Source organism: Lissotriton vulgaris, chromosome 1_1 (assembly GCF_964263255.1).
Source record: "Lissotriton vulgaris chromosome 1_1, aLisVul1.2, whole genome shotgun sequence".
NCBI lineage: Eukaryota > Metazoa > Chordata > Amphibia > Caudata > Salamandridae > Lissotriton > Lissotriton vulgaris.
This window is the reverse complement of record NC_141685.1, coordinates 159,753,948-160,042,305: the sequence shown is the minus strand read 5'-3', so window position 1 is coordinate 160,042,305 and position 288,358 is coordinate 159,753,948. Positions and strand designations below refer to the sequence as shown.

The 288,358-nt window shown below is 46.9% G+C and overlaps 3 protein-coding genes across 3 annotated transcripts in view; 2 read left to right on the top strand and 1 right to left on the bottom strand.

The window, feature by feature from the left end:
- The first annotated feature begins 20,754 nt into the window (after window positions 1-20,754).
- Window positions 20,755-22,209, top strand: LOC147737958 (uncharacterized). The gene has a single exon (XM_086925005.1). The coding sequence runs from the start codon at window positions 20,755-20,757 to the stop codon at window positions 22,207-22,209; it is 1,455 nt and encodes a 484-aa protein (XP_086781131.1).
- A 40,191-nt stretch (window positions 22,210-62,400) lies between these two features.
- Window positions 62,401-230,581, top strand: LOC147737957 (uncharacterized). Its single transcript, XM_086925004.1, is given in 6 exon segments — window positions 62,401-63,617; window positions 106,310-106,555; window positions 155,311-155,390; window positions 195,771-196,547; window positions 229,428-229,527; window positions 229,530-230,581. Coding segments are annotated over 6 exon segments (3,375 nt in total). The 5' UTR covers window positions 62,401-62,497.
- A 57,179-nt stretch (window positions 230,582-287,760) lies between these two features.
- The window catches only part of LOC147737956 (uncharacterized), a 4,091-nt gene continuing 3,493 nt past the window's right edge, over window positions 287,761-288,358 (bottom strand). The window contains exon 1 of the mRNA XM_086949668.1: window positions 287,761-288,358. This exon is cut by the window's right edge and continues 3,493 nt beyond it. The gene's annotated coding sequence lies outside the window, so the exon portion shown is untranslated.

Genomic DNA, 288,358 nt, shown 5'->3' with positions numbered 1-288,358 from the left:
GGCAATAGGTAAAGATCAAACAGTTTGCACCTAGTTCCTCACTGTATCACACTGTGGAACACATGTGTGCACCATTATTTCTTTCTCTTCCATTGGCAAGACTGTTTTACAGAAAACAGGACAACTATGAAATAGGTGAAAGATAAACAAGTGTATCAATAATGAAATGGCATAGCATACTAAAGGCAAAATATATATGGAACATTTCATTCATGTGGCACTGCATAAACATCAAAACCATGAACAGGACTGTGAGATTCTTTTTTTTTTAAGTGGGGCCTGTATATGGTAACTGCAAAAGTGGCATAATGTCCATCTGAAATAGAAACATGGAAAAAATGCAAGGCTCAAGAATGCAGGCCAAAAAAATTACATTTCAGACTCCTTCTGTTGGAAACATAATCATAACCAAATAAAAATGGGTTCAGCATTTCATCATTAGGGATCATAGCACATGACTTGTGCAATACTGTAATTTAGGGTTCAAAAATATATATATTTTTTTAAAAATTGAATATCTGATTTGAACGTCAACCTGACTGCTAAGGCAGTCAATAGTCAATTTATAGTTGGTCTCTTCTCAGGGGAAGAAAAAAAAGTCTATTTTCAAAGGCCATCATTCTCCAGCTTCATCTGTATTCTGTGCCAAGGAAGTACTTCCTCCGATCTGGTCATTAGTCACCAGCTTCCGCCGTTCATCCGCCACCATCCGGTCTGGTCTGGTTCCATATTCCAAAAACAACAAACTAACATAAAAATAAAAACAATAAAGTAAAATAACAAAGGGAGTGGGAGGGGGGTTTGCCGACGCACACACCAAACACCACATCCCAACAACCTGAAACGAAAAACAAGTATCATTAATCTAGCAAAAATACATTTTCCATTTAAAAAGCACCCCAAGTGCTTTTTATTGTCGAAAGAAACCTCCTAATTTATAAAAGGAATTCTTCTAAAGTCAAGGAATAATTTAGATCATATTCTTTTAAATTTGTTTGGGCAAAATCCAATCTTGTCATACACAGCCAGAAGGGCTGGGGCCTAGCTACTCCTAACTCATCTGAGAAACAGCCCCTCCCTTCAGAAAGATGTTCGCGCTCGGAGTTTTGAATCCGCTCCAATCATAATAAGCTACAGTGCGATGTAATTTTGAATCACTGCCAAATGCTGATCTCATTGCAGGAGCAAGGCTACTGCCAACCATTCTGTCCAAGCATCTCTAATCTCTAGTCAGGGAAGCTCACTTAGGCCTACTGTATTTATCTAACTCCAAGGGCCAAGCGTCTGCCAATTATTCTGCATGTGCAAGGATCCCTTATCTGAAGTCAATGAAGCTGTCTGCGCCTACAGCAAGGAAGAGCGACTTGACCCCCCCCTTACATAAACATTTCTCCACGGAAAGAAATTGAAACATAGCCAAGAATAACAAGCTAGCTCTCTCTGCTCTCAGAAGTTACCCGGCCTCCACCCTTTCAAAATTCAGAGCGCGAACAGATGCAGGGCTCATATCAGTCAAGGTCAAAGCAGATGCCTTGAAACTGAAAACATTACAGCCTTTCCCAGGGCAGAAGCACTGACCATTATTTTCTAACTAACTGAAGCAGATTTAAACGTGGTAAAAAGCAAATTAATAAAGAACATATTTTTATAACTAAGTCACATGCTAGCAATTTAAAATAATTCTATCATGAAATAGTGCTACTAGCTGCAAGGGAAAAAATATTAGAACAACATTGCATGCAAACACATTACATTTTTTGAAATTAAACAAGGGGCAACATGTAATTTGCATTTCATAACCAAGAATTCATAATTTAGTGTGCAAGCTTTTCTACTCTACCTATTAAAAAGGGCCAGATCCATTTTCTGTTGAAATAGCCATTTTTTCTAACTGAGTGGGTTAACTTTCACACGCTATTCTAAAGGGCAGCTTGCATTGGAAAAATAATAATGTATATTTTCTAGAACACATTTTTTTTTGTAAAAGCACACGGTTGCATTTCACTAATTAAAAGCACATTCTATGATGGGTCTGTTTTATTTTGTTCTCAACCGCGAAAGCATCAATTAAAGCACCCTCCGTGCAAACCCTTATCTCAATCCGACTGGTTGATTTATAACTTACCGACCTTCGAGAGTCAGACACATTAAATCATGTGTTCCAAGGCAAACCCACACAAACTCGTGAACGCATTTCAAATAGAATGTTAAATGAACACTGCTTTTTCTCTCCACGTAAGATGTTACCATTCTGTCAGCAAGCTGACAAAGCACATAGGCAGAACCCAGCAACCAATGAAAAAGTCAAATCAAACCATCATCCATCTAAACAATCACTGACTTTTAGCGTCAGCTCACATAACCATGCATGTTAAACAGCATGTTAAAATCAATACTGCCGTCTCAATCCAAGATATTAACCCTTTGGCAGCTCAAACACAATCATTCCCCAATGTCTGCAGTACATGGGAAATCCAAGAACTTATCACTCCACGTTTTCAAATAACACACGCGCACATCTACAAAACATTTTCTCCAAGCATTTGAAAGAGATCCAGCTCTCTCCTGCCTAACGCAACAATAACATGCTCTGTACAAGCCATATCCACATGGCGCTATCCACAAGCCATATTTACAAGAAAGTCAACAAGTCCAAATAATGACATGCTCTTCACAAGGAATATATTCAAGGCGCAATTCACAAGGAACACAGCAAGTCAAAATGAGAACATGCTCCTCACAAGCCACATTTACATGGCGCTATTTACAAGGAACTCCACAATTCATATTACATTGAACACATTTCACATTGCACAGCATAAGCAAACGCAGCAAGCAATTTAATGGGCAATTTAAAAGCATTTTTCACACACATATGTATAATTGCATCAATACCAAGATGTAATTGGCTCCCTCATGTAATGTCACCCTTCAAGCCTGATAGTTCAAACACCAAGATGAAAAGCATTTCTTCCACCCTGCATAAGTCAAATGCCATGATGTACTGCAATCTCCTTACACTCCAACTGTTCAAGCCCATAGGTCAGGCACTACACCTCACCATGCAAGTCACAGACTGTTCCCAGATGTCAAATTTAAAGGGTTTCAAGTTCAAATACATGACCAGGGCACCCTCCTCTGCGCAACATGTGCGAAGCTGTCGACTACGCCAGATGTAACTGGCGATTAGGGCACTCCCCCACAACTTATGGGAAACTATCCAAAGACATGACCAGGGCTCCCACCTCTGCGCATCTTGTGCTAAGCTGCCGACTACGCCAGATGTAACTGGCGATTAGGGCACTCCCCCACAACTTATGGGAAACTATCCAAAGACATGACCAGGGCTCCCACCTCTGCGCACTTGTGCGAAGCTGCCGACTACGCCAGATGTAACGACCGGGTTCTCGAACCAGATGGGATCAGCTCCTTAGAGCACCTCCAACCTAGCCGGAACGTAACCACCTCCCTCCTCAGGACCCATCTATCCAGGCACCTGGGTACCTACCTGAGGATGGGGAACTCGCAATATACAAGCTCATATCATTAGGAACACCACTAAATCTATAGGGATTACTAGGAATACTCACTGAATACTAAGGACGTCCATGCCCTACACCACACTCATACCTCATAGTCTCGCGACCACATGGGTCCAGACTAATCTACTCTGGGGCAGTTCTGATTATTTACCATTACATACTGATCACCATCAGTGCTCACTCGGCACCTCTGCAATCCTGCGTGCCTACACACCGGTCTGAAGCCCTGGTGCTCTCTTCCTCACAATCTGGTCCACAATCCGGCGGACCTAGACACTGGTGTCCTCCCCAGTGTTCTCTAACTCACAGCCCGGTCCACAATCCGGCGGACCTACACACCAGTCTCCCACCTGGTGTTCTCATTAACGCCGCTTACTAACGACGATCACTTTCCTATGAATACCTTCAGCTCTCTCTCTCTCTATGTTGGGAAGTCTCTCTCACTATTCACTAAGGGTTCGCTGCTACAATAATATTATGGGATGGCCGAATCACTTAGTGTCAATAATTCCCTAGCTCAAGGGCTCCTCTCTCTCCCTAATTATTCAGTGGCTACTTACCGGATATGGGGCAGCATCTGTTCTGGCTGTAACACCTGACTAGAAGGAAAGGTTACCTGTGCTTTAAGAACAAGAGACACACACTGTATGCAAGAGTTATTTAAACGCTCTCTATCATAAGAACAACACATGCACACTGGTTCACTAAGAACTGGGGTATCTTTATTACAATAACAATAGAAGACACATACACAGATCTGTGGGGTCTCTGTAACTAACAGGAACTGTAACACACCGCTGAAAGAAAAGGGATTAGACATATAACAGGGACAAGGTTATCTGCGGGGTCTCTGTAACTAACAGGAACTGTAACACACCGCTGAAAGAAAAGGGATTAGACATACAGTATAAGGACAAGGTTAATATTTGGAAATACAGAAGGATATCACCTGGGGGGTGTGGGGTCTTGCTCTAGCTGTCATCTGGGCTCCTCTCTCGTCTGTGCCTTAGCTTGTCTTAGATTCTCTCCTGCACTCTTGGACACACATCTGCGCTGATAACTTTGCACTGGACTCCTCTCCCCCACGAACTCTCTCCACCTTCCAACTTCAGTCTAATGGTTTCTGCTGCTCTGATAATCATTCGCTCCCCTAGCTTCTTCACTCTATCTGATTGTCTCCATGCCAATGTCCAATTCACTCCAGCTACTCCCACAGATTAATCCACAATATAACTTCAGTCTCTTCTAAAAGGCATTACTTAGGACTCCAGCTATTCACAACTCTTCCTGATAAGTAACTGCTTCTGACTGCTTCCTTCAGTTCCAGCTCACTGACTGTCTGTCTGTCTTCTCTCTGTTCCAAGCATCTTCTGTCTCTTCTCCTCCTGCAACTCCACTCCTCTCCTCTGCTCCAATTCAACATAAACTCTTTCTGATTCTCCACTCCTTCTGCAACTCCAGCTCAACTCTCTCCGCTCCTGAAACTCAACTCTCTCCGCTCCTCCAACTCAACTAACTGACTCCGCCTCTGCACTTCACTAATATAGAATGCTCTTCCCTCATGGAAATTTCCAACAGAGGGCTGCCTCCCACCGAATTCCTGTGCCAGCTCCAGGGCCCCTTGCGCAACCGCAGTGACCATCTGCATGTTACGTCTGAACCCAAGAGACAAACACTTTCATCGGATAAGAACCAGTCCTGGCTGGTTTTCCCCTAGCAGACAACAGGCTTAACTATAAACATTACCTTTACTCTGCAAGCATCTCATCTCTGCAGGGATAGAAAGCAAAATGGAGTCTCTCTAGTTCTGGGCCTTGTAGGCCTGAGAAGGATGAAATAACCCTTAGCTCTGTCAGAGTACCTACACAAACCATACCAATGTGTAATATAAAGTCAGGACCACAGGATCCACCCTCTACTATAGGCAGGATAATGAAAGGACACATACTTATGTCAAAGCCAATAGGCAATAGATGGATTAGAGTCAAGAATAAGGGATCTATCATCATATAAAGCAGCTATCCTCTTCTAGGTCTGGAAAAAAAGGGCTTAAAAGGGCCAACACAAGGTAAGAATACAGACTATAGGTGTGAGCAAGCTTAAAGTCTTCATCACTCCGAAATAGAGCCAAAAAACCCGTCAAGACATTCCACCCTAGACTTTATCTTGCGAAAATCTATAAACAACAACAAAATAATAAACAAACATCAACATAATCTATCAACAAAACCAAAAACCAAAAAACTCCCTAAAATAAATGACAACTTAAGGAAATTCCACCTAAACTTGATATAGGTAATACAAATCTAACAACCAACTGAAAACAAATCAAAGCACCCTTGACCTGAATGCTGAAATGTAACTAAGATTGATCTGATAACAACAGAAACCAACCAAAGCACCCTCAAACTAAATGTGCCTCAACTTCTAGTGATAACTGATGAAATCTATTGATGTAGGGCCATGTTCGTGAAATAAAAACAAGAACGGGCCTAAATGGGGCCTACCTACTTTGGTCAACTTAAGAACTAAATGTACCTCAACTTCTAATGATAAAACAACAATGGGCCTAAATGAGGCCTACCAACTTTGGTCAACTTAAGAAAGAATTTGGTAAAATCTGACAAATAAACATGACAAAGGGTCCTCAAGGTCTAGGCAAACATTACTAATAGATGTAGGACATAACCTAACTAAAAGACACACCTCCCAGGACAACTTAAAGTCTAGGGTAACCACCCTTGGAACTAATCCCACTGTTCTAATTAAGAGTTGATGAATCAAAGTGAAAGTGTAATAACAGGAAAATAAGGATAACCCCATTCCTACAAAATAGCTGGTGTAGCACTATGTATATCAGGCGATAAATCAAAGAAAATTATCTAAATGTGGTGTATATATTGTCTAAAAGATAACCATGCCAAAGGCAATAGGTAAAGATCAAACAGTTTGCACCTAGTTCCTCACTGTATCACACTGTGGAACACATGTGTGCACCATTATTTCTTTCTCTTCCATTGGCAAGACTGTTTTACAGAAAACAGGACAACTATGAAATAGGTGAAAGATAAACAAGTGTATCAATAATGAAATGGCATAGCATACTAAAGGCAAAATATATATGGAACATTTCATTCATGTGGCACTGCATAAACATCAAAACCATGAACAGGACTGTGAGATTCTTTTTTTTTTAAGTGGGGCCTGTATATGGTAACTGCAAAAGTGGCATAATGTCCATCTGAAATAGAAACATGGAAAAAATGCAAGGCTCAAGAATGCAGGCCAAAAAATTACATTTCAGACTCCTTCTGTTGGAAACATAATCATAACCAAATAAAAATGGGTTCAGCATTTCATCATTAGGGATCATAGCACATGACTCGTGCAATACTGTAATTTAGGGTTCAAAAATATATTTTTTTTTAAAAAAAATTGAATATCTGATTTGAACGTCAACCTGACTGCTAAGGCAGTCAATAGTCAATTTATAGTTGGTCTCTTCTCAGGGGAAGAAAAAAAAAGTTTATTTGCAAAGGCCATCATTCTCCATCTTCATCTGTATCCTGTGCCAAGGAAGCACTTCCTCCGATCTGGTCATTAGTCACCAGCTTCCGCTGTTCATCCGCCACCATCCGGTCTGGTCTGGTTCCATATTCCAAAAACAACAAACTAACATAAAAATAAAAACAATAAAGTATAATAACAAAGGGAGTGGGAGGGGGGGGGCCGACGCACACGCCAAACACCACATCCCAACAACCTGAAACGAAAAACAAGTATCATTAATCTAGCAAAAATACATTTTCCATTTAAAAAGCACCCCAAGTGCTTTTTATTGTCGAAAGAAACCTCCTAATTTATAAAAGGAATTCTTCTAAATTCAAGGAATAATTTAGATCATATTCTTTTAAATTTGTTTGGGCAAAATCCAATCTTGTCATACACAGCCAGAAGGGCTGGGGCCTAGCTACTCCTAACTCATCTGAGAAACAGCCCCTCCCTTCAGAAAGATGTTCGCGCTCGGAGTTTTGAATCCGCTCCAATCATAATAAGCTACAGTGCGATGTAATTTTGAATCACTGCCAAATGCTGATCTCATTGCAGGAGCAAGGCTACTGCCAACCATTCTGTCCAAGCATCTCTAATCTCTAGTCAGGGAAGCTCACTTAGGCCTACTGTATTTATCTAACTCCAAGGGCCAAGCGTCTGCCAATTATTCTGCATGTGCAAGGATCCCTTATCTGAAGTCAATGAAGCTGTCTGCGCCTACAGCAAGGAAGAGCGACTTGACCCCCCCCTTACATAAACATTTCTCCACGGAAAGAAATTGAAACATAGCCAAGAATAACAAGCTAGCTCTCTCTGCTCTCAGAAGTTACCCGGCCTCCACCCTTTCAAAATTCAGAGCGCGAACAGATGCAGGGCTCATATCAGTCAAGGTCAAAGCAGATGCCTTGAAACTGAAAACATTACAGCCTTTCCCAGGGCAGAAGCACTGACCATTATTTTCTAACTAACTGAAGCAGATTTAAACGTGGTAAAAAGCAAATTAATAAAGAACATATTTTTATAACTAAGTCACATGCTAGCAATTTAAAATAATTCTATCATGAAGTAGTGCTACTAGTTGCAAGGGAAAAAATATTAGAACAACATTGCATGCAAACACATTACATTTTTTGAAATTAAACAAGGGGCAACATGTAATTTTGCATTTCATAACCAAGATGTTTTAGATCTTTAAATTTAGATCAGTCATAATCCATGAAAGACCACATTGCTGTCACTACTAGCTCCTGCTACTATAGTATGCGTTTACTCCGCAAAATTCTTCCCTACTTGCCCACTAATCACTGCAGAATGTTAGTTCAAACATTGGTCATCCGCCAATTAGACTATGGTAATGCTCTGTTGGCGGAAGTGGGAGAGACCCTGCTTACTAAATTACAAGTGATTCAGAACACGGCGGCCAGAATGCTACTGAACCTCCCTGCTGGCTCCCCTTCTGCTCCCTTGCTGAGAGAGCTGCATTGGTTACCTGTAAGGAAGAGATCCTTTTTCAAAATCTGTTGTCTCACTTACAATGCGCTGAATGGCAGAGGCCCTTACTATCTACAAAAAAAACTCACCTTTCATACACCGAACAGAGATCTCAGATCCAGTACGCTAGGCCTTCTACAGGTTCCTCGTATATGTTTGAGTCAGACAGGTGGAAAAGCTTTTTCGCATATTGCCCCAAGATACTGGAATAAACTACTGCTGTCCTGAAACAAAATGTCCATATGCAGCACCTTTAGGAAACAGCTAAAAGCATTCCTGCTCTAACTCTGTTCTGACTTTCAGTCCTCGGGTCAAATTTCTAGGCGAGCGCTGAGATGCCCCCGGGTGAGTCATGCTATAGAAATTAACTTAACATAACAACATACATAACATGCCTGAATGTAGGTAAACCAGAACCCCTAAATGTGCGCTGGCAGCTTTGCTCAGTTTGACTTCTAATTATTATAGCACTTCAGCACTTGACAGCTCAGGAAGCCATAAAAATGTGTGTCTTTGCATTTCAATACGGTGATGCAGACCACCACTTCCTTTTTAATATGCCCCTTAATGACAACAGCCTGACCTATTTTATCAAGAGACAGAAAATCCTCTCATTTCGGAAGATGCACCGCCTTGATGTAGCATTGCACCAGGAAATCCACCTGTCACCTATTGAACAGGATGAACTCAGAAGGGATTGGATGAGTACGGTACTACATGCCAGCAGGATCCAGTCTACCCTTACACACCCATCTACTCCTTTGGAACATGGGGAGAGTGGGTTGGACATCTTATTTCACAAATCCTTGGGTGTTTGCACACTGCAGGCATGGTGGGACCACCCTGGGCAGATATATATTTTGCCAAGGTTCAGATTCTCAATGAGTCTTTATGTTTGGGCTTTTTCTATGCCCCGGCGGCTGACCAAACTCCTGCTCTCCTTTGGACACCCGGGGTATTCATGGGGGGGGTGCTGAAATATGGAACCTTGACAAGTCCAGAAACCATAAACCAGGCAGCCCGAGACCGGTTCATCCTCTCTGACATTATTGATGATCATGACTTGATGGATCCATGGTGATGGACGCACCTGAGGGACACGGACTATACTTTCACCTCCTGCGTCCATTACAAACGTTTACGCCTTGATCATCCCAAACAGTGCCTCTGATCATGATCTTCTGCTACTCGACCATAAACTTTGATTGTTGAAAACCTCTCAGACCCTTTTTTAAATTTTTATTTTATTGGGATTTACAGTGTATCGCAATTGAAAACGAAAAATTATTGACAAAATCCGGACATTAAAAAAGAGCCATCTCTTGAGTAGCGGCTTCAGAGCTTAAATACAATCCATAGATAATACAAAAAGTCCATATAAAAGACAGACGATCCATTTTACAACACCCAATACATCTTATCTTGGAAAAATAATAATAATAATAATTCTTTTTTCTTTTTTTTTTCTTCTTCTCCTTCTATTGAGGTATCATAAATAGCGGGATAAAAACACAAATAAATACAGAATTACAACACAAGCAGTTGCCTCCAGTTCGTAACCGGGGCCCAGATCCTTCTTCCGAAGTCCCGCACCTTCACCCCTTTTGTTCGTACAGACAAATCTCAATGTTGTGGATTCCAAGGAACCTAGAGAGCCACATTTGAAAGGACGGGGCCACAACATCCTTCCATCCTGCTGAGATTAAAATCCTGAGAACAGCTACAGCAATAAAAGCCAAAGCTTCTTCCTCTTTCCCCAACTTTTGATTATAATCAATGCCCGTAATCATCAGGGTAGGGGATAGATCGATCTTATGACCTAGCAGCCCCTCCCAGAATTTCACAATCTCATTCGTCACGAGGGTCAGGTGACTACAATTACAAAACATATGTAAAATATCTGCTTGCCCATCCCCGCACCTTGGACAGGTATCATTATCCCTCACGCAAACAGTTTCGCCGGGTTGTAGTACAGATTAAACACAGTTTTTTTAGTGCTGGGCCCCCAGGTTTGAAGCTCAAAAAACCTTTTTATTAATGATATAGCCAAGTCGAGATCTACTTCAGGATTCCCCAGTTTCCTAGACCACGCTTCTTCCACCTTACCGACATCATCTTGAATTTCTACAAGGAGGATGTTATAAAGAATCTTAATTTTTGTAACCCCTTTGGCCAATGCCTCTAATAAAGAGTAATTATCAAAGGGTGGTGGTCTTGGTCTAAGCGCCTTCAAGGACCGTGACAATTGGCCATAAACCAACCAATGATTGCCAGGGATTCTAAATTTACTTTGGAGAGCCTCAAAGTTTACGACCTCTTCTCCATTCGTTACTTCTCCGAAGGTCTTAATACCCATCCCCTACCAGATTTTAAAAATCCTATCCGCACCAATCCCTGCAAAGAGACTCAAATTATAAATATGAAGATATGGGTTAACCTTGGGGATATTGCATAACTTTCTACACCCGCCACACTCTGTCCATGATCTTATAGCGGGCTTTCTTGTAGAATCTGCGGTCCACTTCGCGCAGCATTAAACCCAACGCCTTCCTTCTTAGCAGCAAATTGTATATAGAGGGGGGCCGCTGACCTTCAAGATTCGGATCATTAGCACCAGTCTCCGTCTGAAAGAGTACAGACATGTGAGACAATAAACAGGTCCAATGATACAATCTTAGATTAGGCAGTGCCAGCCCACCCCTTTCTCTACGGAGTGACATCAAATTTGTAGACCGCCTTATCTTTCCAAATTGCCATATGAATTTTATGAAGGCAGATTCTAGGTTTTTTATTATTTTTTCATCCAAGAAAAGCGGTATGGCCCGAAAAAGATATAGCACCTTGGGGAACATCGACATCTTAACCGCGTTCACGCTCCCTATCAATAAAAGGTGTAACCCATCCATCCTTCCCAAGTCTGATTCTATGGATTTAATAAGCGGTAGGTAATTTTCTTCCACAATTTTATTAACCCCAGCATTAATTTTAACTCCTAGATAAACTGCTGTATCCACAAATCTAGAGTCAGATTTAACTATATTCTTAGTGCATATGATCTGGGTCTTTGCTTCGTTTAATAAATAACCAGAGCGGGATCCAAAATGTTTAGTAAGCTCAGACAAGACCAACATTGCCTGCTGAGGATTGGTTGAGAAAACCGCAACATCATCCCCGTATGCTAATATTTTGTTTTCAAAGCCGTTATAGATCACCGGGCTTAACCTAGAACACCCTAAAATAGCCTGAATGAGAGGGTCAATATAAAGAGAGAAAAGGATCGGGGGCACGGGCACCCCTGCCGCGTTCCTCTCCTTATAGGAAACAGATCGGATTTCTCACTCATGTCTGTAACTCTGGCGACAGGTTCGGAATACATCGCCATTAGTGCTCTAATAGTTTTCTGCCCGAACCGTCTTCCTACCAAGATACCCCAGAGAAAGCTCCAGACCACGCGATCGAAAGCCTTCTCTGCGTCAAGCAGGATCATGGCCATCTCCCCTCCCGTGGCAGCATGGGCGTCAAATAGAGCTATTGCCCTGCTGGTATGATCCGTATTGCCACGTCCGGGGACAAAACCATGCTGCCAAGGGGAGACGAGACCGCCAATGATTCTGCCCAACCTCATAGCCCAGATCTTGGAATACAGCTTGGTATCAGAATTGATCAATGAGATTGGTTGATACGACCCCGGATTCTCACTAGGCTTCCCTTTTTTGTGGAATATTACGATGTTTGTTTCTTTCCACGAATCCGGGATCAGCCCGGTGCAAACAACCCATTAAAAAGATCTGTCAATAGCGGGATGATTTCTGATTCGATTCGCTTATACACTTCTAAAGGGATGCCGTTGGGGCCGGCGGCCTTCCCTGAGGCTAACTCCTGTAGGGCAACCTTAATCTCCATTTCTGTGATGTCCCAATCCAGTTCTTCCTGATGTGAGTCATCCAGGGGAGGTCCTATATCTCTAAAGTCATCCAGATGTTCTCCGTCCCTATCCTCCTCACCATACAATCTCTGATAAAACCTCCTAAACACCGCTGAGATCTCCTGAGTCTCTGTATACCCCCTACCGCCCTCCTCTATTTTTTTAATAATGTTTTTAGACTTCTCTTGCCTCAGACGAAGGGCCAGGGCTCTGCCTGCATGTTCTCCCGTTTCATACCTCTTAGCTTTGGTGGCCCTGAAATTCCCCTATCGCCTTTTTAGTGACCAACGTCTGTAATTCTGCCTTAATAGCCAATAGAACATTATGGCTGTTACTACCATCCCCACCCGTAGTGATGACCTTCATATGCTCTTCTTCCATGGATACTAACTTTTCCAATAATTGGGTTTTCTCAGTCCTATCTTCCTTCCTCATTCTAGCAGCTCAGCTGATTGTTTTGCCTCTGAGAGCCGCTTTAAAAGACTCCCATACTACGTTGCGGGATGAGCTGTATCTATTGGCTGCGAGAAAATCATCCATCCACCTTTTAATATGAGCTACATACCTTACATCTTCCAGTAATCTCCTCTCGAAGGACCAAGATGTCCTAGCTCTTTCCCGGACCCCCCTTTGGTAAGTGCAGGGTGACTGCAGAGTGAGAGTAACTGCAGGGTGACTGCAGAGTGAGAGTGACTGCACGAGTGAGAGTGACTGCACGAGTGACTGCAGAGTGAACAGCAGAGTGAGAGTGACTGCAGAGTGAACTGCAGAGTGAGAGTGACTGCACAAGTGACTCCAGAGTGAACAGCTCCTCGCCCCCCCGTTGCCGACCTAAATGGCCTGCAGCAGTAGGACCAGGCCACATGCAGCTCGACAGAAACCCCTTTGTGTCAAATGTGTTGTAATTGCCTGTGATATTGTGCAGCATCCCATGCTCCGCATAACACCCTCAAGGAGAAGTTGAGTCCCCAGCACCCCAGGAGATTTCCCCCTTGGCCTTGCTCAGCAGCAATCAAGGCCCCACCTCTCCGCCCACAGTCCAGGGGGCCACGGGTCTAACAACAACTGTTCCTTGACTCCAGCAGGGTCAAGAGTGTGCAACTGCACAATCTACAGCCACCGCTGCAAAGGGAAATCGTCCTCGAGCTACACGGAGAGCGACGTTTGGGACAAGATCGTCCGACTCACAAGCTCACATTTTTGGGACAAAATAGGATCCCTCAGATGCATGGACTGCCTTATTGACATCGCGCAAGATACTGAATCCCTTTGTAGGTTGGAAAAAAATTGAAATAACTTGTGTATAGTTTGTGCTTACATCGTGCACTTAACAAATTGTTGATACACCTTTGACGGTGTGCTGAGGATTTCTTTGTCTATTCAGTTTTTGTGTTTCACCCACAACTTGAACACCGAAAGACGTAATCTAAGATTAGCAGAAAGAGCCTGGAGATCCTCTTCATCCATAGAACTTCTAAAATGCTTAAGATCAATGAGGAACACATACAACAGAAGAATAAGGCAAATGAAAGCTAATTTCTTTAGAGCACAGCTTGACCAAGCCAGAAATGCGCCCAAAAACTATTTGAAATAGTCAAGCAGCAGTCACGCCGGAACCAGCGCCCTCCCAAACTGTGAAAAACTGGCAGCCTTCTTCATGGAAAAAACCACAAAGATCGAGACTGAACTACAAGTAGTGAATAAACTACTACCGGCTTCCTCACTCAGTTTTTTACTCACCACCAAGTATACTGAAGGTAGTGATCCATCCAGGCACCCTTCCAAAAACAATGCCTCTTGCCACACCTTCTCCTCAATCAACGAAAGTGACATTTACAAAATCCTTTCATCATTAAACCCATCTAATCACTTCACTGACCCTCTATCTCCATCTATATTCAAAGAGATCAAAACCTTCATTCTCCCCTATGGTCTAAGATAGTAAATGCCTTGCTACATCAAAACACTATCCCTGATTGCCTAAAAGCAGGACAAGTAACCCCCGCTTAAAAAAGGCAGACTGCTCTGATCCTAATAACTTTCAGCCCATCTCCAACATCCCTACTCTTGTGAACTCCTTAGAAAAATGTGCCTATATCCAACTCTACAACCACATAGACAACTTTTAACTCCTTTTAACTCCTTGACCAACACCAATCAGTTTTCCGTCAAGGTCACAGCACTGAATCTGCACTTACTCATTTTGTGGATGACATAGTAACACTGGATCACTGGATCTAAATGAATCATCCCTCATGCTACTTTTCAAATTTATGGCTGCCTTTGACAGTTAATCACGATAGACTACTGAAACTATTGGAACAAAGGATGGGCTTATTAGTGGTCGTATTGCAATGGTTTTCCTCATTCCTCTAAAACAGATCTCAGAGAGTCCAAATTAATCCATCTCTGTCTAAGCCCCATGCGATCACTCTTGGCTTATCACAGGGATCTGCTCTCTCACCCATTCTCTTCAATCTATTCCTGGAACCCCTGGCAAACCACTTAAAATCCGCTGCCATCCACTGTAATATGTACACTGACTGACTGGCTCACAGATAACCATCTCAAACTCACTACTGCAAAACCGGAATTCTTTCTCATCTCACCGCCGAATAACATCCCCAAGATCGATCTTTGGTTGAAACCTCTTGCAGCCCTCAACTACTCTCCTCACATCATACACTCTGCTAGATCCTTGGGTATTACATTAGACAAACATCTGAATATGCAGGATCACATTAGCGCAGTCACTAAAGGAGCGAATTGGCAGCTGAGCATTCTGCGGAAACTTAAACCCTACCTTCCACATGAAGACCTAAAACAAGCGGTCTAAACTCTTGTATTGCCCAGACTGGATTATGGTAGTGCCCCTCTATGTGGCTTACCTCGATACAAGTTGGCCTCTCTAAGAGCCTCCCTCATCACGGCAGCCATACTTGTCTCCGGAACAAAAATCCCTGAACTGGCGACTGTATGAAGCAAGAATTCAACAAATAATTGCATGCATGACTCATAAAGTGCTACACATCAATACCTCCAGATATCAGGCCCAAAAGCTAAACAGTGAGGGGGCTGCAGACCTTTGCGAAGTGCGCACACCCTGCTTCTGAAACCAAGTGAACCCATAAAAAGAAAACAGGCGCCAGCGCGTTCTCGGTGGTCGCACCTAAGATATGGAATTCTCTACCACCGGAAGTTTGTCTAATCTCTTCTACCACCGCCTTCAAAAAAAGAAGCAAATTCTTTTCTGCTGACTAAGTTTTTACCCTATGACAATATATTTATGCTCATTAAAATGTAACCATACTAACTACTCTTTATGATGCTTGACCATCTTATTGCTTACTATTATTGAAATCAAGCTTTTAACTCTATTTACTCTGCCTCTCGTCATGTAAAGTGTTCCAATACCCGCAAGGGTCATGTTCGCGCGATGCAACACTATAAATAAAAATAAATAAATATACATTTTTATATACATTTCTCAGAGTTCTGAGCTGTTTTAGGTGTGGTGAGGGTGCTAGCCTCCATCGTCTCTCTGCAAATCGGAGTCTGCTTCTTTCTTCATTTTGGTGACCGTTCTACCAGGGTTGTGTTCATTTGTTTTTAATCCTTTTTTGTTAGGGGATGGGGTGCTACCGTCTCCATTTTTCCATTTTGTCATTCATAGTTCTGTTGTGTTCCATGAGTTTGTGAGCATCGGAAATGCTTTCCTGGGGTTGAAGTTTTCTTTGGCATAGATCATACAGATCATCTCTATTCTTATTTCTAGTATCCCTGACCCACAGTCTAGGTCTAACCTCTTATCTTGTTGACTTTGCTACAGGAGCTGAGATGTGGAATGAGATGCTGTGAATCACATGCCGTTATGGAGTCTATGCATAGAGCTTCTGCCATGGCGATAAGGGTTAGTGATGTTCCTTTGCTGTGTGTTCGACCTGTGCATGTTTTTTTTAAAGAGTTATATATATCGCAATCTTGACCCAGATCGGGTATCAGAGCGTTTTACATAGCACCAGTTGCATTACATGAGGACAGGTTTTTTTTATTTTTCATTCTTATTAGGCACAGGAAGATTAAATGATTTGCCCAGAATCGCAGTATGTTCAGCGTCATTGCAGAGACTCAAACCCAGTTCCACAGATACAAGATTGACCGCCCTAGCCGTTGGGCCAACTCCTCTCCCCTGATTGCATGATTGCACCAGATTATGGTCTTTGAAAAAAGATTTAGTGCAGTCACATGTGGGTCCTTAATTTAATTGCAATTTAGGTTGAAGTCACCTAGAAAGATTGTGTTCGGGTGCCTTAAGGTCTGTACTGTGATTGTTAATTGCTCACGAGGGTCTGTTTGTCTCCAGGAGGGTGGTAGATAATATGTAATTTGGTCAGGGAATAAATCCCCCTAACCCATGAGGACTTCAACTCCCATATGTTCACAGGAGGATATCTTCTTCATTTGGAATCGTTTGATTTGTAAGGCTGATCTGTGAATGCACGCAGCCCACACGACCCCAACTTGGTTGTAGTGTGTGGTCCAGTCTAATGATGTTGTAGTTAGGTGGAACTAAGATATCCGATAGTGGTGTGGAAGAGTTATTTAGTCAGGTCACTGTTAGGATTGTTGTGTCTAGCAGGGATGTATTGTTTGAGGCCAAGGGCAACAAGTTTTCATTTGAATTTTGTCCTTGGGACAAGTAGGCCCAACCCCCTCCAGCACAAACCCTTTGGCTGCCAGTTTGCATTACCACATTATGGATCAGGGAAGGGCACTGTCTGCAGTTAAGGTAATATTTTTGTCCATATATTAATGCTGTTCAAGCTTGTATTTATGGTTCATTAAATAAAAGCATTTATTATTAGGGCTAGAGTAAATGTTGTAAGCTCCAACTGCACTACTTACCGTGGTTCCACTATAGGAACGTCTGCTCACGTTTTCAAAGTTTGGCAATATGAGGCTATGTATAATGCTCCCAGAATGCTCCTATTTGATGCAAATATTTGCAGAAAATCGAAAGCAAGATTGATGATTCTCTGCTTTCAAAATAAAATGTTCATAAATAAATGAAAGCAAAAAAAAATCGCTAAACTACTATAACATTTCAGATACCATTTCTTTGCAGCTGCAGCATCATTTAGTAACATGTGTTGATGCACGCTAGTATTTCCCAAAACTATTCATTATGGGAAATCATTGTAACCAGTTTCAGTAAGATTATGAGAAACAAAAATAAACAAGCATCGGCAAAGCCAGTAGGTCTGAAATTGGTGATCAGCTTTTTAGTTTTAGCAATATGCAAATTGTTTTGGCATGGTTTTTGTAAAACCTTATTGGTGTGAGAACTGCCAGGCCCTCACCATTATAAAAAACATTGGCAAAAGCAACAATTGTTTTTGGTCTCAAATAACATGTTCTGCCACAGTAGTTATTGGCATTGAGCAAAACTACTGTGTGCCAATATGCTCCTTGTGAAAGAGCAGAATGCTGTCACTCACAGTGAAGCCAGCCGATACAGAGAGAGACAACATTTTAATAAACACAAAACGTCATGGTCAACGCCAGACCAAATTAGGCAACCAATTATTAAAGAAAGTCTAAAAAGTGCACACAGAGTATATGTCCTTGCATTAAGTGCAGCTATACCGCTTTCGAGGATTCCCAAGAATTTACAGAACTAGTACAAGAAATAGTACTCCTCGAAAATATTTGTGAACTGCATTTTGGCATGAGCAAATATGCATGTGTATCTTAGCTCATGCGAAGATCTGAGCTTTGCAAGTTAACTTTCCCTCCAACCACTCTTTTTCCCAACTCTGTAAGAAAGTTTACATCTGCCATTGTAAGGAGTACATTTCCAACATTTCTCAGTATGGGAAAAGATCAGAGAAGAGTTGTTGAAAACCTTAAAACAGCAACTTAGTAGGTTTGCACAGACACAAAAGGGCATTCTAACACTGGAACTATTGTGTACCACTACCTTCAGCCCCAGTATGTAGATCTGCGGAAATGTGGCAACATAAGGGGATTGCAAGTATTCAAACACTATCATGGTATGCGCCCTGGCATAATCAGAGAGGCTATATCAGAGCTCTTATATATGGAGATTACTGCCATAATTTGTCACCACACTTCATAGCACTAAAGGGACAAGTGGATTTGGTTACAGGACAAGTAGATTTCTGAAGCAACCTTCTACAAGGACAAGTAGATATTTTATTAAATTCCACACCGCTGGTCTTGGATTATGTGACGGGATGGGGTTGGCTATGTCTGTGGCATATTTAGCTGCTGATTGCAGTTGTGCAGTAAGCTCTTCAGTGTCTTTTTAGGCTCTCTTTTTCTATCTTGATTACCTGGGATGAAGGTGATCTGTCTTACTTTTGAGAGGGTCATAGTAGAAGCTATGATTTGTTGCTCCAGAGAAGTATTTACAGCTATAGTGTGTATTTTATAAGTTGTTTGTGTGGTGAGAGCAAGTTATGTAACATTGGCAAAGGTCATCAATGTCCACCTCTAACATCTGGTTTGTTGTCCTGTTGAGGCGTATAGTTGTGTTTGGCAAAGGCATAGAGATCCATCTAGGTGTGCTTGATACTGTGTGTTTGTGGTGGTTGGAGATCTATGCGGTCTCCTAGTTTCCTCATTCGTAGTTATTTCAACCATCTGCTTAAGGTTTGCCATGATATTCCAAAATTCTTGTCTATTGTCGACTCTAAGTTGTTAACACATGCTTGCCCGGGAGAAGTAGCCTTGTTTGTGGTGCTGGGAAGGGGAGACTCTTATGAGGGTGTGCGTGCCTGCGCTTTGAGAGATTACTTGCCTGGTTTGGGGAGTTGTGCGAAGAGGTATACCGCACAGTGAGAGGGAGGAAGTTTTGATCAGACACTTGATTAGCTTACTGATGATTTCTGATGTGCACAAAACTTAATCAGAATTTCTATCTTTACACCTCCTCAATCTAGTGTTCCAGTGTTCTCAAGCTTTCTATCTCAAAAATGCCTAGAGCCCTCTCATTGCTCTCATCCATCTCTCAAAATGAACTCAGACTGTGGATGTCTGTATTAGCTAATAAATGTTATTCCTTTGTTACAGTTTACATTCTTAAACAATCTCTGGTTTTAAATCCACAGGTGATTGAAGAGTGGGCATAGAAGACAAAATGGTAGTCAGTAATAAGCAAATAATTGAAAACTATTAAAGGACTGATGCTAAAGATGTAAAGTTGCTTCAGAGCTCCAACAAGAGGAAAGTATCCAGGAAAAAGATGTGGTGAGGAACTTGGATTAGAGTAAAATAAAGAATGTGAAAGCAGTTTCTCTAAATAGATTTCCTACTGCTCTAATGGTATATGAAGAATGCCCTGGAGATGCTAATCCAGGGCAGGAAGACCATCTGTCTGAACCAGAGAGGACAAGCATCAGTCTAAAGTTCTAATCGATCCAAGAGAAGATAACACACACCAAACAAGTGGGACTTGAACAGTTGTTAACAGACCTCAGCAAATGGAACACCTGAGCACCATATCCAGTGAATTGCTTTTAAATCAAAAACAAATATCTGTTTGTCACTTATAGTGTAAACGAAGCTGCTTAAAAGACAGGTAGTCAGGTTAGGACTAAGATACCTGTTAGTTACGAACTAGTGATGTGGGTATATCTGGGACCAAGGGAAGGACCTATTGCTTGTAGTCCGGGTCCACATGTTCACTATCATTCTTGCCCATTAGATGAGACCTCGGGTACTTTTTACCCGGCAAGACCTGCAAAATCCATAACATCCTCATTGTAGTCTTATATACAGACAAAGACATCCGTAAGAAGGGTGACACGAAAAAATGTGCTGCTACTGATACACAATAGTATTCTGAATGTTCATGCCAAAACATTATTGAATGTGTACCTAGCTTTGAAATACTGAACACCAACCAAAGACCTGATCAGTGCTTCATTTACTCAAAAATAAGTATGAGAAAAAGGTCAGAGAATCCACAGGGATGTAATGAAGAGGTAATAATCCCATGAGAGGCTTCCCCATAAGTACCAGGGGCTGCTGATATTAAGGTTGTAGGGTGAATTAAGTTGCCTACAGAGGATGTCCAAGTGTTAAGTTCAACAAGTGCAGCACATTTGAGTGGGTGATGCCAAACACATGCTGAATAAGATTTAGTATTGTCTTATGGTGTGTCTGCTAGAAAAATCTCAACTTGGAGATATTAACTTCAGAAAGAAATCTTATCTCATAATGGAATGTATACAAGACAAAACTGAACTTGGAGATATTAGCACCAAAAAGAAGTCTCATGCATGCTCTGAATGTAAGAAGAGCTTTAGTTGTCAATCCAGACTCAGTCAGCATGAGAACATTCACACTGGGGAAAAACTTCATAAGTGCTCTGAATGCCTGAAACACTTCACTTACAAACAACATCTGACTCGACATGTGAGAACTCACACCGGGGAAAAACCTCATAAGTGCTCTGAATGCCACAAAGGTTTCCTATCTAAATTCAGACTTACTGAACATGAGAGAACACACACTGGAGAGAAACCTTATCAGTGCACTGAATGTCACAAAAGGTTCACTCAAAAATCCCTTCTCAGTCGACATGAGAGAACTCACAATGGAGAGAAACCTTATCAGTGCTCTGAATGCCTAAATAGTTACCAATGTAAAGCAGATCTCACTCAACATGAGAGAACGCATACTGGGCAAAAACCTCATAAGTGCTCTGAATGCCTGAAACGCTTCACTTGCAAACATAATCTGACTCGACATGTGAGAACTCACACCGGGGAAAAACCTCATAAGTGCTCTGAATGCTACAAAGGTTTCCGATGTAAATCCAGCCTTACTCGACATGAGAGAATACATACTGGAGAAAAACCTTTTCATTGCTCTGAATGTCTGAGACGCTTCAATTGTAAATCCCTTCTCAGTCGACATGAGAGAACTCACACTGGAGAGAAACCTTATCAGTGCCCTGAATGTCACAAAAGGTTCGCTCAAAAAGCCGATCTCCGTAAACATGAGCGCACTCACACTGGACAGAAACCGCATCAGTGCTCTGAATGCCTAAATAGTTACCAATGTAAATCAGATCTCACTCTACATGAGAGAACGCATACTGGGCAAAAACCTCATAAGTGCTCTGCATGCCAGAAAACCTTCAGTCGGAAAACCATTCTCACCCGGCATGAGTTAACCCATACTGGGCAGAAATCCCATCAGTGCTCTGAATGCCCAAAAAACTTTAGTCGTAAATACATTCTCACTCAACATGAGAGAACTCACACCGGAGAGAAACCATATCACTGCTCTGAATGTCAGAAAAGCTATTGGCTGAAAACTGGTCTTATTTTGCATGAGAAAACTCACACTGGGGAGAAACCATATCAGTGCTCTGAATGCCACAAAAACTTTAAGGAAAGAGCTAGTCTCACTCACCATGAACAAACACATACTGGGCAAAAACCTTATCAGTGCTCTGAATGCCTAAAAAAGTTCAGTTATAAAACCAGTCTTATTGTACATCAGAGAACTCACACTGGGGAAAAACCTTATCAGTGCCTTGAATGCCAGAAACGCTTCAGTTATAAATCCAGTCTAACTTCACATGAGAGAACTCACACTTGGGAAACACCCATGCTCGGAATGCCAGAAAATCTTCAGTGTGAAAAGTCATCTTACTGTTCATGAGAGAACACACAATGGGGGAAGAACCTTAAACATATACCCTTTGCCAGAAGCACTTTTCATATCCATTGCAGTGGTTGTAAACGATCTATACTAAGAGCAAAACTGGTTTACTTCCAATCTCAAAAAGCTGATGCCGATAATTCCTCAAATAGGTCTTTGGTTCTACCAAGCACAGTTCACAGGCCCCTCTTCTAAGTTTCATGGGTTACCTTTGCAACAGCTTTGAGAATGATTTGATGCTTTCCTTTTCCCCTCCAAGGGGACAGTCCATTCCTAAGATTAATTCATGTCACGTCTTATACACAGATCAAACATTTAAACATATATTCCTATCTTTCCCACGTTGAAGACACCTGCGGAAAAAGGTACCCAATTGGCCTCCATTCCCACATCTTATAGAAAATAGAAAGATACTCTACTATCCCTCTTAAAGTGTAGACACCCACTCGTTAGAGGTGCCCCCACCCATGACCCTTTCCTCCTAGCCCCTTTGCCTTTTTTTTGCATATTCTGCCACATCCGTATGATAAATAGCCATTAGACGAGCGAGCCATTGTTGCACCGATGGTGCTGAGAGGTCTTGCCATGCCTTAGCCAAGCTTAGCCAAAAATCTGTCATTACAATAAATACAAATGCCTGTGCCTGGCTAGGGATTGATTCATATCTAATCCCCAGTAATATAAATTGCGGGCTCTGTACTATACTTAGTCCCAGTCCTCCCTCCAGGAACTCAGTAATGTCCCCAATGAGGCCACCTTGGGCTGGGCAGGTTGCAAACAGCGTATCAAATGCGCCCCGTATGAATGGCATCGGGAACAGTGCTTGTTTCTGGTTCCACCCCATTTAGCTATTTTCCCCAGAGTGTAGTACAACTTGTAATCTGTTTTAAAATGCTGTTACAGGTTAAAGAAGGACAGAATGCTTATCAAAATGCGATTACGTGTGTGACGACTTTTGGCACAGAATCCAATGATTTCAGAAAAATTGTTCTTAAGAACTGGCATTTGATAAGAAAGGTTGACTCACAATTAGAGAAACCGCGTTTTGCATTCAAACGTGGGGGAAATCTTAGAGATCATCTAGTTAGGGCATACAGTGAACCTAAAACTACAGCGTTACAGGATATGTGGGGCCTTATGCCAGTGGTGGATCATTACCCATGTGGGCACTGCCGCCTGTTCTACCACTTTAGTGGTAAAATCATGCATTCTGAACGATAAGCAATAGGTGTTGAAACATCATTCTAACTGTTTGTCGAGAAATGTAATATACTGTATCCAATGCCCGTGCCTATTATTTTACATTGGGAAAACTGCACAAGAGGTGAAAAAACTCATAATACAACATCAAACACGAATACGATGCAAAGGAACAACTGCACCTCTTGTAGAGCACTACTTGCTTATGTCTCATGTTCCAACAGATATGCAATGGTTTGTACTAGAGATTGTTAAGGGTTCTAGACGGTGACGCAATGTTGATCCCCTACTCACACTGAAGGAAAACATATGGATCTGGTCTGCTAAGACTGTAGAGAAGGGACTCAATTCTTTTTTGGAGTGATATACTCTGGCAACACTGTATCACTAGATTTTTGTGATATTTTTGCGAGGCATTTGCTGCTGTGATGTACTGAAGAACTTTATCCTGTCTGGTCTGCGTTGGATTTTTAACGAAACAGATGGTCCTGTGGTTTCTTATGTTCTGAGAACTGTGGGCTTCTCATTTACGATCCAAGTATTGTCACAACATATTTAGTTTTGGTTGAATCGAGCCACTGACTAATTGATATCCTAAATGCTGATCTGTCCTTAAGGGGGATGGCTTATTCTCCCGTTGTATTTTACTGATTATGTAATCCATTACTTTTCACTGTCCCGATTCTCTGCACTTATGAGTGCAATGCTTCAGTCATCTGCCGTAATAGTCTATTAATACTTCCAAGATGGCGGTCACGCCACGCCGTCTCTCACGTAAACAGGGTTAAAGTTCAGCGTGAGGCTGGCGGTTTCAAACGGACTTGGAGATTGATTCTTCATGCATAATACGAAATGTGAGTACAATATTAGTTGTCTGGTTTGTAAGAGAGTATATGGATAGATGAAGTCGGCAGTGATTAGATTAGTTTGATTTTTCTTTTCTTCCATTTTTACAGCTACAAAATGGTTGTTGTTGACACAGGTAAGAGTGACTGCTCTGTTGGCCTTTGATTGATTTTGGCTTCCTATGATGAAATGAGTTACAATTCTGAATTTTAATATTGACCTTATTCTTTGCTTTAGAGACATGTTTGAGAAGGCAGGATGGAAATGCAATTGGATATATAGAGTAAGGATTCTATGTTGCTGTGTTGGTCACAGGTTTGTGCACTATGGGCACATTGAGTGTTTTCAATTGGTTTTCTTTCCCACACATATTGGTGTAGTTTTAGTTGTAGTATCTTGAGGCTTGTCTTTCTGATTAGGCATGCTTGATGGGTCAGTCACTGAAATTGGACTGCGGAGTGAGCAGACAATACTTTTAGACCCAGGGGATATTCATGGTTGTGTATATCGTTTTTATTCTGTGGTTGGAATGGTTGGATACTAAGCAACGCTGTGTCCTGAGGATGGTCTTATGGATCTGTATGACCTACTAAAGACCGAAACGTCGACTTCCTTACACCCGTTTTGTATGTTGATTTTCTGACACCTGTTTTGTATATATTTGTCAAAACTATAAAAAGGTTTCTGATTGAAAAATACCTGTGAACTGTGAGTTAGCTATGTTTACAAGAGGGTGTTACACTAAGAAAACTGTGAAATAGATTTACTAGTGACAGTGTTGCTAGGTAGTCGATTGATTTAAATTCATTCTATAAATACAACTTTTTAGGTCTCGCCCTGGCGAAAGCGCGCGAAGCACGCACCCACACACAGGCACACATAGACACATAGATACACAGACACACACACACACACGCAGACACACGCGCACACACACAAACACACACACACACCCGCCCCCCATCACCGGGCTCTTTCTGCTACAGGCTCCAAAAACGCGGGGCTCCCTCAGCTCACGGGAGCCCCGGACACTGCCACGCGCTCCATGCCCCAGACAAAGTTGGCCGCACGCATGTGCAGTGCGTAAGGACTGCGTGTGTGTTCCCGTGAGGTCGCCCGCTTTCGCTTCAGGTAAACCTGTGGTGGGCGTCCCTTGTTTGTCCTGTTTGCTGAAAAGAATGGCAGACTGGCAAGAAATGAGCGCTTATCTTCTGCACCAAGGTACAGGCACAGGTAAGCTGCCTTTAACGTATAACTTGTTATGTAACTTGTGCTTGTGTAAAGCATTCCCTCGCTTTTGTTTTCTCTTGCTGTGGTGAGCTCTTCCTGTGCTCATAGTCAGTGCCTAGAAGTGCTCCATGTTATTGGCTGGGAGAGGATGGGTCATTACAGAGCTGCTGATTTTGGAACTAGTCAATCAGACGAGTCCAGGCGCCGGCTCAGCACCCTGTGATTCCAGGCAAATCGCTTCACCTTCCCCTGTTCACAATATGAATGCGTCCCTTTGTTATGTAACTGTTGCTCGTGTAAAACGCTCCCTTGAGTTTGTTTTCTCTTGCTGTGGTGAGTGCTGCCTGTGCTCAGACTCAGTGCCTAGAAGCCCTTTTTGGCTGGGAGTGGATGGGTAATTACAGAGTTTCTGAATTTGAACTAGGCAATCAGACTCGAGTCACGAACTAAAGGAGTTCTGAGCATAGCCCTTCCCAGACCTTCAAGGCTGAGACGGAACCCACCAATCAGAAGGGAAAACAGCAGCGCGTCATCACTCACCAGGTTGATCCTGGCTTCTATCCTTTTGTGTTCCCGTCTGATCCTTTTCGCAGTTCTTAAAAGCCTCTGTCACCTGTCCTGTCTGCAGACCACAACGAGGTATCTGCACAGGGGTGTCACCCCCTATCCCAGTTGTTTTTTTTGTTTTAATACCCCATTTATATGTACTGTATCAGCTTGTCACACCTCTGTGGCATAAGAACCTGCCTTTAAGTAATATCTTATTGTTTAAGAAAGCACCAGGCCTTCACAAGACTGTGAATAAACAGGACGTGTTCCTTTTGATGATGATAAAGACGCCCGACTCATGCCTCTCTTTTGTCCGAACAGTATGTTTTGACTCGCACTAAAACATCTAGTTTGAATATGTCCCTGTTGTGATACATTTCTTTGTTCATAGTTATGACTTGATTAAAAAGTGTAATAAGTATTTGAATACACCCGTATGGTACATTTATATAGATGTACTTGCAGAAAGGCAAAAATTAAGATTGTCTGTGCCAGATTTCGGGACTCTGAGAGGACGACTATTCCTGCTTGAACCTTCTCTTCCCACCACTTTATCTGTTTTTCTATATCCTCTGGCATGAGCTTATTCAACAACTGATAAAGTTTCCCAATGGGGGGGGGTTGCAAATCAAGACTCTAACAACCAGTTCAACCCTCAAAATGCCTTTGCTCCTCCTGCTTTTTTCAGTAACAAATCATGGAGCTGAAGATATTTTTAAAAACTTGTGATGCCCTAGGTTAAACCTGTGCAGTAGGGTCTTAAACAATTCATATGGGAGTCCTATAAAATTACCAGGTGATTAGAGTTTTTGTGTAATGCAGTTCAGCCAACCCAGCCCTACTTTCTTCCGGATCACGGCCCATATTTTGAACAAACAACGGAGGGTCTTAAATCATACTCTTTTATAGTATCCATACTAAAGATGCCTTCAAAGTACACCCCATTCCCCATCAGAAGCTTGTACGGGATTAGGACTTTGATAAGCCTCTCATTTTATCCCCAACAAAATAGACATCTGTTGCAGGGCAGTGGCCCAGTAGTAGATTGTTGTATTAGGTGAGCTCTCTCAGGGGGGTCAGATATTTTAGCACCATTATAGACCTAGTATAAGCCTAGAAAAAGCCCCATCAATATCCTTAAACCATTGGTTCCCTACTTCAAGAGGGATGGCCCTAAACAAGTAGAGTATTTTAGGGATCTTGATCAAATTGATTCTACCTATTAAAGACATTTGTAAGTTGTTTATTCTGCCAATTTCTACTCTTGTACTTTTTAGGGCTCGCCCCTTTTCTATTTCGCAGAAATAGAAGGGGTGAGGACTATTGCGGCCAAACCACTACTTTGGAAAAGGCACTCTACAAGCAGGGGGATTCGGCGGATTTTGGACAGTTCACGAGTCTCGTGACTCCTCGTGAACGAGCTTGCCCGAGCCTTCCCCCTGCCAGCAGCATTCCCATCAATCACCCTCTCACAGGCTTCCCAAGCACTGCCCTGCCCCCTGCACGGCCATATGTTGCAGAGCCATCTGTTCCCCTTGGATTCCCGTGAGTCGGCTGGCCGTGTCTCGTTTTTTTAAAAACTTTCACTCCTTTTCCCTCAACCATCTCCCCATATACTCTACTTATATGCCTCCTTCCTTCTTATTCCCTTCATCTTTATCCCCACACTATTCCTGCTTTTCCCTCTGCCCCTACTCATTCTACCTTTCTTCTCTCCTTTGCCTCTGCTCTCCTTTTCCCCTCCCTTTCTTCTGCTCCTCGCATCTCATCCTCTCTGTCGGTTATTTTTCTACTCCTTTCTGGTTATTTCCCTTTTCTTTGCTTTCTTCCCTATCCCTTCTTCATCTCTACCTTCTCTTGATTGAATCATCCACTTCTCGTTCTTTTCTTTCCCTCTCTTGTTGATATTGTGCATACTGCATTTTGTACACTTGTTGCCCATGCCGTCTCGCATATGTGCAGCTAGGAAGAGTTGCAGCTTGCAACTGTGGATTATCAGGTATGGTCGAGTAGTGCGATGGTATAGCACTAAGCTTATGGCAGCACGTCTGTTTCGGCAGGCACTCAGCGGGTGGTGAGAACTGTTGTTATCCCATAGCCGTGTAAATGGCAGCCGGCAATCACAGAGTGGTTTACACTTATGTACAACACCCCGTGGCCCTGTTTAATGAAGCTAGATTTTGAGGCTGATCAAAATGGGCAAATCGTATGAATGGGCCTAGCATAGTCAGAGGTGTTAGCTTGGGTGTCTTTACTTCAGGGAAGCAGTGCTCGATAGGGTTCCCCTGCTAAAATTGCCAGTGTCACCAGAGAGCCAGCAAAATCCATGGTGTGCTCGTTCTTGGCAAACAAGCAGATTTCAACCCTAGGGTCTTTGTTTGCAGTTTGCCGATTCGCAGCCTGCGCAACGCAGTTTGTGCAGTCCCTGCGTTCTTTCATATGGAGGAGCAAGGATCAGCGTCACAGCATGTTCTCTGCACAATCTGTGATGGGCTGCAGGGTTCCCCAGCCTAGGGCGATTAAGGAAGGGAAATGCCTGTCTGCAAACTGTCAATTAATAAAAAATAATCTGTGCACACGAGAGCGAAGCTTGCGCCCCTGCTTCCTGTGATATACTCGAATTCCTGTCTCACAGAAATGTGCATTTTAGTAAAAAAATAGCCGATGTAAGAAACGCTCAACTGTATATACTCATTTTAGCGTTAAAGACACAAGGTTAACTTTATTGTACACATCACATTGTATTTAAAGCGAAATAGGAACGAAGGGCCAGTGGAAGCTGCCAGCAGTGGACAGTTACAAGTTAAATGACAAGGAGCTTTACAAGAGCAAATGAAGGGCATTTGGTCTTTGCGCTCACTCGACAGAAATGTGCATTTTAGTTAAGAATCAGCTCTGTAAGAAACGGGCAACTTTACATACTCTTGTTAGCGTTTGGGGCACAAAGTGAACTGTATTCTACACATTACCCTGCATTTAAAACGAAATAAGAACAAAGGGCCAGTGTAAGCTGTGAGCGACGTGTTATTTTAAGCAGCGTTGGCATGTAGCACATAATATTTCTCTATTAGGCGGCTCAGCCCGTGACTCTTTTTATGCTGTGTGCCTCTTCTGCCACTTAGCATCCCTGCCCTCTCCTTCTCAGTGTGTTGTGGCTGTCGTGGTTTCGCTTCCCCCACCTCCCATCCCAGTTGGCTCTGTTATTGCAGCCCCCGTTCTGTGTGTGGGCTCTCTCTCCATCTGTTGACACACGAACTAAACAGGCAGCCCACCCCCTCCCTCTACCACATCAAAGGCAGCCCAGCCTCCTTCCCCCAGCGTGCGCTCTGCCTCAGGCCAGCATCTCTCCTCCCATAATTATTCACTGCAGGGCCTGCGTCTCGTCACCCTTCCTCCCAGTCCCCACAAGCAGGCTTCTCCAGTGGCTGCATGCAAATCTGAGCCCCAACCTCTCTGACATCGCATCTCTCTTTCCATTTGTCTTCCCCAGCCTCTATCTTTCTTTCTGACTATTTTTTTTTCTTTCTAGTAGCAGCTCTTCCTTTCTCCTTCTCTCTCTGATGTATTAGGTTCATACCTATCCGCAAAACTTTATTGCTTGTTTTTTTTCCTGCGCCCCTGTGCCTTTCAGCCTCGTGGGGGTTATCTAAGCAGCTGTCAGTTTCCATTGCTTCCACTTCGCTGCGGCTATCGGTGTGTATTTGTCAGGCACTCGGTTCCTGTTGCTTTCTGTTTGTGGTCCGCCGGTGACTGGCGGTCACTCTCTGACCCTGTGCTGATATGCCTGCCAGTATCTTCCTCAGTTTATGGGCGTCAGGGTGTCTGCCTGCTTCTGTGTCTTTAGGCCCATCTGCTTGTGTTAACCCCATTGTGCCACAGTGTGTGTGCATGTTTGTCGTGCTTACAGAACTCAGTGATACCATCCCTTTCCAACTTCATTGCTCTCACTCTGCGTGTGCTCTGCCTCAGGTCAGCATCTCTCCTCCCATAATTATTCACTGCAGGGCCTGCGTCTCGTCACCCTTCCTCCCAGTCCCCACAAGCAGGCTTCTCCAGTGGCTGCATGCAAATCTGAGCCCCAACCTCTCTGACATCGCATCTCTCTTTCCATTTGTATTCCCCAGCCTCTATCTTTCTTTCTGACTATTTTTTTTTCTTTCTAGTAGCAGCTCTGCCTTTCTCCTTCTCTCTCTGATGTATTAGGTTCACACCTATCCGCAAAACTTTACTGCTTGTTTTTTTTTCCGTCTATCTTTTTTCTCTCTCTGTCGATTGGCCTCTGCCCGCCTGCGCCCCTGTGCCTTTCAGCCTCGTGGGGGTTATCTAAGCAGCTGTCAGTTTCCACTGCTTCCACTTCGCTGCGGCTATCGGTGTGTATTTGTCGAGCACTCGGTTCCTGTTGCTTTCTGTTTGTGGTCCGCCGGTGACTGACGGTCACTCTCTGCCCCGTGCTGATATGCCTGCCAGTATCTTCCTCAGTTAATGGCGTCGGTCTTTACTCTACTCCTTCTGTCCTGGCATTTAATTTAACTTCTGAGACATATTTTGGGTAAACAGGGCTCTGTGACACCCTCAGCCTCATACTTAAACTACCGCTGAATGTGCTCACCCCTCAGCCTGGTCGCCATGTTTGCCCTCATTCTACCGCCCTCACACTACCAGTCTACCTACCGCCCTCACTCTACTGCCCTCACTCTACCGCACTCTCTAGCACTCTACCGCCCTCACTCTACCACCCTCACTCTACCGCCCTCACTCTACCACTCTACTGCCCTCACTCGACCGCCCTCTACCACCCTCACTCTACCACCCTCACTCTACCGCCCTCACTCTACCACTCTACCGCCCTCACTCTACCGCCCTCATTCTACCACTCGACCGCCCTCACACTCCAAATACCACTCAGTGCCACATAATTACACGCCACATAATTACACTGCACTCAATGCAACGCTCTCCAAATACCACTCAATGCCACATCATTACAAGCCACACAATTACACTGCACTCAATGCAACATACACTCCAAATACCACTCAGTGCCACATAATTACACAGCACTCAATGCAACATGCACTCCAAATACCACTCAGTGCCACATAATTACACGCCACATAATTACACTGCACTCAATGCAACATACACTCCAAATACCACTCAGTGCCACATAATTTCATGCCACATAATTACACTGAACTCAATGCAACATACACTCCAAATACAACTCAGTGCCACATAATTACACGCCACATAATTACACTGCACTCAATGCAACATACACTCCAAATACCACTCAGTGCCACATAATTACAAGCCACATAATTACACTGCACTCAATGCAACACACACTCCAAATACCACTCAGTGCAACATAATTTCATGCCACATAATTATACTGCACTCAATTCAACATACACTCCGAATACGACTAGGTGCAACATGATTACACGCAACATAATTACACTCTACTCAATGCCACATAAATACACTTTATCTGGATAGCGAACTATCACACTCTATCCACCCTCCCCTCCCTCTCTCAAATCCCACTCTCTCCTCACTCACTCCTCTCTCCCCTCTCCCCACTCACTCCTCTCTCCCCTCTCCCCACTCACCCCTCTCCTCTCCCCATCTCCCCTTTCACCACTCAACACTCTACCCTCTCACCACTCACCACTACACTCCCTCTCCAATCCCTCTCTCTCTCCTCACTCACATCTCTCTCGCCTCTCTCCCCTCTCCTCACTCACCCCTCTCCTCACTCTCTCCAGGCCTGACTCACTCCTCCCCTCTCACCACTCTCCCCTCTCAACACCACTCTCCCCTCTCAACACCACTCTATTCTCTCAACACCACTCTCCTCACTACTCTCCCCTCTCCTCCTAATTGCATTTTTTAACGGCTGCCAGGCCTTGACACCACATCAAAGGGCTTCTCCTCCCCTAATTATTTTTTTACGGCCGGCCGGCCGTACTTTAAATTTCACGCCCGCCATACAACATACAACCACACGCACAACCACACCGTCAGTGCACAATTTCACCAGGCACAGACACCATCAGTCGTCCGTGCATGCATTCACCGGGCACAAACACCACCAGCTGTCAGTGCACACTTTCACCGGGCACAAACATCACCAGCCGTCAGTGCACGCTTCCACCAGGCACACACCACCAGCCATCAGTGCACGCTTTCACCAGGCACACACACCACCACCAGTGCACGCTTTCACCAGCCACACACACACACCACCAGCCATCAGTGCACGCTTTCACCAGCCACACACACACCACCAGCTATCAGTGCACGCTTTCGCAGGGGACAAACACCACCAGCTGTCTGTGCCCACTTCCACCAGGCACACACCACCAGACGTCAGTGCACACTTTCACCAGGCACACACACACCACCAGCCTTCAGTGCATGCTTTCACCAGTCACACACACACCACCAGCCGTCGGTGCACGCTTTCACCAGGCACACACCACCAGCGTCAGTGCACGCTTTCACCAGGCACACACACCACCAGCCTTCAGTGCACGCTTCCACAAGGCACACACACCACCTGCCGGCAGTGCACACTTCCACCACAGCACCACTCAGCACCACCACAGCACCACTCAGCACTACTACAGCATCACTAATGGGCACCACAACATCACTATGCGCTACAACAGCATCACTGAACGCCACAGCATCTCTTGTCCCCAAAACAACATCACTCAACGCCACCACAGCATTAATCTGTGCAACCATTCAACAACAACTGGTTCAAATATTTTCTGTCAATGTTTCAAGCTTTATTACAAATGTCATAAAAAGATGTTAAATGTTTTCACTTCTGTTCTTGTTAAAACATTGTGATTTGTCAGATCAATACATGTAAGACAGGGGAAAACTAAACATATACCTTTCCTAATGCTATAGATGTAACATTTGCTAACTTTATAACTATTGGCATTTCTAATAACAAAATGAATACTTTTATATTTTGAAAAACATGAACGAAAATTACAAATTTTTTACATTTTACACACCAAAAGCTCAAACTTTTCTATTGCGAGACCTATTGCATTGCAAATGCTTGTTATTAATGGATCCAAATTTTGTCTGTATAATTTTATCTACGTCAACTATGATTTTTACCCCTAAATAGGTAGCCCCCTCTAACACTTGCCAATCCTCCCATTCCACTTCTGTGTTTTTAACAATTTGGTTCTTATCGAGATTTAATGGATATCCCAAAAATCTTCTTAACTGCTCTTTTATTTCTCTTAATGCTTCCCTGGGATCTGTAGTAACTACTGCCAAGCCATCGTCGTAGGCCAGTATTTTTGTTTCCCAATCATGTGACCTAATATGCTGAATAAATATATTTTTTACTATCCTCCTTATCATAGGATCAATATGCAAGGCAAATAACAAGGAAGAACAAGGACATCCCTGTCTAGTACCTCACTGTGTTTTTATAAGTTCTGACTGCCCTTCCATCATGGAAATCCTAGCTTTGAGCTGCTGATACAATGCTTTCAAGACCATTTAGAACCTGGCCCCTATCCAGTCTGCTTGATCACTAACCCAAGGCAGTGCCAGGAGACTCTGTCAAATGCTTTTTCAACATCCAAGGGTATTGAAGCCCTAGAGTCTCCCTTCACTGCTGCTGCATCGAAAAGTGTGATTTACCCGCCTGACGTGGTCAGTTGTTCCTGGACCCGGAACAAAGCTGTGTTTCCAAGAAGACACAATTTTGCTGATTGTTCCAGACAGCCTTGTAGCCAGGATCTTGGAGTAGATTTTAGAGTCACTGTTCATTAGGGTAATCAGCTGGTATGAGCCTAGTTCTAATGGAGACTTCCCTTGTTTTGGGAATACCACCATTTTTATTAAGGCCCAAGATTCATGTGGCGCCTCCCCTCCCTGTACTATCAGCACAAGTTCCAGCAGGTACTCATTGAGGCAGGAGGACAAAATCTTCTAGAACTTTCCCTGAATGAGATCCGTTCCAGCTGCGAGGGCGGAGGTTGTTAACTCAATTTCCTCTACAGTGATTGGTTGATCTAAATATTACTGGTCTTGCTCTCCTATATTCCACATCATCACTGAGTTCAAATATCTTATAAAGTCCTCAGACTCCTCTCCCGCATCCTCGGTATATACCTTTGGTAAAATCTCTAAAAGGCAGCCCTTCTTCTTTCTCAATCCGAGACTATTCCTGACACAGGATCTTGAACTTCCTGAATATGAGACTGGGCTATTTGCTGCCTAGTCCGCACCGCCAAGAGATGACCCACCCCTCACTGTATTTGTAAAAAATGTTATTGCTGTGCCAGAAATTTGTCTGCGGCCTTCTTTGTCCAAAGACTCACTGTTGCTGCTTTAGCCACAGCCACTTTCAGCTGTGCTGTCTGAGTCTCCATACCCAAGGCCACTGTTTCCCTCACCGTAGCTTCTGCGCGTGACAGCCTTTTATAGAGGTCACCCAGAAAGAGTCTCTCTCATTTTTTTGACGGCCCAGCTGTACCGGTCAGTCTTGCCTCGAACCCCATCTTGGAAGGCATCCCAGATTATCCCAACGGGGGAACTACCCATGTTTTTTTTACATAAAAACTGGAATCCAGTCCTGCATAAAATGGAGGTATGCATCATCCAGTAACAGATCCCGTTCAAAAGACCAACCCTGCAATTGACCCACCTTATCTAGATGAGGGACCTCTAGTACCAAAGGGTTATGGTCTGACGTGACCATGGGATAATTCTCTATACGGCAACCCTGCAAAAGATCTAGGGAAATAAAAAAAAATAGTCTAGCCTTGCATAAACTTTATATGGAGCTGAAAAATTAGGGACCGAGGCTCATCAGTCAGCCCTGGAGGTAGTCCCTGACAAAATCGCTTCTCAAAAATGGAGAAAGAAGATCAGAACCAGCTGAACCGGCCAACATACGAATACCAGCACTGACGGCAAACTAAGATGGAACTATTCTACTACCCATCAGGTTTACAGTAAGGACGGGGGAGGAAAAAGCTTAACTCAAGTCTGCTCTGGCAACTTCCCTGATCCAAAAGACCTCCCTCTTGAACTTATTTACTCAACCTTCAAGCAAATGCAAGGGGAGGCCTGGTTGGAAAATCGTTGGGCTCACTAGGCCACAAAAAATTGCAAGGGTCAATTTGGAAAATCAGTAAAACTTGCTCAGAAATGAAGGATAGAGTGACCCTTATGGAGGAAAGGGCCGGAGTAACAGAGGGGGGAGGCAGGAAACTCTAAAAGCACAAGGAGGCACATTATTCGCAAATGACGGATGTAATGCGGAAACTTGAGGAATTTAAGAGCCAACAGCACCGAAACAATCTTAGGTTTCTGGGTCTAGCAGAAAACATTGAGGGGAGTGATATCAGATGTATTATGGTGGGACTTCTAAGGGAGTTTTTTCTGACTTACCTCAGTGGAACTGGGACGCTGAGGTGGAGCGAGCTCACTGTTTTCCGATTACGCTAAGAAAAAAACCATGTGGCAGGACAACCTGAATGGCCTCAGGCAGTTTTATTTTTCTTGGGTAACTTCCTACTCAGGTAAGCCATATTCAACAAGCGGAAGGTAAGGGCACCTATGAGGTACATACGTTCTTTGTCCGCCCAGAATTTTGCTACACTATTGTGGAAAGGCGATTGTGACTACGCCAGCTGATTTCATCCTTTCAGGGACTAGGTAGTGAGGCATATCTATTAAATCCGTCCCGTCTTAAAGTCATCTATAATGGGAGGGTGCAGTTTTTTACGTCTGAAATGAAGGCTCAAGAGCATCTGAAGGAGATCAAAGAATGGTCCAGGGTTCCAGGATTAGAATGAAACGTTTCCCTTAATATTATCTGTGTAGAGATTTCTGCAGCCAGCAGTCTATGGACTTTAAGAAGAGGGCTCTTTTTTTTCTTCTTCTTACTTATATTATCTTTACCACCGAATCTTTCTTTTCCTTAGTTTGTCTTTTTTTTCTGCCCTTGTTTTTACATGAGGGTTGGAGTCTGGGGGCACTTCGGGAAAGGTGGAGTGGGTGGCATTAACAGGGTCAGATCTGACCTATTTGCTCGTTTGAGGTGGGGGTGGTGAGGGGGTGGGTGCTGTAGGGTGGGTTGGGGGAGGGGTCGGTGGGGTATGGGCAGGGGAGGTCATCAAAGTAGACGGACAGTCATGCACAAGGGGGATGACAATTGGCTTTTCACACATTATCAATGAGTAATTTGCAGATTGCAACTATTAACATTTGTGGGTGTAAATGGTCCCATGAAAAGGCGTAAGGTAGCCCTTGATATGCTTTATCTCAAGGCAGACATCATATGTGTGCAAGAGACACACATTGAGGGGTCTAGAAAGCACTGTGAGTAGGGAGTACTTCGATAGGAGCTCGTAAAGCAATTTCCCAAGGGTTCGGGGAGACCAATATGGACACTGGGTCATCTCTCAGTGTCAGTTCCCCAAAGAAGGTTTTACACTTTGTTCAGTATATGGGTCAATCTTAGATAACCCAGTGGTGTTTGTGTCGTTAAACTCTGAGTTATCATTATGGCCACTCCCTCTTATCATATGTGGGGATTTCTATATAAATTTGAATGTGGATTTGGTAGGCACAGGCTCTAGAAAGTATAAAGGTCGTACATCTAAAGCTCTTCGTTCTCTGCTGGATCTAGGCTCCATTCATGTTCTGAGGGACGTTTGGAGGAAGAAATATACCTCAGATCCTGGTTTTACATATTTGACGTGAAGTTTTCCAATGGCAAGATCATTAATATCCTCGCTAATATAAATGTCTCATATTCGCCAGAATGAGATCATTGTCTTTTGAGACCGACGCCCCTTCTGGGATTCCTTTGCCACACTAGTTAAACTTTTGTAAATAAAATCATCAACAAACTAACACCTGTTACCACCTCCTCAAAAACCTACAGTGCCAAAACCATTTAACCTGACCAATATGCCCCCGTGACAATCATCACCATATTTGTCAAAACATCTCTGTTGGTAGGAAACATCCCAGACATACATGCTGTTATAATGACACCTCTTGTAAAGACACCTGCCAGTGACTTGAATGTCCTTGCCAATTATAGACTGATTTCTGGCCTAGACCAGTATTACTAAATCCTGGAAGTGTCTTAGTGACTTCTAGCCAGTCATCAGGCACCAAAGAATTATTAAAACTATCCTATTGAACCTCAGGTAAGCATCCCTCTCTGCCATGGACTACAGTAAAAGCTGCATATTGATCCTCCTAGTCCTGTTCGCAGCTTTATATGCAGACAACTGCATCATTCTGTCTTCTCAACTTTAGACCTCCTTGGACTCAAATGTGTTTCACTCCAGTGGCTCAGATCGCATTGAACTAACTGCAATGACCAGTGATGTTTCTGAGGGTTCATCTCTCAGACCAACTCTATTCACCACCTACAATGGCTCCACTCACTTCTATACTCGACAACATCAACAGTGGCTACCACCATGCTGACAATACCATAATACATACAATCCCAAAAGAACTAGAGAAAAAAGTTAACTGCGTCATTGCCTCCAACACATACAGAAATGGTTGACAAACAATTGGCTGTGTCTGAATGGCACCAAAGTTTTAGGCACTGTCTAGTTCCTCTCTCCCATCCCAATATATCAGGTAGAAACCTGGGAATCTTTTTCAACGATGAACTGTACGTCTCCACTTGCATTGTCTTTTATCTTCCTCTTCTGCTGCCTGTGTGGACATCCACCCTACTTTATTCAGGGTCATCAATAAAACTTTATTTACTGTATTCAGGGTCCAAACTCATGAATATCATGTCAAACTCAACAAAAGGATGAGGATGCAAAAAATTTATAAAATATTATGCTGACAATCACCACACAGCCAAGTCGTCGAAGCTCCAGCAAGGCGATCTGGTACTTGCCAAGTCGAGGATTCATCACAAGGATGATACCGACTTAGCCCCTCAGCTTTATGTGATCACTGTTGTCCATGGCCCCATGACTACAGCCTGGTGAGATGAGAACACCATCACTCGCAACTCATCATATTTCAAGGCTCTACTAGGAGGAGAGCATGAGTTACAGATGACGAAGATGACTCCAGCAACCCTGGGATACTTGATGCTGGAGGAGAAAATCATGAAGGCAGCACAGGTCCAATTACCAAACAAACTGTGCACCCCTACTTTGTTTCCCAGCCCTTGACATCTTGGTTTTCTAATGGAAAAACAAGACCATAACTCCTAGAATGAAAAGAGAAAATAAAATTAGCACAGCACATCACTCCAGGACCTGAGAAACTTAACAGTTATAACTATGGATAACTTGCTACCTTCTCCAAGCATGTTGTGTCCTGTCTCTAAAAATTCACCTGCTCTGTTCTTTGAGTCCCTCTGTTTAAAACCTTTGTGTTGTAATGTAATTATGTGCAGCTTGTTTAAAACTTAGAGGGTGAAGAATGCCTTATAAAGGAAATCTATATCCATTCACTGTGCTTTCACTCTCAATTCTCCCTCCACTTTCTGTTTGGTGTTTATTTTCCTATGTGTTTGTTTCTATTTTTTCCTTTGCTCTACTGCAGCGCATGCTCCATCTCCATTGTGTGTACATAAAGAGCTTCCTGGCCTTGTATGTCTGCACAGGGACTGTAATTCCAGGAAAAAATAAACAGCTTTTTCAAGACTTACCGCCTCTGGCACAACTCTAAAGTTTGGTCACAAGTTACTCTGCAGTCATTTGTGATGTCCACACCCTGCACCATGGCTGATATGGGTTTTTATGTCCTGTAATGGAATCTTTGGCTGTACCGGTCAAAATTGCTTTTGGTGTTTCATTTCCTGATCGATGCATTTCATCAGTTCATCAACTTGGAGGGGCTGCGCCCTGTTATTGTGTAACAGTGTCACTAATGTTCAAGTTGAATGATGCTTCTGGCAATTAATTTCAATAAAGCTTTATGTGCACTGAAATGTAATATCTACAAGCTTTGCAAACTCAAGTTGCTAATTTTAATCTAAATGTGTTCATTAAAACATTTAGTTTTAAGTGTGTGTGTGTGTATGTATGTATGTATGTATATGTATATATATATACATACATACAGGAGCGTGATCAAGGGTTCATCCCCGAAACGCGTCGTTTTTCCTGTTGTTGAATTAAACCAAGCTGAAGCACTTGAGGTGTCCGAGTGGTTCTTTGAGACGAGTTGAACCTTAGGAGTGAATATATATATATATATATATATATATATATATATATATATATATATATATATATATATATATATATATATATATATATATTCGGCATAGAGACGTCCTGCAGAGGTCCGGCAGCAAAAGAAGACGAAGCAAACCCAGGTATAGTGCTCAGCAGTTGATTGTGCTCTTCACCACTCGACCAAGACGCATTTCGGTGCCCGAAGCACCTTGATCACATGACAACGTCTTGGGGCAGATGTGCTCCTTTTAAAGTGATACGATACCATGATACAGTGCCAAATGCAATAGACATAAAAGCCATACGGTTAAAAGTCCATTACTGCATGAATGTAGAAACACACACTTGTGCAAAGTTAATCCATGGTTATCAATGGTCTATAAACTGAGGTGGTCAGTAAATTCCCAACAATAAATAACATGTTGTGCAATCAGTTCTAATAAATGCATAAATACAAATATATAATCACCAATATAAATATTAATTAATTAATTAATTGTGGGTTTATATAGCGCTAGAATCAACTCCCGGAGGAGTATCTCTGCGCTTCGACCGCTGGGGAACCCGTCCTGGCTCACCCTGAGAGATGGTCCCTAATGGGTATCTCCAAGGTGCGACCAAGCATCCCCGGCGGTCTGGGGGGGCCGTTGTGAAGATGAGGCAAGCTAATGCCCAGAGTTGCCGAGTGTGGTCCCTGACTAGAGTAGGCACCAAAGCGAGAATTATCGAGTCCGCTGACCCTGGTCCACGACCCTGCCGCGTCGGGAATTGAACCCTGGTCCCGGGCCGTCCTCTGCTTACGGGTCTGCCGCCTCTAACCAGTGAGCCACACTTCTTCAATATCTTCATATATATATACAGTTGAAGCAGCAATTGGAGGAAAAGGGGGAGGAGGATGTGCTAATATTTAGATAAATATATAAATATTCCAAAATAAATACACAACAGAATATAAAAGTATAAATATATATAAAAATATACTCTCACTCTGGGAATGAAGTTGTTATCTCCCAGTAATTCCTGCACTCCACCTTTTATGATTGTACATCTGATGTTGGTTGATACTCATAGATATTAATAGACCAAAGGTTACCATTATTATGCCCCAGTGGGCCTTTTTAACCACAATGTGCAACAAGCGGACCTATGTACAAAATTGTCAAATACTGAATCTTGGCTAAAAAAGGTTGCGTGATACCCATTGTTGACGTGAATATTAGAAAAATGCAATATTATTGCAGTTAAAATATAAATGAAAATGCCGAGGCACCTAACCTGTTACTGAATACCACAAATATTACTGTTTGCATGTTTCCTAAAGATAGGTGTGGCAATCTTCCCCTGCATTGAGTCCATGAGGATTTTTGGTATCAAGTAGGATACTGTGATGAGTTTCCAGCCTACGCAATAGTTGTTCCCGGTCACCGCCTCTTCTCTGAGGTGGGACCGTGTCAATGACAAAGTACCTCAACTCGGATGCTTTCTTGTCATGAGTCTCACCAAAGTGCCTCGCTACCGGGTACGCAGTGTTCCCGTTGGTAATGGCCCTTAAGTGCTGGAGTATACGTTTGTACACCTGTGGTCTCGTGCTACCGACATAGCGTAGACCACAGGAACACTCCAGCACATACACTGCGTACTCGGTGCGGCACGTCAGTTTGTACTTGATGGTGGTAGGTATGCTGTTGAATGGCGTGGAATACTCTGTTCTGCTTACTCCATTCTTGCAAGCTTTGCAAGATGAGCATTTCAGAAACCCCTTGCTTGAATCTAACCACAAGCCCGTAGTCCTGATCTCAGGGCTACTTGATACCAGACAATTGCCTAGAGTTCTTGCTCTCTTGTACGCTATACTCGGTGCCCCACCAATTTGATTGCACAGTACTGGGTCACTCGTAATCAGTGACCAGTTGCGCTTGACTATATTTCTAATAGTCCTGTGTTGGTTATTGAAAGTGAAAATCAATTTGGTTTCACTTTCAATTTTGCGGGTTTTAGCTTTCTTATTATGCACCGTTGTGGACTGTGAGGGTACTGCGTCATGGGATGTTACAGATAGGAGGGATGCCCTGTCCTGCGAATTGGCTCGATTCATTGCTCTTTCTATGACCTCGCTATTGTAACCCCTCTGTCTGAATCTGTTGCTGCATAGTTGTTGGGCTGCTTTACAGTCTGATTCTGTACTGCAGATCCGTCTTATACAGAGCATTTCTCCATAAGATATGCTCCTTATAAGATGGGCAGGATGATGGCTATCTGCATGGAGGACACTGTTGCCTGTTGTGTTTTTCCGATACAGCTTGGTTTCAAGTTTGTCCCCTCTTACAAAAACTTCTATGTCCAAGAAACATATGGATTTGTCACTTATATGACTAGTGAACTGTAGATTCAAACCATTGTCATGTAATTTGTCAATGAACTCAGTCGCCTCTTGTGCTGAGCCATCCCAAATTACAAAGAGGTCATCTATGTACCTCAACCATTTCACTATTTTGGTGGACATGGTGTCTGCAAATTTCGACAAGAGGACCTGCTCCTCCCAGTAGCCCATGTGCAGACAGGCGTAACTGGGAGAAAAGCAGGCCCCCATTGCCACTCCTCTGATTTGCTGAAACAACTGTTTTCCAAATAGAAAGAAATTGCTCTCCAGACATAGCCTGATCATGTCTACAAAAACATGCGGGTATGGTCTTTTAACCCCTCTGGTCTGGAGCCTAGAAAGTGCTGCACTGCTCTCAGGCCGTCCATGTGATGTATACTGGTGTATAATGCGGTTACATCCAGAGATATTAGTAGATAGCTAGATTTCCACCTTACATCATACACTTTCTTGAGGAAATCACCCGTATCTAACACAAAGGAAGGCAAAGATTTTACCAGGTCTTGGATAAAGAAGTCTGTGTATATATATATTATATGTTCGAGGCATGTGGGCTGCTGAATTCATATCTGTGCATAGATCGCCGCCTAGTGTTGGGTCCGGATGATTGCACATTGTTGTCCTGGAGAAGTCTTCGAAGTATCACGAGATAGTTGGCTCCTCCCCTGGACTACAGTGCGCATGGGCCTCCTCTCCATCCTCAGATTGTTTTTTTCCACCATTGGGTTCGGATGGTAAAAATCTTAGCTCAAGTTAGGAAACTTTTAGTTTGAAGCCAGAAGGCTTTCGAGCGTCGGTATCGTTTGCGATCGGCATCGATAGACTTTATTCGTTAGACATCGACTTCTGGAGGCTTCCGCTCTTCTCTCACATCGAGTTTTTTAACCATGGAGAGTCGAGGCCTCTTCAAAAGATGTCCACTTTGCAATGCAAAGTATGCAGTCAACGATGCACACCCTGTGTGCAACAAATGCCTGTCCCCTAAGCACGACGAGGGACAGTGTATGGCCTGTGCTCTATTCAGGTCAAGGAAAACCCTCAAAACTCGGCGCGCGGCTCTACTGGAATCGAGGAGAGAAGCGCCGGAGCCGGAGAACATCTTCGAGACCGGAGACGATGATGTAATCGAAATACAGACCCAGCCCGAGCCATCGGAACATGGATCCGAAGAGGCATCGGAGTATGAGGAAGAAGAAGATGTATATCTTGAGGAAGAAGAACAAGAGCATGAAGTCGTCGACGAGGTAGGAGACGACGTTCAGGCCTTGGGGGCCGAAGAAGATACCTCTGAGGAGCTAGGCCCAACCGTTGAAACGGGGGCTGATGAACAAAATATCGATTCGGCTCAGGTCGAGGGATCACCACGAGGCCTTACCCAAGATCTACAATCAAGTTCAACAGCCCCGCAAAAAGGCCCGGCTTCGAACATTATATACGAGCCATCGGTTTCGAAACCAACTTTAGTTGATTTCATGAAAACGAAACCGAAGCCATTGCAGACAAAATCAAAACCGAAACTGCAACTGGCTATGGGCGGCGCCAAGGCATCGATACCCTCGGAGCTGACAACAGAAATGAGGGACTTCGCTTCTGGAACCTTCCAGCAAGCCCTCGATTCGAGTACCACGGTAACGAAGGCCAAGAAAGCCATCGAATCGAAGAAACTGGCACCGAAGAGAGTCGTTGCCCAGATGAGGCTCGAATCGACACAAGCCGTCGATCCTAGGACGAAGATGGGACCGAAGAATACCGTCGGGTCAAAACCATCTGTCGAACCGGCTCAAGACTCTAAATTCATGACCATAAGGGTGATGGAGTCGTTCCAAAGGATCAAGGATAAAGCTTCAATGCCCGGAACAAAGAAAACAACGGCCACGAAGCTGGTTACCGTACTGGCTACGTCGGAGCCGATAAAATATGGCCTACTGCCGCCAGTCATGCCAAAGATCTTCCAGCTGAGAATGACTGCGGAACCTGTCAGACCATCGACAGCGATTCCAAGGGCTGCAGAAGAAGACGAAGAACAAGAACCGAGACAATTTATTGACTCGGAGACGGGGAGACTCTCCATACTCAAAAGGAAGATAACCCCAGAAAAGCCAATGGAGCCCTTCAAGATACCCCTGAAGAGGAAAAGGGGATCACCATCAATGCCGGTAATGATGGAGAGGGTGCAGACTTTTAATCAAGAACCCCAATCACCTACAGATGCAGGAGCAGGGGACAACACCAATGATGGTGATGACGACGCCATGGACCCTGATCGTGACGATCAGACACTAACATGGGCAGACCCTGCAGACCCTCGAAATGACCCCGATAGCACAGTCTATCATGTCAAAACATCGCCTACCGAAGACACTGCAGCTTTCAATGCCCTCATTGAAAGGGCCGCATTAAACCACGATGTGGAACTTTACAGTGACACCATTGAAGAGGACTTCCTTATGGACACATTCGCAACCTCTGAAAGAAATGTAAAAACTCTGCCTATGCTCAAGGGCGTTCTCAAACACGCCAATGATATTTTCAAGGAAAACACCAGAGCAAGGGTGATAAATCCTAGGATAGAGAAAAAGTATAGGGCAGCCCCGGTGGATCCACCCTATATTAGAGGACAATTGCCGTTAGACTCCATGGTAGTAGCTAACGCAAGGAAAAGGGCGAACTCACAAACCTCAGGGGAAGCGCCTCCCCCAGATAAAGAGTCCAAAGTGCTAGAAACATCGGGGAAGAGAGTGGCAGCGCAGGCAGCAAACATCTGGCGCATTGCCAACACACAAGCACTTCTGGCACGATATGACAGAGCTCATTATGACACTCTGGAAGCTTTACTGCAGCACCTCCCAGACATACACAAAGAAGGGGCAGAACTGCTAATACAAGAAGGGAAGCTCATATCTAATGCTTCTATTAAGTGTGCACTGGACATAGCTGACACTGCAGCAAGGGCTATTAATACCTCAGTCATGCTGAGACGTCACGCCTGGTTAAGAATCTCCGGGTTCAAACCAGAGATACAGACAACAATTCTTAATCAACCAGTCAACATGGACTACTTGTTTGGCCCAGAGGTAGATAACACACTAGAGAAAATAAAAAAGGATACGGAAACCGCAAAATCAATGGGGGCTTTACAGACCTAGCAGTTTTGTGGCGGTTCTTTTCGTCGCTCAAGCAACAGAGGACCGTCAAGAGGCCAAAATACACAACAGGGCCAATTCAACAAGGGAGGTACACAACCCACCTACAGTAAAAACAACAGAGGTGGATACAGAGGAAACAACGTCAAAGGCAGAGGAAGAGGAAACAACAACTCCAGATCCTCTGCTAACAACAAACAGTGACGTCTTGTCACTGCCCCCCGACCATCTAACACCTGTTGGGGGGAGACTACAACAGTTCCTGCCTGTCTGGAAGTCCATCACAACAGACAGGTGGGTGAGAGATATTGTATAGTACGGTCATTGTCTAGAGCTTACAGACACTCCACCAAACATACCACCAAGACACCGTCCTATGTCCGCAGAGCACTTGCAGTTATTGCAGCAGGAAGTCACCAGCATGCTGCAAAAAGGAGCCATAGAGCTCGTGCCTCTAGCAGAACAAGGATCAGGGGTGTACTCACTGTACTTCCTAATTCCCAAGAAAGACGGGTCTCTAAGACCCATACTCGACCTAAGGCCTCTGAATGAGTATATTCTGTCAGAGCATTTTCACATGCTCACCCTACAGCAGGTGCTACCGTTGCTAAGTCAGGGAGATTTCCTTGCAACACTGGACCTAAAAGATGCGTATTTTCACATACCAATACACCCATCACACAAAAATATCTCAGGTTCACCATTCAGGACCAACATTACCAGTTCAAGGTCCTACCTTTCTGAGTGACAACAGCACCCAGGGTATTTACAAAGTGTCTGGCGACAGTGGCAGCACACCTACGGAGGCAGCACATACATGTCTACCCTTATCTGGACGACTGGCTTGTCCAAGCGAAGTCTGCCCAGCTGTGTGCCAACCACATGTCCCACACCATTCATCTCCTTCACGATCTGGGATTCTCACTGAATTACCCAAAGTCACATCTAGAACCCGCCCACGTACGGCAGTATCTGGGCGCGACAATAGACACTCTGGCGACCAAAGCACAGCCAAATTCAGTGAGGATAAACAGCATGCAATTGCTGATACAGAAATTCAGACCTAAACACTCTCTTCCAGCGAAAGTGTTCATGCAGTTGATAGGCATGATGGCCTCCTGCATCTTCATAGTCCCGCACGCAAGACTACATATGCGCCCGCTTCAGGAGTGCCTGGCACGTCAGTGGAATCAGGCTCAAGGACAGTTGAAAGACCTAGTGTTGGTGAGAGGTCGGGCATACAACCCTCTGCATTGGTGGAATCCACAAAACCTTTGCAAGGGCCGACCGTTCCAGGAGCCTGTGCCACAGATAATACTGACGACTGACGCATCTCTCCAGGGATGGGGAGCTCATGTACTCCATTACACAGTGCAGGGACTATGGACGACACAGCAGAAAAAGATGCACATCAACTATCTAGAACTGATGGCAATCTTCATGGCAATGAAAGCTTTCAAAGTACATTTGTGCAACAAAGTCGTGTTGATCCGGACGGACAACATGACTGCCATGTACTACATACAGAAGCAGGGAGGAACACACTCTCCACAGTTGTCTCATCTGGCTCAGAGCATGTGGAAGTGGGCCATTCAGAGGAACATGTTCCTTATGGCGGAGCACCTCCCGGGCAAGGACAACCAGATGGCGGACCTGCTCAGCAGGCACAGCCATCAGATGCACGAGTGGGATATACATCCATCAGTACTCCAACCGTACTTCCAACAGTGGGGTCATCCAGAGATAGACCTATTCGCTACAAGGGAGAACGCAAAATGCCAAAGCTTCGCCACCAGGTTCCCACACCCGCAGTCTCAGGGCAATACGATATGGATGAACTGGTCAGGCAGATTTGCGTACGCTTTTCCCCCAGCTCCATTGATACCGCTAGTGGCACGCAAACTGAAGCAACACTCAATGACACTCATCCTAGTTGCTCCAACGTGGGCACGCCAGCCATGGTACACCACGCTCGTAGAGCTTTCCGTGGTGCCGCATCAGTCGGCTGCGACTAACACCCAGACTTTTGACGCAGAACCATGGCGAAATTCAGCACCCAGATCCGCAACAGCTCAACCTGGCGATCTGGCTCCTGAGGTCCTAGAATTTGGATACCTCAACTTGCCTCCAGAATGTATGGACATCATCAAGGAAGCAAGAAGACCCACGACTAGGGCATTATATGCAGCAAAATGGAAGAGGTTTGTCATATACTGCAACAATAATGACATTAACCCTCTAGATGCATCTATTCAGAACATTATTTGTTATCTATTACACCTATATAGATGTAATCTAGCCTATAGTTCCATCCGCATAAATTTGTCAGCAATAGCAGCGTACTTGCAGAACAGACAGCACCTATCGCTGTTCAGAGTGCCTGCTATTAAAGCTTTTCTTGAGGGACTCAAGAGAGTGATCCCTCCCAGACATCCACCTTCACCAGTCTGGAACCTGAATGTAGTCCTTACAAGATTAATGGGACCTCCTTTTGAACCTCTACACTCATGTGAGATTCAATTTCTTACCTGGAAAGTAGCTTTCCTTGTAGCTATCACTTCACTGAGAAGAGTTAGTGAACTCCAGGCACTAACCATTCAAGAGCCATTTATTCAAGTTCACCCAAACAGAGTGGTACTACGTACAAACCCTACATTTATGCCGAAGGTGATCTCGCAGTTCCACATGAATCAAACAATAGAACTGCCGGTTTTTTACCCAAATCCTGAAAATGTTGCAGAAAGGTCCCTGCATACACTAGATGTCAAGAGGGCCCTCATGTACTACATAGATAGAACGAAAGATTTCAGGAAAACCAAACAACTGTTTGTTGCCTTTGCTCCACAGCATAAGGGCAACCCCATTTCAAAGTCAGGAATAGCCCGGTGGATCGTTAAGTGCATTCAGATATGTTATGAAAAAGCGAAACGCACTTTAACGGTTCCTCCACGTGCGCACTCAACACGCAAGTTAGGAGCATCCATGGCTTTCCTAGGGAACATTCCACTAGAAGAGAAATGTAGAGCAGCCACATGGTCCACTATACATACATTTACGAAACACTACTGCGTAGATGTACACTCTAGACAGCAAGCAGCTGTAGGACAGGCTGTTCTCAAGACTCTTTTTCAGACTGCTGCAGCTGGCACGGGCAGCCGCCGCTAAAAGGAGGTACTTCTATGCAATCTATGCACAGATATGAATTCATCAGCCCACATGCCTCGAACCGAATATGCTACTTACCAGTATGCATCTGTTCTTGGCATGTAGGGCTGCTGACATTCATATCGCCCACCCTCCTCCCCGGCGCCTGTAGCGGCTGCAGCATTCAGAATTACTGTTAGCATGGTCATCACTTACGTAATCTACTCCATCATTGCCACAATGGCGAAAAACAATCTGAGGATGGAGAGGATGCCCATGCGCACTGTAGTCCAGGGGAGGAGCCAACTATCTCGTGATACTTCGAAGACTTCTCCAGGACAACAATGTGCAATCATCCGGACCCAACACTAGGCGGCGATCTATGCACAGATATGAATGTCAGCAGCCCTACATGCCAAGAACAGATGCATACTGGTAAGTAGCATATTCGTACCTAGTGGTGTTATCACTAGGAAGTTATAGATAGGTCTGTTTTCCGAGACAGAATGTATTTGGGTGTTTTGGTAATAACTCTGACCCAATTTCCAACTTTTCAAAAAAGAGTTCATCTACCTCATCTCCTTCCTGGAAAGTTTTGTGGTGACACAGCAAGCTGTGGCTAAGATAAAAGGGAGGGTCACAAATCGCAAAATCCCCATGCATTTTTCATAGACTTCTTTAGGATGGGCTACAGCAAAAACTGATTAATGGAATTACACCAACTTCTGCAGGAAGCTAGATCTTGGTCCACAGACTGTTCTTTTTGCGATTTAATGTAAATCCATTCAGTAGTTTTTGAGAAGTTAAGGTTAGAAAATGGTTGTATAACTGGACGGTTGGGTTTGAGGGACTCTTGCAAGAGTACCTTGAACCCAATGTTAAAAAATAGAGCATTCTTTTTGGGCAATTGGCTCTTTTCCCCTTGGGCCAGTTCACTCTGCAAAAGTTTTAAAAAAAATGTTGTAAACAAAAACATTGTTTGAACTTTTTAAAAAAACACCGAAATTCACCAGTTATAGTTAGCGCAGCTAACTACAACCTGTGCCCCATCATGCAGTGCTTATGACCTCACATATTACATCATTTATGACATGTTCTGTAACATAATTTATGACAATACTGATGGCATCTCAAATGACATAATTGATGACATCACTGATAACAGCTCTCAAAGTATGTTAGTTGTTTTATTGTTTACACAGTGGTGAGTAGTTACCATATTAATTTTCTACCCAGTTTTGTACAGCCTGTATCTAGCTAATGGGTATGTTTACAAAACTCGTTCTCTTAATACATCATAGGTCTGTAGAGGTATTGAACACCTTATAAATCATTGCACTGAAGAGTACTTCTGTGTGCAGATGACAGTTGACTGCATGTGTCCATTATGATCCTCACATTTTTTGGTTCTACAGAGGATGATTCCAACAGGGTAAAGATTCTACTTAGTAGATACTACGTATTGTAAGCAGGTCTCAGTTGGCACCAAGGCATGCGCACCGTGCTGCAGACTCACTTTCTTCTGATGCACACGATGATCAGTCGATCACCGCCACAGTCCCAGGTTGCACCAAAGCATGCACACTGCCTCACTGAGACTTACTCCAACTCCGGTGCCCCGATATCCAGGCGCTCTTCACCAACGCCTTCGGCTACACCACGACACAATCACTGTGTCCGAGCCCCACTTCGCCTCCGGTGCACTAGATGACCAGGCGCTCCTCACCAGGGCCTCTGGTGCACCCCGACACGCACCCTGCATGTCCGAGACTCACTCCACTTCCAGTGCAAATGTTGCCCATGCGCTCCTCACCAAAGCCTCCTGTGCACCACGACATGCACCCTGCGCGTCTGAGACTCCCTTCACCCCCGATGCACATGCTGACCAGGTACTCTCACCAGTGTCTGCGGTGCACCACGACACGCACCCTGCGCGTCCGAGTCTCACTTTTCCTCCGATGCACACGCTGACCAGGTGCTCCTCTAACACCTGTAGTGCACCACGACACGCACCCAGCGCGTTCAAGACTCACTTCACCTTCGATGCACATGTTACCAGGTGCTCTTCACCAACACCTCATGTGCACCACGACATGCACCCAGCGCGTTCGAGTCTCGCTTTTCCGTGTGTCCAAGATCACAGAGCACACCTTCCGAGGGTCTCAATCTGCCACAACACGCACCCACCACGTTGCTTGAATCTTCTCCAGAAACGTTTATATTCCTGTTTCCAAAGAGGGAGCCAGCTCACCTCGGGGCCCTTGGAGTAACAAGACACAGCACAAAGCACAGTCTTCTTCAAGCAAGGGGACCCAGCGCACAAAGCACAGTCCCAACACCCTCTTCCTTGATTAACCCCTTGGCAGCGGTGGTAATTCCACTGCGGCGCTGGGGGGAGGGGGGTGACGCGCTGCACCGCCATGCTCGTGACGGAACCAACCCAGGCCTTTTCACTTCCCGGGCTTCTCCTCCCTGATCTCCCCAGATGCAGAGCAGCTGGTGCCATCTCAACCCCTCCCTTGGTCAAGACCTCTCCCAGCTCCTCTCACCTCTCAGATCCAGACAGTCAATCCACATTCAGCAGAGACGCACAGTAATGCTTAAGGCACAAAACTCAGCCACTTTCTAAAAGAGTGGCTTCTGAACACACAGTGACAAAACCGCTTTCATAGAAAGACGTGTTATGACACTGTGAGTTCGTACATACTAAACTTCACCTCTCCATTTTAAACCTATGGGAAATTAGGCTAACAAACACAATACCCAGCCTCCCCCATTCTGTTCTATGGGCAGGATGGCAGGAGTGTTTTTTCCTGTCACGAAGTAGCACACACCTCAGTATATGACCTGCCTTTTACTTACACTGTACCCGGCCCAGAGGTTACCCGGGACCTACCACAGGGGTGCCCACTGTGTACGCAAAAGGGAAAATGAGGGCTGACAAGTGGTTGCAATTGTCAGTACAACATCCTAACTTAGCAAACTGCGCGCAGGCCCTACACTGCCGGCCTGAGTTCCTTTCTCCGTGCACCTTTGCATTACTAGGCCTGGCACACGCAGTGCACATCACTAGGGACTTTACTAGTAAGGCAAACATACCAATCATGGCCAACCAATTACCATTACACTTTACACAGGGAACACTTGTACTTTGACACTGATCAGCAGTGCAAAGTACCCAAAGCATCTAAATTGGCAACTCTATGCAGAAAAAAAAACATTTAGCTAAACTACTGTAGAATTTCAGGTACCATTTCTTTGCAGCTGCAGCATCATTTAGTAACGTGTTAATGCATTCTACTATTTCCCAAAACTGTTCATTATGGGAAATCAGTGTAACCAGTTTCAGTAAGGGGGCGCTAGGTGGCGCCAAACCAAGATGGCCGCACTGGTGTGAGGCACCCGACTGACCGAGCGCTCTCACACGATCCTTCACCATCCTTTCCAGTGCAAACGGCTTGTGTTATATCCCGGATTGTTCCTGGCGCCGAGACGGACAGATCAATACCAAGATCTCCCCCTGAGGGCTACGGGATCGGAAGCCACGGAGCAGTTCTCCCTTGACTGTCACTGATGCTGGAGGGGCCGATCACTGCCGACGGATCTGGCAGTCAGGAAATTCCGGTGCTTCTGGGCCTACACACGCCGGCCAGAGGACCTCTCTTTCCCCGGCACTATCGCTTGCTGCAACTCTCCCGGGGGCTGATGTATGTTCTGCGACTGCTGGTGTGGTGCGCGTCGCCTCAGGACCCCGGATCACGGCCGACGGATCTGGCAGTCAGGAAAGTCCGGTGCTTCTGGGCCTAAACACGCCGGCCGGAGGACCTCTCTTTCCCCAGCACTATCGCTTGCTGCAACTCTCCCGGGGGCTGATATCTGCTCTGCGACTGCTGGTGTGGCGCGCGTCGCCTCAGGACCCCGACCACTGCCGACGGATCTGGCAGTCGGGAAAGTCCGGTGCTTCTGGGCCTACACACGCCGGCCGGAAGACCTCTCTTTCCCCGGCACTATCGCTTGCTGCAAATCTCCCGGGAGCTGATATCTGCTCTGCGACTGCTGGTGTGGTGCGCGTCGCCTCAGGACCCCCGCCGCCGGTTGTTCGTGGCGTCTTCGTTCGGCGGAGGGGCCGGCTCGCACTTCTCCCCCCCCCCCGAGCCTCAACACACTTCTGGCCCCTGATGCGCGGCATTTACCGGAGGCCGCCTACAATACGCCTGAAATACCTACGTACGTCTGGAGGAGTTGCCGCAGGACTGTGTCACCGGACCCAGCTTCACTTCAGGCCGAGGCTTGCGGCCTATCAGCTCAGAGCCAGAAGGGACCTGCTGAACTCTGCCTCCGGGGCAGCCCTCAACTCTGCGCTTCACTCTTGGGCATTGTGCAACCCCCCACAGCGCTTACCTACTGGGCCCCCTCTCGCCTGCTGCGGAGCCAGTGTAGACCAGAGTTCCTCCCGCAGCTCCTCCCAGGCTGATTCGCCGTGGGGGACCCCCCCCACGGCCGGTCGTCTGGGAGCATCTTCACCGCCATTGCTGGAGGACACGTGGTGCAGCCCCCAAACGTGGGAGAGGTGGGTGAGCCTTGCGACCCTCCTGCCGCCTTCAGCGACACCGACCGGAAGTGGGCTGATACGCGCTGCCCCCCCTCCCCAGAATCCTTGCCATCCTTGGGGCCCCTATGTACGGTTTGGCTCGGGGGCGGCCCGCGCTACACCCGCTGTGCTTCATCTAAACGCCCTGCTGTCAACTGTCCAGCGAGACCCTCCTTGACTCCGGCACCTACTCCACATAGCGCTGTGGCGTGCGACCGGACTGTTTCGGAACCGGAGCGGCCGCCATAACACTGGCTCGGGCTCTGGCCCCCCTGCCTCCTGCCTCTGAGGGACCATGCAACGCACACCCACGGAGGCCTGCGATCAGGCTCGCCTACTATTGGGCCCTTCTGACCTCCCTTGCCGGGCCTATACCCTCCTCTTCTCTCGATTGGGAGCGATAGCGTTAACCCTGCAAACGCGCCTAGTGGCACCCGAGCGCCTGTGAGCCACCTCTCCGACCGCACGCTGCTCTCTCCCTACATTGGTGGTACTGGGTCGGGCTGGTAGCTGGTACAAATCGGACGACCCACACGACCACTTCTCCTGCAGCCTGGGACCTGGAAGCCGCGCGACGCTGGAGACGCGCACCAGCCAGGCTCCTAAACACTTGCAGCCTTGCGCCCCGCTGGCACTGTGGCACTCGTCTCCCGCCACTTTCAGCCCGCCACTCGGTCGCTAACGCCCCGCGACCTGGCTTCCTCTTTGGCCGCAACATCGCTGACTCCCCGGCGCGACATGGGTCGCAATGACGCTAGACAGTCAAAAATACCCTTTGAAACCCAGAAAAAGGCGTCCAAAACGCAATCGGAGGGAGCGGACAGCCCCACCGCTTCTGCGCCCCAGGAAGAAGACTGGAAAACGCTCTTGCTGGGCATGAGACAGAGCCTCTCCACGATTGATGCCAAAATAGACACCATTAATACACGCATGGACAGTGTCGTCGCGAAACTTGAACACCATGACACTCGTATCAAGGAGACTGAAGACAGGATATCGGTACTTGAAGATGGCGCTGCCTCCACTACCAAGCAAGTCACGCAGATGGACAGACTGCTCAAAATAATAGCGGACAAGAACGAGGATTTAGAAGCGAGGTCCCGTCGCAACAACGTTCGCGTCCTGGGACTTGCAGAGTCCACCAACACAGGTAAAATGGAGGTGTTTGTGGAAAAACTAATCGTGGAACTGTTTGGTAGAGAGTCCTCCCCGCACCTCATAGTGGAGAGAGCTCATAGATCTCTCGCTGCCCGCCCTCCACCAGGTGCCCAGCCGCGGCCAATCATCGCCCGCTTCCTAAATTACAGAGACAGAGATGCAGTGCTGCGCAGAGCGAGGGAGGTGGGAACAGTGACATATGGCAACACAACGCTCTCTTTCTTCCCTGACTTTACGCCCTCAGTCCAAGAGGCTCGACGTAAGTTCGCAGGGGTGAAGAAGAAACTCCAATCCCTGGAAATTCCTTATGCCATGCTCTACCCGGCCAAACTGAAAATATCGCACCAGGGTGCACAACATTTCTTTCTAAATCCGCAACAGGTGGAGGACTTCCTTAAGCGCCACCAAAAAGAACGCGCCGGGGACAAGGGTGAAACCCGACGCTCCAGATCGCAGTCCCCTATGTCTCAACAAGACTGACAAACTGACATACCGCTTTGATCAGAACGACGCTGCCTGAGGCCTTCCACGTGACGGAAATCTGCGTTCATTGGTGAGGTACAATTTCTGTTTTAAATCTCACTGGATTAAGATTGAGAAAGTGCTTGGTCGCCCACCTCCGTCCCGCATAGGATAGCTAGGGCCTCCGTGCGTCTTGCGGGTGAAAGCAAGGAGGTGGTGGGCAGGTTTGGCGCCCCTGGATATCCGTCCCCAATGGGTGATCCCCTACAAACCTTTATCGTATTTTTTGTTCTGGGGTTGTTAAAGTTTGAGAGGGGAAAGGGAGTCCTTGATTCCCGGCCAGTTGGGAATGCCGGTGTGGGTGGGGACTTTATTTGTCTTCATACTGAGATAGCTCACATTGTGTTTTTGCACAACACGTCACGAGCTACTGCTGTTTTGCATTACCGGCCTGTTGGGGTTGCCGGACAAGTTAGGTATATTACCTGTTTTAGGTCCACCTGCGCAGCCGCGGTGGACATCACTGGGAATTTGAGGAATGCCTTGGAAAGTCTGCTATGCGAAAGTACTGGTTTTACTGCTATGTTCTGTTTGCTGTTGCGCGCTGCGTGCATGTGCCATGTTTTCATTTCTAGGGTGGGATGGGTGACGTGAACAACTCGCAACCAGCTGTGCAATTTCAGCTTGTAGCATGGGATGTACGCGGGTTGAATAACCCTAGGAAGAGGCGACAGATACTGGGATATATGGACAGACATGGGGTCTCGGTCGCTTTGTTGCAAGAAACTCACTTAGTGCCTACTACGTCCCCCTCTTTTGCTTCCCGATGGGCATCATGCAGAGTGTTCTCATCTTACTCAAATTATGCTAGAGGCACCACTGTCCTGGTCAAAAGAGGTATGGTGTTTACCCCGTTTGGCTCAGAGGTAGATTCTGATGGAAGATACTGTTTGATTTGGGGGAAACTACACTCACACACTGTCCTATTCGCCTACTATTACGGCCCCAACACTGACGACCCTGATGCCCTCCTCACCATGTGGGGCAAGATACAAACCCTTGGCATATCTCACATAGTTCTCGGCGGGGACTTTAACACTGCACTGATCCCTGCAGTGGACAGGTCGCACCCGCAAGCCAGTCATTATACGCACACACAACGCACCCTCCTGGGCATTGTAGAAGAGCACCGCCTGACTGACACATGGAGGCACTTACACCCTTCTCTTCGACAGGGTACACATTTCTCCGCAATCCATTCCACCTGGGCGCGCATTGATTATGTCTTTCTTTCCGCTGGTCTCACCCCATGGCTTGTCAAGGCACAACACCTTCCCCGCACCTTCTCGGACCACTCACCGGTTCTATTGACACTACGCGTTCCCCTAGATGCTTCCCCTTACCTAAGCTGGCGCCTGAACCACGCACACCTAACTGATTCAGCCTTTAAAGCTGACCTAGAGAAAGACATATCGGATTTCTTTGACCGCAATGTCGACTCAGTTTCCAGTCTTACCACCGTCTGGGAGGCGTTCAAGGTCACTGTGCGCGGTTGGTGCATCTCCAAGGGAGTCCTCAGGTCCCTTTGCGGTGACTTGCGGAAACTGGAAGTGGAAATAGGCAGACTGGAGAGCGAAATTTCCCAAGGGTCAGGCGGACACGAAGTCAAAGCTCAACTCAGGAAAAAAATTAATGACTACTCTGAGGCTGCAGACAAAGAATGTAAATTCATGGGGAAACCCTTTACAGCACGGATATACGGAGAGGGGGACAGACCGGGTAGAGCGCTCGCTTCTGCAATCAGGCCGCCCAGACACAGCAACTTTGTCACTACATTACTTGATTGTCATGGGACGCCCCAGAGAGACTTCGCAGGCCAGCTCAAGGTTCTTACGGATCATTACGCTACACTATACACCTCCCATAGGCAGACACCGCTGGATCTTTCTACCTACCTAGACGACACCGCGATTGCTTGGCTCGGCCCGACCCAACAAATGTTTTTGCACCTCGAATTGGAAGTGGATGAAATCAAAGACGCCATCATGTCCATGAAATCGGGCAAGGCCCCGGGCTCTGATGGCCTACCGATAGACTTCTATAAAACTTTTATATACTTACTGGCCCGATTCTCAAAAATGTGTACTACTCTGCCCTAGAGGACGGCATTTTACCGACAAGTATGCGGGAAGCCCTAATTACCTCCCTGTTAAAGCCGGGTAAACCACCGGAGCACTGCGATTCGTACAGACCCCTCTACCTGTTAAATACTGACGTCAAAATACTAGCGAAGGTCTTAGCGACCCGCCTCAATCTATTGATGGAGCGCCTGGTCCTGCCGGACCAGGCGGGCTTCGTCCTAAATCGCGCCACTTCTCACAACCTCCGCACTCTCCAGGCGGTGTTGCAGGACATAGACCCCAACTGCGAGGCCGCTGCGATATTCCTGGACGCCACAAAGGCGTTCGATTCCCTAGAGTGGGATTACCTTCTAAACCTGCTGGAAAGAATGGGTACCCCCTTTAGCTTCCTGGACTGGATTCGTCTATTGTACCGTAAACCACAAGCCTCTGTCCTCCTAAATGGCGCACGCTCAGTCCCCTTTGAAATATATAGAGGCACTCGACAGGGATGCCCGCTCTCCCCGGGCCTCTTCGCGATCGCAATTGAGCCCCTGGCTGCCAAACTCCGGCAGAGCCACAATCACAGATCCCTTATCTACCCTGAACGACAACTACTCATATCATTATATGCTGATGATATGACACTATATGTTCATAAGCCACAGGAAAACTTAAATCCCATCTTGCGCGAGGTCACCAAATTCGGCGCCATCGCGGGAATACAGATAAACTGGGCGAAGTCATCCCTTTTCCCCCTTACAGACAAGACTCAACAGTTTCCTCTTGATTACCCGTTAGTATGGGAAAACGAAGAACTAAAATATTTAGGAATAAATATCACCAGAAATCGGAAAGCCCTTATGCGAGCAAATTACGGCACAGTCCTTGATAAGCTGACAGACAGTGTCACTAAGTGGATCTACCTCCCTCTGTCTATGGCGGGGCGGATCTCTCTAATCAAGATGGTGGTGCTCCCCAAGCTGCTATACCTCTTTACTAATATCCCCTACAGCCCTGGAGCATACTTCTTCCGGGCCCTTGACTCCCAGATATCCCGGCTTATATGGGGAGGAAAGCAGGCCAGGGTCAGACTAAAAACTCTCATGCTTACCTACCATCAGGGGGGTTTTGACGTGCCTAACTTCCGCCTCTACTATGACTGTGCGCAGGGCCACTTTGCCGCCTACTGGCTCCACCCTCCTCCCTTTATGGCTCACCTTGCTGTTGAAGACGGTTACATGAGACCTGAAAAACCGTCTGGCTACCTCTACTTGGATACGCGGGTCACTGACCGCGACCCCACTACAGTGGACTGCACCGTTCTAGTATGGCGCAGGATTCTGAAACGTATGGGCGCTACCATTCTATACTCCCCTTGCATGGTACTGGCGCATGATCAAAGACTAAGCATCACCCGCGAAGAAATTGGTCGCAAGATGTTGACTAAACTGGCATTGCATACGTGGGGAGACCTGTATATTCAGGGCCGTTTCCGTACCGCTGCGCAATTCTTTGGTGTGCACACGCCTACGGTCATGGATACTTTCCTGTACACGAGACCGAGGCAGAATATTCGGGCAATCACTCCAGATTTCCCGGGTGAACCGGAAACCGTCGCCCCATTGCATGCCCTCCTCCACACCGACACACGTGGTGTCCATGCTGTACAAGCACGCGTATGCTGCCTCTGACCCTCCGCCTCTCAAGGCTAGACAGGATTGGGACGGGGACCTTGATGCCCTCCTCTCTGACGAACAATGGGAGGAAAGCTGCTCCCACACTAACGCAGTGACGGGTAACGCTCGCCTCCGCCTGGTACATTTCAAATTCTTGCACCGCCTTTACCATACACCCGCTAAATTAAGTCGCTTCGGACTGCGCACTGATGACCGCTGCCTCCGCTGTAAACATGCGGGTGCTGACTTCGCCAACCTTGCCTGGACTTGCCAGGCTGTAGCGTCGTACTGCGTCAAGGTTTTTAATGCTATGTCCGACATGGTGAGATTGGTGATCGCTCCCTGCCCCAAAATAGCACTCCTGGGGCAATCCCCCCCCCTCACTTAAGAAACACCGAAAATTCTTTGCACTGGGTTTTTTGCTGGCAAAACGACATTTGGCTTGCAGTTGGGGACGGGGACGGGCCCCCAAATTCAAGACTTGGCTGTCAACTATGTCCACTTGGCAGGACCAACTCCACAACTATGCTGACCTGCTGCCCCATAAAATGCGCCCCAAGGACCTATGGGGACCTCTCACTGCTTACCTACTCCGAACTCAGGACGACGAACCGGATGAACCGGACCCTCAAATAGCTCAGGTCCGCGCAAAGCGGCAGACGGAACCTGTAGAGAGCCCATCCCCTGATAGATTTTTCCCCTTAAGACCCCCCCTTTTCCCTCCCCCTCCCCCCCACTCCCCGGGCCCCCCGCACAATCACCTCCACAACTCAAGCATAAATGTCGGCTCGGGGACAGTCGGGGGGACACGAGCCATAACTATAGTGGATACTTCAAGGCCGACCTCAGGCCAACCTGCCTACACTGCCTGCCTAGGGACACCCGGTGCGCTTTTTCACCCCACACTAGTCTCCAACACACAACTACTTGCACAAAATACATGCAGCGCATGAGCAGATAGTGCACTTTCCTGATCGCGGACATGTTCACAGACCACATAAGTTCCGCTCCCTCTGCAGTACATTTAGCTAAGTGATGGCAGGGTGCTCCACGCGCGCTTTCATCATGCTCCTGAAGGGGGATCAGTACCTCCACTCGCTCTGCCCCAGAAACTCAGCTGTGTCACATACTATGTATGGTGGTCATATATGAGGGAGAGAATGTATACTTTGGTTTTCCTCAAATCTGTTCTCAGGTTTTGGAGGGGAGGAGGGGGTGGAGGGGGGTGAAAATAATAAAATAATAGACCTCTAATGTCTAGTTGCTGTCCTAAGACTGGCTTTGGAACATGTTTGTGAGATGACGAAATATGTAGCAGCTCTGATCTATTTACAATGCGGCCGGCCCGGAAGGGTTGTAGGCGACATGCTGTGTTAACAAACTGCTCCTCACCACCTCTTGGGTGGATATTGCGACAATACATTCAATTGCTGCCGGCCTGTTATTTTGGGTTGTGGGCATTAAAAAGCTGTGTATACAATCTGTGCATCTAATAAAGGTCTTGGAAAAAAAAAAAAACAGTTTCAGTAAGATTATGGGAAACAAAAATAAACAAGCATCGACCAAGCCACTAGGTCTGAAATTCCAGGTCAGCTTTTTAGTTTGGTCAATGTGCAAATTGTTTTGGCATGGTTTTTGTAAAACCTTATTGGTGTGGGAGCTGCCGGGCCCCTCACCATTATAACAAACTTTGCAAAAAGCAACAATTGTTTTTGGTCTCAAATAGCATACACTGCCACAGTAGTTACTGGCATTGAGCAAAACTACTGTGTGCTGATATGCTTCTTATGAAAGCAGAATGCTGTCACTCACAGTGAAGCCAGCCGATACAGAGAGAGAGAGACAGCATTTTAATAAATGCAAAGCGTCATGGTCAACACCAGACCAAATTAAGGGCTCAATTATTAAAGGAATTCTATGTCCTTTGCATTAAGTGCAACTATACGGCTTTCATGAACTCCCAAGAATTTACAGAAGTAGGACAAAAAATAGTACCCCTAGGAAATACTTCTGAATTGCATTTTGTCATGAGCAAATATGCATGTGTATCTTTGCTCATGCGAACATCTGAGTGTTTGCAAGTTTACTTTCCCACCAACCACTTTTTTCCCCAACTCTGGAAGAAGGTTTACGGCTGCCATTGTAAGGAGTACATTTTCAACATTTCTCAGTATGGGAAAAGGTCAGAGAAGAGTTGTTGAAAACCCTTAAAATATACAAGTTAGTAGGTTTGCACAGACTCAAAAGGGCATTCTAACCCTAGAACTATTGTGTACCACTACCTTAAGCCCCAGTATGTAGATCTGCAGAAACGTGGCAACATAAGGAGACCGCAAGTATTCAAACACTACTCTGGTAAGAGCCCTCTCATAATCCGAGAAGCTATATCAGAGCTCTTATATAAGGAGATTGCTGCCATAATGTGTCGCCACACTTCATGGCACTAAAGTGACAAGTGGATTTTGTTACAGGACAAGTAGATTTATGAAGCAACCTGCCCCATAGACAAGTAGATATTTTATTAAATTCCACACCCCTGGTCTAGATTGTGACAGGATGGGGTTGGCTATGCCTTTGGCATATTTAGCTTCTGATTGCAGTTGTGCAGTAAGCTCTTCAGTGTCTTTTTAGGCTCTCTTTTTTCTGTCTTGATTACCTGGGATGAAGGTGATCTGTCTTACTTTTGAGAGGGTCATAGTAGAAGCTATGATGATTCATTGCTCCAGAGAAGTATTTATAGCTATAGTGTGTATTTTATAAGTTGTTTACGTGGTGAGGGTATGTTATGTAAGATTGGCAAAGGTCATCAATGTCCACAACTAACATCTGGTTTGTTGTCCTGTTGAGGCGTATAGTTGTATTTGGCAAAGGCATAGAGATCCATCTAAGTGTGCTTGATACTGTGTGTTTGTGGTGGTTGGAGATCTATGCGGTCTCCTAGTTTCCTGATCCGTTTTTATTTCAACTGCCAGCTTAAGGTTGGCCATGATATTCCATAATTCTATTCTTATCTTGTCTATTGTCGACTCTAAGTTGTTAACACATGCTTGCCCGGGAGAAGTAGCATTATTTGTGGTGCTGGGAAGGGGAGACTCTTATGAGGGTGGGCATGCTTGTTCTTTGAGATATTGCTTGCCTGGTTTGGGGACTTGTGCAAAGAGGTATACTGCATAGTGAGTTGGAGAAAGTTTTGATCAGACACTTGAAAAGCTTACTGATGATTACTGATGTGCACAAAACTGTTCATCAGAATTTCCATCTTTAGACCTCAACCTAGTGTTCCAGTGTTCTCAAGCTTTCTATCTCGAGAATGCCTTGAGCCCTCTCATCCCTCTCTCAAAATGAACTCAGACTCTGGATGTCTGTATTGGCTAATAAATGTTATTCCTTTGTTACAGTTTTCATTCTTTAACAATCTCTGGTTTTAAATCCACAGATGATTGAAGTGTTGGCGTTGAAGACAAAATGGTAGTCGGTAATAAGCAAATAATTGAAGACTATTAAAGCAAAAATGCTAAAGAAGTAAAGTTGCTTCAGAGCTCCAACAAGAGGAAAGTATCCAGGAAAAAGATGTGAGGGACTCGGATTAGAGTAAAATAAAGAATGTCAAAGCAGTTTCTCTAAATGGATTTCCAGCTGCTCTAATGGTATATGAAGAATTTCCTTGAGATGCTAACCCAGGGCAGGAAGATCATCTGTCTGAACCAGAGAGGACAAGCATCAGTCTAAAGTTATAATCGATCCAAGAGAAGATAATACACACAGAACAAGTGGGACTTGAAGAGTTTTTAACAGACCTCAGCAAATGGGACACTTGAGCACCATATCCAGTGAATTGTCTTTAAACAAATATCTGTTGGTCACTTATACAGTGTTAATGAAGCTGCTTAAAAGACCAGGTAGTCAGGTTAGGACCAAGATTACTGCTAGTTACGAACTAGCGATGTGGGTATATCTGGGACCAAGGGAAGTAGAATGAGGGAAAATAAATGCTCCTCTGTGACCAATGACCATTTTGCTTGTAGTCCAGGTCCACATGTCCACTACCATTCTAACCCATTAGAAGTAACCTCAGGTATTTGTTACCTTGCAAGACCTGCAAAATCCTTATTGTAGTCTTATATACAGACATAGAAGACATCCGTAAGAAGGGTGACAAGAAACAATGTGCTGCTACTGATACACAATAGTATTCTTAATGTTCATGCCAATACATTATGTGAATATGTACCTAGCTTTGAAATACTGAAAACCAACCAAAGACCTGATAAGTGCCTCATTAACTCATAAATGAATAATTTTGAGAAAAGGGTTTGAGAATCCACATGGATGTAATGAAGAGGCAATAATACCATGAGAAGCTTCCCCAATAAGTACCAGGGGCTGCTGATATTACGGTTGTAGGGCGAATTAGGTTGCCTACAGAAGTTATAAACTGTGAACTCCACAGAGAAGTCATCTTTGGCTAAATAAATGTCCAAGTGTTAAGTTGAATAAGGGCAGCACATTTGAGTTGGTGATGCTAAACACATGCTGAATAAGATTTAGCCTTGTCTTATGGCGTTTCTGCTAGAAAAATCCCAACTTGGCGATATTAACTTCAGAAAGAAATCTTGTCTCATAATGGAATGTATACAAGACAAAACCGAATGTGGAGATATTGGCTCCAAAAAGAAGTCTCATACATGCTCTGAATGTGAGAAGAGCTTTAGTCGTCGATCCAGTCTCAGTCAGCATGAGAAAACTCACACTGGGGAAAAACTTCATCAGTACTCTGAATGCTTGAAATGCTTCACTCGCAAACAACATCTTACTCGACATGTGAGAACTCACACTGGGGAAAAACCTCATAAGTGCTCTGAATGCCACAAAGGTTTTCTAAGTAAATTCAGCCTTACTCGGCATGAGAGAATACATACTGGAGAAAAACCTTTTCAGTGCTCTGAATGTCAGAGAAGCTTCAATTGTAAAACCCTTCTCGGTCAACATGAGAGAATTCACACTGGAGAGAAACCTTATCAGTGCTCTGAATGCCTAAATAGTTACCAATGTAAAGCAGATCTCACTCTACATGAGAGAACGCATACTGGGCAAAAACCTTATAAGTGCACTGAACGCCAGAAAACCTTCAGTCGGAAAAAAGTTCTACGCCGGCATGAGTTAACCCATACTGTGCAGAAATCCCATCAGTGCTCTGAATGCCCAAAAAACTTTAGTCGTAAATACCTTCTCACTCAACAAGAAAGAACCCACACCGGGGAAAACCCATATCACTGCTCTGTATGCCAGAAAAGCTATTGGCTGAAAACTGGTTTTATTTTCCATGAGAGAACTCACACTGGGGAGAACCCATATGAGTGCTGTGAATGTCACAAAAACTTTAGTGAAAGAGCTAGTCTCACTCACCATGAACAAACCCATACTGGGCAAAAACCTTATCAGTGCTCTGAATGCCTTAAAATGTTCAGTTATAAAACCAGTCTAACTTTACATGAGAGAACTCACCCTGGGGAAAAAACTCATCAGTGCCTTGAGTGCCAGAAAAGCTTCAGTCATAAACTCGGTCTAGCTTTACATGAGAGAACTCACACTGGGTAAAAACCTCATCAGTGCCTTGAATGCCAGAAAACCTTCAGTCATAAACTCAGTCTAACTTTACATGAGAGAACTCACACTGGTGAAAAACCTCATCAGTGCCTTTAGTGCCAGAGAAGCTTCAGTGTGAAAAGTCACCTTACTGTTCATGAGAGAACACACAATGGGGGAAAAACCTCTTCAGTTCTCTGAATTCCAGAGAAGCTTTAGTTATAAAATAATTCTCCCTCCACATGTAAAAGCCCATACTAGCTAAAAAAAAGTATGAGTATTATGAAGGCATGTAAAGATTCATTTGGAAGATCCATGTTCTAAAGGAAAAGTGTTAATTAGTGTTCTGGATGCCAGAAAAGCTTTATTCATAAAATTAATTTCAGTGAAATTCAAGAACGCGTCCTATGCCAAATCCTTATCACTGATCTGAATGTCAGGAACACGAGTTGTAAAATGAATGCCTTTCAACATGAGAGAACCCCCACTGAGTAAAAAACCTTAAATATATACCCTTTGCCAGAAGCACTTGTCATATCCATTGCAGTGGTTGTAAACCACTTAAACTAAGAGCAAAACTGGTTTACTACCAATCTCAAAAAGTTGACGCTGATAATTGCTCAAATAGGTCTTTGGGTCTACCGGGCACAGTTCACATCCCCTCTTCTAAGGTTCATGGGTTACCTTTGCAACAGCTTTGAGAATGACTTAATGTTTTCCTTTCTTCTTTTAAACATATCTTTATTGCACATTTTATAGCTTACGTTTAAACGTACCTCTCCAAGTGGACAGTCCATTCTTAAGGTTAATTCATGTCACGTCTTATACACTGATCAAACATTTATACATATATTCCTATCTTTCCCACGTAGGAGACACCTGTGGAAAAATTTACCCAACTGACCCCCTATTCCCACATCTCATAGAGAATAGAACGATGCTCTACTATCCCTCTTCAAGTGTAGCCACCCACCCGACAGAGGTGCCCACATTAGACGAGCGAGCCATTGTTGGACCGATGGTCCGGAGAGATCTTGCCATGCTGTAGCCAAGCTTAGCCGAAAATCTGTCATTACAATAAACACAAATGCCTGTGCCTGGCTAGGGATTGATTCATTACTAATCCCCAGTAATATAAGTTACGGGCTCTGTACTATACTTAATCTTAGCCCTCCCTCCAGGAACTCAGTAATGTCCCCAATGAGGCCACCTTGGGCTGGGCAGGTTGCAAACAGCGTATTAAATGTGCCCCGTGTGAATGGCATCGGGAACAGTGCTTGTTTCTGGTTCCACCCCATTTAGCTATTTTCCCCTGAGTGTAGTACAACTTGTAATAGGTTTTAAAATGCTGTACTTGCAGAAATGCAGACATTAAGATGGTCTGTGCCAGATTTCAGATAACCTTTGGTCTTTCCAGTGAATTTCTAGTGTTTTAAAAATTAACTTAAAGTAATATTGTATTACCATATGTAAAGCCAACCCCCCATGTGGCCAATCTCCCCGAGCCTCATACGACTCCATCACCTAGGGCATTGTTTTTTAAAGGAGAAAGGGGCCATGGGGCCCCCTCCCCGAACTAATATAGGCCCTGTGGAGACCACACCTGTGGCCAAAATGTAGAACAGAAGGGGAGAGGGACCATGGGGCCTCTCCCTGAGCCTTAAGAAGACTACTGCCTTTTATTCCCCGAGAATCATGCAAAACACTAGTAACTGCGCTGGCCTTGTCCAGGTTGGATTACGTCAATGCCTTGTATGCTGGGATACAAATCCGACAAAACTACAGTGTCTACAGAACACAGCAGCTATGTTAGTGCTGGACATCCCCAGATCTGAACCGGTTGCCCAGAGACTAAGAGCCCTCCACTGGCTACCAATGGAGAAAAGGATAAGGTTTAAGTCAGTTTGCCTAGCCTATAAGGCCCTCCACGGTGTAGGACCACACTTTTTAAATCTCATCTGAAACGGTATGAGCCAGCCAGGAGCCTGAGATCTGGTCAGGCAACATTGATTCAGGTCCCGAAATTCAAGCAGGTCAGGTGGGGGGGGGAGAAGCTTCCTGTTGCAGACTTCCAAGACCTGGAACCTTTTTCCTATTACAATAAAAAATAGCCCCTTGCTACTATTATTCAGGAAAGCTGTAAAAGCCTGGCTTTTTACCTCCAAGTTAGAGCATTATATCATCGGCAGTTCTGTTTTTCTACATCGACTTAGTGCCAAGATGCCCTTGGGCATTCGTGTGCTCTACAAATTTTCAAATCAATCAATCAATTAAGGCCCTGGAGACCCCAACACCCAGGGCTATGTTTTTTTTTTAAGGGGGGGGACCACTGTTCGTGCCTTATTAGGCCATGGGGACCCCAGGACCCCTTGTATTTGAAAGGGGAGTAGGTCTACATGGCCTGCCTCCCTGAGCCACAGTCTCCCCTGGGGACCCCATCCCCCAGGGCTGTGTGTATATATATATATATATATATCAACCATCCCCGGCATTTGATTCAGAGCATTCCACTGGGTGAACTGCTAAGATTAAAACGAATGTGCAGTTCACTGGAGTACTTTGATAGCTGTGCCACAGAAATGATGGTTAGGTTAAAAAAATCGGGGATATTCAGATGATATTCTCTCCAGAGCCATGGCAAGGGCTGGGGAACGATCACGTGACTCATTAAGTTTAAAAACAGCAGAGGTCGCGGATAAGAAAAAGACCCCTCGCCTAATAACCACTTTCAGTAGGCAAGAAAGGAAAATTAAGGCTATAATACGTAAAAATTGGCCTATAGTACTCACGGATGGGGTACTATCCAGCAGGATAGATGAGTCACCCACCATCACATTCAGGAGGGCTAAATCAATGCGGGATGATTTGGTCAGGTCGAGCCCAGAAATTAAAATTGCAGGGACATGGTTAACACAAAGAACAGGTTTTTTTAAATGTTCCTCATGCAGGGCCTGCAAATTCGGTATAAATACAACCTACTATACAACACCTTTCTCTGACACACGCATGGCTATTAAGGGTAGTTATGGGTGCCGCACTGAATTTGCTGTATATGTTCTGGCGTGTACCTGTGGGCTGCGATATGTTGGCAGCACCAAATTGAACCATACTTGAGTTAGACAGTAAAAGTCCCAATGGATTGAATAATACTGAAGATCTACACTGTCTTTTATAACCCTGTGAGTTGTAGCTAGATATGTAAAATAGATGTTTTGTAAACTGCAAATAAGTGTATATAATATAACAGCACATAGCTCCATAATATTAAGGTTTTTTATGTATAAAGATCTGATGTAAATTGATTGGAAATGAAATGAAAAAAAGACCTCCAAAAGTAGCAAAAGAAATTTATAATTGTTGTATTGTATTTTATGTTTTTGTTTTACATTTTAATTTTGTTTAGCACTTTGAGCACTTTATAGAACTTTTTGAGGTACTCTAGCTGGTCTATAGTTAAGCTTAAACTTTAGATTTTACATGAATTTTTGCAAATTTACAGTATTTTTACTCTGGACCTCTAATAGGCATAAGATAGGGACTAACATCGACAAAGGTGAACGGATAATATTGCACATAGTATGGTACATAGATTCATTGAATATTATTTGTGATGAATGACTGTACATATAGGATTTATCTATAGTTTTTTAGGGCTCGTCCCTTTCTATTTCGCAGAAATAGATCAGGGGTGGGCCCTCATGTCGCTGATCTGCTTCTTTCCCCAAAGGCTAATCCAGGCAGCTGATTGGCTGTCCTCAAGGAGGATTCCCAACAGTGCACGAGCTCGTGGACGAGCTTTCCTTGATCCTTCTCCCTGCCAGCAGCATTTGGCACTTCAAAGGCTTTGCAGCCCCGCCCCCTGCTTCATGAGCCATCTGTCCCCGGCTAAAGGCTTCCCCGGCTAAAGGCTTCCGCTGCCCCGACTCTGCTCCCCCCAGTGCTTGTTTTATATGGAGATTGCTGCCACTAACACTTAGCGCTCCCAGGGGGTCCCTTGATCACTGACGTGACACCTCATTAGGCCACAAAGGAGCATCTCTGCCCCGCATGGTTTGCTTCCCATGTACATCCCCGCACTGTTTCCGTATGCATGCGCCATCCCTCCCTTCCTTGTTTAATACAGTTAGCGTTCAAGATGTAGTCGGATGCAACTCAAGGGACTGATTACTCAAAAAACACAATATGTAGACACACGCCTCGTTCGAGCTGCGCAGAAGATGCATTTGGGGCACACCAGTAGGTGGGGGGGGGGGAAGCACTGACACGGACACCAACTTAGTGTGATAAAGGCCGCTTTATTTGGAATCAGGTGCACCTACATAAAACACCCGCCTGGCCTGTGCCGAACAAAACTAAAGCTTGCTAAATAGCAACTGCCTAACGCCCCCCCCCCCCCACCCCACCCCTAAATGTATCCCCAACAATGCAACAAAGTGTCCACATCCGCTCATCAACCTAGCCCCAACTGCAATGACCTCATTGACCTTCCTGACCTCCGCTTCCCCATCTGTCCATACAGACCCAGGCCTCCTGTGCTTACCCCCCTTTCCTTAGGAAAACATGCCACCCATTCCAGCACCTGTTCCAGCGACAACACAACTCCTGACCCTCACCTCAGATGCACCATCAACCAAGAAAGCCCCTCAATCCCCTGGACCACCCTGAAACCCCCCCCCCCTCCCACCCCACGGGAAACAGGGAGGGAGGGCGGGACAACGATCTAAATTCACCCTCCGGCTGCCGTGTCTCTGCACCTGAAATGGTGTCTGACCCCACAAAATGTCCGGTTTTAACCAAAACCGCCCAAGGTGACCAGAAAGGAGCCCAACCAGCCCAAAACCGCCCAATGCTACTAAACTACGGGAGCCCTCGGTGCTCACCTTCCCCCCCCCTTGCTGCCCCAAATTCCCCCGGGTGGGCGCCTCCCGCTGGTCGGCTGCCCCCCCAAATCCCCATTGGGGCACACCAGTAGGTGGGGGGGGGGAAGCACTGACACGGACACCAACTTACTGTGATAAAGGCCGCTTTATTTGGAATCAGGTGCACCTACATAAAACACCCGCCTGGCCTGTGCCGAACAAAACTAAAGCTCGCTAAATAGCAACTGCCTAACGCCCCCCTCCCCCACCCCCACCCCTAAATGTATCCCCAACAATGCAATAAAGTGTCCACATCCGCTCATCAACCTACCCCCAACTGCAATGACCTCATTGACCTTCCTGACCTCCGCTTCCCCATCTGTCCATACAGACCCAGGCCTCCTGTGCTTACCCCCCTTTCCTTAGGAAAACATGCCACTCGGAAGCCGATTCGACTTCCGACCCCCCCCTTAGGACTCCTGCCTCCTGGAATACCTGAGCACCCCCAAAGCCCCGTCCAGCGCCTCCTTCAACTGTACAATATACAGTTCCATGCCATACCTGGAGAGGTGGACCCCATCCTCCCTGAAAAAATACACCGCCCCATAGCGTAACTCCGGATGAACCACTCTCCCCACCCCTTCACGTGCACAGAAATCCCCCATCACACGGTTAATCTTCCTCCGTGCCCTGTCAATCGCCCCGGGGCGCTCAGCTCCCCTCCACACCCGCCTGGGAATCAGCTCGGACCAGATCACATGACACCCCGCCCACTGCTTCTTGACCTCCCTGAGGTCCCTCTTCATTTGTTTAACCAAAGCCAACCCTTTGCACTGCACAAGGTCGTTCTCCCCCAAATGAATCATAACCACATCCGGACACACACCCCCCCCGAACCACTGTATTCAACAAAGGCAACAATTCATGCCAACGCATGCCCCCTTTTCCCCTCCAATGACAACGATATAGTCCTCCATCCAATCCCAAATTGAGTGCATGATGCTTTTCCCACTCCGCCTGTTCGGCCCGCTTGACAAATGAGTGTCCCACCAAATACAAATTCAACACAGCCACCTCTGGCCCCGCCACAGCACCTGCAAAGAGACATATATCAGAATTCGGAATTACAGTAACGACAACCCCTCAACCTCACGCAGCCTCACATACGTCCGGTAGCAGTCCGACTTCCACCGTCCCAGCCTCTGTATTTCCTCCTTCCCCCAACCTCTACGCGCCGCCTCTGTCGCCGCACCAATCCTGAAGGAGTGAGTCCCAAAAGCTAAGGGGTCCTCACCCAAGCCCCGCAGGGCACGCCGCAGCACCCACAAAGCCTGCGCCGCCGTCACTCCGCCCCCACCGCCCCGGCCAAACACCTCCCCCACTCCCTCCATCCAGACAGCCACCAACTTCCTACCCCACGCTGCGGGACACACTCCCTCCCGCACCCCCGGGCCCAGGACCACCCAAGTTCCAACCCCCCTCTGATCAGTCTTCGAACGCCGCAGCCGCACCGCCACCTCACGCAACCGCAAGTCCACATCCTCCCACAACACGCCTGGCACCCCCTTCGTACCCAAAAGCTCAGACACTCGAAACGCTCCATAGAACAGCCAAGACATCAAGGTCGCGAATCGCACCGTCTCACCTTCATCCCTGCACACCACTGCCAGCGCGCCAATGATGGCTTCCAACAAGGCCACCGTGATCGGACGCCTCAACCGCGCCGCCGCGCCCCTCTCCCTCGCCCACCCCTCCAGCAGCCGGGACCCCAACTCCCCCGCCGACGGAGAGAAACCCCACCACAACTTCCCCATGAATGCCACCGCCGACAACTTGCCCGCAATAGTGACCCGCGACAATCCCTTGTCCATGAGCGCCAGCATAAACCGCACCACCTGTTCCTCACGCTGCCACCGGTCCCCTTGCCTTACCGCGCCAGACCTGATGAATTCCTCCTACGCCTGTTCGTATGACCTCCACGTGGATGCTGCAACGGACCTCCTCACCAGCTGAACGACCCGGGCTCGCCCACCGACCACATCGCTCTCGGCACCTGCGTCCTGACCTCGTCCGCCGCCGTGGCTAGCCCATGGAACCTCTCCCACTGGGAACGAGACAAAGCATCCGCAATGTCATTGTCCACCCCCGGGACGTGGCGCGCCTGAAACAGGATATCGTTCTCTAAGCAGTGCAGCACAAAAACCCTCATCAACTTCAACACTTGCGGGTCCCTGGCTGACTGCCTATTCACCACCTGCACCACTGCCATGTTGTCCACCCGAAACAACACGCGCTTGTGAGCTAGCTCCCCGGCCCAAACCGTGACCGCCACCACCAACGGGAACAACTCAAAAAACGCTATGCTCCGGCCCCCCGCCTGCCAATACGCCGGCTACTGTTCTGCGCACCATCTTCCGTCCCAGTACAAACCGAAGCCGCCTACGCCCGCCGCATCCGAATACATGGTGACATCCCACTCCCAATCCTCCGCCGGCGCCATGGGCACTCCGTTGAACCGCTCCAAAAACGCCCGCCACATGCGCAGATCCTCCTTCATTCCCGCCGACAGCCGCACGTGGTGGTGCGGCAACGCCAACCCGGACAACGCCACTCCCAGCCGCCGGCAGAAAGTTCGAATCGCCCGCACCACTCTACAAGCAAAATTCAAGTTTCCCAACAACACCTGCACCTCCCGCACGAAAACCTTCCTTTTAGCCAGCATGTCCGCCACCAGCCCCAGCATGGCCGATTTCTTATCGTCCGGTAGGCGTGCTTCCATGGCGACCGAGTCGAGCTCGATACCGAGAAAGGACAACACCGTACTGGGACCGTATGTCTTCTCTGGCGCGAGGGGAACACCAAAATCCCCCATCAACCCGGCCAAACCGTCCAGCAGCCGCTGGCAGTCCGTCGTACCGGGCCGTCCCACCAGGAAAAAATCATCCAGGTAGTGTGTCACTGACTCCGAGCCTGTGCGCCTGGAAAAGACCCACTGCAGGAAGGAACTGAATCGCTCAAAGAGCGAGCAGGAGCTGGAACACCCCATCGGCAGCGCCTTATCCACAAAGATGAGGCCCTCAAACTGAATCCCCAGCAGCTGGTGATCTGCCGGGTGCACCGGAAGGAGCCGGAAAGCCGACTTGACATCGCATTTCGCCATCAATGCACCCCTCCCTGCTGCCGTAACCAGCCTCCGCGCCACGTCAACCGACGAGTAGGTTACCGACGCCAGGTCCGCCGCGATGTAGGCATTGACCGACTCCCCCTCCGGCCATGACAGATGTTGTATCAACCGGAACTGCCCCTCCTCCTTCTTGGGCACCACCCCAATGGGGGAGATGATCAAGTCAGGCATCGGCGGCTCCGAAAATGGGCCCGCCATCCTCCCTTCTCTGACCTCCTTGAACAACTTCTCCCGCACGATACCTTTGTGCGTGTTCACCGACTTCAGATTGTCCGCCCAGCAAGCAATCCGGGGGCCCTCATAGCCCAGTCGAAACCCTTCCCGAAAACCGCTACGCAGCACCTCTGCATCCTCCGCCCGCGGATATGACGCCAACCAGGGCTCCATCCGATCCAACCTAACCGGCGTACGAGCCTTTGCCCATAGCGCCTGCTCCCCCCCCCTGACACTACCCCTCCCTCCCCCCTGCCCCCGCCCTGGGCGCCTCCATGCCCGGGCTGCTGGCCCGGCGGGCCCCCGGGCCCCCAACACCGCAGCGCTGGGTGCCGCCTTCCGTATGTCGAGCACTCATGCCTAAAACGGCACGCCGCCCGTCCGCACGAACCTCTATTGAAGTCCCAACAGGCCCCGACCGCGGCTTGACTGGTGGACTCTCCCCGCCCCACCCCCCCTCGGGTGGGGCGCGCGGCAAAGGGGGGCGGCCCGAGCGGCAAACCGCTGGCCGTATAGACGGTGTGGCCAAACTTGGCCCCGCCCATCGTCTGCTGGTACAGGTCCGCATCCAGCTCTCCCCACACCGCCTCCGGGTCCGCGGCCATGCGCACCCGGAACTCCTTGTCATAGTGCGACCACGCGAAACCTCCGTATGTCACCTGCGCCCTCCGCACCACATCCATGTATTTAAAGAGCGCCACCGAGCGGTCAGGGAACTTCTCGCAGTACACACTCGCGTAAATAAGAAACGCGGCTGACCAGTTGTCCAGCGTCAACGGCACTTTCGGGCGCCTGGCCAACTCCTGCTCCTCCTCCTTTGACCCTTCCTTGGACGTCAACTCCCTGTGGAGAAGCTTCAATATGTCTATATACTCGCCCTTCCATATCTTCTCCTTCGTCGCCAACGACAGGTGCGCGCCCAGCGGCTTCGACAGCCCCATGTACGGTAACTTACGCACCGGCACCACGCAGCTCTCCTTCCCCCCAGTGGTCGCGCTTTTACCGGCGATCGCCTCCGACCCCGCCTGCGCGCCTGCCGCCGCGTCTGCCGCACCGTCCGTGCCCACTCCCGCGTCCTGCACGTACCGCCCCCGCACCAGCCGCCAGCCGTCCTCCCCTTCTCCCCCCGTCCCCACCGAGACCTGCACACAGCGCCGTTTGCCACTCCCCGCTCCGTCACCCGCCTTACCTGGCGTCAAGGTCGGCGTCCTTTCCGGATCCCGCCGCCTAACCAGTGAAGCTGGGGGGGCCGTCACTCTAGGCACTTCCTGCCTCGCCGGCACCTGGAAAGCACTGCGAACAACATTACTCTGCCCCCCATCCCCCAGAATCTCCCCCTCCTCTGCTGACTCACCATTCTCTACCTCCACACATTCCCGGGCCCCCCCTGGGGGATCCACCCGGCTCAAACCCGCACTGTCCCGACACCTCCTCATCAATTCACCCAAATCCACACTCCCACGCCTTCCACTCGCACACGCATCCGTCACATCAGTAAATGCTTCCATTCTCATTCCCCTGCCCCCGGCGGCCGTAACAACCCTTCGGGGAGGGGTCGGCGGAGAAGGCTCCTGCCGCCTGCTACCGCGCTCCAGTGTTAGGTCCCTCGTGGGAGCTCGACCGCCCGCACAAGACAGAGCCGGCCCATCCTCTCGGTGGTGTGGAGCCGCATGCTGCTCACCCGAGCGCCTCGCAAACAGCTCCTGCCAAGGAAAAAAGGTGGAGTCCAGCATACCGGGGTGAAAACTACCACCTTCCCCTCCCCACGGAGCCCCCTGGCCCCCCACTCCCCCACCCCACTGGCGCCCCCCGCCCCCACCCCGCCGAGTGACCGCCGCGACGGGAAGGGACCCCTCCGCCCCCCATGCCCCAACCACCCTCCATTTCCCATCCCCCCGGACCCCCCCACTCGCCCGCCCCCCAACCAGGCCCCGCTCCTCCCCTGTGCCCCCCCAGACCCCCACCGCGCCAAACCCGCCACCGGCACCCCCGCCCGTGCTCCCCGCCCCCCAGGCCCCCCCCACCCCGCCGCCCCCCCACCGCGCTCTCCCTCGCCCCCACCCCACCTGCTCGTCACGCCACCCCTAGCCCCCCCCCCCTGACCCCCCCTGTCCCCGCAGCCCTCCCCCCGGTGTTGGAACCCCACTCGGCCCCCCAAGGCCCCCACCCTCCTCCGACGAGCTCCAATCCAGCTCCGTGTCCGCCCCCCCACACCCCCTCCCTTCCCCCCCCCACCCAACTCCTCCACATCGGTCTCCTCAATTAACAGGGGTGATCCACCCCCCCCGCCTCCCCCTCCCGCCCTGCCTGCACAACGCTCTGCCCATCGTGGGGCCTCCCCCCCTGGTCAGTCCCCCCCCCTGGTCCCTCCGCGCCACCTGCTGCCCCCCGCGGACCCCCAGTCTCCTCAACAACCGGCCCGGCCTGCTCCTCGTGGCCTGCCCCCCCTCCCTGCCCTCCCACCTCCTGCCTCGCGTCCCGCTCCTCCCCACCACACTCCTTCCCTCCCGCCCCTCTACAAACGCCAGCGCCTCCTTCGCGCCACGCTTCTTCGCCTTCGCCCACCCTCTCTTCGCCTCCGGCCGCATGATATCCAGACGGCCAGCCTCCTCTAAGAGCCTCAACGCCTCCGCAACTCTGGGATCCCGTTCCGCCGCCATCTCGATCCCCGCAGCTCAGCACCCAATAACCGCGCCTCACACGACCTCCGCTCACGCCGCCTGACACCCGCCGCCACACAGCGAACGAAACGACAACGATCTAAATTCACCCTCCGGCTGCCGTGTCACTGCACCTGAAATGGTGCCTGACCCCACAAAATGTCCGGTTTTAACCAAAACCGCCCAAGGTGACCAGAAAGGAGCCCAACCAGCCCAAAACCGCCCAATGCTACTAAACTACGGGAGCCCTCGGTGCTCACCTCCCCCCCCCCCCCTTGCTGCCCCAAATTCCCCGGGTGGGCGCCTCCCGCTGGTCGGCTGCCCCCCCAAATCCCCATTCACCGTGCACTGTTTTCTAAACAAACAAATAACAAACGTGTGTCCAGTACAGTATGAAAGAAAGGTCAAGCGATTGGCTACTTTTAGTGAACTTAAGTTGAAATATGAAGGAGGCAACGCATATGACAATAATTCAATGGGTTAAAAATAAATAGGCAGTTCATCAGAGGTAAAGACGGGAGGAGCTCTTCGGGAACTTCGAACTGAGCATCTATTTGATTAGAGCCGAGGAGAAATCACACGCTGCCTGCTCGCGCGGCTGCCCGCGTCACCTCTCTGCTCTCTTCTTCCTCACCCTGCCGACTGCCCAACTTAAATAAAGCAAAGACAATGTCACTAGCTGGCTGCTGGAACTGAAACCCTCCAAGCCACCTCACAATGGGGACTTTTGATGTGTCCTGCCTGCTCCTCTTCTTTGTTTGCTTCAACCCTGCAAATTTACTACAGGTTGACCCGTGCAAGCAGCTGTGTCAGTGCTCCGGACGACATCTGATGTGCCAGTGGCAAGTGGCGGGCTCCTCGCTGCCTGGCAATAAGACGGAAATCCCCCTTGAAATGTGAGTATTAACTTGTCGTCTCTGTCACACCGGCGCGCGGCCAGGAACCCAAACAATTCCGGGTACTTGGTGTGAGGGTTGCTTCAGAAACTGCTGGACTTCAGAAAAGTTTGTCCTATCTTTCCCAAACAGCATAATGAAGTTCCCCAAAACACTCTGTGCCAGGTCGTTCTGACTAGATCTATTTGCAGGTGTTTTATTGCGCGTACAAATGCACTGCGGCGCCGTCACCGTGGGTATGACGTCACGTGTGTCCCTCTTCTAATGTGAAACACTTTTAATGAAGACCGTGCTTCTACTGCACGCCACGTTATACTGTTTTGACTGCACCTCTGAATGTTTCTGATAAAATAAGGTCAGCGACGTAAGAAGCATATAATAGGCCTGTGTACAGTACACTGTGTGAGGAACTCTCGTTAAGTACGGGTCAGCTGATACAGTCGTTCTCGTTATGTACTGAGGAATGGTGTAAGTGATTGTTCGGGTTCCAGATGAAGGTACCTTGGACAGGCGTAATTACGAACGTATTCATTTAATATGCATGCAACTGTGAGACAGGAAGAGAAAATAAAGTTACATCCTGTTTCCAGTTGTTTATTATATTGGTATGGGTTAATCGACGGTGCTAAAGCAAAGGGGCATATCGCGTGGTTAAACATGTGGATTTGGAGTGTGCAATGTACAGATACGGGGTATGTTGTCGACTTTGTTAAAAGATCTGTCAACCCTGGAAATTGGAGAATCCTGGGGCCTCATTTATGAAAGCCTTGCGCCACCGGTGCGTCACTTTTTCCCATGTTAAAAGTGACGCACCGGCGGCGCAAGGCCTTCATAAATAAGGCCCCTGGCTTCTCTTGGTAAAAATGGTGAGATGGAAAGAAAAGCGGGCGCAAGGTGACTCTAAAGAAAGTTTGCGCTGCGAAGTTCTAAGCGCCTCTTGGGGCTCCCAGGAAGCTCACGAAGTGCAGGGGGGCCGATTCAGGTAGACCAAACTTTCACATCTTCTTTCGCAGAATCAGGACAGGAGTACTCTTACACCCGGAAACTGTATTTTGAGAAACCGCCATTCCACCAGAGGCATTTGAGTATTTTTTCATCCATGTAATGGCTGGAACAACTGTGACTCAGTTTGGGATTCCAGGGATAATGTTCTGCTATTTGATTAGGAGGGCACTCATAACGTTCATCCTTCCTGTGCCAGGCACGGTTTCCAGCCCAGTACTTTGGACTTTTTCTTTTGATCCCTCACTGTGACCTTCCGCAGGGATGGAATCGTAGCGCCTGGCTAATTAACATACCTGCTGCCTTGTTTAGTGCTGGAGTCGTAGCGCCTGGCTAATTAGCATACCTGCTGCCTTGTTTAGTGCTGGAATCGTAGCGCCTGGCTAATTAACATACCTGCTGCCTTGTTTAGTGCTGGAGTCGTAGCGCCTGGCTAATTAGCATACCTGCTGCCTTGTTTAGTGCTGGAATCGTAGCGCCTGGCTCATTTGCATACCTGCTGCTTTGTGATATCAGCGTAGCGCTTTACTTGCCTGCAGTGTAGTTTGGTGCCTGATTGGAACTTGCTGCTTGCTCCTGCACATGTGCTTCTGTAGCGCTTATCTGCTGGTGCGCTGTGAGTGGTGTGAGGAGCTTTTGCCCCATTGTGACGGTGCTTCTGTCCACGTTTAGCCTGTTTACTCTGAAACTCACCCTGGTTTCACTTTAGCCTTGCTGCCGCCATTTGCTGATTGTGCCTCGTCCCAGCCCGTAGCTCCACCCCGCTCCCGCCTCCCAGCTGACCCGCCCTCGCTCCGCCCCCCCCCCCACTTTCCATTTATGTTAGTAGGACCTACGCGCAGCGACCGCGCCCAATTCGCGCCGAAGGTGCGCCAAAGGTAAGCCCGTCTACGCCCGTCCGCGCCTGGACCGCGCCCAGTGCCAGGACCCCTGGCCCTCGCATTGCCCAGCCCTCCCGCATTACCTACGATGCCACCACCCTCCTAGCCCTTAACCCCGGCCGCTACCCCAACTGCGTCCAAGCCGCTCCTGGACACACCCATGGACCTTTCTCATGCTACTCCTGCAAATTCACCGGCACCGTCAACAACTCCGCTACGATCACACCACTGATCCCCGACCCCAACCACCTACACTGCATCTTGCTCAACACCCGATCGGTCCACAGGCACGCCATTGACCTATGGAATCTACTAGACACCATCTCTCCGGACGTCGCCTTCCTAACAGAAACATAGATGAACGCCTCCTCCGCCCCAGACATCACCATTGCCATCCCAGAAAATTATAAGATCATACGCAAGGACCGTACCGGCCACACAGGAGGAGGAATCGCTATCGTCCATAAGAAATCCATCCACATCTCAACCAGCTCTGACGTCAATCTCGCCAACTCTGAACACCTTCACTTCCAGATCCACATCGACCCCAAGACCACACTCAGAGGCACCCTCCTTTACAGGCCACCAGGACCCCGCGCACAATTTAGTGAGGACATCACTCCACACGCGCTCCCCTCCAAAGATTACATCCTTCTGGGAGACCTCAATTTTCACATTGAAAAGAACAACGACCGCAACTCCACCACCCTTTTGGACAACCTCGCCAACCTCGGACTTAAACAACTGGTCACTTCCCCCACCCACATCGCAGGTCACACTCTCGATCCTATCTTCCTATCTTCACCTCCAGCAACCATGTCTCCTTCAGCCACACTACGGCTCTCCTCTGGACTGACCACAGCTGCGTTCACTTTACCTACAACAAGCCCAAACCCAACAACCACCCCCAACCAACTCTGCAAAGAAACTGGAACAAAATCACCATCGACCAGATCTCCTCATCGCTTCTTCTAAACCCCCCAGCCCACTCCTCAAACCCCGACCAAGCCGCCACCAACCTCACCCTATGGTTATCCAACAGCGCCGACATCCTAGCACCACTGAAAAAACGACATAGCAAACTTGGCAGCAAGAAGGCCTCATGGTTCAACGATGATCTTAAGAAATCCAAGAAACTCTGCCGCTCCCTTGAGAAGGCCTGGAAAAAAGACCCAACCACCGGCACCAAGGACGCCTTCAAAAACGCCACCCGCATACACCACCAACTGATCCGAAAGGCCAAGAAAACCGCCTTCAAGGACCGACTAGATAACAACGCCCACAACAGCAAGGAACTTTTCAACATCGTCAAGGAATTTACCAATCCATCGGCCAACTCTAACGATATCACCCCCTCTCAAGCCCTCTGCGACTCCCTAGCTTCATTCTTCCACAACAAAATTGCAGACATCCACAACAGCTTCGACGACCAACCCGGAGACCAACCCACCCAACCATCTGCTGGACCTTCACCCCCCTCGAACATCCTTAATGACTGGAACCCAATCTCCACTGAGGACACCATCCGCCTGATGAACTCCATCCACTCAGGATCCCCCACAGACCCATGCCCTCACCACATCTTCAACAAAGCAGACTCCATCATAGCACCGCACCTCCGAGACGTCATCAACTGCTCCTTCAACTCCGCCACCTTCCCGGAAAGCTGGAAACACGCTGAACTCAGCCCCCTTCTGAAAAAACCCACAGCGGACCCCACCGAACTCAAAAATTACCGCCCCATCTCGCTCCTTCCATTCCCGGCCAAAGTCATCGAGAAAGCTGTCAACAACCAGCTCGCCGCCTTCCTCGAAGCCAACAAATCCCTCGACTCCTCACAGTCCGGCTTCCGAGCAAAACACAGCACTGAGACCGCCCTAATCGCAGCAACAGACGACATTCGAACTCTATTGGACAATGGAGACACAGTCGCCCTCATCCTCCTCGACCTCTCCGCAGCCTTCGACACAGTCTGTCATAGCACCCTTCTACAGCGCCTCAGAAACATCGGAATCCAAGGAAAAGCACTAGAATGGATCACCTCGTTCCTCACCGGAAGAACCCAGAGAGTCCGCCTTCCACCATTCAAGTCAGAGGCCACTGAAGTCATCTGCGGCGTACCACAAGGATCCTCACTCAGCCCCACCCTTTTCAACGTATACATGAGCCCCCTCGCGGCCATCGCCCGCCAACACAACCTCAACATCATCTCCTACGCGGATGACACTCAACTGATCCCATCACTCACCAATGACCCTAGCACCGCCAAAACTAACCTACACGAAGGAATGAAAGAAGTAGCCGAATGGATGAAACACAGCCGTCTGAAACTGAACTCGGATAAAACAGAAGTCCTCATCTTAGGTACCTCCCCCTCCGCATGGGACGACTCTTGGTGGCCAGAAGCCCTTGGAAAAGCACCCATCCCGACAGACCATGCTCGTAACCTGGGCGTCATCCTGGATTCCTCACTTTCAATGAACAGACAAGTCAACGCCGTCTCCTCATCCTGCTTCAACATTCTTCGCATGCTCAAAAAAACATTTCGTTGGATCCCCACCGAAACTAGGAAAACGGTCACCCACGCTCTGGTCACGAGCCGACTGGACTATGGAAATACCCTCTACGCCGGTACTACCGCTAAACTCCAGAAAAAACTCCAACGGATCCAAAACGCCTCAGCCAGGCTCATATTAGACATCCCGCGTAAAGAACATATCTCTGGTCACCTGAAAAACCTCCACTGGCTTCCCGTCAATAAGAGGATCACTTTCCGGCTCCTAACCCACGCACACAAAGCACTCTACGAAATCGGACCAGAATGCCTCAACACACGACTGTCCTTCTACACCCCCTCCCGCCAGCTACGATCATCCAACCAAGCCCTTGCCACTGTACCTCGCATCAACAAAACCACCACGGGAGGTAGATCCTTCTCCTACCTGGCAGCTAAAACCTGGAACTCACTTCCCACTTACCTTCGACTTACCCAGAACCACCTAGCATTCAGAAAGCAACTTAAAACGTGGATATTTGACAAGTAATTCCCCACCCCTCCTCAAGCGCCTTGAAACCCTATGGGTATGTAGTGCGCTATATAAATTCTCTGACTTGACTTGACTTGACATAATGCACTAGCACTGCGGCACAGATGTTATCAACATTTTGACGCTCTTCGCATTATAATCACCTCATGCCAATCCAGCTCACCTTCTGGCACCGGATGGGAGGCACAGGCGTCATTGCTTGAACTCGGAAACATCTTCTAGCACTTTTAACCCCAAGCTCTGCCTTTCTAACTAGGACGGATCTACCAGTACATGCTGCCTCCCGCCCTCTCGCACTACGCAGTGAGCACGCAGTTCCGCAAAGGGCACGATTACTCAGTGACACAGTGATTACCCAAATCTTGTAGTACCTTCTCCAATCTTATGTTTATGCCAAGGCATGTCCTCCTACCCAGACCGGCAGTGAGCGTCATGCACACGGAAGAGAGTTTACATTGGTGCAAATGCACGTCAGGGTTTCTCTAAAATATTTTTGACCTATGCAAAAACCCTCATCTTTATTATTTGGGTTTTTATATGCAGTTTTTATTTGGGGTTTTTTATGCAGTTTTATATAGCGCGCCGGTGAGCGTCATGCACACGGAAGTGAGTTTACATTGGTGCAAATGCACGTCAGGGTTTCTCTAAAATATTTTTGGCCTATGCAAAAACCCTCATCTTTATTATTTGGGTTTTTATATGCAGTTTTTATTTGGGGTTTTTTATGCAGTTTTATATAGCGCGCCGGTGAGCGTCATGCACACGGAAGTGAGTTTACATTGGTGCAAATGCACGTCAGGGTTTCTCTAAAATATTTTTGACCTATGCAAAAACCCTCATCTTTATTATTTGTTTTTTTTATGCAGTTATATATAGCGCGAACTCGACCCAAAGGTATTGGAGCGCTTTACACGACCACCAGTTGCATTAAACAAGGCCACACTCCTTTTTGGTAGGCACTGGGAGATTAAGTGATTTGACCAGAGTCACATGATGTTGAGCCGACGCCGAGACTCGAACCTGGATCCCCAGCTCCAAAGTAAGCAGCTCTGGTGTTTAACCATCTTTTCAACGTGCTATTTTACATTTTTATTAAAGCAGTTCTTGTGACTGCATGTATTCTTCTGCTTTGCATTTCCCTAGACTAGTACTGTAGTGTAGCCGCCCTTTCCATTTGCTTCCCGAGCCGCCTGCCTGCTTCACACCTCAACGGAATGTGACCTCCGCCCACACAATGCCGAGATCCAGTTTCTGTTTGATCAGATCCCACTTTGCTGGCTTCACGGCACACTGGGCCGGTACCCCCTTCCCTTGTGACAGATTGTCGCCATAATGCATTCTCTGCAGAGCAACGGGTTTATCAGAGATGTCTCATGTGTGTTTATGTTTATGTTTATGTTTATTCAATTTGTATAGCGCGCATATACCCTAAGGTGTCTCGGCGCTTAGGATTGTCAAATGGGATATTGCACGCTGAAGGAGATCATTGATTAAAGAGCCAGGTCTTCAATTGTTTTCGGAAGATCAAGAGTGTAGGGCTGTTCTTAATGACAAGAGGCAGAGTATTCCAAAGCCTTGCCACAGCCACTTGGAACCGTCTATCTCCCCAAGATACTGTCCTGGTGCGGGGAACTGGTAAGAGGCAGATCGAGGATGACCGAAGAGGTCGATTGGGAGTGTAGATTGCAAGTGCCTTCCTCAGATAATAAGGTCCTAAATTGTGCATGGCCTTATACGCGGTGCAGAGCGCCTTAAATTGAATGCGACTCTTCACGCGTAGCCAATGCAATTGCCGAATTCCCGCAGAGATGGAATGATGCTTTGGAATGGGAAGTAAAGCCCTGGCTGCAGCATTTTGAATGGATTGTAATTTATTCAAGACCTGATCTTGGGCATTAAGCAGGAGGGAGTTGCAATAATCCAATTTGGAAAAAACCAAAGTGGATATTAGGGTTTTGCCTGCATCTGCTGGTAAGTATGGGAGCAGCTTTTTGATCTTTCTTAGCACCAAGAAGGAAGAGGAGACCACAGAGTTGACGTGATGATGAAATGTCAGCGTCTCGTTTTGAGAGCTGGGTACACTCTTTTGTGTATGGGTGGCACATCAAGTTTCTCTGTAAAAAGCGAGGTAGGTAGTGTTACACTGAAAACAATGTATTATATTTTTCCCCAGCGCCACGTCTGTTCCGTACCAAAAGTGTTTTTATGTCTCAAGATTAAAGCTATATATTTTCATACATCGTTTCCTCTTGCTTAATGTTTTCATTTTAAAGAAGTATGTATTTCATCATTTTATCTTTGCTTGTGTTTTATTTACGCGTCGCATTTTCTCTGATTTTCCTAAAGATGTTTATCCAAAAAGGCTCAGTTTGAGCATGCAGTAACTGGAGTGTTTCATATTTAAAACAAAAAAAACACACACACACACGAGGTAGGAGAAAGCGTGCAGTGGCAATTACAGGTAATGGCAATAATTTCCACAAGACACAATTGACAGTTTATTATTATTTTTTAAATATTTTTATTGAGTTTTTACCCCCCGCATTTTCCTAATTAATCCAATACATTTTTACAGTACAGATAATACACACCATACAGCACAACAGATAAGAGAAACAGCAGCACGAAAACTAAAATATAACACACAAATCTATGAAACCTGAAAGAAAAAAACAAATTATTTCTCCTATTTGCCCCTATTCTTCCATTGCTCCATATGAAACCAGATCCTACCCCCCAATGCCCTTGCCTTTCTGCCTTTTCTCTCATAGATGGCTTTCTCCATGTTATATGAGGAGAGCAATCTTGCTATCCATGACTGAAACGTAGGTACCATCTTATCTTATCACACACCTGTCTAAATATATCGAAGCAGCGGAAGGCCTGGACCCATCCCAATCTGGTTTTAGGCCTAATCACAGCACTGAATCAGCCCTCCTCTCCGTGACCGACAACATCAGGATGTCACTGGACAGGGGGGAATCTGTGATTCTAGTGCTGTTAGATTTATCCGCTGCTTTCGACACAGTATCACATGAACTTCTCCTTGAAAGACTGAGTGATGCGGGAGTAGGAGGAACGGCTCTTTCATGGCTGCAAAGCTTTCTCTCCGGCCGCACCCAAGGGGTCAGACTAGGCTCTCACTCCTCTCCATCAAGAGTGTTAACTAAGGGAGTGCCACAGGGCTCATGCCTTAGCCCCACGCTTTTTAACATTTATGTGGCCCCCTTAGCAAATCTGATAAGATCTTGCGGATTCACTCCGGTGTCATACGCCGATGACACCCAACTTCTGTTTCCTTTTCAAACTCTCACGCCTGCAATTCTATCATCATTTGCTAATGGGATGAGAACGGTAGCACACTGGATGGCAAAAAAATTTCTTCAATGCAATGTGACCAAAACCGAGGTCATGTTGTTTGGAGGGGTGACTCTTCTTTGGTCCCCAGAATGGTGGCCTCTGGAGTTAGGCCCTGTCTCTAACCCTAAACCTATAGCGAAAAACCTTGGCATCAAGCTAGACCAGGCGCTCCTGCTCAAAGAGCACACCACACAAGTGGCAGGGCCTGCCTCCATGTGGTGGGGCTTCTGAGACGTGTCTTTCCATTTCTGCCAGACAACCACAGAAAGACCCTTATCCAAACTCTTATTATAGGCAGAATGGATTACTGCAACGGACTATACCTATCAGCGAATGAAGAACAACTAGATAAACTTCAAGTTGTCCAAAATACAGCAGCTAGACTGGCTCTCAATGCCCCCCCCCCAGAACGCCTTCCCGCCCTTTACTTCGCCAACTCCACTGGCTTCCTGTAAAGCAGCGCATCAAATTTAAAATCTGTAACATGATACACAGATGCTTGTATGGTACCAGCCCCAAATATCTAAGAGAAAAATTTGTACCATACACCCCTAGACGCGCACTACGTTCTAGTAACCACCTGCTGCTACAGGTCCCAAAGATAAGAAGAGCCAGACAGGGAGGCCGAGCCCTGTCTTACAAAGGACCCATAATCTGGAACTCCCTACCCCACGAACTGAAACAGATCAGGAATCTAGTATTATTTAGAAAAAAACTGAAAACTTACCTCTTCACCAGGCCATAGTTTCTCATCCTATCCTCCCTCCTCAGCCTCAATTCACAAAGTAAACTGCCCTAAATTGCAAGCAACAGCGCAGAGATATCCCTTCGGGAATTGACTCAGGCGCTTTACAAGCAACTAAATAAATAAATAAATCTAGCCAGGCTCTTGCAATAATAATCCTAAAGACTGCCATGACCATAAACAAAAATTCTGGCCATTCATTATTATCCCCTGACCTTACTCCTAACATTATCAATTCATCCGATAATTTAATCTTCAGCCCCAGAGAGCCCTCCAGAATTTCTTCAATCGACTGTTTTAGTGTATAGAGTTGTGGGCATTGTGCAAACATATGTGTAATGTTGGTGCTGCTTGAATTACACCTTGGGCATGTTATTCCGGTGCTTCCCCCCCACTGGGCAATTCTGGCCGGTGTATGATACAGCGAATAGACTGTTTTATAGTGCTGAGTTTGTAACGTCGCCGAGCACAACACCGAACATCCTAAGTCCAATGAAGCTTGGAAGCCCTCAGGGTGCGCTCCCACTTGAACCACCCACTTATTGGCATACTTTTCTCTATCATCTGTTTTTAGTACGTAGAGCACTGCATACAAATACTTGATCGTGCCGCGAATGCTATTCTCCAGGTAGTCCATGATCCTACTATGGGACAACCCTATTGGCCCACCCTTCTTCTTCCTCACCTGAAGGTATTTAAAAAAATTATTACCGGGTATCTTAAATCTCGTTTAAATATCCTGGAACTGCAAAAACACCCCTTGTACATCCAACAGGTCCCCCAATTTCTTAATCCCCTTACCATCCCATTCCCTCATAACAAGTCCCTGAAGACATCAGCGGGAAGATCATTATTTGTCTACAGCCTCAAGTATCTGTTGAATCTACCAATTCCTAACTTTTTCCCCACGGCCTTCCAGACTTTATATATTGCACTTAGGGTCTTGAACCTGGTGTGTTTGTAGTAGGCATAGTCCACTGTGTTTAGAAGGGCATTCTCTGCTTCCTTCCCCAATATTGTTTCGTAAACATTCCCTCTCTCTCCTCATTCTGAATACTGCCACCTAGTAGTCATTGAGAGTATTGCAGCGCGACTGCCCAATAATACAACCTAAAATCGGGCGCCCCCATCCCCCCTTCTCCCTTGGTAGTGTCAGGAAACGATAGGCTCTACGTGTCTTCCCCTGTGCCCAGATTAACGTATTCAAAATTGTTTCTATTCTGTTAAACCATATACCGTCAAAATAAAGGGGGATCGCTCTAAAGATATATAAAAATTTCGGGAACGTAACCATTTTGATCAGGTTGATTCGCCCCATTAGTGTCAAATGTAAATTGTTAATTCTCTCCATATTTCTCTTGACCTTCCCTAAAAGTGGCTCCATGTTGATCTCAATCAATTTGTCCAACTCCGCTGTCACCCTGACCCCCAGATACATTGCTTCCGCCACTACCCTTGTATCCTGAAGTGGCGTGAACCTATTCTTCACTACCTGTGTCTTACCACTGTTTATAAGGTAGCCAAAAAACACCCCGAACTTCCCTGGCTCTTGCTCTATTTCAGCCAGTGCCTCCCCCGGTGCTGGTGTTGTAATGGCCACATCGTCCGCATAGGCGAACAGTTTGTATTCCTGATCTTGCAGCCTAACTGGGGGAATCCTATCGTTATGAGCAAGCATTCTTAAAAAAGGATCCAAATAAATAGCAAACAATAAGGGAGAGGCCGGGCATCCCTGCCTTGTCCCCCGCCTAATCCGGACTGGCTTCGTATAGGATTTATTAATTCTTATCCTGGCGGAAGGGTGTATATAGAGTGCCTGTATTGCTTTTATAAATCCGTTGCCAATCCCCGCCCATTCCAAGGCCTTCCACAGATAGACCCAGGAGACCCTGTCGAAGGCCTTCGCGGCATCTAAAAAGATAGCCGCAACAGGGTCTCCTGCGACCTCGGCTGCATCTAGGATAGTAATCATCTGTCTTGTATGTTGGGTAGTCCCTTTGCCTGGAATAAAGCCATGCTGTGCCGGTGACACCAACCCCTCAATGACCGTACTCAGCCTTTTAGCCAGTGACTTTAAAAATATTTTAGCGTCTGCATTCAGCAGCGTAATCGGCCTATAAGAGCCCGGCTCTGTTGGAGGCTTGTCCTTTTTTAGTAATACAATTATGTCTGCCCCTGCCCATGACTGTGGGACTACCCTTCCTCCCTGTGCCAAGCAGCAGATTGCCCACAGATCCATACCTATCACGTCCCAAAAGGTCCTATAAAATTCTGCCGGGATTTGATCTTGGCCAGTTGCCTTGCGTGTGGGGAGACTGAAGGTCGCCTCTCTTACCTCCTGTATCATCAACGGATGTTCTAGCTTTTCCCTATCTTCTACACTTAGGCCTACATGCGGTATCTTTGACAGGTATTCTATGACCTCTCCCTCTCTGTTATTTGAGTCCTGTTCATATAGTGATTCATAAAACCTCCTGAAAGCCTCCTGTACCTCCTCCACCTTATTGACTATGGTCCCTGTACAATCCCTAATTTCTTTTATTTCCCCTGCTGCTAATGTTTGCCTGGTCCTGATTGCCAACAGGTGGCCCACCCTCTGGTTGTATTCATAGCATTTTTCTTTTTTTGCTGGGAAGTTCCCTGCTGCCTTTTGAGTCAGACTTACGCCCGCCTCTGCCTTCTGAACCTCTAGATCCAACAGAATCTGCTCAATTGGTTCCTGCCTGCCTATCGCTACCAACAAATCCTCCTCTAAGTGGACAAGCATTCTAATCCTCGCATCCATCCTCTCCTTTTCCTTCTTCCTTCTTAACATCGTATAGCTTAGTGTCTCTCCCCTCACTCCTGCTTTGAAGGCATCCCATACCATGTCCGCAGAGGCCGAATATCTATTGATGTCCCAAAACTGTGTTATCCACCCTTGCATCCTTGTGACATACTCCTTTTCCTTTGCAACCCCCGTTCAAATGTCCATACGTTAATCGTCTTGTCCCTATTTTTAGCCACTGCCAAGCTTAAAACCAGCGGGTTATGGTCCGACACTATCCTGGGGAGTCGCTCTATTGCTGCACCACCCACCAATGAGCTTGAGATAAGGAAGTAATCCAGCCTAGCTACCGATTTGTGTGGGGCTGAATAGTAAGTGCTGCCTGTGCCTATTGGATTCCTCTCCGGCCACATATCGACCAGAGCATTATGCCGGATCAAATTTTGTACCGCCTTGTATGCCTTCCTCTTCCTGCCCTGATAACTACCCCCATCCCTATCGATTAAACCATCTAATCCATTAATATTGAGATCCCCACAGCATACCACAGGTTCTGGCCACAGTGCTAATTCCCTATCTATAAATTCAAACAGATCTGGTTCATCTTCAGTTGACCCATACATTGAGATAAGTGTAAATCTCCCAGCCATCGTTTCCAAATCCAGCAATACCCATCTCCCGTCTTGATCCTCCTTTTTCTTTTTAACTTTTGCAGCACCTTTCCTGGCTAATACCGCCACCCCCTTAGTTCTAACTTCCTGCCCTGTACAGGCAAGCACTTCGAACCGCAGTTGCTCCAACATGAACTTGTCTATGCTGGCCACGTGTGTCTCCTGTAAACAGGCTATGTCAGTTCTCCAAAAGCGCAGCATAGCGGCAAGTTTTTGCCTTTTCTCCCCGTTGTTTAACCCGCAAGTATTGAGTGTGACTATCCTAACTGCCATTTCTTCATATTTAATTTTACCGCCTTTCCAGCTCCTGCTTTGTACTTGTCTAACTGCTGTCTCTCTTTTTTATCTTTTCTCAAAATCTGTACTGTGCGACTCCAACCCCATCACCTCCCCCCATCCCCCCCCCACCCCCCCTCTCGCCCCCCTCCCCATCCACAGGCCCACCCCCCCTAGCACAGGCAAATAGGTCAACCATGACCTATGTGTGGCTATTGTGCGTTGTAGTGTCGCCCCCCCTCTCCTCCCCGCCTTCCCTCTACACTAAACCTTCCCGACCCCTCCTAGACCCAGGCTAGGAGCCCGCCCTACCCTACCCATCAAACTCCCTCATTTCTCTTGTGCCTTTCTCCAATGCATTTTACATTTTACAATTTACTGATTTCTGTATTTCCCATGTTCCGTAAGTTCTGCCAAATATTCCCCCGCCTTTATCTCATAAAAAAACATTCTTACGCGCCCAGCCACTATCACTTTTAGTTTTGCCAGAAACATTAGGTATGCCTAGGCTTTCCTGTTTTCAGTTTCTATTTTTTGTAAATTCTGGTGGGGTTTTTTCAGTGTTTTCAATACCTTAAAAAACAGTGTTTATCAGTGGATATACATTTTCGGGAAATTAAGAACAGAAACAGTGTTTTTCCAGAGTTTATGGAACATTTTGCTTTTAGTATTGCTTGCTTTCTGCACTGGTAGTGCATGTGTATAGACAGTGTGCATACAGGGTATATGAGGTTCAAATACATTTTTTTTAAATCAAACTTATTGTAGTGCACCATACAATACTTCTTTAGTGAGTCTTTGCTATGCACACTCGCTCTTTCCTTCCCATGTAAAAATGTATCTGTGAAAAGGCCCTCTCAACATTGACACTTGAGACAGGCAGCACCAAAACAGCCAGTACACAATTTGCTAACTCTGGCCACCGACATAGCTTGCCATGCCAATACTGGTGCACCTGAAGATTGCGATTCTCTGGAACAGGGTCTTCAAAATATACGTTGACCTGGGCACATACGCCCTCAGTTATTGAAGCAGTCAAAAATTAAGCAGTTCTTTACAAAGTACGGAGAAAATTCCCATTTAAGGAAAAGATCTAGAACCTGTACAGGGTACCCCAGTGAGGCTTCATTGACTTCAAATGCCATGGTTGGTAAAGGGACATGTCTGTTCATCATTGCCAGCCATTTCTCATGCACTGTAAAATGAAATTTCCTGAATTTTTCCTCAACATTTCTTTGCTTACCCGGTAGCAAGAATTGTAACATGGAACATGTTGCAGTGCCAAAGTCACTAAAAGTGTTGCCCAGCCAACTCACAAGGAGAAGTTTCACATCTACACTAATTACGCTGAACACTTGGTAGAAAAGGGTGTTTTCAGACTCTAGTTTTTTTATAATATTCACTACAGCAATCATGTTTTCCTGCAAAAATCTTAGAATGCAGTAGAGTGTACTTCTTTTCACGTCAATAAATATGTGACAAAAGTTCCTCACATTTCTTGACTTTTGGCATCATCACTAAGCACAAATTCTGTAAACGGTTGCAACATGGATAATATAGCATTCATAGTCTTTAGGCCTGAGAACCACCGGCTAAAAGAAAAGATACAGTTGGGATTACTCTTTCATTGATGCCACACAAAGCACAAAATGAGAAATATTTGCGCTTTAGCTCCCACACATAATGAAACAGTGCACCAGAAGGGACTACAAAGTCAATAGCATTTTTCATTAACTCTGAAGATTGTAAAGATGCTTTCAGCATGCCAACTGGCAAGTGGCAAGGATCTCTTACAGGGAAGCACTTCAGCTCAGGTATTGACTATACGTAGCTGAATTACTTCAAATAAAAACAATATCCTCAAATCTTTGTTCAACTTGGTAAGAAATTTTAGCAGCAGCATGCCAAGTGACACTTCATTCCATGTTTTCCCAACTATCCCAGATGCTTGGGGACAGCACTCTTTTTACATATACCTGTCACTACACCTTGCATTGAATGTTTAAAGCCTAGAGTATTTGGCAATTCACCTACTATCAATAATGACTCACTGGAAAAGGGGCTGATGTATCAAAGGGTTTCACCCATTCTTTGTCAGTGGGTAAATGTGATGGTACATATTGGAAAGGATGCGTATGAAACCAGTCATTTTACCTATCAGTGAAAGAATCAAATGTATTTCCTGATTCTCTACAGTCTATAAAATAATTAAATAAGACCTAAAACAAGCTTCTAACCCCTGCATCATTAGGACAAAGACAAAAAAAACGGGAAAAAAACAAAAGGAAGACTAAACAATATTTTAGTGACATATCTAAGCAACAAAACTCAAGCAGAATAATGCTAGCCCAGTCTTTCTTGCTGCTGCCTTGTGTAACAAAGTTACATTGTTTTGACACCTTCAGGAAGAAATAGAAATGACATTCACTCACCTTTTCCTTTCTTTGAATGGCATTTAGTTTGTGGTTGCAAAGGTGTTTTTTCAGTGTTTATATGTTTATACTGGTGAGGGCTATTTTCCTTTCGGTGGGGTTTTATCAGTTATTATAGGTTTAAACCTAAAACCGGACAGCCTAGGTATGCCTCTGCCCCTTGTACCTTATATGCTGCGATTAGTTGCCTAAGACGCCATCGTCTCTCCACTGTCGTGTGGCAGAAGTCCGGTCTTGCAAAAAATGATATACCATCGACCGATTTCTTAGCATCCGGTCTGGCCTTCTCTATCAGTTCTTGTCTTGCTAGGAAGTTCCCAAAAAACACCAGCATAGCCCTTGGGAGTGTATCTGCTCCCCCGTCCCGCCTTTTCTTCAGCAACAATGGGAATCTGTGAGCCCTCTGTACTTCTAGCTCCCATTGCCATGGTACCTCTGGAAATGCCCCCTTCAACAGCTTAATGACAAAACCTCTTGGGTCTTGCCCTTCCAGCCCCTCCTCAAGACCAAGGAGTCTAACGTTTTGACAGTTTAATAGAGAAAAGTCAGGTTGAGTTATACAGCTCAGCATTTGTAAAAAGGGTTCTCTGGGCCTTCATCTCCCACCCGACTGTATTGGTGGAACTGTCTCTCCTCCTGTGCTTATTATGCACGGCCATGTGCGGTTATTGGATGAAATGCGCACTCACTTTCACAGCCGGCAACTGTGGTTGAACTGCTGGCCCCAGGATAAAATTCCAGAGTCGATTCATCCTCTCAACCTTGCGAGTTTGCTAAAATGAGTACACCTGAGCTGGCTTAAAACAAACATGCAATATGCCACTTTCTACAAATATAAATGTTATGTTATATGGTGGGCTTATTCAAATGAACCCTTGCGTTGACGTGTGCCTGCCCTAAACCCACTGGAGGCCATGCCAGTGGCTAAGGGTTATGAAAGCTTGCTGACTGGAGGCTCAACTCCACACCACCGCTCAACTCCACACCACCGCTCAACTCCACATCACCGCTCAACTCCACATCGCCACTCAACTCCACATCGCCACTCAACTCCACATCGCCGTTGGTTGTGCCTGCTGTCCTGCCCCCCCCCCTGCTTGCTTGTGATCCATTTTTTTTACCTCTGTGCCCTGCTTGTGCCTCTGTTCCCTGCTTGTGCCTCTGTTCCCTGCTTGTGCCTCTGTGCCCTGCTTGTGATCCGGTTTTTGTGTTGCTCTCCTGCCCCCCCCGCCCCTCAATTGTGCTTGCTTGTGATCCGGTTTTTGTGCCTCTGTGCCCTGCTTTTGCCTCTGTGCGCTGATTGTGATCCGGTTTTTGTGCCTCTGTGCCCTGCTTGTGATCCGGTTTTTGTGCCTCTGTGCCCTGCTTGTGATCCGGTTTTTGTGCCTCTGTGCCCTGCTTTTGCCTCTGTGCCCTGCTTGTGATCCGGTTTTTCGTGCCTCTGTTCCCTAGGGCAGTGGTTCCCAAACTTTTTTGACTCGTGGCTCCCTTGACCTAATTGGCAGTTGGCCGTGGCTCCCCACCATTTTTTTTACCCGCGCACCGGGGTGCCACGGTGCACCCTTTGGGAACCACTGGCCTACATGAAGAATCAATCCTAGACGTGATGAAGGATTCAGAGAGTAGCCATCACTATCATAAAACTTTATTTGCAATCACAAATATCTTATTAAGTACATCTCAATGCATACAACACCATCATAGAGAAGCTTAAAGCACTCCCGCTAAAAGTAACCAGTCTAGAGAGACTCAAGGAGCTCTGTGGCATTACAAGAAGTTTACGTGGGATGGGCTTTGATCATGGGCCTCCGCAGATATGTTTCGGGGGGGGGGGGCACATTTTTAACTTCATCACCATCCCCCTTGCACCCTTCTCCCCTCTGCCTTACACCCTTCTCGCCCTCCCCTTGCACCCTTCTCCCCCACCCCCTTGCAACGATCTCCCTCTCCCCTTATACCCTACTCCACCTTCGCCTTTCACCCTTTTCTACCTTGCACCATTTTCCCCTCTGCCTTGCACCCTTCTCCCCTCTGCCTTGCACCATTCTCCCCTCTGCCTTGCAACCTTCTCCCCTCTCCATTGCACCATTCTCCCCTCTCCATTGCACCCTTCTCCCCTCTGCCTTGCACCCTTCTCCCCTCTCCATTGCACCCTTCTCTCTGCCTTGCACCCTTCTCCCCTCTGACTTGCACCATTCTCCCCTCTGCCTTGCACCATTCTCCCTTCTGCCTTGCACCCTTCTCCCTCTTTGCCTTGCACCATTCTCCCCTCTGCCTTGCACCATTTTCCCCTCTGCCTTGCACCCTTCTCCCCTCTGCCTTGCACCCTTCTCCCCTCTCCATTGCACCGTTCTCCCCTCTCCATTGCACCCTTCTCCCCTCTGCCTTGTACCCTTCTCCCCTCTGCCTTGCACCCTTCTCCCCTCTGCCTTGCACCCTTCTCCCCTCTGCCTTGCACCCTTCTCCCCTCTGCCTTGCACCATTCTCCCCTCTGCCTTGCACCATTCTCCCCTCTGCCTTGCACCATTCTCCCCTCTGCCTTGCACCCTTCTCCCCTCTGCCTTGCACCCTTCTCCCCTCTGCCTTGCACCCTTCTCCCCTCCTCCCCTCTGCCTTGCACCCTTCTCCCCTCTGCCTTGCACCCTTCTCCCCTCTGCCTTGCACCATTCTCCCCTCTGCCTTGCACCCTTCTCCCCTCTGCCTTGCACCATTCTCCCCTCTGCCTTGCACCATTCTCCCCTCTGCCTTGCACCATTCTCCCCTCTGCCTTGCACCCTTCTCCCCTCTGCCTTGCACCCTTCTCCCCTCTGTACCCACCCACCCAACGCTCTCCACCAGGCCCCTGAACCTGCACCCACCCAACGCTCTCCACCAGGCCTATGACCCTGTACCCACCAAACGCCCTCCACCAGGCCTCTGATCCTGTACCCACCCAACGCTCTCCACCAGGCCCCTCACTCTGCACCTACCCACCCAACGCTCTCCACCAGGTCCCTGACCCCGCACCCACCCACCCAACGCTCTCCACCAGGCCTCTGACCCTGTACCCACCCAAAGCTCTCCACCAGGCCTCTGACCCTGCACCCTGCACCCAGCCACCCAACGCTCTCCACCAGACCTCTGACCCTGCACCCACCCACCCAACGGTCTCCACCAGGCCCCCAACCCTGCACCCATCCAAAGCTCACCACCAGGCCCCTGACCCTGCACCCACCCACCCAACCCTCTCCACCAGGCCCCTGACCCTGCACCCACCCAACGGTCTCCACCAAGCCACTGACCATGTACCCACCCACCCAACACCCTCCACCAGGCCCCTGACCCTGCACCCACCCACCCAACACTTTCCACCAGGCTCTTGACCCTGCACCCACCCACCCAATGCCTACTGTGGACCCAAATCCTGCGCCGCGCTGCGGCGCCCCTGGCTTCTAATCACGGCGCACCAGGGCGCCGCGGCGCACACTTTGGGAACCACAGCCCTAGGGCGTTACTGGGCAGAGAGGTGTTTGTGTGGCTCTGTGTGTGTGTGGCTCTGTGTGTGTGTGTGTGTCTCTGTGTGTGTGTGTGGCTCTGTGTGTGTGTAGCTCTGTGTGTGTGTGTGTGGCTCTGTGTGTGTGTGTGTGTGGCTCTCTCTGTGTGTGTGTGGCTCTGTGTGTGTGGCTTTCTCTGTGTGTGTGTGTGTGTGGCTCTGTGTGTGTGTGTGTGGCTCTGTGTGTGTGTGGTTCTCTGTGTTTGTGTGGCTGTGTGTGTGGCTCTGTGTGTGTGTGTGTGTGGCTCTGTGTGTGTGGCTCTCTGTGTGTTTGTATGTGTGGCTGTGTGTGTGGCTCTGTGTGTGTGTGTGTGTGGCTCTGTGTGTGTGCGTGGCTCTGTGTCTGTGTGTGTGTGGCTCTGTGTGTGTGTGTGTGTGGCTCTGTGTGTGTGTCTATGTGGGTGGCTTTGTGTGCGTGTGTGTGGGTGGCTTTGTGTATGTGTGGCTCCGTGTGGGTGCAAATACAATAGGTCTCGCATTTGCGAGCGAATAAGCTATTGGCATTGTAAATGACAATGCCATAACTTTAACAATGCCGAGACCATTGCATTGTAAATGTCTGTTTAAAATATGCTGCCTTACTTATAATGCTCTAAATGGCAGAGGGCCTTACTATCTCCGAAAGAAACTGGTAAAACACGTACCAGTGTACAAATCTGAGATTTGGTTCATTAGGACTGCTAAAGATCCCTCGCATACGCTTGAGCCGCTCTGGGGGTAAAGCCTTTTCGTACCTTGCTCCAAAGTACTGGAACAGACTGCCTATGGCCCTGCGGGAAACTCTGACTTATTGTACCTTCAGGAAACAACTAAAAGCCTTCCTGTTTTAAAATAGCCGCTGACTTGACTCTCCGCTATTTATTTTTTTTCCTAGGCAGCGCCGAGATTCCCCAGGGTGAATTGTGTGCTATAAAAGATCTTATAACATAACACCAGCAGATACCAGCACTGGGTCAGACCCCGGACAGGACTGAGTGGGTACAAAGGAGGCAGGGTAGGGCTGCCCCGGCAGATAACAGCGCTGGGACAGACCCCGTACAGGACTGGGTGTGGACAAGAGAATGGAGGCAGGGAAGGGCTGCACCAGCAGATCACAGCGCTGGATCAAACCCCCGACAGGACTCGGTGGGGACAAGAGAAGGGAGGCAGGAAGGGCTGGGTCAGCTCAGCCATAAATGTAATCTCCGGAATTCTGCAGGGAGGTGGGGGGGGATTTAATTGAGGTGCCTGGCACAGGCCCCTCTTTCTCTGGGGAATTTTCACCAGAGAAGAGGTGCTGCAGAGTGTGAGGTGAGGGGGTGGGGATGGTCCGGGGAGCAGTTGGCCTTGGGAGGGATGAAGTACCGTCAAAGTGAGGGGGAGGTGAGATGCTGCTGCAGCTTGCAGGGCGTTTGTGGCTGGGCCGTCACTATTAAGGACACGTAGACAGCAACAGAGTTTATTTAGGTTTGTGAGAATGCTAGCAAAGATAATGTGTCACCACGAACGGAGGTGGAAACAAAAAACAAAACGTGAAGGAACTATACAGACTGTAGCAAAGAAGAAGTAACTGGAGCTCTGCGTGTGAGGCGGTGATCCTCGGCAGACAGGACAGTATCCTCCCCCCACCGCAGGCCGGCTCCTCGGGCCGGGGGTGCAGGGCTACAACAGGGGGTGGAGAAGGCTCTGGGGCAGGGACTGGGGTTTGGACCTCGGCGCCTCCTGTCACTGTGACCCCGGGCGGTCGGTGTGTCTCCCTGGCAGGGTATTTGGAGACACAGTGTGGGGGGCAAGAGGGAGGGGCCGCTGGTCGGGGCACTCAGGGGTCGGGGGAGGGAGCTGCGGCGGCGCCGCCTTTACAAGGGGGAGGTGGGACGGGTAGCAGCCCCGCAATGGGAGGGTGTAGTATTCTCCTCTTACTATATATCTCTTGTTATTCCTCTCCCTAGCTGCTCAGCCTGCGTGAGTGTTCTAAATGCAATGTTTGGTGTGTGAGCTATGTGTGGAAGGCTTGAGTGACTGGTGAGAGTGACAGTTGGATGGATGGGGCTGAGCAGCTAGCAGGCTGCTCCCGGTAGGACTGTGATGGGACTTATCTAAGACTTTGATGGAGCTTATGGATATCAATCTACCTGTATTATCTTTACCACAATAAAGCTACATTGACTTCATCATACTGGTATCATCCCTGATTACTACAGAGGGCAGCACTGAGCGGCACACACGTGGGCGCAGGCCGCAGGGAGGCATCGGACGGGGGATGGCGCGGCTGTGGATCCACGGAGGCGCCGGTTCCTAGGATGGCGGGTCCAAGCCCGGCATTCACCCTGCCGAGGCGATTGGCGCCGCTACGGAGCCCCCAGCGCGGCCTGTGGTACCGGTGGCCCCCACCAGAGCGCGCGACCCGCAGCCTGACCCTGAGAGCTGCCTGCCTGGATATCACGTCATGACCGATAGACCTATCAATGGGGAGAACAGGCACACGTCACTGGAACAAGGAAGAGAAGAACCTGGAAGGAGCGGAGCACGAGGAAGCGCAGCTGTCCACCTCTGACCCCAGAGACGAGGGGCGCGCGAGGCCAGCTGACCCCAGAGACGAGGGACGATCAAGGCCAGCTGACCCCAGAGACGAGGGGCATGCGTGGCCAGCTGACCCCAGAGACGAGGGGCGCGCGATTCCGACATCAACAGCTGACCCCAGAGACGAGCGGCGCGCGAGGCCCACGCCAACACGTTCATGCAGGCGCGCAGCTGACGCGGGTACGTGCGGGGCTGGATGGGGGCCGGGAGGGGTCAGACTCCATCACCCTCGAGTTTTTTAAATTTATTTTTTATTTATTTAATGCGATTTTCTGTAGCGCGAACTTTACTCGAAGGTGTCAGAGCGCTTTACAAAAGAACCAGTTTCAAAACATAAAGACTTAGGATTACAAGCATAACAAAAAGGATACACACGAAAAAAAATGCAAATGTACACGATGTAAAGTCATTCAAGGAAGAGATACAAATGGATATACTCTAAGAGTCACATAGGAATGGTAGCGAGTACAAAGGTCTACTGCATATACTAGTGATTAGAGTTATCTCTATATACAAAGATATACAAATAGTAGATATGCTCAGGTCAAGACCCCCCCCCAAAAACAAAACAAAACAGGAGAGCAGAGTTCCATTAAGTGGGGTCGGAGGGGGGGAACCACGCAGTCACAGCACCAAGGGTAGGAGGGATACAAGGGTATGGAGAAAAGGCAAATCAGAGGATCATCAAGAGGGAAACGAGGGAAAAGGGTAAAGGGCGAGTGAATGGACAAGATGGCGGGTCGGGGTCCAGAGAAAAGCAGCAGAGAACAGCAGCAAAATGGCGGCCAGGACAAACGAAAAAGTAAAGAAGTCCATTAGAGTCCTTCCTGGTTTGTTCACTGATGGCTGGCGGTCACCGACGCTTTTTGTTGGGCCACTTTATAAATCAAGAGTTGGGTGTCCCGCGGTTCCCTGCCTCGAGCTGCAGCTTGAAGAAGGCTGTCCCGCTGTTGGCACACTGCGCTCTCTACCGTAGCAGGAGAGCTCACTGGTCTGCCGGCTTCCATCCTTGCCATTAGTTATAAGGGGTTGCCCAATGACCCTCAAAACGTGGGTCCTAATGTTTAAACAAAAACAATAGTTCTTGACAGGACTGGTATCAATAATAAGAGATATCAGTCAAACCAAGATTGTAGTTGTGTGTCATTGTATACTGCATATTCAATGTGTATGTATGATTTATTCTAAGTATAGGAAAACACAGAAATTGGTGTACTCCCAACAGAACCATTGTTTTCGTTCCATCCTTGCGGCCCCTGCAGAACATGGAATACCCTGGGGATGTCTAGGCTCTCTGCGATCTTGTTTCCGTGCCCCTTGCAGCTGGGCCGGATCGGGTGCTGCCTTCCCCACCATCCCTGTGTTAGTCCCTATTACTTTCAAAGGACCCTGTCCTCCCCTATTACCAATACCGCTTCAGTTTCTGGCTTCCGGAGCCAGCAGCGAGAGCCTTCAAAAACAGCCTTCCATCCAGAGTTAAGAGTGTCATGGGTCCGTATGAGGCCCAGCATCCGTGCCCTGCTTTGGTATAATAACTGAAATAAGAGCTTCACTCTGAGATGCAGTAACCCCCCCCCCCTCCCCTCCAAGAGACAGCCATATGTTCAAAATAGACACTACATGTGTAGTGAGTTCAGATTAAGAGAGTCCTGGGTCCGACAACTATATCAGCCTCACCGCCCCCCCTCCCCCATTATCACCAACTACATTTTTTACTCCAAACGCCCCTCCAAATGGAAGAGCATCTTCCTTCAACACCTCCCACTCTCTAAAATAACCAAAATTCCACATGCATCCAAACTATCCACCACTCCCTCCCCAGCTTTTCTTGGTAATGTTAATATCTCCATCTACAAAACAGGTAATGTCCTCATACAAGCCATCCCATCTTGCCATCTTCGAACTCCACTTCTGCACTATGTCCCTCCTCCTCAAGCACTCGGCACCTAACACTCCACCTCCCCATACGAATAGCACCCCTAACACCTCCCCCCCTGCTCCACCTCCACTCTTTACTACCCAAGTAACACTGACACCCAACAATGGACCTCACTATCTCCCTCCTGGGACCTCTCTACTGAAAATGACATCATCCATCCCCAATCACTTACCTCACATCGCCCTCCTATATCCCTCTCTCTTATCTCCCTCTCCCCCTATCTCCTTGAACTCCCTCACTTCGAACTCCTCCTTGAGAAATGATTGCCCCCACTCCCAATCACCCACCTACCTCTCCGCTCCCACGACCCCACCTACCCTCGACCCGCCAAAAGCCCTCCTCCCTGGCCCAACCTCTCGTGTACTCCTCTGCACCCTCCCCTCAATCACCTCCTTCACCGGAAACTCTATACCCCCAAACAACCCAACCCCTCCACTGACACTAAACAGCTCTGTCTCCCATCACTCCTCACCTACCCACTCTCAATCACCCATTCACCACTCCCCTCCCACGACCCCACCTCCCCTTGACCCGCCAAACGCCCTCCCCCTGGCCCAACTACTCACGTACTCCACCGCCCTCTCCCCTCAATCTCCCGTTTCACCTGAAACTCTTTGCCCCCCCAACAACATAACCCTTCTACTGACACTTAACAACTCCATCTCCCCTCGCTCTTCACCTACCACCCAATCTCACCACCCACTCAACTCGCTACCTTCTGGAAATATTCAAGACCACCCCCTTTACCCAGGATATATTCCTTTTTTCTCCTACGCCCCCTCCATCCCTCCCCTGAACTACATGTCTCAGAACCCACACAACTCCAAACCTGACCGATCTAACGTGACCACCGAACCCCACAAAACTCCCAGCCACATTGCCTCCACCACACGTCTATTACCCCATCTCCCCACTCACACACAAATCTACCCTCCACAAATAACTCAGACCGCGCCTTCTCGACATCTCACCTCTCCTTAATTGCCCAAAGCCTACAAAACATTGAACGTGACCTTGTTAACGTAACCACCGAACTGACCTGACTCAGGAAAGATTTCATCTTCCTCCGTGCCAAAACCCTCCACCACCATAAATCCCCTTCCCACCATGCCTCAAAAATCCGTCACACCACACACAACATTTGGAGATCAATCCCTCTCCAACGCGATGCACACAGACCTCGCCGCTCCTCTAACCATCTCTCCCCGTCTGACACTGCCGACCTATGCAACTCCTACCCCCTAATGTACCAACCACAAATCCCCCACTTTCCCACCCCCACATCCCGGTTATTATAGGTACAAAAAGAACCCCTTCCTCCCCCTCTTCCCCCAGACTACTGCCCCAACTCACGTTGAGCCCCTCATGCCCTTCCCCCTTATGCAACCACACACTTTTGAAGTGCATGCTCGTCAACTGCCGATCCGCTGTCGTACACGCCACGGAAATCTCGGAAACAATCTTGAGTGAATCCATTGATATCGCATTCCTCACAGGAACCTGGCTAAATGACCACTCAACGAGCATACTTGACCTACTCTCCACTCCTGGATACTCTATTCTTAGAAAAGACAGACCAATCAGAGTGGGGGGTGGTCTCGCCATTATCTTCAAAAATAATTCCCATTTATCCCTTGTTACTAACCCAGGCTTCTCCTCCTGCGAATACCTAGAAGCAGAACTATCAACCCTAAACTCCCTCCCAATTCGCCTACACAGCTTTTATCACCCCCAGGTGCACCACAACCCTTTATTGAGGACCTATCTGAGCTCCTAACAAAATCTGCTGTATCCAAATCAAAAAATATCTTTCTTGAGGATTTTAACCTCCATTGGAATGATACCAATGACCCCACTATCTCCCTCCTCACTACTCTCCTTGAGATCAGCGAACTCAAACAACTTTGCTCGTCCCCAACACACTCCAAAGGTTCCATACTTGACGTCATTCTGTCCAATGACGATCTGACATCCGTGACCAATATCATCCCCACTGACTGGTCTGACCACCACCTTATACTGTTCACCTCATACCTAGATACATCGGCAAGCCTCCCCACCTCTAAAGTTAACAGACCTAAAAGGTATCCCCCCAGACGAACTGGCTCCACCTAAACTCAAAACCCAAAGAAACATCCCTTCTAACTCTTGGTTTAATACTGAGTTAAATAATGAAAGACGGGCACTCAGACTAGCTGAAAGAACCTGGAGACACCAACCCTCTCCCGTCCATCTGGCTCAACTTAGACGTTCTAGATCCACGTACAAAAAGCACATCTTCAAGCAAAAGGCATCCTTCTTCCACACACAACTAGATTGTGCCAAAAACAGACCCAGGGAACTCTTCAATATAATACCTAAGCAAACATCCCCAGCTCCTCCTAATATGACATCCTCCTCGGCCAGATGCAACGAAATTGCCCATTTCTTCTCCGAAAAAATTGCCAAAATTAGTCAATCCTTACCTCCCACAAAACTACCCTCCAACCCACCCCCATACGACCCCTCTCACCTCCCTCTTCTCTACACCCCCCAATCACTCCACTGACCTCCCTCATACCACTGCTCCGGCTACCAACTCCCCTGACTCACAACTAAAAAACAATGCATCCTTGCTCAACTTCCTCCCTGTCACAGAGCTAGAAGTCCTCAAAATAATTGGCAATCTTAAACCGTCCTCTCACACAAATGATCTTGTACCCTCCAACCTTGTCCCCTCCCTTAAACACATCATCGCCCCATTCTGGACAAAAATTATCAACACCTCTCTCTCCACGGGCTGTGTCCCCACCTCCCTTCAACTGTGTCAAATGTCGCCCATAATTAAAAATCCAAACGCGGACCCAAATGACCTTAACAATCTCCGACCTATCTCCAACCTCCCCCATCTCTTAAAGGTCCTTGAAAAACGTGTCCTACTGCAACTTGACAAACACATCGAAAACTTTAACCTACTCAACCCCCTTCAGTCTGGCTTCAGGAGAGGCTGTAGCACCGAAACGGCAATGCTCAATGTCATTGATAACATCCATCAATCACTTGATAATGGAGAGTCCTCCCTTCTTATCCTCCTGGATCTCTCCGCAGCATTCGATACAGTCAACCATTCAGCCTTACTCAATGTTCTTATGACCCGTTTCCGTCTTAACGACACTGCCCTCAAATGGTTCACCTCATATCTTCAAAACCGAACTCTGAAAAATAAATTCAAAATTGTCTCTCTAACCCCTCTCCCGTCTCCCTTGAAGTCCCCCAAGGTTCTATCCTCTCCCCTTCCCTCTTTAACCTCTTTATGGAACTTCTCACTCTCATTCTTAAACAAGCTGGCATCAACTACCACCTATACGCTGATGACACCCAAATCTATTACAAGATTAAAACTCCCGCTGACATCTTACACCTTAACAACTCCCTTCACAAGATCCAATCCTGGTTCCAGTCAAATCATCTCAAACTAAACCCAAATAAAATTGAAATCCTCCTCTTCGCCCCTAAAAAGAACCGTCTCCCCATTCAACCGTGGTCTCAGACCATAATGCACTCAACTGTCCACTCACACTGTCCAACTCCGTCAAATCGCTTGGCATTACTATCGACAACGTCCTCACCCTAAACATTCACATCAAAAAATCTGCTAAAGGAGCCCTCTTCGCTCTCCATCACCTCAAGAAAATCAAACCATTCTTACCCATTGATGATTTTAAACTTGCAGTTCAATCACTGGTTCTCTCACGTATTGACTATGGCAACCCCATCCTCAACGGAATCCCCAAGGTCCACCTTGTTCCTATTAAAGCTGTGCTCAACCTTGCAGCCAGGCTCATCACAGACTCCAAACGCTTCGACCACATCTCCCCAGCTCTCAAATTGCTTAAATGGCTCCCAATTGAAGGGAGATCAACTTACAAAACGGCCGGCATTACCCATAAAGCTCTCCAACAAAACTCTCTGCAGTACATATCCAAGAAACTCCTTATCGCTGGTACCACTGGTCCTCTGAGAAGCTCCAACGCCCTCCTCCTAATCCCACCTTTGCACAAAAAGAAAGCAACACAATCTCGCTCCTTCTCTGGAAATGCCCCTACTATCTGGAACTCCCTCCCGAAAAACCTTTGCTGTAACCCCTCGTACGCCAGCTTAAAAAAAGGCCTCAAAACCCACCTCCTTAACTACTACTGGGGATCCCAATCTTGTGCCTGACTTCTGATCTCATCTCACTATACCATATCTGTCCCTGTAATATAGTGGCCTCCTTACTGTAATCCAATTACCTATATTACCAGTATTATACTGCTTTGTCCCCTCATTACCCCCAAACGCCTCAGGGGAAATTCTTGCGGTCAGAAGAGTAGATTGGATTGGGAGGGGACCGAAGACATTGGCAGGAGATACTATAGTAATTAACTTTAGGGACACCTCTCCTGTGGACCATATTTCTAATGCCCCGCCTGGTAGACCAAACACCCAAATTTATCCATTACATCTGTCATATTTTTACCCTACCCCCCACCAGAGATCAATTTACACGAACAGGGCTCATTGCAATAGGGGTCTGTTAGACCTGACATCTTTGGCGTGAGTTCTTCGCCTATAGTTTGCCTCTGCTACCTGGATTTGTGATGCTATGCTGAATTTCGTTTTGCTGGTTTAGATGTATTGGACACTCTGCCACTGCTAATCAGTGTCAGAGTGTAAGTGCTCCTAAGGTAAAATATCATATTTGATTGGATATACCTGATTTGCATATCTGTATCACCAGGAAGTCCCTAGTAATGTGCACTGTGTGTGCCAGGGTTGGTGATGTCAGGTGCTACTAGTGGTTCTGCAGCGCTGATTGCGCCACCCACATGTGTAGCTTTAAAATGGTGTCTCAGGCCTGCCTTTGCAGGCCTGCCTACAGTCTCTAGGACTGCCATGTCACCCTGGTCAGTGTCCACACTGACTGGGCCTAACCCTTCCCTTTTTGTGCACATCAGTCATCCCTATGGAAGGCCCAAGGTACCCCCCTGGGCAGGATGCGGTGTATGTAAAAGGTAGGGCATGTACTAGTGCAGGTACCATGCCCTGGTAGTGAACAACAGCCATTTTATGTGCTCACTGCTGCAAGGTTATTTTGCTCCATAGGATAACATGGGAGAGGCCGGGGCCAATGGCTGTCAGCCTAACTCCTCATAAGAACAAGATAAGACATGAGTGTTTCATATCCCTGCGCTCAGCATTTAATAACCCATCTTTTGTGAGGGGTGGTTTTTAAATCCTGAGTGGGAGAATAGTACTTTTAGAGAAGTCGCTATTCTCCTGTCTGACCCTCCTGTGTGCCTGGGTATGGCTGTGGATTGACTGTCTGGTTTGAAAGTGACAGGAGCAGGAAGCCCCCAGGGGGTTAGATGAGTCAGCCCTTTGATGGGGTGCTGGTATTAGCATCTGGAAGTGAAGGGGGGAGGTAGCACCTGGAAATAGCTAGGGTTGTGCCTGCCTGCCACAACACTGGCTCCAACCTCCTGCTGGGTGGCTGACGACCCTGCCCCTCTCCTTGAAAGGAACCAGGAAGATCAGATAACGAAGTGCTCCACTCCACCCAGATCTGGGATCAGACAAGGATTCAGGGTCCAATGCACAAGGAACGTCTAAGAACTTCTAGGGACTTCAAAGGACTTCAAAGCCTTTTTGGGGTATAAGTATAGGACCCCTGTCCCCAGAAAATCATATTCTACAACAGTCAAGAAGGAACCTCTGCTGGAAGAAGGACTGAAGAACTGAAGGAAGATTGCCTTCCTTGCTGTGTGCTCTAAGGGCTGACCTGTTCTGCTAACCAACTGAGCTGAGGAGAAGAGGGACTTTGCTGTGTGCTGTGACCCTGCTTGAAACCTACAAAGACTTTTGCTGTGTGCTGTGTCTTGCTGTGAATCTCCAAGGGCCTGAGAAGAGCTGGCCTCCTGTCTGCAACCCAGGACTACAAAGGTTGCCCCAGAAGAAACTGCCGTGTTCGCTAAGATCTGCTGTGCCCTCCTGCTTGCCTTGCTGTGTGTTCCTGGAAGCGTGGGTTCGATCTGAAGAATCGGAAGAGATCGAGTGTGGGGCGCGCTGGCTGCTCTGAGTGTCTAGGAGCGCCGCGCTGAAGATTCCTTGCAAGTTGCACCACTGTTCGACGTGCTCATCGGCACGTGTGGGGCTGAAGAAGTGTTGTCGGTGTTCCCAAGGGGTTAAATCGCACTCCGTGCGGAGTCGCGTGACCTGTGACCCCAGGAGCCGTATATTCTTGCCATCGGACTTCACCGCCGCGGCCTGGGGCCCGCGAAACCAACTTGCAAACTGATCGGCACCTTGGCTGATGCACGAAGGGGCCGCGACCTGATTGGTTGTTGCCGGGAGGCTCGTCGGAGAAGACGCGCTGTGATTGGCCGCTGCTGTAAGCTGTTCTCGTGAGCTGCGCATCGATTGGAGGAAGTGCCGCCGCGTCATCGGAAGCTGTCCCTGGAGCCGCGCTGTGAGTGGCTGACTCCGGAGAACTCCTCGACGTCAGCGAGAAGCCTGCAAACGCCGCGACCGGATTGGAGAAGCCGCGTTCAGCACCTGAAGCCTGCAACAACGATCGTACCTGCGAGGGTGAGTCTGAAACCCTAAAGAGAGAGAGATCGCCTGCCCCCAGCACCCGGTATTGACACCGGCTGCAGAGGAAGCGCTGGGGCTGTGCAAGTGACTACGTTCGCCTCGGAAGTATTCTTGGGCGTGCGCATCGTCCCCCCGAAGGTCCCGCATTGAGCGTGGGACACGGGGACCAATGACAAGTGCCCGATCTCCCCATTGAGAAGGGGGGAACCTGAGTAGAAGGAGCGGTGCTCCTGCTAGGGCAAAGTACAGTTTAGGAAGCACGTTTTGAGTGCTGAATCCCTACACCTGAGTCATTCTATCACGATCTATTTTTGAGAGACTAGAGACTATTTTGAAACTTTCCTAAAACAAGTGCCTACCTGAAACAAGAAGAAGAGTGATAAGAGAAATATGTGCAATGCTTATGTGATTTTATTTACAGTGCCAAAACTAGATAAAAGTTATTTATGTATAACTCACCTGTGTGGTCTCAGTTAGTGGTGTACATTGGGGGGTCATTGTAACCGAATGCAAATACTTACACATTGCCTTGGGGATAATCCTGACTGCTCGACCCAAGCTACCTAGAGGGAGCAGGGTTTATCTACAGTGTGTGTCCCTGTGCCCTGACTAGATGCAAGGGTCCCTATCTGGTCTAAGGTGCCTACCTCAGCCAACTAGAGACCCCCAGATCTAACATTGTTGGTCAGCGGTGCGGATTAGAGCCAGTATTTGCATTTGACCTACAGTGATTCCTTGTACATCACTAGTCTAGTAGCAGCAATGGATTGCACACATTTATTTTTTCTTCTTTGAAGTCGTTTTCTGGTGAAACCTATTTTTGGAGGACCTAGGAAGTATCATGTCTCTGATAGAAGGAAGCGAGGAGATAGCGGAGCTGCAGTTTGAGGTAGAAGAGTTACTCATTTACAAAAAGGAGCAACTTAAGCAATTCTGCAAGCAGCTCAAGTGCCCAGTGAAGGGCAGCGCTAACAAGGAAGAGCTACAGAAAGCTCCAAGGGCCTGGTGGGAGGCCAAGAATGTTGTAACAGAGGATACTACTGGAGAAGATGGAGCACAGGAGCATGGGTTTGAACCCAATGAGTTACCAGTGAGAGTGCCAGCTTTTAGGACTGGCAGCATCCATTCTAGTAGGGGTTTTTCTCCAGAGGAGCTGGAGGAAAATGAGAAGATTAGGGCCCATGAGATTGAACTTTTTAAACTCAGAGCTCAAGCAGAAGAAAGGAAACTACGCCTTGACAGTGAAAAGAAGGCGGAGGAAAGGAGGAATGCTCTTGCTTTGGATGAGAAGAAACTTCATTTGGCCCATGAGTTGAGCATGAGGGAATTGGAGCTTAAAGCCAAGCAAGTGGATTCCAGTTTAAATGGTGGCAGCGCACAACCAGTACAAGCGGGTAAAGTATACATACCAACAGATCTGGTGCAGAATTATCAGAAGGGTGAGGATATCTATGCATGGTTTAGATCCTATGAGCTTGCCTTGAAGATGAATGAAGTGCCTGAAAAGTGTTGGGGGGCAGGTTTGTGGAAGCATTTTGAGGCCTCTGGGAGGGATGTGTTAGCACCCTTAGAAGCAGCAGGAACCTTAGCCTACCCCACTATGAAGGAGGCCTTATGCCTCAGGTATGGGCTCACACCAGAACAGTACCGCCAGAAGTTTAGAAACTTTAAGAAGCTTGATTCAAGTACATGGGTGGAGTGTGTGAGTATGTACACGCGTGCACTGGAGGGTTGGATAAAAGGCAGCAAAGTAACTGATTATGTGGGGTTGTGTCACTTTATTAATTGGGATCACTTAAGTAGTTTGTGTGTTCCAGAGCTGCGCCAGCATCTGTTAGACAGCAAGTTAACTGAACCCAGTGAGCTTGCTAAAGAGGCAGACCGTTGGACTAGTACCAGGGTTCACAAAGGGGTGGTAGGTACCACAGCCAAAGGTGGACAGGGTCCCCAGCAGAAAGGGGGGGAGGACAAGGGTAACCGTAAGGAGGTCACTAAAGGGCCCCAAGACAGTTCCAAGGAAAAGGAGTCCCAACCCCCTCAGCCTAAGAAGCCGGGGCCCCCTAAGGGCAACAGACCTCCCCCAACTTGCTATGCTTGTAGCGAGGTGGGGCACATTGCTCCCAAATGTCCCAAGAAACCCCCAGCAGCACCTGCTGTTGCGCCAGTCCCAGGGTTGAGTAGTGCAGCTTTGGGAGGGGATTTGATTTCTAGTAAGGATGTGGGTGTAGCTATGATGACCCTAGTCTCATTAGGAGACCAAGAGATGGTCCAGGATCCTATTGTGCCCGATAACACTAAAAAATACGGGCAGAAGGTGATCATCAATGGAAAGGAGATTGAGGCTTTGAGAGACACAGGGGCCAGTGTGACATCTGTTAGGTGTCAGTGGGTGTCTGAAGAGCAGGTAATTCCCAATCTCCTCCGTCCTGTAATGGCCTCTGACCGCTCAGTGCGCCTTTGTAAGATAGCGCGTGTTCCTTTTGAATGGGGGGGGAGTCTCTGGTTCTTTGGAAGTCTGTGTTATTGATGCCCTACCTGTAGATTGTCTGTTGGGTAACGACCTAGAGAATTCTCCATGGAAGGAAGTAGAGCACAGAACTCATTTAGGGATGTTAGGACTGCCGGATTGGATCTGTGTGACCACCCGTGCAGTGACAGCTAGTCAGGGTGAATCAGTGGAACTGGAGCCTGGAATAATGGCCCAGGTACCTGTCAAGAGAGGAAAGGGCAGAGGGCGCGGCAAACCGGCCCCCACTGTTCCCACGGTCCAGGAGGAGGCATAACCCGAGGGGGATGCCCTGGAACCTACAGGGGAACAGGTGGCTGAACTAGGGGAATTGCCTGAGCTGACCCATTGGCAGCAAGAGGGTGGTCCCTCCAGGGAGGACTTTTGCCAAGCACAGAAGGAGTGCCCTTCTCTCGCTAGTGTGCGGCAGCAGGCTGCAGACCAGGCAGCAGGCCTTAGCTCCAAAGAGCACTGGATTTACTGGGAGGATGACTTACTTTATAGTGAGCCTAAGTTTGCTGAGCCCGGTGCAGCCCGTGTGCTGGTAGTGCCCGAGTGCTTCAGAAACTTCCTACTGGGTCTGGCTCATGACGTGCCTCTTGCAGGACATCTGGGGCAAGACAAGACCTATCACAGGCTTGTCACCCATTTTTACTGGCCCCAGATGAAGAAGCATGTCAGTACCTTTTGTAAGTCATGTCAAACGTGCCAAGCCAGTGGTAAAAGCGGGAAGAAGTGCGTGGCACCTCTCCAGCCTTTTCCAGTGGTGAGCACCCCTTTTGAGCGGGTGGGCATTGATATAGTGGGACCCTTGGACCCCAAGACAGCCTTAGGCAACAGGTTTATCCTGGTCTTGGTGGACCATGCCACTAGATACCCAGAAGCAGTCCCTCTCAGAACAATCACAGCCCCCGTGGTGAGTCGTGCATTGATGGGGATCTTTTCCCGTGTGGGATTCCCCAGAGAGGTGGTCTCAGACCGAGGGACTAACTTCATTTCTAGATACATGAAGTCTCTGTGGGAGGAGTGTGGAGTAACTTATAAGTTTACCACTCCTTACCACCCTCAAGGAAATGGGTTGGTTGAAAGGTTCAACCGCACCCTCAAGGGCATGATTATGGGCCTTGAAGAACCCATGAGGCGGAAGTGGGACGTCTTGTTACCATGCCTGTTGTTTGCCTACAGGGAGGTGCCTCAGAAGTCCTTAGGGTTCAGTCCCTTTGAACTGCTGTATGGCCACCCTGTCAGAGGACCTCTCACACTGGTGAAAGAGGGTTGGGAGAAATCCCGTGGGAAAACCCCCCAGGATGTGTTCAGCTATGTGCTGGCCATCCGCAACCAGACCCTGCGCTTCAGGAAGCTCGCTCAAGAGAACCTAGAAGCCAGCCAGGAAGAAATGAAAAGGTGGTATGATCAGAATGCCACTCTGATTGAATTTCAACCTGGGCAGAAAGTGTGGGTAATGGCGCCAGTGGAGCCTTGTGCACTCCGTGACAAGTGGACTGGACCATATGAGGTGGTAGAGCGCAAGAGTGAGGTGACTTACCTGATCAACATGAAGACTCCTAGGATGCCCCTGAGAGTCTTGCATGTTAACCGCCTCAAGCCACACTTTGAGAGGGCTGAAGTAGCTATGCTCATGGCTACAGATAATGGAGGAGAGGAGGAGAGTGACCCTCTTCCTGACCTCCTGGCAAGCAAAGAGAAAGATGGGTCAGTAGATGGCGTGATTCTTTCACCTACTCTGACCCCAGTACAACAGCAAGACTGTCGCCAAGTGTTGGGACAGTTTGCCTCCCTGTTTTCCATTGATCCCAGGTATCACCAACTTGTGCGTCCATGATGTGGACACTGGGGACAGCCCATCTGTGAAACAGAAGTTTTACAGAGTGGCTGACAAGGTCAGGGCTAGCATCAAGGAAGAGGTTTCCAAGATGTTGGCGCTAGGGGTAATTGAGCCCTCCAGCAGTCCCTGGGCTAGCCCAGTGGTCTTAGTTCCTAAGAAATCTGCTACACCCGGTGGCACACCAGAACTTCGGTTTTGCGTGGACTACCGTGCGCTCAATGCGGTCACTAAGACTGACGCGCACTCCATCCCCAGAGCTGATGAGCTTGTGGATCGGTTGGGAGCTGCCAGGTATCTCAGCACCTTTGATTTGACTTCGGGGTACTGGCAGATTGCTTTGACTGAGGGAGCGAAGGAGAGGTCAGCATTTTCAACTCCAGAGGGGCATTTCCAATTTCGTGTTATGCCCTTTGGATTAAAAAATGCCCCTGCCACCTTCCAGAGATTGGTCAACCAGGTACTGATCGGGCTGGAGTAATTCAGCGCCGCCTACCTGGATGACATTGCTGTGTTCAGTTACCTTTGGGAGGAACACCTGCAACACCTCTGTGAAGTGTTGAAGGCTCTGCAGAAGGCAGGCCTCACTATCAAGGCCAGTAAGTGTCAGATAGGGCAGGGATCTGTTGTGTATTTAGGACACCAGGTAGGGAGCGACCAGGTGGCGCCCCTCCAGGCGAAGATTAATACCATTCTGGCTTGGGAATCTCCCAAGACTCAGACAGAAGTGAGAGCCTTTTTAGGTCTCACTGGGTATTACAGACGGTTTATCAAGGGATATGGCACCATTGTCGCCCCCTTGACAGAACTAACTTCTAGAAACCAGCCTAAGAGAGTAAATTGGACTGAGGCCTGTCAAACTGCTTTTGATGCCCTGAAAACTGCAATGTGCACAGCACCAGTGCTGAAGGCACCTGACTTCTTTAGTGAGTTCATTGTGCAAACAGACGCTTCAGAGCAAGGTGTGGGAGCGGTGCTCTCACAGATGGATGACAAGGGCGGAGACCAACCTGTAGCTTTTATTAGCAAGAGATTACTCCCCAGGGAACAGAAATGGAGTGCCATTGAGAGGGAAGCATTTGCTGTGGTCTGGGCTCTGAAGAAGTTGAGGCCCTATCTGTTTGGGACTCACTTCCGTGTTCAGACCGACCACAGGCCCCTCAGATGGTTGATGCAGATGAGGGGTGAGAATCCAAAACTGTTGAGGTGGTCCATTTCCCTACAGGGGATGGATTTCACAGTGGAACACCGTCCCGGTACAGAACACGCCAATGCTGACGGTCTGTCCAGGTTTTTCCGCCTTAGTGATGAGATCTCCCAAGAGGGTGGGTAGTTCTCCCCACTTTCAGCTGGAGGGGACACATGTTAGACCTGACATCTTTGGCGTGAGTTCTTCCCCTATAGTTTGCCTCTGCTACCTGGATTTGTGATGCTATGCTGAATCTCGTTTTGCTGGTTTAGATGTATTGGACACTCTGCCACTGCTAATCAGTGTCAGAGTGTAAGTGCTCCTAAGGTAAAATATCATATTTGATTGGATATACCTGATTGGCATATCTGTATCACCAGGAAGTCCCTAGTAATGTGCACTGTGTGTGCCAGGGTTGGTGATGTCAGATGCTACTAGTGGTTCTGCAGCGCTGATTGCGCCACCCACATGTGTAGCTTTAAAATGGTGTCTCAGGCCTGCCTTTGCAGGCCTGCCTACAGTCTCTAGGACTGCCATGTCACCCTGGTCAGTGTCCACAGTGACCGGGCCTAACCCTTCCCTTTTTGTGCACATCAGTCATCCCTATGGAAGGCCCAAGGTACCCCCCTGGGCAGGATGCGGTGTATGTAAAAGGTAGGGCATGTACTAGTGCAGGTACCATGCCCTGGTAGTGAACAACAGCCATTTTATGTGCTCACTGCTGCAAGGTTATCTTGCTCCATAGGATAACATGGGAGAGGCCGGGGCCAATGGCTGTCAGCCTAACTCCTCATAGGAACAAGATAAGACATGAGTGTTTCATATCCCTGCGCTCAGCATTTAATAACCCATCTTTTGTGAGGGGTGGTTTTTAAATCCTGAGTGGGAGAATAGTACTTTTAGAGAAGTCGCTATTCTCTTGTCTGACCCTCCTGTGTGCCTGGGTATGGCTGTGGATTGACTGTCTGGTTTGAAAGTGACAGGAGCAGGAAGCCCCCAGGGGGTTAGATGAGTCAGCCCTTTGATGGGGTGCTGGTATTAGCATCTGGAAGTGAAGGGGGGAGGTAGCACCTGGAAATAGCTAGGGATGTGCCTGCCTGCCACAACACTGGCTCCAACCTCCTGCTGGGTGGCTGACGACCCTGCCCCTCTCCTTGAAAGGAACCAGGAAGATCAGATAACGAAGTGCTCCACTCCACCCAGATCTGGGATCAGACAAGGATTCAGGGTCCAATGCACAAGGAACTTCTAAGAACTTCTAGGGACTTCAAAGGACTTCAAAGCCTTTTTGGGGTATAAGTATAGGACCCCTGTCCCCAGAAAATCAGATTCTACAACAATCAAGAAGGAACCTCTGCTGGAAGAAGGACTGAAGAACTGAAGGAAGATTGCCTTGCTGTGTGCTCTAAGGGCTGACCTGTTCTGCTAACCAACTGAGCTGAGGAGAAGAGGGACTTTGCTGTGTGCTGTGACCCTGCTTGAAACCTACAAAGACTCTTGCTGTGTGCTGTGTCTTGCTGTGAATCTCCAAGGCCTGAGAAGAGCTGGCCTCCTGTCTGCAACCCAGGACTACAAAGGTTGCCCCAGAAGAAACTGCTGTGTTCGCTAAGATCTGCTGTGCCCTCCTGCTTGCCTTGCTGTGTGTTCCTGGAAGCGTGGGTTCGATCTGAAGAATCGGAAGAGATCGAATGTGGGGCGCGCTGGCTGCTCTGAGTGTCTAGGAGCGCCGCGCTGAAGATTCCCTACAAGTTGCACCACTGTTCGACGTGCTCATCGGCACGTGTGGGGCTGAAGAAGTGTTGTCGGTGTTCCCAAGGGGTTAAATCGCACTCCGTGCGAAGTCGCGTGACCTGTGACCCCGGGAGCCGTATATTCTTGCCATCGGACTTCACCGCCGTGGCCTGGGGCCCGCGAATGTAAATGTAAATGTGCTGGACTTGTAAAGCGCACAGCTGCCCGTAAGCGTCCCGGCGCTTGCTTGTGGAACCCGTCCTGGTATTCCCCTGTGAGAAACCACGGCAGGGTGTCCACAAGGTGAAAGCCAGGCATCCCGCCACGAGGGGCCATAGTGGAGATTAAGCAAGCTATTGCCCAGAGTCAGAGAGTGTGACCCCGTGAGTTGAGTAGGCACCATAGTGAGAATTGTCGAGTCCGTGGAATTTTGAGCCCGAGACCCGCCGAGGCGGGGAATCGAACCCTGGTCCACGGTCGATCTCAGCTTCCGGGTCTGCCGCCTCTAACCACTGAGCCACGCTTCTCCACAGAAACCAACTTGCAAACTGATCGGCACCTTGGCTGATGCACGAAGGGGCCGCAACCTGATTGGTTGTTGCCGGGAGGCTCGTCGGAGAAGACGCGCTGTGATTGGCCGCTGCTGTAAGCTGTTCTCGTGAGCTGCGCATCGATTGGAGGAAGTGCCGCCGCGTCATCGGAAGCTGTCCCTGGAGCCACGCTGTGAGTGGCTGACTCTGGAGAACTCCTCGACGTCAGCGAGAAGCCTGCAAACGCCGCGACCGGATTGGAGAAGCCGAGTTCAGCACCTGAAGCCTGCAACAGCGATCGTACCTGCGAGGGTGAGTCTGAAACCCTAAAGAGAGAGAGATCGCCTGCCCCCAGCCCCCGGTATTGACACCGGCTGCAGAGGAAGCGCTGGGGCTGTGCAAGTGACTACGTTCGCCTCGGAAGTATTCTTGGGCGTGCGCATCGTCCCCCCGAAGGTCCCGCATTGAGCGTGGGACACGGGGACCAACAACAAGTGCCCGATCTCCCCATTGAGAAGGGGGGAACCTGAGTAGAAGGAGCGGTGCTCCTGCTAGGGCAAAGTACAGTTTAGGAAGCACGTTTTTGAGTGCTGAATCCCTACACCTGAGTCCTTCTATCACGATCTATTTTTGAGAGACTAGAGACTATTTTGAAACTTTCCTAAAACAAGTGCCTACCTGAAACAAGAAGAAGAGTGATAAGAGAAATACGTGCAATGCTTATGTGATTTTATTTACAGTGCCAAAACTAGATAAAAGTTATTTATGTATAACTCACCTGTGTGGTCTCAGTTAGTGGTGTACATTGGGGGGTCATTGTAACCGAATGCAAATACTTACACATTGCCTTGGGGATAAGCCTGACTGCTCGAGCCAAGCTACCTAGAGGGAGCAGGGTTTATCTACAGTGTGTGTCCCTGTGCCCTGACTAGATGCAAGGGTCCCTATCTGGTCTAAGGGGCCTACCTCAGCCAACTAGAGACCCCCAGATCTAACAGGGTCATTATGATCCACCAAATAGAAGGCAACATTGGCGATTGTCTGGGGAGGGCACATTTCCACACAACCCCACATACCCACTACAAGCCCATTGGAACAGGTTCAGCGTGCTGGGGGAGGTGGATTGACTACTACAGGATGGGAATTCTTCACTAGAAATTGTCAGTGAAGAGTTTACGAAAGGGCCTGAACTAAAGGGAATTATTCCAACCACCACCCTAGTAGTAAGCACGAGGGAAGCAGAGAGATGGGTGAATTGGAGCAACAACGGGGGACCCAGATTACAGCCCATGAGGTACCTAGTAAAGATACTTGGGATTTACCCAGCCCAGTTAAAAGGAAGAGATAAACTTAAATAAGGAAACTGCCCCAAATGAAATAACGATTAATGAGGGAAATATGACCACCTACCCCGTTGGGGTTGGAGCAAGTACTCTAGTTGGGCAGGACACACTAAAAATTGTGCCCTGGAATGTAGCAGGACTTGCTGCTAAATTTGAGGACCAAGAATGGAGGCAATACATCACTATGTTTCATGTTATATGCCTTCAGGAGACCTGGATGATTGACTCCAATCACTTCTCCATGGAGGGGTTTAAGTGCTTCCCAGTCCCTGCTCAAAGGTCATCTTCAGGGAGAGCGGTGGGAGGGTTAATCACATATGTAGACCTTCGTATAGAAGGGGTCTGGCCCAATTTAAACTGGACATCACATAATATGCAGGTGATAGGTTTCCGCTCAAAAGGGGTAAACATCACCCTGGTTAATTGGTTCAACGCGGTGGGAGCAAATAGCAAGGGAAACACAGTAAAAGAACTGGACTCCTGCTTAAGTGCCCAGCTATCGGTGGCAAAGGCAACAGTTGCCCCATCGGTGGTTCTTGTAGGTGATTTTAATTGCCATCTTTGTGGGATCCTAAGACCACTAAACAGGGACTGGTCACGGTGCACAGTGGAGAAAGGACCACACTTCCTGCATTCTCCAGAGGGGTGGGAGATAGATAGGGTGATGAAAAGCCATAATCTGGTCCATACCATGAACATGGTTGAAATGGGTAGCGGTGGGGAGCTTAATCCAACCTTTAAGGGCAGAGGATGTCATTCTAATATATATACTATATCATGGTCTCTCTTATACTAAAAACATGGGTTAGTAGGGTGGATATTGAAAATAGCATATTTAGCGACCATAACCCATTGGTGTTGGAGTTAAAGGACTAAAAATTTAAAATGCACCATCTAGAGTAGGAACGATAGAGAGAATATCAGGCCAAGGGAGGAGGCTTAGATGGTCCAAAATAGATGGGGACAGGTTTTATAAAATCTTAATAACCACAGGGTCAGATGCAATAAATGTATGCCTCGACCTAAATAACAAGGGCGTGCCGGTAGTATCCGCATTTGAAGAGCTGGCCAACCTCATCGAGGGACTTTTAAAGACCACCACGACTAGGACAATAGCCACTACACCTCGATGGTTTGATAAAGAATGCTCAAAGGCACATAAAGATCTTAAATACAGCCTAAAAATGCATCCCAGGGATAACACTCACATAGCCCAATGTAGGTTGATATATAAGAAGGCCCTAAAAACCCGCAAAACCAGCCTCCAAAGGCTGGCCTGGGAGGACTTAAGGGAGGCGGCGGAGAGAAGAGATCTGACTGAGTTCTGGAAAATTATAAATAAACCATGTTTCCAGGACTCAAAACGCCCCAAAAATTCTGAATACCATTTTACCAGAGCAGTGGCATGCCCACTTCAATAATTTATATAATCATACAGGTGAAATTAATAATAATGTGGGGCAGAGGCTACAATTGACGGCACAGCTAGAGATTACCAGGCAGAAGTGGAAGGGGCAATCCTGGGGCTAACCAAAAATAAAGCACCTGGGCCAGACGGCATCCCCCCGACCTTTATCTTAGTAATGTAGAATTGTGGGCACCCATCCTCACAAGGACCTTGAACGCAGCGGTGGAGGCATGCCTGCCGCGCTCTTGGTCCACGGCAACTATAGTTCCAATATTTAAAAAAGGGAATCGGGATGACCCTCAATGCTACCGCCCGATATCCTTGATTGATGTCACGGCAGAGGTGCTGGGCCGTGTCATCTTAAACCGCCTGTCTGAATGGGTTGACGACCACTAGTTAATAACAGATATCCAATATGGGTTTAGGGCGGGAAGGTCAACCACGGACCAATGCCTGAACCTCTATCTGTTGATCGCCAAGTATACTATAGCCAGCAAGGAGGCGTCTATCTGGGGTTCATGGACCTCTCTGCGGCATTTGACCATGTGAACAGGGAGAAGCTATGGGCCTTGATGATAGACCTAGGGGCAGAAGAAGATTTAGTTAACACCCTCAAGGCCCTGTACTGGAACACAACCGCGTCTGTCTGCATTAATCAAGATGGAAGTAAGAACTCATCATTTCCATGCACTAGTGGAGTGCGGCAAGGCTGCATCCTAGCTCCATTTTTGTTCTCATTGTACATTAACATCTTGGACAGGGAACTTCGAAAACTTGGAGTGAATTCCCCACAAATAGGTTCCCGCCCAGTCCCCGTCCTGCTTTACGCGGATGATGCGGTGTTGTTAGCCCGGACGCCGCGGGAGCTGCAGAGGCTGATCAACGGATTTGTAAGCTTTATGGCAACCCTTGATTTGTCAGCAAACCTGGACAAGTCATATGTTATGTTAGCGGGGGCAAGGCCAGACACATTTTCTTATAAGATAGGAACTTACAAAATTGGTCAGGTTCAGTCTTTTTCCTACCTAGGTGTATTATTTGATGGGCTCTTAAAGTTCAAACCTCTGGTGGACAAACGGGCTGCAAAATTGGTGGCCTCTGCTGAGGCGATAATGGGTTATGGGAGAAGGCTGGGTAGATGGTCCCCTGAGCAAGTGATGAATTTATATAGATCAATATGCTGTACTAAAGCAGCATATGGGGCAGAAGTCTGGGGTTTCGCGAATACATACCAGGTCCAGGCAGAAGAAAATAAGTTCTTCAGAAGTATCCTGAAAGTACCACATAGTACGTCTGCCTACATTATACATGAGGAACTGGGAGAACCTTATATTGAAGACCAGATCAAGATCAGGCCGCTTCTGACCTGGGTTAAAATTTGGTCCAACCCCGAGGCTGGCCTGAGTAGGCAAATCATCACAGACTGCCTGAATCGAGACAAAGGGTGCTCCATCCCCTGGATAAAATATGTAAAATCCACTCTAGAGGCTATAGGTTGTAAGAACTTCTATAACGCGCCTGAAGCCCTTATTGCCCAGACTAAGACAACCGTTAAGAAACTGTTTGGTGAATGGACAACCATGCGCAGGGCAGCTACAGAAGAGCGCAAATCTACGGTTGTGTCCTATAGACTATTGAAAACGGAAAGCAGAAGGGAACCCTACCTTTCAGTGACTCCTAACGCACAGGACAGATTTTATATGACCCGTTTAAGGTTTAACATGTTGCATCACTTACTGTCTGATCCTCTTGGTTTTACCTTAAAGGTTGAGCAGAAGGGTACCTGCGGCTGCGGCAATAGGTCTCCGCAGGATACCCATCACTTTGTATTGTTATGCTCATTTTTATTCATTACCTAGGCGTAAGTCCCTTTTGGGAATCCTGAAACGAGCTAAATTTAGACATGCCAAGGTAGCTCTATTGTTTTTGCAGAATGCTACTGATGCTTATACATTGTCCTGTATCACGAGTTTCATCAAGATGGTAATGAGGTTAAGGAACTCGAGACAGATGAGTGGATTGTAATGCCCTGTATATTGAGACACCGGATATATGGACATAATTGATAAGAATGTAATGTTTTTTATCTTTCTAACTTTTTAATCTGGTTTTTTATCTTTCTCAATGTTTTTATGTACTTTTATCGTATCTTTTGAAGTGCTGAATAAAGAAATTGAAAAGAATACTGCTTTGTCTATTGCTTCATTCCTCCTTGATTTTGTAATATGGTTGTTTTTTACTTTGTTATTATGCTTTTTTACTACTTGTGGCCTTATTCTATCCTGATCATGTAAAGCGCTCTGATACCTCTGGGTCTAGCCAGCGCTATATAAAACTTTTAAAATAAATAAGTATAATAAGTAAAATAAGAGCTTCACTCTGAGATGCAGTGACCCCTCCCCCTCCACAGAGACAGCCATATGTTTAAAATAGACACTATCACCTCGGGGGCGTAATGCTCCATGCCCTGCTGGTCTATGAGCTTAGGTATGTGGTGATAATATTCACAACTTCTTATTTTAGTGGCCAAATTTCTGCCCGGGCGCCCTCCCTCCCCATAGGCTCGCACAACATGTCTGCGTGCAATGTAGCGTATCTCAGATTCTGCCAGTGAGTCGTATTCCCTATTTTGTTCATGTATACGAGCTAGGGTTTCAGGACAGGGATTGTCTGTGTATTGCCTTACTAAACCTGTTAGTTTGTGCTCGGCCTGTGTTAGTTTGCCTCGAAGATCTTTAAGAATGCCCGCTGTGGTGCTAATACAAACCCCTCTAATAGTCACTTTAAAAGCTTCCCAAAGTGTGGATGCACTGTCCACCGTACCTGTGTTTACAGCAAAATATTGTTCAATGGCTTCCCTCACAGTATTATTATACAGCGGATCCAAAAGAGCCTGCGCACGGAAGCGCCATATGTATGGGCGATGTACATTAGTTGCATGTTTAAAGGAGAGCAGCATCGGATTATGAGCCGACGATGTGCGTGGGAGGATCGTGACATCCGTAACCCAGTCATTGGCCCTCTCACTGAGAAGCCAGTAGTCCAATCGGGACCAGCTATTGTGTGCAGGTGTAGCATGCGTACCCTCCTTAGCTGTACCATTACGCAGTTTTCAGACATCTACAAGACCAAATTCAAGTATAGCATCATTAATGCACTTTGGTATTTTGGGTGTACGTATCCCCAGCGAGCTTGATTTATCCAGATGAGGATCTAGGTATGTGTTTAGGTCCCCGCTCACACAATGACCGCTTCAGGCCAGCCGTAGGAAAGTGTACGGCTCGTCCGCTATTGGCCCATAAGTGTTTATGATGGTGACAAGGGGGGGTCCAAGCTTACCTTGCCCCATGGCGCATCACCCCTCTTTGTCTATGTATGTGTTAATAGACGTAAATGCAATGCCTCTCTTCACTAATATGAGTACCCCTCTTGCATATGAGGAGTACGAGGAGGCTAGCTTGTATCCTGCCCATTTGCCTGCGATGTTAACCTCAGTGGACATACTCAGATGCGTCTCCTGCAGGAGGGCGATCTGTGCGCTGTGGCGGTCTAAGTAGGCAAACACTTGTGTGATTTCTTTTGGGGGGTATTAAGCCCTCTGACACTCCATGTCATACAGTTATATTTCTTGCTCATTGTCATCACGAGGCGTTAAGTGTAATTGTGTCAGTGTCCTGCCGCCAAGGTCAAAGGATGCAATCCGTGTAAGTTCAAGCGTCTCTGGTAATTCAATCCCATTAACAAACCCAGATTTTGAAACTTGCCATCCCCCCTCACCCACCCACTTCAGCCGCACCTAATTGCTAAAGCCATCCCACAAACAAACTCTAGAACCTCCCTTCAAACAAACCCCATTACAAACAAGATGATAATGTGGTGCACACATGGAGGCGGGAGCCGCCCGCCGGAAACCCCAGTGACCTAGTGTATAGGCAGGCTTTTTGGCCCTAGTTGGCAGTGATATAGACTTTAATCTTGCTCACATCTAGGATATGTATTCCTAGCTTGTGTTGGCCCTTTTAAGCCCTTTCTTCCAGACCTAGAAGAGGCCATCTATTGCCTATTGGCTTTGGCCTGTCATTTTTGCTTATAGTAGAGGTTGGATCCTGTGGTCCTGACTTTATATTACACATTGGTATGGTTTATGTAGGTACTCTGACAGAGCTAAGGGTTATTTCATCCTTCTTAGGCGTACAAGGCCCAGAACTAGAGAGACTCCATTTTGATGGAGCTGAGAGGCTTCAGGGGTAAAGGTAAAGTTTATAGTTAAGGCTGTTGACTGCTAGGGGAAAACCAGTCTGGACTGCTTCTTATCCGAGGAATGTGTTTGTCTCTTGGGCCCAGACGTAACAAGCAGCTGGCCACTGTGTTGCGCAAAGAGCTCTGGAGCTGGCACAGGAATTCGGTGGGAGGCAGCCCTCTGTTGGAAATTTCCATGAGGGGAGAGGAATCCATATTAGCGAACTGCAGGAGAGGAGGAGTGGTCAGTGCAGTTTGGTTCTTGCAGAGGAGAGAGCAGGATGTCTGCTGGAGCTGCAGAATGCAGTGCAGTTCTGGAATGGAGAAAGAAGGCAGATGATTGCTGAAGCTGAAGAGAGAGCAGTGACTATCAGCTGGGACTGCCAGTTTGTCAGAGAGCATCAAAGCAGATGGAGGAGCTAAGGCTGTCAGCTGGAGCAATTGAACCAGAGGCGTGGTGCTGTGGTGACGGAGGGAGAGACTGAGAGAGCCCTGATCCCACCAGAGTCAGAGAGAAATCTTCCTTCTAATAGGTGAGGTAGTCTAAACTAGTCCCCTTTACACTTACACCTTAATCTTGTCCTTATTCCCTAGGCTATTGTATGTCTAATCCTTTTCTTTCAGCGGTGTGTTAAAAGTTCCTGTCCCCGCAGATAACCTTGTACTGTATATCTAATCCTTTTCTTTCAGCGGTGTGTTAAAGTTCCTGTTAGTTATAGAGACCCCGCAGATTTGTGTATGTGTATTTCATCATTGTTAAAATAAAGAGACCCCAGTTCTTAGTGAACTAGTGTGTATGGGTTGTTTTTTTTTATGATAGAGAGTGTTTTTATTCCTGCAAACAGAGTGTCTCCTATTTCAGAGAACAGGTAACCTTTTCTTCTAGTCAGATGTTACAGCCAGAACAGATGCTGCCCCTGATCCGGTAAGTCTGAACAAGTAGGGAGAAAGAGGAGCCCTTGAGCTAGGGAATTGTTGACACTAAGTGATTCGGCCATCCCATAATATTATTGTAGAAGCGAACCCTTAGTGAATAGTGAGAGAGACTTCCCAACATAGAGACAGAGAGCTGAAGGTATTCATAGGAAAGTGGTTGTCATTTGTAAGTGGCGTTAGTGAGAACACTGATTGTGGTCAGTGTTTAGATCTGCCGGATTGTAGATCGTGTGTAAATGAGAGCACTGGGAAGGAGACCAGTGTTTAGATCTGCCGGATTGTAGATCGTGTGTGAATGAGAGCACTGGGAAGGAGACCAGTGTTTAGATCTGCCGGACTGAAGATCGTGTGAAAGAGAGTGAGCACTGAGGCTGCAGCTCAGTGTGTATGGCACGCCAGATTGCGTGTCGAGTGAGCACTGAGGGTAATCAGTGTGTAATGGTAGATAATCAGAACTGCCCCAGGGTAGATTAGTCTGGACCCATGTGGTCGCGAGACTATGAGGTATGAGTGTGGTATAGGGCATGGATGTCCTTAGTAATCAGTGAGTATTCTTAGTATCCCTATAGATTTAGTGGTGTTTCTGATGATTTGAGCTTGTATATTGCGAGTTCCCCATCCTCAGGTAGGTACCCAGGTGCCTGGATAGATGGTCCTGAGGAGGGAGGTGGTTACGTTCCGGCTGGGTTAGAGGGGCTCTCAGGAGCTGATCCCATCTGGTCCAAAAATCCAGTCGTTACACCTAGTCACACGGGGGGGGGGGTTGCTTAATCATCTAAGTTCCACCTTGCAGACCTCTGACCTCGGTGAAGAAACCACTTATCATGAAAAATGCAGACCACAGCACCAAGAAAAGCTCTACATCATGTGCATGCCCCCAAAGTAAAATTTCAGGAACCATACATCATGACATGTGTTCATGGTGTTTACTTATCTGTGTCCATGCAGCTCGTCCTCGGCTACAGACAAGCTGCAATGACCCAGTACTGTACAAGGGTCGAGGGGGTCCGTCAATCATTCAACGTCTGAAGTGTGTCCTTACTCCTCCTGCACGCCCTTCGATGATTTTCTAAGTGGTACTGGAGCGCCCTTCAGCGGCAAAAATTTAAGGACCTCCTTGGGTCATTGTAGTTTTTGTTTTTCTCCCCCTTCGGTGATCCGAAGCCGTGCTGGGTAGAGCATCGCTTATGGAATATTCTGGTCCCTCAGTGATTTCTTGACTGCTACAAACTTTTTCTGCGCCTCTTGCACTTATTGCGTGAAATCTGGGTATATGGAAATATTCATCCCATCATGTGTTAAGGTTCCCAGCTCCCTGGCTTTTCGAAGCACCGCAAACCGATCTCTATAGTTAAAAAGTTTTGCAATGATCGGACGCGGTCTGGCCCCCGGCGGAGGCGGCGGGGCAAGTAATCTGTGTGCTCTTTCAACGATGAAGACATCTGAGAATGTGTCTTTGCCAAAAAGGGTCACTAGTAAATTTTTGATGTAGCGCTCCATGTTTCCCATGTTTGTCGTTTCCCCTACACCCATGACGCGCAAGTTGTTATTGCGGGATCTCGCCTCTAAATCTTTTGATTTAGCCATGATAGCAGCCAATGCTTTCTTGACCGTTTCTCGTTTTGTGTCCATGTGGCATTGTGCGTCTTCTGAATCCGGTATCCGTCTTTCCAACATATCTATCCTCTCATTGTGGGATCGAGCCGTTCCGACATATGATCCACTCTATAGGTCAAGGTATCGATCTTCCCATCTATGTTAGTCAGCGTGGCTTGGATCGTCGTGAACATTGACTGAAAATCCACCGACGCAGCAGGGTTCGCGTCCCCCATAGGCGCTTGAGTGGAGGATTGTTCCGCTGTGCCTGAATCTGTTGTTTTCTTGGCTTGATCAAAATGTATTTTTGGCTGAGATTTATCCGGTTTCCCCATTGTGCGGCCTGTCGGAGGCCGTGCCGGGGTGCTGCATCTCGTGGGACCAATATTGGTGGCGAGGGTAGTACTAGACGCAACGAACTCCACAACGCCGCTCCTGCAACGTATCCTCTGCAGCTGTGAAGAACAATAGGCCCCCAGTCAGCATTAAGCATGGGCGGAAAATCCGTTCCGCTCTCGGATTTTGCGAATTTTCGGTAAATTCGCAATCCGCGAACTCCCGCGAATTTACTGAAAATCCGCAAATCCGCAAGCGGCGGATTTTTCCGGGGGCAAAAGTTCAAGCCTGGCCTGTTGTAACTATTTTTGGATGGCGCCGGCAAGCTGCCAGCGCCATCCTAAAATAGTTACTAAGTTAGCTTCAACAGGAAGCTCTAATAGATAAAATAAAGCAGGTGCTCGCACCTGCTTTATTTTATCTATTAGAGCTTCCTGTTGAAGCTAATTTAGTAAGTATTTTAGGATGGCGCTGGCAGCTTGCCGGCGCCTTCCTAAAATATTTACAACATGCCCTTCCTGTGACCCTTCCTGTGACTCATTCGTCGTCGAGGCAGGTGTGCCTTCTTCCCAAATCTACCGTGGAAAATCAGCTGTGGTGCTGGATAGAGGCTTTTGCATCCTTGACTTTCATGAGCGCAATACCCGTGCTGTTCCTGTGACCAGGAGCTTTTTCTCTTCATCTGCTGAACTGATCTTTCTCTGACCTTTTATGCACACAAGAGGCATGTGAACTCGCATGGAAGCCCCGCACGTTTGGCCCCGCGCACACACTCGCGGTTTGCACCGTCTTCCCGCCATTCACCCACTATGATGGACAGCTCACTCAAGGGACCCCTGCGCCCTTCGGGGCGATTGCATAGTAACACACACATGGTCGCTCAAACTAGTTGATGCTCAAATTCAGTGACTCATTCATTAGCCCAAAAACAATCATGAGCGTCTTCGAGGCTGGACAGGTGTGCCTCTTCCCAAATCTACCGTGGAAAGTCAGCTGTGATGCTGGGTAGAGGCCTTTGCATCCTTGACTTTCATGAGCACAATCCCCGTGCTGTTCCTGTGACCAGGAGCTTCTTTCTCTTCATATTATTGTGTTCGCACGGGTTGCTGCAAGTTCGCACGCGTTTTGTACAATTTCGCAATTTGCGAAATTGTACAAAACCCTCGTGAACTTGCAGAAACCCGTGCGAACATAAAAAAAATCCGCAAATTCGCGAGAATTCGCGGATTTTGCGGATTGCGAGTTCGCAAATCCGCAAAATCCGCGAACGCGAGATCCGCAAAATTCTCCCATGCTTAGTCAGCATGTGTGTAGTGGGCCAGGCTCTGTGGTGCTCGGGTGCCCTAGATTAAACTTGGCGCTAACCGTGTTCAATGAGTGAAGGCCACCAAGAATTCAGAGCAGTGGTAGGCCCGCGTCCGGAGACGCATGATGGTCCCCGGACAACACTCTCAGACAATTCCACCCTTCCGAGCAGCGATTGTGGACCTCAGCAATGTACATTTTCAGATGTCAGGTGGGGATTTCTCTGTAGCTCGATGCAGAGTCAAGTGGGAATACCTCTGTAGCCCCGTGCAGAGCCTCCCCCGATGTGTGCATCTCAGTTGTTGCCGCTGCTAAAGCTAGGTTTTGGGGAGGGTTTCAATCTCGCAGCCCAGTCCCGGTCACGGCTGTCTCCTCCCCTGTGTGCAACCGCAGTCATGGGGGAGTCACTGATTAAAACTGACTGCAATCACCCTCCAGCGCTCAAAGGATTCTCAGGCGTGTGCGAGCTCCCACTGCGGCATGGGACGTTGGCGCGTCTGTTACTTGGGGCAGTCCGACACTCACAGCCGCATCGGGCCGATCGCGGGTTCTACTGAGTCCCCAGTCCGCATACTTGCCGCACGGCTGCAACCTCTCAGGACCCAATACCACTCATGAGAGGGCGGGCACCTCCATCCCGTCGATCTCCTCATTGGTCTCTATGTCCAAATTAGGCCATCCGCTCCACGGGGGCACAGTGCAGGAGGGTCACGGGGATCGCACAGCAGCACTTCACCTCCGCTGCACGGCTGCAGACAACGATTTGATCTAGGGCCTGCGATCTCCATAGCTACGCCACCGCTGGCCACAGGGTCTCGTGCATACGCTTCTCCCAGGCCTCACGGCGGCCGCAAGTCGAGAGCAGTTGTCAGGGGTTACAGGAGCGACGACGTCCGCCTTTGCTGGTAAGGTTTATTGCTGCGGTCTTCCAGCATCATTGTCCGTTCGTCTCATCACCCGAGACAGACTGCTGTTGTAGGATAGTTGCAGGATTGTGAAGCGACTGTGCAAGCTCGCTTACAGAGCGGCCATTAGCAGGCGTGGCTAGCTCCGTCCCCTCCTCCAAGTGGGAGCTCACCTTATTCCCCTGATCATACATCGTCTGCTCAAGCTTTAGAAGAGTGAGCTCAGCCCAGTTGGTATAGATGGAGTTTAGTTCCCCCCCCTTTAGGGCAGTGACCTTTCTTTGGAGGGGTTTCCTTCTGAGACTTTTATGCCCCCACAAGCTCGGCCTCCAATGTTTTTTCTGCAGCTCTTCGTTTATTCAGGGAGGAATTTAAAGCTATGCAATACCCCTTTAGCACAACCTTAAAGGCATCCCAAGTGTTTGAGGAAGGGGAGTCACCTGGTTATGTTAAGCTGGAAATATTTCCTGATCAATTTCCGTAGGTCATGGCGCCCGAGTTGATCCCGAACCAGTCCCCTACCGGTTTCAAGATCATACAGATCACTCCCAGTCTCAGGGTGGGGGTAAGATTCCACGGTCGAAGGTCGCCCAAAAAAACCACAGTAATGTCAGTGGCAGTGTACGCTCGATAGAAATCAGGTGACAACCCATCTCCAGGGGCCTTAGCTCCCGGGAGCATCAGTAGGGCCTCCTGTACTTCCTCAAGGAACTACTTTGCGTCTAGCTCTTTAGAGGAAAAATGAGGGGAGGTGCATCAGGGTCATTGTTTGCAGGAATGGTATGTATCGGTTCTCCCTGACCGCCGGGTCAGCTGCATAGACTGTCTGTCGGTGTCGTTGGAACACCTCCAGGATTGTGGCCTATCGATTTGCAGTGGTCAAGGTAGGGGCTTGCTCCCTCTGGAGAATCCAAGCTAAAAGGCGTACGGTCCTGTCCCCCTCTCTATGCAGCTTCTGCTGATACTGACGGAGCGTATATTTAATCTAGTCTTTCCCATATGTCACTGATGCGTGTACGTACGACCCACTCCAGAGCAGCAGCTGGTTTGGTCAGATCTTCAGCACGTGCTCCCGCTAATGCCATCTCCTCTGCCCTGAGGACTCATTGCAGCTGCCTGCGAACGCCGCATGTCAGTCTCATACAGGCCTCCCGTACCACCACTTTCAGTGCCTCCCATTCCGTTGCCCTATTGGTGGTCGCACCCTCCCAGTAGATTGTCATGTAGTACGTCAACACATGGGATGTGGTCTCCTTCCCAACCAGGTCTTCTAGAATGTCTGCCGGCATTTGCCATGTTCTGGGTAGGTGAGTGGGAGTGAACCAGCAGGCCACACAACTGATCAGGGCATGATCAGACAGCAATCGAGTCAGATGGGACATCTCCACGTCAGGAAGGCCTCCATCCCCGACACAAAGACCCTGTCCAACCTGCTGTGTGTGTTATGAGCAGGTATACGATTCAATTCAAAATCTTTATTCGGATTCAACAAATCCATAAAAGCAATACATCATATAATCCCAAAAATAAAATAATTGGCCAAGGTACATTTAAAACCAACATATTAAACATGTTACAGATTTCCATATTTACATAGAACTTAGCAGCATTAATACAGGCGCTATATCAAGGATTTTCCATAGTTTTGCGTACATAGGTAATAACTCTCAGAAAAGTGCTGACGCGGAATATCAATTCATCGTTATCCAGATTGAGCAACATTAGATAGGACTGTTCCAGGGAAAGTGGTCTATGTTTCTTAAAATATGGGGCTAAAAACCATTTAATATATTTCCCCACGGAAATAGCATAAAGCTGTTTTGTCCCAGGCCCACAAGACATGATAAAAGGTTTTTAAAAATTTACTTTAAGATCTAGATTTTCCATGTATTGTAGAAAGTTTTTGACCAGTGCACGTAAGGCATTCTGTGTAAGGCCCATGAGCACCGCATCATCAGCATAGAGCAGTGATGGTAACAGCCCCTCTCTTATTTTTGGGACATCCATAGTTGCCTGTTTCAGGGAGTCACTCAGCCCGTTAATGTAGATAATAAACAATAGGGGTGCTAAAACGCACCTCTACCTGACTCCTCTTTCCACCTTTATGGCCCCAGAGATCTCCCCTGCCATACCAATCCTCACTTGGGCTTTTGTGTCGGTATGCAAATAGGCCACAAAATGTACAAGGGGCTCATCTAGACCGTAATCTAGAAGGATGGACCACAATTTAGACATGTTTACTAAGTCAAATGCGGATGATAAGTCCATAAAGGCTAAATAAATTGGTGATGACCTGGCAATGTTATATTTACCGATTATTAAGTTTAAATTCAGACACTGCTCTGTAGTCCCAACTTTGCTTCTAAAGCCCATTTGACAGCGATCTAAAACCCCGGATTCTTCAGCCCAGTCATTCACTGTTATATAGGACTCATCCCAGGGTTTTCAGGGTTTTATCCAACAATGAAATAGGTCTATAATTAGCGGGATCTGTTCTCTCACCCTTCTTGTATATTGGCACTATTATGCTTGTGGACCATGTATCTGGCATTGGTACTAGCGGCAAGCTGTTAAAAACGTTTGTTAAAATTGGTCTCCAAAGTGCAGGTTTCCATTTGATAATGTCTATTAGTAAACCATCTGGACCGGGGGCCTTGTTGCCAAGGCTCTGATTGATGGCCATGGTCACCTCACCCAAAGTAATCTCTAGGGGTCGCAGTTGCCCAGGCATATAGTTGTTGTTAGACCTGGCACCTTGGCGTGAGTCTCCCTTCCACTTTTTGCTGATGTGCCTCCGATGTTTTGCTGGTTTTCCGATACTCAGGGCACTGCGCCACGGCTGACCCGTGCCGCAGTGCAAGTGCTCCCTACTGTAAATTGTACATGCGATTGGTATCCATGATTGGTTCTTGGATCTACTGTTAGTCCCTAGTAACGCGCACTAGAGAGTGCCGGGGCTTGTAGATGCCAATACTGCTGGTGGACCTGCAGCGCTGGTTGCGCCACCCACCGAAGCAGCCGTAAAGATGTGTCTGGGGACTGCAACCGCAGAACCCGCGTGCGGTCTCATACTGTCACGCTAGCTGGGCAAGTGCACCCACTTGCCAGCCCCCGAACCTTCCCTTGACTACATATTAGTCACCCCTATGGTAGGCCTGCGGGCAGGGTGCGTTGTAGGTGTAAGGTGGGACAAGCCCTGATGTGTGTGGCATGTCCTAGTAGTGACTTAAATCCAAAACCGTATTTCACTATTGAAGGCTACCTGCTCCATTAGGCCAGACTGAGCTGCTGGAGTTGTTACACCCTATAATCCCAGCAGGCTCAAGGAGCATAGTAGCGCGTTGTGTTTAGTATGCCTGAACTCAGGATGATAAAATATTTCTTTTAGTAAAGTTTATTTTAGTATCCTGGGTTTGCAAATGCTACTTTTAGAAAGTTAGCCTTTGCTTGCCTAACCATTTCAGCCCGCCTCTGCTGGTATGTGTATCTGACTGTCTGGGACGTGTGAGTGACAGGGCTGGGAGGATGACAGGTGGTGAATGCGCAGATTACACCTTAGTGGGAGGTAGGAGTGGCTCTTGACTCTGGATCTTGCTGTGCTCTGCCACCACAATGCTGGCTCCACCCTCCTGGGGAGCGTCGGATGACTCAGCCGACACCTGGCCCAGGAAGGGCGAAGCCCCATCAACAAGGTACTCTGGCTGCCCCTGTCCGCACAATGCTGGCTCCACCTCCTGTGGGGCGTCTGATGCGCCTGCCCCTCACACTGAAAGCAGAAGCCGGAGTACACCCGCCAGGGTACTCAAGGACTGAGAGTGGCTATGCAAAGGCCCCCCTGGCCTGAGAGAACAAAAGAAATGCCATATAAAAGAAGGAGCCCTGCTCCTTGGAAATTAGATCCTGTTTGGGCTACAGAAGGAACTCTGCCCGACGAGAAGGACCGTGAGAGACAAGGAAGGGTGCTGACTCTTGCCTGTGTCTGGTGCCTTGCTGCCGAAGGAGAGGAAAAAGGAAAGACTACGAAAAGACTTTTGCTTTACAAGACTTTGTGCCGAACTCTGCTAAAAGATCTCCAAGGGCTTGAAACTGAACTTGCCCCCTGACCAGCGCCCCAGGACCAGTGGGAGCTACACCCTGAAGAAAGCAACTGCGTGTGCTGCTCCTCGTGGCAGTACCGACGGAGGAATCTCCTCCAAGGCAACGACATCCACCCGAACACCGTGACCGCAACTGCACCGGGAGCCCGAGAGCAAAGCGAAGGAGGACCCGTCCGGTCCGAGCTCTCGAGTTGACTGCGCAACGAGCAGCCAATCCACTTGCAAAGACGGACAGTCGCCCCGTGAGAGTCCCCTAGGTCGGTACCTTGCCCGACAGCCAGCTGTGAGCGCACAGCTGCACCGGCACTTGGCTGGGTACGTCCTGCACTTGAGGACCGTACTGCCACTTGCCGCCACCACGCAACCGCCGCCTCCAGGGTCAGAGCGGACGACGAGGAAAGGACCCTGCCGCCACAGAACACCGCTGCCCCGGATGACCCGTGAACTGCTCGGCTGAGAGCCGCAACAAACAGCGACCCCGGGAAGGCAACGCGACGTGGGACAGATCCCCTGGGAGCCGCCTGCTCCACAAGAACTTTGTTGAACTGGGCAGAAGGCCCTAAAGAACTCTTATTGCTAGAACGATCTGTGGCAACTTGAACTAAGTAACTTGGAACCGCTATTTGAAGGTCTGATAACTGTATTCATAAGCCTGCTTGAAGTCTATATAAAGATATATATTTTTACAGAATACAGTCTGGTCTCATTGTGTGGTGGGTTGGTTGTGACGGTATACTATTGCAAGTGTTTAACCCTATGTGCCCCAAAGATTAGCCTACGACTGCTTAAGCCACACTACCTAGAGGGTAAGCAGAGGTTGTCTGGAAGGTAACCCTCAGCCCTGACGAGGAAGAGAGAGTCCCTGCTGTAGCACTGCGCCAACTAGAGCCTCCCCCTTCATACATTGGACGCAGCGGTGAGGATTTTTTCGAATTTACACTTGCAGTATCTATACCTTAGCTTCCGACCATTGCACAGTGATTTCAGTCCAGTTACTTAGCCACAGACTTTGCTTTTCGCTGAAAGAAGATTCCGAGTGTGAGAACCATGCCGGGCACGAAGAGCCTGGATGGAGCGGAGTCCACGACCTCTGAGGTGTTGGAGGTGGAGTGGGACGCCGCAAAGCTGGACAAATACTCAAAGACGGAGCTGAAGTTTTTCTGTAAGAAACTCAAAGTTCCACACGCTGGTTGCAAGAATAAGCCAGAATTCTACAAGGCCCTGAAAGCCTGGATAGAGTCCAGAAAGGCCCCGGAGGATCAAGATGCCCTCGCGGAGCAAGATGCGACTGAAGAGCAGAATGCACCTATGGATCTGGTGGATCTCGAAAGGCAAGACAGCATGCACAGCTTTGGCAAAGGCCTGTCGCCAGAGGAGCTGGCAGACAGGAAGGAAACAAGGAATCACGAAAGAAAGCTGGCATAATTGAAAATCCAACTGGAGTTGGAAACAAAAAGAATGGCGCTGGAAGAGCGAAAGCACCAAATGGATTATGAAGTGAAAATGAGGGAGATAAGTCTCAAGGAGAGAGACTTGGATCGTCCTCCCTCTGGTGGCAGCACATCGCCAGTGCAGGTAGAGTCAAGAGTGCACATCCCGAAGGACGTAGTTAAGGAGTTCTTTAAGGGGGATGACATAGGACAGTGGTTTAGGGCATACGAGGTAGCCATGTCCTCCCACCGGGTCCCTGACAAGGATTGGGGAGCGGGGTTGTGGGGAAGGTTCCTTAGCGAAGGGCGAGATACCTTGCTAGATTTGCCCGTTGAGAAACAGAGATCCTATTCCCACATGAAAGAAGCTTTAATGCGCAGGTACGGGCTTACCCCTGAAATGTATAGACAGAAGTTTAGGGGATGTACTAAGCGGCCTGGGAATACGTATGTGGAGTATGTGACTTATTTTTGCAGAGCACTGGATGGTTGGGTGAAGGGTAGCAAAGTGAATGATTTTCAAGGTCTCTTTGATTTAATTGCATGGGAGCACTTGTCTGATCACTGTTTTCCTGAGTTACGCCAACACCTGATCGATAGCAAGCTGTCCAACCCGAGGAAGCTTGCTGAGGAGGCGGACCGCTGGCTCAGCACCAGGGTCCACAAGGGTCCCGTGGGAGACTCCGCCAAGAGTGGGCAGGGTCCCCAGCAGAAGAGTGGGGGGGACAAGGGGGGAAAACAGAAAGGGTTCCAAAAAGGCCCCCAAAGTAGTTCCCAGGGGAACCAGCAGCAAGGTTCTCAGCCTCCCCCACCCCCAAAGCAGAATGGGGCCCGACAGGTAAGCCTGTTCCAAAGGGGCCCTTCAATTGTTACAAATGTGGCGAGCCTGGGCACATATCCAATGACCCCAAGTGTCGCCTGTTTGGAAAACCCGCACCCACTGGTGCTCCGCCCCGTCAAGTGACTAGTGTTCACTTAGGAGAAGAAGTGATGGTCCCGGGGGGTGGAGATCCCGTTCAGATGACCCTAGTCTCGCTAGGAGACAGTGAGATGATCCCTACGAACTACCTGCCCTCTAACACTAAGAAATATGGGCAGATGGTGATCATCAATGGCAAGGAAGCTGAGGCTCTTCGAGACACAGGAGCCAGTGTGACTGCAGTGAGGCAGCACCTGGTGTCTCAAGAGCAGGTTGTACCCCATGCCTACTGTATGGTTATCAACGCTGATAATTCTGAGAGTCAGTGTCCGATGGCTCAAGTTCCCTTCGAGTGGGGGGGGGTCTCTGGTACTCTGCAGGTCTGTGTAAGAAAAACCATGCCTGTTGACTGTTTGCTAGGGAATGACTTGGAGCACTCCCCTTGGGAAAAGGTGGAGAAAACGACTCACCTGCGGATGGTGGGTCTGCCTGACTGGGCGTGCGTGACCACCCGGTCAATGACAGCCAGTAGGGGTGATCAAGAGGTCCTGGGGCCTGAAGGAGAGGCCCAGGAACCGGCCTTAGGGAGAGGGCGCAGGGGGGGCGGGAAACCGGCCCCTGAGGTTCCCACGGTCCAGGAGGAAGCAGACCTTGAGGGGGATGCCCTGGAGCCTACAGGGGAACAGATCGCCGAACTGGGGGACCTGCCTGAGCTGACCCATTGGCAGCAAGAAGGAGGACCCTCCAGGGAGGAATTCTGCAAGGAGCAGAAAGAATGCCCCTCTCTCATGGGTATGCGGCAGCAGGCTGCAGACCAGGCCAATGGTGTTCAGGCCAAAACACATTACGTGTACTGGGAGAACGACCTCCTGTATTCAGAGCCTAAGGCTGCTGAACCGGGGTCAGCCCGTGTGCTGGTGGTACCCCAGAAGTTCAGAGCCTTCCTACTGGGTCTGGCTCATGATGTGCCTTTAGCAGGACATTTGGGGATGGACAAGACCTATGACAGGCTTGTCACCCACTTTTACTGGCCCCAAATGCATAAGAGTTCAGACGCTCATTGCAGAACCTGTCCGACTTGCCAGGCAAGTGGGAAGACCGGAGGGAAGAAGAAGGCTCCCCTCCAACCCTTCCCTGTGGTCGGTACGCCATTCCAGCGAGTGGGTATTGACATTGTTGGGCCTCTGGACCCCAAGACAGCCATGGGCAACAGGTTCATCCTGGTCTTGGTGGACCATGCCACCCGGTACCCTGAAGCCATCCCTCTGAGGACAGTGACGGCCCCCGTGGTGGGACGTGCACTGATGGGAATTTTCTCACGAGTAGGATTCCCTCTAGAGGTGGTGAGCGACAGGGGGACCAACTTCATATCCAAGTATATGAAGTCCCTTTGGCAAGAGTGTGGCGTAACGTATAAGTTCACCACGCCTTACCATCCCCAAGGTAACGGGTTGGTTGAGAGATTCAACCGAACCCTGAAGGGCATGATCATGGGCCTAGAAGGTCCGATGAGGCGTAAGTGGGACGTCCTCTTACCATGCCTACTCTTTGCATATCGCGAGGTACCCCAGAAGTCCCTAGGGTTCAGCCCCTTTGAGCTACTGTACGGTCACCCCGTGAGAGGACCACTGAGCTTGGTAAAGGAAGGCTGGGAGCAATCTCCCAGGAAACCTCCCCAGAATGTATATAGCTACATGCTGGCCTTCAGAAACCAGACCAGGCGCTTCAGACAACTTGCCGAGGCAAATCTGGAAGCCAGCCAGGAAGAGATGAAGCGGTGGTACGACCAGAATGCCACTCTGGTCGAGCTTCAGCCTGGACAAGAGGTGTATGTCCTGGCCCCAGTGGAGCCCTGTGCCCTTCAGGATAAGTGGACAGGCCCATTCGAGGTTGTGGAGCGCAAGAGCCCCGTGACATACTTGGTGGACATGAAGACGCCCAGGAACCCTTTGCGGGTCCTACATGTCAACCGCCTCAAGCCCCACTTGCGAAGGTCCGAAGTGGGCATGTTGTTGGCAACTGATGACGGAATGGAGGAGGAGTCGGAGCCTCTCCCTGACCTCTTAGTGGCCTGTGAGAAAGACGGGTCAGTGGATGGAGTTAACCTCTCACCCACCCTGACCCCCGAACAACAGGGAGACTGCCGCCAGCTGCTGGGGCAGTTTCCAGATCTGTTCTCCCTGGTTCCGAGTGTCACAGATTGGTGCGTCCATGATGTGGACACTGGAGACAGCTTACCTGTGAAGCATAAGGCTTACAGGGTGACTGACAGGGTCCGGGCCTGCATCAAGGAGGAGGTCTCCAAGATGCTTGCCCTTGGGGTGGTTGAGTCGTCCAGCAGTCCTTGGTCCAGCCCCGTGGTCTTGGTTCCGAAGGCTGCTGCGCCGGGAGCCACACCCGAACTCCGGTTCTGTGTGGACTACAGAGGACTCAATTCAGTCACGAAGACTGACGCGCACCCCATCCCCAGAGCTGATGAGCTCATTGATCGGCTAGGGGCTGCCCGGTTCCTCAGCACGTTTGATTTAACGTCTGGGTACTGGCAGATCGCCTTGACCGATGGGGCAAAGGAGAGGTCGGCATTCTCCACACCAGATGGGCATTTCCAGTTCCGGGTTATGCCATTTGGAATGAAGAATGCCCCTGCCACCTTTCAGAGATTGGTCAACCAGGTGTTGGCTGGGCTGGACGAGTTCAGTGCCGCCTACCTGGATGACATCGCGGTGTTCAGTGGCACCTGGCCAGAACACCTGCGACACCTCTGGGAAGTGTTGATGGCTCTGCGCAGAGCAGGCCTCACAATCAAGGCAAGCAAGTGCCAGATTGGGCAGGGTTCGGTGGTGTACTTGGGACACCAAGTTGGGAGTGGCAAGGTAGCACCCTTGCAACCCAAAATTGAGACCATCCTGGCTTGGGAACCCCCCAAGACCCAGACTGCAGTGAGAGCCTTCCTGGGGCTCACTGGGTATTACAGGAGGTTTGTCAAGGGCTATGGCACGATCGTGACCCCCTTGACAGAGCTGACTTCGAAGAAGCAGCCCAGGAATGTGATTTGGACTGACACCTGTCAGAAGGCTTTTGACACCCTGAAGACTGCCATGTGCACGGCGCCCGTGCTCCTGGCTCCTGATTTCTCCAAGGAATTCATAGTGCAAACAGACGCTTCAGAGCATGGTGTAGGGGCCGTTCTTTCACAGATGACTGAGGAGGGCTTTGACCAACCGGTAGCCTTCATAAGTAGGAGGTTACTTCCACGGGAAAGTAGGTGGAGTGCAATAGAGCGTGAAGCATTTGCTGTGGTCTGGGCGCTGAAGAAGCTAAGACCCTACTTGTTTGGGTCTCACTTCCGAGTTCAGACGGACCACAGGCCCCTCAGATGGTTGATGCAAATGAGGGGTGAGAACCCGAAACTGTTGAGGTGGTCCATTTCTCTACAGAGTATGGACTTTACGGTGGAACACCGCCCTGGCACCAATCACGCCAACGCTGACGGTCTGTCCAGATTTTTCCGCCTTAGTGATGTGGAACTCCCTGGGGAAGGGTAGTTCCCCCCACATTTCAGCTGGAGGGGACACATGTTAGACCTGGCACCTTGGCGTGAGTCTCCCTTCCACTTTTTGCTGATGTGCCTCCGATGTTTTGCTGGTTTTCCGATACTCAGGGCACTGCGCCACGGCTGACCCGTGCCGCAGTGCAAGTGCTCCCTACTGTAAATTGTACATGCGATTGGTATCCATGATTGGTTCTTGGATCTACTGTTAGTCCCTAGTAACGCGCACTAGAGAGTGCCGGGGCTTGTAGATGCCAATACTGCTGGTGGACCTGCAGCGCTGGTTGCGCCACCCACCGTAGCAGCCGTAAAGATGTGTCCGGGGACTGCAACCGCAGAACCCGCGTGCGGTCTCGTACTGTCACGCTAGCTGGGCAAGTGCACCCACTTGCCAGCCCCCGAACCTTCCCTTGACTACATATTAGTCACCCCTATGGTAGGCCTGCGGGCAGGGTGCGTTGTAGGTGTAAGGTGGGACAAGCCCTGATGTGTGTGGCATGTCCTAGTAGTGACTTACAACCAAAACCGTATTTCACTATTGAAGGCTACCTGCTCCATTAGGCCAGACTGAGCTGCTGGAGTTGTTACACCCTATAATCCCAGCAGGCTCAAGGAGCATAGTAGCGCGTTGTGTTTAGTATGCCTGAACTCAGGATGATAAAATATTTCTTTTAGTAAAGTTTATTTTAGTATCCTGGGTTTGCAAATGCTACTTTTAGAAAGTTAGCCTTTGCTTGCCTAACTATTTCAGCCCGCCTCTGCTGGTATGTGTATCTGACTGTCTGGGACGTGTGAGTGACAGGGCTGGGAGGATGACAGGTGGTGAATGCGCAGATTACACCTTAGTGGGAGGTAGGAGTGGCTCTTGACTCTGGATCTTGCTGTGCTCTGCCACCACAATGCTGGCTCCACCCTCCTGGGGAGCGTCGGATGACTCAGCCGACACCTGGCCCAGGAAGGGCGAAGCCCCATCAACAAGGTACTCTGGCTGCCCCTGTCCGCACAATGCTGGCTCCACCTCCTGTGGGGCGTCTGATGCGCCTGCCCCTCACACTGAAAGCAGAAGCCGGAGTACACCCGCCAGGGTACTCAAGGACTGAGAGTGGCTATGCAAAGGCCCCCCTGGCCTGCGAGAACAAAAGAAATGCCATATAAAAGAAGGAGCCCTGCTCCTTGGAAATTAGATCCTGTTTGGGCTACAGAAGGAACTCTGCCCGACGAGAAGGACCGTGAGAGACAAGGAAGGGTGCTGACTCTTGCCTGTGTCTGGTGCCTTGCTGCCGAAGGAGAGGAAAAAGGAAAGACTACGAAAAGACTTTTGCTTTACAAGACTTTGTGCCGAACTCTGCTAAAAGATCTCCAAGGGCTTGAAACTGAACTTGCCCCCTGACCAGCGCCCCAGGACCAGTGGGCGCTACACCCTGAAGAAAGCAACTGCGTGTGCTGCTCCTCGTGGCAGTACCGACGGAGGAATCTCCTCCAAGGCAACGACATCCACCCGAACACCGTGACCGCAACTGCACCGGGAGCCCGAGAGCAAAGCGAAGGAGGACCCGTCCGGTCCGAGCTCTCGAGTTGACTGCGCAACGAGCAGCCAATCCACTTGCAAAGACGGACAGTCGCCCCGTGAGAGTCCCCTAGGTCGGTACCTTGCCCGACAGCCAGCTGTGAGCGCACAGCTGCACCGGCACTTGGCTGGGTACGTCCTGCACTTGAGGACCGTACTGCCACTTGCCGCCACCACGCAACCGCCGCCTCCAGGGTCGGAGCGGACGACGAGGAAAGGACCCTGCCGCCACAGAACACCGCTGCCCCGGATGACCCGTGAACTGCTCGGCTGAGAGCCGCAACGAACAGCGACCCCGGGAAGGCAACGCGACGTGGGACAGATCCCCTGGGAGCCGCCTGCTCCACAAGAACTTTGTTGAACTGGGCAGAAGGCCCTAAAGAACTCTTATTGTTAGAACGATCTGTGGCAACTTGAACTAAGTAACTTGGAACCGCTATTTGAAGGTCTGATAACTGTATTCATAAGCCTGCTTGAAGTCTATATAAAGATATATATTTTTACAGAATACAGTCTGGTCTCATTGTGTGGTGGGTTGGTTGTGACGGTATACTATTGCAAGTGTTTAACCCTATGTGCCCCAAAGATTAGCCTACGACTGCTTAAGCCACACTACCTAGAGGGTAAGCAGAGGTTGTCTGGAAGGTAACCCTCAGCCCTGACGAGGAAGAGAGAGTCCCTGCTGTAGCACTGCGCCAACTAGAGCCTCCCCCTTCCTACAGTTGTCTTTGACATTAAGCGGTGTAGCATATATTTTGGAGAAATGTTCTTCCCACTGATGACTCGAAAGGGTGCAGCTAATTGTGGATAATTGGTTACCCATATTCCGCATGTTTTTTACTACGGACCAGAAAGTCGCACCATTCCTCCCGGCAGCGGAAATAGTTCCTCCCAGTGCTCTGTCCAGATAGCTGCCTTTCCCTCCCCTATTGTTAGTTTATACTTCTGTCTTGCTGCCCTAACCTCCATTTGGCATCTAGGTTTAGCACTCAAGGCCTTACGAAGGTCCCTATTTGCGGCTGAGCAATTGCTATCGAACCACCTCGGGTCCCTAATTATTCTCTGATTGGGCACGCTTAAAAGTGACTTTATGACAGTGCACAGACTAGAGAAGTCCTTAATTACCCTTAAATTATTCCCATCGGAGAGGGTGCATGAGTCAATTAAATGTTGGTGATTACTTATGAAAGAATTGACAATGCGTCCACTATCAACCCCCTCCATTTCAGCCTCAAATCGTTTGTCGAGGGGGTGATATCCCTTGCTCCTGGGGTGCGGGTGAATTCAGTAGAAGGTCCCAGTCTAATGTTCGCCACTAGTGCATTGTGATCCCCAAAGGCGGTTTCTAAAACTTTTTGTGATATTATCAATTATTCTGGTGACATAAAAATATAATCAATGATGGTAGAATAATCTCTGCCTCTAAAGGTCGAACATAATTAGTTATAGGGGTAGGGCTTACATCCATTACATTAGTTAGGATATGATCCTGAATGAAGCAATCCAGTTCCCTGCCCCTTTTGGTTGCTCTGTCCATTTGGGTATTTCCCTCTTTGGAATTAAAATGCGAAAACTTTGCGTTAAAATCCCTGGCTAAAATAACCCTGTTGCCCACGCTATTATCTGGTAACTCTACCACCTCAGTTAAATTTTTAAAAAGTTCTATGACATTTTATTTGGGATTGAATGGAAATCGTTATTATAAAAATTAATCAAGTAGAAAGGGAACCTTCTTGTGTACTCAATGATCTGGATATTCGGGCTTTTAGTTGGTATTATCTTTATGGTGCCACCTACAGTTATCCTAATCCCAATTAGTAGCCCACCAATTGGGCGGCCAAAATCAGGCTTGGTGGCAGTGCTACTATTGCAGTGAAAACCCTCTATATCTAAGTCAGCAGTAGCCCATGTCTCTTGCAGCATTATTACATCTTTGTCGGATAGGATTTTTAGCCAATCCTGATCCGACAATCGCTGTTGCAACCCTGCTTCATTCCAACTGAGGATCCTGAGCTCAGATTTAGTGGTCCTTTTTGGACAGGGTTTTTCAGGTTTCCTATGTATGGCCACATCTTTTAAAAGACTATAGTTGTCTGAAACACTATCTTCCTTATCTCCAAAACTACTGCTCCTTTCAGTTGCCACGCTTATAGCTGATGTCTTCTGTCTGATAGGAACTACATCTGTTTGTACAACTACGCCACTCTCTACAGGTGGGAGCCTTTGGTTACTAATGACCATCGCGTTTTCGCTCTCCTTACGCTTTCTGGGTCCCTTCCGAGTTCTGTTACGGGACTCAGTAAGCGGTGAGAGTCAATCGACCATCTCCAGACAAATAAACCTGTTGAAGGTCGGGATCCCTCTGAATGTATCCCTAAATACTCAATTTCTCTGAAAGCTTCCTCCCCACTCTCCCCAATTACCTCCCTTATCCCAGTGGCCTACCCTGCTCCAACCCCCATCAAAGTCATGATCATAATAACCCGACCCGGTATGACTCCTAGGCGGATAGAAAAAAGAAAGACAGACAACAAAAAGCACACAGTGGATTTGCTATATTTGGTCCGCACATCTGTACACACGAATTCCCTTTAGTAATGATTGCAATCTAATGTGTATATTACACTCTATTGGAGTGCTCTTTGGTATCATGCTTATCCACCCAGAAGCAACAATCCACGATCTCCTACTCACTCATGGCGAGACGGAATCTCGTACACAAATTAGAAAAAGTACCAAGGCACATCCCTCTTAGTTACTATTCTCCAAATAGCATTTAGCCATTACAGCTCTTACGAAAGGTGATTTCACAAGCTCCTCATGGTCCTCAAAAAGACATGTACAATGTTGAATATTATTCCAAGTCCATTTATTAACAATTCCTTTCTTTTGCCACACCGTCACAGCCGACGCGCGTTTCGCCCTCCGCGGGCTTTTTCAAGGCTGAAATTCATACATAAAACTGTGTGTTACAAAAAGGAATGAGATAAAAGCCACCTATATGCGTACTCATATTCGCATATCAAACTCTAGATTCATCAATTTTTTCTCTTTGTTTTTATACATCCTATTCCTCTCATAGTGATGCTTACTTATCACAGGGCATATATAAATAACATGAGAAACACACAATAATAAAAACACCATCATTGTTATTGGTCCATTTCATTAATCTCTCCCATGTACACTCCCAATGTGCCGTCTTTACATCCATATTGGAATAATTGGTAAACCCATATTGCATAAAAGTAGAGGAAAACCACAGATCTTAGCATAAGTGCGTACCACAAAACATTCCCGTTTCCTGCATCTAAAAGTTTAGCACAATTTAATGGGTAGTTTTAAAGATTATATGTCACCACTCAGAAAAATGTCTATTGCTTTGGCAGGTATGCCACGACCACTTTCTCCAACCGAACTCATCTTTAGCGATGCCATTATTACTGCATGATTTACTTGAAGGGTTCACTTACCTAACAAATTACGTGGTGAGCATGTATCTTTTGCCGTCAATAAAAAATCATATAGCCTGAGCGTAAAGGGGTCCTGTAAGTGCATAGATATATATCATTAATGTTTTTTATCCCCATGTATCACTTAAATCCATTAATGCCCAAGTGACTAGCCAAAGCACATAGTGCCGGGCTTACCTTTAAATTGTTTGTTTGGTACACCGGGAATTATGCTCGTGGAATATGGAGTCAGTCCTTCCGTTCTTTGGTCAGTAACAAGTAATTACTTATTAGATGGAGCCATGATAAGTCCCATCTGTAATAAAATGTCATATTATAGATATTTGTTCAGTTAATTAGTCAAATGTTAAGTCACTATTTAAATAAAAACATACTGGAGAAACTAAATTATAAAACCACCCAGTATTTGTATCCAGAGTAAGGGGGAGGGTGGTCATATGCATGTTTATTTCTCCCCAAAAACACATATATGTGCACACTCAATTGTTCCGCATATTGTCCTTAGTACGTCCGTAACAGCTTTTCTGCTAAGTGAAATTGCCCTCAGTTAGTCTGTAAACACTCGATCAGTATAAACCCTGTCTGGTGTCAAAAGTATTATTCTATGCGTAGTCACATAATCCCACCGTTATGTTTAAGATGACCCATAGCGTCTGACATAACCATTTTTATTTCATGACCGCACGCTCAGCAAGTGTACACAACCTGCCTTAATTCTTCCTTATATATTCCGCGCGGACTCTATTTTTTTATCCACTCTCCCCCATATCAGTTTTGGAAAATAACGTATTCTACAAACATAAGCTACGCAGCACACTACAAAGTTTCCGACAAATACGGTCCAAGCCGGCGCCTGTAGGCAAACCGTCACGTTTAAAATATATCCGGCACACGCATATTCTACTGGTTTTAAACTTACCGCCATCCCGTGTTATCGCGTCTCTCGTATGGAGTCCCGTTTCGTTTGGTCTGACAGCAACCCTTGCATCTCCCTTCCAGTTTATAAAAAATAGTCAGTGAAGAAGGTGGAGTTCTGGACTTTTTGGTTCCGTCCAGAGGTGTCAGGGAACAACACCCAAAGACCCCGGAGTTCCACCTGCCTTGGTGCACAAATGAACAGAAACACGGGCTTCTCGATGGTGGCGTCAAAGACCAAAGGTTTATTACTGCAGGGACACAGAAGTCACAGAAACTACACATGGGCAGTATCTAGGAGCCTGTTCAAATTGTACAAAGAGGGTTGCTCCTTATATACTAAATTTTGGCCTTCAGGCGAATTCTTCACATGTTGGTACATTCCCAAAACCTTTGTGTCATAAGCAATAAATATTTGGCGTACACAGGAACCGTTGATAAAATCTGATACAAAACATCTACGAAGAGGGGCTCCCACTAGTTCATCACAATCCCTTGTCAATATTGTATTCAAGAGCCGGACCGCCTCATCGTAAATTTCGTTGCCTCCCCCTAATAAAGATTCAGAAAGAAAGGAACGGAGCCAGGTGTGGAAGATAGAGAAGTGGGATAAGGGATGCTTGTGGGTCGTAAATGGGCAAGGCTACCGGCTTCGGCCGCCTAATCATGATCAGGACAATGGTCACGAGAACCAGTTCAGGTGGGCTGGCCTCGGGCAGAGGAGGCAGCCTTTGTCGAGTCATGCAGCTACAGCGTGATCTGGTTTAAGGTGCACGTGTCATGAAAGAGGTGAATCTCCGGCTAAGGCTACGTGTCCTTAATCGAAATGAAGTGATCAGAGGTTATTGCGTATGTGAGGGCAAGAAACACAAAATGGCTGCCATGATCTAAGATGGATGCCGTGGGTAGATCAGAAATGTGTTCATCCTCAGGAGTACTCTTGCTCGTAGCATAGCGAAAACACCAGGATATGCTAAATGGATCATTTGCGGTTCGCTGATACCAATATTATGTATTTCCGACAATATTGAAAACACGGGTTCAAATCGTCACGGAACCTCAGACCCTCCTTTTGCCCTTACATAGGCAATTACTCAGTCTATGTCAGAATCTAATTCTATGCTCATCAGGTCAGTGACATGTTGTTGTATCATCATCCTTTCTCGTGCCTTTTCTCCAAACGCAGGTGGTTTTCTAAGACAAGTTGCAGCACAAAGACTACACAGGGCTGGACCACACTGGATAATCAGGCAGCATGAGAAGAGGAATGCTAAAATGACTCCAACGACCATTAGAACCTTCCATCCCCACGCTGAGATCAGAGTCCAAAACCACTCCATGAAGGACCAGTTTCCCTTGTCTATGTGTATAGAGTCGGAAATCTTGTGTAGCTTAGAGATCGCCTCATAGACTGTTGGAGCATTATTGGGAATAAAGACACAGCAGCTCGATTGGATCATTCTACATACCCCACCTCGATCTGCAAGTATAACGGTTCTGCAACGTCATGAGTCTATCCGCCTGAAGCTCAGCTGTCAAATTGCTAAGGGCACCAGCAGTTTCGGTAATAGTAGATTCAACTACCCGTGTTAGCTGACGTATGTTTCTACTATTGGCCATAGGCCCCCAGAACGGAAGGAAGCCTTTGAAGAAGTCTCCAGCTTCCTGACCAGCGGTATCTTCCTTGCTGAAGACACCTCTCGCTACTCTAGTCTTGTGGTATTCAGATGCAGCAGTGTATGTTGGAGGCAACAACCGAGCAATATAACATGACCCTGAAAAGTCAGCAGGTAACCATGTATATGCTCGGTCTCGACAGATGAAGTAGGTACCCCTAGCAGTAAGGAAGGCAGGGGAAGAGTTAGCCGGAAACACATAAGTCTCAACGCACTCACTCCTCCCTAGCTGAGCTCTCGGATTTCTCCCATTACCTTGCAGACAGACCTGACCTCGGTGAGGTACGACCCAGATTGGAGTTGAGCTTTTACGCTTGCTTTCTCCCAAACTAAGGCGATACTCTGAAGAATTCCAACTTAAATATACTCGCAATTCGTCTCTAGGGTAAGATGGAGTATTATTGACATCCTTGATCATGTCAATAATTCCCTGGACTAAAGCTTTGTTGGCAGAGTTATATTTAGTGGAACGTGGTGGACGCGGAGGATAGGTTTCAAGGGCATAAGCAAAGATGGTTTGAAGGGCCTGAAATGATCCATTGTAGCTGAAAGGCAAAACCAGATAGGGAATGCCTTTATCCATAGTGTGGGGTATCAAGCCACACACCCAGCAGTCTGTAGTGTTGACTACCAGTTGGTGTTGGTGCAAGAGCTGTACAAAAGTGTTGTTAATAAATTCTGAGCGTCGAGCTTGTTCATGTTCAGGAAACGAGTGAAAAGAGTGTATAGAGGAAACAGTAGAAGTAACAGGATTAAGGGGAGGTACTGTAGTTACTGGCACAAAAATCAAACTCATACCGAAAACGATTCCACCCACCAACGTTATCAAAACAATCAAAAATGTAATGGCACATTGCATCAAAAAGCATTTGCTGTGAAGAATTCTGTAAAGTCTGTTTCTGCGAACATAAATCACATTTTCTCGTTGCAGCGCAGGAAGCTCCATCTTCTACAATCCGCTCGCGACCACTGGTGATGTGTACGTAGATGAAAAAGCCTCTATCAGCCCTGGGAGTTCCCAGAACTAACAGAAAGATCGACCTTGTGTCAGACCCCCGCAAATTCAACTAGGCACACAGCCACGACCCTACGGCTACCCAGACGGCAAGGCAATTTAAAAAAACAATAAAACAATAGCAAACTTCCTGGCTGAAGGCAAAAGTTCAATATTTCAAAATATCACAATATGCAGTTGCCTGCTTTATTTGTCCATTTTACGATTTCGTAAATTATATCTTTGCTTCGCAGGTACTGTTTGATCGGCAAATAGCGTATCACTGGTAGCTGTTGCAGTGTTTAAGTTCGCAGATAGCAGAGTTTCTTCTGATGCAGGGGACAAATGTTCAGAGTTCAAAGGAGTCTTTTCAGGAGGAGAGTCAGGTTTCGGAGTGTCAGTAATCAATTCGGCATCGCTGAAAGGGATGAACTTTGGCGTGCGTTCAGACTCGGAGGCACCAATTCCCTTCTTCACCCAGTCGTCGTAAGGAAGTGGCAAAGGTACACGCTTAACATGGGATGCATGCACCCAATGCTTGCGACCAGCTACACGAACTGCTGTTCTCGTGGCAAGCAGGACCTGGAAGGGACCGATGTATCTGGGCTGAAGATTCTTCGTCCTCGCGAAGTTCCTGATAACCACTTGATCTCCTGGTTTCAGCTGATGCCCTGGACTCTCCGGAGGCTTTGGTAAAGCATCGAAAACCTGTTGGTGAATAAGACTCAATTTAGCAGTCAAGTCGTAAAGGTAGTCTATTAACATAGGATATTCTAGAGAACAAAACTCCTTAGGCCTTGGCACACCCCAAATATTTGCCGGGCGGCCAAACACTATCTCATAAGGGCTAAGCCCCACTCTAGAATGTACAGTTGCTCTCGTGGATAACAAAGCCAAAGGAAGTGCGTCTGGCCAGGCTAAACCTGTGGTTGCTTGTATCTTAGCTAATTTCAGTTTGAGGGTGCCATTGTAACCCTCCACTAAACCAGCAGACTGGGGATGGTTCGCACTGTGGAACTTTTGTTTCAGACCTAGGCCGGCACACACACTCTGCATAACTTTCCCTATAAACTCACTTCCGTTATCTGACCATACAATCCGTGGCATACCGAATCTAGGGAAATATTCTTTGAGAAGAATTTTGGCAGTTGATAGGGCAGTGTTGTCCTTTAGTGGGTATGCTTCGATCCACCTGGAAAAAGCACAGACTACCACCAGGACATATTTCAAATTATTACAGCGATCCATGTGAATGAAGTCTAACTGAATCACTTCAAAGGGGCAGGAAGGAGGAGCGAAGTGACCAGCAGGAGTTGGAGTTCCCTTGCCAGGATTATGCATCAGGCATACCATACAATTTTTCACCACTCTCTCTGCACACTTACTGATCCCATCATTCTTCCAGACCGGAGCCAACATCTTACAGATTCCTTTAGAACTTATATGCGCTACTCCATGCGCCATCGTCACTACTGCAAGCACATACGCATCAGGCAACATCCAACGCTGCTGTTCTGTCAAATCAATCCAACACCCATTCGAATCCAATTTGCCCGTACTCTCTCTCCATACACGTTTCTCTTCCTCAGTTGCCTCTTTCTGAATCTCTTTCACACTTTCCATTGTATCCTCACACATTCCAGATTCAGCAATCCATCTTGCAGACGTAGCTACATACATTCTGCTCATCATGTCTCTAGCTGTCTGTTTAGCGGTCTCATCAGCAAAAGCGTTTCCACGACCAACATCATCCGTGATTGCTTTATGAGCACTGCACTTCACAATCGCAACTTCAGTCGGCAAGGTTAGAGATTCCAACAGGTCATTAACTAGCTGACCATGTTGAATCTTAGTCCCATGGGACGTAATGAAACCTCTTTCTCTCCACAAACGGCCAAAACTATGGGCCACGCCAAATGCGTACTGACTATCTGTAAAGACATTCACTCTCTTTCCCTTAGCTAAAACACACGCTCTGGTTAAAGCTATTAATTCTGCAGCTTGGGCAGAATTCTGATTCACTCTTGCGGTCTCCACAATCGTCTTCAAAGTCGTTACTGCGTAAGCGGCAGTCACATCACCATTCTCCAATTTAAAACATGACCCATCCACATACAATGTGCCATCTGGATCTGATAATGGAGTATCCTTTAAGTCAATACGTCCTTTTGTCTCTTCCTCCGTTCTAAAGCAACAATCATGTGGTTCGGAATCACTCGACTCTTGATTAGCCGGCAACAACGTTGCTGGATTCAATACATTGCATCTTTTGATCTGAATATGACTCGCTAGTAATGTCAGCTCGTAACCAGATAGTCTCGCACTAGTAAGGTGTTGTGTCTTCGTTCGATTCATGAGTGTATCCACCGCATGAGGAACCATGACCACTAGCATGTTGTTCATCACCAAACCAGCAGATTGTCGAATGGAAGCCGCAGCTGCCGCTGTAGCTCTCAAACAACTAGGTAACGCTCTAGCTACCGGATCCAATGTTGATGAAAAATACGCACAGGGGCGTTGTTTATCACCAAACTTCTGTGTCAGAACACTCAACGCGCAACCTTCTCTCTCGTGAACGTAGAGCGTGAATGGCTTACTGTAATCAGGTGTACCCAATACAGGAGCTGAACACAATGCTTTTTGTAATTCAGTAAAACTCTCTTGACATTCATCAGACCATGGCACCGGACTCGGAACATTTTTCCCAGTCAAGGCTACCAACGGTTTTGCTAAAAGAGAAAAATTTGGGATCCACTGTCTACAGTAAGAGGTAATACCTAGAAAGGCACGTACTTCTCTCTGTGTACGAGGAACACTCATCTGCGTAATTGCTTTTATTCTCTCTGGGGTCAACTTCCTTCCCTCCTTTGACAAGAGATGACCTAGGTAGGTCACTTCTTGGCAACAGTATTGCATTTTTGAAGGTGATACCTTGTGATTCAAATTAGACAAGTGATGCAATAACGAAACCGTAGCTGCTTTGCAAGTTTCCTTGTCATCGGCAGCCACTAGAAGATCATCTACATACTGCACTAGAGTAGAACCTGGAGGAAGGACAAAGGAATCTAACTGACTCTTTAATGCTTGACTGTAAATAGATGGGCTCTCACAGTAGCCCTGTGGAGCGCGTTTAAATCTGAAACTGCGACCTCCTAGACAGAAGCCGAAAATATCTCTGCTTTCCTCGGCTATCGGAATGCTGAAAAAGGCATTCTTCAAGTCGATAACTGAGAACCAAGTGGCTGTAGCAGGAATCAATGTTAACAAGGCAGTAATGTCTGGAACCACAGGAAACTGCGGTACTACAATCTTATTGACTTCTCTGAGGTCGATAACAAACCTGTACACTGGAGGCTTTGTAGGATCAGTTCGTTTCAAAATCGGTAATACAGGACTATTACAAATATTTCCTCTAGTTTCTTCAACCACACCTTTCTTAATCAAATCTTGCACAATCAATAAAAGTGCATGCTCACCTTCACTCGATATTTTGTATTGCGGAATTCTTGGAAATTTCACATTTGCTTTCAAAGTTACTACATATGGTGGTATTTCTAAAAGGCCTACATCATTAGGACCAGTCGCCCAAAGAGAATCAGGGAGTGAACGCAGCTCTGGCGGGAGTACATCCATTGACAAGTACATCGGAGAGGTGATTCTTTTACCCAATGTAAGCTGTACCCCTTCCGGAGAACAGTACAATGTCGCATATAGTCGTTTTAACAAGTCTAAACCAAGCAGATTTTCATTACAACCTGTCGTCAAAATCAGGGGTGCTTTCAATTGACACGGTCCAACAGAAATAGACAAAGGGCCAGATATGGGGTTGTAAACAGGGGCGCCTGAGAAACCTACAGAAACATTTGTTGAGCCAGACAAATGTGCGCCAGGGAGTTTCGCATGTATAATAGAACTTTTTGCGGCACCAGTATCCAACAGAAACGGTTCGACTACACCTGATGTTGCTACTGCGACATAAGGCCCACTCTGATCCACTGGAACTGATACTACTCCCTCTCTCTGTCCATGGCTGTCCTAGTACCCATTTTGCTGAAATCCCTCATCCGCTTCACAATAGTCTTCAACAAGATATTGTTGAGATCTATTTTGCTGAGCTGACTGTCCATTTCGTTGATCAAAGTGATTGGAAGGACGATCATTCGTCTGTGGAGGCATAGCACCTCGCCCTCGACCTCTAGAATTCTGCACAAAACCACCACGACCTCTCTGAGCTGCTGCTGCATTATTTTGCGCTAAGATCGGACATTCATTCTTGTAGTGACCCTCTTTCTTACAATACGCACACTGGTTCCACTGATATTGAGGCCTCGTTGAACTATAATCTGTTCTTTGATATGAATTCTGTTGCATATTAGTCTGATTTGTGCGAGGCGGATACGCCTGTTGCAAAAGAACTTTAGTCTTTAAATCTTTCGTTTTCTTGTCTGATTTCTCTTTTTCCTCTTTATCCCTATTTTCGTAATATTGTGCAGTTGCAAGTATTTGCGCAGTTGTAGAAACAGCCCACGCACTCTCTGAATCCTTTAATTTATTGCATAACTCAGGTAACAAATTATGCACAAATTTATCGACAAACAGTCTCTGTCCTCCTTCTGTGCTCATATCTTGACCACTATGGTCTACAAAAGTCTCTTCGAACCTCGTGAAGAAGTCGGAGACACTTTCGTCTTTCTTTTGCCTGCATGCGGATAACTTGTCCCAATTAACACGCAATGCGGGCATCAGAGTCTTCATTAAGTCTATTATCCTACCTGGAAGATTAGCAATTAGGGGTTCAGGTTTTGCACCACCCGTTTGCTGACCATCCGCTGCAGTGATAGCTGCCCAATCACCACCTAAGGCAACTTGATGATCCTCTCTACGAATTTTAGCCCACACTGGTTGAGGAACTACATTTCCAAATAACATGTCAATGTCTGCTAAGTTCATTATACAAGCCTCAACTGTCTGTGTTAATTCCTTATAGTATCCAGCAGGATTCTTACGCGGATCTGGTAAGGCCTGCTTCACTGCTAGTACTTCGGCTCGCTTCCATGGAATGTGTATCCACACCCTTTGGAATTGCGCCGGAGCAGCTACAATACCATTAACATTGTCAGCTTGCACAGCTTCGCGCCAAATTGGAGGAACCTCCCTCATTGGATATTGGCGACTCAGCTTCATCTTACCTTTCTCTAAATCTCTCGGTGAACGAAGAGATGGATCATTTCTAAAACTTAAGATCAGTTCCATCGCTTCTTCTATATTTTCACCTACTATCATTCCAGCAGCAAACTCTTTCTGAACTTTAATTAAGTCTTCTAAATTCGATTCAACATCATCTTCTTCTATCTCCTCACGTAACAACGAACACATCTCATCAAAGACATACCGTTGCGTTGGTTCCTTCCACTGCATAAATGTGTCTAGCACATCTCTCGTACTATATCTCCTACTCTTCGAAATCCATATGAGAGCCGTGGAATCTAAAATTCCCCGTTCCTCAGTGCTTGGATGCTGACTACGTCTCTGAACAGAATCAGAAGTAGGAGTCTTAATTGAGGTTTTATAGAAAGGAGACAGCATATTAGACACAGAATCAGTGATTCTTCGACGAACAGAAAGTGGAGTCAACACACTCACAGACGTAGAGAACACAGTAGAAGTAGGAACAGATAGCTGACCAGTAGGAGTATCGAGAAAAATAGTTTGTGGGACAGTAGGTGTAAGTGAGACAGATACAGGTATAGAAGTCGGCAACCCAGGAAGAGGAGGAGCCGTAGGAACATTCACATTGACTACAGGAGGTACAGGAGCTTGATTCTGAGGGGCAGGAGCAGGAATACCAGGTTGTCCAGCAACCGGCAATTGAACATTTGGTACAGGTGGAGCCGTAGCACCTTGTGCATACGGTGGAGGTGACCGTAACAGATAAGACAACAGAGGATCGTTTTCGGGGTCCTCTAGTATCTTAGCTGTTTTCGATGGCAAGGCAGGATAGCACTTGTCGATCGCTAAATTATGCTCTCTAATGGCCACTTCTACGGCCTTCTCACACTCATTATCTTGCAACTGTTTAGTTGCTTGCTCTAGAGTCAACTCTTCTTGCTCTTTCTGTTCTTTCTTTAATCTCTTAATTTCTCTCTGTTTGGATTCTTTTCGCCAGTAACGGAAAGAATCAAACATTGCCGGCCGGGCTTTCTTCCTAAACAATTTCGCTTCTAAATTATCAAGAATTTCGGGTTCAAAACTACCATGCAGTGGCCAACTAAGGACACCATCTTTCTCGGTGTAGCGGACCCACACCTCATTATAAGATATAGGACCCACACCATGTTTACAATATAAGTCATATAGGGGAGTCCCAATCGGAGGAACCAGACATGAGTCCTCCAATCGTGAGTCACTGTTGCAACCGAAACAAGACAACATACAATTTCTCCGACTTACCATTTTTCAATCCGGAACACAAAACAAACAAAACACGAAACAAATATGTGCACCTGAACCAAGAACTTTTAGGCCTACCAAAACGAACTGATGTATCGATACCCAAACTGAACCAAATAGATTATCGTAACTAGAACAGTCAATGATAATCTTACGAAACTAAACCAAACCAAGAACCAAAAAGGATTTTAACAATCCTCACGAAGTAACCAACTAGCTAGCAACCACTAAATACTTAACTGAGGCACTGAAGACGTCACCAAGGAGAAACCCGTCACGTTTCGCTGTACTAAGGACTGCACCTCGGGTCCAAGACAGGGCGACGGTCAAGGCAACGGCCCACTGCAGCCGTCCGAACGGGAACCCTCGTGGAAGAGAACTTCAGGCGTCTTTTGCGATATGCCGGGATCGATGAAGTGGGGCGCCTCCCTCAGGAATCTTCACACGAAGCTTCTCGAACTCTTCAGGCTTTTGGACCGGTACCGAATGACGTCGCCCCACGTTGGGCGCCAATTGGAGTTCTGGACTTTTTGGTTCCGTCCAGAGGTGTCAGGGAACAACACCCAAAGACCCCGGAGTTCCACCTGCCTTGGTGCACAAATGAACAGAAACACGGGCTTCTCGATGGTGGCGTCAAAGACCAAAGGTTTATTACTGCAGGGACACAGAAGTCACAGAAACTACACATGGGCAGTATCTAGGAGCCTGTTCAAATTGTACAAAGAGGGTTGCTCCTTATATACTAAATTTTGGCCTTCAGGCGAATTCTTCACATGTTGGTACATTCCCAAAACCTTTGTGTCATAAGCAATAAATATTTGGCGTACACAGGAACCGTTGATAAAATCTGATACAAAACATCTACGAAGAGGGGCTCCCACTAGTTCATCACAATCCCTTGTCAATATTGTATTCAAGAGCCGGACCGCCTCATCGTAAATTTCGTTGCCTCCCCCTAATAAAGATTCAGAAAGAAAGGAACGGAGCCAGGTGTGGAAGATAGAGAAGTGGGATAAGGGATGCTTGTGGGTCGTAAATGGGCAAGGCTACCGTCTTCGGCCGCCTAATCATGATCGGGACAATGGTCACGAGAACCAGTTCAGGTGGGCTGGCCTCGGGCAGAGGAGGCAGCCTTTGTCGAGTCATGCAGCTACAGCGTGATCTGGTTTAAGGTGCACGTGTCATGAAAGAGGTGAATCTCCGGCTAAGGCTACGTGTCCTTAATCGAAATGAAGTGATCAGAGGTTATTGCGTATGTGAGGGCAAGAAACACAAAATGGCTGCCATGATCTAAGATGGATGCCGTGGGTAGATCAGAAATGTGTTCATCCTCAGGAGTACTCTTGCTCGTAGCATAGCGAAAACACCAGGATATGCTAAATGGATCATTTGCGGTTCGCTGATACCAATATTATGTATTTCCGACAATATTGAAAACACGGGTTCAAATCGTCACGGAACCTCAAAGGACTACCCCAAACACTATATTCAACGTCTCCCATTTACGTGGTGGCCATTTTGGAGTGTCACAATTCACTTTTAAGTACCAAATAAAGTGAACGACCAAATTTAATAGAATCTTAATCATAACGGTTGCAGGTACATTTTCCCAAAAATTGTCACAGTCAATTATTTGTATTTTACCCTCGTGTGTATGGGTTTAATCACCGGCGAGACAGACCATATGTTTTGTTCTTTGATTACAAGATAGTTACATATGTCCTATTAGCCATTCGTAGAAATTTAAAATGGGCATTAAATGCATCTGATTACTCAATGATATGCTATTCAACGCAATGTGAATATGACCATAAAACAATACTCCACGTGTGAGTATATTCACCTAAAACAGGTTATACCATTAACCAATATTTCCTTTCCAACGGCATATTGTAACAGAGAGTTGTAACATGGGTTAAACTTTTGGTTTCCATAACACATATTCTTTGATCATCTCAGCATTCCATTCAGGTGTATTAATTCAGACACATTTTTGTCTACAGAAACTCATACATTTCTTTATCAATATTGGCCACCTTTTCCACTGCTCTAAGTGAGATTATCCATTTACTCTCTAATTGTCGCAGTTTTCGTTCGCGATTACCTCCTCTGTTCCCTACTGTTGCAACATCGATACCATGGAATTTAATCCTATGTAACTCATTAGGCTGATGTGTCGTGTTGAAGTGTACTGCAAAAGGATATTGCGAATTATTGTTACGGATCGCACGAATGTGCTCCTGTATTCTTTCCTTTAGGGGTCTAATTGAACTGCCTATGTATATCCAGTCACAGATACATTTGATACAGTACACTGTATGGGTAGTGTTACAATTGATAAATTGCTGAATCACATGTAGTTTTTGACTGTTGTATTTAAAACTAATTGTTTTGTTTAATGCAAAGCAACAGATGCAGCAGCCGCCACATCTATAAAATCCTTTCGGGGAGTAGGTAACCACTCCTGTCTTTTTAGGGGCGCAATGTAACTTGGGCATAGCTCCTGTCTCAATGTTCTACCTCTGCTGAAGGTAATGGACGGTTTTAGTCCAACTTTCTCATGTAAACTATTGTCTTCCATCAGCAGATGCCAATGCTTATTAAGTATTTTATATAGATCTGTACTCACTGTGCTATAAGGTGTTATGAATCTTATATTTCTTTTGCGCTTCGCTGATTTTTGTTGTTTATACTTCAGCAATGAGTTTCTGTTGATCTTATCAATTCTATTTCTTGCATCAATTACTGTTTCTTTCTTATAGCCTCTAGATAAGAATCTCATTTCTACGGCTCTCAGTTCTGTATCTATTCTATCTTCATCACTGCAATTTCTCTTGGTTCTCACCATTTCCCCTTAGGGGATAGCTTTTATTTGTGAGATAGGATGCGCACTTTGTGCATGTAATAGAGAATTACATGCAGTATCTTTTCTATAAGGAACAGTGTGTAATTTGTTATTTTTGACAATAATGGTGATGTCCAAAAAATAAATTTTTGACACGCTTTGCTCTTTTGTAAATTGAAGGTTGAATGGATTGTCATTAAGATGGTCAAAGAACATCTCCAATTCCTCTCTATTGCCAGTCCAGAACATGAGTAAATCATCAATGTATCTGCCTAGATACAAGATGTTTTCAGTTAGGTTTGTTGGACCCTTTCTCCATATGTGGGTTAACTCAAAATATCCCATGTAAAGATTGGCCAATGAGGGCGAAAATTTCGCCCCCATTGCCACACCCTTTATCTGACGGTACCATTCTCCATTGTGTAAAAAGATGTTATTTGCAAGTACCAGTTGAATCATTGATATCAGCATATTTGAATGTGCATATGTCTCAATGGGTCTGCTGTCTAAGAAGTGACGTACCGCCATTAGTCCTTTGTCACAAGGTATGCTCGTATATAGCGAGCATACATCTAACGTGACTAACCAGTGTCCATCCACCCAATCTACATCCCCAATTTTGTTTAAAACATCCCCAGTATCCTTAATATACGTGGGGAGATTCACCACAAATGGCTGCAAGAAAAGGTCTATGTATTCAGATATTTTCTCAGTGGGCGATCCTATACCTGCTATGATGGGCCTGCCTGGAGGAAAATCGCTTTTTTTATGTACCTTAGGCAGGCAATATATGCAGGGATATGTCGGTGTATCATTGTACAGATATTTCATTTCTGTTTCAGAAATCAGACACTTTTCCTTCCAAGTTCTGAGATGATCGAAAATGATTGCCTTTGTTTCCTTTATAGGGTTGACTTTCAACTTGGTATATGTATTAGTGTCTGCAAGTTGTTTGTCAATTTCCCCCATATAATCACTGCGATTCATCAAAACTATATTTCCTCCCTTGTCAGCCTCCCGGATGACAAGGGAGTCTCTCTTTTTTAGATTTGCCACTGCCCTCCGTTCTTCATATGTGATGTTCTGTGTTTTATACTTAGATGTTTTCAAAAATGTATCCTCTAAGAGGTAAAGATCTTGTACTACATTTTGCTGAAATCTATCTATGTTATTATTGCCTTGTAGTTGAGGGGTGAATCTTGATTTCATTTTAAGACCACTGTTTATTTCAGTAAAAGTGTCTAGATATAGGTTAGCTGCCACTGATTCTACGCTTTCTGTTCCTTCCTCATCATTGATACTTAAAAGTAAATGGCTGTCTCTCACTTCTCTGATTGTGGGATTGGAGCTGTTCATGAATACATTTGCTGCCTCATACTGTTTGCTGGGTTTGTCTGCAAAGAATTTAAACAATTTAATGTTTCTGACAAATTTGAAACAGCTTATATGAAAAGACGTAAAATCCGGAACATTACTAGGACAGAAACCCAATCCTTTGCTCAATATGTTTATTTCTGATTCAGTCAACACATGGTCTGAAAGATTCACAATGTCAATGTCATTACAAGTTTCAGCACATTCATTTACATTTTTTGATTGCGTGTCACTGATCTTGTTGCCACACCTGTCCTTTCTCTTTGATCCTGATCTCTTGAACCCCCTCCTTGTCCTTTTGTATTGGCATCTTTCTTGAATGTTTCTTTGTTCCCCTTGCGGAAACGCTGTAGCTCTAAAAAAAAATGGGTCTGGCACAGGGCCCTGTGCCCCTCCTTCTGCACCTGCTGACTCTATACTGGTCACACTGCTTATACTGGAAATATCGGACATACTGGTGGTCCCCGCTGTCTGTGAAGTCCTATCTGAGCCATTTCTATTACTATTAGGGGGATTGATGTTATCAAATTTTCTTGCGAAGGTATATACCCTTCCGCACTTATAGTCCCGTTCATCCGGTTTAATTTTTTGGGATTTTTTATCTCTTAAGTATATCTGATGTTTTTGAAGTTGGTCTTTTAATATGGCCCAATTTTTGTCCGCTACCTCAGGCATGCCCATGTCCTTGATTTCCTTTTCCAAATTTGTAATCTCCAGGTATAGCTTTTCTCTTTTCAGGTCAGCATCCCTAATAAGTATATCCATCATACCCATGGAGGAATGCAACAGTAGTTTTTCCCATTCCTTTAGGTGTCCCCTATCTAAATCCTCAAAGGAGGGGAAAATTAGTACACGTAGTCCTCTTGGGACCTGTTGTTTGTCAATGTATTTACGTAAGACAGTGGCATCCCACCATCGTGAGAGTTCCTGTTTTTTTATTCTCTCTAGCCTCATAAATTTTTGTCTCATACCCTCATTTGCACTTGTTCTAGGTAGAGATGTACTACCCGGGTTCTCATTGAACAGGTCACCAAGTAAAGCGTCCCTGTTATCATCAAAGGTGGCCATGTTGGTATTGACTATATATACCTTCTCTGGTCCTCACAATCTCCTTTCCAACTTTATTCAAAGTAGTAGTTATCTTAATTTAGTACAGCACAAATGAACAGTCACATATAATGTATGTTAGGGACAGAGTGCTAGATCAGCAAAATTAATTCAGACAACAAAAAGCACACGGTGGATGTGCTATATTTGGTCCGCACATCTGTACACACGTATTCCCTTTAGTAATGATTGCAATCTAATGTGTATATTACACTCTATTGGAGTGCTCTTTGGTATCGTGCTTTGCCACCCAGAAGCAACAATCCACGATCTCCTACTCACTCAAGGCGAGACGGAATCTCGTACACAAATTAGAAAAAGTACCAAGGCACATCCCTCTTAGTTACTATTCTCCAAATAGCATTTAGCCATTACAGCTTACGAAAGGTGATTTCACAAGCTCCTCATGGTCCTCAAAAAGACATGTACAATGTTGAATATTATTCCAAGTCCATTTATTAACAATTCCTTTCTTTTGCCACACCGTCACAGCCGACGCGCGTTTCGCCCTCCGCGGGCCTTTTCAAGGCTGAAATTCATACATAAAACTGTGTGTTACAAAAAGGAATGAGATAAAAGCCACCTATATGCGTACTCATATTCGCATATCAAACTCTAGATTCATCAATTTTTTCTCTTTGTTTTTATACATCCTATTCCTCTCATAGTGATGCTTACTTATCACAGGGCATATATAAATAACATGAGAAACACACAATAATAAAAACACCATCATTGTTATTAGTCCATTTCATTAATCTCTCCCATGTACACTCCCAATGTGCCGTCTTTACATCCATATTGGAATAATTGGTAAACCCATATTGCATAAAAGTAGAGGAAAACCACAGATCTTAGCATAAGTGCGTACCACAAAACATTCCTGTTTCCTGCATCTAAAAGTTTAGCGCAATTTAATGGGTAGTTTTAAAGATTATATGTCACCACTCAGAAAAATGTCTATTGCTTTGGCAGGTATGCCACGACCACTTTCTCCAACCGAACTCATCTTTAGCGATGCCATTATTACTGCATGATTTACTTGAAGGGTTCACTTATCTAACAAATTACGTGGTGAGCATGTATCTTTTGCCGTCAATAAAAAATCGTATAGCCTGAGCGTAAAGGGGTCCTGTAAGTGGATAGATATATATCATTAATGTTTTTTATCCCCATGTATCACTTAAATCCATTAATGCCCAAGTGACTAGCCAAAGCACATAGTGCCGGGCTTACCTTTAAATTGTTTGTTTGGTACACCGGGAATTATGCTCGTGGAATATGGAGTCAGTCCTTCCGTTCTTTGGTCAGTAACAAGTAATTACTTATTAGATGGAGCGATGATAAGTCCCATCTGTAATAAAATGTCATATTATAGATATTTGTTCAGTTAATTAGTCAAATGTTAAGTCACTATTTAAATAAAAACATACTGGAGAAACTAAATTATAAAACCACCCAGTATTTGTATCCAGAGTAAAATCACTCGTCGGTACTTTTTTGTGCACCCATTATGTTTAAAAATATGTCATCTGCATTTGGTGTCTATGATTCAGAATGTAAGTTAAAAAAGTAAGTTAAAAAAGGGGGAGGGTGGTCATATGCATGTTTATTTCCCCCCAAAAACACATATATGTGCACACTCAATTGTCCCGCATATTGTCCTTAGTACGTCCGTAACAGCTTTTCTGCTAAGTGAAATTGCCCTCAGTTAGTCTGTAAACACTCAATCAGTATAAACCCTGTCTGGTGTCAAAAGTATTATTCTATGCGTAGTCACATAATCCCACCGTTATGTTTAAGATGACCCATAGCGTCTGACATAACCATTTTTATTTCATGACCACACGCTCAGCAAGTGTACACAACCTGCCGTAATTCTTCCTTATATATTCCGCGCGGACTCTATTTTTTTATCCACTCTCCCCCATATCAGTTTTGGAAAATAACGTATTCTACAAACATAAGCTACGCAGCACACTACAAAGTTTCCGACAAATACGGTCCAAGCCGGCGCCTGTAGGCAAACCGTCTCGTTTAAAATATATCCGGCACACGCATATTCTACTGGTTTTAAACTTACCGCCATCCCGTGTTATCGCGTCTCTCGTATGGAGTCCCGTTTCGTTTGGTCTGACAGCAACCCTTGCATCTCCCTTCCAGTTTATAAAAAATACTCTGGATACAAATACTGGGTGGTTTTATAATTTAGTTTCTCCAGTATGTTTTTATTTAAATAGTGACTTAACATTTGACTAATTAACTGAACAAATATCTATAATATGACATTTTATTACAGATGGGACTTATCATGGCTCCATCTAATAAGTAATTACTTGTTACTGACCAAAGAACGAAAGAACTGACTCCATATTCCACGAGCATAATTCCCGGTGTACCAAACAAACAATTTAAAGGTAAGCCCGGCACTATGTGCTTTGGCTAGTCACTTGGGCATTAATGGATTTAAGTGATACATGGGGATAAAAAACATTAATGATATATATCTATGCACTTACAGGACCCCTTTACGCTCAGGCTATACGATTTTTTATTGACGGCAAAAGATACATGCTCACCACGTAATTTGTTAGGTAAGTGAACCCTTCAAGTAAATCATGCAGTAATAATGGCATCGCACATTAAATTGTGCTAAACTTTTAGATGCAGGAAACGGGAATGTTTTGTGGTACGCACTTATGCTAAGATCTGTGGTTTTCCTCTACTTTTATGCAATATGGGTTTACCAATTATTCCAATATGGATGTAAAGACGGCACATTGGGAGTGTACATGGGAGAGATTAATGAAATGGACCAATAACAATGATGGTGTTTTTATTATTGTGTGTTTCTCATGTTATTTATATATGCCCTGTGATAAGTAAGCATCACTATGAGAGGAATAGGATGTATAAAAACAAAGAGAAAAAATTGATGAATCTAGAGTTTGATATGCGAATATGAGTACGCATATAGGTGGCTTTTATCTCATTCCTTTTTGTAACACACAGTTTTATGTATGAATTTCAGCCTTGAAAAAGCCCGCGGAGGGCGAAACGCGCGTCGGCTGTGACGGTGTGGCAAAAGAAAGGAATTGTTAATAAATGGACTTGGAATAATATTCAACATTGTACATGTCTTTTTGAGGACCATGAGGAGCTTGTGAAATCACCTTTCGTAAGAGCTGTAATGGCTAAATGCTATTTGGAGAATAGTAACTAAGAGGGATGTGCCTTGGTACTTTTTCTAATAAGAAAAAAGAAAGACGCTTGGTTTCAATGCCTTCATTATACCCTTGGGTTCTCCAAGAGCATATGTAGTCTACCGTGCGTGGGTCCTCAAAGTTAATTATAACACAGTCACCCTGGGTTTTCTTCCTCTCTTGTCCCACCCAGGGCACTCTGCGCACCGTTAGAATTCTGCTTGACCAGTGAGGGGGTAATGGCCTGTTACGACTTAGCCAATGTTGGACTTTATTCTGTAGGGACCAGGTAGGTTCATCGTTATGACCTGCCACCTCTGGGACCCCAGTCATAACTACCACAAAGGGGCCCGCATCTAGGGGCAAGTTAACTGCAGATCTCTCTTTACTTCCCCTATTCCAATCCTTATTTGGGATTAAAGTTTGGGGCAGGTATACAATTTCTGCATTGGGTGCCTATCTCTCCATATGTCCCTTATTCCCAAGTCCTGCATTACCTTCCAATACCTCTTGGTCATCTGCGGCTTATTTCCCTGTCTAGGAGGGTGCCTTTCCAAGTTTGGATGCAACACTCAATTAAAATCCCCCATACAGAGAAGAGGAGCGTCCAGGTCCGGGGCCAGTATGTCTTGTATGGACTGATAAAAGCCTGGATCACCTACGTTCGGGGCATAGATATTTAGGATCGTGTTATCCTGTCTGTCAAGGATCACCCTGAGTAGGACATAGCGGGCGTTCACGTTGGCTTTCATGTACTGCAAGACAAACAGCGTCCTAGGAGCCACCCATATCAGTACACCCCTCGCATAAGTAAAGTAGGAGGCGTGAAATATCTGGCCTCTTCATTTTTTTTTGGGGCTCCCACATCATCCAGGTACGTTTCTTGCAAGCAGGCCACTCAGACGTGGTGTCGCTTAAGAAACTCAAGTACTCTGTTACATTTTGTACCCAATTCCCTTACATCTCAATAAGGAACTTAACCTCCATTGCCATAGTGATATCTAGCTTGGTGTTGTCCCAGTCCCCAGCTGTGCACTCCACCCACATTCCACATGTGCTGCATACAACAACGACTAACAAACAAAGAAAACTGTGCCATGCTCCCTCCACCCCCCAAGGACCAGTAACGTGCAACAGCGCTATATTCAATTCCCTCCCCATGCTTGTTCCAGGATGTGAGCAGCTTCCCTTGCAGTCCAACAGGGGCCACTGAACTTCCCAAATTAACCAGCCTCACGACCTAGCCCGCCCATCACTATACCTACAAAATGCCCGTCGAGGAAAGTGTAGTCCAGCGGGGGTCCCCAATAAGGTTGCAGTACTCTCAATGTTCCATTGGATTGTCGTTTCTCCTCTTGCCACTCCAGGTACCTCTGCCACCCCCCCCCCCCCAGGTTGTTCACGCTCATTCTGCCCCTCCCCCCACCACCCCAGTAGTAAATGTGTGGCCCACATGCACTTCATTCTTTAATTATGATAAATTTCAGAGCAGCCAACAGTAGTTCAGTGCCTGTGTGAATGTCCCCTTTTTCATGTAGCTTCTGTCGCTGGAGCTGCTTCCAGGATGGTTTCAAGGACTATGTATGTCGTTGGGTTCAGTGTTTCCGGGGTATCCTCTGTGTCAGGCCCAGATTCAGTGTTCGGTGAGGAGGAGGCACCCAGCTTGATGGTTTTCAGATGCATGGTGCCGTCCTCGCCCACCGTAATTCTATGTTCATCTGGTGGGTCCTTGTCAGCGGACTGACCCGGGTACCTTTTATTTCGAGTTCTTCCACCTGACCAAGTGCCCCATCCCCGTCTTATGTTATGCTGTTCTTCGGGGGGAGGGCATCACCTCGGATCTCCAGCCATTCACACACCTCCAGCATCTCAAAGAAATTGGCCCTGCCTTGTGCAATTACCTTCAGTTTGGCTGGATATAGCAGCAAGTACTGTAGTTGCATATCACAGAGCTTCCGTTTTACAGCCATTAAGGTTTTCCGCTGCTCCTGGACCTGCTTGGTATACTCCGGTAATATGACTATTTTACTGTTTTCATAGCAGAGATTCTAAGTCTCTCTTGCAGCCCAGAGGATACAGTCCCTATTTGATAGATCAATATTTAGGGAATTATTGCCTGGGAGGGAACCCGGGGGGAAGTAATGGGTAGGGGTGAAGGCACCAAGGCTCTGTGTTCTCTGTCCACTGCAAAGATTTTGGATAAGCCTCACGGACACAACTGGGTGCGTATCCATCGCTCCAGGAATTGCTTTTCCATGTCCTCCTCAACTTGTTCAGGGAACCCTATGACTCTTATGTTGCTGTGCCTTGCGTGCCTCTCCGCAACTTTGGCCCGGCACTCAAGGGCCCTTGTGACTGGACATCTGGGCCACGTGCTGCTTAAATGCTGCCATCTCTCCTTTTAAGTCCACTATATCTCCCTCCGCCGTGGATACTTTATCTGCTACTTTACGTAAATCGGCTCTCAATATGTTCACATCAATAGACACAGTTTCAATTTGTCTTTCCAGGAGCTTCCTGTAACCCCGGAAGGCCGCCAGAGCTCCACACATGGTAGTTTGCAAGTTGCGCCATCTTCCCCCTCATTACCAGTGCCGGTTTGTCTTGTTATTCTTTGCGGGGGGTGTCGAGGGGTAGTATACTGTGTGATTGTGTTGGCCCTAGCAAAGCAGGCCGTTTTGTCCTTGTCCATTGTGTTCACACCAGGTGCCCCGTGCTCTAGATCCAGGTTGCATCAACCACCTCAGTTCATCAGCCACCACAGGCTTCTGCGTCTTTGTCAATCTGGGCACTGTAGTCACTGTATTATCCTCTCTGGAGTATGGTGGGGGTGGAGAAAGAAACAAGAAGGGGAGGCAGCTCTGTCTGACACCCCCTCCCCAGGCCGACCTAAATGGCCTACAGCAGTAGGACCAGGCCACGTGCAGCTCGACTGCAAACCCTTTGTGTCAAATGTATTGTAATTGCCTGTGATAATGTGCAGCATCCCATGCGCCGCATAGCACCCTCAAGGAGATGTTCGGTCCCCAGCACCCCAGGAGATTTCACCCCTTGGCCTTGCTCAGCAGCAATCAAGGCCCCACCTCTCCACCCACAGTCCAGGGGGCCACAGGGGTCCAACCACAACTGTTCCTTGACTCCAGCAGGGTCAAGAATATGCAACTGCACAATCTGCAGCCTCCGTTGCAAAGGGAAATCGTCCTCGAGCTACTCAGAGAGCGACATTTGGGACGAGACCGTCTGACTCACAAGCTCAAGATTTGGGGACAAAATAGGATCCCTCAGATGCATGGACTGCCTTATTGACATCGCACAAGATACTGAATCCATTTGTGGGTTGGAAAGATCGCCACAAAAGAAAGGTCTTTATCAAAAAGGACATAGCCTTGAGAAAGTAGCGGGATGATTTTCCTTTGTAAGCAATGAAATACGTGTTGGCTGTCTGAAGCAAGACCAAAAGAATAAAAATTAAAAGAAATGAAATAACTTGTGTATAATTTGTGCTTACATCGTGCACTTAACAAATTGTGGGTACACCTATGACTGTGTGCTGAGGATTTCTTTGTCCGTTCAGTTTTTGTATTTCACCCACAACTTGAACACCGAAAGACGTAATCTAAGATTAGCAGAAAGAGCCTGGAGATCCTCTCCATCCATAGAACTTCTAAAATGCTTAAGATCAACAAGGAACACGTACAACAGAAGAATAAGCTATGTGAAAGCTAATTTCTTTAGAGCACAGCTTGACCAAGCCAGAAATGCGCCCCAAAACTATTTGAAATAGTCAAGCAGCAGTCACGCCGGAACCAGCGCCCTCCCAAACTGTGAAGAACTGGCTGCCTTCTTCATGGAAAAAACCACAAAGATAGAGAATGAGCTACAACTAGTGAATGAACTACTATTGGTTTCCTCACTCAGTTTTTCACTCACCACGCAGTATACTGAAGGTAGTGATCCATCAGGCACCCTTCCAAAAACAATGCCTCTTGCCAGACCTTCTCCTCAAACAATGAAAGTGACATTTACAAAATCCTTTCATCATTAAACCCATCTAATCACTTCACTGACCCTCTACCTCCATCTATATTCAAAGAGATCAACACCTTCATTCTCCCCTATGGTCTAAGATAGTAAATGCCTCGCTACATCAAAGCACTCTCCCTGATTGCCTAAAAGCAGGACACCCCCACTTTAAAAAAGCAACGCAGACTGCTCTGATCCTAATAACTTTCAGCCCATCTCCAACATCCCTACTCTTGCGAATCTCTTAGAAAAATGTGTCTAGATCCAACTCTGCAACCACATAGACAACTTTTAACTCCTTGACCAACACCAATCAGTTTTCCGTCAAGGTCACAGCACTGAATCTGCACTTACTCATTTTGTGGATGACATATTAATGCTGGATCTTAATGAATCATCCCTCATGATACTGCTCAACGTTATGGCTGCCTTTGACAGTTAATCACGATAGACTATTGGAACAAAGGATGGGCTTATTAGGGGTCGTATTGCAATGGTTTTCCTCATTCCTCTAGAACAGATCTCAGAGAGTCCAAATGAATCCATCTCTGTCTAAGCCCCATAAGATCACTCTTGGCTTTCCCCAGGGATCTGCTCTCTAACCCATTCTCTTCAATCTATTCCTGAAACCACTGGCAAACCACTCACAATCCGCTACCATCCACTATAATATGTACACTGATGACACTCTGCTGTATCTCAAAATCACCTTCCCAGAGGACATTATTTTCCTCAATTCCACTTTGCTTTTGGAGGGGCCTCCGGATAGTCAAGTCAAGTCAAATAATTTATATAGCGCGCTACATACCCAGAGGGTCTCAAGGCGCTTGAAGAAGGGTGGGGAGTTACTTGTCGAATATCCAGGTTTTTAGTTGCTTTCTGAATGCTAGGTGGTTCTGAGTGAGGCGAAGGTGAATGGGAAGTGAGTTCCAGGTTTTAGCCGCCAGGTAGGAGAAGGATCTTCCTCCCATGGTGGTTTTGTTGAAGCGAGGTACAGCGGCAAGGGCTTGGTTGGAAGAGCTTATGTTAGACGGAGACCCGGAGGGTCGGCCGAGCACAGGGGGAGAGGCCTCCGGTGAGGGCCGTCTCCTAGCGATCGTACAGACAGGTAACTTCCCCCCCACAAATGGACACCACACAAGGATGCGATCTGCACACTTTATATAGGATTCTTGAGGCAAGGTTATCAACGATACAGTGGGGGCAGGACACGAGGATCCTCCCAATTCTAGTCTCTGTAGGGTAAGGGGTAGCGGGACAGTCTTGGTACCGGTGTGGTACAGGGGCGGCCAGAAGGAGCTCACAATCCTCGAGCTCAGGTGTCAGCAAGGTCGGGCCGCGGCGGCGCCAGCAGGCTTGGATGATAGTTCTCGGCAAGGGGGGCCGCGGCAGCGCCAGCAGGCTAGGATGACTTCACGTTGCAGAAGGCTGCGGCAGCGCCAGCAGGCAGAGCGATGATTCTCAAGGATGGGCCGCGGCAGCGCCAGCAGGCTGAGCGATGATTCTCAAGGATGGGCCGCGGCAGCGCCAGCAGGCAGAGCGATGGTTCTCAAGGATGGGCCGCGGCAGCGCCAGCAGGTCCCGATGAAGATGCACGTTGCAGAGGGCCGCGGCAGTGCCGGCTTCGGAGATAGTTCACAAGGCAGGGCTGCAGCAGCGCCAGCAGTCCGTCAAGGATGAGTTCTTCAAGGTGTCTCTCGACTCCAGGATACAACTGCCTTCCTGCTCTGGAGCTGCCCCAGTTATAGGTCTGGTCTCCTTTGATGTCCGGACCCTCGCACTTGGAGGTCGGGAGGTCCGGGATGAGGGAGTCCAGACACCCAGCAGGGGGGTGGAGCCAGCGCCCGGGGAGGCCGGGGGCGATCGGCACCTGGCGGGGGAGAGCCATCAACACTCCTTTCTCCCATTGACCTGCCAAGTGGTCTCTTCACCTCCTGGGTGGATGGTGGTGCCTCGATGTCGGGGCCTGGCCAGGCCCAGGGTTGGGGTCGAGCTGAGGCCACGCGGCCTCGTGGTGCAGTGTCCAAGATGGCGGCTGGGCCGGGGCGATGGTGCTGAAGGAGGCCCGGGACAGCCGATGCTGGGATGTTCGGGAGCAGGCGTCCCGTTGGGGACGGGTTGCGGGTTGCTTCGGCGGGTTGCCGGGGTGGTTCTTTCAAGGGGTACAGTGAGAGCCGGTGTCCGGACCCTATCATGCGGGGAGGGAGCGGGCCTTTCACGAGGCCTGTCCAACATGCGTCCCCCCAGCTGAAGGCAGGGAGAGTCACCCATCCTCTTGGGTACTCTCCTCGCCGAGGCGGAAAAAGCGTGACAGGCCGTCGGCGTTGGCGTGGTCCTGGCCAGGACGATGCTCCACAGTGAAGTCCATCCCTTGCAGGGAGATGGACCATCGCAACAGTTTTGGGTTCTCCCCCCGCATCTGCATCAGCCATTGCAGGGGTCGGTGGTCGGTCTGTACCCGGAAATGGGTACTGAAGAGGTAGGGCCGGAGTTTCTTGAGAGCCCATACCACTGCGAAGGCCTCCCGCTCGATGGTGCTCCAGCGCTGTTCTCGAGCCAGTAGGCGTCGGCTGATGAAGGCCACTGGCTGATCGACTCCCTCAGTGTTGAGTTGCGAGAGGACGGCCCCAACGCCACGATCGGAGGCGTCCGTCTGGACTATGAATTCCCGGCTGTAGTCGGGGGCCTGAAGCACGGGGGCTGTGCACATGGCGGCCTTCAACTTCTCGAAGGCCGCTTGACAGTCTGGAGTCCAGTTGACTGTTTTGGGGTTTTTCTTGGATGTGAGTTCTGTGAGGGGCCCCACAATACTGCCATAGTCTTTTACAAACCGCCGGTAGTATCCGGTGAGCCCCAGGAAGGCTCGTACCTCGGTTTGGGTGACAGGTGGTTGCCAGGACTGGATGGCAGCGATCTTGAGCTGAAGGGGGGCCACCAGACCGCTCCCCACTCGGTGTCCGAGGTAGGTCACGGACCCCTGGCCAATCTGGCATTTGCTGGCTTTGATGGTGAGGCCGGCCTGCTGGAGGGCGTGCAGGACTTCTCGGAGGTGGTGAAGGTGGTCTGCCCAGTGGTGACTGTACACAGCGATATCGTCCAGGTAGGCGGCACTGAATTCTTCGAGGCCCGCCAGTACCTGGTTCACGAGTCGTTGGAAGGTAGCTGGAGCGTTTTTCATGCCGAAGGGCATCACTTTGAAGTGGTAGTGGCCATCCGGGGTAGAGAAGCGGATCGTTCTTGGGCCCTGGGGGTGAGGCCGATTTGCCTGTAGCCCGCTGTTAGGTCAAAGATGCTCAGGTAGCGGGCGGCCCCCATGCGGTCAACTAGCTCATCCGCCCGGGGGATGGGGTGAGCGTCGGTTCTGGTAACAGCGTTCAGGCCCCGATAGTCTACACAGAACCGGAGTTCGGGGGCAATGCCCGGGGCGGCAGCCTTGGGGACCAGTACGACTGGGCTGGCCCAGGGGCTGTCGGATGGCTCGATCACTCCTAGGGCCAGCATTTTGGTGACTTCGTTCTGGATGCAGGCGCGCACCCGATCTGGCACTCGGTACGCCCTGTGTCGAATAGGTGGACTATCCCCAGTGTCCACGTCGTGAAGGCACCTGGGGGTGACTCCGGGGGTGAGGGAGAACAGGTTCGCAAATTGTAGCAGGAGAGCCCGACAGTCTCGGCGTTGTTCCGGGGACAAGGCATCGGAGAGTCTGACCCCCTCCACGGAGCCATCTTTTTCACGGGTCCTCAATAGGTCAGGGAGGGGCTCGGAGTCTTCTTCCGTCCCACTATCTGTTGCCATCAGTAGGCTGAGCTCCGTACGTATGAAGTGGGGTTTGAGTCTGTTGGCGTGGAGGACTCGCAAGGGGTTCCGGGGGGATTCCATGTCTATTAGGTACGTGACAGGGCCCTTGCGCTCTATCACCTTGAAGGGTCCTGTCCATTTGTCCTGCAGGGCACAGGGTTCGACTGGAGACATCACCCAGACTTGCTGGCCTGGTTCGAACTCGATGGAGGAGGCATGCTGATCGTACCATTTCTTCATGTCCTCCTGACTGGCCTCCAGGTTGGCTTTGGCGAGTTCCCTGAATCGCCGGGTCTGGTTGCGGAGGGTCAGGAGATACTTATACACATCCGGAGGAGTCTTCTGGGGGGCCATCTCCCACCCTTCCTTGACCAGGCTGAGGGGGCCCCGGACGGGGTGTCCGTACAGGAGCTCGAAGGGGCTGAATCCGAGGGATTTCTGGGGAACTTCTCGATAGGCGAAGAGGAGGCACGGGAGCAGCACGTCCCACTGGCGACGTAGGGGTTCTTCTAGGCCCATGATCATTCCTTTGAGAGTGCGGTTAAACCGCTCGACTAGTCCATTTCCTTGCGGGTGATAAGGGGTCGTGAACCGGTAGGTGACCCCGCACTGTTGCCAGAGAGACCTCATGTACTTCGAGATAAAGTTCGTGCCCCTGTCGCTGACGACTTCCCGGGGGAAGCCCACTCGAGAGAAGATCCCCATCAGGGCTCGGCCTACCACTGGTGCTGTCACGGTCCGAAGAGGAATGGCCTTGGGATAGCGGGTGGCGTGGTCCACCAGGACCAGGATGAACCGGTGCCGCCCGGGGGTCCAGGGGCCCCACAATGTCTATTCCCACCCTTTCGAACGGGGTGGTGACGACGGGAAAGGGTTGCAAGGGTGCTCTGATCTTCCGGCCGCTCTTCCCACTGGCCTGGCAGGTGGGGCAGGCCCGGCAGTGGTTGGAGACATCATTTCGCATTTTGGGCCAGTAGAAGTGAGTTACTAGGCGGTTGTATGTTTTGTCTTGCCCCAGGTGCCCAGCAAGGGGGACATCGTGTGCCAAGTTCAAAAGGAAGTCTCTGAAGCGGAGGGGCACCACCAGCACCCGACTGGCCCCCAATTCAGCAATTCTTTGCTCACTGTAGAGCAGGTCATTGTCCCAATAAATCCAGTGGGCCCCGGAGGTGTCCCCTGTGCTCTGGGCGAGGGCTTGCTGCCGGAGTCCCTCGAGGGAGGGACAGGTCTTCTGCTCTTGTCGGAACTGTTCCTGGGTGGGGCCACCCTCTTGACGCCACTGGGCCAGTTCGGGAAGGTCCTGGAGTTGAACGGGCCCTTCGTCACTCTGCTCTGGGGGATCGGTGCTTAGGGCGGCTCCCTCTGGGATGACTGGGGGAGGAGGCTCTGGCCATTCAGGGTCTTCGGGACTGGGGATGGCGCGGGCGGCCATGGACCGGGTCGTTATGCAGGCCCATGCAGGAAGGCCCAACATCCCCAGGTGTTCTTTTCTCTCGACGGCTGCCCAGGGGGAACTTTCGAGGTCGTTCCCCAGGAGGCAGTCCACTGGTGCATCATCGCGGACAGTGACTTTCAGCATTCCGGACACCCCTCCCCACTCGAAGGGGACGCAGGCCATCCGACACAGGCTTTCTGAGTTGTCGGCTGACCGGACGGGGCAAAGGACGTTCGGCAAGATCTGCTCCGGGGTCACCAGGTGGGCGCGGACTGCGGTCACACTGGCCCAGGTGTCGCGCAGGGCCTCAGCCCGTCGCCCATTAATGTTGACCCACTGGCCGTATTTTCGCGTATTGGCGGGTAGGGGAGCCCGCGGGATCATGTCTCTTTCCCCTAGACAGACCAGGGACATGGCGGCTGGTTCCCACTCGGGCTGGTCGGCCTCGTACTCTTCAGAATCTTCTGGGGTTTGCTCTTCTCCCAGGGCGGCGGCAGCGACCTGGCGGGGCATAGGGTTCTGGTTCTTCGGGCAATTAGGGTCGTTGGCGTAGTGGCCGGGTCGCTGGCATCGGTGGCAAGTAACATTGGCTCGGAACCCTGGACGCATCGGGGGGTTTCCCCTGCCGGCCGGGGGCGGGGCGCTGCTGGCGGGAGCTGCCGGGACGGCGTCTCTGCCCCGACCCTGGCCTCCTCCTCCCCCTCGGGGGCGATGGGGTCCCTGGTTGGTTCGGTTTGGTTCGCTGGGCCCGCTTTGGGCAACTCGGGTGCTTTCCCATCGGTCAGCTTCGGCGGCAAGTTGCCGAGGTTCAGTCAGTTTACTGTCGAGAAGGTGCTGCCTCAGCTCGACGAAGCAATTGTTCGAGAGGTGCTCCCACACAATAAGTCAAAGAGTTGCTCGTAAGTGGTCACCTTGCTGCCCTTGATCCACCCCTCGAAGGCTCTGCTAAAAAAGTTCACGTACTCCACCCAAGTGGTACCCGGGATCCGTTTTCAGTCGCGGAACCGCTGGCGGTACATCTCGGGCGTGAGTCCGTATGGAGTGAGGAGGGCAGCTTTCATGTGTCGTAGGAGGTCATCTGATGGTCCGGGAGTTGCAGCAGGGCGTCTCGCCCCTCGTTAACGAACCTCCCCCATAGCCCGGCTCCCCAGTCGCTTCGGGGAATCCGGTGTGAGGTCATGGCTACCTCGTAGGCTTTGAACCATTGCTGGATGTCGTCGTTCCGGTAATATTCTCTGACGACATCCTTGGGGATGTGGACTTTAGGGTCTGTGGTGGCAGGAGTGTTCGGGCGCTCGGGCACCCCGAGATCTTTATTCTGTTTTTGAAGCTCTATCTCTTTTAGGTTGCGCTCATGTTCGTAGGCTAGCTTCTTCTCTTCTAGCTCTCTCTGTCTTTGTTTCTCTTCCCGCTCCTCTTGGAGCCGCAGGTGTTCCAATGTTATTTTTTGTTCCGCCAATTTCAGTTCTCCATCCAACCGAAGTCGAGCCAGCTCCAATTCGTGGAGTCTGCTTTTTTCCCGTTCTCGGATCTCCTCTGGGGAGAGACCCGATCTTCTTTCTTCCGTCGGAGCGGTGTTCGTTTCCGGTGCCTCGAGGCTTTGGTTTTGGGGTACGGCCGTACCCGTTTCTGCCCAGGATTCCAGGGCTTTCTTGAAGTCTTCTTTCGTGTTCAGTCCTGTGGTAGCGATGCCTAGCTCCATGCAGAATTGCTTTAGTTCTCTGTGGTTATATTCTTCTAGTTTTTTCATCTGGAATTTTTCTGTGGTTCCGCTCTCTTTTGTTGTCATTGTGGTTGTGTCGTGGGGTGAGTTACTCTCTGTACGATTATGCATTGGTTCGGATCGCGCCGCTGGCCACCAATGTTAGATGGAGACCCAGAGGGTCGGCCGAGCACAGGGGGAGAGGCCTCCGGTGAGGGCCGTCTCCTAGCGATCGTACAGACAGGTAACTTCCCCCCCACAAATGGACACCACACAAGGATGCGATCTGCACACTTTATATAGGATTCTTGAGGCAAGGTTATCAACGATACAGTGGGGGCAGGACACGAGGATCCTCCCAATTCTAGTCTCTGTAGGGTAAGGGGTAGCGGGACAGTCTTGGTACCGGTGTGGTACAGGGGCGGCCAGAAGGAGCTCACAATCCTCGAGCTCAGGTGTTGGCAAGGTCGGGCTGCGGCGGCGCCAGCAGGCTTGGATGATAGTTCTCGGCAAGGGGGCCGCGGCAGCGCCAGCAGGCTAGGATGACTTCACGTTGCAGAAGGCCGCGGCAGAGCCAGCAGGCAGAGCGATGATTCTCAAGGATGGGCCGCGGCAGCGCCAGCAGGCTGAGCGATGATTCTCAAGGATGGGCCGCGGCAGCGCCAGCAGGCAGAGCGATGGTTCTCAAGGATGGGCAGCGGCAGCGCCAGCAGGTCCCGATGGAGATGCACGTTGCAGAGGGCCGCGGCAGCGCCAGCAGGCTTCGGAGATAGTTCACAAGGCAGGGCTGCGGCAGCGCCAGCAGTCCGTCAAGGATGAGTTCTTCAAGGTGTCTCTCGACTCCAGGATACAACTGCCTTCCTGCTCTGGAGCTGCCCCAGTTATAGGTCTGGTCTCCTTTGATGTCCGGACCCTCGCACTTGGAGGTCGGGAGGTCCGGGATGAGGGAGTTCAGACACCCAGCAGGGGGGTGGAGCCAGCGCCCGGGGAGGCCGGGGGCGATCGGCACCTGGCGGGGGAGAGCCATCGACACTCCTTTCTCCCATTGACCTGCCAAGTGGTCTCTTCACCTCCTGGGTGGATGGTGGTGCCTCGATGTCGGGGCCTGGCCAGGCCCAGGGTTGGGGTCGAGCTGAGGCCACGCGGCCTCGTGGTGCAGTGTCCAAGATGGCGGCTGGGCAGGGGCGATGGTGCTGTAGGAGGCCCGGGACAGCCGATGCTGGGATGTTCGGGAGCAGGCGTCCCGTTGGGGACGGGTTGCGGGTTGCTTCGGCGGGTTGCCGGGGTGGTTCTTTCAAGGGGTACAGTGAGAGCCGGTGTCCGGACCCTATCATGCGGGGAGGGAGCGGGCCTTTCACGAGGCCTGTCCAACAGCGTAGCTGGCGGGAGGGGGTGTAGAAGGAAAGTCGTGTGTTGAGGCATTCGGGTCCAAGTTCGTAAAGTGCTTTGTGTGCGTGGGTTAGGAGGCGGAATGTTATCCTCTTATTGACGGGGAGCCAGTGGAGGTTTTTCAGGTGATCGGAAATGTGGTCTTTACGCGGGATGTCTAGTATGAGTCTGGCTGATGCGTTCTGGATGCGTTGGAGTTTTTTCTGAAGTTTTGCGGTGGTACCGGCGTATAGGGTGTTTCCGTAGTCCAGGCGGCTTGTAACCAGTGCGTGGGTGACCGTTTTTCTAGTTTCGGTGGGGATCCAGCGAAATGTTTTTTTGAGCATGCGAAGAATGTTGAAGCAAGATGATGAAACGGCGTTGACTTGTCTGGTCATCGAGAGTGAGGAATCCAGGATGACGCCCAGGTTCCGGGCGTGGTCCGTCGGGATGGGTGCTTTTCCAAGGGCCTCTGGCCACCAAGAGTCGTCCTAGACGGAGGGGGAGGTACCTAAGATAAGGACTTCTGTTTTTTCTGAATTCAGTTTCAGCCGGCTGTGTTTCATCCACTCGGCAACTTCTTTCATTCCTTCATTTAGGTTGGTTTTGGCGGTGTTAGGGTCTGTGGTGAGTGAGAGGATCAGTTGGGTGTCATCAGCGTATGAGATGATGTTGAGGTTGTGTTGGCGTGCGATGGCCGTGAGGGGGCTCATGTATACGTTGAAGAGGGTGGGGCTGAGTGAAGATCCTTGTGGCACGCCGCAAATGACTTCAGTGGCCTCTGACTTGAATGGTGGGAGGCGGACTCTCTGAGTTCTTCCGGCAAGGAACGAGGTGATCCATTCCAGTGCTTTTCCTTGGATTCCGATGTTTCTGAGGCGCTGTAACAGGGTGCTATGACAGACTGTGTCTAAGGCTGCGGAGAGGTCGAGGAGGATGAGGGCGACTGTGTCTCCATTGTCCAGTAGAGTTCGAATGTCGTCTGTTGCTGCGATGAGGGCGTTCTCGGTGCTGTGTTTGGCTCGGAAGCCGGACTATGAGGAGTCAAGGGATTTGTTAGTTTCGAGGAAGGCGGCGAGCTGGCTGTTGACGGCTTTCTCGATGACTTTGGCCGGGAATGGAAGGAGCGAGATTGGGCGGTAGTTTTTGAGTTCGGTGGGGTCAGCTGTGGGTTTTTTCAGAAGGGCGCTGAGTTCGGCGTGTTTCCAGCTTTCCGGGAAGGTGGCGGAGTTGAGGGAGCAGTTGATGACGTCTCGGAGGTGTGGTGCTATGATGGTATCTGCTTTGTTGAAGATGTAGTGAGGGCATGGGTCTGTGGGGGATCCTGAGTGGATGGAGTTCATCAGGCGGTTGGTGTCCTCAGTGGAGATTTCGTTCTAGTCGTTAAGGATGTTCAAGGGGGGTGAAGGTACATCAGAAGGTTGGGTGGGTTGGACTCCGGGTTGGTTGTCGAAGCCGTTGTGAATGTCTGCAATTTTGTCGTGGAAGAACGAAGCTAGGGAGTCGCAAAGGGTTTGAGAGGGAGTGATGTCGTTGGAGTTGGCAGTGGGGTTGGTAAACTCTTTAACGATGTTGAATAATTCCTTGCTGTTGTGGGCGTTGTTGTTGAATGCGGATTTCTTGGCAGTCCGGATCAGTTGGTGGTGTATGCGGGTGGCGTTTTTGAAGGCGTCCCTGGTGCTGGTGTTTGGGTCTTTTTTCCAGGCCTTCTCAAGGGAGCGACAGAGTTTCTTGGATTTCTTAAGATCATCGTTGAACCAGGGGGCGTTTTTGCTGCCTAGTTTGATTTGACGTTTTCTCAAAGGTGCTAGGTTGTTGGCGCTGTTGGTTAGCCATTGAGTGAGGTTAATGGCTGCTTGGTTGGGGTTCGAAGAGTGGGCAGGGGGGTTTTGAAGAAGCGATGAGGAGGTCTGGTCGATGGTGATTTTGTTCCAGTTTCTTTGCAGAGTAGGTTGAGGATGGTTGTGGGTTGTGGTCTTTTTGTAGATAAAGTGAACACAGCTGTGGTCCGTCCAATGGAGAGCTGTGGTGTGACTGAAGGAGATATGTTTGCTGGAGGTGAAGATAGGGTCGAGTGTGTGACCTGCGTAGTGAGTGGGGGTATTGACGAGCTGTTTGAGTCCGAGGTTGGCGAGATTGTCCAGAAGGGTGGTGGTGTTGCTGTCGTTGCTCTTTTCCAGGTGAAAATTGAGGTCTCCCAATAGAATGTAGTCCTCGGAGGGGAGGGCGTGTGGGGTGATAAAGTCAGTGATGTCTTCACTGAATTGTGCACGGGGTCCTGGTGGCCTGTAGAGGAGGGTGCCTCTGAGTGTGGTCTTGAGGTCGGTGTGGATCTGGAAGTGAAGGTGTTCGGCGGTAGCGAGGTTGACGTCAGAGCTGGTTGAGATGCGGATGGAATTCTTTTTTTTTTTTTTTTTGTGTAAATTTTTGGTAAACCTTTATTGTCAGTAGCATAGTTACAATCGCAGATACGATACCATCACAGTCGGCCAGTAAATCAAAGGCGGTCAAAGCAAGTGAATTAAGCAGCTAGCAAAGCAACATTCCGCCATCCAAACCCCCCGTTGTAACTCAGGATAATGTCCGTACCAAATTGGCACCAGGATTAGTGAGGTTTCTTTTAAAGTTTAGAGGAAAGCAGGATCCATTGCCGCACAATCAAATAATACAAAAGCAAGGGGACAGCGAAAGTCAGGATATACATGGTCAGGACTACTGCAGGCAGGACGATAAATCCAGTACACAATATCAGGATAGACAAAAAGCTATACATTCCGCCCCCTACACAGCAGGTGCCCGCCTCAACACAAAAATTTTGTAACAACATCCCCCCCTGCAATTCATACCACCAGAGCGTACGGAGAGTAGCCCGTTACTTAGTCCTAACAAAGACGAAAAGAAGATAAGTAGAGAAAAGCTGAAAGAGGCAGAAGAGAAAAAGAGGCCCTAGAAACAGAAAAAGGAAAGATAATATTACCCCCACGCAAACCCCCCACCCTGCACCCCTGCCTCCGGCTACAGCCCCCCCCTCAGCAGCGTGCCTGTCGCCCAATGTGAACCCGAAATATAGGAGAGAAGAGAAGTAGAAAGAAGAAAAAACGTAGTGGGGGGGTCCCCAGTTCAGGCCCCCGCCCCCTCCCCCCGGCTTAGTGCACATCTAAAATGGCGTCGCCGCTGAACAATCAAGACACTCCTCAATATAAATTAACAATCGACGCGCCAGAACACCCAAGCACCCAACCTCGATGGTGACCCCCTCCCTTAGCAGCCCAGAAAAACGATCCTCCCCCCGCAGCCCCGGCATACCCGGTCGAAACAATGCTGTATCCCAGCCCAAACCTTACGTCGCCATTTAAGCATAGTAGTGAGGGTACAGTAAGAATGAATGACCAGGGGAAAACAGGAGATCTTGCAGTGTCCTGGAGCACAACACTTTCCTGAAGCTGCCCGCCATCCTCGACAGCCTCCCGATCAGCCATGCAGGTACAGGTCGGTACAAATAGTCAGACTGCGCAGTTTACGTAGCATGACGATAGCAACCGCTGGTGAAAAGGCAGCACTGAGGTCACCCCATGTTTCACATCAACGGAGTTACCGATGATTCCATGCGCCGGGGTGGCAGGCACCGTTCCGAAGAAACCTTCCGTAGCGATCAGGGAAGTCACACAGACCAATTCGCACTTGCCAGCATCATACAAGGACGTATCAAATACACCCGTCCGGGCCCTACCACGAACTGAAGGGGGAGTCACTGAGCCATAGTCATCCGGAAAAAGTGTCAGCATCACATGCATTCGTGACACCGCAAAAGCTGGGGTCCAAGCTCACAATTGAACGTTGCCGTTGCATCAGGGTGGATATTCAAACCCCCTGCTCCAAGCCAGGTGTGCATCGCCGTCTGTGCCGGTGGGAGCGGCTCTGCAGAGACGACACCATCAATCAGGGCCCACAGCATAAGTGCCGCCGGAGCCCTCACACAAGCAGCCATTTTGTCGAGTATCAGGGCGTCTCTCCAGTTGCAGACGGTGTAACAGCCACCCCGGCCTTCGACCCGGTGGTCCCACACATTTCTCACTGTGCATCCGAGCGATACCAAATCACAACCCATTAGCTGGCTCCGAACACCAAAACACGGACACAATCCACTTCAGCCGATGTGCTTTCATTCCCATCAGGGAAACAAAGAGCAACGCCGCAGTCCTCCATCAGCGAGGCAGCAATCAAGGGAGGAGGGAGGGTCCATACAACACGGGGAGCCGGCTCTCCACAGCAAGAGCAGGGGCTCCTCTCGGGGCTAGATAAACACCCCGGCGGGTGTCTGGCGCCACTCGAGTCTTCCTGACCGATGTTGTTGTGTCCATGGCGGCAGCGACCTCGCGCGAGTCCCCGGCGCCGGGACCCGCGCAGGCCCCGCCGACCGAAGGGCATATCTCCGCCATCCGAACTCGGAGAGCCGCCAGAGTCACTCCCAGCGGGTCAGGGCACATTCCGTCGTTCGACAAACCGTCGGCGGCGCCACCGCAACAGCTGGATCAAGTGGCTGGAGGAGAAGGCCATCGGAGCCGGGAGCCCCGGCGACCATCTTGGCCGCCGGCCTGGCTCCGCCCCCCTCGGATGGAATTCTTATGGACGATAGCGATGCCTCCTCCTGTTTGGTAGGTGCGGTCTTTTCGGATGATCTTGTAGCCTTCCGGGATGGCGATGGTGATGTCTGGGGTTGAGGAGGCGTTCAACCATGTTTCTGTTAGGAAGGCGACGTCAGGAGAGATGGTGTCTAGTAGATTCCAAAGGTCGATGGCGTGTCTGTGGACCGAGCGGGTGTTGAGCAGGATGCATTTAAGGTGGTTGGTGTCAGATCTCTGTTTGGTGTTGGTGGATGAGGAGTTGGTCTTGGTGCCGTAATACTTGCAGGAGTTGCATATGAAGGGTCCATGGGTGTGTCCAGGTGCGGCTTGGGCGCAGTTGGGGAGTCGGCCGGGGTTTAGGGCTAAGAGGTTGGAGGCGTCGTATGTAAAGCAGGTGGGGTGGGTGTTACGGGGGCCAGGGGGTCAGGCATGGGCGCGGTCCAGGCACGGACGGGCGTAGACGGAGTACCTTTGGCGCACCTTCGGCGCGAATGGGGCGCGACCGCTGCGCGTGAACGCTGCACGCAAATGCATCTGTCATAAGTGGGTGGGGAGGGGGGAGGGGCGAGGGAGGAGCAGCTGGGAGGCGGGTGCGTGGTGGAGGGGGCGGGCTCCGGGCTCAACAACAACAATAATGGCGTCTGGAACTGAAGCGCCGACCGGGTTGGGGCAATTGATTAAATGGAATGCGTTGGTCAGCGAGGCGCCTGAGGAGAGGAGCACACAAGCAATGGGTCACAGCAGCAAGTGACAAGTGAATAAAACGATCGGCAATTCGAGCGAGCACAGGCACTCAAAGTCGGTGAGACAATACAGGCAAATATTACAATACAGGCGGTTTGAACTGATGTAATTAGATAAGTTAATGCAGGCACGGTAAAGCGCTATGAATGTCAGCAGAGCAGCGCTACGATACCCAAGGTAGAGTAGGTAGAGTGAGCAGGGGCAGTAGGGAGCGACCGCTTCTGACGAAGTTAATAAAGAAAAGACGGAAATCATGTAGTGGAATCAGGAGGTGGTGCTCCCTGAAGTGAAGTTACGGATGAGGTACCTTGGAATTCATTTGGTCCAGGACATCACATAGACATCGAAAGTAAATTTAGATAGAGTATATAAGGATATATGTGGACAGTTACAGCGTTGGTCCGGGCTTCCATTAAACATCTTTCGGAGGGTTAACCTCATAAAAATGATAATACTGCCGAAGGTAACTTTTTTGTTTAATTCAGTACCCTTATCTTTTAATTGAAAGGATATAGCTAGACTACAAGGAAAAATCGGTTCTTTTATTTGGAACTCAAAATCGCCTAGAATTTCTACTAGGAAGTTAAGAAGACAATTGAAAATGGGAGGACTTGCGTTACCTGATATTCTCCATTATTGCCATTCTTTTCATTTTAAAAACTTCAGGTTAATGGCAGATAAAGCTGATACATCTTTTTTGGGACGTCTATTTCAGGCATTATTGCATGGTATTCCCCAAAGCCATGATTTTTTTCTGTTTAAGTTTCAAGACCCAAGATTCTATAAAAAGGTCAGACTAAAGATATTACTTACAGCTCTGAAGAATTGGGTTTTTTTCAGGAAAAAGCTAGAAATCTCATATTATGCATCCCAGGCCCCGATATGGGATTCGCCAGGTACTCCGGATTGCCTAAATGACCAACTGTCAACTCCACTTAAGATAGCTGGGTTGATTCAATAGAAAGACCTGCAAGATAATCAGCAGCTATTGGGGTGGGATTCCCTCTTTAGGTTGACAGGAGGAACCCTTACTAGGTTTAAATAATACCAGTTATCAAGCTGGTGGTCTACTATAACATGGGATGATGTATCTAACTCCAAATTTGACCTAGTAAATAGGAAGGGGCGTTGGGATAAAGAGCTTTCTTATTGGTATGAGGCCCTGATTGAAAAGGATGGAGTTACTGAGGTGGACCTTAACAAGCTCTGGGGAAACATAGAGGGCCTAGATAGCAATAACATAGTCGACCTATGGGTGGATTCCTTTAGTCTGTTGAACACAATAGTAAAGCCAGCTCCTCTCAAACGGAATCATTTGTTTACTCTCTACAGAGTATATTTTTCTCCGAAGATCACAAACCTGCAATATGGCTGCCCACGGTGTAAATTACCAGAGGATGATGATTTACATATGTTTGTTGAATGCCCAAGTCTTAATCTTTTCTGGACTAGAATTGAGGGTTTCTTGGTAGATGTGTTGGGCGCGCAGATTGTGATATCATCTAGAACGATTCTGTTTGGCCTAGAAGCAGAGTACCATCTGAATGATTTGCAGACTAAATTTATCTTTTATGTAATGTTATTAGCAAGACGAGAGATGTGCAAGATATGGAAGTCTGAAAATGCTCCCATTTTTTCTGAATGCCTGAAGTATATCATATATACTAGTGAGTCAGACATAGCGTGTGAGAATTCCTCTCAGGATAAGATTTGGGAGCTCCTAGTGGCATGGCGGAACCGATGAGAATATTCCGATGATTTCACCTGGTTACTGTTGGTGCTTGGTACTCAACCAAACCGAGGGCTGTCAAGTTTTGCAGGTTGAGGTGGATAAGCAAACAGTAAAGACTGGAGGGGGGTTTCTTCACCTCTCCCCATAGACATCAAATCATGTGGCCGGAATATTGAGATGTTGGGGAGGAGGAGAGGATCCCTTTCCAGAACACCCACTATTAGTATATGAGGAATAAAAAAATAAATAAAAAATTCCACTTTGCAAAATACACATCACTGGCTCACGGATAACCATCTCAAACTCAATACTGCGAAAACTGAATTCTTTCTCATCTCACCGCCGAATAACATCCCCAAGATTGATCTTTGGTTGAAACCTCTTGTAGCCCTCAACTGCTCTCCTCACATCATACACTCTGCTAGATCCTTGGGTATTAGATAAACATCTGAATATGCAGGATCACATTAGCGCAGTCACCAAAGGAGCAAATTAGGAGCTGACTATTCTGTGGAAACTTAAACACTACCTTCCACATGAAGACCTAAAACAGCAAGGCCTACCAGTGCTAAGGGTTCGCCCTTCTCTGCACATAAGTCCTCAGACCAGCAAATAGAAGTTAGCACGGAAACTGAGATGTCAAGATAACAATTTATTAAACCTCATGAGGTGGAACTACATTCACACATCACCCTTGGGCAGTGTATGAAGTAGCACAAGGAGTAGAAGAACCATGGGTCTTTTATACCCACACAGGAGCTCAAAAGGAGGCGGTACAAGTTCACATAGGAAGAGTTTTATACATGTGGTCATACAGAGAATGCACAGTCAACAAAGAAGGAGGGGCGATAAGTTGCTGAATCCGGTTAAAACAGCCTGACAGTAACAGACTAGAGCAGGTGCATGGGCGGCTACAGATTCTTGTGAACATGTGCAGAGTAGCAAGGGCTAAGTATAACCAGTTCTTGAGCAAAGCACAAGGGCAAGCAACAGCAAAGAAGGAGAGAGCACATGGTGAGCACATGGTCGGACAAGGTGGCTTCAGCTCAATGCTAACAGCGCTCTGCCAAATTTCCACAGACTTCCCTTTTAGCATTAGCTGAAGACATCTATAATCTAGGAGAGTCTAAGTATACATCATGTACAATGATCTGCATCATTTCATCAACTTCTTTGTCTAGTACACATTGGGCATTTATTTGTTTAACATCACGTCTGGCAGGTGTACAAGCAGTGATACAGATGGAGCAAAGTATTGGACCACATTGTATACATAGGCAGCATGTCAGTAGAATTTCAAGCAATATACACAGAACTGTTAACAGTTTCCAGGTGACAAACAATGTACATAGCCAACCAGTTAAAGTTCATGTTCCAGTATCAGGGTGATTCTCAGCATCAATCTTATGTAGTTTAGATATCGCATCAAAATCTGAAGGGGCATGATCTGGAATGTACACGCAGCAACTACTCCCGATGATTGAATTGAATTAAAAGAGTACTTGTATAGCGCCATACTACCCGGAGGCCTCGTAGCGCTTCAAGACCAGAAGTGACAATTCAATGAAGACATTAGTTGAAAAGATGTGTCTTCAGGTGTTTACGGAAGGCAGTAAGGTTGCCCATCTCTCTCAAAGATTGGGGATGAGCATTCCAGGATTTGGCCGCTAGATGTGAAAAGGAGCGGCCTCCCCATCTCACCTTCTTTATCCTTTTGATGGAGGCTAAAAAATGGTTACTAGATCGAAGCGACCTGGAAGGAAGGTAGAGTGGTATTAAAGAGTGGAGAATTTTTGGGCCTGTTTTCCAGATGGCTTTGTGAGTTATACACAATGTTTTAAATTGAATTCTGGCATTCATTGGAAGCCAATGTAATTGACGGAGAGCTTGTTTGGCCGATTGTCTCCTAGGAATTTGAAGGAGGAGTCTAGCTGCATTGTTTTGTACCACTTGTAATTTGTTAATGGTGGACAAAGGAGTTCCCAGATATAGGGAGTTTCCGTAATCTAGACGGGACAAAATTAAGGCCTGAATCATGATTTTTCGTGCTGCAAAAGGGAGGAGAGGGAGAATTTTCCGCATCATCCTTAACAGGGTGTGACATGTTGCTGATACCATTGTGGCTTGATGATTGAAGGTCAGTTTCTCATCGAGCCACATTCCCAGACTCTTTATATGTGATTTGGGTGGTGGAGCTGGTCCCAAACATGTAGGCCATAAGGACGTGATGGTGGTAGGGGTGACATTACCTAACAACATTATTTCAGTTTTTTCTCCGTTAAGGCGGAGGCAGGAGTCCTCCATCCATTCGGCTACTGCCTCAAGGCAGGGTGTCAGTTTACCAGACGAGTCCAAGTCTTGGCTCAGTGATACCACCAATTGTGTATCGTCTGCGTAACTGATGATCTTAATGCCGAAGGGACGAACCACTGCCGCCAATGGCTTCATGTAAATATTGAATAATGTTGGGCTTAATGCCGAGCCCTGAGGGACTCCGCATTCCAACCGCTGGACTGATGAAACTGTGTCTCCCTCAAAGACTTGCAAATGGCGCTCACTGAGGAAGGAGGAAATCCAATTTAGTGCAGCGCCCGACACCCCGCTCATTCTGAGACGGTTGATTAAGATGGAATGTTTAACAGTGTCGAACGCTGCGCTAAGGTCCAACAAGATGATAGCTGCCCTTCCTCCTTCGTCAACCAATTTCCTTGCCTCTTCCGTTACTAGCAACAGTGCAGTCGCATGATGCGACATGCACCACCTCGATCAGCCAGGACTACGTCCAGGACCATACAGTTTTGGAGCACCACAATCCCCACAATCTGTAGTTCCTCTGTGATGTTTCCAAGTGCCATAGCTGTCTGGTTGGTTACAACCTCTACGACCGCGTCAAACGTGTGATATTCCTACTGTTCAAGGCAGCACCAACAAAGAACAGCCTCAAATTAAAATCAACATATTGCTGTTGTGAGGTGTCAGTCTGATCCACCTCATCGTGATTTGCTGTCCTCTTAAATCTGTTTTTGGAAAAGTCATTAAACAGTTTTGAGTCCTTGTGATATGATGCAGGGCAATAAAAAAGACACATAGCAAACTCCAGACCATCCAACAGGTAGATGGTAGTATCCCTTATTTCCACATATAAAATAGGTGTTATGTGAAGACGTGAAGCTACTATTGTTATTACCAGCAATGTTCAGAACTAAAGTACATTCACTTTTCCCCACTGGAATTTTCCCAACACTACTCGCACATAAATCTGCTTGGGCTCTAGTTACAGCTATAACAAATGGTCTATTACCCATTGCAGTTTGAGTATTTGGGTAAACATAATGTCTTGAAGCATTTCCTCGTCGGTACTCCTCCATCTCCCATTTAGTCCCTTTTAGCTTGCGGATCACCTTATTCATCAGGATAACACGCTTTATTAAAATAATAGATTAATCTCCCCACACCCATATCAGTAATATTAGTCACTTCAGAAGCAAATAAAAGTGCAAACCAGGCTTGACAACCGTTATGAGAAAATGGAAGAGGAATAAAAGGTGTTCCTCCCTTTTTACGCCTCGCTGAGCGAACGTGCATGTGTTGCTCTGCGAAAGTTAAGTAAGGGCTCTCAAAAATGCTTCCAAAGTCTGCAGGTGGACCAGGCACAGTGCATGTGCGCCGGGCGCGCACACCATTTGTCCGCCTGCAGCCTTTGGGAGGAGTTTCGCAACCGCTTTGATGTTCTCAGTGAGCCGCTCGGCCACTGAGAACATCAAAGCGGACGCAAAAGTGCTCACCATTTGCCACCCCCTCCCTTATCCCACTTCCTACTTGTTGCTGAAAGAATCGTTCCTTTGAGGAAATATAAATTTTATGGTCAAGTTGTGTTCCCTAGCGCGTACCCCACCGACTCCATGTACAAGCTTAAAGTGCATGTAACTTCCCTCCTGTACCAGCTATGAAGACGCAAATACATTTGCGTCCAACGTTAACATGTCCTCTTTCAGATCCACCCTGAATGGATTAAATAGTCCGTTCCTAAGTATGCTATGCCAACGTCTTTTTGTAGTGTACTCTACATGTTTTTCTGCTCTGGCAAAGTAGGCCCTGAATTTCTGCCATCGAGCCTCTTTTCTGGCTTCTGACTCTGAAAGCCTCAGCCCAGGCTGCCCCCGTACCCGTGAACTCTGCCTTACTCTCAGCGCGGCCCACCGCGCTTAGCTCAGCCTGCTGCCTGCCAAGACTGACTATAACCTTCGAGTTATCTGTTCCGCTCCTCGAAAATACATTCCTGCCTACTAGCTTCAGTAAACATTCCTCAGCTACAGGGCCAAAGGGCCGACCTGTCTCCATGCAAGTAATTCATAGCTTGTGTTGCCATGCTCCCATGGAAGGCCCATGCCCCCACGCTTCTCATGCAGACACCTAGGCGCTTATACTCGCACTCACAGTCAGTATAGAATAGCTTCTGCCCTAGAGACCTTTCCGTCCAGATAGCTCAGTTCCTAAACACCAAGATATCAGATATGATAGAAGCACAAGTTGATCTGACATGCCAGACTTCTGTCTCTTTCCGTCAGTGCAAATGTCAAGCCCCCTGCACCCTCTAGTTTCACGTCAATCACACGTCATGCAGCTGCGCGCGCATCCAAGTTTCCGATTTCTGCTGACATTGCAACATTTCTGTTAGTGCCACCTCTTTTGTGACACCTACCTGTGACGTTTCTAGCACACACCTTCAGTTACGCCTAGTTCACGCCTTCGGATTACGTACTAGTAACACGTGTATACTGTTATCTTGTCTTCTCTCAGCTGTTACGCCTACTGCACTGTTTCCGATGACATGAATTAAGTATATAAGCTATGTACTGTCAATGAAATGTAGCGCGTGCTCTCTATCCCTTCTTCCACCCCTGCGGTGGGAAGAACATGATATTATGGTCTTGACCATTCCTTTTTGAGGAATAAAACCCCTAAGAACTCTAACACCACGGACTCTGGTTCTTTCTTTCCGATTGAGTTATTTTGATTAAGTACTTACCTGCATAGAAATTAAGAGAGTAAATTAATTATTTACGTCATTTTGGCGCCCGAACAGGGACCCCTCCCCCACCTCACGCGCCGGTAGGTGCATTGCAAGCTCCGTTCCCTGCCATCAGCTAGAAGGAACTTACGCGTACCGGCAGGATTTCCTGCATCTCCCTCTGGTCCACGGAGGTGACGAAGACTGCGATCAGTACCCAGACGAGGCGGTGAGGAGTGCGGAGGATCCCGACCAGAGCCTAGCCGAAAGAAGCAAGGTCCGAGGTGTCAAGAGGCCCACCAGGTTTCCGAAGTTTTCCGAAGTTTTCCGAAGTGTCGAATCGAGTCCAGTCGAGTTTTCCGAGGCCTTCTGTTTCCGTGCTTCCCGGTGAGTACCATTGCTGGGACGTATCTAGACGGGTTTGGGTACACAAGTCCGGTCTGCACTGTTTTTAGGCAGTGTATCTGTACTGTTTAGCAGTATATCTAGTATTCTGAATTTCTGAATTTCTGCACTGTTACACCAGTGTATCTGTACTGTTTAGCAGTACATCCGATATAGGGGGTAGTCATATATGTTTTCAAAATGTCTTTTTTTATGTGATTAATGTCGTGGTATGAATGTGACTGTTTTAAATGTGCATTTATGTTTTCTTGTATAACTAGTTATATCCAGTATTAAGTAAACCAAGGATTGAGCATTCAGTAATAAGTAAGCAAAATGCCGTTCTTCAACAAGTTGAAGCAGATAGGAACTAGGAAAGGGATACTGGAGGAAGAAATTCCTATTCCCCCTAGGGACACTCCAGGTAACTTTATGTACCATAAGCATGGCATAGATGCCATATTGTATCTAGACTTATGGGCCGACTATACGAAACATCTAGACGAAAGACACAGATGGCCCGTTACTGGAACATGGGATGCCGAGTGCATCATGAAGGTAGAAGAAGCATTATGGAAAAAGAAAGCTAGACAATCCCAGAAAGACGCCATAGAATTTTGGCGTAAGGAATCACATAAGCGTGCTGAGAAAGCACTCCGTAGAGAAGACAGACTTAAAGAATCAGAAAAAGCCCAAGAAAACGAATTAGTTACTGAAGGGATCCGAGTAAAAACAGAACAAATAGACCGTGCCCGAAACAATCTCGTAAACGGTATGTATCTCGCGGCCGAGGGTACACCTGAGGCCCTATCAGAAATACCGAAAAACTTACCGCCACCATTAGTTCCAACTAAAGTAACGCATAAGACTACTAAAGACATATTCCTAAATTCTTATCTAGAGGATGTAGCACCAGCTTACACCAATCTGCCTGTTCGTGCCCTGCCTACTGACCGGGATGGGGGTGGCACCCTGCCCCCAGATCATGTTCCGCCAGTACCGCGACAGACCTCCCCCGTTCCGCCAGCCCCGCCACTTCCCGCACCCAAAATTGACCTACCGAAACAACGTTTACCTGATCCAACTAAACGACAAATTCAAGTTCAGATACAGACTCCACAGGGAGATAATGCACAAGCCTCAGCTTCAGGAGGTGCGACCGCGGGTCTTCGGACCCCTCCATTAACACCCAGATTCAATCTCAGGGATATGCAGAGTCCTCTCACGTTCAGGTCACCCCGCCTTGACGCATTAAAAGAAAATCTTTCAGTTTGCAGATATGATCCAGTACCCGGAAAAGACGATCTAATGATATTGGCATCACTACGGTTAAGATCTGCTACTGATATCTTGCTATGCTATGTAGGAATGAAGGACCGTCTGGATAGAATATATGAGTTTGTTCAGACAGGGAAAGACCCTGACAGTATTAAGGAGGCCATGGAGAAACAGAAAGTTGACGTTCAAGCACAGATACTACGTTTTTTCATAAATTGTCTAATAAGAGAACGAGATAGGCCTGGAACAGATCAGAGTGAATTAGATGCATTGAATAAGTGGGGTCAAAATATAGCTGAAGGAAAACATGATAAACAGAATTGCATAGCCAGTATGTACAAGAAAATTAGAAAGGTAGTGATAGCAGTACACCAAAAAGAGAAAGAAAAAGCTTCCTCCGACGAGGAAGAAGAACTAGAAGAACCAGTAAAGACTACAGATATTATAGCGTATGTAGGTAAGGGATCTTACCTTAGGAAGGGTATCCGTCCGGAAAACAAGAGAGTTTTTCTCTCCGCTTTAACAAATCCGAATTCTTCTGAACATCAGTTCCAGGAGACTGATAAAAGACTACGGGAAAGAATGGGGTACCACGTACTCAATTCTATGGATGAACAAGAACTAGCCCGGTCAGCCATATTATGGGCCGAAAATCCAGACATATATAATGATGATACCTTAGCACAGACATTTCTGAACCTTTCCCCAGACGAGCAGAAATTAACAGGTGTATACATGATTCAGCACCTCCTCACGAAATACAGAAATCAACATTCTGACCCAGGTCCCTTACCCGAATTATTAGAAGCACTACTCATGGATAGATGGAGAGGTTTCAGTACCAAGTTAATACAAATAATTCTAGAACAACGAGATAAATATAACACTTTCGTAAGCTCTGAATATGTTCCCGCCCCGCCTCCAGAAAGGAAAATGTACCACATGCAATGCGGGAGTGGCATTGAAAGCCAGAATCCCTTACGAGAAGTACACCCAGTTATGGGTGAGGACCATCTCTTGAAACGCGTGTATGTTCACACGCCTCTGACTAAATTAGAGCTGTTAGAAATGAAGAAACTAGTCCCGTGTCATGATAAAGACCCTGCAGGTTTTCACAGAGAGCTTAAAGACATGTCACTAATGGGGGATTACACGTATGAGGATATCATGAAAATGTTGAAGGTGCTGTTGCCCACGGGCATCTACGAGAAATTAAGGGAAAAAGAATGGGAGGTGGGGGACACAAAGATTGTTTGGGCAGAAATAGAAGAAGAAGAGAACAAACGGGTCCCAGGGGTAGGCCTTGGGGATAAGACTAAAGCATTACCCGGTCTGATAGTACAGGTTCTGCCAAGATTATTGACAACTAGAAAGGAAGATTGGGACGCCATCTCGTCCTGTAAACAGAAACATGATGAAGATACTAGTGACTTCTATTCAAGATTCGAGAAATGTTTCATTATTAATAGTGGCCTTAAACCAAGTAGCGAGTCGTACCCACATCTTTTTGTATCCAAGTTAGTTGAAAATTCCCTGTTAGCAGTTAAAAACCGAGTGTACAAAGTTGAAAGTACTTGGCAAGCAAATACGCCATCCCAGATGTTACAGATGCTCCAATATCATCAGAACAGAATTAGAGAAGAACAGGATCAGGAACAAAAACGCATGAAAGACACGAAAATGAAAATGTTAGTAGCCCAGTCGGTCCATACCGACGGGAATAGAAAGGGTGCGACCCAGACAAGTCACACTACAGCTCCCGTTAAAGGGACATGCAATTACTGCAAGCAGCCAGGTCATTATGTACATGAATGCCCAGTCCTGAAACATAACATAGCAACAGGTAAAACTAAAGAAAGACCGCATCCGTCTAGACAAGACAATAATCAGCATCAGTCCATGCAGAACACACAGCCTACGCATGCTTCCTCACCTACCACACAGACAGTAGCGGTACCACAGCCACAGCCCATTGCCGCGACTCAGCAGGTTTCGCAACAAATGTATCAGTATGCCCAGTCTGCATATCCAGATTACCCCCGATATACATGAAACAGCCTAGAGAGGGAAGGTGGCTTGCCTCTTATTGAAATTCCTGTAGATCAAGAAGGTCCTTATGTACACAGTCATGTATTGGGAAAAGACAGAAAGTTTTTAATTGACACAGGGGCAAGTCGCACCACAATCAGCCATGATGAAGTCCCAGGGGCACCCCTCTCAGGCTCACAGAATGTTTCCCTTGGTTTTTCAGGACAGCCTATTGTAAATGAAGTATCTGAACCAGTTCCCCTGGCTGTGGGTCCATTATCACGTATTACAGACTTATTGCTCACGAAATCATGCCCAGAAAACCTGTTAGGAATAAAAACTCTGAAGGCTCTAGGAGCTATAATTTGCTGTTCCCCGGAAGGAGTTAGACTCTTTCTGCGGGATTTCAAGGGTCATTATGTTTTACGAGAAATTGATGTCAGATTGAAAAATGTGCCAGATTACTTGTGGGCAAAAGGCCCAACTGATGTAGGTTGTATGCATATTACCCCATACCGTGTTACACTCAAGGCAGGTGTTGTTTTACCCAGAATCAGACAATACAAGTTACCACCCGATGCTGTAGTGGCTTTACTGAAAATCATTGAAGAGCTCATTGCCCAAGGAGTGGTCGTAGAGACCGACTCCAATGTCTGTAATTCACCAATCATTCCGATTCTTAAACGTACCGACCCCAATGCACCGCCAGTATATCGGCTGGTGATTGATCTAAGAGAATTGAATAGATGTATTGTGCCACAGTACCCTGTGGTTCCCGATATCTCATCCTTATTGATTGCTATTGATTCTGAAGCAACGTTCTTTACTGTAATTGACCTCAAGAACGCCTTCTTTAGTGTACCTATTGACCCCGACAGCCAATATCTATTCGGATTCAGTTTAAATGGACGAAGTTTCAAATTTTCCCGCGCACCTCAAGGATTCACAGAAAGCCCCAGCATCTACAGTCAAGCACTGAAGAGACAACTAGATTGTATTCAAATGCCAGTTAACACCGCTTTACTGTAATACGTCGATGATCTACTGATCACCGCACGAAGTGAGCCCGAATGCGAACAAGCATCACTGACAGTTCTACATTTTCTGGCAGACAAGGGACATAAGGTGTCTCCTTCGAAGCTACAATTCTGTGTTCAGCAAGTTGTGTACTTGGGTCACTTGCTGTCCAAAGTGGGGAGACAGCTCACACCCGATCGCATTCAGTTAATTGTAAATATGCCACGACCCCAGACACAAAAGGAAGTGCGGGCCTTCATAGGCCTCACCTCGTACTGCAGACAATGGATTCCTCAATATGCATTTCTGGCTAAACCACTTATTCAGTTAACGACACAGGAGGCAGCGACTTCGACTGTCCTTCCTTGGACTCAAGAACACACACAAGCTTTTGAAGAATTAAAGAAAGCCTTATGCCAAGCACCAGTTTTAGCGACACCATGTTACAGCAAACCGTTTACACTTTTTGTTACAGAACGTGATGGTACAGCATTGTCTGTCCTCACTCAAGATCAAGCAGGTTCACATAAACCTTGCGCTTATTTTTCAAGTACATTGGATTCAGTAGCCCAGGCACTCCCTGCGTGCTTGAAGTCAGTAGCAGCAACAGCATTAGCCATCAGACAGAGCGATTCAATTGTTCTAGGCCATCAATTAACAGTACAAGTTCCACATTCTGTTGAGGTTCTTTTAAACAGAACCCAGACTCAACACTTGACTATAGCACGACTGACAGGTTATGAATTAACGCTATTCCAGCCACACATAGAAATTAGACGCTGCAGCATTCTGAACCCCGCAACATTGTTACCCACAATTAGGACAGATCCAGCCCCGCATGATTGCATAGAGATCATTAATGCAGCAACAAAGCCCCGACGAGATTTAACAGATGTTCCACTGACAAATCCAGACCTGACACTTTATGTGGACGGTTCATGCCTGAGAACAAATACAGGAGAATTAGTGGCCGCATATGCAGTGACCACTGAAACCGAAGTTAAAGAAACACATCGTATCGACACACTGTCCGCTCAAGCGGCAGAGCTTATTGCTCTGACTCGAGCCTGTATACTAGCCAAGAACAGAAATGTTAACATATACACAGATTCCCGTTATGCGTTCGGAGTCGTACACGACTTCGGAATGTTATGGCAAGAACGAGGTTTCCTGACCTCTCACGGTGCCAAGATCCAACACGGTCCCCTCATTCAAGCACTGTTAGAAGCAATACATCTGCCTTCAGGCATATCTGTTATGAAGTGTAAAGCACATACTAAAGTCACAGATTCTGTTTCCCAGGGTAACGACCTGGCAGATCAGACAGCAAAACATACTGCATTGACTCACACCCAGACAACTGATGTGACAAAAACAATAGTACCGACAAAGTGTATGGCAGTCAAGGATCCCGCTCTAGATGTAATTGATATTCAGGCACATGCTACCCCAGATGAAATAAAGAAATGGATTGAACTAGGAGGGATCCAGACAGATCAAGGTTGGATGACGAAGGGAAAATCTACATGGTTTCTCCCTGACTCTATGGTTCAAGTCATAATCAATACAGCACATAGTCCAGCACATCTAGGAGAAAAAGCAATGTTAGACAGTTTACAGAATATCTGGAGTAATAAACACTTACGAGCAGCAGCGAAACAGAAAGTGCGTACTTGCATGATCTGTTGTCAGTTCAATCCAGGAAAAAGCGTCCCTGTAGAGCAAGGTGGATTTCATCCTCCCGATCACCCTTTTGAAGTCCTCCAGATGGATTATATCCAGATGAACCGTTGTCGAGGATTCAAGTATGTCCTTGTAGTTGTTTGTGCTCTGTCCCGCTGGACCGAAGCATACCCAGTCTCAGACTATACTGCTCCGACCACTGCCCGGCAGTTGGTTCGTGAATTCTTCCAACGATACGGTTTGCCTCGTGTCGTGTACTCAGATAACGGACAACCCTTTTCGTCCGAGCTAATGAAACAAGTTTCTTTACTGCTAGGATATCAGTGGAAATTCCATTGTGTCCGACATCCTGAAGCCGCAGGCCTTGTAGAAAGGCATAACCAGACACTAAAGATACGCCTTGCAAAAATATGTCAAGAGAAAGGGGTCGACTGGATAGTCACCCTGCCCGTGGCACTGTTCTACATGAGAATGGTCGCCCACTCGAGATCAGGGCTATCCCCGTACGAAGTGGTTTTTGGCAGACCACCGAATATGTGGGGGACGCCCATTCCTAAAAAGATCACTGATGTTGATTGTAATATGTTGACAGATTACCTTGCCTCCTTGATGTCTGCACTCCAATCATGTCGTTCACAGGTTGCCGCAGCCTTCCCCGACAACACAGATGTAAAGCCGCACGAGGTCCGTCCTGGGGACCTAGTATTGGTGCGAAATTTCGATAGGAAGAGTCCGCTGGAGCCCCGCTGGAAATCACCGAAGACCGTCCTTCTCACCACGAGGACCGCCGTGAAGATCGAAGGGAGAAAGGGGTGGGTCCATACGAGTCATGTGAAAAAATTCCATGAACTGAAACCAGACCGAGACTCGTCCACCCCCACCAAAGACTGTGTTGAGCCAAAAGACTTTACAGTTATCGAACGAGAAAAAACTCCCCAAGAGGAGTACAGGTCGAAACTCCGATCTAGCAAGTCAGACAGTTTAATTGTTTAAGTCCTCCCCTAGGTGAATCGGTTAAATAGTTTCTGACATGTATCCCCTAGATCGAGATAGAGAGAGAGAGAGACGAATTAAGAAAAGTGCATATTGCCAATCACTTCGTAGTCACTGTATAGTGACACTATTAATCATGTTTATTCTGAGTATTTTAATTATTGTTGCTAGCATCCTTCTACCTATCTATTGGCCTATTTTCAGGCGTGAACAATCTGTCTACAATGTCTCTGCTGAACACACTTTTAGCGAGTTACCTCCACACGAACTCTCCTACAGACTTGCGCTGCGCAACAACACATTCATTAGTATGCTACACCATTCCCATCAAACTAACAATGCTACAGACTGCTGGATATGTGGCCGACTCCCTCCCTACCAGAATTACAAGGGAGCTCTGCCCCTCTTTCCGTACCCGTTCACTCACAACGGCTCCTGTGGTGCATGGTTCAAAATAATTAATTCCTTAGATCCTGATATCGCTGTTTTCGATGGGGCCTGGGTTTGGGGAAACCTGAACTTGGTCCTGCTCGACGTCTGTTACCCTGATAAGGAGGGACTCCCTACTCGAATAGGAACTGACCTAGAAAATGAAGTATATGGATTAGGTAATTACACAGTTAGCCTTATGATTCTTACTGTTGAATCCGAAGCCGCACCTGTTATACCCACTATGTCAGTATTGCCAGTCACTGGCGAATTATGTATCAGGAAGAAAGGTTCAGTACACTTAGGTCATAGTAAATGCACTACTGTGGTCAAATTCAGTGATCATGGTAAATCATCCTTTAAAGCTATCAGTCATTCCTATTTTGTTTGTGGTTATACCGCATACATACACCTACCTCCAGATTGGGATGGTACCTGTTACATTGCATTCCTTCTGCCACCTGTTTTTCTAGCTCCCCCTGATTACCATAGAAATACAAATCTAGTAAAGAATAGACCCAGAAGAGATATCCCACTTGTCGACTACACAGAAACGGCATGGGAACAGTACACCGATTTTAATAAAGGATTCTTTTTCTTTTTAGGACCTGTTCAAAATAGTAAACTAATACGCAGATTAACTAGAACTCTTGAAGCAGTAGTGAATGAAACTGCCTCCGCCCTAGGTAACTTAACAGAAGAGCAGTCCGCTATACGGGTTGTTGTCCTTCAGAATCGTCTTGTTATTGACGTCATCTTGGCAGATAGAGGTGGAGCTTGTAAGGTCATCGGGTCAAGTTGCTGTGTTTTCATTCCCCAAAACGCACCATCTGTATATCAAGCTATTACACGTCTCCATAAAATTGCAAATCAGATACATCAGAATCCAGGCACCTGGACTTGGTCCGGTTGGTTCTGGACAACGTTGTCCGCTTGGGGATGGAAAATCCTATCCTTCCTAGGCATTGGCCTAGTCATAGTATTCAGTTGCTGCCTGTGCCTACAGTGTGGGCCGGCGATTTGTGGACTGTGTACCACATCCTGCATTGAACATTCCAGTTTCCTCTCAAACCGTCAAAGAAAGAAAGATGAGCAAATGATGCTGCAAGAACAAACTGATCGATTCATGAGGATCGAGATTTCATGAAGGGTCCGTAGGGAACAAGGAGGGAATGAGGAAATATAAATTTTATGGTCAAGTTGTGTTCCCTAGCGCGTACCCCACCGACTCCATGTACCAGCTTAAAGTGCATGTAACTTCCCTCCTGTACCAGCTATGAAGACGCAAATACATTTGCGTCCAACGTTAACATGTCCTCTTTCAGATCCACCCTGAATGGATTAAATAGTCCGTTCCTAAGTATGCTATGCCAACGTCTTTTTGTAGTGTACTCTACATGTTTTTCTGCTCTGGCAAAGTAGGCCCTGAATTTCTGCCATCGAGCCTCTTTTCTGGCTTCTGACTCTGAAAGCCTCAGCCCAGGCTGCCACCGTACCCGTGAACTCTGCCTTACTCTCAGCGCGGCCCACCGCGCTTAGCTCAGCCTGCTGCCTGCCAAGACTGACTATAACCTTCGAGTTATCTGTTCCGCTCCTCGAAAATACATTCCTGCCTACTAGCTTCAGTAAACATTCCTCAGCTACAGGGCCAAAGGGCCGACCTGTCTCCATGCAAGTAATTCATAGCTTCTGTTGCCATGCTCCCATGGAAGGCCCATGCCCCCACGCTTCTCATGCAGACACCTAGGCGCTTATACTCGCACTCACAGTCAGTATAGAATAGCTTCTGCCCTAGAGACCTTTCCGTCCAGATAGCTCAGTTCCTAAACACCAAGATATCAGATATGATAGAAGCACAAGTTGATCTGACATGCCAGACTTCTGTCTCTTTCCGTCAGTGCAAATGTCAAGCCCCCTGCACCCTCTAGTTTCACGTCAATCACACGTCATGCAGCTGCGCGCGCATCCAAGTTTCCGATTTCTGCTGACATTGCAACATTTCTGTTAGTGCCACCTCTTTTGTGACACCTACCTGTGACGTTTCTAGCACACACCTTCAGTTACGCCTAGTTCACGCCTTCGGATTACGTACTAGTAACACGTGTATACTGTTATCTTGTCTTCTCTCAGCTGTTACGCCTACTGCACTGTTTCCTATGACATGAATTAAGTATATAAGCTATGTACTGTCAATGAAATGTAGCGCGTGCTCTCTATCCCTTCTTCCACCCCTGCGGTGGGAAGAGCATGATATTATGGTCTTGACCATTCCTTTTTGAGGAATAAAACCCCTAAGAACTCTAACACCACGGACTCTGGTTCTTTCTTTCCGATTGAGTTATTTTGATTAAGTACTTACCTGCATAGAAATTAAGAGAGTAAATTAATTATTTACGTCACCTTAGTGAAGCGAGGCCGAAATGTTGGTGGTTTTCATGCACACACATCCCACCTTGCAAAACGGACAAAATCTGCACATCCCTTCGATACCAAATTAGAGGCAGCAGCGCGTTTTACATACGCAAAATAAAGTACAATGTGATATAATGTATAAAACTAATGCACTCTGGGAGTCCTTGTTTTTTTTCATTTCAATGGACCCTGTTTGGGACATGGTGGCTGTTTGTAAAGTGAAAGGTCATGGCTAGACAGTTGTGATCGCAATGACACCCAGTTAGTTGGCAAAAGTATCTCTTGTCTGAACTCTGGGGTCAGGCCAGGATGATAGCCACAAACAATCAAATGTGATTGTTCATGGCTTCCAGGAGTATTGATAATGTCCTAGATCGAGAGTTCACCTGTTTGCACCCCGTCTCCCATACAGAGAGTAGATATGCCTATCTTCTTTCACCCCCTCCCCTAGAAGAAGCAGTAATAATTAACATAAGTAGTGAAAGTGCGTCCTTTATATATGTAGACACCTATTTGCAAAGCGCGTTGCCAAAAAAATACTACGGAGCATTTTGAGAAAAATAACGGAATAGCCACGCTTGGTTTATAGAAATGCCAGCTTTGTCAATGCGAAGGGAGTTTTCTGAGAGGGTAAGTCTGAGGCAGGCAGCCGGGTTTTTGTGAGATCTCCAGAGTTTCTGACACACTATTCCATCTGAGAAGTTGGTGGGGCTGGGCAGAGTCGGCCACGTGTCAGGATTAAATGTATCTGAGTGCATTCTGGATTTTGAGATTCTGCTGATATATCTGTTATTAACTGGCACCAAGTCACAAAGCATGATTTTCATATATATGAGCCTGCTGGGAATGCATTTCCACTTTCATTATTGTTAACAGCTGCCTACAAGTACCAAGATTCCCGGTGCTGTTTGCTGTAAAACTAGGATTGACTAAAAGCCTTCATCATGCCACGTGACTGGTAGACAGCTATATGTGTGCCCTGGAGAGTTCACTAGCCTGGAAGATGGTATTGGTTGGAGAGAGGCTGGACTCTAAATTGAGCAATTTTTGCTCCAAGCACATTCCAATGCCTTCTGCTTCTTTGGTGTCTTGTATGAAACAGGGTTGATCTGAACTCTCATCATGCGACTAAAGTTTATTTCCTGGTGGCGACGAAAGAGAAGAGTTTTATTTAACCCAGAATTTCTTTCTCACTGCCATGTTTTCATCTACCATAGGGAACTGGGTTGTGGTGGTGGAAGTGATTTTGGTTTTTTTGTGGACAGATGGGGACATGAGGTTCCAGGGACAATGCAAGTTTTGCAGCGTGAATCTTTCTGGATTCACTATGCTGTGCATTATTCTGCGGTCTTGTGGTTGGGTCCAGAATCGTAGCCTTTTTTTTTTTTGTAGCCCAGGTGGGCGTCGACGTCCCACCTTTTGGTGTATTTCCGGTGACGTCGGCATGCTTCAGCGGAAGCTCCCACTCCTGGGCGCCATCTTCAGATTCTTTTTTCCGCTGTTGGGTCTGGATCGTTCTTGAAAGGGCTCCATACTTTTTGGGAGAAAGAAGATGAAAAACACGCAGTTTTTGGACGAAAAGATATTGGGAAGACTATAGGAGACTACTTCATCGAAGAGGACGACGAAGGAAGAAAAAAACTTCAAGCACTTCGATGTCCATCGGGGAATGCACGCTCAGGGGGACGCCTGAACGCATGAGATGGACAACACTCCTTTCAAGTTCTGCTGTAACTGCCACCACAAGTACGCGCAGAAGGACCAGCACCCGGTTTGCAACCTTTGTCTACCGGTCGACCACGAGAGCGAGGACTGCAACGCCTGCTCTGCCTTCACGCAAAGACTCTTCGAGTTAGAGCGAGACAGAGGGTAGCCAACGCCAGCATGCAGGGCAAGGGCCAGCCACCGTCCCTTCGAGGCCTGGGGCTATCATTAGACGAGGAGGACAACAACGCCGCCGAAGATGATGGCTACATGGTCGTAGAGACCGATAATACGAAGACTTCTAAGAAGGTAGGAGACTTTATGGCCCCAAGACTCCCGAGAGACCCTGAGTCTTGAAGAAATGAGGCGAAAACCTTGAAAGCGCCGACGCCATAGACTTCGGCGTCCGCAGCTACACCCAGGCCCAGCGAATCCTCTGAGAAGGACTCCCCGGCGCCGAGAGCTGATGAAAAGACGTCGAAAAACGTCCCCGAAAAGGAGCGTTCGACGCCGAGGGAAAAAGACCCGAAGAGCACTTCGGCGCCGACAAAGGACCCAAAAGTCAGCTCAGCACTGAAACCTTGGACGCCGAAGGTTGGCTCGGCGCCGACTGTCCGCCGAAAAGGCCGGCTGAACCATTCGGCGCAGACCACGCTGCTAAAATGGAGAAAAAGAAGAGACGGCTCGAGGCCGAGATGGAGAACATCCTGCAGCGAAAGAAAGAATTCGACGCCAGGATGAAAGACTTCATAATCCTGACAAAGCCTAAGCTACAGGTGGTCGAGATAGCGGAGGAGGAGGACTATGACGTTGAAGGACAGTCTGAGAACTTCGAGGATTTTGACGATCCAGAACAAGAAGAAGCCTCCTACTACGACTATAAAGGAGACGACGACCGCAGGACACTCCTCGGGTCTGCCTCCTCGGAGACTCAGGAGATAGAATGGCAAGACGTCGACACAGAGAGCCCAGAAGAGGGCGTCAACACGTATCCTTCGAGGCACTCGCTGCCGGATGACATTGGGGTTTACAACACAGTCATCAGAAATGCAGCTGCAGTTTTCAAGGTAAAACTCGACGAAGAGAAGCAGAAGGCAGACTTCCTTCTAGAGACACTGCTCCCCACACAAACTAGGAGCCAGTACCTGCCCATGCTCGAAAGCGTAATGGCACAGGGGAAAGAGGCTTTCAAGGAGCCTGCAACATGCAAAGCCGTCACTCCCAGGACGGCGAAAAAGTATAAGCATTCCTCCAAGGACCCACCCTACATCCAGGGATCGGTCTCAGCAGATTCCATCATTGCAGCCACGGCAAGGAAGAGGGCCAATGTGTCTACTACTTCAGGGCGACCTCCAGACAAAGAAAGCAGGGGAATGGACCTCGTGGGCAGAATTGAACGGAATGGCGCAACGCACTGGCGCATGGCAAATTCCAACGCGCTGCTCAACAGGCACCAGCACCAGATCCTGGATGAACTGGGCCAGTTATTAAAGAACATGCCTCAGGAATTCAAGCAAAGAGCTGAAAACCTTGTCGAGGAGGGGAAGAATGTGGCAAACTCTTGCATCAAAACCGCCCTAGATGGAGCAGACACCTCCAGCAGGCTCATGATGATGGGCATCACGGAAAGGAGACAAGCCTGGCTCAAGATTTCAGGCTTCAAGCCAGAAGTGCAACACAGCATCCTGAACACCCCGTTCAATGGAGAGACGCTGTTCGGGGCCCCAGTAGATGAGAAGCTCAGCCAACTGAAAAAGGATAACAAGACAGCAAGATCCATGGGAGCATTGCAGTTCAGAGGCACTAAAAGAGGCACCCCCTCGCGAAGACCTAACGGGAGGGGAGGTAACCAACCAGGAACTTCACACCAGGCGTTCCAACAAGTCCATCAGGCAGACACCCAGTCACAGCAAGGGCAGCAAAAACAGTCCTGGCAGTACCAGCAGAGAGGCCAGTCCTTTAGCGGGAGAGGGAATGGATGTGGACAGAATAGGAGAGGGGGACAACAACCCCCCTCTAAGTGTCTTAATCAAAGTCCATGTGCCCACCCAAGCAAAAACTCCCAGGGTGGAGCACAAACACTACACACAGGAGTTACGCGAATTAAACACCCGCGAGCATGTAAGACCAGTGGGAAGAAGACTAAAGCACTTCTTCCAGGAGTGGAAGAGGATAACTTCAGACAAATGGGTACTCAACATCATACAGTTCGGGTACTGCATAGAGTTGGAAAGGAAACCAGCAAACAGAAAGCCAAAAAGAAGAAGCTATCAAGGAAAGACCTAGAGATACTTCAAAAGGAAGCAAAAGAGCTCCTGCAAAAGCAGGCCAAAGAACCAGTGCCTTACAGAGAAAGGAACATGGCCGTGTACTCAACATACTTTCTGGTGCCAAAAGTAGACGAAACGATGAGACCCATCCTAGAACTAAGATTCTTAAACAAATTCATAAGAACGCAAAAGTTCAAAATGACCTCCCTACAAGAGGTAGTTCCTCAATTGCAAAGCGGAGACTTCATGGTCACCATAGACCTCAAGAATGCCTACCTGCACATCCCAATGAACAGAGGGCACAATTATCTGCTCAGATTCATCATCGGAGAAGACCACTCACTACCAGTTCACAACCCTGGCGTTCTGACTCAAATCAGCACCAAGGTTCTTCACAAAGTGCTTCGCAACAGTCCCAGCACACCTACGAAGGGAGGGCATACACGTATACCCTTACCTGGACGACTGGCTAATAAAAGCAAGCTCATACAGAACGTGCAAGCAGCACGCACAGAGGGTGACAAGCACACTGATGAACCTGGGATTCTCCATCCACTGGGGGAAATCCTCAATGGAACCGGAGCAAATAAAAATCTTCCTGGGAGCACAGATCGACACCTTACAAAGCAAGGTGTTTCCGAGCAAAAAGAGAGAGGCAGCACTAGTGAAGGAGACGCAACTCTTCCAGAATGTAATGTAAAGTAATGTAATGGACTCTTATTTAGCACAGACTTGACTCCAGGGAGTATCTTGGCGCTTCAGAAGGGGCAAGCTCGGACAGTGAGGACAGCGAGCAAAATCATGGGCATGATGGCATCATGCATACACCTAGTGCGAAATGTACGGCTACACATGAGACCCTTACAGGAATGGCTGCAGGAGCAATGGTCACAAGCTACAGGTCGTTGGGAGGATCTAGTGGTTGTAACGCACTCAGTGCAGAAAGAGATGGCATGGTGGAACATGGGGAACCTAACAAGGGGGAAGCCTCTGACGCCACCAACGCCAATAGTGACCATCACCACAGATGCATCCCAGAAAGGATGGGGAGCTCACATGGAGAAACTCAGAGTGAGGGGGTCTGTGGACACCAGCAGATGCGGTCAGACACATCAATTATCTGGGGTTGAAGACAGTTTTCCTCGCTATAAAAGCCTTCCAGACAAAGCTGTACAACCAGAGAGTGTTGATACAGACAGACAACACAACAGCGATGTTCTACATCAACAAGCAGGGTGGGACGCAATCAACCCGCTTTCGAAGCTAACGCAGGAGATATGGGCATGGGCCATCCCACTCAAGATAGACCTGCTAGCCATAAAATCTACCAGGGAAGGCCAATGTAGAGGCAGATTAGCTCAGCAGACAGACACCGGCATCCCACGAGCGGGAACTCAATGCACAAGAAACAAGGAGGCTGTTCGACAGGTGGGGGACACCGTCGGTGGACCTATTTGCAACACGCCAGAATGCAAACTGCCGAAACTTTGTATCCAGGCTACCCGGGGAGGGGTCCCCGGGGAATGCCCTATGGATAGACTGGTCGAGGACATTTGCTTATGCTTTCCCCCCGATACCGCTGATGCACAAGGTACTCAGCAAGTGTAGAACGAGCAACATGACACTGATACTGGTCGCACCGCAGTGGGCCAGGCAGACATGGTATTCACAGATCATGGAGATGGTACAGAGTGCACCCCACAGGTTCGGGAGGAGAAAAGACCTACTCTCCATGCAAAACGGAGAGGTGCTGCACCCAGAGCCAGAGAGCCCGAGCCTAGTAGTGTGGCTCCTGAGGACATAGAATTTGCGCATCTGAAACTACCAAAAAACACCCTGAGGGTGCTTCGGGAGGCACGGAGGCCCAGTACACGAAAATGCTACGTATCAAAATGGGAGAGATTCACACTGTGGTGCAGAAGGGAAAGGCTGCATAATAAGATGCAGAAGGACTCAACAGTGCTAAAATACCTCACACACCTGCTCGACAAAACACTAAGCTCATCCTCATTGAGAGTTCACTTGGCAGCGATAGTCGCTTACACAAGAGGGGAAACATGTAAGAGTTTCTTCACATCACAGGTGGTTAAGCGATTCCCGGAGTGAGCAAAGAGGATTGCACCACCAAAAAGGGTGCCGCCACTTGCATGGAACCTTAATCTAGTCCTAACGGAGCTCATGAAAGAGCCTTTTGAGCCAATTCACAAAGCAGCCCTAGAAATGCTAACCATGAAAACAGCTTTCCTGGTAGCAATCACCTCACTGCGCAGAGTGAGCGAGCTACAGGCGCTAACGCTACAAGAACCCTACATCCAGATTCACAACGATAGGGTGGTAATGAGAACCGACCCACACTTCATGCCAAAGGTGGTGTCAAGGTTCCACATGAACCAGACTATACAAATACCAAGCTTCTTCCAGAAACCGGCCACAAGCGCCGAACGGGCTCTGCACACCCTAGACGCAAGAAGGGCAGTCATGCACTACATTGAGAGAACAAAGGGACACAAGAAGACAAATCAGTTCTTTGTGTCCTTCGCTAACAGTTTCATGGGGAAACCAGTAACTAAAGGAACAATTGCGCAATGGATCGCCCAAACAATACAGTTCTGCCACAAGCGGACAAGACAGGAACTAGCAGGGGGGACACATGCCCACTCTACCAGGAAAAAGGGAGCTACAATAGCCTTCCTAGCCAACACACCCATTCAGGACATATGCCTGGCGGCAACATGGGCTTCAGTGCACACGTTCACGAAGCACTACTGTGTGGATATACAGATGAACAAGGAAGCACAAGTCGGACAAAAGGTGCTTCAACACATATTCAATAACCAACGCTCATCTTCCACCCAGCCGCCACAAACATGAGAAACCGCTGCAAAGTCTATGCACAACATAGTGAATCCAGAAAGATTCAGGCTGCAAAACGAATAGTTTCTTACCTGTCTGTGTAGTTTTGCAGCTTGAAGATCTTTCTGGATTCACTAGTGAACCCACCCACCTCCGCCAGAAAGATGAGGCTGAAGAGAAAAGGGGGTTTAAACAAAGACAATACTTGGAATAACAAACCTTGGAGGCTAAAGCGGTGAATAATTTGGTTGAACATTGCCATAACTTCGGTAACAGAACAAACACGAGAAAAAAGAATCCGAAGATGGCGCCCAGGAGTGGGAGCTTCCGCAGGAAGCATGCTGACGTCACCGGAAATACACCAAAAGATGGGATGTCGACGCCCACCTGGGCTACAAAAAAAAAGAAAAGACTACGATTCCGGACCCAACCACAAGACCGCGGAATAATGCACAGCATAGTGAATCCAGAAAGATCTTCAAGCTGCAAAACTACAATGATAGGTAAGAAACTATTTGTTCAGTGCCATGTGCAAAACACACTAAAAACAGCCCTTGGCCAAAACAGACGGGACTGGAACTCAGCAATTATATGGCTTGCTACTTCCTTTGCTATAGATTTCCCCAACGTCCACTTTGCGCCACTCGTAAATGAAAGCGCGGGAAGTCTGTTTCCTGTGCGGTTCAATGTACCCAATTATAGATGTCTATAGATGGCTAATAGACACGAATACAGACTTATTTACATGAACCTCAGATGTGACGTTTAGGAACTGGGTTCGCTAGGTCCCCGGGAGGGGTAGCTTGGACCGAGCAGACAGGCACCCACAGCTTAGGTGTTAAGTGACTATACAGCACACACATCCACTGAGCCAATAAGAGCACGCAAAGACTGAGTCCACACCAGAATGCTTGATTCAAATAAATAAGTTTTATCTGGGATTAGAATCAGGGCAGTCAAAAATCACAGCAGCATTAACTCATTGCCTTTCCTTTAAAACACAGGCTTTGCATTACTCAGCAAAAAATACTTAAATACATAAATATCAAATAACTGTAGGCCTGGTAACAGCCTTGCTCCTAGTCAGCACCTGCAAGGAATTCCCTTTTAAGACATTTAAATAACATTTAATTACTCAGCAGCAGTCACTAAATGGAGGGTAAACATTTCCTAGCTGCGAAGATAAGCCATTTATCAGCAAATGTAGTGCATTTCACCAGGCTGGAATAAAGCAATTCAATAATTAGAAATTAGCATTTCTATTGGTCAGAATAGGCAGGACATTACTCTCAGGAGCTAAGCATGACAATTCCATTAACAATCAGGCCACCATAACAGAATAACCTTTCCTCTACTAAGGGGTTAACTTTCCTTATGGATAGTCACAAGAGCCCCCTTTAGGGCTCCACTAATGACACAGGGCTCCTGCCCAGTCCTCAGTACTTATCGGGGCCAACGGGGCCCAACTACAGCCTCCCGCGGGGAGGGCGGTCTTGGTCCGGGGTTTACCTTACTTCTTCGGCCCCTGTTTGGGCCCTTGCGAAGGTTCAGTACACTGAGGGGTGATACCCGGAAGCGCGCTCTCCCTACTGCGCCCTCCGGTGGTATTGAAGGCTCTTGGGTTCCTTCTGAGCCCTCCGGTGAAGTCGGGGCGGGCGGGGGTTCCGGTCCTCTTCGCGAGCCCCCACGCAGGTGTCAGTGCCGGTCCCGGTCCTCCCTCATTGCCTGCAGGGACCAGGAACCAATGGGAGGCCAAGGCGCCCAGCGACCGCCAATAGCAGAGCGGCTCGCAGGGGCACAGCACAGGGATCCAATCAGCACACGGCGGGGGCGGAGTCAACACAGGCACCCCCGTCACGTGACGCCAGATCCCGGCTTCAGGTCTAGCGAGGCCTACTGCGGCCTGACAAGATTTCACGGCGGCCCTCTCCTGGCTCCGGGGGCCGCCGAGGGGTGCAGAAGGTGGCGCTGGCATCTCGGAGAAGGTGCTGGGCCGCAACTATGTCGGCATGGCTCAAAGGGCTCCTGGGCTGAAGCAGTAAGTTCAGGAGCACGCTTGGTGGACAGCGCGACAAGGGGGCACCGCTGAGGAGCACCTGGTAGTTAAAGCGCTCGATCCTCGTATCGCTTTGGGGGCAATTCACAATCGCGCCTCGGGCCGCACTCTTAGGGCCCACCGAGGGTCTCCACGCAGTAGCGCTTCTCAAGGGGGGGCACAGCACTAGCCAGTCAGCAGTTCAAAGCGCTTCTCAAGGGGGATCAGACAGATTTGCAGGTCAGATAGCCCAGGACAGGCCACACGACAGTGGCGGAACAGCAGAAGGGACCCAGGTGAAGTCAGGGAGCGCAGGGGGGTGACACAGCGCCAATACCTGGTTGATTCCCCACCAGTCCTGTGGGCAGTGAGAAGGTCTTTTTGGCGCTAGCTGGTTCCTACTCCCTTGGTAGAAGTTTCTTGAAGAGAGGTGGGGGGTTTGAGTTGAAGGCTGGTCAAGTTTCCTCAGCAGATCACTTCAGGAGGTCCCTGGGTTCCCCTCCCGCTGGGCCAAATCAGTGGGCTAGTTCAGTGTTCCTCACACAGCTTGGTGGATAGCGCCTCAACCCTGTCTCCCCCAGTAGCATAGGTTCCTGACTAGGCCTTACCGCCTAAGTCTCCTGCGGAGGGTCCCCCAGGTCAGTGGTGCCCCAACTGACTAGAAAGTTTCCGTCCCTTTCCTTTTATAGCGACAGTTGGCAGTTGGTGTCTACTCCCCTATTCTGTAAGGTTCCAGGAGCTTCCTAACTCCAGCTATGGGCAGGCTGGCATTGCAACAATGTTTAAGGGTTCCAGCCAGCTCCTGGCTACTAGAGTGCGCCTAAAAAGACCACGCTGCAGTAGCAGGGGTCAGTGGCAGCCATCTTAGGGGAAGAGAGCACCTGCACCTTAGCCTTGATTTTAACATCTCAACCTCACAAGGCCTATATAACTTCGTTACAATGGGGGGACATCCTGAATTAGGGGAGCGAAAAGTGAAATATTTCAGGAAAAAGGGCCAAGTCCAACATGATGTAATTTACAAATAATTACAGGTATTCGTAAACATACGAACTTTCGCTCATCGTTTGTTTTTGAATATTGTGATACACTCTTTTTACCATCTCAAGTAATTATGTATAAAATGGCTAAGAAGCACGCACACATGAGCGTGTATGCGCACAAGCAAGTTGCCTGGCTATTCGAAGCCGTAATTACAGCGCTGTCACGTGAACAGTTCTAACCATCATATGATCCCACCGTAGCAATAAAAAGTTCTCATCTAAATATTCTGTACTCAATATGCCTTCCACAAACCTAATTTGAAACCTACCCCCCCCCTCTCCCTCTCACACGCAAACACCCTCCTCTCTCATAAGTATGTATCGGTACCTTCAGAGGGGAGAGCGGGCATCGAAACTTAGCACGTCTGCCCAGATCACAGCACATTACTAGCATAAATCAGGAACTGTAGTTCTAGACTGAACACATGTATTGCATATAAACTTAATGTCATGGTCTACACCCCCAAAAGCCCCACCCCGCTGCTCGCACACACACATATACACACATGCTCTTCCTCCTTTCTATGTCCCTTTTTAACACGCCTGCACACATGACACATCGTTCTCCAATCGCTTTTTTAAAAACGCACAGGTTATTTTTGTACCCCACTGACACAGACCCCCTAACTCTCTTTTGCTCACACACACACACATGTTCCTTCTCACATACATCCCAATCTCACACTCATTCTACCATATCTTTCACTTCCACACACCCTCTTTAACTCTCACAGACCCACACTCTACATTTTACACTATTTTGTCTCCCTGACACAATTTCCCTCACACATAAATACACACTGTCTTTCACAGACATACAAATCTTCCTCTCTCACACCTGTTCTCACCATCTCTCACAAACATACACTTGGATGCTAAGGTACACCCACATTATTTTGAGACACACATACACACACACACACACACGTTCCTTCTCACACACATCCCAATGTCTCACACAGTCTACCATATCTTTCACTCACACACACCCTCTTTGACTCTGACAGATCCACACTCTACCTCTTACTGACTCACTATTTTGTCTCCCTGGCACAATTTCCCTCTTACATAAATACACGCTCACTGTCTTTCACAGACATATAAATCTTACTCTCTATCACACATGTGCTCTCACCATCTCTCACAAACACTCTTATGCTAAGGTACACCCACATTATTTTGTCTCTCATACACACACACACACACTACCTTATGTTCCTCTCACAAACGCACCCTTCACATGTCTTTCTCACTATCTTGTACATAAAGATGCACTACTCTCTATGCTCGCTCTTTTCTCTTTCACACACCACCTGCCTCACATGCATTCTTTCTATCTTGCAAGCACACACCAACTACCTCTGCCCTTACACACAAATACACGCACACACATATGTACTGCCTCAAGCTAAGTCTCTTGCTCTCATACATTCTTTCACTTTCACACACACTCCTCCACTTGACTACCGTCTTACACACACATAATATATTTGGTTTCTGACAAAAGCACACTCTACCTCACAGACACATGCAGTTTCTCACAAAGAATCACAAACTCTCATACACCCACTAACCTCAATCTTCCTCTCACACACCCTCTGCCTCACGTATATACACATACACCATCCTTATGCAGACTCTATAGCTTCGTTCTCTTGAATCACAAACTCTCATACACCCACTAACCTCAATCTTCCTCTCTCACACACCCTCTGCCTCACGTATATACACATACACCATCCTTATGCAGACTCTATAGCTTCGTTCTCTTATCTCTCTCATACACACACACACACTACCCAATTCTTCTGTCTCCTTTCTCTCACACACACCTATATATCATTTCTGAATCACTTTCACACAAAGTTCTATTCTCTCACAGACTCCTACAGCAACACTTTTCTGTATTTCTGTCTCACTCACACATTGACATATGCACAAACTGACTCAAGCTTTCTTTTACCCACACACATTACATTTTTCTCTTACACTCACACACACTGCACAATTATCTACCCCCTCTCTGTGGCCCACACATACAAACTTGTCTCTCACACATACAAGCACACATTTAGCTTTTATGGAAACTCCTATCTCAAATCAAAACAGCTGTATTCGGTGACAACAAGGCAAACACCATAAAAGCATACTAACACACATGTATCTAAAAGAAAATACATTCTGTCTATATTTCATGAGGTAAGATTAATTATGATAAAATATATGCAAATTTAGACTTCAGGGGGAAAATAACACAATAAAATAACAAATCCATTTTTCAAAAATACAATCTACCACTAGTTCATACAATAAAGTGCAAGTGCGATCAGTGCAAAAGAATGCGATTAATGAAAGGTATTACTCATCTTTTTCATACAGCAGAGCGTCCAAAAGTGCATAATCTTTTCTTTTTCTAATTGATTGTTGTATGAAGCAGATTACAGAGCTTATAATTTTATAGTGTCCAAGCTGCAAATAAAATTAAAACGCATCCTTATACTTAAAAAGCATATTTTTTTTAAATAGTGGTTTTAATACAGTTTTTCGAATATCCATATAAAAGGGGCAAAAGAGAATAAAGTGCAGAGTGGACTGTGAGGTTTTACCATCACATGGGCAAGGGGGCAGAGTTCTGTGCCATTTCTCAGTTCTTGGAAAGGCAAATAAATAATGTAAAGTGCTCATCCTTAGCCTGGTCAGATAAAATCTGTGCTGGACGTTCTGAACCAAGAGAAGATATAACTGAGTACCCCTCATGTATGGGCGTTCACAGTAAGCTGCCACTGTCTGTTTTTGCCTAATCGTCCTATCCCTATCATGTTCTGTGGCAGTAATATATCTGAATTTCAGGTCGCTTTTACAATATTCTCGTATGCTTATGGGGTTGTCTGTGCTTATTTCACATTTTATCAAAAGTTTTGAAATGTGACACAGCCATGGTATTTTGGTATTTTCATACTATGATCTAACGCTAGACAATCTGTAATTAGATCCTTAGAAAATGTAGTTTTTTCCTTTGTATATAAGCCACATCTCTTATCCCCCACTATCTCTTTCAGACATATTTTCCACATCATTTCAATCTCACTCCTATCTATTTGTACTTACACATGCATGAACAAATACAGACAAATAAATACAGTAGGAAAGAGCTGTTTCTATATTTTCACTCACTCTTTTTGTCACATCTCACATGTTTGTAAACTCCTGGAACCAGGTGAACTGCTTTTTTTCTGTCTTGGACGCTGTTTTAATAAATGGTGCGTTGCAGTTTCTCGCCACCAATGCTGCCCTGCTAGGGGTGTGGGCTTCCAGAAACTGAGGAGTTGTGTTTGGAATATATATATATCCACACCATCTTGCTACCTCCAATGAGAAGACACAGCGCTGCAGACTCGGATGCAGTTTAAACTTTCTTTATTTTCTTATTTTTTCCTTAGTGCAAAAAGACGTACAGCCTATGTATTTCGGCACCCAGCCTTCTACTGGACCATATAAATATACACACACACACACACACACACACACACCAAGGACTTCTGTAGAAGTTAAATTACAGAACGACACTCCAAGTAGTGGTACGTTGTTTATTCGGCACGGCCGTTCAAAGAGTGTGCAGCGACAGACGCATTTAAAATTCTAAAGCCCTTTTCACGACGCATGCGCACAAAAAGCACTTCCTATTTACACCAACACTTTAACACTGAAAATGGAAATGGATTCTATGAATCTGTAGTGGCCTTGTTGGAATACTCATATGTATTGTGCAGAGTATGCTTATACATTGAATTCCTACTCGGTAACTGTAATTGCTGCTGGCTAATGCCGCAGTGGGCCAAATACTGATTATCACAGAGTCTAATCAGAGTAACGATTTGCACCTAAAAGCATAAATATGAAACTCAAATAAGAAATTGAATAAAAAAATAGAGAATACTGAATAATTATGTACATGAAGTATGCATATTAGATCTAAGACAGCGCTGAAACTCGCAAATTCCCTACATGCTATGTTTAAACTAGGACATTTTTAACAGGTTGACATAATTACATTCGTACTCAAATCAGGACTTGAGTAAGACTCTAATTGTGTCAATGATTCAATATCTTATTTGAGTTTCATTGTTATGCCTTTAGGTGCACGTCGTTACTTTGATTACTATCTGTAACAATCAGTATTTGGCCCACTGGGGCATTAGGCAGCAACAATTACAGTTGCAGAGAAGGGATTTAAATGTATAGGCAAATTATGCTCAATGCGTATGAACTGGAGTATTCCAACATGGCTGCAAGAGATTCATAGAATCCTTTTTCCATTTTCAGCGTTGAAGTGTCAGTGTAGATAGGAAGGGCTTTCTGGCGCAGGCGTTGGGAAAAAGGCTTTTGAAGCCGAAACGTTTCTGACGCTGTACACGTTTTGATCTGCTGTGCTGAATAAACAAGCATTGGCATAACCAATAGTTCTCGCCTTTGGGACCTTATAAGTGTTTAGCCATGAAACAGTTGAAGTTGTTGCACCAAGGATATTGTGCTGCATAACTAATACTTGTTGCTAGTTCATTGCGAATCTCGTTACTAATTCAAATTGTGTTACCTTTGGCTTATTTGCAATGCAAACATTATCAAAATAAATTGCTGTAACAAGCTGCAAGTCTACTACGTAAGCCCATTCATTTGCTCATTCTTTTCCACATAAAGTTGCAAGATCATAAAGTGGAGTTTTTTTTAGGATTTTGAATAGTTTCTTGTTTGAAGATGTTACTCTCTCCTGCGCACCCCACTCCTGTACTAAGGTTACGAGTGACTTGGCACCCGCCTTTCAGAGGTTCTTGCATCCACCCAAGTCTGGCCTAGGACTGGTGCGTCCCAGCCTGACACACACCGGGTGATGATCTTCGCACCTCCTTCTAGACCCCAGCTCACTAATGTTTGCAGTCTGTCACTCACCCCTCACCTCTCTGGCACTCACCCTTCACCCCTCAGGCCTGGCAGTCACTCCTCACACCTGGCACTGACCCATCTCCCTCTCTAGCACTCAGCATTGACTCTCCATCACACTCAACTGTCACTTCCCTGACACTCACCCTCGAACCCCCTGGTACTCATACTTCCCCTCCCTGGCACATATCCTTCACCTCCCTGACACTCACCCATGTCCCTCCTGGTTTTCATTACTCACCCCCTTGGCACTCACCCTTCACCTCCATGGCACAAGCCCTTCATTCCCCTTGCCTGGCAGTTACCCTTCACCCCTTGCACTCACCCTTCCCCTCCCTGGCACTAACCTTTGCCCCTCCTGACTCTTACATCTCACCTCCATGGCCCTCAATCATCATCTCCCTGGCACTCACCCTTCATCCCCCTGACCTGGCACTCAACATTCACCTCCGTGGCACTAGCCCTTCACCCCCTGGCCTGGCAGCTACCCCTCACCCATGGCACTCATACTTCCCCTTCTCGGCACTCACCCTTCCTGGCACTCACCCATGACCCTCCTGACTCTTACGTCTCATCTCCCTTGCACTCACTCCTCACCTCTCTGGCACACGCCCTTCACCCCCATGGCCAGGAGGGACAGTCACCCTTGTCCCTCCTGGCAATCACTCCTCACCTCACTGTCACTCACCCATGACCCTCCTAGTTTCTGTCTCTCTCTTTCTGTCTGCCTCTACGCTCTATTGCCTTTCTTCTCTCTGCTCCTTGCATCTCTCCCATTCTTTTTCTGACTCCGTACCTTTCCTTCGCCTCCCTTATTATGGGCGTCCCTCTCTGTACATCGTTCTGTATCGCTTTCTACCCTTCTTTCAATTATATCGCTACTTGCTGACCTATTTATTCAGCCTCCTCGGTGCCTGTCTCCAGTGTCTACCCAGGTTCTCCCAATAATGCCCCCTCCCAAACCTATGAATCTCACCCTCTGCTGCTTCTCCTACTCACACTGCCGTTTTTCCTCCCTACCCAGATGTTTGACTTCTTCTTTCATTTTCCCTACTCAAAGGTGATCTTATCCCTCCTGTTTCTCTTACTCATCCCGATGTGTCATTTACTTTCTTATTTCCTATGCTCTTTAAAGGGGATCTTCCACCTGCCGGTTTCTCGTGCTCTCTCGCTCGCCCCATGTTTCTCTTAGCTCTTCTGCAGCCAGATGGTTTGCTTATTCTCTCATTTTCTTTACTCAAAAGTGATTGTACCGCTACCCCCTTGTTGTTTTCCTTATTATCCTTTAATACGGTGCCGCTTCTCACTGCCCCCTCTACCAGCATCTTTCTAGTGCCTATTTCTGCCTTTTCGTTATTTTCGTCTCTGTCTTAGTTGGCATTGCTAATAATAAAATAACACTAGCACCTGACTGCCTCAAACTAACTACACAGCATAAAACCGACCACAGGTCTTCAAATCAGCCACAATACCTGAAACTGATCACAGTACATGAAACTAACTGCAGTACAATATCTGAAACTGACCACAACCCTTGAAACAAGCATATGTGGTACTGAGTGGTATTATGTTGAGTGTAGTTATGTTGTATTGAGTAGAGTGTAAATATGTGTTGTAAATATTTGTTGTGTAATGATTGGTTATTGAGTGTTATGACGTGGAGAGTATTTATGTTGCATTGATTAGTGTGTAAATATGTGGTTTGTAATTGTATGGTACTGAGTGGTATGAGGGGTGTATTTATGTTGCATTGAGTAGAGTACATAACTACACTCAACATAATTTCACTCAGTACCACATAATTATACTGTATTCAATACAACATAAATACTCACCACATACCACTCAGTACTACATAATTGCACATCACATAATTACTCTACTTAATGCAAGATAAGTACACTCCACCCAATACCATTCTGTGCCACATAACACAACACATAATTACACTGTACTCAATCCAACATAAATATACACCTTTCACTCAAGTTCATGCTATATAAATAAAATTGCAATACAATAGGTCTCACATTACTGAATCTTTGAGCTGCTAATGCTGCATTATTATTAGCAATGCCAACAGCTCAAACGTTTATAATGCAAGACTTATTGCATTGCAAATGCTTGTTTTGATGAGCTGGCATAATTCCAAACACTGAGCAGTTAGTATTGTTCGTAGCATTGTGCGTGTGGTGCAACATCTGGATGAACGTGTTGTTCAGATAAGACTGTCTATGCTTCTGCTCACTATAAGGGAGAGTGAAATAGTGGTGTTCAATGGGTGCTGAAGTAGTAGCAGACAGCATTCGTCGAGCAGGAGCCACTTCCTCTACAACCCAAGTTATCACTTTCCGAGTGATCACAGTAACAGTGAACCCAACAATACACATAATCCTCCCGTCACAAATCCACACAGCAGTTGATGTCTTCTCCATAGGCATATTCGTCTTGTTGAAATAACAAAGCAGTTGTAGCTCTAATATCCTGGGCAGCCGTTGGTTTTTTCACTGAGGGTTAAGATTGGTGTCACTACGCAAAAGATCCCCCCCCCCCCTCTTCATCTCAGTTTCTCACTAACTCAGGACTGTTGTTCAACCAGTCTTTTTCAACAATGAAGTTTCTTTCCGGGGCCGCAGTTGATATTGAGATGCCCCAGGAATTGTATGGTCCGGGAAGACTTCCTCAGGGTCTTCAAGTGATATGGCTTGGCCTCTATCTGTGTCCAGGATAGCTCAATGGCCGATTAGGGCAGCAGGTTCCATCAGGATAGACTGCACCTTCTTGCAGTGGGTAGAATGCACCCAGTTCCTCCTGTTGGTCACTCGGAATGCAGTTCTCGTCGCCAGGAGGACTTGCTGTGGGCTGCGCCACCTAGGTTCCAAACTGCTCGATTCCTGGAAGGACCGGTTCATCACATGATCGCCGGGCCGTAGATTGTGGCCTTCACCTTCCGACCTGTCTGGAGGAAGAGCTTCTCGAACCTATTAATGACTAGAAATCAAACTGTCAGTCAACTGTGACAGATAGTCACTCATCAAGACACAAGGTACATCATGTATGGGGCGTGGCTTAGGAATCACCTAAATATTCATAGGCCTTCCAAATACCACCTCATATTGTGCAAGACCAGATCGTAAATGTGGCACTGATCTAATGGACAACAATGCCAAAGGTAGTTGGACAACAATGCCAAGGGTAGTGCGTCAGGACATTTCAAGGATGTGGAAGCTTGGATCTTAGCTAGCTTAAGCTTCAGATTAGCATTGTACCGTTCCATTAGCCCTGTTGATTGTGGGCGGATGGCAGTATGAAACTTTTGCTTAATCCCTATTTCTGTCAGGACATACTCAATAACTTGCCCAATAAAATGGGGTCCGTTGTCACTCAACAAAAGTTTGCAAACACCAAATCTGTGGAAGAATTCCTTTAGAAGTACCTTTGCTGTAGTAAGAGCTGTATTATCTTTCATAGGGTACGCCTATATCCACTTACTGAAGGCACATACCACTACTAGAACATATTTTAGATTGTTGCAACGTTCAAGCTGGATATAATCCATTTGCAAAACTGCAAGAGGTGCAGTTGGTGTAGCAAACCCTCCTGTAGGAGTTTGTGTCCCTTTTCCAGGATTGTACTAGACAAATCAAGCAGGACTGCACCATCTTTTTAGCTGTGCCGGCAATTTCTGGATGCTCCCAAACTTGTATTAGCAACTTCGTTATCGAGGAGGCTCCAACATGTGCCGGCCCATGTGCCATATGAATCATAGGCTGTGGGCAGTTTCCACTTGGTCATGTCTTTATTTCTCCAACAGCCCTCATCATCCAATGTTCCCTCCTTAGACTATTGCTCAAGTTCTTCTGCAGAAGCAGATCCCTGCATGCCTAGTACTTCTTGCCTGGCATCATGCCAACGTTCAGCCTGTGACTTCACTACGAACATAGATGTGGTGCTTCGCTGCATTGCAGTCTCACGGGCTGTGTGATCTGCGAAGGCATTACCTTGTCAGATTGTTATCAGTCACTTTCTTGTGTGCGCTACACTTAACAATCGCTATTTTCTTTGGGTATGTCAAGGCAGTCAGAAGATTGTGTACCAATTCTCCATGCATTATTTGCATCCCATGGCATATAAGAGAACCTCTTTCCTTCCAGAGCAACCCAAAATCGTGAGCCACTCTAAAAGCATAGCGGCTATCCGCATAGATGTTCACAGACAAGTCAGTACTAAGTTCACACGCTCTTGTCAATGCTATTAGCTCAGCTGCCTGAGCTCAATTCTGTGGGATACGAGCTGCCCAAACTACTGTCAGAAGTGTTGTGTTTGCTTATACAGCTGATGTTGTGCCATCTGGTTATTTCAAACAGGACCCATCAACCCACAGTTCCCCAAACACATTTGAGAGGCCCGTATCTTGCAAGTCAACACGACCCTTTGTCTGTTCCTCAGTAAGAAATATACAATCATGCGGTTCTTGTGACTGGGACTGAGTCGCTGGCTATGGCAACAGAGTGGCTGGATTCAAGGTTGAACATTTTTTCAGAGTGATGTGAGGAGCCAAAAGTGTCAATTTATATCCTGTCAACCTAGCACTAGTTAAATGCTGTGTTTTGGTTTGGTTCAAAAGAGCATCAACCGCATGGGCTACTAACTCAAACAGTCTATGTGACAAGACTATCCCTTCACTCTGACGTATGATCACAGCTGCCGCTGCGACAGAACGGAAGCTCAGGCAATGCACGAGCAACTGGATCGAGAACCGCTGAAAAATATGCACAAGGATGCTGCTTGTCAACGTGTGTCTGTACTAAAACTGAAAGTGGACAACCATCTCTCTCGTGTACATAGAGTGTAAAAGCCTTAGTGTAATCTGGAGTGCCTAATACTGGTGCAGAACAAAGAGGTTGACGCAACTGGTGGAAAGTATTCTGGCATTCAGTCGTCCATGGAAGGGGCATTGGAATGTCTTTAGTCAGAAGAGTCAACAGAGGTTTAACAGTGTGTGAGAAGCTTGGTATCCATTGCCTACAAAAAGAAGTAAGACCAATGAATGCACGAACATCTTTCTGAGTACGGGGCACAGGCGTGTCTAAAATATCTTGAATGCGGTCTGATGTAAGTGCACGTCCCTCCTTAGACAGGAGGTGACCTAAATGGGTAGCCTTCTGTCTACAATACTGATATTTCTTCCAAGAAACTTTGTGATGGTGAGATGCAAGAAATGAAAGCAATGACTGTGTTCCTTCTTCACAATGTTCAGGCATATCAACTGCCAACAAGATATCATCAACATATTATATAAGAGCCACCCCAGTTGGCACAGGGAAAGAATCAAGCTGTCTTTTCAATGCTTGGCTGTAAATACTAAGACTCTCTTTATACCCTTGGGAAACTCTACATAATCTCAAGGCTCGATTATTCAAAGTGAAACCAAACAAGTATCGGCTGTCAGGATTAATAGGGTTGGAGAAGAAAGAATTCTTCAAATCCAATCACAGTAAATGTTTTTATCCTCATTGCCCTTAGCTTCCAATTCCTGACGTTCATAATACTGAGCCGTAGTCAAAAGAGAGACTGGGGAAGACGTGGTGCATAAACTTTCGCTGGCCTTTAGGCGACTAGCCATTCCTGGCAACATGTTAGCAACAAATTTATCGACAAACCGATGCTTGCCCGTGTCATCTGTCAATGACTGGCCACTAAAGTCGTGGAATACCTCCTCAAAACATGTAAAGAAGTCAGAGACCGATTCATCTGCCTTTTGCTTGGAGGATGTTAACACAGTCCAATCTATCTTTTTAGGAGGCATGAGAGTTTTCAATTTAACTAGTATAGCCTTGGAAGGTCTAACATTACATTTCTTGTTGTGGTTTCTGTGTGGGTTCCCTTTCTGGATCTATCCTCTCTAGTACCTTCCAAACATCTCCAAAAGTTGGATGATCATCAACTTTACGAATAGACCTCCACATATCAAGGGTTAGAATAAGCCCCAAAAACATTTCAATATCAGATAAAGTCATGGTACAAGAATAATGGCTCCTTCAACTTCTTCATAGAAAGCGTTCGGATTTTTCCGTGGGTCAGGCAAAGAAGCTTTAAGAGCCATGACATCCGCTCTTCTCCAAGGAGTATAGACCCAATTATAAGTAAAATAACCCTTCGCATCAGTGGAATCTTTATTATCATCTGTTCTCGTTCCCCTAGGAGGGACATACAAAGGTGCAGCTTCCCGCATGGGTTTCCCATGAACTACAATATCCTTATCTGTCCCTGGAGTGTCATCCTGCGGCATAGTGGTGTGAAATGTTTGTTCAGCTGCAGCAGCTGCCTTTTTCTCCTCTCGCAAATGGAATGCATCAGTTCGTAGTTTAACCACGCATCAAATTAAGTCACCCACCTGGGGAGGGAGAAAAAGACCGTCACTCAATTGTTTATAATCATCTGCGATATCAACAGGCTCTAATTCTGTGGAATGCTTTCTAAACCTTTCAATTACTTCTGTGGTAAACATCTCTACAAAATATAACTGCTCTCTACCCAGCCATTGTTGTACATCGGCTATTAGATCTGAAGCAGGAGTGTTAACACGGGCTGCTTTGCGAGCAACAGATCTAAGAGTGGCAGCACAATCGGCAGTCAGAAAACCGCGAGTCTGACATTGAGCATCTGATCCTGACTGATCCTGATCTGAAGGAAAAATATCAGCATCAGAATCAACCTTGGGGTCCGAGGAAAAAGTATATGGAGGAGGGAAACGATCTAACAAAATGGAATCGTCCTGTGGTTTATTAAGTAGAGGGTAAAGGGGGCACCGGACAGGGTATTGGCCATTTAACTGTAAACAACGCTCCCTATCCTCTCTCTCTTTTATCTTCTTAATTTCTCTATTTTTCAGCTCCAGCGCTTTCGCATGGATATTTTTGTGTTGTTCCTTTTCTACCAAAGCTTGCTCTTTTCTCACTCGTTCACATACATCTTTCTCCCACATTTGTACACAGTCAAACATATCTTGTCTACTTTGGTGCTTAAACATACATTGTTCCATATACTGAATTTTTCTAAGATCAAATGACCCATTTATAGGCCATTGCAACTCAAGATCCTTACTGGTATATTTATTCCATAGTGTTCTGTACATTATAGAAGAAATACAATTTTCAATATACATGTCCCTATTTTGTGTCCACTGGGGGGGAGTGGGGGCTGATTCTGTTCTAGTTCCATTTGGTACCTCCAAGAAAGCAACACATTCTGCGAAGTGTGCTAAGAATAGGCATGCCAAGAATATTGCAGCATATACAATATTATTCGCCAAGTGGCACTTACTCAATGTGTGCCGTTCAAGTTTTTAAAAAGTTAGAGAAAAATCTCCTCATTACCAGTCTATATAAATTGCAATTCATATATATCCAAGCAAGTTCCAAGATTTTGGCTAAACATACTAGAAGTGTCGCATCAAATGATCGTACCAAGCAAGAGTCTCCAGATTCGTAGTGCCAAGTTCTGAATCGACCAAATGGTCTCTGCACGGCAAACACTAGAAGGGATCTCAGTCGAGGACCGGCACCACCTGGAGGGGCAGGTCGGGAAAAGTAGAAAAACTCTGTGACTGCCAAGCCACGGGCCTCCTCAGCAGTGATCATCCGCAGCGAGATTCCATTCCTCCGTCAAGACCACTCCATTGGGTATCCGAGTCGCCGATGAGCCATACGGGTGGGAGTCAATTTGTAGAATTAGACCTCAGCAAGGCTTACCAGTGCTAGGGGTTCATCCTTCTCTGCACACAAGTCCTCAGACCAGCAAATAGAAGTTGACACAGAAACTAAAATGTCAAGTAAACAATTTATTAAACCTCATGAGGTGGAACTACATTCACACAACACCCTTCAGCAGTGTATGAAGTAGCACAAGGAGTAGAAGAACCATGGGTCTTTTATACCCACACAGGAGCTCAAAAGGAGGCGGTGCAAGTTCACATTGGAAGAGTTACATACATAGATGGTCATACAGAGAATGGCCAGTCAACAAGGAAGGAGGGCAATAAGTTGCTGATCTCAGTTAAAACAGCCTGACAGTAACAGACTAGAGCAGGCACATGGGCAGCTACAGACTCTTCTGAGCATGTGCAGAGTAACAAGGGTTAAGTATAGCCAGGTCTTGAGCAAAGCATAAGGGCAAGCAACAGCGAAGAAGGAAAGAGCACATGGTGAGCACATGGTCAGACAAGATGACTGCCGGAAACAAGATGGCTTCAGCTCAATGCTCCTTGTGTGGGGTGGATCTGCACACCAGTAATCAATTGTGGAGATAGATTGTGTGGATTCTGAAGAAATCTTAGCGTGCTTACTAGTATGAGGGTTGTGTGCCTAACTCCCTCCTAAATAACAATCATTCAAATACTAGCCCAGGGCAACCCCGGGCTGCTAGAAGCACAGCTGCTGGGCATAAAGCCTCTATAAATTTAATGGGATTTTAACACATTTATTCGGACTTCAATATTTTCATTTAATTATCAGAGATAGCATATTTATTCGTAAACAGTGGTCATCAAAAATATGTATGCACATGTTTCAAAGGTCATTCATAATCAATGTCAAACAATAGGCACATGAAAATATTAACAAGACATATTTTCAATTCCTGTAAAATGGTGTTAACAGTTCATCAATGCTTAGTGTTCAAAAAAATAACCAACATCCCAATGCATTTCGGGTTACATGAAGAACCCTTCTTCAGGGGATAAATTATGTAGTCAAAAGTTCAATCTTCCTTGAATGATTAGTCTCTCAAAGTGCAAATTCGACAGGATCTACAAGACAACAACATACCAAACTATATTGAGTTTTTTCATATGTACAATTGTTTATCACAAAAGAACGTTCTGGAGTAAACACTGAGGGGAAAGAGCCAAAGTACACGCCACCAAGAGTTGACACCCGTGTCTTACAAAATGATCAAACAGTGTGAAATACAAAAATTGCGAGCCGACTCATTAATAGAGTGTAATGAAATCAAACGTGCTGCACTCTCAAAAGTGAGAAACAGGATACAAAAAGTGACGTCTAAAAAATCATGCTGGTGACAATTTCACAGAGTAAATTCCAGTACTCTATTGTCTGCCCTTAAGTAGCAAAACTCAACTTCAATGTAAAAGAATACATACACTCGTCTGAACAGCCTCTCGTGTATCCAGTAGCTTATCCAACGTAAATAGCCCTTTCTTTGCCAAAACCTAAACAACAAGTTTGTGAGAGCCTATTATAATTACGGTGCAATGTGTTATAAATGTCAGCAAGAGTCTAACTTTGGAACAAGTCTTACCGCCAACTTCAAGACGGGTTAACGCGCTGCTCAAAAGTGGTCGCCCAGCAACGATCTGTATGTTAAGAAAAACTCGTGGTGAGTTTTAGGCTGTGAGACTGCCGTCCTTCCCAAAAGTAACTGCTAATATTTTGTAAATGAACTGACCTGCCGCCTCCTGCAACGGCGTCCTGAATGAATCTACCGGTGCGAGTCCGCCCTACCGATCACGTGGTGCGGAACTCGTCCGATGGTTACTGCCTTAGTCGACACAAAGAAGGGACTGTAATCACGCAACTTTGATTTTCCTCTCTAGTCATGGCGGTTGTAGTGCGCCTACAGCCTTAACGCTGTCAAGAGTAAGTGCGTCTGTATTATAGATCATAAGAAAACTTGTTCAAAATGTACTATAAAAGCCTCTAATTCTTAATTGCAGTACCCCAAGTTAAATAAAAGGAATAGTAATGAAATACACTCATATATAAAATTGTGCAAAAAGTGAGTGCCAAGAAGGGAAACACATTGGATAAAATTCTTAGGAACTATTAATCCAAATGGTTTAAATGATCATTATGAACTTTTGTGCTTTCTCTGAATTTCACATGATGACGTATTTCAGATTGTAAGGGGGAACACTGAGTCTTGGCACTCACTTTTTCTTTTCTTTTCTCATCTTACCCTTTTTTATCAGCCTCTTATAAATCATCTAATTGTGTTATGTAATAGTCTGTATTCTCTTTTACCTTTTTCACCTCAGACACCCTTTCATTTAGCGTAGGAACACAGTAAGAGTCTATGACATTATGACATAGGTGGCTTCTGAGTTTGTCTCAACACATATCCGTGCACAATTTTATATATGAGTGTATTTCATTACTATTCCTTTTATTTAACTTGGGATACTGCAATTAAGAATTAGAGGCTTTTATAGTACATTTTGAACAAGTTTTCTTATGATCTATAATACAGACGCACTTACTCTTGACAGCGTTAAGGCTGTAGGCGCACTACAACCGCCATGACTAGAGAGGAAAATCAAAGTTGCGTGATTACAGTCCCTTCTTTGTGTCGACTAAGGCAGTAACCATCGGACGAGTTCCGCACCACGTGATCGGTAGGGCGGACTCGCACCGGTAGATTCATTCAGGACGCCGTTGCAGGAGGCGGCAGGTCAGTTCATTTACAAAATATTAGCAGTTACTTTTGGGAAGGACGGCAGTCTCACAGCCTAAAACTCACCACGAGTTTTTCTTAACATACAGATCGTTGCTGGGCGACCACTTTTGAGCAGCGCGTTAACCCATCTTGAAGTTGGCGGTAAGACTTGTTCCAAAGTTAGACTCTTGCTGACATTTATAACACATTGCACCGTAATTATAATAGGCTCTCACAAACTTGTTGTTTAGGTTTTGGCAAAGAAAGGGCTATTTACGTTGGATAAGCTACTGGATACACGAGAGGCTGTTCAGACGAGTGTATGTATTCTTTTACATTGAAGTTGAGTTTTGCTACTTAAGGGCAGACAATAGAGTACTGGAATTTACTCTGTGAAATTGTCACCAGCATGATTTTTTAGACGTCACTTTTTGTATCCTGTTTCTCACTTTTGAGAGTGCAGCACGTTTGATTTCATTACACTCTATTAATGAGTCGGCTCGCAATTTTTGTATTTCACACTGTTTGATCATTTTGTAAGACACGGGTGTCAACTCTTGGTGGCGTGTACTTTGGCTCTTTCCCCTCAGTGTTTACTCCAGAACGTTCTTTTGTGATAAACAATTGTACATATGAAAAAACTCAATATAGTTTGGTATGTTGTTGTCTTGTAGATCCTGTCGAATTTGCACTTTGAGAGACTAATCATTCAAGGAAGATTGAACTTTTGACTACATAATTTATCCCCTGAAGAAGGGTTCTTCATGTAACCCGAAATGCATTGGGATGTTGGTTATTTTTTTGAACACTAAGCATTGATGAACTGTTAACACCATTTTACAGGAATTGAAAATATGTCTTGTTAATATTTTCATGTGCCTATTGTTTGACATTGATTATGAATGACCTTTGAAACATGTGCATACATATTTTTGATGACCACTGTTTACGAATAAATATGCTATCTCTGATAATTAAATGAAAATATTGAAGTCCGAATAAATGTGTTAAAATCCCATTAAATTTATAGAGGCTTTATGCCCAGCAGCTGTGCTTCTAGCAGCCCGGGGTTGCCCTGGGCTAGTATTTGAATGATTCAGCTCAATGCTGACATTGTAAATTGAGGACAAGGCGCACAGCGCAAGTTGTGTGAAAGTGTAGATTTTTCTTAGTTGATAAGTAGTTGTTTGAGATTTTAATGATTTTAAGGGTGCTCCAACAAGTGGCGTAACCGTCCCAATACGCCGTGGATTGGTGGCTGGTTGAGTGCGTTACCATGTGTGTAAACGCATCCTTGTGACTGGGCACACCATTAGGTTGGTCATAGACACAACAGACTCCTTTGTAGTTTCAAAATTGACGTGCTTTTATTTTAGATTCAAATTTTTCATCAATGTTCACATGTTTTTATTTTATGAGCTCATTTTATCCATATTAATGCATATGATTCAGTTGAGTCGATGCTTTGGTATTTCACACAAAACAAATGCTCCAATGCATTTCGGGCTGGAACAGCCCTTTCTCAAGAGGCGCTGAAAACATAATAATAAACGCCTTTAAAATGTGGAACTGACTCAAAAGCATATATAATCACACATTACATTATTTTCCATTGGTGTAAACCCACTGATAAACATGCTAACCTGGTCACCTGATGGCGTGTAAAAGAATACCTTATAGACCGTGGGGGCTATTTTTGAATGTGACGGTTTTTAGAGACTAAATGAAAGTTGGGTCAGGAGAGGGTGTGTTTAAAAACTTACGCCAAAGTTGCTGGTCTGTTTGGTTAAAACCTGCGCGGAAAAAAACAAGTGGGAGGTATTGTAAATGTACGTTTCGAACCAAGCGGTGAAACAGCATTCCAATACCCGTCGGGGCCCCGACTTACTTGTGGGATTTTTGAACGCGTGCGTAGCGCTTCAGGTTGAGCTCCGTCAGCTGTTGTGGTAACAGGGGTCTGAAGCGGAGTTTCCGCGGAGTGAAAAATAAAGTTTCAATTGGCGTAGTGAAACGGAGCCATGTGACAGAGTCATGTGGCTCGGTGTTGAAACATAGTAAAAGGACTAAGAGTGAAATTACGTTCAGATGGCCATATTGGAGTGGGGAGGTGGAAACCGATATGTGCAGCATAAAACCCAGAAGGGGTGGTAGGTGTGGGAGGTTATGGATAAAGTGGAAACTGATATTTATTGGGTACATGGCTAAGGTTAGCAAGAAGTGCATCAAAACATACGTATGAATTTATCCATGACACTCAAGCTGATGCTGCCAGGGGGCAATGTGTGGAGAAAGGTACCACGCAGGGTACTACAGACTCGGAAATTACGCTTGAGACATTTTTTCGAACGCATCATACCACCAGCCACTGTCACTAAAACGGATCAATTGCGGGGCCTACGTCCGCCTAGTACCTATATGCCTCCTTGTACCCATAAAAGTATAGACACTTTTGAAACTCTCGTAAGACAAGATATCTCCAAAATGAACTTCGAAAAAAAAAACCAACAAAACATCACCAGGAAAGACAAAGACACCTTAAAGGAAATTGCAGGCAGCAGCACCATAAAATGCCTTAAAGCTGACAAAGGGGGTGCCCTTGTCATCCTCAACACCAGCATGTATGAAGAAAAAATCAAGGAACATATCTCCGATCTTGAAACATACATGCCCCTCAGAGGCAATTCTACCCTTCAATACAAAATGGAACTCACAGAATTAGTCACCAAAGCGCATGAAGATGGCATCATTGATGATCGCACAAAAAAATACTTGATAGTTGAACATCCCAGAAGCCCAACAATAACCATGCTGCCGAAGATCCACAAAAACCTAACGAACCCCCCATTCCGACCCATCGTATCCACGAGAGGGTCCCTTCATGAACCAATTGGTAAATACCTCGACCGGTATTTACAACCATCTGTAATTAAGCTCAAAAGTTACATTAAAGATACCACAGAATTTCTAAAAAAACTTTCTGAAACCATCACCACCAACAACGAACAACTGATCCTTTGCACTGCAGATGTCAAAAGCCTCTACACCTCCATTCCCCATGGCGGTGGTATCGAAGCTATTGAAAACGTTTTATTGAACAGCGACATCACGGAATCTCTTCAAACTTTCCTCATGGAATTGATGATATATACACTCTATCACAGCTACTTTGTACATGATCAACAGTGGTACCTACAGATGTCCGGCATGTCAATGGGCAATTGTGCAGCACCGACCTACGCGAATCTATACATGGGTGAATTCGAGTCAAGATACATATACACCGACACCAACTAGACCGACAACCTTCTACTATATGTTCGCTACATAGATGATCTTTTCTTTATCTGGAAGAACACTCGACATACCTTAGAGAAGGCCTTAAATGCCCTAAACACCAAAGAAAACCGCATCACATTAACATGGAATATCAACGATAAAGAAATCACATTCCTCGACGTCATGGTAAAACTCACAGAAACAGGACTAGAAACCGATCTCTTCCGGAAAGCAACTGATCGCAATAATACCCTTCATCACACTAGTTTTCACCAGGATTCTCTGAAAAGACATTTACCATTCAGTCAAATGCTAAGAGTAAAACGAATCGTATCAAATCCAGATGCATGCATCAGTCAAATGACGCTAATGGCCAAAAGGTTTCAAAGTAGAGGGTATCCACAAGAAACCCTCAATGAGGCAATCACAAAAGTATCCAACATCACACGAGAGGAAGCCCTCAGAGGATCCACCACTAAAAAAGATAATAAAAGAACGGTATTAGTATCAAGATACTCTACTGCCAGCAAAACCTTTAAAAGTATCATCTTGAAACATTGGCGCATTCTGTCGTCTGAGCCTGATTTTGGGAATCTTTTCAAAGAACCTCCAATCTTCGCTTACATGAGGACGGAAAACCTCAAAGAACTTCTATCTAAACCACCAAGTAAACAGGTGTCACACACTGGCACACGTCCGTGCCACAATTGCAACAGCTGCAACAACGTCATCCTTGGAAATAGTAACAACCATCCGATGAGGGGTTTCAAAATTAATCTTAATGTGGATGCCACGTGTGACTCCTCCAATCTTATTTACCTTCTCAAATGCCCATGTGGCATGATCTACGTGGGAAAAACTACCAGAAAAATCAAAGTTCGTCTTAACGAACACAAATCAAACATTCGAACTAAGAATCAGAAATCCAGTGTTGCAATTCACTTTAATGACTTCAACCACAATGTGGCCCAACTAAAATACATGGTCCTTGAGACTATTTGCAAAAAAGAAGGTAAAGACAATAACAAACTCCTCCTCCAACGAGAAACGGCCTGGATCTACAGACTTCAGGCGATGAAGCCGCATGGTCTGAATGACCGAATTGAACTAAGTGCCTTTCTGTAGTACCCTGCGTGGTACCTTTCTCCACACATTGCCCCCCGGCAGCAACAGCTTGAGTGTCATGACTGTTTATGGATAAATTCATACGTATGTTTTGATGCACTTCTTGCTAACCTTAGCCATGTACCTAATAAATATCAGTTTCCACTTTATCCATAACCTCCCACACCTACCACACCTTCTGGGTTTTATTCTGCACATATCGGTTTCCACCTCCCCACTCCAATATGGCCATCTGAACGTAATTTCACTCTTAGTCCTTTTAATATGTTTCAACACCGAGCCACATGACTCTGTCACATGGCTCCGTTTCACTACGCCAATTGAAACTTTATTTTTCACTCCGCAGAAACTCCGCTTCAGACCCCTGTTACCACAACAGCTGACGGAGCTGAACCTGAAGCGCTACGCACGCGTTCAAAAATCCCACAAGTAAGTCGTGGCCCCGACGGGTATTGGAATGCTGTTTCACTGCTTGGTTCGAAACGTACATTTACAATACCTCCCACTTGTTTTTTAGTGTGCAGGTTTTCACCAAACAGACCAGCAACTTTGGCGTAAGTTTTTAAACACACCCTCTCCTGACCCAACTTTCATTTAGTCTCTAAAAACCGTCACATTCAAAAATAGCCCCCACGGTCTATAAGGTATTCTTTTACAGGCCATCAGGTGACCAGGTTAGCATGTTTATCAGTGGGTTTACACCAATGGAAAATAATGTAATGTGTGATTATATATGCTTTTGAGTCAGTTCCACATTTTAAAGACGTTTATTATTATGTTTTCAGCGCTCCTTGAGAAAGGGCTGTTCCAGCCCGAAATGCATTGGAGCATTTGTTTTGTGTGAAATACCACAGTCTCAACTCAACTGAATCATATGCATTAATATGGATAAAATGAGCTCATAAAATAAAAACACGTGAACATTGATGAAAAATTTGAATCTAAAATAAAAGCACGTCAATTTTGAAACTACAAAGGAGTCTGTCGTGTCTATGACGAACCTAATGGTGTGCCCAGTCACAAGGATGCGTTTACACACATGGTAACGCACTCATTCAGCTCAATGCTAACAGCGATCTCTGCCAAATTTCCACACAGTCTAAGCCCTAAAATCCCTGAATTGGCTACTGTACAAAGCAAGAATTCAACAAGTAATTGCCTGCATGACTTATAAAGTGCTACACATCAATACCTCCAGATATCAGGCCCAAAAGCTAAACCAATAGGGGGCTGCAGACCTTTGCGAAGTGCGCACACCCTGCTTCTGAAACCCAAATGAACCCATAAAAAGAAAACGGGTGCCAGCACGTTTTCCTTTGTCGCACCTGATATGGAATTCTCTACCACCAGAAATTTGTCTAATCTCTTCTACCACCTCCTTCAAAAAAGAAGCAAAATCTATTCTGCAGACTAGTTTTTTACCCTAAGACAATATATTTATGGCTATTAAAATGTAACCTTACTAACTACTGTTTATGATGCTTGGCCATCTTATTGCTGACTAATATTAATATCAAGCTTTTTAATCTTTCATTGCTGTTTGTCATTCACTCATGTCTATTTTACCAGTCCAATTGATACCCTACCTATCGTCATGTAAAGTGTTCTAATACCCACTAGGGTCATGTTCGCGCAATACAAAACTATAAATAAAAATAAATAAATATACATTTTTATATGAATTTCTCAGAGTCTTGAGCTGTTGTAGGTGTGGGGAGGGTGCTAGCCTCCATCGTCTCTCTCCAAATCTGAGTCTGCTTCTTTCTTCATTTTGGTGACCGTTCTACCACGGTTGTGTTCATTTGTTTTTGGTCCTTTTTTGTTGTTTCTACCGGCTCCATTTTGTCATTCATACTTCTGTTGTAGTGTTCCATGAGTTTGTGAACATCGGAAATGCTTTCCTGGGGTTGAAGTTTTCTTTGGCATAGATCATACAGGTCATCTCTATTCTTATTTCTAGTATCCCTGACCCACAGTCTAAGTCTAACCTCTTATCTCGTTGCCTTTGCTTCAGGAGCTGAGATGTGGAATAAGATGCTGTGATGATCTGACTAATCGCATGCCGTTATGGAGTCTATACATAGTGCTTCTGCCATGGATATATGGGTTAGTGATGTTCCTTTGCTGTGTGTTCGACCTGTGCATGTTTTTTATTTTTTTACACCGTTTTATATATCGCAAACTAGACCCGGATCGGGTATCAAAGCACTTTACAAAGCACCAGTTGCATTACATGAGGACACTTTTTTTTTTTCATTTTTATTAGGCACAGGGAGATTAAGTGATTTGCCCAGAATCACAGTATGTTCAGAGTCATTGCAGTGACTCAAACCCAGTTCCCCAGATTCAAGGTCGACCGCCCTAGCCATTAGGCCAACTCCTCTCCCCCGATTGCATGATTGCACCAGATTATGGTCTTTGAAAAAAGATTTAGTGGAGTCACATGCGGGTCCTCAATTTAATTGCAATTTAGGTTGAAGTCGCCTAGAAAGATTGTGTTCGGGTGTCGTATGGTCTGCGCTGCGATTGTTAATTGCTCATGAGGGTCTGCTTGTCTCCAGGAGGGTGGTAGACAATATATAATTTGGTCAGGGAATAAATCCCCCTAACCCATGTGGACTTCCCATATATTCACAGGAGGATATCTTCTCCATTTGGAATAGTTTGATCTGTGGACGCATGCAACCCGCACGCCCCCAACTTGGTTTTAGTGTGTGGTTCAGTCTAATGATGTTGTAGTTAGGTGGACCTAAGATATCTAATAGTGGTGTGGAAGAGTTATTTAGTCAGGTCACTGGTAGGATTGTTGTGTCTAATAGGTAAGTGGAATTCCTATAGGCCGACGCCCAGGACATATTGTTTGAGGCCAAGGGCAACACGTTTTCATTTGTATTTTGTCCTTGGGACAAGTAGGCTTAACCCCCTGCAGCACAAACCCCTTGGCTGCCAGTTTACAGTACCACATTATGGATCAGGAAAGGGCACTGTCTGCAGTTAAGGTAATATTTTTGTCCAAGCTGTTCAAGCTTGTAATTATGGTTCATTAATTGAAAGCATTTATTATTAGGGTGAGAGTAATTGTTGTAAGCTCCGACTGTACTACTGACCGTGGTTCCACTATAGAAACGTGTACACACGTTTTCAAAGCTTAGCAATATGAGGCTACGTATAATGCCCCCACAATGCTCTCTTATTTGATGCAAATATTTGCAGAAAATTGAAAGCAAGATTGATGAGTCTTTGCTTTCAAAATAAAATGTTCATAAATAAATGAAAGCAAAAAGAAATAAATTTGCTAAACTACTGTAACATTTCAGATAAAAAATATTTGCAGCATCGTTTAGTAACGTGTTGACGCACGCTAGTATTTCCCAATACAATTCATTATGGAAAATCAGTGTAACCAGTTTCAGTAAGATTATGGGAAACTAAAATAAACCTGCATCGGCAAAGCCAGTATTATCAATGTGCGAATTGTTTTGCCATGTTTTGTGTAAAATCTTATTGGTGTGAGAACTGCCGGGCACTCACCTTTATAACAAACATTGGCAAAAGCAACAATAGTTTTTGGTCTCCAGGAGCATATTCTGCCACAGTAGTTACTGGCATTGAGCAAAACTACTGTGTGCCGATATGCTCCTTGTGAAAGAGCAGAATGCTGTCACTCACAGTGAAGCCAGCCGATACAGAGAGAGAGTGATAACATTTTAATAAACGCAAAACATCCTGGTCAACGCCAGACCAAATTAGGGAACCAATTATTAAAGTAAGTCTAAAAGTGCACCCATGGGATATGTCCATGGGTGCACTATTGAAGCTATACCGCTTTTGTGAATTCCTAAAATTTTCAGAAGTAGGACAAAAAATAGTACTCGTAGAAAATATTTGTGAACTGCATTTTGGCATGAACAAATATGCATGTGTATCTTTGCTCATGCAAACATCTGAGCTTTGCAAGTGAACTTTCCCTCTAACCACTCTTTTTCCCAACTCTGTAAGATTGTTTACGTCTGCCATTGTAAGGAGTAAATCTCCAACATTTCTCAGTATGGGATAAGATCAGAGAAGGGTTGTTGAAAAACCTTAAAACATGCAAGTTAGTAGGTTCGCACAGACTCAAAAGGGCATTCTAACCCTGGAACTATTGTGTACCACTACCTAAAGCCCCAGTATGTAGATCTGCGGAAATGTGGCAACATAAGGGCATCGCACATATTCAAACGCTATCATGGTATGAACCCTGGCATAATCTGAGAATCCATATCAGAGCTCTTATATATGGAGGCTGCTGCCATAATTTGTCACCACACTACATGGCACTAAAGGGACAAGTGGATTTTGTTACAGGACAAGTAGATTTCTGAAGCAACCTTCCTATGGACAAGTAGATATTTTATTAAATTCCACACCCCTGGTCTAGATTATGTGACGGTATGGGGTCAGCTTTGTCTTTGGCATATTTAGCTGCTGATTGCAGTTGTGCAGTAAGCTTTTCAGTGTCCTTTTAGGCTCTCTTTTTTCTGTCTTGATTACCTGTGATGAAGTTGATCTGTCTTACTTTTCAGAGGTTTTTAGTACAAGCTATGACTCGTTGCGCCAGAGAAGTATTTATAGCTATAGTGTGTATTTTATAAGTTGTTTGTGTGGTGAGGGTATGTTATGTACGATTGGCATAGGTCATCAATGTCCACCTCTAACATCTGGTTTGTTGTCCTGTTGAGGCGTATAGTTGTGTTTGGCAAAGGCATAGAGATCCATCTAGGTGTGCTTGATACTGTGTGTTTGCGGTGGTGGGAGATCTATGTAGTCTCTTAGTTTCCTGAGCCGTAGTTATTTCAACTGCCAACTTAAGGTTGGCCATGATGTTCCATAATTCTTGACTTATCTTGTCTATTGTCGACTCTAAGTTGTTACACATGCTTGCCCGGGAGAAGTAGCCTTGTTTGTGGTGCTGGGAAGGGGAGACTCTTATGAGGGTGGGCATGCTTCTTCTTTGAGATATTGCTTGCCTGGTTTGGGGAGTTGTGCAAAGAGGTATACTGCACAGTGAGTTAGAGGAAGTTTTGATCAGACACTTGAAAAGCTTACTGATGATTACTGATAAGCACACAACTGTTCATCAGAATTTCCATCTTTAGACCTTTACCTAGTGTTCCATTGTTCTCAAGCTTTCTATCGAAAATGCCTAGATCCCTCTCATCCCTCTCTCAAAATGAACTCAGACTCTGGATGTTCTGTATTAGCTAATAAATGTTATTCCTTTGTTCCAGTTTGCATTCTTTAACAATCTCTGGTTTTAAATCCACAGGTGATTGAAGAGTAGGCGTAGAAGACAAAATGGTAGTCAGTATTAAGCAAATAATTGAAAACTATTATAGGACAGATGCTAAAGAAGTAAAGTTGCTTCAGAGCTCCAACAAGAGGAAAGTATCTAATGAAAAGATGTGGTGAGGAACTTGGATTAGAGTAAAATAAAGAATGCGAAAGCCATTTCTCTTCATAGACTTCCTGCTGCTCTAATGGTATATGTGGAATGCCCTAGAGATGCTAACCCAGGGCTGGAAGACCACCTGTCTGAACCAGCGGGGACAAACATCAGCCTAAAGTTCTATCCAGTCCAAGAGAAGATAATACACACAGAACAAGTGAGACTTGAAGAATTTTAAACAGACCTCAGCAAATGGAACACTTGAGCACCATATCCAGCGAATTGTCTTGATATCAAAAACAAATATCTGTTCGTCACTTATACAGTGTAAACAAAGCTGCTTAAAAGACAGGTAGTCCACTTAGAACTAAGATACCTGTTAGTTACGAACTAGCGATGTGGGTATATCTTGGACAAAGGGAAGGAGAATGAGGGAAAAAAATTCACCTCTAGGACCAATGACCACCTTTTGCTTGTAGTTCAGGTCCCCATGTCCACTATCATTCTTGCCCATTAGATATGACTTCGGATACTTGTTACCGGGCAAGACCTGCAAAATCCTTAACATCCTCATTGTAGTCTTATATAGAGACATAGAAGACATCCATAAGAAGGGTGACCAGAAACAATGTGCTGCTTTTGATGCACAATAGTATTCTGAATTTCATGTCCAATACATTATGTGAATATGTACCTAGCTTTGAAATACTGAACACCAACCAAAGACCTGATCAGTGCTTCATTAACTCATAAATAAATAAGTATGAGAAAAGGGTTGGAGAATCCACATGGATGCAATGAAGAGGCAATAATCCCATGAGAAGCTTCCCCATAAGTACCAGGGGCTGCTGATATTAAGGTTGTACGGTGAATTAGGTTGCCTACAAAGGTTATAAACTGTGAACTCCACAGAGAAGTGATCTTTGACTAAATAAATGTTCAAGTATTAAGTTCAACAAGTGCAGCACATTTGAGTGGGTGATGCTAAACACATGCTGAATAAGATTTAGTATTGTCTTATGGTGTGTCTGCTAGAAAAATCCCAACTTGGAGATATTAACTTCAGAAAGAAATCCTATCTCATAATGGAATCTATACAAGTCAAAACCGAACTGGAGATATTAGCACCAAAAAGAAGTCTCATGCATGCTCTGAATGTGAGAAGAGCTTTAGTTATCAATCCAGTCTCAGTCAGCATGAGAAAATTCACACTGGGGAAAAACTTCATCAGTGCTCTGAATGCCTGAAACGCTTCACTCGCAAAGGTCATCTGACTCAACATGTGAGAACTCACACTGGGGGAAAACCTCATAAGTGCTCTGAATGCCACAAAGGTTTCCATTTTAAATTCAGCCTTATTCGACATGAGAGAATACATACTGGAGAAAAACCTTTTCATTGCTCTGAATGTCTGAAAAGCTTCAATTGTAAAACCCTTCTCCGTCAACATGAGAGCACTCACACTGGACAGAAACCGTATCAGTGCTCTGAATGCCTAAATAGTTACCAATGTAAATCAGATCTCACTCGACATGAGAGAACGCATACTGGGCAAAAACCTCATAAGTGCTCTGAATGCCAGAAAAGCTTCAGTTGGAAAAGAGATCTCACGCGGCATGAGTTAACCCATACTGGGCTGAAATCCCATCAGTGCTCTGAATGCCCAAAAAACTTTAGTCGTAAATACCTTCTCACTCAACATGAGAAAACCCACACCGGAGAAAAACCATATCACTGCTCTGAATGCCAGAAAAGATATTGTCTGAAAAGTGGTCCTAAATTACATGAGAGAACTCACACTGGGGAGAAACCATATAAGTGCTCTGAATGTCACAAAAACTTTAGAGATAGAGCTAATCTCACTCACCATGAACAAACTCACACTGGGCAAAAACCTTATCAGTGCTCTGAATGCCTAAAAAAGTTCAGTTATAAAACTGGTCTTATTATACATCAGAGAACTCACACTGGGGAAAAACCTTATCAGTGCCTTGAATGCCAGAAAAGCTTCAGTTATAAACTCAGTCTAACTTTACATGAGAGAACTCACTCTGGGGAAAAATCTCATCAGTGCTCTGTATGCGAGAAAACCTTTAGTTTGAAAAGTCATCTTACTGTTCATGAGAGAATACACAATGGGGGAAGAACCTTTTCGGTGCTCTGAATTCCAGAGAAGATTTAGTTATAAAATAATTCTCACTCCACATATAAAAGCCCATCCTAGCTAAAATAATGTATGAGTGTTATGAAGGCATGTAAAGATTCAGTTGGATGGTCAAAGTTATAAAGGAAAAGTGTTTATTAGTGTTTTGAATGCCAGAAAAGCTTTAGTCAGAAAATTCATTTCAATGAACATGAAAGAATGCGTCCTGTGCCAAATCCTTATCACTGTTCTGAATGTCAGAAACACTTGAGTTGTAAAATGGACGCCCGTCGACATGAGTGAACCCCACTGAGTGAAAAACCTTAAACATATATCCTTTGCCAGAAGCACTTGTCACACCCATTGCAGTGGTTGTAAACCATCTAGACTAAGAGCAAAACTGGTTTACTTCCCATCTCAAAAAGCTGACGCTGATAATTCTTCAAAAAGATCTTTGGTTCTACCAAGCACAGTTCACAGGCTCCTCTTCTAAGATTCATGGGTTACCTTCGCTACAGCTTTTAGAATGACATGATGTTTTCCTTTTTTCTTTTATACATATCTTTATCGCACGCACATTTTATAGCTTATGTTTTAACGCACCCCTCCAAGTGGACAGTCCATTCTTAAGATTGATTCATGTCACGTCTTATACACAGATCAAACATGTATACATATATTGCTATCTTTCCCACGTAGAAGACACCTGCGGAAAAATGTATCCAATTGACCCCCATTCCCACATCTTATAGTGAATAGAAAGGTGCTCTACTATCCCTCTTATAGTATAGCCACCCACCCGTCGGAGGTGCCCACACCCTTGACCCTTTACTCCTTGCCCCCTCTCCTTTTTTTTGCATATACTGCCACTTCCATATGATAAATAGCCATTAGACGAGTGAGCCATTGTTGGATCAATGGTGCTGAGAGGTCTTGCCATGCCGTAGCCAAGCTTAGCCGAAAATCCATCATTACAATAAACACAAATGCCTGTGCCTGGCTAGGGATTGATTCATTACTAATCCCCAGTAATATAAGTTGTGGGCTCTGCACTATACTTAGTCCCAGTTTTCCCTCCAGGAACTCAGTAATGTCCCCAATCAGGCCACCTAGGGCTGGGCAGGTTGCAAACAGCGTATCAAATGTGCCCCGTGTGAATGGCATTGGGTACAATGTTCATTTCTGGTTCCACCCCATTTAGCTATTTCCCCCAGAGTGTAGTACAACTTGTAATCTGTTTTCAAATGCTGTACTTGAGAAAGGCAAAACTTAAGATTGTCTGTGCCAGATTTCTGGACTCCGAGAGACGTCTTTTCCTGCTTGAACCTTCTCTTCCCACAACATTATCTGCTTTTCTATATCATCTGGCATGAGCTTATTCAAGAACTGATAAAGCTTCCCGATGGGGGTTTGCTAATCGTAATCAGTAAAAAAATCACAGAGAAATTGGGGAAATTTGGACACAGCTAAATGTTATCAAATTTTGTTAAACAATGCCCCTGCGCAGGATTCCATTTCTCTAGCTTCTTTGAATAGTATTTATAATTGGATTGCCTCCGCGGCCAATACGTGCCTGCCATCGTCGGCTAAAAAATGTAATGGCCATTGCCCCCCTGCCCCGTGGTTTACGGAGCAGCTAAAAACTGAAAAAAGCAAGTGTAAAGCGGTGTAAAGAAGTTGGAGAAGGAGCTAGGCTCCTGAGGCCAAACAGATTTATAAAGCCACACTGAAAAAATATCATGCATTGTGTAAAAAGGCATATACTGACTATGTTTCCTCGTCTATTTCGGGGGCAAAGAATTGCTCGCGGACTCTGTTTTCCATGTTTAAAAAGCTGCCAGGTTCTGGGACTGATCCTAGTCCGCCTGTTCTTGATGAACCTCAATGTGATTCCCTTCCCAAGTTCTTCATAAACAAAGTTGAACAAATTCATCAGAAACTAGGGGGAATTAATTTGTCAACCCCGGCCCTGCAGAACACTACCCGGATGTATTCCGGGTCAGAAGTCTCACGGCTAAAATTGGAGCAGTGGGATCTTTTGGATACAGGCTCCCTATTAAAAATTTTAACTAGTATTAAATCGGGTTCTCCATGTGATCTGCTTCCAGCCACAGTGCTTCTTCAGATGTAACAACCCGCTCTTGGATTAGTGATGGGACTACTAAACGCTTCTCTTAGAGAAGCACAGATGCCCACAGTCTGGAAACATGCAATGGTCTTACCTCTGTTAAAAAAGCCAAATGCAGATCTAACCATGCCATCTAATTTTAGACCCATTTCCCTGCTCCCGACTTTCTCGAAGGTCTTGGAGAAACACGTTAATGGCCAGTTACCTTTGTTCGTGGAAGCATCCCAATTTTTGCACAACTCGCAATCAGGATTCAGAGCAGGGTTCTCTACGGAGATCACATTGATAGGCGTTACTGAGATGTTACGCCAGCGCTTGGACGCCGGCGACACAGTTGCCCTTATTTTATTAGATCTAAGTGCCGCTTTTGATACGGTTTCTCATACCGTATTACTTGAATCTTTACAGGCACTGGGTATTGCTGGGACTGCGCTTGGCTGGGTGTCTTCCTTTTTAGCGGAATGAACATTCCAGGTGTTCTCTACCAGGTCCTCTTCAAAGTCTTATTCTTCCCTGTATGGTGTGCCACAGGGCTCTATTTTGAGCCCGTTGTTTTTCAATATTTATATGCAACCATTAGCAATGATTGCGGAAGCTGCAGGGCTTGCATTGTTTTCCTATGCTGATGATACACAAATCATCTTTTCATTATCAGCAGGGGGAAACAGGACCCTTCTAATCTGGAATTAGGCTTGCGCAAGATTGCAGTATCAATGCAACTCAATTTGCTCAAGCTTAACGGGGAAAAGACGGAAGTACTCATTTTTGGGAAAGAGTCTGAACGTTGGGGCCCCCAACATTGGCTAGCTGAAATGGGACCTTTACCCACGCCATCCTCTCAGGCACGCAATCTAGGCTTTATTATCGACAATAAATTGCCAATGAAACAACAGGCAGTTCAGACAGCAGCCACCTGTTTTACCATCTTAAAATGGCTAAAAAAAATAATCTGGATGCTCCCTGTTGCGACCCAAAGAACAGTCATCCAGGCTCTAGTAACATCTCGCCTGGACTACGGTAACATTCTCTTCCGGGGGTCTAACAGAGAGGTACTACGTAAGCTTCAGGTGATGCAAAATTCTGCTGCCAGATTGCTTTGCGGCCTTTCCAGAATGTCCAACATGGGAAATGCCCTGAGAGAACTGCATTGGCTTAAGGTAGAACATCGCATAAAATTTAAAGCCTTATGCTATATGTTCAGAATAAAGATCGGCTCTGCCCCCAAATATCTACAAGATCTGGTTCATGAGTACCACCCCCAGCGCCTACTTCGCTCGTCATCAGGAGAACTGTTTGAAATCCCGAGGTTTAAATTGTCGAGAATGGGAAGCCGCTCCTTTTCTCTTCTTGGGCCAACCTTATGGAATTCCTTACCTGATGGGATGAGGAGGGAGAAGCTGTTTCCCCGTCTTCCGGAAACAATTAAAAAATAGTTTTTTTAACCAACATTGCTAATTCCGATATTGCGCTGGGAAACCCTTGTTGGATAGCTGTGCGCACTACAAAATAAAATTTAAAAAATAAAATTAAAAAAAAGCAGCATAGGTCACATTTTGAACTTCACTTATTCTTCAGTGGAAACCTGAATTTCTTTTTTGGAGACAAAAATGTCTACACCACTGGAAGAATCATCTGATTCTGATCATTTTGTTGCTGAAGAATTGATTACCATCCATGGTACTTTCCCCCCCCCCCCTCAAAGTACATGCAGTCCAGTATGCAACACTTAATGCTTTGAGTGCAGCCCGTTCAGACCACGCATCATCGCAGGGTGTGCACACGGTAAACACCAGACGTACCACTAACTCAGTACACCGTAAATAATCGCCACATGCCCTTGTTAAGGCAAAATTCAATAGTCAAAACATATTATTGCCAGAGCGGTCTGCCTGAACCACGCATCATGGCATGTTATGTACACGCTCAGTCCAAAAGGTACTACTAACTCAGTGCACCATAATTCATCACCTCATGGCCGCATTCTGGCAGAATTCAACTGATTCTTCATTCATTATTTATAGAGTGCAGTACCAAACAAAGTAATGTCCCTCAAATCTACACAAAATCACCAGGTGCCCTTACTAAGGCAGAATTCACAAGACAAAAACATTACTATCAGTACGGCCTGCCCGGACCACACATCATCGTAGGCTCCACATAACCTTGTTGTTTCAGGTACCACTAACTCAGTGCAAACCAAACTAAGTATAACACCTATCAAACCCTATACAATATCCCTTTAGTATGCTTCTTTTAAAAACTTCTTTTATATCACTTATAGATTTAGTTGAATAATAAAATTCACGCCGCATATATGTTCTATCTTTCACTTCAATCATGATTACAGATGATGCAGTCCACCCTAAGATCTACTCTGCGGACAGCAGGGTTTACAACTTGAATTCAGCTTTGCATCTACACTATAGACAGTAGGGAATTCAGCCTTGGTTTATGTAATGCAGAGACCATTATACTGTAGGTATTCAGATTTTGTGAAAAAAAGCATTGTTCTATAACTGTACTGACTACTGGCTTCAATGTACACTGCGGAGAGTAGGGTTCACAATTTGAATTCAGCTTTGGATCTACACTACAGACAGCATTAAATTCAGCATCGATTTATTTAAAGCAGAGACAAAAAGTAGTGCTGTTGGACTGCTAGTATGCGCAAGCACGTTCAATCGCTGCATCCTGTGAACTATGGTCACAAAGAATGTAGAAGATAGCGCCAAAATGTACCTCTAACACCGGCAATACCAAATACCTCTGGGGTATCACCTTCAACATCGCCACCAGACATACGTCCCCAATTTGGGAAAGTTAGAATGCACTGCGGGAAGTGCAATCATTTAATTTGTTATGGGGAGCAATCAGTACACCTAGTTTGCACAGCAATTGATAACCATTGATGCTAGTTTTTTTCCCCCTCAAAGTTCATACAGTACTGTAGGCAACAGTGAATGGTTTGAGTGCAGCCCGTTCAGACCACGCATCATTGCAGGGTGAGCACACGCTAAACACTAGACGTACCAGTAACTCAGTACACTGTAAATAATCACCATATGCCCTTGTTAAGGCAAAATTCAATAGTCAAAACACAGTCTTACCAGTGCGGTCTGCCTGAACCACACATCACCGCAGGTTCAACACAAACCGACCCTACCTTAGTGCACCACAACTCATGAACCCTTTACGATAGAATCTTCTGTGTATTATTTCACATGTAGTGCTCCTACCTTTGTACAGCAGAAGTCATAAACCATTTATGATTGAATATCTGTGTATACTATCATGATTACTATTCTACTTGTTACCAATAGCAACATAATAAAATGGAGTTGAGCGCATGTGCCCGTACCCACTTCAACTATCTATCTGTGTCTGTGTATTTATTATGTTTGTAAAATGCAGCTCCTTCGCCCTACCACATTATATTGTGCTGTAAACAACGTATGCAACCATCTTACTTCTGCAATAACAAAAACTTCTATTATATAGCTTTCTCTCGCTAATTCTAAAAATACAAACGTACAAAGTGGATCATTACAATACTGCAAACAAACTGTATAAGCAATGTATGTGTGTGCTATTTATTGTGTTTAAAATTTTTAGCATATTTATATAGCGCAAAGTCAACTTAAAACTATATTAGCAATTTACATGAGCACCGTATTTACTGTACATTTTCAGGCACGCGTAGATTACGTCATTTCTCTACAATAACAAGATGTGGACGCGACTCCGAGCCTCGAACACTGATTTCTAGCACCAAGTTCAACAGTATACCCGGATAATCAAATTTCACTATTATGTAGTGTGATAATCATATGCTTACAGAAGATTTAACAATTAAAGTAGAAATGATGTTTATAAAAAGAAGTATAATAATGAGGCTAACTCTTTACCACCTCTTTACCAGAGTCTGCAGCTGCGATTAACGGTTTGTATGGAAAATTTTAAAAAGTCCAGCACAGTTACTGTTGGATTAGCAACATTGTGTGGTGAATTTATGACCTGTGTGCTCACTTAAGTGTCACATGAACTGTTACTATGGTAACAGGAAGTAAGCAGTTTGGGGGTAGAGTTGAAAGGTACTGGCTGTACAAAAATCGTTATATTTACCCAGGATCTTCTACATGACCGGGTAAAGCAAACTAAGACGACAGAACACTGTGGAGCAGATTTACAAACCCCTTGCGCCACTTTCGCGTCACTTTTCCCATGTTAAAAGTGACGCTTTAGTGGCGCAAGGAACTTGAAATTGTGACCCTTTGTACATTACAAGCAAAAGAAGTACACAACTCTTCGAATTATCCTCAGGACAGGGCTGCGGTAATAGCCACTGACGTTACAACCCCCCATGTACAATTTACCTACTCTGCACTCAAGCAATTCTTCATCGATGACAATTAGACAGTGTTGCTTCACGATTCACAGTGTGCACTTCACTAAATACTTTGTGCCTATTTAAATGGCACACAGGATTGTTGACATTACAAAACCAAGGGGCATATTTACAAGGAAGGCGTTAAAATGATCACTGCTTTAACGGCAGCACACTAAACCGGTGATAATGGACTTCAAAATTCTTTGTTGTCTTACCGGAAGATTTTTTGAACACTGCTGTTTCGTATGGCAGGGTGAGAGAGCCGGGGCTCACGTCCTGCCAAAGCAAACTTGGTTTGCATTTTGAAAGAAAGAACACGAAAACCTACTCTCTCTTTATGGTGGTCTCTTCCATGTTATATTGTGATAGGAACACCTACCTTACCACTGGGAACGCCTACATTGCAACTCATTGGAGATACGCGTGTGATACTCACTTCACTTTCGATGAACACGTCGACCAGACGCTCTTCACCAACGCCTCCTGTGCACCACGACATGCACCCAGCGCGGTGGAGTCTCGCTTCTCCTCCGTGTGTCCAAGATCACAGAGCATACCTTCCAAGGGTCTCAAGCTGCCACAACACGCACCCACCGCGTTGCTTGAAACATTTCTGTAAACTTTTATGTTCCTGTGTTTTCAAACAAGGAGCCAGCTCACCTCGGGTCCCTTGGGGTAACAAGACACAGCACAAAGCAGTCTTCTTCAAGCAGGGGGACCCAGCACACAAAGCACAGTCCCAACAGCCTTCTCCTTGGTTAAAACAACAAACTGCAGACCAGCCCCAGATCACAAAGCATTGTTTGGTCCTTCCCAGCAGTCTCTTCGGTTGTTCCTTCCTTAGCAGAAGTTCCTTTTGACCACAAAATGGGTCCAAGCCGTTTCAGTCTCAATCCATTTCTATTCCAATGTTCAGAGGTCTCAGCTCTCATAGTTATACCCCTAAATGTCTTTGAAGTTCGTTGTGCTCAGGGGTCCCTGACCCCTGCCTAAATCAGTTCTGCATGTCTCCCTCCCAGTGTCGCCTTTCTCTCTTTGATACTGGGGGTCTGTAGCCTTAATCACTCAGCAGGAGATGGGTCAATTATTTTATAGCAGCAACCCAGGCCTTTCCACCTCCTGGGATTCTCCTCCCCCTACTACCCAGATGCAGGGCAGCTGGTGCCATCTCAACCCCTCCCTGGGTCAGGACCTCTCCCAGCTCCTCTCACCTCTCACATCAAGACAGTCAATCCACATTCAGCAGAGACCCACAGAAATGCTTAAAGCACAAAACTCGAAAACAAGGAGGGAGCCAGGCCCGGATGGACAGGTGAGGAGGCAGGGCCTTCTTTAAACAAACACACAAAAGAGTGCCTCACCACCTACATTAGAATCCACACTTAAGAGAGTTAACCACGCAAGTTGTCGTAATCAACTGGGTATTTTTATTTATACCAACGTTTTTTATCAATTAATCAAAGTTTGTCGAAAAATCATGAATGAGAAAACACACACAGACAGTTATCAGCAATACATATTTACACCAAAATTAATGGGCTAGTCATTAAGCAAATGATTTGTGGTCTAATGGAAAGACATTCAAGCATAAATGACAAAATAATTTCAAAAAACAAACAGAATAATTTAAGCATGTGCAGTATAAAACAGTGAATTTACACAAAATGGGAAATGGGTTTAGTGCCCAGAGAAGGTAAGAGAAAGGGAAAGAAATTAGCAATGAAGCAATTACAGTTTGTAACTCTTTTTACAACCAACAAGAGCTGGTGTGAGGGAACAGATCACAATAATTCTTTGCTAACTGGCCGACGCGTTTCGATTCCAGGTAGTGGTTTCCCGGAATCTCATCAGGGCGCAATGAATCTGTCTGTGGGGTGAAAGAGGGTAACCAAATTTAATTTATGACATGTTAGACACTAGGCCCTATTTAAGTGACACCTCGTTGTTTATAATGAACCTACCAGTGTAGGCGTTGAAATGAATTCGAAAAAGAGCACGTTGGGTCAGAAAGTGCAGGAATGGGCTTTTCGTTATGCAGTCACAGTGAGGGCGGGGGCCACCTGAAAGAGCCATTAGATTGCTGGCTCCAACTTACTGTGAACAGCCGGTGAATGGAAAAGAAAAAAGCCTACCGTCAGCTGGGAAGCTTTAAGGAAAGCTGGCGACTGGCATTGTACTCAATTAGTTTTCCATGACGATATTAGGAAGAGCCGTGCAGGGCGGGTACTGTAGAGGCAAGAGGGCATTCACATCAGGATCACATACGGGAGTCACTCAATTGCGCTTTGTAACCCTCGATTGGAAACGTACCTGACGGAATCAATCCCGGTACCGGGTGGCCTCGTGTTTTTAAATTTTTCTTATCCACGTGAAGTCAGGATATTCGACGGCATCCGCTGCAAGAATTAGCGGAGTGGGTTGGTAAAAAAGTTAAGCCAAGCCGTGAATTCAATGGCACGGTAAGAGTGTGGAGGAGCGTATCATACCTGTGTCTGCCTCAGTCCTGGTAAACGGCGTACTGCACTGGTTTCAGCGTGAAAGTGGGTGTGTGTACCTAATACAAGCCCTCAGATGGAGAGCTAAGCCTTATGGGAGATGTAGTTTTGTATGTGTCTGCACAAAGCACTTAAATGCCTTGCATCAGTGAAGAGGGGCCCCGTGTATACGGGATTTCTGCAATACATTTTTTGAGGAGGAACGAGGCAAGGCGAACAGCGGGGGCTGCTGCAAACCGCCAAGGCACTATGGAATTAAAGTCTTGCGATTTCTGATAGACTGTTGAGGCCTTTTTGTACACTGTTAAACTTAAGGATAAGATATGCCTCCTTTCTAAGGAGCATTCTGTCCACGTCTGCGTTGCGGTGTAAAGGTCGGAATGCGTGCAACACAGTCCATTTGAGGTCTTTTTCGTTATGTTTGGCTTCCAAAAAGTGTTCAACCATCGGGGCATTCAGGGTTTTGTTTTTAATCCGGGACCTATGCTGGCAGATGTTGTCTTGTTTTCCCTATATAGATTTTTTCACAGGGACACAAGACCAGATACACAACATTCTTGGTCTTGCAGTTGGAAAATTCGGTGTGTTTCCATCTGGTCTCTCCATATTGGAACTCATCCCCTTCAATGGTATTGGGGCAGACAACGCAAGTGCCACACTTGTGGTGCCCTGTGACTGGTTTGAGATTCCACTGGGTTAATAAGTCATTTCTCTTTTTAGGTAGTGAAACATCTGCCCTCATGATTTGTTGTCCCAGATTTTGATTTCTCCTGTATGCGAACAACGGGCGGGGAAATGGACATTCCAGGTTACCCAGCAAGTGCCAATTGTTCAGTACAGTTTTCCTCAATTTATGGGTATCTGGTCCAAAAGTGGTGATGCAGACTAGCCTGTCCAGTGCTGGTTTTGGACGCACTTGTAACAGGGTTTCTCGAGGGGTAAAGCGCGCTCTTTTAAGAGAGTGCTTCAAAAGTTGCTTGGGGTACCCCCTTTCTTTCATTTCTAGACAAAATCTTTCGGCATGGGACGAGAAGTCTTCCAAGTGCGAGCAGTTTCTCCTGATGCGCAATAACTGCCCATATGGGAGATTTGATTTTAGGTTTCGATGGTGGGCACTCTTGTGGTGCAAGATCGTATTTCTATCCGTGTCCTTTCTGTAGAGGGATGATTTGAGGTGACCGTTCATGCATGTTATTTCAACATCAAGGAATGTCATTCTTTCATTGCTGTGTGCGATAGAGAATTTGATATCCCCATGCCTATTGTTCAGTCGATCGTGGAACGCCAACAGATGGGTCTGGCTCCCCTGCCACAGGTGCCAGACGTCATCTATGTAACGAAACCACTGCGTGACATGTTGTTCAAAAGGGTTGTTGTTGTAGATGAATTTTTGCTCGTATTGTGCCATATACAATACGGCCATTTCTGGGGCATAAGGGCACCCCATCGCGGTACCCTTGACCTGCATGAAGAATTCCCCATTGAATGAGAAGTAGTTCTTCTTGAGGGCGATTTCTGCAAGCTTAAAAATGAAAGCAGTGGGTACGCGGTGTGGCCTTTCTCTCATATCGAGGTATATCTCCATCACCTCTAACGCTTCTTCCTGTGGGATCTGCGTGTAGAGTGAGGTGACATCCATTGTCACCATGAGTTGGGTGTCTGGGTTGAATTGGGTACCCTCTACCTTAAGAAGAAAATCCGTAGTGTCTCTTAAGTAGGATTGAACCCTGGTCAGGAATGGTTTTAAAAAGAAGTCTACATATTGAGAAAGTGGTTCAAGGCAGGAGTCGCACCCGGAAACAATGGGGCGTCCTGGGGGGTCGTGTAGGCTCTTGTGAATTTTGGGCAAGAGGTAGAGAACCGGAGTTCTGGGGCATTTTTTGAGGAGATATTCATGTTCCTTTTTGCCCAAAAAGCCTTCATCTAGCCCTTTTTGTAAGATGTCAGAGATGAGCCGTTGGATTTCATTCAAGGGGTCATCTTGTAGGCGTCTATACCAGACTTGGTTATTGACGTGTTTACTCCCTTCTGCCAAATATTTCTCACGTGCCCAGACAACCACTGCCCCGCCTTTATCGGCCTGTTTGATCACAACAGAGGTGTCTTCCTTCAATGCTTTTATGGCTGCGCGTTGTCTTTGGCCCATATTTTGTTGCACAAAATGTTTGCTTTTTTCAAGTTTGTCGATATTTATTTATTTATTAATTAATGAAATTTTTAGAGCGCGAACAAAGGCCCTTGGGCGTCTCTGCGCTGTAGTATCTGCAAAAGTCCACCAAGGAGGGGAAGAGAGGGTCTACTGATTAAAAAGCCAAGTCTTGGAGGGGCGTGGCTTGGCGGGCGAAGATGGCGGTCGCAGCCTTGTAGAGCTCCCGCCGGCCCGGACTTAATTCGATCATTTATCCTGACCCCCGAGCCCACTGTTGGTACCCAGTGATTGCTTTCGATCTAGTGAAGTCTCCTGTCTACCTTGGTGTGTCGATCCTGCATTTCTTCCCTTCCTGCGATCGGAGGGAGGCGGCGGCGGAGTGCGGCCTGGTGGCCGGCCGGAGACCGGGGTCCTCGAGTTTCGCGACGCCTGGTGGCAGTTGCGACCTAGCGGGTGCGGGTGGCACCCGCTACGCCGCCCTTGGCTCATTTCTTCGGCCGCGATCGTCTGGAGATCGGGACGGTGCCAACAGCTCCTACCCATCAGCTCACCCCCTGAATGACCAACGAGCGGTGGCGGTGAGGCGTGGCCCCGCGACAGTCTGGAGACGGGGTTCCTTGTGCCCCGAGGCGGCCGGTGACGGACTGGTGGACGGTAGTGGCATCCGATCTGCCTCTCCTGGCCCGGCCCGCTGGATACGGCTGCCCACAGACCACGGACCCACAGATTCTTCCTTTTGTACCTTGGACGGCTGCTTGTGGGGACGAGTGCGGGTGCGGCCTGTCCCGCCGGGGTGACGCCGGGACCTCGATTTTCGCGACACCCGATCACGGCGGCCGGCCCGCATTCCTCTCTGGGGCCTCATCTGGGCCGTCCCGCTCAGGACTTGTGACAGTGCCCGAAGGTTCGAGGGTGGTGTCCGCCCTGCCCAGCGCTTGCCATGACCAGGGACAGAGGAGGTGGCCCGCCTAAACATGGCCCCATCGATAAATTCACCGGGCCGAGTGGTGGCGCCGGGGCGGCCGGTGGCAGCGGCGGCCCCGGGCCGGACAATGCAGCTATACTGGCGGCCATCACCCAATCCCGAGACATGCTCGATGCCAAGATTGGAGCGGTTGGGGCGGATGTCACGCTCCTGCGCCAGGACCTCCGCAACGCGGTGGAGCGGATCGCTGGGGCTGAGACCCGTATCACGGAGACGGAGGCAGACATTAGTGGCCTAAAGAAGCGACTGGCGGAGGTGGAGAGCGTCCAAAAGACACTGGCGGCCCGCGTGGAAGATGCAGAAGGGCGCGCGCGGCGCAACAACCTCCGCTTCATTGGCTTTCCGGAGCGGTGCGAGAAGGACAACATGGAGCGGTTCCTAACCGGGTGGATGGAGAGCTGGCTCCCCGAAGGGGCACTGTCTACGTGCTTCGTGATTGAGAGGGCCCACAGGGCTCTGACCCAGCGGCCACCGGAGGGTGAGCGCCCACGGCCAGTTATCGCTCGCCTGCTGAACTATCATGACCGGGATGTTATCCTGCGGGAGGCGAGGAACAAGGGCTCGCTCGCCTTCGAGAATCATACTATCATGATTTTCCCGGACTACACGAAGATGGTGCAGCAACAGAGGCAATCCTTCATGGACGCTAAGGCTAAGCTTAGGGGCCTCAAGCTCCAATACTCGCTCCTGTATCCGGCTCGCCTGCGAGTAATATATCAGTCTCGGACCCATTTCTTCGATTCGCCGGAGGAGGTGTTCCGCTGGACCGATGAGGCGGTGCGACTCCGGCCCCATGCCCAGCCGGGGCTGGACCCGGGCAGGTCCCAGGGATCGTCGCCGGAGCGGACGGATCGCCCGAACAGGAAGGGCCACCATCGGAGGTCTCGCTCCAAGAAAAGATCGGCTTCCGCCTGTGCATCGCAATCGGGTGGTGCCAGGGACTCGGAACACTCCGATGCGGGCAGCTGAACATTGCTGGGCCTACACGCACTTTGTATGCTGCATACTGAACTGCTCTGCTTTGGCTGGTGAGACTGTTTCATTCTGTCCTTGATGTGCCAGTCGGTTCCCATGTGAAGACTTCAGTTATTGCCATGGGGATGCAGTGGGGCTCGGAGGGTACCATTTGTGGGCCTCAGACCCTCACGGATGTGAGTGTTGTTGTGGGGGGTGGTGTGTGTGTGTCATTGCGGGGTTGTGGGGATCCATTGGTATGGCGGGCCCTGGGTCCTCTGTTTTGGACCCGGGTCTCTCCATGCCGCGACAGATACTTCAATGTTTTCTGAGGTATTGGGGTGGTGGGTGTGGGGCGTGCGGGGGTGTTCTGGTGTTGCACTTGTTGGGGGGGTTCTGGGTTGGGAAGGGGGCGCTGAGTTTGCGGGCTGGGGGGGTGGGTCCACACATGTCTGAGGCTTTGATTCTTGTCGATTTGCGGGTTGCACCAGGGTGGGAGGGAGGGCCGGATTCTGGACTGTATATTGACAATGGCTGATACTGCACTTATGTCTCCTTCAAAGACCCTGCGGGTGGTGACTTGGAATGTGCGGGGTATCCTGGATAAGATCAAGCGTGGGGCTGTGCTGCGGTGGGGGAAGAGGGAGATGGTGGATGTACTCCTGCTCCAGGAAACTCACATGCTGGGCTCCAAGGCCCTTAGCCTTCAGAGGTTCGGTTATCAACAGGTCTATCATGCTGGCTTTACGAGGGGATCACGGGGGGTGGCCATATTGATACATCGTAGGGTGGCCTATGTCCATGAGAAGCAATGGATTGATCCTCAGGGCAGGTTTGTCTTTGTTAAAGGCCTACTGGGTTCCGAGCCGGTGGTCTTTGGAAGTGTCTACGCCCCTCCCCCCCTGCAATGGGCATTGTCTGAGCGGCTGTTTGCGTTGTGGGATGAAATCCCCGAGGTCCTGACCGTGATGGGGGGTGATTGGAATGAGGTCATGGATGTGGGCCTGGACCGCCTGAGGCGAGCGCATGTAGTGTCTGACCCCCCCCCCCCGCGGCTGCTCCCACCCGATTGTGTGCGACTGTGCGTAGTCTGGGCTGGATTGATGTGTGGCGGCATTTTCATCCCGCAGTGCAGGCCTTCACGTATGTATCGGCGGTGGATGGGTCCTTCTCGAGACTCGACTATCTGTTTGTACCGGGTGCCTGTCTGAGCCGTGTCAGGGACGCCACGATACTCCCCAGGGGCCTCTCGGATCATTCCCCTGTCCTAGCCACCGTGACCCTCCCCTCTAAACGGCAACCCTTTCGCTGGCGTATGTCCACCTGGCAGCTGCAGCGGCCGGAGTACGTGACGCATTTACGCGAAGAGATCGATCACTTCTGGCGCGAGAACTTGGTGGGGGGTGTCGATGCCATTGTTGTGTGGGAGGCGCTGAAGCCTACGATCCGGGGCATTGATATAGCTTGGTGTGCGGCCGCTCGGCGGGAGCGTCGGGAGGCCATCGTGACTGCCGCGGCCCGCGTGGAGGAGCTGGAGCAGCGTGGTCGACTCGGGGGTGATGAGGGCGTCGTACGACAGCTCCTGCAGGCCCAGCAGACGTATTCCTCGGTCCTGTACGAGGAGGCCCGACAGGCGTGGCTCGCCACGCGCAGCAGGGTGTATCAGTGGGGCGATAAGTCCTGCACCATGTTACATAGGCTTTGCCAGGCGACTTTCCAGCCCCTTGAGCTGCCCGGCCTTACGGCGGAGGACGGCTCGGTCATGACCGACCCGGGTCGGTTGGCGGCTAGCTTTGCCCGCTACTACGAGGCACAATACGCTCCTCGTGACCCCTTGGTGGAGGGCGAGATTGCCTCATACTTGGACGACCTACTCCCGCAGGCAGTCCCGGAGGAGACTAGAACGGCCTTGGAGGCCCCGCTTACGTCCGAGGAACTTGGGGAGGCCCTTGGCCAGTTGAATACTGGGAAGGCGCCCGGCCCGAGCGATTATCCTGCCGAATTTTATAAAAAGTTCCATGTTCAGCTGGGACCCCACTTTCGCAACGCCCTGGAGGCAGCGCGGACTAGAGGCGAGCTGCCACCTGACTGGCGTCATGCCGAGATTGTAGTCTTTTTGAAGCCAGGCAGGGCGCCGGACCGGCACGACTCTTACAGGCCGATCTCCCTCCTCAACATCGAGGCCAAGATTTTGGCGAAAGCCCTGGCGAACCGCCTTCTGCCCCACATCGCCGACCTGGTCCACCCTGACCAGGCCGGGTTCATGCCACGCAGGGCCACCCGGCATAATATCCGGCGGGCGCAGGCAGCGATCGACGCCATGGGTGCTAGGGATGAACAGGCCGCACTCCTTCTTGCGGACATGGACCGGGCCTTTGATTCGGTGAGTTGGGCGTATTTGTTCACCTTGTTGGCCCGCCTCAATCTAGGGCCTGTCTTCTTGTCCTATATCCGTCTCCTCTACACCAATGTTACGGCGTCGGTCCGTGTAGCCGGTGCGGTCTCAGGGCGCTTCCAAATCGGACGTGGTACTCGGCAGGGTTGCCCGCTGTCCCCCTATCTGTTCGCCCTGGCCATGGAGCCCCTGGCGTCGCGGATACGAATGGATGCCCATATGCGTGGCTTTGTCTGGAACGATACCCTAACAGATAGGATTGCACTCTATGCAGACGACGTCCTCCTGTTCCTTACCGATCTGCGGCGCTCGGGCCCTCGAGTTTTGGAGATCATGCAGGGGTTTGGCGAAGTCTCGGGGCTCCACCTTAATCTGTCTAAATCGACCCTGTGGATTCTACATGGCGGAGTGGTTGCCGACCCTTGGGCCGCCGACCTGCGCGTGGCGACGGACGGCCTGAAGTATCTGGGTGTCTTCCTCTCGACCTCGCGAGCCGTGGCCTGGACACGCAGTGTCTTGCCGGTGTGGGAACGGGTCCAGACTGATGTTAAAACATGGTCCAGGATGCCCCTTACAATCTTTGGGAGGTCGGCCATCTTTAAGATGGTGGCGCTGCCGAGGCTGTTGTACCAACTCCAACACTTCCCGCACCCTATTGGCATGGAGTGGTTCCGCCAGGTGAACTCTGTGCTGAGCCGCTTCCTGTGGGATGGCGGTGCAGCCAGGGTGGCCCTGAGGACGTGCTTTCTGTCCACATACTGTGGTGGTTTGGCCACATCCGACCTCCTCTCCTACTACCAGGCGTCACATCTACTTGTCCTTAATGACTGGTGGTACGGGGATAGGAGTGACCCGGCCTATGCCCTGGAGAGACATCTCATGGGAGATCGTACGCTCCACACCATTCTTTATTCGGCCCGTATACGCCGTGGGTTGCCGTCGGTAACTAAAGTGGTCTTTGCAGTGTGGCGGCAGTCTCTGCGCCGCATGGGTTGGTGGGGCAAATTAACGGCTGAAACGCCGCTGTGGCACAACGGCATGCTCCCGGAACTGGCGGCCCTGGCCGGGTTCGAGGGTTGGGAGGCTATTGGAATTACACAACTGGGCCAGGTCGTATCAGGCGCCACCCTCAAGTCCTTTGAGGAACTCCGTGTGGAGTTCCAGATGCCTCAGTCCCAGTTCTTCCGTTACCTACAGCTGAGGCATGCCCTCGCCCCGAGCATTGCCGGCCTCGACTCCCTGCCGGAGTTCAGTCCGATTGAGGCGAAAGTGTTTATGGGAGACTTGGGAGACAAGAAGGTCTCTAGGATCTATCAGTCACTTGTTACTCACTGCTCATCCACTCTCAGCTCCCTTCGGGAGGCGTGGGAGGTAGACGTGGGCGCCCTGGACGAGGATGATTGGAGGGAGGCGCTGGAGTCCCCGCGCGGCACCGCTATTGCGGTTCGGCTCCGCCTGATACAATTCAAATACCTGCATCGTGCCTATTATACACGTGAACGTCTGTGGAAGGCTGGTTTGATTGCGTCATCGGAGTGCCTGCGCTGTGGGGAAGTGCCTGGCTCCCTGCTGCATACGGTGTGGTCGTGTGGTCGCCTGGCTGGATTCTGGAGGGGCGTATGGAGTTGCCTGGCTGAGGTCCTGGGCTGGGATCTTCCTCGAACCCACCGGCTAGGCCTGCTGCACATTATGGAAGGGGTTGGGGGCAACATGTATAAGCGTCATCTGTTGCTCCTGGGCCTGGTGGTTGCTAAGCGTGACCTGGCTCGGGCCTGGAAATCTGTGAGGGCCCCCCCCCTGTCTGCATGGAAGGCTGGGCTGGACTACTTTATGGGTCTTGAAAAACCGGTCTTTGAGGCGCGGGGCTGCCCACGCAAACATTTCAAGATCTGGAAGCGGTGGGCCAACTACCGTGGCCTGTCCTTGGAACCCCCGGCGGAGCAGGAAGAGGACATTTGATCGCAGTGACTCTTCTGGCCCAAATGGCAAAACCCTGGTTGCATTATACCTGCTTCTTCTCTGTGTATCGTCTTTGTGTTGCTTCTGTACATGTGTGGCGGGGGGGGGGGTGTTGGGTACGGGCGGGGGTGTAGTTGGGGTTGGGGTGGGCTGTTAGGGCATTTTTAAAGCTGAGCTTCATTGACACTTGCTTCATGGAATACTATGTATGTCACTATTGCATTGATACTGTTGTGGGGATCTTGGTGTGTGAAGATACCACATTCTTGATACTCTTTTGCTCAATAAAATTGGTTGTGAAAAAAAAAAAAGCCAAGTCTTGAGTTGTTTACGAAATGACCAGAGTGAGTGGCTTGATTTAATCGAGGGAGGCAGAGTGTTCCAAAGTCTGGGGGCTGAGACAAGAAATCTTCTGTCTCCCCATGAGACAGATTTGCTGCGTGGGACCACCAGATCATTCAGACTGGAAGAGCGTAAGGTTCTGGGCGGGCAATAGGGGGTCAGATTTTGAGTGAAAAAAGCTGGTCCCATGTTATGCATGGCCTTGAACACTATGCATAAAACTTTGAATTTTATTCTATTCCTTATGGGTAGCCAATGTAGTTCTTTGATGGTCGCAGAAACAGAATGAAATTTGTGGATTCTGCCCATGAGCCTAGCTGCTGAATTCTGGATTAATTGCATTTTGTTCAAGACTCCTTCTTGAGCATTCAAGAACAGGGCATTGCAATAATCCAGGGTCGACAATACCAAAGAGGTGACCAATGTTTTGCCGGCAGAGTCTGGGAGAAAAGGAAGAATTTTCTTAATTAATCTCAGTTTGTAGAAGGCAGCAGAAGTGATCTGGTTAGCATGAGGGAGAAAAGTAAGACGGTCGTCAAAAATAACTCCGAGGTTCCTCACCTTGCTAACGGGCTTAGGGGGAAGGCCCAGTGACGCGGGCCACCAACAAGAGGACCATTCCGGTGTCAAATGACCGAAAATGACTACTTCCGTCTTGTCGGAATTTAATTTTAGGCAATTGGAAGCCATCCAGTTTCCAATTGTCACCATGCCTTGATTGAGGTCATCTGCTTTTTTGTGTCCATCGTTCTTAATGGCAAGAACCAACTGTGTGTCGTCGGCATAGGAGGTCAGGCTCATCCCGTGGGCACGAATGGTGTTGGCCAGGTCTGACACATAAATGTTAAAGAGTGTCGGACTAAGGGATGAGCCTTGAGGAACTCCACATGGCAGCGACAGAGTGGGGGAATGGAATGATCCCAGTGTAACCCTCTGTGTTCTATTGGCCAGGAAGGACGCCAACAGTTTCTTGGCGTTATGTTGGACACCAATGTTTTCGACACGGCCGATCAAGGTGACATGATCGACCGTGTCGAAAGCAGCCGACAAGTCGAGCAGTATTAGGACTGCGGTCCCCCCAGCATCCCGGATAGATCTTATATCATCCGCAGCTTTGATCAAAGCCGTCTCCGTCCCATGATATTGGCGAAAACCAAACTGGGAGTCGTCGAGGAGGTGGTGTTCCTCTATAAAGGCCGACAGTTGTAGGTTCATGGCCTTTTCGGCTATTTTTGCCAGAATTGGAAGATTGGCAATTGGTCGGTAGCTCTTTAAGTCGTCCATGTCAAGATGAGGTTTTTTTAGCAGGGGTTTAATGAGGGTTTGTTTTAGAGTGGTTGGGTAAATACCTGAGGTAAACATAGAATTGCAAATGGAAGTGATGATAGGCAGCACCACTTCAATTACAGGAAGTAAAACTTTAAAAGGACATGGATCCAGAGCTGAACCTGATTTTATGGTGGATATAAGATCCTCTACCTGAGAGCTGGAAATGTCTTTGAACTGAGAAAGAGTAGGTCCAGTCCGAGGGGTAGTCGATGAATTAGAGGGGGAATTGGTGGTATTTGCAAAGGCAGCGTAAATGTCGTTGACTTTGCTATAGAAGAATTTGGCTAAGGAGTCGCATAGCGACTGAGAGGGTGGAGGGGTTAGATTTGGGGAGCAGCCAGCTAACTGTTTAGTAGTTTCATACAGTGCCTTACTGGAGTTTCTTGCGAGTTCAATTTTGTCGCTAAAGTATTTTTTCTTAGCCTCGAGGATCATAGATTTGTATCTGACCAACATTTCTTTATACTTAATTTTAGCCTCGGCGGTGTAGTCTTTCCGCCAGTGCCTTTCTTTGTTCCTGCACAGCTGTTTTTGAATTCTTAGCTCCTCTGAGTACCAGGGGGCCGATGGAACGGATCTGTTCCGGGATCGTTGTTTCAGAGGGGCTAGAGAAATAGCTGCGGAGCCTACCCACTTATTGAATTGTATAGTGGCAGTGTTGGGATCATCTGAGAGAGAGGGGGTGGAAGTGGACAAAAGAGTTTTTAGTTTGGTGGCGTCAATATCACTCCAAACCGGGAAAGACTGCTGTGGGGAATGGGAGTGTGATTTGGGGGAGGCAGAATCATGGATCGCCAGCGATGCCAGTATGACATAATGATCTGACCATGTTATGGGGAGGATTTGGTCAACATGTTGCTCCGGTAAATTAGTAAAGATGCCATCCAAAATATGGCCTCCCTCATGTGTAGGGGCTCTGACCAGCAGGGAGAGACCGAAAGTGGTCATGTCAGCCAGGATGGTAGCTGTGTCCCTGTCCTTGGTGTTATCAAAATGAAAATTGAAATCGCCGAGGACAGTTAGGGAGTTATCCAAGGCGGAAGTTTCATGGGTTGCCCTAAGGTCCGACATAAATCCGATCCTTGACCCCGGGGGTCGGTATAGTAAAATCCCTTTAAAATTATAGGTTGGAGACAACTTAATGGAGAATTGCAATGCCTCACATGATGCTGAAGATATTGGGTTACTTCTCACGGTCAAATCATCACGTAGGATGATTGCAATTCCACCACCTTTCTTACGCTGTCTATCCAATCTCTGGATAGAGAAGCCTTTGGGAACAGCGATCACTAAGTCTGGGTCGGACGAACTGTCTATCCAGGTTTCAGTCAAGAATAGTATATCAATTTTGTTGTCTTCAATCAGGTCAGCTATGTCCTGTCGGTGTTTACCGAGTGACCGGACATTAATGAAAGCCATGAGATAGGGTTTGGATAAGTTTGGGAATTTACAGGTATTGGCAAGAGCAGGTTTAATCAGGAATAGTATAGATATTTTGCAGCAAGAGCAGATGTGGGCAGAGTCACGAGCCAAGAGTGAAGGGTCGAGTGCAGAGCATGATTGAAGTTGAGGGGATCGTAGCTGGTGCAGCATACTCGCGGAGTATGTAGTTTGTAGGATCATAGCGGGTGAACCAGGGGGGGTGGCCCTGGGCCCGGTCCAGGCGCGGACGGGCGCAGACGGGCCCGCCTTCGGCGCGCCCGCTGCGCGGACGGGTAGATCTGTTGCTTTTATCCATAACAGAACAGGGTGGGAGGAGCGATCACCTGGGCCGGCAGCCTTGCCCTACCCAAGATGGCGGCCAAAGTGGCTGTGCTCGATGTGAGCGCCTAATAACGGCGGCGCTGAGAGGGGAGATCAACAAAGGTCTTGAGCGAAGCAAATCTCGCACCAAGGTGGGGACTGAGCAATTTAAAAGAGGCAAATTAAAATTTATACAAGTTTTAAAAAACGGGTTATTCGGCAGTCAATAACTCACGTTGTGAACAGTTTTGCACAAGGAAGTGCTGAGCTCCCCCGGCTTCCGCCTCAGGGGTTGAAAACAGAATCCACGAGGGAAGTGGGAAGCGCCCTCAAATGTCCTGGGAGGGCGGGAGGAGCGATCACCTGGGCCGGCAGCCTTGCCCTACCCAAGATGGCGGCCAAAATGGCTGTGCTCGATGTGAGCACCTAATAACGGCGGCGCTGAGAGGGGAGATCAAGAAAGGTCTTGGGCGAAGCAAATCTCGCGCCAAGGTGGGGACTGAGCAATTTAAAAGAGGCAAATTAAAATTTATACAAGTTTTAAAAAACGGGTTATTCGGCAGTCAATAACTCACGTTGTAAACAGTTTTGCACAAGGAAGTGCTGAGCTCCCCGGGCTTCCGCCTCAGGGGTTGAATACAGAATCCACGAGGGAAGTGAGAAGCGCCCTTAAATGTCCTGGGAGGGCGGGAGGAGCGATCACCTGGGCCGGCAGCCTTGCCCTACCCAAGATGGCGGCCAAAGTGGCTGTGCTCGATGTGAGCGCCTAATAACGGCGGCGCTGAGAGGGGAGATCAAGAAAGGTCTTGGGCGAAGCAAATCTCGCACCAAGGTGGGGACTGAGCAATTTAAAAGAGGCAAATTAAAATGTATACAAGTTTTAAAAAACGGGTTATTCGGCAGTCAATAACTCACGTTGTAAATAGTTTTGCACAAGGAAGTGCTGAGCTTCCCCGGCTTCCGCCTCAGGGGTTGAATACAGAATCTGATAAGACCAATAAGACCTGCTCAAACGCAAGGACCTCTTTGGGGATGTTTTGATAAGGAACAAAATTGGACTTGTTTCTAAGACCTGTTACTTCGGTATTGGGTAGTGGCGGATGGTTCCAGAAAAAAGTTTTTAGACAAATTTTGCGACAAAATTCAATCGCTTCTAGCTTTAATCTTGTGTAGTCAGTCTTTTTACATGGGACAAACTTAAGTCCTAGATTTAAGACAGAAAGCTCGTCTGATGTTAACGTTCTCGCAGATAAATTGACTACAGTGCTCGTGCTGTCTATGACTTGTAAGAGCGATTCCTGGTTCGCATCTCCCATGGTGGTTTGTAGCGGGATTTTGGCTGTTGGCCCTGCTCTAAAAAAGACACCTGCTTTTTTGTGGGGTTACGGTTGTCTGATCCAGATGAGTCAGATGAAGAAGTTTCCGAGAACGTTGTGAAGCGGTTTCTCGATCGTCCTCGATATGTAGATAAAGCCCTACGGGACTCTTGTTGGGTATAATAATCCTCTTTCAGAAAAGGATACACCTGCTCAATTTTGAATGACTTGCTGTCCCTCTCATATTTGAAAGTTTTATCGTTAATGGTGTTGTCTTTGAAAGTTCTAATTTCTTTGTCTATTTTTTCCAATAGTGCCTTGGCATCCGCCACAACCGGACTGCTCTTGATTGCCTCGATTAATTCCTCAATTTCTTTTTCCTCTTGTATACATAATCTTTGAGCGGTTTGTATGGTATGAACCATGAGGTCCCGGCTGCATTTTGTATTTATAAAGCTAAAGCCTTTTTTGTACTCTGTGTCCTCAATGAATATAACAGGGACATTTTTGACCTGTAGGCCCCAAGCAATGGTCCCACCCTTGAGGTGCCTAAGGAGAAAATGCCCGTGTAGTTCTGTTCGTACATGCTTTTTCTGTAATCTTATCAGCCTATCTGATTCGTTTTGCTGTTTAGCAGTAGTACTGAGTGTCACATTGGAGAAGGGAGAAGTGTCTATAAGGTTCTGGATATGGTTTTCGCTAAAAGATACCGTGTCTTTGTCTGCCATTGTGGAGGGAAAATGAGAAGTTTCCCAAGGATTGGTCCGTTAAGTTAAAGAACACGACAAGGGTGTCCTTAGGCTCTCGCGAGTGAAAACCGGCACTTTACTAGAAAACAAGGAGGGAGCCAGGCCCGGATGGACAGGTGAGGAGGCAGGGCCTTCTTTAAACAAACACACAAAAGAGTGCCTCACCACCTACATTAGAATCCACACTTAAGGAGAGTTAACCACGCAAGTTGTCGTAATCAACTGGGTATTTTTATTTATACCAACGTTTTTTATCAATTAATCAAAGTTTGTCGAAAAATCATGAATGAGAAAACACACAAAGACAGTTATCAGCAATACATATTTACACCAAAATTAATGGGCTAGTCATTAAGCAAATGAATTGTGGTCTAATGGAAAGACATTCAAGCATAAATGACAAAATAATTTCAAAAAACAAACAGAATAATTTAAGCATGTGCAGTATAAAACTGAATTTACACAAAATGGGAAATGGGTTTAGTGCCCAGAGAAGATAAGAGAAAGGGAAAGAAATTAGCAATGAAGCAATTACAGTTTGTAACTCTTTTTACAACCAACAAGAGCTGGTGTGAGGGAACAGATCACAATAATTCTTTGCTAACTGGCCGACGCGTTTCGATTCCAGGTAGTGGTTTCCCGGAATCTCATCAGGGCGCAATGAATCTGTCTGTGGGGTGAAAGAGGGTAACCAAATTTAATTTATGGAATGGTAGACACTAGGCCCTATTTAAGTGACACCTCGTTGTTTATAATGAACCTAACAGTGTAGGCGTTGAAATGAATTCGAAAAAGAGCACATTGGGTCAGAAAGTGCAGGAATGGGCTTTTCGTTATGTAGTCGCAGTGAGTGCGGGGGCCTCCTGAAAGAGCGAAAAAGCCATTAGATTGCTGGCTCCAACTTACTGTGAACAGTCGGTGAATGGAAAAGAAAAAAGCCTACCGTCAGCTGGGAAGCTTTAAGTAAAGCTGGCGACTGGCATTGTACTCAATTAGTTTTCCATGACGATATTAGGAAGAGGAAGAGGAAGGAAGAGGAAGAGCCGTGCAGGGTGGGTACTGTAGAGGCAAGAGGGCATTCACATCAGGATCACATATGGGAGTCACTCAATTGCGCTTTGCGCACAAAACTCAGCCACTTTCTAAAAGAGGGGCTTCTGAACACACAGACAAAACCACTTTCATAGAAAGATGTGTTATGGCACTGTGAGTTCGTACATACTACACTTCACCTCTCCATTTTAAACTTATGGGAAACTAGGCTAACAAACACAATACCCAGCCTCCCCCATTCTGTCCTATGGGCAGGATGGCCTTTCAGCAGTGGAAAATGAAATGGAGTGTTTTTCCCTGTCAGGACATAGCACACACCTCAGTATATGTCCTGCCTTTTACTTACACTACACCCTGCCCTGGGGTTACCCGGAACCTACCACAGGGGTGCCCACTGTGTACGCAAAAGGGAAAATGAGGCCTGACAAGTGGTTGCACTTTTCTGTACAACATGCTAACTTAGCAAACTGTGCACAGGCCCTACACTGCCAGCCTGAGTTCCCTTTTCCGCGCACCTTTGCATTACTAGCCCTGGCACACACAGTGCACATCAGTAGGGACTTTACTAGTAAGGCAAACATTCCAATCATGGCCAACCAAGTACCATTACACTTTACACAGGGAACAATTGTACTTTGACACTGATCAGCAGTAGCAAAGTATACAAAGCATCTAAATTGGCAACTCCATGTCAGGAAAACGGTCTAAGGGGAAAGCAAAGTTTAGGGAACTTTAGCCAAAAAGGACAAGTCCTACATTTGCTTTCAAAATAAAATCTTCATTAAAAAAATGAAAGCAGAAAAATAACATTTAGCTAAATTACTGTAACATTTCGGGTACCATTTCTTTGCAGCTACAGCATCATTTAGTAACGTGTTACTAGTATTTCCCCAAACTATTCATTATGGGAAATCAGTGTAACCAGTTTCCGTAAGATTATGAGAACAAAAATAAACAAGCATCGGCAAAGCTAGTAGGTCTGAAATTCCTGGTCAGCTTTTTAGTTTTGTCAATGTGCGAATTGTTTTGGCATGGTTTATGGAAAACCTTATTGGTGTGGGATCTGCCGGGCCCCTCACCATTATAACAAACTTTAGCAAAAGCAACAATTGTTTTTGGTCTCAAATACCATACACTGCCACTGTAGTTACTGGCATTGAGCAAAATACTGTGTGCTGATATGCTCCTTGTGAAAACAGAATGCTGTCACTCAAAGTGAAGCCAGCCTATACAGAGAGAGAGAGACAACATTTTAATAAACGCAAAGCGTCATGGTCAACACTAGACCAAATTAGGGGCTCAATTATTAAAGGAAGTCTATGTCCTTTGCATTAAGGGCAGCTATACAGCTTTTGTGAATTCCCAAGAATTTACAGAAGTAGGACAAAAAATAGTACCCTTTAGAAAATACTTGAACTGCATTTTGTCATGAGCAAATATGCATGTGTATCTTTGCTCATGCGAACATCTGAGTGTTTGCAAGTTCACTTTCCATCCAACCACTTTTTCCACCCAACTCTGGAAGGTTTACGGCTGCCATTGTAAGGAGTAAATTTCCAACATTTCTCAGTATGGGAAAAGATCAGAGAAGAGTTGTTGAAAACCCTTAAAATATGCAAGTTAGTAGGTTTGCACAGACTCAAAAGGGCATTCTAACCCTAGAACTATTGTTTACCACTACCTTCAGCCCCAGTATGTAGATCTGCAGAAATGTGGCAACATAAGGGGACCACAAGTATTCAAACACTACTATGGTATGAGCCCTGGCATAATCAGAGAGGCTATATCAGAGCTCTTGTATAAAGAGATTGCTGCCATAATTTGTCACCACACTACTAGGGACAAGTGGATTTTGTTACAGTACAAGTAGATTTCTGAAGCTACCTTCCTCATGGACAAGTAGCTATTTTATTAAATTCCACACCCCTGGTCTACATTATGTGACTGGATGGGGTTGGCTTTGTCTTTGGCATGTTTAGCTGCTGATTGCAGTTGTGCAGTAAGCTTTTCAGTGTCTTTTTAGGCTCTCTTTTTTCTATCTTGATTACCTGGGATGAAGGTGATCTGTCTTACTCTTGAGAGGTTTTTAGTACAAGCTATGATTCGTTGCGCCAGAGAAGTATTTATAGCTATAGTGTGTATTTTATAAGTTGTTTGTGTGGTGAGGGTATGTTATGTAAGATTGGCAAAGGTCATCAATGTCCACCTCTAACATCTGGTTTGTTGTCCTGATGAGGTGTATAGTTGTGTTTGGCAAAGGCATAATTTCCTGAGCCGTAGTTATTTCAACTCCCAGCTTAAGGTTGGCCATGATATTCCATAATTCTTGTCTTATCTTGTCTATTGTCGACTTTAAGTTGTTAACACATGCTTGCCCGGTAGAAGTAAAAATGTTTGTGGTGCTGGGAAGAGGAGGCTCTTATGAGGGTGTGCGTGCTTGTTCTTTGAGATATTGCTTTCCTGGATAGGGAGTTGTGCGAAGAGGTATACCGCACAGTGAGTGGTAGGAAGTTTTGATCAGACACTTGAATAGCTTACTGATGATTACTGATCTGCACAAAACTGTTCATCAGAATTCCCATCTTTAGACCTCCTCAACTAGTGTTCCATTGTTCTCAAGCTTTCTCTCTCGAAAATGCCTGGAGTCCTCTCATCCCTCTCTCAAAATGAGCTCAGACTGTCTGTATTAGCTAATAAATGTTATTCCTTTGTGCCAGTTTCCATTCTTTAACAATCTCTGGTTTTAAATCCACAGGTGATTGAAATGTTGGCGTAGAAGACAAAATGGTGATCAGTAATAAGCAAATAATTGAAGACTATTAAAGGACCGATACTAAAAAAGTAAAGTTGCTTCAGAGCTCCAACAAGAGAAAAGTATCTAGGAAAAAAGATGTGGTGAGGAACTTGGATTAGAGTAAAATAAAGAATGTGAAAGCAGTTTTTCTAAATAGATTTCTTGCTGCTCTAATGGTATATGAAGAATGCCCTGGAGATGCTAACCCAGGGCAAAAAACCATCTGTCTGAACCAGAGAGGGCAAGCATCAGTCTAAAGTTATATCTGATCCAAGAGAAGATAATACACACAGAACAAGTGGGACTTGAAGAGTTTTTAACAGACCTCTGCTAAAGGTATACTTGAGCATCATATCCAGTGAATTGTCTTTAAATCAAAAACACATATCTGTTCATCACTTATACAGTGTTAATGAAGCTGCTTAAAAGACCAGGTAGTCAGGTTAGGACAAAGATATCTGCTAGTTAAGAACTTGCAATCTGGGACCAAGGGAAGGAGAATGAGGGAAAATAAATGCACCTCTGTGACCAATGACCTATTGCTTGTAGTCCGGGTCCACATGTCCACTACCATTCTTACCCATTAGTAGTGACCTCAGGCATTTGTTACAGGGCAAGACCTGTAAAATCCTTAATATCCTCATTGTAGTCTTATATACAGACATAGAAGACCTCCGTTAGAAGGGTGAAAAGAAACAATGTGCTGCTACTGATACACAAGAGTATTCTGAATGTTCATTCCAATACATTATGTGAATATGTACCTAGCTTTCAAATACTGAACACTAACCAAATACCTAATCAGTGCTTCATTAACTCATAAATAAATATGTATGAGAAAAGGGTGAGAGAATCCACATGGATGTAATAAAGATGCAATAATCCCATGAGAGGCTTCCCCATAAGTATCAGGGGCTTCTGATGTTAAGGTTGTAGGGTGAATTAGGTTTCCTACATAGGTTATAAATTGTGAATTCCACAGAGAATTGATCTTTGGCTAAATAAATGTCCAAGGGTTAAGTTGAATAAGTGCAGCACATTTGAGTGGGTGATGCTAAACACCTGCAGAATAAGATTTAGTCTTTTCTTATGGCGTGTCTGCTAGAAAAATCCAACTTGGAGATATTAACTTCAGAAAGAAATCTTATCTCATAATGGAATGTATACAAGACAAAACTGAACTTGGAGATATTAGCACCAAAAAGAAGTCTCATACATGCTCTGAATGTGAGAAGAGCTTTAGTTATCAATCCAGTCTCAGTCAGCATGAGAAAATTCACACTGGGGAAAAACTTCATCAGTGCTCTGATTGTGAAACCATATAAGTGCTCTGAATGTCACAAAAACCTTAGTGAAATAGCTAGTCTCACTCACCATGAACAAACACATACTGGGAAAAAAACCTTATCAGTGCACTGAATGCCCAAAAAAGTTCAGTTATAAAACCTGTCTTATTCTTCATCAGAGAACTCACACTGGGGAAAAACCTTATCAGTGCCTTGAGTGCCAGAAATGCTTCAGTTATAAACTCAGTCTAACTTTACACGAGAGAACTCACACTGGGGAAAACCTCATCAGTGCTCTGAATGCCAGAAAACCTTTGGTCTGAAAAGTCACCTTACTGTTCATGAGAGCACACACAATGATGGTTGGAGCGTGTGGGCACTTTGGAGAAGGTGGAGTGGGCAGCATCAACACAGTCAGATCTGACCTATTTGCTCGTTTATGGTGGGGGTGGTCAGGGGGTGGGTGCTGTAGGGTGGGTTGGGGGGTGGGGTAGGGGCAAATGAGGTCATCAAAGTAGACAGGGACAGTCATGCACAAGGGTGTTGACAATTGGCTTTTCACACATTATGAATGTGTAATTTGTTAATTGCAACTATTAACATTTGTGTGTTACTTGACCATGAAAAGGGGTAGGGTAGCCCTTTTATCTCAAGGCAGACATCATATGTGTGCAAAAGACACACCAAGTGGTAAGCAGTACTTTTCAAGGAGCACGTAAATGGGGTGGCAATTTTGGCTTGGAAAGGCGGGGGCATGTTCCCAAGGGTTTGGGAAGACAAATATGGACGCTGGGTCATCGCTCAGTGTCAGTTCCCCAAAGAGGGTTTTACACTTTGTTCAGTATATGGGTCAGTGAGGGGATCCAGGAGGGGCAGGGTGAATCAGTGTTGGACTCAATAGGACATCAGCATTTGGAGTAGTGGGAGGAGTAGTCCCCTGACCATGAATAGGATTGTGCCTGCCCTAGTGAATGCTGGCTCGGCCCCCCCGTTGGTGTGTCTGATGGCCGAGACCCCATCTCCCAAAGAAGGTTGTGAGCACTGTAAACAGAATGCTCCAGAACCAGTTCTGGCTGGTCCCCACAAGCCCTGTGCTTTGCAGACAAAGAGATGTGTAGTATAATTATAGGGGCTGTGACCCCATGAAAAGTTGTACTTTTTGTGCTTCTTAGGGACCTGTTGCTGCTGGGTCCCAGGTGGAACCGCCACAAGGGACTGCCTCCCTGCTGGAGGGCCCTGTGTCCTGGCCTGCGTGTCTTGAGGCGGGATCCCACCCCGCCTTTATGCTGTTTACCGGAGCCTACCCCAGGGAGATTAAGTGATTTTCAAAGAATCACAAGATGTTTAGCATCATTATCGAGACTCAACCCCAGATCCCGAGGTCCGAGGTTGAGCGCCCTAGCTGTTAGGCCAACTCCTCTACCCTAACTTCTCTCCCTCTCTCTTTTACTGTTGCCTTGTGTTTTTGCTGGTGTTAGATGCTTTGGGCACTGTGCCACTGCTGTCCAGTGCCACAATGCCAGTGCTCCCTACTGTAAATTGATGTATTGATTAGTGGTTCCATGATTGGATATTTGGTTTACTTGTCAGACCCTAGTACAGTGCACTGAGTGTGCCCAGGGTGTGTAAATCCAAATGCCGCTAGTGGGCTTGCAGCACTGGTTGTGCCACCTACAGAAGCGGCCTTGTGAAACGTGTCTTAGGTCTGCCATTGCAGAGCCTGCGTGCAGTCTGGTACTGTCATGCTGACTGGGCAAGTGCACACCACTTGCCAGTCCTTAAATCTTCCCTTTTCTTCATATCAATCACCCCTATGGTAGGCCCAAGGGCAGGTGGCATTGTAAGTATAAGGTAGGACAAGCCCTGAAGTACCGGGTTTTAGAACCCAGCGGCGCCAGGGGAAACGCCCGATGTCTTCGGATTCACCTGTCTTGGCAAACAGAGACACGGATACTTCTTGGTGACGTCAAAGATCAAATTTATTGGCTGCAGCCAGTAACAGAGGTCCTAGAAGTACAACACAGTGTATATTCTCAGGAGACTGCTCAATTTTACAAAGCAGGTTGTCCCTTTTTATGCCGAAAATTGTGCTTCAGGCAAACATTCCTTATTTACAGTTGACCAATCCCATGTATACACGACAAAAGCATTGCATGATGACAAACCCACATTTCAGTTGTCCAGCCCATAATAAATTACACGGGAAGGCCCAACATTCTTGCTCAAACAGGCCGGACAAACCCATAATAAAAAGACCTCAACCCAAACCATAAATAGACCATTAAAGAAGGAACAGAAACAGATGAGAAGCAAGATAGAAGGGTGTGTGCGTGTACCATAAACTCAGCAATGTCCTGCTCTTTGATCTCTATCTTGACCAGCTGCTGAACAAGGAACTGGCTCAACAGGTTTAGCTTTGGGCAATGGAGTCAGCTTGCTCAGGTCACACAGAAGTCAGTACAAACTCAAGCTAAGGTGCATGTGTCCTAGAGACTTGTTCAGCCACAGTCATAGGCCTATGTGAGGGCAATCCACAAAATGGCTGCCATGCACAAAATGGAACCCAAGGGTTTCAGAACGAAATCGTCAAATACACAGTTAGTCCATCAGTGTAACATGACGAAAACACTCATGCTTGCTAAGCTCACTGTTTACGGTTCGCTGTTACCAAAATCGTAACGGAACCATAACCTTTATGACCCAGGTTCAGAATTCAAGGAACCTCAGATCCTCCTTTTGCCCTTACATAGGCAATAACCTAAACTCACATCAATCTGAATCCAGGTCTATATTCATCAGATCATCAAGATGTGGCTGTAGCATCATCCTAGTACTTAGTAACTCTCTCTGGACAGGTCTCCTCAAGCACGAAGTAGCACAAAGGCCACATATAGCAGGAACACACTGTACACAAAGACAGAACAGGAAAAGAATAGCTAGAACCATCCCAATGGTCATCAGAATCTTCCATCCCCAAGTGGATAACGATTCCCAAAACCATCCCATTAACGACCAATCTCCTTCGTCCATATGCACAGACTCGGAGATCTTATGTAGCTTGGAAATGTCTTGGTACACTGTCGGAGCGTTGTCTGGAATGAAAACGCAGCAGCTCGATTGAATCAATTTACATGCTCCTCCTCTATCAGCAAGTATGACATCTAACGCAACTCTGTTCTGAAGAGTCATAAGGCGATCCGAGCAGGCAAGTTACTAAGGGCACCGGCAGTTTCAACTATGGTGGAATCAACCACTCTTGTCAATTGCCGTATGTTCCTGCTGTTAACAATAGGTCCCCAAAACGGCAAAAAACCCTTCCGAAAATCTCCCAATTCTTGTCCTGCAGTATCTTCCTTACTGAAGACACCTCTAACAACTCTCGTCTTGTGGTAATCTGCCGCAGCTGTATACGTAGGAGGCAACAGGAAGGAGACAAAACATGTGCCCGAGAAATCAGGGGGCAACCATGTATACGCTCTATCGTAACAGACAAAATAGGTACCCTTAGCTGCTAGAAACGATGGGGAAGTCTGGGACATAAAAACATACGTCTCTGTGCAAACACTCTTCCCTAACTGAGCTCTCGTATTCTTGCCATTACCTTGCGGACAGTAATGACCCTGCTGGGGTACAATCCAGATTGGAGAGGATCTTTTCGCTCGCTGGTTCTCACTCAGACTAACTCCATACCGCATATCCAGTAACGTTCCATCCAATATATGCTAGCGTCTCATCTCTCGGGATAGTCTCATAAGAATCTATTCCTCTAATCATATCTACTCCATACCCGCATATCCAGTAACGTTCCATCCAATATATGCTAGCGTCTCATCTCTCGGGATAGTCTCATAAGAATCTATTCCTCTAATCATATCTACTATTCCCTTAACTAGAGCACTATTCTTTGGACTATCCTTCACAGAACGTAGAGGGTAAACTTCACGAGCATAGAAGAACATTGTTCTGTATGCCCACACAGAACCATTGTAGCTGAATGGCAGGACCAGGTAAGGAATACCTTTATCAGTAGTATGGGGCATAAGGCCACACACCCAACAATCAGTCGTGTTCATTACAAGCTGGTGTTTGTGCAGAAGCTGAACAAAGGAGTTATTATTAACGAATTCCAATCTCCCAATGGACTCATGTTCTGGCAGAGGGTGAAAAGAATGCGAAGAAACAGTAGGAGGAGGCATAGGTTGTGCAGTGGGTGCAAACGTCACTTTGAAAGAGATTTTAATATATCCTATCAGAAACATCATTAAGCTAAGTAACATAAAAAACACTTTCTGCTCATTACTTTACACATTTTGCTCTTAAAGCTCATTCCTTCAACAGGTCTCTCCATCTCGAAAAACTCCATCCTCTAATCGTGCTGTTCGCGGCGCTAGGGTGTTCCGTGCTAAGGAGTGCGTCTGTCAGTCCAGGGAACGCCCTTAGACCAACCAGAACCGTCAACCTAACATCTTCGGCTTGCACTCCAAAGTCTTTGTACCGCGACCTTACAGCTGAACCCGGATGGCGGTTCGAAAAACAAAAATCAAAATAGTTCCTCGGAGGAGAGCTAAACCTTAAAAATCAGAAGAAAAAGAATGTATTTGTTTATTAGTCCAACGACTCTTGGTCGCAAATTATAACACTCTTTGCCAGGCAATGTCTGTTCTCTGAACAAAAGTTCAGGCTCAGAAGTATCCAGACGAACTGACAGAGGCATAGCTTCTTGCAGAAGATCGTCGCTTTCTCGTTCAGAGTTTGTTCCAATCAAACGTGCATCGCTAAAAGGCAGAAGACGAGGCACGGTTTCAGTCTCAGAGTCAGGAAGTCCGTTCTGGACCCATCGGTCGTACGGCAGAGGCAAAGGGGACCTCTTACAATGTACTCCGTGGATCCAGTTCTTTTTACCGCGCATTCGCACTGCTGAACGTGTGGACAAAAGCACCAAGTAGGGTCCGTTCCAGCGGGGCTGATCGTTCTTGGTCCGCTGGAAATTTCTCACGAAGACCTAAGATCCAGGTTCGATAGCATGTCCTGGATCTTCAGATGCTTGTGGCAGTGTATCATGAACCTGTTGGTGCAAAACACGCAATTTAGCTGTCAATTCGTAAAGGTAATCAAGCAGTACAGGACACTCTATTTCACTGAATTTGGTCGGCCCCGGCACTCCCTAAATATTTGCCGGGCGAGCAAACAAAACCTCATACGGACTAAGTCCCATTCGTGAATGCACAGTCATTCTTGTGGACAGAAAGGCTAACGGCAAGACATCAGGCCATTGAAGACCAGAGCTCGCCTGAATCTTGGCTAGTTTTAGCTCAAGGGTGCCTTTATAGCATTCGACTCGGCCAGCTGATTGGGGATGATTTGAAGCGTGGAATTTCTGCCTTATTCCTAAACCATCACACACTCTCTTCATAACTTGACCCACAAATTCACTCCCATTTTCACTCCAGACCATTCTCGGCAATCCATACCTAGGGAAGAATTCCTTGACAAGGGCTTTAGCTGTAGATAAGACAGTGTTATCTTTCAGGAGGTATGCTTGTACCCATCGCGAAAAGGCACAAACAACAACGAGCACATACTTTAAGTTGTTGCACCTCTCCATGTGGATGAAATCTAGCTGCAGAGCCTCCAACGGATCCGTCGGAGGCGCAAAATGACCAGCTGTAGTCGGAGTTCCCTTACCAGGATTGTACATCAAACAAACCATACAGTTCTTGACCAAATTCTCTGCACACTTAGGAATTCCAGCATTTTGCCATACTGGAGCCAACAACTTACAAATCCCTTTCACACTGATATGAGCCATTCCATGCGCCATCGTAACCACTGGAAGCACATACGCGCATCGGGGAACAACCATCGCTGATGCTATGACAACTCAACCCAACAACCATTCGAATCCAATTTACCCTTACTTTCTCTCCATTCATTCAACTCTTTCTCTGTAGCTTCAGCTTGAATAGACTTCACGCTCTCTATCGTATCTTCACACATACTTCTATCCAGAACTCATCTCGCCGGACCCGCAACATACATTCGACTCATCACATCTCTCGCTGTTTCTTTCGCAACTTCATCTGCAAACGCATTACCACGACCAACATCATCAGTAACTTTCTTATGCGCACTGCATTTCACAATCGCAACTTGCAACGGCAAAGTAAGTGACTCAAGGAGCTCATTCACCAACTGACCATGCTGAATCCTAGTCCCATGCGAAGTCAGAAACCCACGCTCTTTCCACAATCGGTCAAAATTATGAGCCACACCATACGCATACTGGCTATCATTATACACAGTCACTTGTTTCCCTTTTGACAACACACACGCTCTTGTCAATGCAATCAACTCTGCTGCTTGCACTGAATTATGTGGGATACGTGCAGCTTCAACCATCATATGCAAAGTCGTAACAGCATATGTCGCAGTCGTATCACCATTCGGAAGCTTGAAGCACGAACCATCCACCCATAAAGTACCATCACATTCTGAAAGAGGAGTATCCCTAAAGTCTATCCTCCCTTTCGTTTCTTCCTCTGTCCTAAGGAAGCAATCATGCTGTTCACAAGCATCTGTCTCAACTGAAATCGGCAACAACGTAGCTGGATTCAACGTGTTGCATCTCTTTATATGCACATGACTTGCTCAAAGTGTCAATTTGTAACCTGACAACCGAGCACTAGTTAAGTGCTGTGTCTTGGTTCGATTCAATAAGGTATCCACTGCATGTGAAACCATCACAATCAACATATTGTCCATCACCAAACCAGCAGACTGTCGAATAGAGACAGCTGCTGCTGCTGTAGCTCTCAAACAACTCGGCAACGCTCAAGCTACCAGATCCAAAGTCGATGAAACATACCCACATGGACGTTGCTTATCGCCAAACTGTTGAGTCAAAACTGACAATGCACATCCCTCTCTCTCGTGGACATAGAGTGTAAAAGGCTTACTGTAGTCAGGAGTACCCAACACAGGAGCCGAACACAACGCATCGCGCAGTTCAAAAAAACTCTTCTAACATTCGTCAGTCCAAGGAATAGGATTTGGAGTATCCTTAACAGTAAGAGCTATCAAAGGTTTCGCAAGAAGTGAAAAATTCGGAATCCACTGTCTACAGTACGACATAATACCCAAGAAAGCACGCACTTCTCTCTGTGTAGTTGACACACTCATGTTCGCAATGGCTTGAATTCTTTCTGGGGTCAACCTTCTTCCCTCCTTTGATAAGAGGTGACCTAAGTAGGTTACTTCTTGTCGACAATATTGTAACTTCGAAAGAGACACCTTATGATGGAAATCAGACAAATGACGCAACAACGACAAAGTAGCCTCTTTACAAATCTCTTCATTGTCAGCAGCAACTAACAAATCGTCGACATACTGAATAAGAGCAGCACCATCAGGTAAAACAATCGTATCAAGTTGTGTTTTCAAAGCCTGACTATAGATGGATGGACTCTCACAATGGCCTTGAGGAGCGTGCTTGAACCGGAAACTTCGGCCTCCTAAAGAGAAGCCAAAAATATCCCTACTCTCCTCGGCAATCGGGATGCTGAAGAAAGCATTCTTCAAATCAATCACCGAAAACCAGGTGGCTGAAGTTGGAATCAGAGTCAATAAAGCAGTGATATCTGGCACAACTGGAAATTGCGGAACTACAATCTTATTCACCTCGCGAAGATCGATCACAAACCTATACACAGGCGGCTGTGAAGAATCAGTTCGTTTCAGAACAGGCAAAACTGGACTATTGCACACATTACCTCTCGTTTCTTCAATCACACCTTTCTCAATCAGATCATAGATGATCGCCAAAAGTGCTCTTTCACCATCACTGGAAATCCGATATTGGGGAATACGTGGCAATCTAGCATTCGCTTTCAGCGTCACAACATATGGCGGAGTCTCCAAAAGACCCACATCATTAGGACCAGTAGCCCAAAGAGAATCAGAAAGAGAAGACAATTCAGCTGGAAAATGATCTTTAGACAAATACATCGGAGAGATCACTCTCTTACCCAATGTAAGCTGTACTCCTGAAGGAGAACAATATAGCGTTGCATACAATCTTTTCAACAAGTCCAATCCCAACAAGTTCTCACCACAACCTGTCGTCAGAATAAGGGATGCTTCGAAATCACAAGGTCCAACAGAAATAGACAAGGGACTAGAAATCGAATTACTAACTGGGGCGCCAGAAAAACCTACTGAAACATTCGTTAAGCCAGACAAAGGTGCGCCAGGGAGTTTAGAGTGCATAATAGAACACTTCGCAGCACCAGTATCCAACAGAAAAGGCTCTGACACACCTGATATAATCACTTCAACATAAGGTCCACTCTGATCTACTGGAACTGAAACAACTTCCTCTCTTTGTCTATGGCTGTCCTAGCAATCATTACCATCCATATTCTCGCCTTTGACATAGTTATCGTCCGCGTAGTACTGAGCCGTCCTACCAGACGCACCATTCTGCTGATCAAAACAATTCATCGAATTTTGTGGAGGCAAGGAACGCACATTCTGGGGTAACACACCACGTCCCCTACCTTAGGAGCTTGCTGAACACCTCGACCTCTCACACCAAAAGCACCATTCGTGCGCTGCAACAAAACAGGATAACTATTCTTGAAATTACCTAATAGTATGAATGTTGGTACGATAGCTGGCACAGGAATTCCCTTCAAAATGCAAGCTAAATTTGGAGCCACCACATTACATGTGCCGTGCAATTGAACATTCTTGCATACGAGTGAATGATCAGGTGTGGAAGTGCACTCCTCCCCTTTTAAGTAAACCTCTTAGCCATCCCTCAGACATCTGCATGAGAAGGGCAGAGACCAAACTTCATGGAGAAAAGCGGTACCAAGTGGTTCATATCTACCCAGGGCATAGTGTTTCATACATGAACTAAACTTAAACAGAGGAAAAGGCAATGTTATTAAACCATGGATGAACCAACAGCTGAATTAGATTCGACTACAGAAAATGGTAATGGTTCAAATTTTTTTATATGCCATGGAGAATATGACGCATCCTTCTTAGACATGAACTGTTGTTTTTCTGTTAAATTAAACGGTAAAAACACAGACGAAATATTAATGTAGTCCCAAGGCACTTTTCCAGATTTTAAAGTTTGTAAGGTCCATGCAAACTGCGTGATGGACCGCAATTGATTTTGACCATGGAACAAAACAGAAACATCATCTTGCACAATATCCACAAAAGACGAAACAATATTATCCAAGGTGTAACTCCTGGAAGAGAGTGTGTTAATGCTATTATCAATGAGAGCAAGCACTTTTTCCAAATTAGCTTGGTCTATTGCTCTTAAACGGGAAGCAGCCTCAACCTGCGACAGTTTCCAAACTTCATAGTAAATAGCACATGTATCTATCTTTTAGATCTTCCACTCACAGGACCCTTAACAAAATCAGTTAAATTAACATTGTCGGTGAACAAAGATAAATGATGTTTAACAGACGAAAGAGTGGAATGTTTCAGCCAATTTTGACATCATTTCCCCACTGACTAGGTGGTAACTGAATGGGAAGTTTAAAAAAAGGATCAGTTCTGTCCTGTGTAAGGCCAGGGGCTAAACCCAGAAAGCCATGTTGACAAGAATCAGAACTTGTTGGCCACAACAGCCAACCCTCAGGATCCAGGGATGAAATGTTAAAGGAGGAATTTGGAATGAAAGATTGTAATTCATCAAGGGATCTATCAGTATGATTCTTCCACTTAGGGTAAGCATGCAGATTAGGAATTTTAGGGGTATTCATGTGTTTTGAAGTGGCCAAACTAAGACAAGTTGTTTGTGAGATCGTACTATTTAAAAACAACATGTGGCCGAGAATAAGACATGCTCGGTGTAAAGCTTCAGTGCCCTGCACTTGCCAGGGTCCAAAACCCCAAACAGATTTAATATCTATGGTATCTTTCCATAGCTTGTAGCCATCCACTGCTAACTGATCCATAAAGGATTTGGAATACAACGATTTTGAGTGAGTAAGTCTCACTTTCGAATTTAGATTTGTAATTTAATTTAAAATAAAATGAGCTCGGGTTAGAGCGATCAAAGTCAGTAAAATATGTGAATTTATTCAAAAGGGTATTTGAGCTGCCTTCTAAGGGAGTAGGACAATGTTCCCATTGGGTGTAATTAACCACATTTCTAAATGTATTAGCCTTATGCAGAAAGTGATGGCCATAGTGTTGGTAACAGAACAAGTCGGAGTAGTTTGTGGAGTCTAAATATAAATCCTCACCATCAAAGGCAGCATAATATTTCAAATCAGAAAAGAGAGTTTCAATGGCTTGGACATCCCAATCATCAGAACGTATGTTTTGTTTCACAACATCCCCCATTGAAACACGAAGTACATTAGGAACATTAACCACCTCTGTGGGTCCATGAATTTGAAATTGTACAGCATCTCATACAATCCCATCTAGCACAGGCTAGGCTGTGATGTTGACAAAAGTCTGGTCTCTATTCATGATGTGTCATGAGGAGTGTGGGGCTAAAGTTCCATCAATTAATCAGATTTTTGATAGTTCAGTTATATAGTGTCCATTTACCAGACGGAACAATACCATCACAAATCCAATCGACATGAACAAAAAAATGGAGATGAGAACCAACCAGATGTAATTCCAAGGTGGAACCAAAATATGTCTTTTAAACCAAGGAACAAAAATAGAAAACCTCAATGGTATACTCGATGTTATAGAGTCAGAGTCAAAGGAAAAATGTGACTGGTAAGATAGACTTGCTTACACACCAGGCAATGACAAATCCGTGGGATATGTATACTCAGTATCTTCATGTGGATCGCTAGCTGGCGAATTTAATAATGGATTAGTGACTGTGGACATCTCTATAGCAAGGTTAGGGATGTTGGTGTCAGCAGAGGCCAAAACAGAATTTCTCAGCAGTGCTGGACAAGAAACAGCAGGAGTTATACTAAGAAGAATCGTCTGCTCGTTGTAGTTTGACATTGTCAATGGAGTCGTGCCTGTTTCCCTTGTGCCCAAGAAGTGGTGGTAAAATGACTGTTCTTGTGCCCTGCATGCCAAGCACTGGAACGGGCGCATGATACAAGGGGCTGAACTCCTTCTTCTCCACCTTCTCACAGACCAGGTCACCGACTCGGGGTAGCCAGCTAACTACAGGAATCTACCGGAATCTGTAGAGCAGCTTCAGCTCCATATGTGGAGGGCAAGTGCTCTTTTGCAAGACTGTCTCGAGTCTCTTGTAGGTTCTGTAACACAGCAGAATGATTATCTACTTCAAAGGGTACGGCTGTCGCCGCCATGTCTAGACCATCAAGGTCCGGGACAAACATTTTTATGCCAAAGAGCATTTCGTACGGGGTCTGCCCACCAAGAGATCTTCTAGGAAGATTATTTAGTGCACGTAGTACCTAAAACCTGTTGGACCTGGCCTCGTGGCATGGTTCCCCCCCGTTCCTCAGCACCCCGTTAGCCTAGCCCTGCACCCAGAAGCCCCTGGCCGTCCTGTCCATGTACGTACGCCCAAACTCCCTGCACGACCCCGCCAACCGACGACCAGCCCCGCATACCCCCATCCTCCTTCCCGGCTCCGAGTGCCCAGAACCTGCATCACCCCACAGGGCCACCGGCAGCCATTTTCCCTTCCCAAGGTCCCTGACTCCCTGGGCCTAGCCTGACCCCGGCCCCAGCGAAACTTAGGCACAGGCGCGCCAGTCCCGGCTGGGGGGTAAAGGGCTCCCCGAGTGAGATAAGACAGGGAGTTTTGATTGCACCTCCGGCATCCCCCAAGAGACTGGTTTCTATCACCCCTCTGGCCTTCCCCTGTGGGCCGCTTTCGATCGCACCACTGGCCTCCCCGAGTGCTGGCTCCAGACCCTGCTGGATGTCCGGGAATTCCCGGATGCATCTTCAAAGGGATCAAAGGGCCAACCGATGGACCTCTCCAACGACCAGCTCCCAAGGCATGAGACCTCCGCCTGAGAGGGTCCAGACATCAAAGGGCCACTGGACTATATCAAGGCCCACCCAACAACTAGCGGGCAGTTGTATCCTGGACAAGAAAGCCCTGCTGATCTGATCGCGGCTGACCCTTGGGGAAAACTGAACCTTCAAACTCTTCGATCCCTGCTGACGCTGTCGCGGCTCTTCCTAGTAACGACGGAACTGGAACATCGGAGCCCTGCTGACGCTGTCGCGGCTCGTCCTCATAAGAACAGAACTAGAACATCGAAGCCCTGCTGACTTCGTCGCGGCTCGATTTTGAACTCTGAAGAGACTTTCACGGAACATCCTGAGCCCTGCCGACGTGGTCACGGCTCCTCAAGAACTGACCTCCGGATCGCTGCCCTGCTGACCTCGTCGCGGCTTGAGGAGTACTCTGCTCCGGCTGGACCCTCGACGCTACCAACACGACCTGAGTCGACCTGAAGTGAGTGAAGCAGTCAGTACGACCATCACCTTTTCGTATCCCCCGGCTCGAGGACTGAGAGCTGTGCGCAGGGTACGCTTTGTACTGGCCTAAAGACTGAGACTGTCCCGCTTCCCCCTTCCCGAATTCCTGAGACTTTACGATCCCTCGATCGCTTGTAAATAAGAGTGCCAATTCCTTTTTACTGTTCATAAAGAACTTGTTACTTAAAACCTATGGTGTGGTGTCGGTTCGTAAGTGTGGTGTGAGCTCAGTGTGTACGATCCTAGACTCGAAGTCCTCCCCGGTGAGGACCTCACGTTAAGACTCTGCATTATTTGTGGGAGAGGTGGGTCACGGAGTGGTCGGGAGAGCATAGCCTGGCCCTCTAGGATCACCCCTTCTAACAAAACCCTAGCTGTCAAAGATTGCCTTAAGTCACGGTTCATTCGCTCCTCAACAGAATTGCCCTCAGGCCGGTATGGAGACAAAAATTTCACCTGCACCCCCAAAGACCCCATGGCTTCCTTGTACACCTTAGAGGTGAACGCTGGACCTGATCAGAATGGAAGGTGCCACATGCAAAAATTCCCACGAAGACATGCAAATCTCTGATGACAGTTCGAGCATCAGCATTCCTTTGTGGCCAAACACAGAGAAAACGTGTGCATGAATCCACTGCAACTAAGATATACTTATACACAGCAAAGGTCAGCAGTGATCTAAATAAACACAACCAAGTGGTCTATTAGATATGTACAGCTGAGTTTGTGGCGGCCGTGCCGCAGTTGAAGGTTTAATCTGCTGACACACATAACAAGAAAGGACATATTCACAAGTTAATTTATACAATCCACGCCACCAGTAACGCTGCTGTAAGATAGAGACATCCGCTGAAACATGGGCATGAACCGAGGCTATGCCTTCATGAGCGACTGTTATCAAGGGTAGCCTGCGGTCCGTGTCAGGAATCAGCCTGTCTCCAACGTTGTTAATTCTCACATAGGGAACTTTATCAGGACTTAAATGATAAGAGTATTTAGAAGGGAAACCCTTAGGGTAATCATCACCAATCTCTGTAGCAGCTATAGCTGCCAAGATGTCATCATCATTCTTACTGTTGGACCTTTTAACTGCTGCTACTACGTATGTTGCTTCTGCGGTCTTTGCTGCTTCACCAGCAAGACTGTTGCAAACAGCGTGTACTCCTAAATGCTGGTATGAATTACATTTACGAGAGGCAGACGTTCTTTATTTCTGCGACTCAAACCCATAGCATCTTGTGCTTAATTGTGCCACCTCTGGAATTACAATAGTCATTCTGAGTCCAAAAGAATAAATTTTTATTGAAGGACTGAACACAGTAATAAGAGTCACTTACAATTAAAGTAGTCACACGAGGGTCAGCAAACTCCAATGCAAACACTAGAGCACAGTTTGAGAATGGTGTGTCAGGGCAAGCTTTGTTTATTATAGTCTATTATGGAAAAATTCCAATCACACGATGGTTAATTTTTTTGTTTTAATAAAGGTGTTACTATATTTGTGATAATACGTAGGAGAACAGCCAACACTTGTTTCACCCTTTACATGGCCATCCGGCCTGGGGCTTCCCCAGGGCTTTACGAATCAGGTTGAAGAAGTATATTTGGTCGTTCTTTTCTGTGGATAAATAGGGATTCCCTGATTTTGGTGTAATGCCGGTACGAGTCGTCTCGTGCGATTGGAATTTTTCCATAATAGACTATAAAAAACAAAGCTTGCCCTAACACACCTTTCTCAAACTTTGCTATAATAGGGGGTTAGGGGTTTCCCCATGCCGAGGGCAAGCTTGACAAAAAAGAGGGACCATTGCTCAATAAACGGCTAGTAAGGGATTGGGACCTTTTACCCCTCATTCTCACTAACCCAAGCACTTGAGCACGTAGCTCTGCCAACTGGGCGGTACAGTCACCGAAAGGCCGGGTGTGCACGACATTGGACTTGAATTCTCCATTCACAATGGTACCAGCCACGATTGCGCAGGCCACTGAATAAGAATGCTTAGATCCTATCGCCGGTTGCGCCGAACCGTCAGTGTTAATGATACAATGGTAATCCTCAAGCATGCGCATGATCAGAGGACCAGCATGAACAAACTCATACTGTAAGAACTCCTGAGTTTGCAATGAGGGGTCAAAGATAAATGTGACATGCGGAGATGTCAACGAAGTTGCCCATTGTATCCAATTAGGATATAAAACTTTAGAATTTGGTACACTGGCTTTCATCACTGCTTCAAATGCAGTATAAGGTGTAACAACCAACATGTGTTTTCCTTGTGACTGCGCTCTCTCTTTTAGAATCGCCATCTGTACAGCTGTCAAGACTTTCTCGACAGAAGAAAATCGCTTTTCAGCCGAAGTGTACAAGTGTGACTTGTAAGCGATAGGCACTGTGTCTCCTTCATTAAACATCAAGTACGTGAAACCCACGGCACCAGGCACAATTCTTATTACCAGGTTAGTGTGGTTATCATGAGTCAATAAGTACTTAGATTCAAGAAGATCAGACTGCAAAAATTGCAGAATAGCTGAATATTCAGGCAGCCAGCATGACTTGGTAAAAGTTGGTTGTATCCAAGCATAAAGAGGTTTGATACGCTGGGCATAATCGGGAATATAAGTACGCCCGAAATTCAAAAATCCCAGCAAGGATTGTAGTTTTTTCAGAGCTGTAGTAGACCATAAACATGCACATTTTTCCAGGAAGTGAAGACCTCTACCTTCATTGTTGAGCCCAGGAACAACACTGTGAACTCCGCAATGCCTGACTTTGCAAAGGTAAATTTATAACCGAAGTCCGCAAACATAACTATGATGCGGTCAATGCGACACAAATCCAGCCATAATTCGTCATACATTAGATAAATATCATCAATATAAGAGTACGCATCAGGATCAATGCCATCTAAGAAAGAGACGACACGTGCGGCGAAGACACCTGGGCTGTTTTTATAGCCAATGGCCAGTCTTTTAAATTGTTTTTGTTTGCCGCAACAAGAGAACGCTGTCCATTGACTACTAACGGAGGACAGGTTATGACTAAAAAAGCCATTTGAAATGTCTTGTGTGATCTTAAATCTTTTTCGCATCAGAGTGTTAACGAGAGCTGAACTGTGGGTGTTCTGAGCCAAACGATACCGTGAGAGGCCAGGACATCAGAGACCAACAGGTACATATTTTAGATCATTTAGTGCAATACCAGAAAGAATAGAGGCTTCAAGCTAGATAATTAAAACTTTATTATTTTTCTGCATTTTACACAGAAAAGTGACAAAGCCCTGATGACTGTTTAGGAACTGGTTTCCTCGGACTAGAAACGTGTCGGCACATCTGATTCAGAAAAGGGAGTGGTGATGAACAGAGTGTCTGAATTGAGCAGACCACTCTTACCCAGTCCAAAGATCAGGGCTTGATCCATCACCGTTTTTTAGCTCACTGCACCATCCCAGCTCAGAACTTGGCTATATGCAAATTAATACCAGTGCATCATGGGAACAGGGCAGACCAAACTACCAAGCCAATTCTTATACTGGGAAGGAAACAAGCTACCGGGGACCGGTTTCTGGCATTTCAGCCGTCTTCGGCCCGGCTTGCTTGAATCCTGATGGTGCAATGAGCTAGGGACTCACATCTGAGTATACCCTTCCACGTTTATGGTGGACAAAAATGATTCAGAAAAGGGGGTGGTGATGAACAAGCCGGGCCGAAGACGGCTGAAATGCCAGAAACCGGTCCCCGGTAGCTTGTCTCCTTTCTGGTGAAGAATTGGCTTGGTAGTTTAGTCTGCCCTGTTCCCATGATGCACTGGGCCAGGGACAGACTGATTTGCATATAGCCAGGTTCTGAGCTGGGATGGTGCAGTGAGATAAATAACGGTGATGGATCAAGCCCTGATCTTTGGACTGGGTAAGAGTGGTCTGCTTAATTCAGACACTCTGTTCATCACCACCCCCTTTTCTGAATCGTTTTTGGCCACTATAGGTGTGGCGGGGTATACTCAGACATGAGTCCCTTTCTCACTGCACCATCAGGATTCAAGCAAGCCGGGCCGAAGATGGCTGAAATGCCAGAAACCGGTCCCTGGTAGCTTGTCTCCTTTCTGGTGAAGAATTGGCTTGGTAGTTTAGTCTGCCCTGTTCCCATGATGCACTGGGCCAGGAACAGACTGATTTGCATATAGCCAGGTTCTGAGCTGGGATGGTGCAGTGAGATAAATAACGGTGATGGATCAAGCCCTGATCTCTGGACTGGGTAAGAGTGGTCTGCTTAATTCAGACACTCTGTTCATCACCACCCCCTTTTCTGAATCGTTTTTGGCCACTGTAGGTGTGGCAGGGTATACTCAGACATGAGTCCCTTTCTCACTGCACCATCAGGATTCAAGCAAGCCGGGCCGAAGACGGCTGAAATGCCAGAAACCGGTCCCTGGTAGCTTGTCTCCTTTCTGGTGAAGAATTGGCTTGGTAGTTTAGTCTGCCCTGTTCCCATGATGCACTGGGCTAGGGACAGACTGGTTTGCATATAGCCAGGTTCTGAGCTGGGATGGTGCAGTGAGATAAATAACGGTGATGGATCAAGCCCTGATCTTTGGACTGGGTAAGAGTGGTCTGCTTAATTCAGACACTCTGTTCATCACCACCCCCTTTTCTGAATCGTTTTTGGCCACTATAGGTGTGGCAGGGTATACTCAGACATGAGTCCCTTACTCACTGCACCATCAGGATTCAAGCAAGCCGGGCCCAAGACGGCTGAAATGCCAGAAACCGGTCCCCGGTAGCTTGTCTCCTTTCTGGTGAAGAATTGGCTTGGTAGTTTAGTCTGCCCTGTTCCCATGATGCACTGGGCCAGTGACAGACTGATTTGCATATAGCCAGGTTCTGAGCTTTGATGGTGCAGTGAGATAAATAACGGTGATGGATCAAGCCCTGATCTTTGGACTGGGTAAGAGTGGTCTGCTTAATTCAGACACTCTGTTCATCACCACCCCCTTTTCTGAATCGTTTTTGGCCACTATAGGTGTGGCAGGGTATACTCAGACATGAGTCCCTTTCTCACTGCACCATCAGGATTCAAGCAAGCCGGGCCGAAGACGGCTGAAATGCCAGAAACCGGTCCACTGTAGCTTGTCTCCTTTCTGGTGAAGAATTGGCTTGGTAGTTTAGTCTGCCCTGTTCCCATGATGCACTGGGCCAGGGACAGACTGATTTGCATATAGCCAGGTTCTGAGCTGGGATGGTGCAGTGAGATAAATAACGGTGATGGATCAAGCCCTGATCTTTGGACTGGGTAAGAGTGGTCTGCTTAATTCAGACACTCTGTTCATCACCACCCCCTTTTCTGAATCGTTTTTGGCCACTATAGGTGTGGCAGGGTATACTCAGACATGAGTCCCTTTCTCACTGCACCATCAGGATTCAAGCAAGCGGGGCTGAAGACAGCTGAAATGCCAGAAACCGGTCCCCGGTAGCTTGTCTCCTTTCTGGTGAAGAATTGGCTTGGTAGTTTAGTCTGCCCTGTTCCCATGATGCACTGGGCCAGGGACATACTGATTTGCATATAGCCAGGTTCTGAGCTGGGATGGTGCAGTGAGATAAATAACGGTGATGGATCAAGCCCTGATCTTTGGACTGGCTAAGAGTGGTCTGCTTAATTCAGACACTCTGTTCATCACCACCCCCTTTTCTGAATCGTTTTTGGCCACTATAGGTGTGGCAGGGTATACTCAGACATGAGTCCCTTTCTCACTGCACCATCAGGATTCAAGCAAGCCGGGCCGAAGACGGCTGAAATGCCAGAAACTGGTCCCCGGTAGCTTGTCTCCTTTCTGGTGAAGATTGGCTTGGTAGTTTAGTCTGCCCTGTTCCCATGATGCACTGGGCCAGGGACAGACTGATTTGCATATAGCCAGGTTCTGAGCTGGGATGGTGCAGTGAGATAAATAACGGTGATGGATCAAGCCCTGATCTTTGGACTGGGTAAGAGTGGTCTGCTTAATTCAGACACTCTGTTCATCACCATCCCCTTTTCTGAATCGTTTTTGGCCACTATAGGTGTTGCAGGGTATACTCAGACATGAGTCCCTTTCTCACTGCACCATCAGGATTCAAGCAAGCCGGGCCGAAGACGGCTGAAATGCCAGAAACCGGTCCCCGGTAGCTTGTCTCCTTTCTGGTGAAGAATTGGCTTGGTAGTTTAGTCTGCCCTGTTCCCATGATGCACTGGGCCAGTGACAGACTGATTTGCATATAGCCAGGTTCTGAGCTGGGATGGTGCAGTGAGATAAATAACGGTGATGGATCAAGCCCTGATCTTTGGACTGGGTAAGAGTGGTCTGCTTAATTCAGACACTCTGTTCATCACCACCCCCTTTTCTGAATCGTTTTTGGCCACTATAGGTGTGGCAGGGTATACTCAGACATGAGTCCCTTTCTCACTGCACCATCAGGATTCAAGCAAGCCGGGCCGAAGACGGCTGAAATGCCAGAAACCGGTCCACGGTAGCTTGTCTCCTTTCTGGTGAAGAATTGGCTTGGTAGTTTAGTCTGCCCTGTTCCCATGATGCACTGGGCCAGGGACAGACTGATTTGCATATAGCCAGGTTCTGAGCTGGGATGGTGCAGTGAGATAAATAACGGTGATGGATCAAGCCCTGATCTTTGGACTGGGTAAGAGTGGTCTGCTTAATTCAGACACTCTGTTCATCACCACCCCCTTTTCTGAATCGTTTTTGGCCACTATAGGTGTGGCAGGGTATACTCAGACATGAGTCCCTTTCTCACTGCACCATCAGGATTCAAGCAAGCGGGGCTGAAGACAGCTGAAATGCCAGAAACCGGTCCCCGGTAGCTTGTCTCCTTTCTTGTGAAGAATTGGCTTGGTAGTTTAGTCTGCCCTGTTCCCATGATGCACTGGGCCAGGGACATACTGATTTGCATATAGCCAGGTTCTGAGCTGGGATGGTGCAGTGAGATAAATAACGGTGATGGATCAAGCCCTGATCTTTGGACTGGCTGGGAGTGGTCTGCTTAATTCAGACACTCTGTTCATCACCACCCCCTTTTCTGAATCGTTTTTGGCCACTATAGGTGTGGCAGGGTATACTCAGACATGAGTCCCTTTCTCACTGCACCATCAGGATTCAAGCAAGCCGGGCCGAAGACGGCTGAAATGCCAGAAACTGGTCCCCGGTAGCTTGTCTCCTTTCTGGTGAAGAATTGGCTTGGTAGTTTAGTCTGCCCTGATCCCATGATGCACTGGGCCAGGGACAGACTGATTTGCATATAGCCAGGTTCTGAGCTGGGATGGTGCAGTGAGATAAATAACGGTGATGGATCAAGCCCTGATCTTTGGACTGGGTAAGAGTGGTCTGCTTAATTCAGACACTCTGTTCATCACCACCCCCTTTTCTGAATCGTTTTTGGCCACTATCGGTGTGGCAGGGTATACTCAGACATGAGTCCCTTTCTCACTGCACCATCAGGATTCAAGCAAGCCGGGCCGAAGACGGCTGAAATGCCAGAAACCGGTCCCCGGTAGCTTGTCTCCTTTCTGGTGAAGAATTGGCTTGGTAGTTTAGTCTGCCCTGTTCCCATGATGCACTGGGCCAGGGACAGACTGATTTGCATATAGCCAGGTTCTGAGCTGGGATGGTGCAGTGAGATAAATAACGGTGATGGATCAAGCCCTGATCTTTGGACTAGGTAAGAGTGGTCTGCTTAATTCAGACACTCTGTTCATCACCACCCCCTTTTCTGAATCGTTTTTGGCCACTATAGGTGTGGCAGGGTATACTTAGACATGAGTCCCTTTCTCACTGCACCATCAGGATTCAAGCAAGCGGGGCTGAAGACAGCTGAAATGCCAGAAACCAGGCCCCGGTAGCTTGTCTCCTTTCTGGTGAAGAATTGGCTTGGTAGTTTAGTCTGCCCTGTTCCCATGATGCACTGGGCCAGGGACATACTGATTTGCATATAGCCAGGTTCTGAGCTGGGATGGTGCAGTGAGATAAATAGCGGTGATGGATCAAGCCCTGATCTTTGGACTGGCTAAGAGTGGTCTGCTTAATTCAGACACTTTGTTCATCACCACCCCCTTTTCTGAATCGTTTTTGGCCACTATAGGTGTGGCAGGGTATACTCAGACATGAGTCCCTTTCTCACTGCACCATCAGGATTCAAGCAAGCCGGGCCGAAGACGGCTGAAATGCCAGAAACTGGTCCCCGGTAGCTTGTCTCCTTTCTGGTGAAGAATTGGCTTGGTAGTTTAGTCTGCCCTGTTCCCATGATGCACTGGGCCAGGGACAGACTGATTTGCATATAGCCAGGTTCTGAGCTGGGATGGTGCAGTGAGATAAATAACGGTGATGGATCAAGCCCTGATCTTTGGACTAGGTAAGAGTGGTCTGCTTAATTCAGACACTCTGTTCATCACCACCCCCTTTTCTGAATCGTTTTTGGCCACTATAGGTGTGGCAGGGTATACTCAGACATGAGTCCCTTTCTCACTGCACCATCAGGATTCAAGCAAGCCGGGCCCAAGACGGCTGAAATGCCAGAAACCGGTCCCCGGTAGCTTGTCTCCTTTCTGGTGAAGAATTGGCTTGGTAGTTTAGTCTGCCCTGTTCCCATGATGCACTGGGCCAGGGACAGACTGATTTGCATATAGCCAGGTTCTGAGCTGGGATGGTGCAGTGAGATAAATAGCGGTGATGGATCAAGCCCTGATCTTTGGACTGGGTAAGAGTGGTCTGCTTAATTCAGACACTCTGTTCATCACCACCCCCTTTTCTGAATCGCACATCTGAGGGAGCAATCAATATCACTAAGCGTTTGAACTAGCTCTGGCTGGCTGTAAAAGCCATCCTTATTTTAGAACGTGCTCCTTCCTTTTGACTTTGTCTCTTCATTCTTTATGAATTGGCTGCCAGGAGTGCTAAATTCGAAATCATGGCACTGACCAACGGAAAACATCCCAGCAACTCAAGACCCGTACAACATACAGATGCTTTCGTGGAACATCGCTTGGGGAAAAAAATGGTTGGAGAATGGAGCTCACTCAAAAAAATGGGAAGCTTACGACATAATAGCTCTGCAAGAAACGTGGGCACTAGAAGCTCTCCCCTTGGCAAATTACATCCACTATACTGTCCCAGCCACCAAAACTAAAACCTTTGGTCACCCTAAAGGGGGCCTGGCAGTCTACATTTCGGCAGAGTTAAAAATCAAGAGCGAACAAATGGTAACAGAAGGACCAAACATTCAAATGATCAAATTGACATTGGGGCCTGCTAGTAGCACAAAAACCGTCCTCTTGATGAATACATACGCACACCCTACGGCCAGAAAAAAACTGGCACCCAACAAAGACAAAGAACTAATCACTATCATCACAAATATCCGAAGTACCTTCCCCATGTGGGACTTGATACTCACTGGGGACTTTAATTCAAACTTAATTCATACTCCGGATGAGGACAAATTTCTAGCATCTGACAATATAATTTGGTCTGATCCACACCAATACCAGCCAACGAGACCAAATGTCGACCACGCAGGCCAAGGGTTCGTAAATGCCCTGGAGTATCTCGGGCTAAGAGTGATGAATGGTCCGACTCCTGACGATTTCCCCCCCAAGTTTACATTCCATGGGGGAAAAACAAGATCAAGACTGGACTATAAAGAAATCTCAATATCACTGGTACCATACAACTAAGAGCGACCACTCATATCAGCTGATCCATTTTAGGCTACAAACCAGTAAACATCTGTTAAATGCAACAGTAGTAGGCAACATACACACAGTTGACTTAAAACATCTAAAATGGTCACACGATTCAATTGAAAACCTTCAGTCCAAAAAAAAAGAAAAGTTATCTACAAGTAAAGCCGATTTTGGCCGCCATTAGTGTGGCAGGGTATGCTCAGACGTGAGTCGCTTCCTCACTTTGCCACTGGATTCAAGCAAGCCAGGCTGAAGACGGCTGGAATGCCAGTAACCGGTCCTCAGAAGGTTGTTTCCGGTCCAAGGAAGACATGGCTTGGCAGTTTGGGATGGACTGTTCTCATGAGGCACAGGGTCAGACTGATTTGCATATAGCCATGTCTGAACTGGGGTGGCAGAGTGGGCTAAAGAACGGTGATGGATTAAACCCAGATCTTTTGACTGGGTGTGAGTGTTTGATTGATTCAGATGCTCCGTCCATCACCAGCTCCTTTTGTACCGATTTTGGCCGCCATTAGTGTGGCAGGGTATGCTTAGACGTGAGTCCCTTGCTCACTTTGCCACTGAATTCAAGCAAGCCGGGCTGAAAACGGATGGAATGCCAGAAACCGGTCCTCGGAAGCTTGATTCCGGTCCCGGGAAGACATGGCTTGGCAGTTCGGGCTGGACTGTTCCCATGAGACACAGGGTCAGACTGATTTGCATTTAGCCATGTCTGAACTGGAGTGGCAGAGTGGGCTAAAGAACGGTGATGGATTAAACCCAGATCTTTTGACTGGGTGTGAGTGTTTGATTGATTCAGATGCTCCGTCCATCACCACCCCCTTTTGTACAGAATAAAATACAAGCGTGGGAAAACTTCACAGCGGATCTCACAACATTAATGTCGCCTGGACAAAAAAAGATAAACAATCTCAGCCAAACAAACGCCCGGGGAAAAACATCAACAGCACGGCTGCGAACTTTGAAACGTAACCATAAAAAATCAATAAGGATGTTAAAAAGAACAACCCCTGATACAGCTGCATGGGATAGGGCAAGGCAGCTCAGGAAAAGCTATAAAAAAGATCTCTGGGACGATAAAAGAAAGAGCAATGACAAATTCTGGGCAAAACTCCTCTGTAGCTCAAAGAAAACCAACTCAAAACAGTTTTGGATAATTATAAACAGTTTGAACCGGCCAGCAAGAATCGGAGTGGGCGGAATTTTTAACCATGAGGTTTTCAGAAACATTCTATCAAGAAAGAAGTAAAAGAAACTCCTACGATTCAGTAGAGGGAAATGGCAAACTCAATGGGGCCATAGAAATTACCAGCCCAGAAGACGCATTTACTCCACAAAAAAAAGACCAGATAAATGTCGAAATAAACCCAATAGAGGGAAACGCCTCTCTGACACCACCTACAAACTACATGTCCCCCTCAAGTGAAGGAGTCACACGCACAATCAAGAAAGGCAGAAACGACGGTGGGCCAGGCCCCAACGGCATCCCGCAAGCAATTTTTAAACACGACATCTCGTTTTGGGGTAATTACCTCTCTAATCTATACCAAGAAATAGAGAATATAAATACAATACCAGAAAATTGGAAAGGTTCGATCTTGACTCCAATATTTAAAGGAGGTGACAGAGCAAATCCAGCTCATAATAGGTTGATAGCCCTGCTGGACATAGAGGCGAAATACTATGCCACCCGGGTGCTAGAAGATCTCAAGGCATGGTCTGACAACCTTAACCTTATCACGGCTAACCAAACGGGTTTCAGGCAAGGCTTAGGGCCGACGACGAATATCTTAGGTCTATCACTAATTGCGAACAAGTGAAAGCAGAGGAAATTACATCTCTACCTCTGCTTTGTAGACCTAAAAGCAGCCTTTGATAGTGTCGATCGTCACCTACTGTGGAAAAAGCTGTGAACCTGGGACATACCTGACAGGGTATTAAAAGGCATATTACTATTTTATTCAAATACCTGGCTAAGGATCAAGATAGGTGATGGGCCCATGCTATCGAGGAAGCTGCTGACCACCAGAGGCTTAAAACAAGGGTGCGTCCTGGCCTCACACCTTTTCAATCTGTTTCTATCAGACCTCTCTCAAAGGCTGGACAGTATTAACTCCCATCCACCAAAGCTTGGTGAATTGAGGCTTTCGCATCTTTCACATGCGGACGACGTGGTGTTAATGAGCCAAACAAAGATCGGTCTACAAAGATGCCTTAACGAAATGTCATCTTATATTTCAGAAAATAATCTTGAAATAAACACATCCAAAACTAAAATTATGGTGATTGGTAGCAAAAAGCAAAGAAAACAGACAATTTGGCTTATTTTACTCAATTGTTTGCAGGGGCGCACCAAACAGAAGTCCAAGGAGAGTATTATTCGTGTATATAGAAAAGTTCTTTATTTTTATCCGTTCATAAAATACAAATCACCAGGCATTTTACAAAAAAGATCAGCCAACGCGTTTCACTCCCTTCCAGGGAGTGTCTTCAGGGCACAACAGTATTTCTCCGGAAACGCAGGGTTTGGATCCTTCTTGTCCCCAGTTAGTTTCCTTTATTCCTGCCCATCCAGTGGTTCTTATGATGGTCTGTTGTGAGGGGTGATATAATCTTCCCCATATAGATTTTCACGTTTCCGGTATTGAATTTTTTTTTTCGAAGATATTCCAAGAAGTTCAGTCACTTTCTTTTCCTGACCGTGTTCAGGTGTAGAGTCGTCATGAACCTGAACAAGTTGACGTGGTTGTGTCACCGTTGCGGCATGGATGGTCCCAAGACAATTTGGCTTAATGGAACCCAGCTAGAGGAGGTAAAAAAATACGAATACCTAGGCCTCTACATTGACAACTCTAAAAATGTCACCGAGCAAAAAAAGTATATGTCTCAGAGAACAAGTGCCTTTACTTTTGCCTTCAGTTTACTGGCTAAAAAGCTGAAGGGTCCCTCCTATAAACCCTTGCTTGCTGTAATGAAGGCAAAAATCCTGCCAACTCTATCATATGCCAGCGCTGCCTTCCATGGCAAGGACGGAGAGCTCATAAACAAACTAATAGCTTCCATCTACAAAAAAGTATTCCACATACAAAGGTCGGCCTCTCCAGCGCAGGTCCGCCTTGAATTTGGTCTAATAAATGAAGAAATAGGAAGAATGTATGCGACTGTGAAAACCTGGTATCACCTGAAACTAAATGCAGCCACATCAAAAATCAACTAAGCTCTTTGGTGTGAATTAAATGAGGATAAAACTTCTCTTTTTAATCAATACCTCACCAAATCCCTCTCCACTACATGCACAATGGAATTATGGAACAAAAATTTGCTGTACCAATCTTTCAAGCAAGTTGTAAATAAGGCGTCAAAAAGCCATTCGTCTCTATTGGATAAAAACATTTTTAGATCAAGATCGCCTGCCTGGATGGTGTTAAACCAATATAAGTCCCTTGCACCGGTGGCATACCTGAGCAAAACATTTTCAATTAATGTAAAAATGCAACTTATGACACTACGTTTTGGAATCTTACCATCCTTGGCTGACCAGCCCGCGTGGTTGCATACAGGCCCCAAAACATGCCGGCTGTGCAACTTCTACAAAGAAGATCTTATCCACCTAATCTGCACATGCAAGAAACTACAGGAGGAGCGAGCGCTCCTTTTAAAAGCATGCTTCAATCAGAAGTGCATTAGATCTTGCAGAGCTGCAATAACGGCGTGCCTAGACCCCTCTGATCCCCCATTGAATGGCAGACTGATTAAATTTCTCAAAGTGTTTACAAAGCTGTGCTAAAAGGGGTCGGAAGCATGACCATGTGAGGGCTAACTCACGGAACAGACTTTTTTCTTATTCTACTAACAATGCTCATTTTAGAGACCCTATGTAGAGATGAAGTGACTGTATATTTACATTCTTGTCTTATTAACCTTTGTACAATACTGTTTTTTATCCGTTTTTTGGTTCTTGTTTTAAAATTGTTATGGTTTTAATTAACTAAACAATAAACATTACATTATTTGACATTATTTATTTGATTTATGAATTCAGATTAACTTTATTGAAAATTTCAATTGTTTGTGTTTGTATAGTGAATTTTTTGTGGAATGATAATTGTGTAAATAAATTGTAAATATTTTGTTTGTAAATAGTTAGATGTTGGAATTTAAATGTATTGAATGTACAGTTTTCTCCTTTTTTGCAAAACTTTCAAAAGAAGAATGATTTTTTGTTGTTGAAATAGACAGGTATAAATAAAAATACCGGGTCAAACTCAATACGTTTGTGTTTCTCCTATGATCTGAAATACTTTTTTGGAAATTAATTGGGTGTACACATATTCTTGTATTTTCTAGTTTATTACGATCCAATCTACCCCATACCTTACATGGACCTAACTCCCTTGTTTCACAAAGATAATCCAAAACCAGGCAGTACGACCCATCAGGTTTGGTAACAGTGAAATGAGGATTATTCATGGGTGACACACATGTCTCAATCACACCTTGATATTCTAATCGTTCAAGGATTTCCGCAACGGGGGCTTTAGCCACTCGCCGCATGGGAAGTCGGGGTGGTGGCTGTGGCATAAACCGCAATGGAATCTCGTGTCTGGGAGAAAGTTTAGCCCACCCGACTTGAGTATGGTACAACGCAGGTGCAAGCACCAGAGCATACTCTTCTGCAAAGTTCTGCGGACTGCTCCTTGGGCACGGTGTGCGGAAAGCTGGGGAGGGTGACCTCCTCCCCTCTTGGAGCAGCCAAAATGAAAAGCGGGGGCCAGTCTGACACAAAATGTCATATGTAGAGGTCAGATGTTCCCAAAAAAATCCCTTTTATTACACGTTGGATTTCACCTTCTATTAAAAGAACTATATCATATAGTCTGTCAGGGGGAGCCACCCTACTGTCAGCATTTTCCATTGTGATAAAAGTATCAGTTGCTGTCGCCTTCAGATATGGACGCAGTGCTTGCGCACTATTGTAACCTCTACTGCGCTGTCGAGCAGCGTTAATGCCCATGTCAGGATCCAAAGCTGTGTTCTCACTATCTGTGGCATACCTTAAGGTTAACGCAGCAACTTTCTTTTTCTGAAAATGAGGGTGTTAAAGTGTCAAGTCTTCCTGCTTGCCTTTACCATCAGACGGGCGGGGCTGCTCACGTCCTTAAGGGACACCCCGAACCCTGATGTGTTCTCCTCCACCAGCTTGCACGCGATGTTTCCTGTGAAGAACTAGGAGAACCTTGCTCAGGAACCTGAAATCTATCAGGAGACCTAATTCTTGCGTGGTCGCACAAATCATAAGTGCGCTCAGTAGACGCTGGTATCGGCGACGCCGGATGCAACCCCTGTTTCTATTGCTGCTTCCAGTGATTTTTATTCTTCCAATTCTGTTTTGGAAAATTTGGATGGTTGTCTTTAGTAGACTTTGCTATCTGAGTCTGCGGTTGAGTTGCCGTTTTATCAAAAGGCTTAACACCCAAACTATTGCGGCCAATGGTCTTATAAGCCTCCGCAATAATTTATGATAACACTCGGGGTTTGTCGACATCTAGGACAAGGCGCAAAGCATTCCACACCTGAAAGTTAACCGCATCTCCCTTTATGTTACAAAAGATGAGATCAGCAACTACGTCAAACACTTCAACGAGCCTCATTCTCAACTCGACAGCTACCTCCGCACTGTGCTCATCCGGAACATGCTTGATCACAGAGGGCAAGACATTCATAGACGGCGTGCAGAAACACTTCCCATATTCTGCTGCAAATACTTTACCCCAAATCTCACAATCTGTTACCTCCTCTGGCAATAAGTCTTTCTGCAAACTAATTGTGAGAATCCTGTGTTTTTCCACAGGAGTGGTATTAGGAAACACTGCTTCCAGTTGGTCAAATTTCTCAGCAAGCCAATAAGGCATATCGTACTTAGTTTGAGGGTGCTTGCCCATTACCGAATTAACCAAATTAACCATGACTGGACTAATCTGCATTCCGGCTGGTCCAACTTGTTCCGCTGCAAGAAACATATTGAACTAAAACCCTATGTACCCCAAAAAAAGAGGTATAAAGTTGACACAAGTCGTCAATCGGGGCATTGAGATAACGTGGATATGGTGTGAACCCGGCTAAGTCTGGCCAAGTGGCCCCAGGAATTGACAAGGGACCTAACCGAACCGGAGTTACGGTGTGGGGGAGGGTGCGATACAACCAAACACGATGCTGCCATGCCGAAATTGGAATCTCTTGTGTCCTATATGGAGTATCGTTCACAGGAATCGCAGTGTGAGTGTATGTGTGAAACGTATCCTCATCCGCATTTATTGCAGGAAACATGACCCAAGAGAAGAAAAGCTCAAAGGGGAACGCCGAATCAGCACTCACCACAAAGATAACAGACATACCATTGTCTGCTACTCCAAACTGCATCAGATGACGCCGGAGCGCTTCCCAACTATGCTGAGCTATGTCAATATCACCCATGAGGACATAGAGAATAAAACCAATTTATATAAATTGCAGTTCAACAAAGGCTTGTAATTCAAAATGTGAACCTTTTCATAAATCTCATGCTTGAATTGACCTATAACACATTCGTATAGGTAGGTTAATCCGTCACTCCTGTTAACCGGAAAAGGTGTTGAGGGTATTTTGGACAGATACGAGCACTAATCAAGACTTTGGGTGCCATGTTGCGGGAATTCTGCTCATGCACAGAACTATGCGCAGGAAACCAGGACCTCAGTGTATTGTGGTGTACCAAAAATCCACCTCAGTGCCCAGAACCCTTATCCGACTAGCAACAGTGTCTCATTCATTCTCCGTACTACAGCGAAGCTACCAATGAACAAGTGACTTTGGGACCTCTCAGGAATAGTGGGAATCAAGAAAACTCTTTTGTTTTTATTCTCATAAATGTCCACAACGTGAGCAATCAGAGACACTGTATAGTTTAAAATGTTTATTTCAACTACGTGCTCTAAGATGCAGTATCTTTATTAACATAAGTAAAAAGATGCATAAAATCAATACAATCAACATTGTTACAATTCCATAAAATACAAAGGGAGAAATCATATTATAATGATAGTGGAACCAGGTCTATAGCATCTTGGGTACCACCCTTCCCTTGCTAGGAGCTACGTATTATAATAATAGAAGATCTCTAGGTTAAAACCGGGAACCCCATACCTCCAAAGTCAGGTGAAGTGAATCACATCCCAGATCAGCACAGCTCTTTGTCGATTGAAAGGTTTTTCCCAAGTGCTAGACTCATGCATGCAGTGCAATATTAAAAGCACCTGAGTTTCAGAAATGAGCAGCTGTGATTGTGTTGTGTCTAGAGCGTGGGCCGATCAACCTGCATCAACAGCATACATTGTTATTTTAACCTTGAACACTTTGTGCAGACTTGAGGTCGCAGTGTGAGTTTAGAGATATGAAAAACAGACCATTCTCATGTGAAGGAAAAGCAAGCAGTTTATGTGTATAAAAACAGAGATGTAGTGTCATGTGAAAAAGCAGCAAAATGGCGTTTTCGCAACTA

Bases quoted from the DNA above. Each gene is read 5' to 3' on its own strand.
- LOC147737958 (XM_086925005.1), top strand. From the start codon at position 20,755: ATGGAATGTATACAAGACAAAACTGAACTTGGAGATATTAGCACCAAA.